The 288,358-nt window shown below is 39.2% G+C and overlaps 21 protein-coding genes and 1 pseudogene across 33 annotated transcripts in view; 10 read left to right on the top strand and 12 right to left on the bottom strand.

The window, feature by feature from the left end:
• Window positions 1-3,000, top strand: part of LOC115007960 (MAP kinase-activated protein kinase 2) — a 24,788-nt gene extending 21,788 nt beyond the window's left edge. Inside the window, exons 8-10 of the mRNA XM_029431138.1 lie at window positions 391-476; window positions 605-685; window positions 1,119-3,000. Of these exons, the coding sequence (XP_029286998.1) occupies window positions 391-476; window positions 605-685; window positions 1,119-1,250 (299 nt within the window). The 3' untranslated portion in view covers window positions 1,251-3,000. The remainder of the gene's footprint in view (window positions 1-390; window positions 477-604; window positions 686-1,118) is intronic.
• A 3,609-nt stretch (window positions 3,001-6,609) lies between these two features.
• il10 (interleukin 10) lies at window positions 6,610-8,057 on the bottom strand. Its single transcript, XM_029431140.1, has 3 exons — window positions 7,835-8,057; window positions 7,166-7,228; window positions 6,610-7,050 (listed from the first exon to the last, which is right to left on the bottom strand). The coding sequence occupies exons 1-3, from the start codon at window positions 7,976-7,978 to the stop codon at window positions 6,946-6,948; spliced, it is 312 nt and encodes a 103-aa protein (XP_029287000.1). The 5' UTR covers window positions 7,979-8,057; the 3' UTR covers window positions 6,610-6,945.
• A 2,844-nt stretch (window positions 8,058-10,901) lies between these two features.
• On the bottom strand, window positions 10,902-12,995 carry il19l (interleukin 19 like). The gene is made up of 6 exons (XM_029430669.1): window positions 12,909-12,995; window positions 12,302-12,481; window positions 12,035-12,097; window positions 11,759-11,911; window positions 11,590-11,652; window positions 10,902-10,976 (listed from the first exon to the last, which is right to left on the bottom strand). Exons 2-6 carry the CDS (start codon window positions 12,458-12,460, stop codon window positions 10,902-10,904), a joined length of 513 nt encoding a protein of 170 aa, XP_029286529.1. The 5' UTR covers window positions 12,461-12,481; window positions 12,909-12,995.
• A 2,367-nt stretch (window positions 12,996-15,362) lies between these two features.
• On the bottom strand, window positions 15,363-24,186 carry prelp (proline/arginine-rich end leucine-rich repeat protein). Its single transcript, XM_029430668.1, has 7 exons — window positions 24,101-24,186; window positions 19,556-19,997; window positions 19,274-19,459; window positions 19,010-19,167; window positions 18,695-18,891; window positions 16,230-16,305; window positions 15,363-16,069 (listed from the first exon to the last, which is right to left on the bottom strand). Exons 2-7 carry the CDS (start codon window positions 19,991-19,993, stop codon window positions 15,979-15,981), a joined length of 1,146 nt encoding a protein of 381 aa, XP_029286528.1. The 5' UTR covers window positions 19,994-19,997; window positions 24,101-24,186; the 3' UTR covers window positions 15,363-15,978.
• Window positions 24,187-35,418: 11,232 nt separating this feature from the next.
• Window positions 35,419-40,584, bottom strand: LOC115008516 (lumican). Its single transcript, XM_029432176.1, has 5 exons — window positions 40,487-40,584; window positions 38,965-39,296; window positions 38,457-38,781; window positions 37,612-37,929; window positions 35,419-36,311 (listed from the first exon to the last, which is right to left on the bottom strand). The coding sequence occupies exons 2-5, from the start codon at window positions 39,268-39,270 to the stop codon at window positions 36,160-36,162; spliced, it is 1,101 nt and encodes a 366-aa protein (XP_029288036.1). The 5' UTR covers window positions 39,271-39,296; window positions 40,487-40,584; the 3' UTR covers window positions 35,419-36,159.
• Window positions 40,585-58,472: 17,888 nt separating this feature from the next.
• On the top strand, window positions 58,473-63,005 carry fmoda (fibromodulin a). The gene is made up of 6 exons (XM_029432210.1): window positions 58,473-58,539; window positions 59,360-59,749; window positions 60,981-61,103; window positions 61,199-61,339; window positions 61,698-61,965; window positions 62,597-63,005. Exons 2-6 carry the CDS (start codon window positions 59,390-59,392, stop codon window positions 62,746-62,748), a joined length of 1,044 nt encoding a protein of 347 aa, XP_029288070.1. The 5' UTR covers window positions 58,473-58,539; window positions 59,360-59,389; the 3' UTR covers window positions 62,749-63,005.
• A 3,002-nt stretch (window positions 63,006-66,007) lies between these two features.
• On the top strand, window positions 66,008-72,148 carry slc6a14 (solute carrier family 6 member 14). Its single transcript, XM_029432079.1, has 15 exons — window positions 66,008-66,073; window positions 66,542-66,686; window positions 66,775-66,906; window positions 68,288-68,449; window positions 68,709-68,805; window positions 68,895-69,027; window positions 69,794-69,934; window positions 70,016-70,151; window positions 70,245-70,337; window positions 70,432-70,557; window positions 70,654-70,772; window positions 70,932-71,031; window positions 71,119-71,228; window positions 71,499-71,666; window positions 71,830-72,148. Exons 1-15 carry the CDS (start codon window positions 66,008-66,010, stop codon window positions 71,983-71,985), a joined length of 1,884 nt encoding a protein of 627 aa, XP_029287939.1. The 3' UTR covers window positions 71,986-72,148.
• Window positions 72,149-75,251: 3,103 nt separating this feature from the next.
• On the bottom strand, window positions 75,252-77,852 carry LOC115008224 (acidic mammalian chitinase-like). Its single transcript, XM_029431670.1, has 11 exons — window positions 77,828-77,852; window positions 77,660-77,689; window positions 77,362-77,563; window positions 77,176-77,232; window positions 76,921-77,086; window positions 76,570-76,694; window positions 76,345-76,468; window positions 76,078-76,260; window positions 75,842-75,961; window positions 75,606-75,744; window positions 75,252-75,523 (listed from the first exon to the last, which is right to left on the bottom strand). Exons 1-11 carry the CDS (start codon window positions 77,850-77,852, stop codon window positions 75,252-75,254), a joined length of 1,443 nt encoding a protein of 480 aa, XP_029287530.1.
• A 3,953-nt stretch (window positions 77,853-81,805) lies between these two features.
• On the bottom strand, window positions 81,806-85,911 carry LOC115008209 (acidic mammalian chitinase-like). Its single transcript, XM_029431642.1, has 11 exons — window positions 85,841-85,911; window positions 84,255-84,284; window positions 83,957-84,158; window positions 83,771-83,827; window positions 83,516-83,681; window positions 83,165-83,289; window positions 82,940-83,063; window positions 82,673-82,855; window positions 82,437-82,556; window positions 82,201-82,339; window positions 81,806-82,118 (listed from the first exon to the last, which is right to left on the bottom strand). The coding sequence occupies exons 3-11, from the start codon at window positions 84,031-84,033 to the stop codon at window positions 81,847-81,849; spliced, it is 1,263 nt and encodes a 420-aa protein (XP_029287502.1). The 5' UTR covers window positions 84,034-84,158; window positions 84,255-84,284; window positions 85,841-85,911; the 3' UTR covers window positions 81,806-81,846.
• A 3,233-nt stretch (window positions 85,912-89,144) lies between these two features.
• Window positions 89,145-91,819, bottom strand: LOC115008928 (acidic mammalian chitinase-like). The gene is given in 12 exon segments (XM_029432838.1): window positions 89,145-89,488; window positions 89,571-89,709; window positions 89,807-89,926; window positions 90,043-90,225; window positions 90,310-90,433; window positions 90,535-90,659; window positions 90,887-91,052; window positions 91,142-91,198; window positions 91,328-91,449; window positions 91,451-91,530; window positions 91,627-91,656; window positions 91,795-91,819. Coding segments are annotated over 12 exon segments (1,443 nt in total). The 3' UTR covers window positions 89,145-89,216.
• A 7,209-nt stretch (window positions 91,820-99,028) lies between these two features.
• On the top strand, window positions 99,029-108,275 carry LOC115008760 (leucine-rich repeat neuronal protein 2-like). 2 transcript variants are annotated; one of them, XR_003832336.1, is made up of 3 exons: window positions 99,029-99,379; window positions 104,858-107,582; window positions 107,617-108,275. XR_003832336.1 is itself a non-coding variant. In XM_029432542.1 (3 exons), exon 3 carries the CDS (start codon window positions 105,200-105,202, stop codon window positions 107,519-107,521), a length of 2,322 nt encoding a protein of 773 aa, XP_029288402.1. In that variant the 5' UTR covers window positions 99,029-99,379; window positions 99,936-99,974; window positions 104,858-105,199; the 3' UTR covers window positions 107,522-108,275. The 2 variants fall into 2 exon arrangements, 1 of the variants encoding a protein (XP_029288402.1); XM_029432542.1 differs by adding an exon at window positions 99,936-99,974 and having other exon boundaries at window positions 104,858-108,275.
• A 1,364-nt stretch (window positions 108,276-109,639) lies between these two features.
• Window positions 109,640-132,711, bottom strand: LOC115008761 (engulfment and cell motility protein 2). Of its 6 annotated transcripts, none has more exons than XM_029432543.1 (23): window positions 132,421-132,711; window positions 126,738-126,807; window positions 126,389-126,486; window positions 126,065-126,105; window positions 125,399-125,471; window positions 125,255-125,305; window positions 124,039-124,208; window positions 123,151-123,250; window positions 122,551-122,702; window positions 121,573-121,651; window positions 118,834-118,869; window positions 118,419-118,469; window positions 117,523-117,645; window positions 116,954-117,073; window positions 116,722-116,826; window positions 116,526-116,634; window positions 116,249-116,385; window positions 114,810-114,973; window positions 114,600-114,712; window positions 114,390-114,497; window positions 114,160-114,242; window positions 113,982-114,059; window positions 109,640-113,331 (listed from the first exon to the last, which is right to left on the bottom strand). In XM_029432543.1, exons 3-23 carry the CDS (start codon window positions 126,464-126,466, stop codon window positions 113,131-113,133), a joined length of 2,172 nt encoding a protein of 723 aa, XP_029288403.1. In that variant the 5' UTR covers window positions 126,467-126,486; window positions 126,738-126,807; window positions 132,421-132,711; the 3' UTR covers window positions 109,640-113,130. The 6 variants fall into 6 exon arrangements, with proteins under 6 accessions (XP_029288403.1, XP_029288406.1, XP_029288404.1 ...); XM_029432546.1 differs by having other exon boundaries at window positions 122,557-122,702; window positions 132,421-132,710; XM_029432544.1 differs by lacking the exon at window positions 132,421-132,711 and adding an exon at window positions 131,366-131,479.
• Window positions 132,712-133,826: 1,115 nt separating this feature from the next.
• Window positions 133,827-147,091, bottom strand: arfgap1 (ADP-ribosylation factor GTPase activating protein 1). Of its 5 annotated transcripts, XM_029431121.1 has the most exons (13): window positions 146,854-147,090; window positions 144,369-144,439; window positions 143,120-143,229; window positions 142,871-143,042; window positions 142,000-142,100; window positions 141,830-141,916; window positions 141,611-141,725; window positions 141,466-141,522; window positions 141,287-141,319; window positions 140,170-140,226; window positions 138,695-138,754; window positions 138,111-138,166; window positions 133,827-137,991 (listed from the first exon to the last, which is right to left on the bottom strand). In XM_029431121.1, exons 2-13 carry the CDS (start codon window positions 144,426-144,428, stop codon window positions 137,652-137,654), a joined length of 1,248 nt encoding a protein of 415 aa, XP_029286981.1. In that variant the 5' UTR covers window positions 144,429-144,439; window positions 146,854-147,090; the 3' UTR covers window positions 133,827-137,651. The 5 variants fall into 5 exon arrangements, with proteins under 5 accessions (XP_029286981.1, XP_029286982.1, XP_029286983.1 ...); XM_029431122.1 differs by lacking the exon at window positions 140,170-140,226 and having other exon boundaries at window positions 146,854-147,091; XM_029431123.1 differs by lacking the exon at window positions 138,695-138,754 and having other exon boundaries at window positions 138,111-138,160; window positions 146,854-147,091.
• Window positions 147,092-148,568: 1,477 nt separating this feature from the next.
• On the top strand, window positions 148,569-150,009 carry LOC115008929 (ammonium transporter Rh type B-like). Its single transcript, XM_029432839.1, is given in 2 exon segments — window positions 148,569-148,820; window positions 148,822-150,009. Coding segments are annotated over 2 exon segments (1,440 nt in total).
• Window positions 150,010-159,912: 9,903 nt separating this feature from the next.
• On the top strand, window positions 159,913-165,368 carry ssr1 (signal sequence receptor, alpha). The gene is made up of 9 exons (XM_029432415.1): window positions 159,913-160,041; window positions 161,214-161,332; window positions 161,418-161,511; window positions 161,689-161,816; window positions 162,382-162,516; window positions 162,976-163,052; window positions 163,945-164,023; window positions 164,262-164,355; window positions 164,467-165,368. The coding sequence occupies exons 1-9, from the start codon at window positions 159,972-159,974 to the stop codon at window positions 164,529-164,531; spliced, it is 861 nt and encodes a 286-aa protein (XP_029288275.1). The 5' UTR covers window positions 159,913-159,971; the 3' UTR covers window positions 164,532-165,368.
• A 1,023-nt stretch (window positions 165,369-166,391) lies between these two features.
• On the top strand, window positions 166,392-168,509 carry LOC115008645 (neuritin-like). Its single transcript, XM_029432360.1, has 3 exons — window positions 166,392-166,706; window positions 167,430-167,586; window positions 168,275-168,509. Exons 1-3 carry the CDS (start codon window positions 166,655-166,657, stop codon window positions 168,507-168,509), a joined length of 444 nt encoding a protein of 147 aa, XP_029288220.1. The 5' UTR covers window positions 166,392-166,654.
• A 1,113-nt stretch (window positions 168,510-169,622) lies between these two features.
• On the bottom strand, window positions 169,623-177,252 carry sys1 (SYS1 golgi trafficking protein). Its single transcript, XM_029431772.1, has 4 exons — window positions 177,095-177,252; window positions 175,485-175,734; window positions 175,321-175,388; window positions 169,623-174,981 (listed from the first exon to the last, which is right to left on the bottom strand). The coding sequence occupies exons 2-4, from the start codon at window positions 175,644-175,646 to the stop codon at window positions 174,741-174,743; spliced, it is 471 nt and encodes a 156-aa protein (XP_029287632.1). The 5' UTR covers window positions 175,647-175,734; window positions 177,095-177,252; the 3' UTR covers window positions 169,623-174,740.
• Window positions 177,253-178,286: 1,034 nt separating this feature from the next.
• On the bottom strand, window positions 178,287-188,956 carry LOC115008285 (protein shisa-5-like). The gene is made up of 5 exons (XM_029431785.1): window positions 188,794-188,956; window positions 187,730-187,868; window positions 187,122-187,261; window positions 181,436-181,744; window positions 178,287-180,331 (listed from the first exon to the last, which is right to left on the bottom strand). The coding sequence occupies exons 1-5, from the start codon at window positions 188,858-188,860 to the stop codon at window positions 180,165-180,167; spliced, it is 822 nt and encodes a 273-aa protein (XP_029287645.1). The 5' UTR covers window positions 188,861-188,956; the 3' UTR covers window positions 178,287-180,164.
• Window positions 188,957-191,182: 2,226 nt separating this feature from the next.
• Window positions 191,183-197,892, top strand: alas1 (aminolevulinate, delta-, synthase 1). The gene is made up of 11 exons (XM_029432579.1): window positions 191,183-191,362; window positions 193,393-193,639; window positions 193,818-194,000; window positions 194,104-194,250; window positions 194,532-194,751; window positions 195,271-195,455; window positions 195,618-195,797; window positions 195,987-196,151; window positions 196,732-197,000; window positions 197,138-197,300; window positions 197,560-197,892. The coding sequence occupies exons 1-11, from the start codon at window positions 191,324-191,326 to the stop codon at window positions 197,718-197,720; spliced, it is 1,959 nt and encodes a 652-aa protein (XP_029288439.1). The 5' UTR covers window positions 191,183-191,323; the 3' UTR covers window positions 197,721-197,892.
• A 19,544-nt stretch (window positions 197,893-217,436) lies between these two features.
• On the top strand, window positions 217,437-255,754 carry poc1a (POC1 centriolar protein A). 3 transcript variants are annotated; one of them, XM_029432522.1, is made up of 11 exons: window positions 217,437-217,644; window positions 222,190-222,274; window positions 222,447-222,618; window positions 222,833-223,012; window positions 223,406-223,513; window positions 223,797-223,912; window positions 225,622-225,755; window positions 229,416-229,484; window positions 230,168-230,317; window positions 244,144-244,410; window positions 253,899-255,754. In XM_029432522.1, the coding sequence occupies exons 1-11, from the start codon at window positions 217,624-217,626 to the stop codon at window positions 254,007-254,009; spliced, it is 1,413 nt and encodes a 470-aa protein (XP_029288382.1). In that variant the 5' UTR covers window positions 217,437-217,623; the 3' UTR covers window positions 254,010-255,754. The 3 variants fall into 3 exon arrangements, with proteins under 3 accessions (XP_029288382.1, XP_029288383.1, XP_029288384.1); XM_029432523.1 differs by having other exon boundaries at window positions 217,437-217,638; XM_029432524.1 differs by lacking the exon at window positions 217,437-217,644 and adding an exon at window positions 220,727-220,745.
• On the bottom strand, window positions 219,434-220,660 carry b9d2 (B9 domain containing 2). The gene has a single exon (XM_029432525.1). It carries the CDS (start codon window positions 220,122-220,124, stop codon window positions 219,597-219,599), a length of 528 nt encoding a protein of 175 aa, XP_029288385.1. The 5' UTR covers window positions 220,125-220,660; the 3' UTR covers window positions 219,434-219,596.
• A 1,666-nt stretch (window positions 255,755-257,420) lies between the features above and the next one.
• LOC115008931 (dual specificity protein phosphatase 7-like) lies at window positions 257,421-262,074 on the top strand (annotated as a pseudogene).
• Window positions 262,075-288,358: the final 26,284 nt, after the last annotated feature.

Raw genomic sequence — 288,358 nt, forward strand, 5'->3', positions numbered from 1 at the left:
TCGGTGTGTGCTCGTGCCTTCTTCACAGTAGTATTTCTCAATTCGGTTTTAGATTACACCACCCACAGCAACACAGACATGGTGAAATCTCAGACCATGAAAGGATGAACTATTGGCCTCTTGCATCTCCCATACTTTCCTTTTCCAAGTCACATAACCTGCATTATAAAATGGGATACTCTGAACCCGGCCTGCATGAGTATATGATGTATATGCGTCATGTAAAGATGAACAATATGTCACGTTTCTGAATCCGTCAGCTTGGAATTGTACGCACTGTTTTTATTAATGTTTCTTAGTCTGTGGTTTATATTTTTTACTGTTACACTTATTTGACCCTTTGGATATGACTTCCTTTTTAATGATGTAAAACAATCATTGTGCTTGCAGCTAAACAACTGATTAGGACCCTCCTTAAGACTGAGCCGACGCAAAGGATGACCATCACAGAGTTCATGAATCATCCGTGGATCAATGTAAGCACATACTCTGATTGTGCATTTTATCAGCTCACTTTCTTACCATCTTTTCAACCCTATTGCTTTGGCAGACATCCCTCCTGTGAAGTAACATTTGGATGTGTTTCTGTGTGTCCTTCCTAAAGCAATCGATGGAGGTTCCCCAGACCCCACTTCACACCAGCCGGGTGCTCAAGGAGGAGAAGGATGCATGGGAGGATGTCAAGGTTAGACAGTTTGTTTCTCTGTGTGGCGCTACATTAAATAGTTTTTACCTAGGACTCATCATACTCTAAATTGTTAATGTTTGATTGATAAAAGATTCCATCCAATTATATAATTATATCTGAATAATACCTATGATTAGCTTAATAAATGACTTGTGTTAATAATTGTATTTACTGTTTGTTAGTGTTATTTATGTAAGGATAAGGCTGGTGATGTTTTATCTTTTTTCATCAGCAATTTCTGTGAAGAAGCATCAGAGCATGTTGCTTATGCCATAGAATTTTACATTTAAAAAAAGTAGCATCACACACGTCATGATCTTCTTGCAGCTAGCTTGAAAGCAGTGTAATGTAATGATGTCTATACAAAAAAATGCAGACTCAGGTTGGGCAAAGCAAGTGGCCTGATGAGCTTCTTTTCCTCATTTTTCAGGAGGAAATGACCAGTGCCTTGGCAACAATGAGGGTCGACTACGAGCAAATCAAGATCAAGACCATTGAGGACTCGACCAATCCACTGCTAACAAAACGGAGAAAGAAAGCCAGTAACCCCATAGACCCATAGTCTGCTGCCCACTGAAAGATGCACGCATGCATGCACATACAGACACAGGTTGTAAAAAGGAAGCAATAATTTGTTGACATGTGAGTCGCGTTGCATGGATTTTCTCAGTGTTTTATTTTTCTTGGCAAATTCTAATGTTTTGTAGGAGTGTTTGTTTTTATTACTCTACCATTTTAACAAACCCACCACTCTGCTCTGGCAGAGAGGTTGTTGATCTGTGTTTTTACACCAGTGAAGAGATTATGAATTATAGAAAAGGAGAGGAGAGGGAATCAGTGAGATCCCTCTCCTCTTTTCCCAAATATCAGGTTGGGTACTGGGAGGGGCTTGAATGTTGGAATAGGACATGAAGCCTTAGCATTAGCAGTAGTTCTCTTTCACCCACAGCCCTCTTTTAGCTCTCGCCCCAAACCTGTGAATGTTAAATCAAATGGCTAAATCCAAAAAAAGAAAAAAGCAAGGGAAGGTTTCTTTTACGTCGTACATGCAAAGTAAGCAGATGTATTTTGAACTGACGAGTGGAATGTAAGGACTCTGTCCCTGACGGTTGGAATTAGCTGGAAATAGTCGCCCATTTCTGGGACTTGAAGTGTGAGTGTCTGTCAGGTTCAGTTTGTCTTTGTGAATGTCGAACAGAGGCCTATGCACTCAGAACGGCCGTGTGCCATTCTGACAGAGCACCTCACTCGTGGCCCCTCTCTCCTACCTTAATCTACGCTTGTTTTTTCAGGTACATAGTTTATAAGGCAGAGAAGGACGCCACGTTTAAGAACAGAAATTGTCTCGACCTTTCTGCCGCATGTAGCTCATAGGAGAGTAGGAGCCAACGGATAGTGTATTTTTTCATGGATTTTATGAACATATTAGCATAGGCCTTACGGAGTGTTGCTAAAGCAGCATATGACTTTTAACCCTTACCTACCATTTGGTTCAGGCTTTTACCGATGTTATGCTTCCCAATTTGTGACATTGCCAGATTATATTTCAGGTTAATGCTATGCAGATGTGTTTGTCAGCTTGAAGTACTGCTAAGAATCTTTTCTTAGTGTTGATTTCTGTTTGCAAATGTGTTGAAGAGAGCAACAATAGGGAGCGTTTGTGTGTGTTTATGTAAGCAGTAGCATACCCTCGAGGGGCATACATGATTCAGACGGACTGGGCTCTCTCTGGAGGGCTCAGAAAGGATCACTTAGTTTCTGTTGGAAGCACCAGCTCAACTTTCACGAGGCTCAGTGGGACTAATCTGGTGCAATGCCAGTGTTCTCCAACACTTCTCCTCCACACTTCCTGGAGGATTGATGGGATGTAGAAAGTACTTAAGAGCTGCTCCTCGTCCCGGAGCAGAATCTCTGACAACACCACCAGCAAGCTGTCGTCACATTCAGAGTGCGATGGTCGGCTTCTCCTCAATGTTCTTGTTGACGCAACAGGACACTTGCAGCTCACTTCGGGATCATGGGAAATGATTGTGTTAATTTTGTCAGTTTGGTCCACTTCACTTTGTAAAATCACATCCACATTACCTGTCACATCACACCTACAAATCTCTCACTGTAAAAATGTTCATTGAATGTTTGTGACAAAGTTCCTCCTGTTTTTATTTTCGTTTTGTTTTTATTTTCATCCTTCTGAACACCTTTTTTGTAGTTGAAGCCGTCGTTTTTTTTTTTTTCCTGTCATCAGTGTTCGGCTGTACCTGCCGTACTTTTGTCTGCTTCAGCTTTGGATTAAAAAACACATAAAACACAAACCTGCTCTTATCTCCATTTGTGTTTACAGAATAACTTTTGACAGTGTAAGAAAAATGGATAATGTTCTTCACATGATTCTATTAATTTTTTTAAAGAAAAAGAATTACAGGTCTTCCTTGGCACATGGGACTGTATAACGTAAATAATTGTATGGATTATTTTTTTCTATAATAACCAAAGAGCACTCTGGTCGCTCACCTGGTATAGCTGGCGACTCACGACCTCAGAATGATCCTTACCGCAGCGGCCCGGGTTTGAATCCAACAGCGTTTTGATGCATGTCATCCCCTCTCCCCCCCCCCCCCCCCCCCTTTCCTGTTTCTTCAGCTATACTGTAATTAAAGGCAGAATAAAGAATTATCTTTAAAAATCAGAAACAATTTATGTAGAAACTCTTACACTTTATAATAAATGTCAAGCTTTTTATATTTCTCTCCTTGATTACATTTGTTATTCGAATAGTTAAAACGGACATAATACAACATGTCTTATAATTATTGTTTCATTCTTTATGCAAACACTTGCTTATGATAGCCAACGTGTCTAATTGTTACATTTGTTACCCGTTGTGAGTTGTTGGTCCAGTTGTTAATTCCTTGAATATTTATAAAATGTAAATATTTTCTGCTTATTCAACCTTTGCCGTAACATTTTAGAGAATTTATTTCTTCTCATTCACGTCTCCAGCTATGACTCGGGATTTGTGGCCTTGACACGGAATGCACAGACTCAACTCATGACCAACTTGAATCATTCTTGCTAGCATGAGTGACAGTCTGGTGGCATTGAGTCAACGCAGACATTTGCCAACCCTGGGGTGTTCAGAGCAGCTTCCCGCTAATGCACAAGGTTTTTTCTCTTCAGGTGCGAGGCGACCGTAGCCACGCAGCTTCCAGCTTTGAGTGTGACGAAACCTACAGTCATCTCTTGCTCTCTCAGGTAAGTGAGAAGGGGGTAAATGGGGCTTTAGGGGAGTCCCTCATGAGACTAGTCCTGTGGAGGTTCTACCCCCCCTATCCCACCGACTAAAATGCCTCAGGACACCCACCCACCCAGCATGCTCTTCACAAAAGGAGGACGGGCACCCTTCACCATTGTATTGCCTGATAAGTGGGAACAAATGTATAACATAAAACTCAGTCATAGGTAAGTAAAACAGATTGTAAACAGTCTATGGGTGGAACTCAGGAAGGTTAGAGGTACATATGGTCTATGTGATTACTCATATAGACCATATGTACAACAGTTTAACGTCATCAGAGGATTTCCACCTTCGAAGGAGAATCTGATAAGACTTTAATTTATTCACAAATATAAAAACAAGCAATCTATACATTTTTCTAGGCTGGAAACAAATGTGCCAATATGTCATTACTGTGTACATCCTTTTTAAAGGTGAGGGGAAATAGGAAGGATTTCTCAGCTGAGGTGGTGAGACGCAGCTCGGAGTTCTTTTGAAGTGGCATGCCCTGCTATCTCTCACACAAACACACATCCTCTGACGAGACGGGGTTCATTGACCTGCCACAGACAACAGCAATAGTGAGGCGCCGCACGTTCCCTGTCAGCAAGAAACCCAGAGGTCAAAGTGAACAAATGGAAAGCAGTTTTACATGTTCAACAGCAGTTTTCACATTTGTGCTGGAAATCCCTTTGTTTTTACTGTCAAGTGCAGCTCTGTACAGGTTGTGGTTACTGTGGTTGCTTTGATTTTCTTTTGTCTGTCTTAGATTTTCTTTGCTGATTATTTTAAAAACATGTTTTTTTTTGGAACACATTCTCGCTGTCTTCTAATTCTCATTACTCACAGTAGTGACAATAAGAGGCTTTTTTTCTAGCACTTATGTCATATGTGCTTATTTTCTGCAAGAGCAGATATGAATTACATATCGTGGGGCATGCAATGATTTATCACGCTATGATGTACTATAATTAGTCCATGACTTATACTTACACTAACAGACTCGGGTCATAATGAAGAGTGTGTCACTTTGCACTTAAGCAGCGTCGGCAGCATATTTGGATATTTTTAAAATCTCTATTTTAGAGCTGCCAGTATAAGCTTCTTGGATATTTTAGAAATGCCCCCTTAGTTGCATCTGTCCGATTTCGGATTAGACTGTTCTTCATTGGAAATAGAAAGTTGCCGTTTTTAGCACCGACCAGCAGCTCTTTGGCTACTTTGTCATTTCATAAAGATTTCCCGACCCTTTGGCGTCCACGGTTTTGCGAACTAGCACTTGTTTCTCTATTTTGTTATGTTTGCCACCAGTATATAAGTTTGGGGTATGGGAATGGTATTGAGTATTGAGGGGAAGGCTCCAAAGAAAATGTTAAAACTGATGTGAAGGACCTTACTTTTTATTAAATTAAATATGAGAACCCTCCCCAGAATGTTAATATTGTCCCCAACAAGGATTTGCTGAGCAGTGTTTCGAAGAGGGCCTAACGGCTTTGTAAGGGATCGAGGTTTGAACACAGGGATCTTGTTGTTGGGATTGCAGATATCTTAACTGTTGAGGGGTAAGTAGGGTGCCATGGTACATCCATATTTTAGATATAAAAAGGAACAATTTTGAACATTAATCACGATCATTCAAACCAGTGATTTGGTATTTTGCATCAAAGTCCTTTCAGTGTGGAAGATCCCATAACTGTTCTCACCTTGCCTCGAAACCATTGCTCTCTGTACAGACACATCCAGTCATTACATAACAGCCAGACTTGATCTCAACGAGCACGTTAACAGACATGTGATTCAAAACGTAAACACGGGTTTAAAGACACAGAAGTCTTAACTCAACATTTAAAGCAGTGAAAACTGATTAAATGTATTCATCCTTAAGGAAACAGATATTAACAGTGGTCAAATTAAAACGGTCATGCTCTATCAGACGATTGTTATGAATGATATCTTTGCATATGGTACCGTCATTGTTGGAATGATACTATTCAGATCATCCCACGTTCACTAAGCAAATGACAATGTCTTAGTTTCATTGCAGAAGCCCGAGTCAAGTCAGGAATCTCATGTGACTTTGCAGCCAGAGCAGTGCACATGCATACATTTAAATTGTATTACAGGGGAGTGTTTTTGTGCCCTTATTGTTAAAAAAAAATATATGTTATTGCTCAGCTATAAATGTATTGTGGTACAGCTGATGAATTTAACCCTGGAGTTACCCCCTCTGGCTGTCACTAAAGAAGCTGACATATAAAAGCAAAAAAATAATAATGCAGCGCTGCTCTATTTCTCCCTGTGTTACTTCTGTTTTATATGTGTCTGTGTGCGATTGAGTGAGATGCTTTTGCTTGCATGTGTGAGTGTGCACCGGTGCATATGCCATGAGGGTGAGGCTTGAGAGAGAGAGGTCGGCTTGTTAAAGTTACGGAAAGTTAAGATTCAGCTGCGCTGCTGCTGGTAATTGACGTATATGGGTCACGTTTGAGGTTAGTGCATCAGCCTGTTGAGTTTACGTTCTAGTGGTTCACATAGCGGCTGAACAGCAGGATGTGATGTTTTCAATGCTCTACAAGTTACCCATTCCTAATAAATGGAACAATAGCAGCTGAATCATCTTGTGAAATGAAATCAAAAGAGTCAATAATTATCAACAAGTCATTTATTCATCTATAACAATACATTATTGGTCATCATAAATACACATTACATGTAATACAAAAATAAATATCACAGCTTCATAAGTGACAGTCTTGGTCGTACCTTCATATGTGTAGGACTCAATATGATCCTAATACAGAAACTTGTCCTCAGGACAAAAACAGAAGTCTCAGAATAACAAAGACATCAGTTTAGCAACAGCATCTGGCAACACCCTGAAAATAACGGATTTCATTGAATACAATAGAGTGCAGTAGTCAGTGGCTGTCATTTCTTTTCCTGAGATGAACATGTTCACATTTTGATTAGGGTCAGCAGGTCATCAAACGGTGGCCACTCTGTGCCTTTTGGAAGCCAGATACGTCTCAATGTAGTTAAACAGCAGATCCAGCTCACCCATGGCCTTATATGGACCTTTACTCTCCATCTGTGGACAAACACATGGCTCGGTTTATTAAAATCACAGGCATGTACACATGTAAACTATATATATATCTTTCTTTTTTCTTAAAAACAATTAAAGATGAATAGTCAACACTCACCTGAGTGTAAGTAGAGTTTAGGTTTTTGATGTCGAACTGTTTCTGGCAGGAGAAATAATTTCTCTATAAAATAATCAATAGAAAGATGATGTTAGAACAGGGCTACATACTTCCATTACTCACTCATGCCCTGATGCTGATGACCCCCACCCCCACCAGACGCACAGAAGGAGCAGCATGCTAACCCTTCTCTCTCCTTTTTGCAAGAATTTGATGATGCACAGTTATGCACGCGGCTGCAGATGAGAAATCACCGACTAATGCAATATTATGATCTGCCTCGTGAGTCACTCGTCTCTTTCTGTCATGGTCAGCCATTTGCCTCGAGTCAAAAAGTGTTGGTAATATTTTGAAGGTTTTTTTTATGATGAGCTGCTTTTGATGGTTGATGAGTTGAGTGACAGCTCATTCATAGTATGCATGACGGCAGGTAACCTTTCAGTAGCTACAGTGCAATCATTGAAATGTATTTTTAATTTATATCATGACCTGTATGTTAGATTTCTAATGTTGGGACTTCATACTTTAAACCTAAGTGTGTTCCTCACTAAGTACTTGTAAAAACATTCTGCTGTAAAACTATATCGGAGCTTTCGGCAGCGCGCACTCTGTGCGTATTTGCATCTTTATTATTCGGAAGGAGAAATAGCGCGTGAGTCAGCTACTCACACATTTGGTGACCTCACTCTTGAGCTCGTCGAAGATCATCTGTATGGACTCCATGGGAGGCCTTAAGTCCTTGGTGTCCTCCGTCACTCCGGCCATGGCTGTCGGCAGAACCGTCCTCAGATAAAAATCCAGTATGCTGTTCATGGCGTGGCAAGCAAATGGGCTCTGAAGGAGGGAGGGAAAGCGCTGCCTGGTAATGCTAACTCTTTCCTTGCGTGCACGATGCTCGTCTTGTCCGTCACTTTAGGTTTTTGGATGTAGTCCTAACCAGGAAGGTGGTTTTGATGGGTTGGACTTTTAACTGAGTAACAGCTAAGCACATGTATTCCTGAAAGACATGACAATTTGGTTGTTTTATAATTGAAACAGAAACTTCTACATGTGATTTATGAGCAACAATTTAACTAAATAGTCCACGTGTCCAAATGTGACCTTTCAGTACAGTGCAATAATTACTTTAAAGTTATTTACAATGGATAAACTGGGTTAGATCTACACAGGAATATTACTCACATGGTTGTCTGTAATATGTGAGTTGTCTTCTTTGAGCTGCATGAGTCTGAAAAAGGGAAGCCCTCTATAAAAACACAGCGCCGGTTGTTGCATGTGGGAGTACAGGCAACGCTAAAGAAAGACGAGAGAAGCAGGACGGACAGGAGGAGAGACTGAGGAGTCATGCTGGAGGACAAGCTGAAGGATCTTCTGGAGGCAGAGAAGAGATGAGTGGGTCCTCAGGAGTGAAGATGCTGCTGGTTCAGTGGATGTAGATGAAGCTTTCTGACTTCTGAGAGGTAAAGTCTTCTTGCTGAAGAGAAAGATGCATATATTTGGGCTCATCTCTTGTGACAGATACCTGAGGGAGGAGACTGACTGGAAGACAGATAGTTAAACATGCTTGATACATGCAGGGATTTAGCCTGTACTTGAAAAGCAGCGTATTTTTACAATAATAAATTAACTTTGTGGAGAGTTAATGGAGAATATTAAAAGAGTTCTCTACGCTCTGGTCTAGCGGTGCTGTGTCCAAGTCTTTGTTTGCTTCCTGTTAAGAAATTTATCTGGCAGCTGTAGTGACTTGTTACTTTGCAAATTAAGAACTTTACTTAAAAAAAACAACAACACACACAATAAGTTTATGAAATACAACACATTGTTAAAGATTAAACCAGTGGGTCCCAACCTTTTTGGTTTGGTTATACGGTTTATGTTTGGGGCCTAAAGAGGTCAAAGTAAAGGGCTGCAATATTTCACAAAAAAGCAAATATTGAAGAAAACCTAAATGAATACCAAATTGTGAAGCAGGATTTGGTTTTCATTATGTCCTCTCCCACATTAATCATCTCATGAGCCCTCAGATTGATCTGTGACTGTCACAGAAGAAGATAATCTAGTTCCACCTCCACCAACACGAGTAAAATGTATTTACACATTGTTGCATTAGTATTAACGAGGCCATTTTACTTTTAAAATTAGTACATCTGTACTTTTTACTTAAGTAAAAGTATTTGTATCGGCCAGGCTCCTCAGGCTCCTATATAAAGGGGAGGAGGAGTGTAGTCCATGCATTTGTTACTTCAAGGCTGGATTACTGCAACTCATTGTTATCAGGTTGTCCCAAAAAGTCGCTTAAGACTCTTCAGTTGATGCAGCGGCACGTGTATTAACAAGAACAAGGAAACGGGAACATATTACTCCTGTATTAGCTGCTCTGCACTGGCTTCCGGTAAAATACAGAATATAATTCAAAATCCTTCTCCTGACTTACAAAGCAATTAATGGTCAGGCTCCAGCATATCTTAAAGATCTCATAGTACCTTATAAACCAACTAGAGCATTACGCTCTCAGACTGCAGGGTTACTTGTGGTTCCTAGAGTCTCTAAGAGTACAATGGGAGCCAGAGCCTTCAGCCATCAAGCTCCTCTCCAGTGGAACCAGCTTCCAGTTTGTGTTCGGGAGGCAGACACCCTCTCCACATTTAAGAGCAGGCTAAAGACTTTCCTTTTTGATAAAGCTTATAGTTAGGGCTGGCTCAGGTTTGCCTTGGATCAGCCCCTAGTTATGCTGCTATAGACTTAGACTGCCGGGGGACACCTCCCTGCTCTCTTCCTTCTTTTCCTCTCTCCTCCCCTCCCTCTCTTCTTCTCCCTCTCTATCTGTATGCATTATGTAAATGTATGTTACTAACACATCATCCGGGGCATTATCCCCGGAGTTTCTGTGTCTCATGTGGCAGGTTGCCACTGATAAAGTTTGCGTCAGGATCAGGAATCGTGGCTGCGCCTGCTTCCCTGGTCCTGCTGGACACCGGGAAGCCTTTTTGACATTTTCTTGGATTCATCCAAACTTTCTCTTTTTTCAACACAACATCATTTCTGTCAAATGTTGTATTTGTACTATGTTGTTTATCCTGTACACACGACATCTATTGCACGTCTGTCCGTCCTGGGAGAGGGATCCCTCCTCAGTTGCTCTCCCTGAGGTTTCTTCCATTTTTCCCCCTTTAATTATGGGGTTTCTTTTAGGAAGTTTTTCCTTGTGCGATGCGAGGGTCTAAGGACAGAGGGTGTCGTATCCTGTACAGTCAGAAGTTTTTGATTTTAGAAAGCTGCAATCCATCCATCCATACATACATCCATCCATCCATACATCCATACATCCATCTCAAATCTTTTTGTTGAAAGAAAAAAAGTCAGTAGTTAAGAGTATTGTTTTTATTGAAGTTTAAATAAAACATTAGTTAAGCAACTAAACAATTCCTTTAGTCTGCATAATAACCTTGCAGTACAGTAGAAGCATACATACAATACCATAACAACTTTATTTTCTTTGATAAATATAAATTAATTATTAATGTCATTTTTATTATAAATATTGTATAAAAAACAGTCCACATCTTAGTGGATGAAATACATATTAAGTTAATTCAAGTACAAAATAGAGAAATGTACAATGGCACCTAAGTGAAGTTTATAAACCTTCACTTGGCTTACAAGTAATGTCAGGTCAGGAGTTAAATCTTTGAACTTTGGGATTTTGAGCTTCTGTCTGATCATGTGTGTGTTAGGGTTAGAGTCCCTCCAGCCACTCCAGAACAGTGTCCAGTTCTGCCACAGCCTTCTGTGCCGCCAGGTTTATCTCTAGCTGCTCAATGGAAAAAAATGGAGAAAGGACAAAGAGAACAGTGGATTAAATAATTAGCATAACTATAAAGAAATCATTTTCTGTTCGCTTTGTTTTCTGAGAGTGAGTCGGGTTTGGTTAATGGAAGCTGCAGTGCTTGTGAGGAGTCGGGTCTTTCAAGCATAGGCACACTGTATACTATTTTCCATTAACTTATTAGTTAGTTAGAGATTAATAAGTGATACAGGATTTATTTAAGATAATAAATATTCCAAATAGAATATTTGTGACGCAAAAATCACAAGCCTTTGGAGGCTTGATGCCCAGACGCGTCAGAGTTTGTTTTTAGGTCTAACATGACTAAATGACATAACATGACATTTTAAGTGTTTAAAAAGAGAGTGCCTTGGAGTTGTATGGAGATTTGTGTGTCTACATGTATCCATATCCAAAGAGCACCTCAAACAAACTCTTATTTGAGTCCAGGAGACCCAAAATTTTTTTATAATAGTTGTGAATTAGACACCAACATAACTACTAATATCATTTGAAAAAAGTGAATTAAATGACACCGTCTGCAGTCCACTATGTAAATGTCTATGCACAGTGAGTTGTTATTCTGCATATTACATACCTTGATAAACTCAGCATGCACGGAGTCAATTTTTCTCTGTGTGTCCTCTCCACATTGGCAATGCTGCACAGAACAAAGCACAACTATTAGTATTATTGCTGTTTTTAATTAACGCACTTTCATTTTAATTTGATCATTGAACAACTACGTTATTAAAGAGCTAACTTACACATTTATTCATCTCTCTTCTGATGCTGACAAAAGAGTTTGCCAGAGCGCTGGAGCAACGTTGCTGCTGTGGCTGAGAAGAGGCGTAGTTGCTGAACACTCTCTCGACGTAGAAACGCAGCACAAGACGCAGGAAGCAGCACTTCTGACCGTCCTGGTAGAGACGCATAAAGGTCAGATTACAGCAGCAGTCACATACTCATATACATATATACTATATACCGTGAAACAGGAAATTAGGATATAAAGAACACCAGCATGGTAAAGAAAAACTCACCTGAACTTGCTTAATCATCGATTTGTCCAGAAGTTTCACTGCGATCTCACTGTCTGTTTCTATCTGTAAGGAAAAGACCACAAAGAACAAGTGAGAATCTCTTTCCACTTAAAGGTGTCATCAACAATATTTTCTGACACAGTATGTTTATGTGCTAAAGGGATGACATGTGTCTGCATGTTTTGCTGGATGAGGCAGCTGCATTTGTTGATCTCTATTATTCATTTTGAGTCAGTGGTTTTGAGTGTGCGTGTGCATTAAACTTACCACATCTGATCGTATTTTAGTGTAATATGTGCGCAGCTCGTGTGTGTGAACACTGACAGAGCAGGTGTTCAGGATCAGGGTTCGGCTCTCCACAAGTTCACTCAGACAGCTGAGCAGCAGGAGCAGGCAGAGAGAGCGGCCGAGCAGCATCTTCATCATTGTGGTTGTCTGGTGGGAGAGCTAACAGAAACATTTTGTTAGTAAAAATCTCTCCCGATAAATAACTGAGGAATATATGTAGGTAAGGATCATATAGGGATTATTCATTATTCATTCTGTTCACATTTATTTCGATCAAAAGTTGAAAAAAGTTGAAAAGAAAAGTCTCCATCACAATTTTCTTAGAGCCCAATGTGATGTCTTCATAAGTCTTGTTTATTTTCTTTTTCTGATGCTTAATTAAAAGAAAATCCTAAAGTGCAACCAGAAAATGTTTGGCATTTCACTTAATAAATGACAAACAAATAATAGATTAATAAAACTGTTTTGTTTTCTGTTGATAAGCTAATATTTGAGCACTATAGTAAGGCATCCATTTAAACATCCAGTATACATTTAAAGCATATAAAAAAAGATATACCTAAAACCAGCCAGTCTTTAGACTCACCTGTGTGTGTTTCTCAGAGGAAGAGTTCTGGAAGTGATGTGCCTCTCTGCCTCCATCCTGTCTCCTCTTATAGTGGAGTGAGGGGGATTTTTTTGCAGGTAGTGCACAGCTGGCACAAACACATACACTCTCATGCACCTGCACATGTACACACACACACACACACACACATTAGTTTACAGGAGGAGGAAGTATGTTGCAATTAAAGTAACTGATGTCTCAATAATTGATTGGAAGAAAGGGAAAAGGAATGATTTCCTCCTCCCTGACGTGTGGTGATTGTAGAGAAACACGCGTCAGTGATGCAATTATTTAATGAGCCATTAGATTCTCAGAGTGTCGTCACTCCTCTGCAGAATTATTTTATTAGTACTCACTGCATTATTTGGCTAATGATCTCTAAAATGTGTTGATCTGTTGTTTTAGTGTGAATTATGTGCTTTGGCACCAATAACAATTAGTTGTTGTGTTCAGTGTTTCAGCTACTGTAAATAAAACCCTCTTCAGCGCAGTGTAAGACATACCCCTACTCGTTTTCCTAGAGGAGCCCCTTTCACAGCAGTGACTCCACTCCTGTCAGACAAGTCCTGATTGGAAACACCTACCGGACCTGCTCACCTGGCTTGGTTAACTTTTGATGACTGCTAAAAAAAGATTACTTGTAGTGGAAAGACTCATGTGCAATGTAAAGTTCCAAATTCCAGTTGAAGACGGGAATAACCTGTGTTCACGGCAAATATATTGATATAATAGCAAGGGAAGTGAAAAAATTCCAGTTTCCATACTAAGAGGTGCATGTCAGTGTAATGTTTGAGGTAAAAATAGCTGCCAGCTCAGGAATGCTTGGTGCTTCTAACCACTAGAGGTCGTCACAAAACTTCCCAATGATCCAAGTCACATGTCTCTGATTCTGTGGCACTGCCTCTACAGCTGGGGAAAACATCGCCTACTGGTCTAAGATATTTCAGCTCATATGATACGCTTTTACAACTTTTATACAAAGTATGTGTTACATTTTTCCGAGCTGTAAGAGTCACAGTAGCTTTTACACAATGCACATTTTTTACTGTCTCAAAAGACAAAAATCCTTGAACTCAGCTGTGGACAAAATTACAGCAACACCTTACAGTCCAGGACAGTACAGTAGTCCTGCAAGTTATATTGTGACCCCTTAAGGGTGCAGACCCCAAGGTTGGGAACCATTGGGTTAGGCTCATTATGCTTTCTTGATATTGTCAGAGGTTTTAATTCAACTCAGTAGTATTTCTTAGGGCTGTGCAGCATAATGGACCATTTGTAACCACAGTTATTCGTTGCTATTGCACCCCCCCCCCCCCCCCCCCCATTTCTTACATTTGTCACAATTTTGAGACGTTCCCTTTGGTATGTTGATTGATTTGTTTATTGGACAGCAGCAAAAATCAGGATAAAAAAAATAACCCCATCATGTGCCATAATTTGTGCAGTCTCTGTATATCGCCGCTTTATTAGAAGTTTGACGACCATCACTTTTACATGTGAGATTTCAGGGAATCAGGAAGCAACTATTGTAGGTGAAGCTGGATAATCACTGCATGAATTATAATCAGTATCAGATGCAACAAACTCCACTAAAAGGTTTTATATTGCAGATCTATTGAATTTTATTTTAGAATTTTTCTGACATTTCCTCCCTGTCATGGCAAATGAGCTGCTATTATATATAAATATATACATTTCCCACAAATCAAAGGTCAATTTTGTTTTAAAACACATGGAGTTGTGGAACAAACAAAGTTATGTTAATAAAAGTTATTCCATTTGGTGTTTCCCACCAACACACATTGTGCGTATCCTTAAATGCATTCATTTCCTCATGAAACTGAGACGATTTTATTTTATATTTCAAATTGTGTTTGAATCCATGTTTACAGGCTAGTAAAAAACATATAGTGCTCAAAAGAATCTCACTCTAAAGTTTTGCATACCTAATTTCATTGTATTTTAGTGAAGGTAGCAAGACTACAGTGTAAAAATACAAGTAAAAGTCCTGCATTCAAAATCCTACTTAAAAATAGTATTAATAAGTATTAACATCAAAATATAAATATAGTAAGTATAATATGCAGAATGTCCCATTTCAGATTAATATATAACTGGGTTATAACTACTGATGTAATAATAAGTACGTCATTGGTAGAGTTGGTGCTAATTTTAATAACTTTATACACTACGGGATACAGCTTGATTTTTTTATATAACAAATGATACGTTAATTTACATTTTGTATTAATAATCTGAATCTACAAATGAACTAGAGCTCCAAAATGTAGTGGAGTGGAAGTAGAAACTAGCATGAAATAATATTCAAGTCAAGTACAAGTACCTCAAAATTGTACTCAAGTGCAGTACTTGAGTAAGTGTACTTCGTTATGTCCCTCCACTGGTAGAAAAAATCAAAACAATCAGACAGGATCAAAGAAAAAAGTTTTATTTTCCATTATTTGTACAAAGCTTCTTTATACAGAAGAATAATATACAGGACTAAGAATAAAAAGAATAAAATGAAATTTTTACATTGAGTACCTTGAGAATCACAGGCACATTTGAGACAGTTTGAACTACATGGTAGTTATGTTTTAATCTGGTTTTTCTGATATCCACTGCAGGTGTATGTGTTGTCCCTGTTGGCAGCTCCACTCTGGTCACATCTGCTAGTGAACTTAACTACCCTCCATAGTGCAGCATGTCTGTCAATGTACCTGCGTTTTCAGGCTTTACTCATTCTATTTTTTTTTTGCATTGTATTTCTATAAACAAAACATGAATGATAAAATGTAACGTCTGGCACTGAAATCAAAGCTTTACAGTTTTTTCATTTATTTGTCCCACTTTCACTCACGCGGTTCCACAGTATGTATGGTTGCATATACCTTGTTTTTCACTGCTCATACTTTGCCTTTATTTCTGTTTGCACACAGTTACTCTCTGTGTGTGTGTGTGTGTGTGTGTGTGTGTCTGTGTGTGTCTGTGTGTGTGTGTGCGTGTGGTTTGTGTTCGTGTGTGCATTAGGCCTTTTGTCACAGTTCTCCTAAATGACAATAGAGTGAAGGTGTCTGAAGCACATGATGACATCCAGAGGGATGGGGGGGCTCAGGTGATTTCCGTCCAAACGCAGGTACCTGACGCAACAGAACAGGTGTTTAACATGCCATCACAGTGACAAATGCCTTTTAAAACACACTAGCTCCGGATGTAATTATTTAGGTCCTATTTATGTCAAGGGTGCCACTGGTAGAGTTTGTATTGTTGAGTGTCAAGTTGTGACAAGTTGTGACTTACCTTAGTCGGGGCACCACGCTGAGATCGCTCTGGTCGGCCTGCAGGCTGTATGGGCAGATCTGGGTGCCATTGATGTCTGCCGGGAAAACACACAGTCACTGAATTTCAGATCCTCAAATATTTTTCACCTTCAAGCTAGCAAGAATAAAAAAATTCTGACGACTGAAAACAATGATTTTACTCTATAATAGTTACCATTTAATCTTGTCTATTTAGATAGCACTTTTTAAAAACAGAGTCCAAAAGGCTTTAAAACAAGAGACACAAAAACAACATACGATAAACACATAATTAAAAAACATAAATCAGTTAAGTAAACAAATGATGTCTTACAGAATACCACTAATAAAACAAATGAGGATAAATAATCTAAAGACAAGACAACAAGGAGAAATGAGTAAAGGAAATGATTAAGGAAACGCCTCACATTAAGATTCACTTGAATGGTGATTTAAAACCTGTTATTCCCGCTGCAAGCCTGAGGCACAAACTTGTTTATCTTTAGAAATACAATTAAAGGAGCTGCCTGAGAAGTAGTTCAAATGGTAAAATAGGAAAGTCAACTCGAACCAGTCTGTGCCAAGATCTAAAAGTAACAGAATCAAAGACATTTTTATATATTAAATCTTCGAGGGGGGAACTTTATTTACATCTCAGATTAATTTAACTTTGTTACTATGCTTGCTTTCTATGGAATTACATTTATTTCAGGTGTCTTTATTCTGACTCAATCTGTCGAAGTATACAACAGTGTAGCAGCTCATGATCGTCATACACTCATCTTGTTTCAACAGACTTTCAAGTAACTCAACTCCAAGTAAAGTTTTTAAATGTACAAATACAATCCATACATTAGGATTAGGCAAATACAGAAGGTTAAAGCTACATTATAATTATTGGACACTAGGGGCAGAATAAGTTAAATAAATTGACAGAAACATATTATCCCGTTATAAAGTTTTATGGCTGCCGTGTAGGAAACACTTATTCACACAGGCATCGAGTGACACTAGCATGGAGCCATGTTTCTGTACACCTGAGAAATGTAAGTGCGATATTCACTCTGTGTTTCTGTGCTAGATGTTCAACTTCAGGGTTTATCTAGTTTATCAGTCTTTGGTGTTGTACATATAGTGTGCAGTGGGGTTTTAAAAGCTTTTCTTGTTTGACAGGGTTATTTATAGCAGTGAGACTAAACCAAATATCACATTTGCTGAATTAAAAGAAAGCACAAAAGCTTCTAAGAGCTGCAGAGTTGGGTAATAATCCTCTGTGGGTTCATCCCAGACAGTGATTTATTTCACATTACACATAGGCCTATTGATTGGTGTTGTGAAGTGATTTCAGACCAGGCCACAATAGTTAAAGAGGTTTACGGGACAGTTCAAGTCAACTGACTACAAACAATTCCAGATGTAAAAATGTTTGCTTATAGTTTTTGCTTTAAGTTTGATGTTAATCGGTGTTTAATTTGTCCCTCATAGTGGTTGTTGTGGATGTTTGTCAGAAAGATCTTGTTGATAGTCAACACAATCGATGGGGCGAGATCAAACTCAAACTCAGAATAATATTGTTCTTGAAGCCCCCACAAAGCTGTTTTCACTTCGTCTACCTGATTAGGCTTTTTGTCAGTTGTAAGTATATAAACTGTGTTTGATTGACATCTCCCACACTCCTGTCAGCTTTGTTTTATCTATCAGGGCAGACATGTCAAACTCAAGGCCCAATATTGACCTTGCTTGTCCCTCGACAGAGTCCCAGTTTTTTATTTCGGCCCGCTCTGTGATTGAGTTTGACACCCCTGTGTTCGGGCATCAAAACTTACTTTTTATTATTCTAGTTAATCCATTGGGTTTGTTAACCAGAGGTCTAGTCAGAGTGAATAATAAAGACGTAGGGTTGTGCAGTGACTTCAATATATAAAATACATTAAAAGCTGCATGGATTGTTTTTGCCCACTTTGGGGCAGCAGAGCAAGGTGTAAACATATTATCACCTTGGTGTTGCCTATTTGCTTTATTTATTAATAAAAACTCCTTATTAGTTTTAGTCACATTTTTGATCATATTTTTGCTTCATAGGTTTTAGGTGACAACAACTCAAAAGGTTTTAGTCGACAAAAAGTCATTACATTTTAGTCCTCTTTTAGTCAGAATGTTTTAGTCTTCATTTTGTCAGGTGTTTGTTGCTAGTCTTCTTCCTGTGTCAAATGTTCTTAGTGATCAGATTATATTGAACATATCAGTCAATCTAGTTTAGTTTCGTCACAGTGTTGTGGACGTCAGTAGTCATTTAATCCATCGTCATTATAAAAACATTGATTAGTGCAGTTTTAAGTACACTAAATGTCTAGTAAAGATGGGTTTTTGCCACGTATGATCTAATTGTTAGTATTTTATTGATACAGTTTCTGCTACCTCTCACAAACCCTTTAGAGGGTGCAGATCGCTGCTGAGATAACTTACTCTCGATGGTGTTGTGGTTGAGGTGCAGGTGCTCCAGGTGACCGTTGAAGAGAGGAACAGAAGCGAGCTGGTTGTGTGCTAGCTGCAGGTCCAGCAGGGTGGTTATGTTGAACACAGACTTGGGGAGTCCTTTATCACTCAGCTGGTTGTAGTTCAGCCTCACAAACGCCAGGTGGGTGAAGCCTTCGAAGTAGCCTCTGAACAACGGTAACAGAAGAACCAATGTAAAATGTCACATCCAACCGGCGTTTATTAATGCATGCAGTGTGTGTATGCATGTGTGTTCATGTGACATCGTGTGCACTGTATACTTGCTTTGGGACGTCATCTATACGATTCCTGTCCAGGAAAAGCTGAATGAGGGTATTAGGTACGCCAGCAGGCATCTTTTTCAGGACGTTGTGAGCCAGATTGAGCTGCATGAGGCTCTTCAGGTCCTTAAATGTGTTCTTTCCTAGGTCACTGTCACTCAGCTGAAAGAGAAGTCATTCATGTTTGCTCCAGAAATCGACCCTGCTCATACCTAAACAGCACAGTGCAATAAGTTGCTCAAAAAGATGCTTTTAAACTGAGGTTTACCTGGTTGTGGTACAGGTCGAGCAGAGTCAGGTTTCTCATCTTGTTGAAGGCACCGGCAGGGATCTTAGAAATACGATTCCTACCGAGGCGCAGCTGTTCGAGGCTTGCTGGGAGACCAGCGGGGACCTCCTTCAGGTTGTTACGCTGTGCATAGAGGTACAGCAGTGCTGGGATCTTCTCAAACACCTGCACAAGAGATAGATGCAGAGAAACATTTGGTTTTACATTTAGTTTGACATTATTTTCAAATTGTGAAAATATTAATTGAGGAAACCTTCTGACATTTTTGTCTATTCGATGAATGCGGTTATTCGCCAAGTTGACCCAGCGGATCTCCGTGGCGTTGAGGAAAGACTCTGCCGTCACTTCTGAGATGTAGTTGTTCTGCAGGTACAAGTAGTGGGTTCTAGATGGGATGGCAGGGATCACACGGATGTTGTGGTTCTCACAGTTGAGAGCATTGGGATAGCTCGGGGAGCATACACACTCTCGGGGGCAGTCAGGGTAGATGGAGGGTGGGCCGAGGATGGGAGGGGGGAAGTCTGTAGGCTCCTGGGGCTCTGGCTGCGCCGGTTCAGCAGGCTTGGGGACGGAAGGCTTCCTGGTGGTAACTGGGCGCCTGGTGGGCTTCTTTGTCCGAACACTGCTTCTCTGGGTGAACACTGCCCCAATCAGGAGGAACAGAGCCAATGCAGAGAAGAGTTCCGCGCCGGCCTTCATTGTCCTATAACAGAGCACGAAACAGAGATGGTTGATTTGTAGACGCTACTGTAAGTACAGGGTCATGGGTTAAGAGAGAGAAAGCACCCTCCCCACAACACGTAACCTGTCATTTTGGTTCTGTCGGTTAGCCAATACAATCAGCTCATCCCACCCACACAGAAAGTTTAGCATCATGCACGTTGGTCCTTTATGGTTTCTTGCTCTGTGTGCGAGCTCTGGGGCAGTGCTGCCTCTCAAGGGTGTACAGACCATGCTTTGTTGATTAGCAGGGATTTAGAGGCTCAGTGCAGATTTCTGATCACACTGCAAACTTCAGAAAGCAGCTGTTTGTATTTGCCTTTTGATTGTTGCTATTTTAAAATATTTTTGCCATAATAAAAACAAAAAAAAGGCAATACTCCCAAGCCGAAATGAGTTTTGTTCAATCTGTGTTGAGAGACAGAGTTTTCGGGATCGAACTGGCCAAGTCTCTAGACAAACATGAAGCAGGTTTCTTTTGGATCTTAGCCATGAAAACACTGAGACTGTAATATGAAACAATATGATCAGCAGTCTGCTGCCTGAATTTACTTCACTTTTATTTTAACATCAAATCCTGCTGCAGAGTGTTGCTCTTGCATAAGTGGAAATTCATGACTTGTCTTGTTGAGCTGAAAATAAGTAAACTATGTAGAGAAGTCTGGTTAGCCCAAGCTTTCATACAACCTTTTCAGTGTCCGGAGTAAAACAAGTATGTGAATCAATGCTGTGAATTGATTAGTTATTGTCATGATGTCAAAGTGACATACATTGATTTGTGATTCCAGTTTGAATACATGTTAAGATGGGGATTTGTGGCTTGGTAATACAAGTGAAAGAGAGTGAGCTGGAAAGTAGGCAGTGATGTGTTTAATTTCATCAAATCCAAGAGGAGGAGGGGCAGATACTGGTACAGGAAATTAGTACTTATGAGGGAGAGGAAAGGAAAGGTTTTGGGATAAAGGCTCTATTGTCAGCACTGGTCCAGAGGGAAAAACTGCAGGTCTGGTAGGTCAAAGCTCTTTGACTCAGGAGAGGCCCAAAGGAAACTGTGCTGTCCCAATGACACTCTGTTTGAGGCAATATGTATCTTTTAAACCATTTTAAGTGCAAAAGTGCTGCAAGCAGATATACATCCACAAGTATACAGTGAGGTTTAAAGCTGACATGTATTTTAATGGGATCTTTTTAGAGAACAATTCATGTTGTTAATATGCGTTAGTGTTGTAAAAACAGCTTTAGTCTAAAATCTAGTTGTTTAGGAGTTTCTACTTTACATATTTTAACACGTTGATGGTATACAGACTCGTCCAAGACACACATAAGAGTTTCAACTCTTGAAACTCTTCATTCAGGTGTGCACTTTAATCAATGACTTTTTAAAAATATGTCCGACAGATCTGTGACTTTTTTGTGTGTGTACAATGTAACGACAATGTCCTCGGGCTGCGAGACTCTCACACACAGATGCAGATGTTTTATTTAGCATCACAAGCATATACCTTTCAGTGGAGAGACATTCCCTCCTCAAAGTGGAGTGATACTCTCTTAATCCTAATGCTTTTTATTGTCTCTTTGTCTGCATTTGTTTCTTTTACACTGTGCATCGTACCTCATCAGCATCAGCCTGCTGTAAAAAAACCAGCACACAGCTGTCTAAATATATAATGCTTCGGCATAAATGCACCATTAGATTCCCATCACTTTGCTCCAGTTAGGCAAGCCTCAGGCCAGTTTGATAAACATCACATATGAATCACGGAGCCGGAATGAGGCTCAGAGCCATAATCTGTCCTTCTTGGAAAAACAAATCTGAACTTTTCTCTGACGATGTTCCCTGGCACTGCCCTTCCTTTTCCCTCTCAGCCGCCCAGAGCCTCTCAGCCCCTCGTTCAAAACCAGAACCAGCTCTCCTTCCCTTCATGCTGCTGTCGTCACGATAGTCTGGCAAACAAATAAGGACTTTAATTCAGAGATGACTGACTGTATGATTGGTGATTTGTTAAGCTCGATAAGCAAATCTGATCAGTATGAGAACTACTCAGTGGATCAGAGATCATCATGTCACAGATGACTGCAATTCATTTATACCAAACCATCAATAGCTAGTTCATTTTCACAATTTGACTTTAAAATCCCCCAAATATCGTGACATTTAATTGGATCGTCCGAGGTGTCCTGGAGCTTTTGATTGTATAACAGCTGTGTAGCAGATGAAGTTTGTCCAGTTGTCATGGAAATGCAGAATCACTTATTTACATTTATACAAAACAGCTGTCATGACTTGTAGAATCACAGTCCGGACAAATTCACAAACACCATCTGCTGATGACGCTCATGTGATATGATCGAAAGCTCCAGAACAGCTGCTAAATGGACTTATTGGTGGGAATGTCAATTGCTAATTCCAGGGTCAACAATGCATTTTGAACACCGTCTACAATATAGTTTTCCTTTTCTAAAATGTAAATTCCAAATATGTCGACTACCCATCACCACTCAAGATTAACATATCATTAAACATATTTACTTTTGTCATGATTGAAGATATCTTAATTGTGCTTTTTAACATCTAAGAGAAATATATTATTGCTTCTATACGTCAAAATGCAATTGCAGCTATATATATATATATTTAGATATCTTTACATTTCAACACTTTGAGCACAAGTACTCGGTGAAAGTCCCCTTGAGAAGAACAAAGCTCTTTGTTACCACAAAGTCCTTGATGATGAGCTCTTTCCAATTTGTTTTTTTCTTTTCTTGGCAGAACAGGCTCTGTCATTCCTTTAACTGAATATGATCACCACTGTTTTGTTAGACCACTAAAAGAATAAGAGCCACGTCACGCACTGCTGAATTCAGAGCTCTGACTCAGATATCTGAAAATCTGAAAATACCAAAATCTCCAAATAACATAGATGTTAAGCTATTACATCTTCTGACGGTCAATTCATCTCTATGTATCTAAAACATATGTATGGGCAGTTGAGTCCATCTCAACATAAGGATAGACTAAATGTTAACATTGATTCGTATTCATGCACTGGAAATGTTATAGTTACAGAAGTATCTGCCCTTCTTTTGAAGCCCCCGCCAGCAGCAGATTCTCTGCATTAGTATTGCAAGATTGCCAAAACCTTTCCTCATGTGGGTGTGGCAGTTCTGCAGTGGCCGTGCAAAGGCTCGATCTACATCTATGAGACGACAATCTGGATGTGCGATGATGGAGTTAGAAGGTGCACTGACAAATACAATTGAATCATTAGTTAATCATCTAATAAAAAATGAAATTATACTAATTAAAAGTAAATTGAGAGTAGATGCACAGAAATCTACACTTCAGACTTCAGTCTGGATGCTGTCATCGCTGCTTCTTTAGATCAATCGTTGTTTTCCTTTTACATTCTTCACACTCTTCACACTCTTCACAGAGGGATTTGTAAAAGTTCAAACTTCTTACAATACACTGATTCACCACAGGCTGTGAAGTGCATGCCCGATATTTTTTCCCCCCACATTTCTAGAACATACATTTTTATTTTGGCCAACCTAGGAATAAAAAATAACTACAGGGTTTAAATGACAATTTAAATAAATTTAAGCAAAAATTACTTGAGTATCCTTCTGAAATAGAGATTCTTCTTCACCAGCCAAAGTGAGCATCAGGAGTCTTCATAAGCGTGACTCTCTTCATTTTCTAACTTTCCTGCAGCAGCTGTCCTCACACTCTGTCCACACAAAAACTTAAATCAAGGTGAGTGCGCAGGAATGGAGAAAAGCAGTAGTGGAGTCGCAGTGTACGGAGGCTCCCTGGAGGACAGAGTACCACTTTGTATGGCACAGCGTTTCTTTAGAAACACACCAGCATGGCTCAGCTGTGCCTGTGTCCAGAAGCACACACACACACACACACACACACACACACACACACACACACACACACACACACACACACACACACACACACACACACACACACATACACTGATTTCTCTCTCTGTTTCACACACAAACACACTTATCTTATTGATAATGTCCCATATTAACAGTCCTCTTTGGAAACAACAACAAAAAGTATCTTACCTGCCTCTGGTACCTGCCCTCTTTTGTCAAATCACAAGTTTTGTGTCTTCTGCTCTGCTTCTCTCTCCCTCTTCCTCTGTTTCTCTTCGTCCCTAACCCTGCCCTCCCTCTCCCTCCCTCTCCCTCCCTCTCTCTCCCTCTCTCTCCCTCTCTCTCTCTCTCCTTCCTTGGGTGGACAATCCTGCTTGTTGGTTTTTGTTCCCTGGCTTTTTTTCCCTATGAAGGTCACAGTGGTTCTTTCTCTCCCTCTGCTTGGCTCAGGGCCAGTGGGGTTTAATCTTAATTCCTTATGGAAGACCAGCGCGGGCTCTTTCATGTGTCTGAACTGTATCACAGTTTGGGATTTTTTTTGTTTTGTTGCAGCATGAGAATGTTTGTCTCAAATAGACAAGGTTGCATGTGCATGTTTACATTTTTGTGTTTATGCACAAGCATGTGTTTCTATATCAGAAGTCTTTGATAAATGCTGTGAACACAGAACCTCTGTTAGGGAAAGCAAACCAGTAACTGCATCTCCCCTGTGTCTCCCACCCACCCTGCTATTGTTGAAAAGGACTGCACTCAGATCAAGTCATGTGCTTTTCATTAGTAGCATCCCTTCGTTGACTCCACGGCATCTATTCTGTCAGTTAAATATCCAGAAGTTTTTTTCTTCCAGCATCAATAAACTCAAACTGATTACTGAGGTCCAGCTAAGACATGCATGAAGTGTTGTGGAGAGTCTTTCAGAAAGTGGGGGTGTGGCACTGTGATCGTGTGTGTGTGTATGTGTGTGTGTGTGTGTGTGTGTGTGTGTGTGTGTGTGTGTGTGTGTGTGTGTGTGTGTGTGTGTGTGTGTGTGTGTGTGTGTGTGTGTGTGTGTGTGTGTGTGTGTGTGTGTGTGTGTGTGTGTGTTTATGTGCCACTGGGGGTTAGGAGGTGGACATGTGTTTGCTGTCTAGCATTCCTCTAGAGTGAGCTGCAGCCGAAGGATAATGAGGCAAACATGTGTGCAGGTTTCTTACACACATGTACATGCGTGTGTCTTCCACCTTCACTCACTTTCTTTTTTCTTTTCATCAATTTTCCCCACCGCACTCCTGTCTCCTCTTCACTCAGTCACCAGGTATAGGTAATAGAGCTCAGCTGGGCCAAACATCTGGTCCAGACTAGTCCCAAAGAGGAAAGGAAGGTCAACATATAGGACACAGAGAGGAATGGGTATAGCTGTGTAACAAATACATCCCTTTTTGAGTGGTTGCTTCCTCAGCTTCTCAGCTACCAGTCAAAAACTGTCCTGTTTAATGACTCAGCTCTTCTGATCAACTACAGTGACCTCATTTCACTGTAAAAGTTTGTTTTGTGCTGCCTGCAGGCAGGGATGACATCATTGGAAATAGTTGCTCATTATTAGCAATGTTACAGGATTTGGTCAAATTGTTCATGTATCACATCCAGACAGACCAGTACAGTGCGTAAAAAAGTGAAAATTTTATAAACTGGATATTAAAGTAAATGAGATTCTCTGAATGAGACGGTCTGCCACAAATTGTTGGTATCAGGCCACTGTTTGGCATTGTGCTGCCACTAAATGTGTCGGGCCTGGTCTGTGGCTGCAGCTCTCTCTCTACGAAGTGGCCAACAAATAAACCAGTTCCAATATGTTAATGAACGAACAGTATTATTAGGACATGATGACTGAAATTGAATCCGTTATCCAGCCCAACAGACAGTGGACGCATTATTACATTACATTACAGTTCATTTAGCTGACACTTTTGTCCAAAGCGACAGTACAAAAAGTACAAACAATCATGGAGATACAACTCCGAAAAGCAAGAATCTTGTAATTCGTTTGAGTGCAGAACACTGTCTTCAAATAGCCAGTTTGAAGTGCAACATACAGAAACAATAGAATACAAATTCAACTATTAGCTATAAATAAGCCAAACCAATACAAGTGCAACATACAAAGAACAGTTATTTAGTTTTCTTCATTCGCAGAGGTGCAGTCGAAACAGGTGAGTTTTCAGTCTGCGCCGGAAGGTGTGAAGACTGTCTGCTATTCTCACATCAATGGGGAGGTCGTTCCACCATTCTGGAGCCAGGAGAGCAAACAGTCGGGTTTTATTTGAGGGAAATCTGGATCCCACTCGTAGTGAGGGAGTGGCGAGCCGATTGGTCGACGCAGAGCGAAGTGATATAAGTGATTATAAGAAGAGAATGGCAAGTTATGGCCAAATAAACTGCAAGTTCCTTTAACCCAACCCAAACCTGACTCCTTCAGCTGTCGCACCTCCACCTGCTCAGGGAGAGAAGAGACACTCGTGAAGTAAGTAGCCAAAGTTTTAGATTTTTGAGTTGTAAATTATTGCCATGCAACAGACATACATTTCTGTATAATCTGAGTTACCAGCTTTTTAAATACAGCTGCACAATCTAATCTAATACAACAGCCACTTTTGACACTATTCAACAATTCAAATCATTGTTCAACGACATAGACACTAACAACATAGAGTCTATAGTCATGTTTTAATCATCTGCTGTATCTGTGCATGGATTGTTTAGTTATATGTTTTGTGTCAATCAATCAAATTTACTGAGGAGACTTTAGAAACATGGGAGGCAAACTATAAAGGTCTACTGTTGAATTACCAACCTACGCAGGAATAAAAACTTCATGGGTTACAGGGGCCTTAAAGGCAGCGCTATGTGTAAAGTGACTCTTATTGAGATTTGTCTTTGCAGAAAGGAAGGAGAAAAGGAGAACCACTGCTTAACTTTAGTTGTTAGCTCTCCACTCCCCTATGCCCTTATAAGCCTATTTAACATCGTCATGATGGAAGTTATACTTAAACTGCCTGAGCACCTCACATGTTTAGACAGACACAGTGTCCACCCTCTATATTGACAGTGAACCCTGGAGAAAGATAGACCTTATTGATTTCAGCTTTGACTTTGACATGTTTGCTCGATGAGCGTCACCTCTTTTACTTTTCTTACCTCTCAAAAATCTGTTCATTGTACTTTTTACTTTTGCTGTCTGTAAAAAATAAATTCACTTTAACCTGATTCATTTACAATCACCTAAACTTTCACTTTCAAAACAAGCCACCATGATACCTTTATTTATTTAAAAGATTATTTTCGCCTTTATTTGGAAGAGGACAATGTAGAAATGGAGGAGAGACATAGAGGGTTATCACATGCATCAAAGGTCCCAAGACTAGAATTGAACCCAGGACGTTGCAGTCATATGGCATGTGCTGTAACTACTCGGCTAATAAGGGGCTCCCACCACGACAGCTTTGAGGAGAGTGTTAATAACCTCAGGTTTACTGTCAGACGTGTTGGAAACATGAGATATTAGGTGCCTCCCTTTGCCTCCTGATGATTCGGCCCATAATGTATTTGTGAGGATAAAACAGTGCGGTCTGTGGAATGTAACTGTTTGGTCTGCAGCTTTTAGAGAGGCTGCACAGGGATGGTTGGATGTTAGTGCTCTGTTTTTTTTGTGCTGAATTCAACCTGTTGATTCAAGAAGAAGGATATGTATATGGCAGATAACATGCTTGTACTACAGGAAATCTCTAAGCAGCAGTCCTCATTGCTATTACATACTGCAGCAGATGTTTTCCAAACTGATGGAGAGAGCGAGGCAGGCTCAGGCTCCGGCCCAAAATGACTTGGTGTGTATAATAATCTGAGAACGTTCCAAGAACTGGCCTGTTCTGTCATCTACAGAGCAATTTGGATGATTGAACTGTTTGGTTTAAAGGAGACGTGCATTAGATTCAGCCAGAAATGTTCTCAGAGGAATATTAATATTCTCCCCGATATTTATAGACAACTTTGTAATGTGTTGCACTGCTGCACCAGATAATACAGCATCCTGTACACACTGTGTATACATACCTCAGGTCTGAGGGCCGCACCCACTGTCTTGTCTCCAAAGTAAAGACAAAATCCTTTGGACGCCCATTCTGGCAAATGTTAGCAATCTTTCATATGTTTGCTCTTGAAAGGTTTCATGTAAATACAAATGTACTGTCTCATAAATCATTTTCATTTCACAAACCACATTATTATTGCATTAATCATTAAACGTTTGAGAGAATAAATGTTCAGTAGAATAAAAGTGCAAACAAGCTCCCTTCACTGCTTCTTTTATCTACCGCAGAGTCTTCATGCTTTTGCTATTGGCTACACCACCAAGAACATGCCCAGCTGTGCACACCACTGTTTATCAGAGGAGACCGGTAGCTGGAAGGCTCTCCATGTATCTATGAAAAAAATTTCTATCATTATAACGTTGGTCAAATGATATTCTGTCAATCAATTAAATACCTGTGAATTATAAACTCTCACTTCTTATATATTCAAGCCATGTGTCTGAAAGTGTTCTGACACACACTGAACACCGTCAGTGACTGTGGATCCCAAAAGCAGCTGGTGAGACTGAGAAGCATTACGTCATGCATGAAATCATACTGACTGAAAAGTACTTTCTCAAATTAGCATATTGGGAAGCAAGTCAGTAGAAGGAAGCTACGATACTACGATACGATACTTTGAAACAGGCTATATAGCTAGTTTCATCATTCTCTGTTTTTAATTGTGTTCATTGTTGTCATTTACTACTTTGTTGTGCTATAGCCCAAAGACAAAATACTGTTAAAAGTCCAGATATGAATGACATGGATCAAAGATATGTGGTTGCGTTTTAGTTGTTAAAAATTTGTTTATCCTCATGAGTAAAAAATGTCACAAAAAAGTAATGGAAAAGTCATAATATAGTATGTCATAGATCATTTCATTAGAAAGTCATAGCGTATACAAGTGGCTGCCATCAGCAGCTCATACCAGGCTCAACATTTATCCCACCACTGGTTAAGTGCGCAGCGTTTCACAGGATGTTGCTCGATAATAATTTAAAATCTCAACAAAAGACGCTGGTGTCTAAAATCTGTATTGAGAGGAAAGAGGCCAGATTGGGCAATGGGCATCAAGGCCACTGTGGTCGCAGGCCATGTAATGATTTGAGCAACATAAGGCCAAACTGCACAGAGATTCCTGCCCTCATGAGTAACAAGTGCAGAAGGCATAAGGGCCTTTTACGTTATCCTTGTGCTCCAGGAGAGGCATGAAAATACTAATATGTAGCATAAATTCATAGGTTTTTTTCACTGCATAATAATTTATAGACAGGAAAGAGTGAAGACGTTTACACAGATGGACTCTTCAGGATCAAAAAGGAAGCACAAGCCCATATGCTTCATGGTATGATAGAGGGTAGTAGTGCGGTACAGCAGTGGTGTGTGTGTGTGTGTGTGTGTGTGTGTGTGTGTGTGTGTGTGTGTGTGTGTGTGTGTGTGTGTGTGTGTGTGTGTGTGTGTGTGTGTGTGTGTGTGTGTGTGTGTGTGTGTGTGTGTGTGTGTGTGTCCATATTATATTGGGTAGCTCCATGTGTTTCAAATATGAGGTCCCCGATCAGTCGAACTCTCCTCTCACACGCAACATTGAGTGTGGACTCCACATCTCCCACCTTTAAACACTCTGACGAGACCACCTACACCCCACCCCCAATATCTCTTAATGTTTAGTCAGCAAGCAAATAAAAGTGTTATCTGTGTAAGGAGGCAAACCACAACTACTGACTCTGCTCTGAGTTATATTGTTTTATCAGCTGAGATAATCATCCAGTGGTGCCCAGTGCAGGGACTGTGGGAAACCTCAGGAAATGGGGTTGTAAACCTTTCAGTCAAAAAGGTTTTAGGGAGGATTACAAACAGACACAATCCTCTCTATCTCTCCAATGTCAGATATCAATGTTAAAAAAACTATACGTGACAGTAAAAGCTAGATTTGTCATTTGTACCAAACATGTTTTTATACTACTTTCCTTTGCTAAAGCTACTCGTCTCAAAAACAGGATATTTATATGATGTGTTTCCTGCTGTATTTCTGAGGCTCATTACTGTAAGCTTGTGGTCATCACTATTTCTGAAATTGTATTCCAAAGTGAATTGCTGTCATAAGTGTAAAAAACGTGAACCTTCTCTGTATTGCAACAAAGCATTTTTACTGCACTGTAAAGAAGTAAAGGAAATACAAGACAGCACAATCAGCATCTGTGTGTGTGTGTCTAATGAGAGGGCTGGAGGTCTTAGACTTGCTTGTAAACAGGCCTGTAAATGAAACTAACAGCTTCCTCAGTCATCTAGCCAAAACCACATGTACCATACAAGCATTGGATTTAGAGTTGATTTCTCCGCCCAGCAAAGAACAGACTCTTCACACAGCTGGGAGGTCCGAACCAGTCTGTACGTTATTAAGGCTTATTTGTTGAACATATATTTTTAAGATCAGGGCATTGAGGCATCTTGCTTTTGAATCCTCAAAGCTAATCCAAAAAATGTCACACTATTTCCCCAACTTAGTACAGCAACAGAAAACACTCAAACCAGCCAATTGTAGGTCAGTAACCTAAAATCTCAAATGACATCCATATTGCCAATATTTTACCTTTCGGGATGATTAATTGAGACAAAACTAACCCCGTTCACATTAAACATAGTAATCACTTCAATGGTTGATTTAAAAAAGTATTGATTCGTAAAGCTTTAAAAACTGACAAAGTAAATATACATAACAGTAAGTCTCCCTGAACCCAGGTCTCATTTTTTCAGCAGTTTCAATTCAGTTTTTCTAGGATGAAAATAGAGAACAAAACAAGAAGTAACTCAGAATCATCTGGAAATATTAGCAATGCTAAAACAGGATCAAATTAGAATGAGATTCAAAAGAGTTTTTGGATTGGACCAGTTCACATGTAACCTGTTTAGATAGTGCTGTACTAATGCAGAGTCTCTGGGCAGAGAGATGTGATATGAGAGCGGACCTGAGCTCCTCTATGTTGCTGTTATGACACCGCAGGGAGCTTCATTGCAGACTGTTTTGACTGATGGTTTCCAAGGCAGAGTTGAGTTCATAGGAGAGGAATGGCCAGAGACTTAATGATTCCACCAGTCAGAGTTTTGTTCTGTTTGTAAACGGCTACAAAGATAATCCCCCTGAGTATGACGGTTTATTAAAAATAACTTGTAAACTCATATGTATTTCTTACAGTCCAAGTTTTGTGAAAAAATATTAATGTCATCTGTAGTTTGAAACCAGAATAGGAGGAAAGAAAAGGACTCCACTATAATAAACAAATTGAAGCTGCTTTATTGAGATGAAACTAATGACGACTAGTTTAAAACATTTATTTATTGTTATTTATTCCACATTCATTTGGAATTTTTACACTTCATTTAGAGCGTCTTCGCCGGCCAAATCAATGAGCCAGGAAGTAAAATTGGAAAGATTTCCATTAGCTATCTGCTAATGAGGACAATCGCCAACTCAATGCCTTGCGGTTGATGCAACAAAAGCACCTTCAGTCAGTGGTTCAGTCCACTGTGATGTGCCAGGGTGTATTTCAGGTGCTCACGTGTACCATCTGGCTCTTCAGTGCCTGCTCCTGCGGCATTAACATCTGCTAGCTGACAATTACTAAAAACCTACAATTGTGTCTTCTCAATTTGTCTGGAGACACTAGTGAAGGTTCACAAATACAGATTGTGTACTGTACCATATATCAAAGGTGTTTTTGTTTAAAATACCGGTATGAGTGATGCTGATAAATCTGTGTTTATGGCTCTGAAAAGGAGGAATGCAGCAGAGGTTTGGTTTAAGTGTGCGGGGACGACTGATTTACAGGCAGGCTACATTCACACCAAATACAGCCTGACGGAGTGCAGTAGCTAAAACAAAGAGTTTGTCAAATATCACATTAAAGTTGGTGGAGGAAGTTTATTTTTGTTATTATTTGGCAAAAATTCCATAATAGCCATATGGCATATTGTAATTCATGTGGTACCCAAGGTATGTTGTTTTCTGGAAAAGGCAAAGAAAATGGTCAATATTTGAAAATACAGCCCTCATCCTGCAGATCTCCTCTCTCCCGTCTCGGACCTCAGTCTCTCTCACCAGACGAGCGTGGGCATATGCACGCTCTTCATACAGTAGTAACGAGTAGGCCCTACTAGTCATTCATTTTTATACATCATCCCGAATTGCGATTGTGATCCCAATGCAGCTGTGTTCTTTGCAAACGTATGGGCCTGTAGATCCCTTTGAATATACTGTGATATGAGTCTTGCTATAATATCGGCATAGCATTTCAGAGCTGCAGAGAAAATGTTGCTGTTATTTAGCACTAATCGCTAAACTAAGCCGTCACGGCTGGGCTGCAGCGGTGAGATCACGCAGAAGACCAAACTATAATTAAAAAGAGAACTCTTGAGAGATGGAGAGAAAATGTTGTTAATAGTTTTCTACCAACCAATAAGCCGTAGTGACTGTAACTTAGCCCTGAGTCTTAGCCTACGTTAGCTAAGCTACGTGCAAGAATATTTTCACTACAACTCTGAAACAAAGCTCAAAACTTACTTATTAACATGTTATGTCTTCTTTGTTCAGTGTGAAAAAGTGTGAAAATAGCAAGTTCAGGTATTATGGGGATTATGTGACAATTATTTGGCTAGCCAGAGCCAAGCTAGCTGTTTACTAAACTAGCTAAGTTAACTGACATGGCTCCCGCTTCATGTTTAAAGGACATATATGAAAGTGGTCACTCTTCTCATCTACCACTCAGCAAAAAAAGCTAATAAAACATATTTCCCAAAATGTTAAAACTATTCTTTGAAGATAGCGTCATGTAGCAGATGAGCTGCTTGTATTGTGTTAACAGCCTCTCAGCAGTAACATGGAACCAGTTAACTTTCCATCATGACTTCATATGTAGGCCTACCCACTAGACTGCCGGCTGGTCGTCATTGGAACAAGCTTACAGAGACTTTTATGGTTAATACTCGTCCCTCAAAGGAACCATGTGTTAGTAACTCTGTGGGCCCAGACATAGCAGAAGTCTCAGAGCATCAAACACACTTACAGCATTTACAAGACGTTGTGTCACCTGGAAAAAATGGTAGTAATTGTACACTACACACACACACACGCGCGCGCACACGCACACGCACACACATACACACACACATACACACACACACACACACACAAACACACATTGGTAAGTTGAGTGCCTGTACTTTTTTGTGTCTTTACAGGAAAAGTCAATTTTAGGAAACATCTTTTTACTCTTTAAAGCTAATTCATCGGTGCACTATATTTGATGTTTTTATCTAAGCCCAGGATTGATATGTTGAACAAAGTAATTGTTTCATAAATGGATGATGGATAAAAGGTCACAAGATATACAGAATGTTTTTTTTTATGATTTTTGCTATTTTCTTGGGAATATTGCATAGTTTTACCTCCTCAGACCTCTAAAAAATAATTAGCAATTATCAATATAAATTCAGAAAATCACTCATTGACATATATATATATGCTATATAAATAAATTTGATTTGATTTGATTCTATATATATATATAGAATCAAATCAAATCAAATTTATTTATATAGCCCAATATCACAAATTATACATTTGTCTCAGTGTGCTTTACAGACTGTACAGGATACGACACCCTCTGTCCTTAGACCCTCGCATCGCACAAGGAAAAACTTCCTAAAAGAAACCCCATAATTAAAGGGGGAAAAATGGAAGAAACCTCAGGGAGAGCAACTGAGGAGGGATCCCTCTGCTAGGACGGACAGACGTGCAATAGATGTCGTGTGTACAGGATAAACAACATAGTACAAATACAACATTTGCCAGAAATTATGTTGTGTTGAAAAAGAGAAAGTTTGGATGAATCCAGGAAAATGTCAAAAAGGCTTCCCGGTGTCCAGCAGGACCAGGTCAGCAGGCGCAGCCACGATTCATGATCCTGACGTAAACTTTATCAGTGGCAACCTGCCACATGAGAGACACAGAAACTCCGGGGATGATACACCAGATGATGTGTTAGTAACATACAGTTTACATAAATGCATACAGATAGAGAGGGAGAAGAAGAGAGGGAGGGGAGGAGAGAGGAAGAGAAGGAAGAGAGCAGGGAGGGGTCCCCCGGCAGTCTAAGTCTATAGCAGCATAACTAGGGGCTGATCCAGGGCAAACCTGAGCCAGCCCTAACTATAAGCTTTATCAAAAAGGAAAGTCTTTAGCCTGCTCTTAAATGTGGAGAGGGTGTCTGCCTCCTGAACACAAACTGGAAGCTGGTTCCACTGGAGAGGAGCTTGATAGCTGAAGGCTCTGGCTCCCATTGTACTCTTAGAGACTCTAGGAACCACAAGTAACCCTGCAGTCTGAGAGCGTAATGCTCTAGTTGGTTTATAAGGTACTATGAGATCTTTAAGATATGCTGGAGCCTGACCATTAATTGCTTTGTAAATCAGATTTTAAGGATTTTAAATTCTATTTTGTAATTATACTGTATATATTTATTCTATATATATATATATATATATATATATATATATATATATATAAATAAATAAATATATATATATATATATATATATATATATATATATATTGCAATGACAGCTTGATCTCATTGTTATTATTATTAGGAAGTATTATTATAATGAGAATAATCGGCAGTATTCACTGATATTTTTTGTCAGCTGTGTCTCTACATGGTGTGAAAGCTCCTCAGTCGCTTCCTCCAACAGAATAAACTGAGATGACATCATGACGCAACACAGGCTTGAAAAACAAAGTGCAGAAATGTTGCCTGCAAATGGAAGTCAACCACTTTACAAATCCTTTAATTCACCATTAAAGGCCAAATGTCAAGGCAACAAAAATAGTATGGTTCTGAAATCTTTGTTGGATTTGTTCCTTTTATTATCTAAATTTACCTCTGACCATATTTATCTGAACATAATGAACATAAACAAAACCTGCTTGTTTGCTTTACATAATCTAGCTAGAGTTGTGAGATTGCATCCTTTATAACAATATTACCTCAATGGTTTAGTGTCCATTCTGTCCATTCATTCATTTAATATATCTATATGCACTTTGCTACAGTTTGCACTGCTTAGATGTAAAACTGCATTCCACTGGTACAATAAAGTTGAATCTCACATAATGTATTGTAAGTCTCCCCAAAGTTGTTTTGACACTTGTTGGTTTTATTCATAAAAACACAAACAAAAAACAAAACAAAAAGGAAGAAGATAAGATACAGCAGATCATTTCCCCTATTTGAGGCTGGTGACGTGTCACAATTCTTGTATTCGGTTCTATTTCTGGTATTGCAGCAGCTTTAAGAAACTCAACAAAAAAAACGACAAGTACACAATATTATCTTATTGTCCATTTTATTTTCTGTTACTTGTGCACACAACATTTGACATTTTAGGAACATGGAAATCATCTTTCAAATTTCACAAAGTTTAATGTAACAATATTTGGAGAATGTGAAGATTTTCAATAGTTTTGTCAAAAGAAAAAAATGAAAATCTAGTTGTGGATTGGTGTGGCTGTTTAACACGGTCCAGCTAACTGAGTCAGAGTTTCTCATTGGAAAGCTACTGAATGTCGCCATTTATACATGTTTCCGTTTCTGCTTACACAGCTCAGTTTAACCTTAGTACATTATTCTGTAGAGTCAGAAATGAGAGGCTTTGTCACAGTTCCTATTTGGTAATAACACACAGATGTATAACCCTGCTGAGGCAGAACTTGGAAAAGATGTAATGAGAGAGAGGAAGAAACTCATGGGAATGTTCTGGTGGTATGAGAAATCTTTTGATCAGTGCTTTTGGCGTTATGATAAAATAACACTGGTTTTGTGTACAAGTTCAAGCTTTGGCATCGTTGGAATGTCAGTTTTCCATTCAGTGTCTGGGTGTGTATCTGCATTTTGAAGAAATAAGGATTTAGAGTCTTGTTCTCTGGTTTATAGCTGTAAGGCTGAGTTGTTTGACTTCACACGTGATGAGTTAGCTAACAAAACAAAAATCTTAAATTGAGTCACGTTTTTTTTTCTAGATGCGGTTGGACAGTCACATACAGTACACATACAGTAAGCCTATTATGTTTCACGTTCAGAAGGTGCATCAGATGTAAATACTTTCAAGCACTCGCAGGCAGAAGACCCACTCGGATGGCAGTTGTTGGTAGGACATTTTGTTTCCATCCAGTCGTAGGATCTTTATCCTGGAGTAGGACAGAGGTCCCACCTCTCTGCAGAAACTGGTCACGTTGAACTCTGTGGTGAACAGACAGAAAACAGACAGGCATTTTAAAACATACACAGACCAAATGTTATTAATAGAGACTCATTATTTACAAAAGTGACAGCTATCTGCCTATTGTCCTTCTTGTCAAAGCATTGCTGATAATATACCAGTCAAGAGAGCTTTGATTTCACATCATGTTACATGTATTCATTATAAATTATTAAAATGAAGCGCCTCAATCCCATTATCAAAATTGCCTTATCAACAGTACAGTCTGCTTCTCGTAGAGTCTGCATTTTGTAAATGTCTTGCAGGTGCTGCGGTGAAAATGGAGGAGGAGGAGAAAAACCACAACACCCTTTTTTGCTTTCTCACTTCATTTCAGTAGTAGAAGCTCCCTCGGCCCGGGCTGTAGGCTTTGGCAGACAAGAACCGCAGTAGCTGTCACGCTGCTAGCTAGACGATGAGATGTGTGTTTTTGTCAAAGTGTTTTGCCGTCTGTCTGTCCCGTTGGTACACAGCCCCGGCTGTGTGCTGCTTCACAGATCGAGAATGCACTTTCACCAGAGCCAGAGCCTGTGAGCCAAATTTGCATGCCAGGTTATTGCTGCAGGATGGTCATGTGAGTCAAAATGGCTACAAGTCTGCTGCAATGTTATTAGACTCCTATCGGCCAAAAAAAAGGCCAGTGATGGGGAGCAGGCAGAGAGAGAGAAAGAAAGAGGAAAGAGGAGACGATGAAGAGGGGAACAGCATGTGCTTCTGGCTCATCTGGCACTCTTTCCTCTGAATCCATCACAGATGTTTTCATACCACTCTCCTCTCTTCTTTGCTAACCTACTTTCCCCTCATCCAACCACCCAATATTCCCTCGGCTCTCCTCCACCCTCTTCTCGCTTCTTCCCGTTCCATGTCTCAAATGTCCCTCCCCTCTTTTTATTCTCTCTCTTCTTCTATCTCCGACTAGCCTCGCCTGCTAGCCGCCTAAACCCAGCCCCTCCCGTGTCAGAATGCAGTGATGACTGCCGGCTGTGTTCGAGGAGGCTGTGGCTGTGCGGGTCACGTTTTCCAAAAATGTTCTTCTCCCTCACAGCGTGGTTTGGGTGTCACACCTCCACAGGTGGTGAGCCACATAACTCAGTTATATTTTACTTTGCTGTCACAAGAAGTGAGTGAATTGTAAAATGTAGGAATGTGTGCACACATGTGGGAAATTAGCGTTTCACAGACATGAAGTCAGTGACACTGTTACATAAACGGTGTGAAAGGTAATTGCATTGTGTGTCTGTGTATATGTGCATGTTTTCTTTGTGTATGAATGCACCACACCTTGTATTTCATTGGCCTCCAGGTAGAGATACTTCAGGGTGGTGGGGACTGTGGGAATGGTTTTAAATTTGTTATAAGAAAGGTCCAGTTCCACTAAGCTGGAGAAGTTGAAGACCTGCCGGTGGACGCCTCCGCTCTGCAGACCACAGTGACTTAGACGAAGGTACTTGAGGTTGAGAAATCCCACAAAACTGTCTTCATCCAGTGCAGAGAGAGTGTTATTGGACAGATAGAGCTGCTGGACGGAAGGAGATAAATGCCGTGGGACAGACGAGAACAAATTTTCACTGAGGTCCAGCAGGTTCAGACTGACCAGACCTGCAAGAGGAGGGGAAGACACACACACACACACACACACACACACACACACACACACACACACACACACACACACACACACACACACACACACACACACACACACACACACACACACACATGTGAAAATGAGTGTAGACATTGTCAGTGTTAAATGCCTGTAATATTCTGTGTTAATAAGTGTAGTCAGAGCATTCTCAGGCCCAAACATCAGGTTACGAGATGTAGGCCACAGTTACAACTACAAAATCCAACTGGCTTTCATCACATGTCAAATATTTTAAAAACTGTTATCTCAACACGTCTGCAGGACTGCTTTACATTTTGGATGAATGTAGGATTGTATGAAGCATTGCACATTTACTGAGAGACATGAAATCAAATGGCTGTTTAACAACCACTTACATTTTACAATGGAAATCCTACTTTGAAATGTTTATCAACTGTGTTGTGTGCCTGACTCTCTCACTTTCCACCCCAAAGCGGATTCTGCATGTATAACAAAAGGAAATGACACATTACATTACCTTTGAGGTCTCCCTCTGTGATGGTTTGCAGTTTGTTTCCCTGCAGCAGCAGCAGCGTCAGTTTGTGCAGGTTCTTGAAAGCTCCAGGGCTGATGCTGCTGATTTGGTTGTGGGCCAGTCTCAGCTGCTTGAGTCCAGCTGGTAGAGCGCTGGGCACTGATGTCAGGTGGTTGTGGTTGGCAAAAATGTAGCACAGCTGGGTCTGGTTCTGCAGCGCGACCTGGTCCAGCATGTCGCTCTGCAGCTGGTTGTGATCCAGGATGAGCCATCGTAGATCAGTAATGTTTGTCAGGAAAGAAGAGGACAGGGACGAGATGTTGTTGCCCTGCAAACAAAGGAAGCAGACTTTGATTTTTCACACGTTCACAGTTAAAATAAAACATATACAGTATAGTGCAGTGGAGGTCAGCCACTGTGATAAGTGTACAATATGAACAGGAAATGGAAAACCACTGTGGCTTAGTGGCAGCCCATTGTAAAGACAACATTCGCTCAGTGATTGTTTTACCTGTAGAAACAGGTACTGAGTTCTGTCCGGCAGGCGCTCAGGGATGTCTGCCAGGCCTCTGTGGTCACAGTAGAGCGCTGTGGGCCACTGGATGGGGCAGTCACACTGTTGAGGGCAGGCCTGGGGGTTGTTGGCTCGGAACCAGGATGAGTCTAGCCGTCCCTGCAGGCTCATCACACTGGGCTCACCCAGCAGGCGATTAATCCACAGAGGAACACCGCCATAGTCCATTTCAGCTATAGTAGTGGCTGAGGCAGCGTCAAAAACACACAGCAACACCAACACGGTACAGCACAGGACAGCCATGGAGACAGCTGGCAAGATATATAATTCTGCAAATTAAAACGTGAACAGAAAGGTGTTAAATAAAGACAAACTGGTTTGATACCTCAAAGTCAATCATAAGCAAAGTATAATGTTGTATGTAGAGCTTTGTCAAGTCTAAAACAAATTATTAAGTGGTATCATGATGTTTTGGCATGGGCACGGGAACAGCACATTTTTAACAGAAAGCCTGCAAGTCATTCAGTTTGGAGTCTGACGTGAGCATTTACCAGGCAGGAAGAGTCTATCGAAACGTGCTATCGAGCTTCACCCATACTCCCTCTGCAGCATCAGTTTTGACATTTAATTTTGAGACATGGGTTGCGGTCGAATAGTCTTTTTTGTTGACATGTGGCAGCCATGATAAGAGCTGTTTGAATCCTCTAAATGCTAAGGACAGCTGCTTCAATGCTTAAAAAAACAACAGCAAAAAAACAACGACATCCGTCCGCCGTCATGTAAGTGCAGTCGGATTGTCTCAGCACTGTGCTTGTGTTTTCTTAAGTCCTTATGAATTCTCCTTCGCATCTTTCCTTGACCTCCTGACATTTTCTATCAAGGTAATGGAAAAGTGGTCAGGAAAAGACATAGAACATCAAGATGAAAAAGCAGCCTCTCTCCATGAGGTGTTAAAAAAATGGAAATTAAATTAATGGAAATTGCATAGTAATGTTAGAAGTGCAGTATAAGTTGAGATGGCTGCTTTTGCACACACTCTTCAAACTTCTGAGTGTTAGAGGGAAGAATACCATTTTTTCCTTGCATGCACAGCTGTAGTTGATTACGGTAAGAGCCACATAGTTGCTATCCACACAAGCGCACACACACACACACACACACACACACACACACACACACACACACACACACACACACACACACACACACACACACACACACACACACACACACACACAGACTCTCAGTTACTGTATGACACAGCAGTTAGTGAGAATGGTTTGCATCATCATGAAGTTTGACTTTATCAGCATGTTAGCAATGTTGCACTTTACCTTACTTACTTTGAGCAGTCTTACAGCACATGCTAAAAAAAAGGTTTCCAACAGACTGTGTTATGCAATCGTGCCTCATCAAACCAATGGTAATTAAGCAGTCATACAGTATTTCCGGTTGTGCCTGCCCTGCAGAAAAGAGGAAGTGAAGGCAAACGAGAAACCAACAACAGACTGACACTTACCTGTTTGATCAGGAGCTACAGAACGGAGACAAGTCGTCTAAACTTCACAATGAAACCCTCGGGAGCTGCATGGAGCTATGTGTGTGTGTGTTAATGCGTCTGCATTTGTGTGTGTAAAGCTACCGGCGATGTTTACCCACTGTCTGATACATTCCTCTTCTTTAAACGCTGCCCACATCCCAGACCCTAGACCTCCTCCATAATCTTCCCCAGCTCACTTCTTGCTTTTCCCTTCTACCAGCTCCTGGTAATGCTTGATCCCACACAATTTGTTGGCAACAGGTTTCCTTGTATCATGGAGATAAAACACACACATGACTGACATAACTGCTGAAGAAAGAAATGAAGAAGAAAGAAGTCAAATTATGGCAACTAGGTTTAGATTAAGATTGTGAATATGGGAACATTTTGATCAGTATTCAAGTATATCTTCCTGTGTGTGTGTGTGTGTGAGAGAGAGAATTTGGGTCTACAGTATGAATTCTGCCTCGAGTCATTCAAGCCACAAAGTACCTGGGGAGCCAAGGAGACCATTCTGTGTGTGCAAGTGTGTATCCTTGTGTGTGTGTCTGTGTCCATCTGTGTTTGACTGTGTGTGTGTGTGTGTGTGTGTGTGTGAGTGTGTGTGTGTGTGTGTGTGTGTGTGTGTGTGTGTGTGTGTGTGTGTGTGTGTGTGTGTGTGTGTGTGTGTGTGTGTGTAGAAGAAACTCCTTCCAAGCATCTGAACAGAGCAGAGCAGAGGAGAGGAAAACGATTCCAGATTCCTTTTCCCTCTAAATACGAGGGGAGCACTGTGAGAAAAGAGGTTTGGTGGATAACAAGAGGGAAAAGTGAGGAGAAAGTTTCCTGATCAAAGCATCGAAAGAGCGCCCTCTAGGAAAAACACATGAAAAGACACCAACAATGGAGCCACATTTATAACATGCATAATGAGTGCTTTGGGGGGTTAACAATGGTTATAGAGCATTTTCTTTTAAGCATAAATCATTAAAATAGCATGTATTTTACTGTAAATGCACTTCCACTCTCTGTGTGTGACATGTGGTATAAGCTACTGCAGCGGTTTCAGTCTTATTTTTAAATACACATTACATTAGGAATGTGTGAAGTTCAGTTAAAACTCTATAAATCTATTCAGATGTAATTTTATACTTAGGTTTGCTATAGTTACTTTCATTGATAGTAACATTGTTTAACTAAAAAGTGAAGCCGATTGTAAGTGGGCCGTCATAGTTTCACTTGCTATTGCAAACTTTTGTTACAAAGTTGCAGCATTGAGTAATATTATGGTTAGAAATTGTATATTCCCAGGTTATTTCTGTGGGTTTATGGTTGTCAAATATGTATTAAACTGGTTTTATTTCATGTTTTCTGTCGATAGTAACGGCTGACTGCCGAATTTTGTTTTTGTTGTTTTTTCTTTTAAGTAATTTTTCTTTTAAAAACAGCAACAAAGTGTAACAGCACAAATTGTTCTCTAAAAATAACTCTGAACCCCTGAGGTAATTGTGTCCTGTGTGGCATCTAATTCCATGGGCTACATCAGCCCTGATGCTAAGCAGGTATAATGTTTAGCATTTTCACCATCTTTGCGTGTTAGCATGCTAACATATGCTAATTAACACTAAACACGACGAACAGCTGCGCTCGAGGTTGTTGTCATGGTATTTAATTTTGCACGTATTTGGTTATAAACCAAATTATTGGGACATATTAGAATTTTTAACGGATGATGGTGCTCAATGAAAAGTTAAGGTGTAGCAATTCATCGTGAGGGGGATATGAATGTTTGTATCAAATGTAATGGCAATCCACTAGTTGTTGAGATATTTGGACCAATGAGATGGACCGATCGACAATCCAACATTCTACTAGTGTCTCTAAAAACAACATTTTAAATCTGCCACATTGTGTTACTTTACCTCCTTCCTGCTGTTTCTTGTTAGGAAGATTTCTTGTACAACACTCCTTCCTCTTCCTCTGTACCTTAAAATAAATTCTAAAGCCAGGAATAATGTTGATCAGGTTTATTGTAACTGATTTCTAACTGGTTGAGTGAACATTTCTGGAAACATGAGTGAGTGCTGTTACGTAGTGTGCCAACAGCAGCTTGTTGGCAGCTCCTCGCCGTCCAACACACTCTGCTCTGTTCCTGTCTGGTTTTTCTCATAAACAGGAGAAGGAAATGGAAAAGGCCTCCTGCCATCCTCTGCTGGCTCTGATCCCTGTGCTCCAGAGAACACCTTTCACTGAAACATTACATGCTCTGCACATAAATATTCAACTCACTCACACATTGAGTCAGTGCCAACTGGAACAAATGACACAAAAATTAGCTAGCTATCCCCGTCTACCCACCGGCAGAGCAAACTTTCTGTTGCTGCCATTACACTAGTTAGACCCCTGTGCTTGGATTTGCGCTGGCTGAATTTCAGTTTGCTTCAGCTGCTAACTGAAGGTCAGCCGGGAGTGATGTGCAGGGACCGGGAATGATCCACAGGGACCGGGAGTGATGCACAGGGACCGGGAGTGATGCACAGGGACCGGGAGTGATCCACAGGGACCGGGAGTGATGCACAGGGACCGGGAGTGATCCACAGGGACCGGGAGTGATGCACAGGGACCGGGAAGGATGCACAGGGACCGGGAATGATGCACAGGGACCGTGCGTGCGCTAGCTAGTTCATTCTTTTCCCATTTGTTGTCTGATAAACGTTATATTCTTCAAATGTAGTGACCCATTTCGCTCTAGCTGTCATACGGACCTTGGTAAAAGGTTTTGCGAAGATGGTGAATGAGGGGTGAGCACGTGGCATCCTATAGAGCTCCATGTTAAACAAAATCGGCAAAACAGTATGAACAAGGAGATTGTCATGTGACAGCCTGTAACAGTTACACAGAACACACATGTTTAGGCTATTAATAATTGGTTATGATTTCTTGTTATCATCTTTTCACAATAATTATATTTCCCAAAGCAGAAATTGCCCTCAGGAGGTTTCCAGTTTGAGAGCTGGCAGACACAACTTGTCAGATATTGTAAGGACACACCTAAAACTGATCCCTGAAAGCCACAAATAATTCTATTATACTATAATGATAATCTTGCATGTAGGTGCAAGTCTTACCTTTGTTTGGTTATGTGTGGGAAGACATTTTGAGGAAAAGCTGGTCATGTGAAATGTTATTAATAGTTACAGATGCCAAATGTGCCGACAAAGGCAGGTTAGAAGAAAACTGTTAGCTAGTCAACATGGCTGTTAACAATGCTGGATTTGAAATATTTTAAAAAATCCACTAAATGCATTTAACACATGTGTTACGTTAAGGTGGGTAACATTGAATATTAGCATAACAAGCATAACTTTATTGATTATATATATTTTTAAGAAAGTGTATAAGCTGCTCTGAAGCTTGACATGATCCTCATCATCAGAGGAAGTTTGTCAAGTCAAATTTGTACTTTTTCTAGTTAATTAGTTACTTTTTTTTGGCCATTTGGGGACGTCTGAAAGCATGCTATCATAAGGCTGCTTATTTACACATTCAGAAGAGTGTACCACGAGATCTGGACCCGCTGGTAGACTCTAAAACGTAGATAATCTGTAGAAGTGAGAGCTGAGAGTCAGAGGATAATTATCTATTGCTAATATATAATATTGATTATATGTTTATATCATTTTACTTTAAGGACTTCTCATTTATGTGGCCATGTTTGTTTTTTGTCTGTGATTTATTTTTGTTTTCCTTGAACAGCTACCTAATGGACTTGAGGTAAGATTATATATTTAAATGTTGCCTAATTGTTATTGTAAAATATCAGCCTACATGAATACAGATGCTTACACTTGTTAACATGTTACTTTTAGAAAAGTGAAACAATCAGTGTTCCACACCACCGGCTGAGCCTGGGCCTCCTATTTATGTTGTAGTTTGGGACAATGTCAGCTTTCACCGTGCAGTCCGCATACGTGAATGGTTCAACATCGACCAGCGCTTCATAAATGTTTGCCTTCCACCATACAGCCCATTCCTCAACCCAATAGAGGAGTTATTTTCTGCGTGGTGCTGGAGGGTCTGTGACCGGAACCCCTACACCAGGGTAATGGCATTGGCCTGTGGTGACATAGGCGTGGATGCTTGTCAAGCCTGGATCCGCCATGCCAGAGTTTTCCCCCCGTTGCTTAGCAAGAGAAAACATTGCGTGTGATGTAGATGGAGTCCTCTGGCCGGACCCAGCACAAAGGCGTGATGCTGCTGAGGCAGAATGAATCGTACGTTGACGTTTTTTGCAGTTGGTTTTGTAATGTGCTTTTCATTTACCTGTGATGTGCTTTTCATTTACCTGTAATGTGCTTTACATTTACATGTAATGTGCTTTACATTTACATGTATTGTGATTTACATTTACCTGTAATGTGCTTTACATTTACCTGTAATGTGTTTTACATTTACCTGTAATGTGCTTTACATTTACATGTATTGTGATTTACATTTACCTGTAATGTGCTTTACATTTACATGTATTGTGATTTACATTTACCTTTAATGTGCTTTACATTTACCTGTAATGTGCTTTACATTTACATGTATTGTGATTTACATTTACCTGTAATGTGCTTTACATTTACCTGTAATGTGCTTTACATTTACCTGTAATGTGCTTTTCATGTACCTGTAATGTGCTTTACATTTACCTGTAATGTGCTTTACATATAATGTGCTTTACATTTACCTGTAATGTGCTTTACATTTACCTGTAATGTGCTTTACATTTACCTGTAATGTGCTTTACATATAATGTGCTTTACATTTACCTGTAATGTACTTTACATTTACATATAATGTGCTTTACATCTACCTGTAATGTGCTTTACATTTACCTGTAATGTGCTTTACATTTACCTGTAATGTGCTTTACATTTACCTGTAATGTGCTTTACATTTACCTGTAATGTGCTTTACATTGACCTGTAATGTGCTTTACATTTACCTGTAATGTGCTTTACATTGACCTGTAATGTGCTTTACATTTACCTGTAATGTGCTTTACATATCATGTGCTTTACATTTACCTGTAATGTGCTTTACATTTACCTGTAATGTGCTTTACATTTACCTGTAATGTGCTTTACGTTTACCTGTAATGTGCTTTACATTTACCTGTAATGTGCTTTACATTTACCTGTAATGTGCTTTACATTGACCTGTAATGTGTTTTACATTTACCTGTAATGTGCTTTACATATCATGTGCTTTACATTTACCTGTAATGTGCTTTACATTTACCTGTAATGTGCTTTACATTTACCTGTAATGTGCTTTACATTTACCTGTAATGTGCTTTACGTTTACCTGTAATGTGCTTTACATTTACCTGTAATGTGCTTTACATTTACCTGTAATGTGCTTTACATTTACCTGTAATGTGCTTTACATTTACCTGTAATGTGCTTTACGTTTACATGTAATGTGCTTTACATTTACCTGTAATGTGCTTTACATTTACCTGTAATGTGCTTTAAATTGACCTGTAATGGGCTTTACATTTACCTGTAATGTACTTTACATTTACATGTAATGTGCTTTACATTTACATATAATGTCCTTTACATTTACCTGTAATGTGCTTTACATATAATGTGCTTTACATTTACCTGTAATGTGCTTTACATTTACCTGTAATGTGCTTTACGTTTACATGTAATGTGCTTTACATTTACCTGTAATGTGCTTTACATTTACCTGTAATGTGCTTTAAATTGACCTGTAATGGGCTTTACATTTACCTGTAATGTACTTTACATTTACATGTAATGTGCTTTACATTTACATATAATGTCCTTTACATTTACCTGTAATGTGCTTTACATATAATGTGCTTTACATTTACCTTTAATGTACTTTTTCATTTACATATAATGTGCTTTACATTTACCTGTAATGGGCTTTACATTTACCTTTAATGTGCTTTACATTTACCTGTAATGTGCTTTTCATTTACCTTTAATGTGCTTTACATTTACCTGTAATGTGCTTTACATTTACCTGTAATGTGCTTTACATTTACCTGTAATGTCCTTTACATTTACCTGTAATGTGCTTTACATTCACCTTTAATGTACTTTTTCATTTACATATAATGTGCTTTACATTTACCTGTAATGGGCTTTACATTTACCTTTAATGTGCTTTACATTTACCTGTAATGTGCTTTTCATTTACCTTTAATGTGCTTTACATTTACCTGTAATGTGCTTTACATGTACCTGTAATGTGCTTTACATTTACCTGTAATGTGCTTTACATATAATGTGCTTTTCATTTACCTGTAATGTGCTTTACATATAATGTGCTTTTCATTTACCTGTAATGTGCTTTACATTTACCTGTAATGTGCTTTTCATTTACCTGTAATGTGCTTTACATTTACCTGTAATGTGCTTTTCATTTACCTGTAATGTGCTTTACATTTACCTGTAATGTGCTTGTCATTTACCTGTAATGTGCTTTACATTTACCTGTAATGTGCTTTACATGTACCTGTAATGTGCTTTACATTTACCTGTAATGTGCTTTACATATAATGTGCTTTACATTTACCTGTAATGTGCTTTACATTTACCTGTAATGTGCTTTACATGTACCTGTAATGTGCTTTACATTTACATGTAATGTGCTTTACATTTACCTGTAATGTGCTTTACATATAATGTGCTTTACATTTACCTGTAATGTGCTTTACATATCATGTGCTTTACATGTACCTGTAATGTGCTTTACATTTACCTGTAATGTGCTTTACATATCATGTGCTTTACATTTACCTGTAATGTGCTTTACATTTACCTGTAATGTGCTTTACATTTACCTGTAATGTGCTTTACATTTACCTGTAATGTGCTTTACGTTTACCTGTAATGTGCTTTACATATAATGTGCTTTACAATTACCTGTAATGTGCTTTACATTTACCTGTAATGTGCTTTACATTTATCTGTAATGTGCTTTACATTTACCTGTAATGTGCTTTACATATAATGTGCTTTACAATTACCTGTAATGTGCTTTACATTTACCTGTAATGTGCTTTACATTTATCTATAATGTGCTTTACATTTACCTGTAATGTGCTTTACATTTACCTGTAATGTGCTTTACATGTAATGTGCTTTACATTTACCTGTAATGTGCTTTACATTGACCTGTAATGTGCTTTAAATTTACCTGTAATGTGCTTTACATTTACCTGTAATGTGCTTTACATATCATGTGCTTTACATGTACCTGTAATGTGCTTTACATTTACCTGTAATGTGCTTTACATATAATGTGCTTTACATTTACCTTTAATGTACTTTTTCATTTACATATAATGTGCTTTACATTTACCTGTAATGTGCTTTACATATAATGTGCTTTACATTTACCTGTAATGTGCTTTACATTTACCTTTAATGTGCTTTACATTTACCTGTAATGTGCTTTACATTTACCTTTAATGTGCTTTACATTTACCTGTAATGTGCTTTACATTTACCTGTAATGGGCTTTCATTTACCTGTAATGTGCTTTACATTTACCTGTAATGTGCTTTTCATTTACCTGTAATGTGCTTTACATTTACCTGTAATGTGCTTTACATTTACCTGTAATGTGCTTTACATATAATGTGCTTTTCATTTACCTGTAATGTGCTTTACATATAATGTGCTTTTCATTTACCTGTAATGTGCTTTACATATAATGTGCTTTACATGTACCTGTAATGTGCTTTACATTTACCTGTAATGTGCTTTACATATAATGTGCTTTACATTTACCTGTAATGTGCTTTACATATCATGTGCTTTACATGTACCTGTAATGTGCTTTACATTTACCTGTAATGTGCTTTACATATCATGTGCTTTACATTTACCTGTAATGTGCTTTACATTTACCTGTAATGTGCTTTACATTTACCTGTAATGTGCTTTACATTTACCTGTAATGTGCTTTACGTTTACCTGTAATGTGCTTTACATATAATGTGCTTTACAATTACCTGTAATGTGCTTTACATTTACCTGTAATGTGCTTTACATTTACCTGTAATGTGCTTTACATTTACCTGTAATGTGCTTTACATATAATGTGCTTTACAATTACCTGTAATGTGCTTTACATTTACCTGTAATGTGCTTTACATTTATCTATAATGTGCTTTACATTTACCTGTAATGTGCTTTACATTTACCTGTAATTTGCTTTACATGTAATGTGCTTTACATTTACCTGTAATGTGCTTTACATTGACCTGTAATGTGCTTTAAATTTACCTGTAATGTGCTTTACATTTACCTGTAATGTGCTTTACATATCATGTGCTTTACATGTACCTGTAATGTGCTTTACATTTACCTGTAATGTGCTTTACATATAATGTGCTTTACATTTACCTTTAATGTACTTTTTCATTTACATATAATGTGCTTTACATTTACCTGTAATGTGCTTTACATATAATGTGCTTTACATTTACCTGTAATGTGCTTTACATTTACCTGTAATGTGCTTTACATTTACCTTTAATGTGCTTTACATTTACCTGTAATGTGCTTTACATTTACCTGTAATGGGCTTTCATTTACCTGTAATGTGCTTTACATTTACCTGTAATGTGCTTTTCATTTACCTGTAATGTGCTTTACATTTACCTGTAATGTGCTTTACATTTACCTGTAATGTGCTTTACATATAATGTGCTTTTCATTTACCTGTAATGTGCTTTACATATAATGTGCTTTTCATTTACCTGTAATGTGCTTTACATATAATGTGCTTTACATGTACCTGTAATGTGCTTTACATTTACCTGTAATGTGCTTTACATATAATGTGCTTTACATTTACCTGTAATGTGCTTTACATATAATGTGCTTTTCATTTACCTGTAATGTGCTTTACATATAATGTGCTTTTCATTTACCTGTAATGTGCTTTTCATTTACCTGTAATGTGCTTTACATATAATGTGCTTTTCATTTACCTGTAATGTGCTTTACATTTATCTGTAATGTGCTTTTCATTTACCTGTAATGTGCTTTACATTTACCTGTAATGTGCTTTACATTTACCTGTAATGTGCTTTACATATAATGTGCTTTACATTTACCTGTAATGTGCTTTACATTTACCTGTAATGTGCTTTACATGTACCTGTAATGTGCTTTACATTTACATGTAATGTGCTTTACATTTACCTGTAATGTGCTTTACATTTACCTGTAATGTGCTTTACATTTACCTGTAATGTGCTTTACATTTACCTGTAATGTGCTTTACGTTTACCTGTAATGTGCTTTACATATAATGTGCTTTACAATTACCTGTAATGTGCTTTACATTTACCTGTAATGTGCTTTACATTTACCTGTAATGTGCTTTACATTTACCTGTAATGTGCTTTACGTTTACCTGTAATGTGCTTTACATATAATGTGCTTTACATTTACCTGTAATGTGCTTTACATTTACCTGTAATGTGCTTTACATTTACCTGTAATGTGCTTTACATTTACCTGTAATGTGCTTTACGTTTACCTGTAATGTGCTTTACATATAATGTGCTTTACATTTACCTGTAATGTGCTTTACATTTACCTGTAATGTGCTTTACATTTACCTGTAATGTGCTTTACATATAATGTGCTTTACAATTACCTGTAATGTGCTTTACATTTACCTGTAATGTGCTTTACATTTATCTATAATGTGCTTTACATTTACCTGTAATGTGCTTTACATTTACCTGTAATGTGCTTTACATGTAATGTGCTTTACATTTACCTGTAATGTGCTTTACATTGACCTGTAATGTGCTTTACATTTACCCGTAATGTGCTTTACATTTACCTGTAATGTGCTTTTCATTTACCTGTAATGTGCTTTACATATAATGTGCTTTACATTTACCTGTAATGTGCTTTACATTTACCTGTAATGTGCTTTACATGTACCTGTAATGTGCTTTACATTTACCTGTAATGTGCTTTACATATAATGTGCTTTACATTTACCTGTAATGTGCTTTACATTTACCTGTAATGTGCTTTACATTTACCTGTAATGTGCTTCACATTTACCTGTAATGTGCTTTTCATTTACCTGTAATGTGCTTTACATATAATGTGCTTTACATTTACCTGTAATGTGCTTTACATTTACCTGTAATGTGCTTTACATGTACCTGTAATGTGCTTTACATTTACCTGTAATGTGCTTTACATATAATGTGCTTTACATTTACCTGTAATGTGCTTTACATTTACCTGTAATGTGCTTTACATTTACCTGTAATGTGCTTTACATATAATGTGCTTTACATTTACCTGTAATGTGCTTTACATTTACCTGTAATGTGCTTTACATTTACCTGTAATGTGCTTTACATTTACCTGCAATGTGCTTTACATTTACCTGTAATGTGCTTTACATTTACCTGTAATGTGCTTTTTGTGCTTTACATTTACCTGTAATGTGCTTTACATTTACCTGTAATGTGCTTTACATGTACCTGTAATGTGCTTTACATTTACCTGTAATGTGCTTTACATATAATGTGCTTTACATTTACATGTAATGTGCTTTACATTTACCTGTAATGTGCTTTACATATAATGTGCTTTACATTTACCTGTAATGTGCTTTACATTTGCATGTAATGTGCTTTACATTTACCTGTAATGTGCTTTACATTTACCTGTAATGTGCTTTACATTTACCTGTAATGTGCTTTACATTTACATGTAATGTGCTTTACATTTACCTGTAATTAATGTGCTTTTCATTTACGTATGAAGTTTTCTTTGTTATTTGTATAAGTTGGGATAATAGTAGTGCGTTTAGTTTTGCAAAAAAGTGTTCATTTAAAATAAAACTACATGCAGTGTTTTTGTTTTTTTTAATGTAGCGTCTAATGAATGCTCTGTAGATGTTTCTATTTACTATAAAGTGCATGAACTTAAAGCATTGTTTGATTTGTGCCAGAGAAGTGTGTGGTTTTGTGAATGTAGCTTGAGTTTTGTGTTTAAATTTTAGAGAAAATGGGTGAAGGTTTCAAGAAATGTGTTTTAGCAATTGTAAAAAACTGTAGTTTCCTCTTCTCATAATTTCACTCACCATCTGCTGCCTCAATTTGTCCCTCAGCAGTTCCTGTCTTCGACACTAGAGGACACTATGTTCTGTGTAATGAACAGCTACCACACGATTGGTGCAGGTTGGGATAAACTAACGTAAAGGTCTACTTTGCAAATGTTTTTTGTACAATTACAAGTAACACATTAATATTAGTAGATTGTATATATTCGTTTTAGCGATGGGATGTATTAATACAATACCAATGACCATTGTACAGACTGAAGAAGAAGACATATAAGGTTAAACTCTCATTATTACTTTTAGACATACATTTTTCTTTAGGAACCATACATATTCTTTCTGTTAGTATTTAAAATCACTTCAGGTTCACAATTAAAAGACTTGAATTAAGTTGAATGTTTTTTTCATGTTAATTTTCATGCTGACGCTGAGTTTTACTACTATACAACAGATGACTTGGAGATGGTGCAGTTAACGTGCATCTCCGACCACTTGGTGACCAGGACACCCCTCATGGTATTTCTAAGAACTTATTTTTTAGTGTCACATAGCAAAATTTAGATTAGACCCATAATTAAAACTCTTACCAACATACATACATAACAATCTGCTGCTTTCATCTGAATGAGAAAAAGATGAGAAGCTTGACATGGTGTAATTATAAACATCTGTGTGCGATTTAAGTGTGTGAGTGTATGTGTGTGTGTGTGTGTGTGTGTGTGTGTGTGTGTGTGTGTGTGTGTGTGTGTGTGTGTGTGTGTGTGTGTGTGTGTGTGTGTGTGTGTGTGTGTGTGTGTGTGCATGAACATCTGCTTTCTATCGCATGGTTTGTGCTGCCCCCAGTGCCCTGGGGTGCCATGGTTCAAGTTACTTTGAGGAAACACATTGTCCAGGGACTGCTAAAACCGCATCTCTATTATTCTAGAATGAATTCTTTTATTATTTGCCACCATGAGTGCATCGTCTTTAAGAATAAGTGTTATTTATGTAATGTTATAAAATCAAACAATGTAAGTTACAAGTTATAAATCATACTATAGTATAACTGTATTTTCTTTGGCTTACAATAAGTGAGAAGGATTGCTGTCAATGGGAATTAAAAAGCCCCCTTGACATTGGTGGTTGCTAACCGTGTGTGTGTGTGTGTGTGTGTGTGTGCAGGTAAACTTGTATAAATCACATTGTGGAGACACAAATCTAGTTCCCACTTAAATTATAGGGTTCAGACTTGGTTTTGGCTCAAGGTTAGTGCAAGAGTTGGTTGGAGTTAGGCAATTATTATGGTTAAGTTTGTTAAGAATGTAAGTCAATACAGTATCATGTGACAAACAATCCGTTTTTCTGTGTGTGTGTGGAAACAACTGTTTAGTTAAAGACAAACTTCCACAGATTGCATCAAGAGCTGTTAATGATTTTCAAGATAGTCAATTGATCATTTAACAACAGATAGTTCTAGTCCTTGTAAAAGACTCTACGACCACACAGTTGTGACCGCATTACAATAGTATCAGTGCGCTAATTAGTCAAGCTAGTCAATTAGTCAATTAGTCAAGTTGGAAGAGATAGACAGGATAAAGGAAGAAGATTAAATTATTTACCTAATGATAAAGCAACCCAGGGACAATATCTCATACTAAATACTCCGGTTCAGTTGGTTGCAACCCACCATAAAACCAAAAGAAGAAGAGGAAGCTAAAAAAAGAAAGGAGACAGACGCTGAAAGGAATAAGAGAAGAAACAAAGAGAGCCTGATGTTTGATGTTGCAGCAAGTAGCCCACTGTGTCCTGTCGCTTTCGCTGGAAAAAGAACATTACCTGTTGTTACTGCTTCACCCGCCCTTTTATCTCCATCCTAAGAGGACAAACTACACCAACGATCTATGGTTCGTTAATGATGTCATTTTAGCTAGCCAACATGTTTTTATTTGTAGCCTCTGCCCACTTTTCTGTAGTTATAGTGGACATAATAATTGTCGATGGTAGATACATATGTAGGTTATAATAACTGCATCACGATGAGAACCTTTTCTTTCTTTCTACTAATGTTACTAGAGAGCCCACACCTGTCCAGAGACAAACACCCCTGTACCAGCAAAGAAGACTGCTAACACGATTGACCATTACAATTGCACAATTAATGGCAATATCCAGATAAATGTTAATAATTACCCCAATCTTTATCCAGCTACACAACGTCTGCTATGTCGCTGAAAACTACATTGCTTGGTGGAAGAATCATTATTTTCTATTCCAGTTTTTGTTGCTATGTGTTTATTTTATGAAACCGAGGCTGGGATTTTACAACAGCTAAGAGGTGTTATGTGTGACTCATGCTTAATTAAATTGAATATATACTACATTTTGTTGTTGTGTCTGTGTTGTTGTTTCCACAGAAACAAAGCAGATTTCCAACATACCATCTTAGAATGAGCAACACTGCATTGTTTTCATTATTCCACATCTATTAGCCCAATATGCATCAGTATGGCAGCCAGATGAAAGAACATCTGACTGCCATACTGTAGCTTACATACGAAGACCATTTAGTTCATTTCATGCAAAACATAGCCTCCAAACAAAATGTATTTCCTTTCACTGACCTGCTTTCATTCTGAAAATAAACACACATTTGAATGGCTGAACAAAGCATGATAAGAAGTTTTTTAGAATAGTTTAAAGAATTTCATTGTAGTTTTTTTCTTACAGGTGAGTGACGAGAGACACAACCTTAAGAATAAAAATTCCTATGAAGAGTTCACGGCCCGAGTGTAAAGGGCTGGGTCCTCTGATCTTCTGATCCCTGCTCAGCGCTGCTCATGACAGGAGAAGGGGGGACGGACACGGGCGGGGGCTGGTTTACTGTTTGGGCCTCTGCAGAGTCCTCCTGGGCCTTTTACTTTGAAGTCCTGGTCAACAGAGAATCCATTTCTCCCACTCTAAATCAAGGACTCCCAAACTAGTGTAGCATGGAGCAGGGACCCCCTACTGCAGCGGTATCCAAACGAGGAGGGGGGGGGGGGGGTCCTGTCCGAGTTGTGTGCGACGGGGGGATGTGAATGTGCAAAAATAATATTTTTTATTTTTATCAAAAAAATATATTTTAGAAAGAAATAATTGCTTTAATTGCAACCCCCTGTTGAAGACCTATGCTCTAAATGATAACTGCTGCACCTTTTCCCCCGATCTTTCACATTTCTATATATTGTTTGTATATGTTAATATGTATCTTTCTGTCAAACACACACACACACACACACACACACACACACACACACACACACACACACACACACACACACACACACACACACACACACACACATTAATCTATTTAACCATCTCATATAACATGCCTTTGACCTTATGTTGCAAGAGGTATTAACCTCATAAGGGTCATAGGGTTCATCCTGGTTCAGTTCACCGGTGCTTCTAAATAATAAAGCTGTAGCTGAGAAGTAAGTCCAATACCCTCATAAATCACATTTAAAAGAAAAATGATGACTGTTGTAGTGTGTCACAAGGTTTGGGCAGTGCACTGTCTGTACTGCTGCATCTGCTGTCCACAGATGCCTGCGGACACACAGAAGAAGAAAAAAAGTTTCCTCCTAAAATATGTTGCTTTTGCTTTTGTGTTTGCCCCTCTTCTTTGGGCCTCATAGCAGTGTTCAATCCTCCTTATTCTATTCAACAATCACAAACTTGGCCTTGTAAATTCCTCACACCAGTTCTCCAGCTCAGCTTTAATGCAATGTGGCCATCTGGTTATTCCTTTCTTCCCTTTTTGATCTATAAAGTCTTCAACTATTAAAACGTCGGACACAATGTCTATAACAACCACCTTAGAAACATGTGTAAGCCAGTTTACAGAGCACACTTTCCTCTGCTGTTTCCTACTTTAGTTATGACATGTGTTGACAGGACTGCTCTTTGATCGCTCACAGACAAGATGCAGCCCTTGAACAAATGTTAAAAACACTAAAAGGAATACTTCGACATTTTGGGAAATATGCTTACTTGCTTTATTACTAAGCGTTAGAATAAAACAAGGACGCCACAGTTAGATTAGCTAAACACAAACACTAGGAGGTTGCCAGGCAACCGGCAAAAACTTCAGGAAGTCATTGCACCCGGCCAATAAATAGTCCGACACGTAAACCCCTGTAACACAACGTGTCGTTTTTTAACTTTGGTTTTTGAATAGATTAAAGTAAATATAATATTAGAGAGCTTTAAGGCCCTGTTACACATATCCGTATGACAGAAACGTATGCTGGTGTATACGAAATATCGGCAATAGGTTGATATAAATTAAGAGTAAGTTGTGATCGTTTGAAGGATGCAGACGATACGCCGAACACGGCAGACATACGGCCCTGTCATACAGTCCCTGTATGGCAGAAACATGCCGGCGTATATGAAAAGTAGCAAAAAATTTCAGAGTCCAAATACGTCCAACTTTTCCACAGCGGTGTTGTAGCTGACGTATACATAACAAATTATTATACGTATGTCAAACATTGATAGCTTATCACTTACTTATTTAAACGTATCAGAGCGTCTGGACAACGGAGCTGGAAAAGTGCCATCTGGTTCACGTCATGCTGATGCTGGAGAACGGCTAGAATGTGCTCTTGTCGCAGCCGCTCAGCATCCTCCATGCTCTCTGATGATGGCTTGATGTGTTCATCAAGACGTGCTGTGAAGAAGTGAGGATGAGCTACTCACAGAGACCCTATATACTATATTCAAACCACAATAAGCTCCCAAAACGCTAGCTGTACTGTAGAAACACGTTTAATAAGTTACTCCGTCATCAGGCATCATCTTAACATAGGGTAGGAATAGGGTATCCACTCGTTATCAATACATTGGCTGTAGGGTTCACCGTCAGCCGACGTAGCCTATATCTAACGTTCCTCTAACGTAGTCACGTAGGTATTTACGTACTATATTTACGTAGGTAAATATTCACCTACGTATTCCGTATTCACGTATGTCTAACGTCACGTAACGTCTGCATACGTCGGGTACGTCCGGTAATTTTGAACATGCTCAAAACATCAGCGTTCAACAACGCACCCCAGCGTAACACAGTGAGCTCTTAACGAATACTACTTATACCTTATATCTACAGTAAACCAGCGTGTTGCTGATATTTTTGTATATCTTATGCATTCGTTGGGCATTCGTCTGATACATTTTGTATTAGTAAGTGATGCACTATCAATAGGTTAGACATGCGTATCTGTATACGTTCACTTTTCCGATCCGATGAAAAGTTGGACGTATTTGGATTCTGGGCAAACATGGGCAAAGGAAGAACCCATAAAGTTTTGGAGCAGATCCGAATCACAGGGTGAATACATAAATAATTTTTCACTTTGTGTTTAGGGCATGGCCTTGGTCAGCGCTCTCCGAGTTCCCTTCTATTCTTCTTTCTTACATGTTGCGGAAAGGGTCGCAGTTTTTCCCTAAATCAAGAGGAGGGTTCAATGAAAGCATCAGATTCAGCTCATCAGCTTGATCTTCTCAACCAAATCTTGGAAAGACAGCAAATAATCCAGGTCAGACTCAACGGGCCACAGCTTTTCCTTTCGCTAAAGTCCCCCATGACATCAGAAGTGTATGTTTACACACTTGGTGTGCAAACTTCACATATTCACAGGTTTTTTCTTGTTTATTGCACTGCAGAGGAGGAAACATGTAAAAGATGCATTGATGGTGTGAGTATTATACATGGACTGTATGTGGATCTGTGGAGGAAGCACAAGCCATCCAAAAAAAAACACCTTTTAAAAAGAAAAACAGACTTACAGAATTGTATTTCAAAACAAGTAATGCCGAGACACATCATCTGTGTAAACATGCTTAGCTATCTATTAAACAATCACACGACACTTCCCTTGTCAGGTAATAAAAAAGTGTCCGATGATAACAAGAAACAGAGAATGATATGGAGAGAAGAAAAAGGAGCTATAACTTATTCAGATGGAGCTCATGTCTGAAGAGCAGGAAGAGGCCCGCATTAAGATCAGACAGACTTTCACACATGTTTTCATTTAACCCTTTACAAGATGTAAGGTTGTTGGAGAGGAATGGAGAGAGGTAGATCCACCCCTGCTACAAAGTTTTGTTTCTGGCACAGGGATTTCTGCTAAGTGGGCTTGAGAGAGTTTGGATATTATTTTGTTATCCATTATCAGTCTAAATAATGTTTGTCTTTGTATATTATTGTCAATAACCCGGGTATTGTGAAGAGTATATTACTGCAAGATAATTAACCCATTGCTGAAATCACCTTTAACACTGACATGAGCCTCCGCAAAAGGCTTTCACACTGTCAACTACAGTAAGCTGCAAAATAACATATAGATTTACTATTATTTACCAGAAAAGGCATAATGCACAGTAACAGTTCAACACACTTGTGTCATATAAACCAAATTGCACAGGCACACACATACTCAGGTGCGGTAAAAACAATAGACATAAGATTTTTTGTGAACAGTGTTGTCCATTAAATTAAATTAAATGTTTCTAGCAACAAAGCCTTAAAAAGACAATAAGAATCTATAAAATATAACAAATAACAGGGTTCAGCTGAAAGGGGCTTAATGTGCTGCACACAATCCTTCACAGCCGTGGCTTCTCACATCACTGACATTAGTGGAAAAAGAGGCTCTAGTGTGGGATGTGCTGGGCCATGCCTGAACACACAAAATGGGGTGCAGGCGGGTGGTTGAGGGGGAGGAAGGACCCAGCAGTAAAGGAAAAACAGAGGGGGGATGGCAGAATGTAAAGGAGAACAGGGAGGGGAGGAAAGTTTTACAAAGTATTTGTCAGAGTCAACTTCAGTCCTGAGCACACTCTGAGAGAGAGAGGGGATAAGGAGGGCGAGCCTCTCTGATCAGGTAGGAGTGTGTGTGTGTGTGTGTGTGTGTGTGTGTGTGTGTGTGTGTGTGTGTGTGTGTGTGTGTGTGTGTGTACATGCTCTGTGGTGTTTATATATTAAACCTTATAGGGGATAAAAAAAAACATGTGATGATAGAGTCATATATTTGTGTGAGATTTGTTTTCTTCTCCTGCAAATCAGAGGGTAGTTATTGATATTTTCCCTTAATTTTGGGGCAGTAGCAGTGAGAGCCATTAGCAAAGCTGGCCAGGCTTCCTTCCTCTCTGGATGCCCTGTGGTTTAAGACCCCTAAGAATGTACCTCTCTGCAGGAAGCTACATTTCCAAAACAAAGTCATTAAGCTGCACCGTACCTTTGTCTGTTCATTTAGCAGCGTTTTCTCTGACGGTGTGAAAGAAGTATTTATGTTTCTTATTATTTTTTTAAATAATTCTTCCTCCCAATCATTGTGAAAATAGTTAAAATAAAATAAAAACAGCAAAACAATTAAATACACATTTTAGACGGAGCTTCATGGTGACTAGTGCTATTTTTAGAACATGCTCTGCGGGCGCCTCACGTAGTCCCTGCGGGCGATCAAGCGGGCGACCAAGCGCCGCGTTGGCTACCCCTGCTCTACATTATATAAGAGAAGACTTTCCCTTAATGGATACAGAGAGTCAGCACAAGAACACATTTTTGCTGTATCTGTTTTATAATGTTTAGAAATATCAGTCAATGTAGCCCAAATTAAAAAAGCCTTTGTCGATTTGTGAATTAAATCATTTCTATTGTCATTCATCTGTATTGCCTTGCCTCTCTGTCTTTGTCTCTCTTAGATTACAGTGAAGATTTGTGTGACTGTGACCATGCGTGTGGTGATTGTCTTCCTCTTGTCTGCCCTGCTTCCACTCTGTTGCTGCCATGCACGGGACCCCTTCGCGTGGCTGTACGGCCCCCAGAGCCAAAGATTTGCCTCCCTGCAGGCAAACACCAACGGACAGGAGTGTCCAGATGTGTGCGACTGTCCCCCCACCTTCCCAGCCGCCATGTACTGTGATGGACGGGGCCTGACAGCCATGCCAAGCATCCCCTCCCGTGTGAAATACTTGTACCTCCAAAACAATGCAATCACAGCTGTGCCCGACTCAGCTCTCGTAAATGCAACCAATCTGGTGTGGCTGATGATGCACTACAACCAGCTGACATCTGACACCATTGGCAAGAAGGTAAACCTACATCTGGTCTCAGTCGGATCCAGCCACACATGGGCATGAAGGCGGGATGCTGGTCTAAATGGTTGTCACATGGCTGGCAGTTGGCTAACAAAGTGTAATTACAAAGGAAAACGTAATGCATTTATTGTTGCTTATGGGATTTAACAAAAGCTGGATTTGTATACATTGGGACATGTGGTTCTTAGTTTAAAGCCGAACTGAACTGAACTAAAATTGCATGTTGTTTTCTCTGCTACAGCATACATACATATGTGCTCAGTAAATGTCTTGCAGGCAAAAGGGAAAAATTCATATGTTTTGGTTTTATGATTGCTTTGTATTAATCCATCATGATACAGATAGATCTCTTCCTACTCTATGTTAATGGAGAACTTGGAGAACTTCCATACAGTAAATGACATTTTAGCATAAAGAAAGAAAAACAGTAACGTAAATGTTCTTTTATAAGCAGGCAGATTCTCTGGCTGTGCCTGAAATCACTCCCTATTAATGCACTACATTTACTGTATGCCATTTTATTTGAGAGTCCTAATGTGTAAATATATCCACGATATACTGCCTTAAAAAAATCATTGACCATTTCATGTGAACGACTTTTGTTTCCGACAACTCCACAATGCATTGCATCATAGTTATTAGATGCGATAATTACTCAGCGGCTGTAATTGATGACGCAAAATAATGATGATAACGATGCATTGCATTGTGGGATTGTTAGCAGAAAGTCACTTACATGCGATGGAGACATTACATACTGACTAACATTCAGACAGCAGCTGGACTAACGGCATTAGCTTCTTATCGAACCCACATGAACGCACGTCTTGTCCTTCACCATAGCTTGTTGAACGAGTGACCATACATACATTCACCAGAGAAAAAGTGCTCTGGTACGTAGAAAATGAGCTGCTCATCTGCAGCGCATTAAATAGCATGTAAAATACAAATTTCACTTTAAAGCTGGTTTGATCCTTACTTTTCTGTATCTCTGCTAAAAACACACTACTTGTAGCTAAAATGCAAGTTTGTTTGTGTCTAGTTCTCATGCCGGGGCTCAGCCTGCCAGCTGCTGTCAATCAAACACAGACACCAACATGCCATTCAGCTGGCTGAGAGGACAATTGAGTGTTTCAAAAAAAAGAAAATACTATTAACAATGAATGTATGCTGTTGAGGTAATGTGGACATTAGTGAGTTGTTTGTTCTCCACGTCATTTTGTAGGCATTTCAGCAGTTGGAGGGACTAGAGCGTTTATATCTACAACACAACAATTTGACAGGCTTTCCTTCAAACCTCCCCCGCACCCTGCAAGACCTGAGAATCAACAACAACAAGATTGAAAAGGTAATAGGTAATGTTTTGCATAGTTTGATAGTCGAGCAAGAGCCCCTCTCTGTTCTCTGACATTAGACTTTACAATTATTTCTACTGTTGCCTAGGTAACACCTGCAGACCTAGAGGGAATGGATAACCTCACTATCCTGTATCTCCATGACAACTCTGTCACAGACGTGGGCACATCACTGAAGGCACTCAAATCCCTCATGCTGTTGGACATCAGCGGCAACAAGTTGACAAAGGTAATTTGCAGCCCTCCCACAACTGTTTTCATTAAAGGGAACATATTATGCTTCTTTCAGGTGCATACTTCCTATTTTAAGGTCTCTAGTAGAACATGTTTACATGAAGTACGATGCACCTGTGCAAAGCTAGTTCTCAAGCCGTTGGTGGAGATACTCATGGGGGCGGTATATTCTAATGAGCCTGCATGTGACATAGGAAGGGGAGTCAAATCTGAATGGCTTGTTGAATCCCATGTTTTCTTATTTCACAGTTTGTGAGTTGGTAGGCGCTCCAGATACCCAAATGTACTGTATGTGCACAAGCACTGAAAAAGGGAGTTTTTCATCATTTGTCCCCTTTAACTGATGGACCCAGGTCCCAGATGCACTTCCTGAACAACTGCACCAGCTCTACCTGCAGTCCAACTCCATTGATTCTCTACCAGAGGACTTCCTGGGCGGTTTCACTCAGCTGCAGTACGTCAGGATAGCCCACAATCAGCTAACAGACAAGGGTATCCCTGCCAACACCTTTAATGTGACCGGGCTGGTGGAGCTGGACCTGAGCTACAATAAACTGGAGAGAATCCCCCCAGTGAGCACCACACTAGAACATCTGTATCTGCAGGCCAATCAGATCAAAGGTAAAGTGCATACATTCAAACATATATATTTATGTCTTTTTATGAGCTATTGGGTTCTATATAAACACAGTTTTGGTATGTGCTCTTCTCGCTGGTAAAATGCAATGCACACAGTCCTGATGAAGCAGATTGTCTTTAAACAAATCTCAATGTAAATGTAACATTTAAATAAATGTCTGTTAATTCACTATCTATCGCTGAATGAGGTAACACAATGGTGATTGAGCATATGGCAATCTTTATATATTTGCAGTACTATGAACTTCGAGTCTGTGGCAACATTTCCGAAAAAAATGCTGTTTTAAGTTTAAGTTAATGCAAACTGAACATTTCCTAAAACTAAACTTTCCATTTTCGCAGATTTATGATATGTGCAGCATAAAATGAGATCATGGTTGCTCACAGATTGTCGCCCAACTTATTGATTAAATCTTAGAATGTTAAGGACTGCCACTTTAAATACATTTTTGTGCTTTTAGTCATGAATATTTGATGTTATGGGAAAATACCTTTGCAGCAGCAGTTTCATTTCCAAACTGATGTCTTGGGTAAGTGCTGAGATGTTGGATATTTGGAGTATTTTGGAAAGACACAAATCCATTCTTCACCACCTCCCCATCTGTCCCTCTAGAGTTCACTCTGGGTAGTTTCTGCAGCATCGTGGATGTGACCAACTTCTCCAAGCTGCAGACGCTGAGACTGGATGGGAATGAGATCAGTCTCCAGGACATCCCGACAGATTCAGCCCTCTGCTTGCGCCTGGCCTCCAACATTAAGGTCTAAGTGTGTGTATGACACAATGTGTAGCACTTTGCTCACAAACACAGCTCACAGATTGCAGCATTCACTAAGGGTGTGACACATTATTTGTGTGATGTGCCAAAATCAAAGCTCAGCAGGGGCAATAATATAATTTTATATTGATAGCAGGTGGCAGCAGTTCTTACTGTAATAACCACTATTCACACCAGATAATTAAATTAAATGTTTCAAGTATGGTTTTATTTGAATAAATGAAATGAAATGAGCCATTCACCTCAAAATTAAATGTATAAGCCTACAATTACTGAGAGTAGGAGCCAAATATGGTGTTTCTTTTTTGCATATTGAAAATGATCTGACCCTGATTCTACTTATATGTTGCTGTGAGGATCAATGATCTTTGTAATCTCTTCCTACAAAACATGCCTTCCATTGTTTTGTCTGATAAGTAAAAATATTATGTATCATATATGATGTGACTTGTTTAATTTCAAATCGTTAACTGCCGTAGAAGCTTGACGATATCTTTATCACATCTCACTCTTACGACCATCTCCCAAAGTGACAGCTTATTGCAGTTGGGTACATTATTTGTTCTTTGTGATAAAAGGCTGTGACTGTGGCTAAAGAGGATCCTCCTGTTTCACAGTGAAATCCACTTTTCATAAAGACATGGACGGATTTCTATGTATGTGCAAAATGTCCGTACTGTACTGTAGTGAATCACACATACAAAGGGCTTTGGGCGTATTTTGGACTATTGGGTTACTGTATGCATTACATGGATTTGTCATCATACTGGCTGGAGTTTATGTTTATAAGCCTGTTGCAGAATAAATAATAATTGGGATTTTTAAAAAGATCACTGTACTTTGTGTCTTCTTTTTAGTACATCCACCAGATGAAGTGCACTGTATTGTACTGTCTTTGTGTGTATGTGTGTGATGTGGGTTTGATTCAGTGATTTTATGGACTAAGAAGAAACAGAAGAGCACTCTAATATAGTTTACTCAGGATAGAGTCGGCTTTTATTCATTCTGACCCGATACATCTGTCTGTTGAATTAAGGCTTATCTAGACACTCTCTGGATGTTAAGTAGACAGAGGCACTTGTTATGTCAAGTGAAGGAAATGAGACATTTTATGAGACCTTTATAATACATTTATACACATACAGTGTATATCTGCTCACTGATGGTGTCAGTGACTTCCTGATCCACATCCAAGTTGTTTGTGAGGTTGAACTATGTACTTTCTGTACTAGAGGTGCATGGAGAGGAAACCGGAAAGAGTCAAAACACTGTAACTCATGGTATGTTTGTCTATTAAATAAAACCAATAGATAACACAGAAGAACGCTCTTAAGAGGATGTTGGCACAAATAAGTTATTATAGGCGGTAATTCAGAGAACATAAAAAGCTTTTCAACAATGCTACAAAAGCAAATTGTGATATTTTGAATGAATTGCAAGCTATGACTCTGTGGTGACTGATATTAATGTTTCTAAAGGGTAAGAATATCTGTAGATTTAAATATATTTCAATACCACAAAGCAGATACCACCTTTATGAAATAATCTGAATTATCCTCACCATCCATTCTTTGTTCCCCACAATCATGTTATCTGTAAGATGACTTCTCTTGATTGTGAGAAGACTGCATGACAATGTGGGTTATCAGGTTGACCTGCGCAGCTGAGAGGAAGAGCTGTCCTGTGTGATAGTCAGAGGACACTGGATGTCTATATTTATATTTTTCTTCATCACTATTCTTTGTAATCTGAGGCCACACCAGCAGATACCGTCATTACAGCGAGTGTATATTATAGGTTTATGGATGTTAGGTTGTGGCCACACGTCACTGACCGAAAATGGCTCAGAAACCGAAAGAGTATCAAGCTGAGTCCATTACACACAGGAAGCATGAGCAGAGATATACCACACCCTGTCTGCGTAAGGGCCGAGAGGTCAGGGAGAACTGATGATACGATCCACTCCACTCAAAACTTACCTGCCAGTGTTTATCTGCCTTCAATACGATAGATTGATGTGAAAATGTTGGTGTTGAATACTTTAATGTGCTTGTATAAACTATCATTTCCAGAATTGATTCAGTTGTCATTTTAACAACTTTTACCTCGTTGTTTTGGTAAAGAACTCTGTTCTGGTTCACCGCTCTCACAGCATCTGTTTTGGCTATAGCAGGCCTCTGTTTTCAGAAAGAAACCTCCCCACTTTACATTACCTGCCCATCACCAAATGAGAGAGAGTCAAAGGAAGCGACTACCTTGTGAATACAGTGGAGCATTTAGCTGGTAAAAAGCCAGATATGTCCTTCAGGAGTTCAAAACAGAAGTAATAGGAGAATGGACTAGAAACAGGACTCTACTTGAATGCTAGTGTTGCACTGCAACTGCTTGATGTGTAAACTGTTTCGCTTGTTAGACAAGTCAACTTAAAAGGTGACGTCTGTGTTAAGACATAAATAGCTTATACCATATAAGAAAGTAATTAATTCAACACGCGTGACTGTTTTGAGATGTGTGCATGTGTCTGTTTATCTCTGTCTGTTACCACGAGTGTAAAAGGTGTTGTAATAACAATAAAGTTTCACATTCTCAGGTTGTGATTATTGGTGACACGGGTGTACGTATGCTAACAGCACCGTGATTATGTGTTGTTGTCACTGACCAAAATGAGATCTATCATGAGTCACAGCCGTGGCTTTAGGGAGTAGTTGTTAAGATGTGGTTACTGGTAGAGTCCCTCACCTGAGTCACACACACGCCACACATAGGTGTGGACACTGAGCGTCATTCACAGCTCCACTGTTTTGTCTATTAATCGATACAGAGGATATGACGTGTTTATCACTCCTACACAATCTGAAGACAAGAGTCATACACAGTGTAGATCTTTTTTGCAGAATGATATAGAATGCATTGTAGGAAATATTAGAGTCAGAAATATAAACATAATACAGAAAGCAACTCTCACCAGCTCTACGTCAGATTGAGTGGGAGTAGGTGAGCCACTATTGTCATGAAGAGTGAACTTCCTTCACTAGTGTGCATTAAATCATGATTCCAGCTTAAAAGGATTAATTGCACCATCCAGCCAGGTCAGCAGTGTTCTGTGGGGGGGGGGGGATACGGGCAGGTGATTGGTTGGAAAACATCACTCCCCTGTCTGTCAGAGGGGGGAGGGGACTTTAAAACAGACCTACCTAAGTGATTTGAATTTCTTATACAGGCCATTAGCAGGCAGGTGACAGGAGGACATGAGGGAATACAGCTGGAGCAGTTTCAAGAATTTCATTTCCAGAAATCCTGCTGTTGTCGACCAGGTAGGGTTAGGGTCAGACCTGTTTGACCTTTCCCAATGTCAATCTACTTTAGAAAAATACCCTGTTTTCTGTTTGAAAACTCAACTCAACTAAACTATTGTAGAAAATGTTTGTTTATTATAACGTGCTGCAACAGAAGGTGAAACAAGATCTCATTTAATTATATCATGGCTTCATTTAAGTGGCCACAAAAGTGAAATTGTCTTGGATGATGATTAAGCCGAGCTGAACTGATGGTTTGTGTGCTGAAACCACCACAATCCAGTCTTGACATGAGTTGCAGAGTTGAAATATCATTTTTACCTGCTAGTGAAAACAGACTGTTTAATTTTTGTATACGTTATGTACTGTATTCGTGGAAGCAGTGAGGTTTAGTCAAGGTTTAGTTAAGATGTTGTTGGTACCACATTAAAAAATCTCTGAGACATTTTATAACTTTTACCACTTTTGAAACTTCTCAATCAGCAGGATCCACATGTGGATAATGGGGATGAGAATACTGAGCGTGGGAACTGGGCCAGCAAGAGGGAGTACATCCTCTCTACCATCGGCTACGCTGTTGGACTTGGAAATATCTGGAGATTTCCATATTTGGCCTACAAGAATGGAGGTGGTAAGTTCTTGGTGTGTAGGGCATTAGTTGGAACCCCTGTTTGATAGCACCACTGTTGATATTGTATTCAATCCCTTACTTTGAGCAGGTGCCTTTCTTATCCCCTACTTTGTGATGTTGGTGGTGGCTGGAATTCCTCTGTTCTTCCTGGAAAGCGCCTTTGGACAGTTTTGCAGCCAAGGTCCAATCAACATATGGAGATCAGTGCCAATCCTGCAGGGTAAGTCGGGTGCATCTGAAGGTAAAGATGTCAAACATGAGGGATTTAATGAGGCTGTTTGTTAATGGTCAACTCTAGGAACAAAAATCTGTCTTTGTTATCACTCCTGACTTCAGAGGAGCTTTTGGTTGTTTGGTTTTAAGGCTTTGACCGTTTAAGGCAAATGCATAATCATTTAAACTGAAGGTAAGAACTGAATTGCAGCGTTATAGCAAGACAATTGACTGGTCAGGTGTCCATATGAACATTGAAACAGGTGTTCCGTGTTGTAATTGTTTTTCCTGGTCATAATGGACATTATAAATAAATAAAAATTACAACAAGAAAAAACTGTTTCAGTGTTCATATTGCTTTAAGACACACTTTTGTGAACACAATTGTTAACCTATTATTTAAGTTTAATTTAAGTTATGTAAATTAAATTTGTTGTGTAATCAAAATGTGCATATCAACTTGAAGTACAAATGAAAATCATATTGGAGGAGATGTTATTAAGTGACAATTTATGATACAATATTAATGGCACAAAAAGCCATGATGACATTAAAGGGCAACTTTGTTGAATTAAAGCTGTTGCAGAAAGTCTATTCCTCAAAGTTTCCAGCTTTGATTCTTTGGATTTCTCTTGAGAATTCAAAAGAAATTATGAGCAAATACTACTCTTTGATTACATGTTGTGTATGTGTAAATTCTAAAACACATTCATAAATTCTTTCATTTTTCCCCATGAAAGAGTCAGATAATTGGTTGAAATGTAGTTTTCTGATTTAAATGTTAATGTTTTTGTTATGTTACATTAAATTATCAAATATCAAAGTGTTTTTTCAAATTTCTAAGTGGAGTTTCTGAAAGGTGAAAACTGTTAAGTATGCACTCAGAATTGTACAAAACAAGAAATAACATAAACTGCACATTACTGCGTCACGAATACAAGTGTAATCTGGTTTTGTGGAAAGTCAGTTTAAATTGTATCCACAGAACAGTTGGGTTTGATTAGAGATAATATGATCGCTGCTTAAGAACCAGAGGTTTTCTACAGCTCTCAGATGAAGAGGAATTACAAGTCTTACTGGCGGAAGACACTAAGAGCTGTGAGCTGACAGCTGTCTGTGATGCTGCCTGCCAGAAACTGAGGGACAGTGAGTGACCGTGAGAGTCGCCTGCACCTTCTTATGGTTTTTGGTTATTTGTTAGTTTTGCTTTGTTTCCTGTTGGGATTGTTCCAACAAACGTTTTACTTGTATGACTGCAATGTAATTAATGTTAACTTTTCAACGTTTAAATGTTTTTGTAATATGTACAGTGTTACCTTATGCCAATAAAGCCATTTGAATTTAAATGAATTGAATTGAATATAACCTCTCTTTCTCTTGCTCTCCAGGTGTTGGCATTGCCATGGTTATGGTGACTCTAATAGTATCAGTTTACTATAACGTCATCATCGCCTACAGCCTGTACTACATGTTCGCCTCCTTCCAGTCTCCTCTGCCGTGGTCCAGCTGTCTCAGTCTGGCTGACAGTAACTGCAGCAACACATCTATAGGTGGTTTTTTCATTTCACATTATTTTAAAGAGTTGTGGATCAAATCTGCTGTTTGGTGGAAACTGATGTGTCATTCCCCTGACAGTAAGAACAATGACAATATGACATAATCTGATATAAATGAAAGATTGAAAAGCATGCTAAAAAACACAACTGCGGTTTTTATCTCGTGCTCTCTACGCTTCAGGTCCAAGATAAATTATCCAATCAATGTAATGCTTGTAAATACTTTACATATATATTTTGTTTACTTTTCTAGTGCACTGCAATGTAAGTGGTGTTGTATTGTCCAACTGGACTCAGGAAAACAGCACTTGTCCTTCATCCGATACGAGCCCGAGTGAGCAGTACTGGGAGTAAGAATCACACACTCGTGCAAACAAGCGCAAATACACACACTTGTCATACTACTGTGGCTGTACAGTCAGATGTCTCTCTTCCTCAGCCGTGTGGCTCTGCAGAGATCCATCAGTATGGATGAAACAGGACCAGTAGTTTGGCACTTGGCCCTTTGTCTGCTGCTGAGCTCCACGATTGTTGCTGCAGCGCTCATCAGAGGCATCAAGTCATCAGGCAAAGTAAGACAACATCCACCTCATAGCAAGTCCTTGTTTACAGTCCAACATCAGGGCCAACGCAAATATCAAACTGCCAAATGGCCTGTCCTGTGTTTTTATCTGAAGAGTTTCCTGCAATACAAAGCAAGCAAACCTCTCACTCAGCTACGTCTATGTCCAAAAAAGACCTGAATAATTGTTTTTCCAATGTATTCATCTGTATTTTCTATGTCAAAGGAATACTTCCACATTTTGGGATATATGCATATTAGTTTTCTTTCTGAGAGTTAGATATTAAGATTGATACCACTGTCATGTTTGTACGGAAACGAGACTAAAGCCAGGCTAGCAACAGGGCTTTGAGCTAAGTGCTAACATATTCACAATGCTAACGTGCAGATGTTTAGCAGGTATATTGTTTGCCATGTATAGCCTACTATTCTATTTTAGTGTGTTAGCATGCTAACATATGCTAATCAGCACTCAACACAAAATACAACTAAGGTGGATGGGAATGTCTTAAACCAACAATTATTGGACAAACAGAAATGTTGACCTGCTGTTGGCACCAGAGGAAATAATACATGTTAATGAAGCTGCTTATGGACGGATTTTGTTAACTTTTAATAGATCCCGGCTAGCTGTTTCCCCCTTTTTACACATTTACATTTGTAAGACCTGATAGGTTTTACAATTTATGCTTGAAACTCCCAACAACAATGCAGGAAAATATAAATGAATTAATCACTTTCCCCACAATTTTAACTCTGGGCTTTTTTCTCTCCAGGTTGTGTATTTCACAGCTACATTTCCTTACGTGGTGATTCTGATCCTGCTGATCAGAGGAGTGACACTAGAGGGAGCCATAGATGGGATAGAGTTCTACATCGGTTCACAATCTAATTTGACTAAACTCACAGAAGTAGAGGTAGAGACCCAACTTTGATTGTTTTCACTGTCTTACAGCAATCTAAGTCTCTTGAGTTAATGCATAACTATGTGTTTTTAGGTTTGGAAAGATGCAGCAACTCAGACCTTCTACTCTCTCTCGATTGGCTGGGGCGGAGTCATGACTCTTGCTTCCTATAACAACTTCCACAACAATATGTTCAAGGATGCGTTTGTTGTAACACTCACTAATGCTGGTGGGAACACGGCTATGGTGATATTATTCTTTAAATAAATGGTTATAAATAATCTATATATTAATCTATGTTGCTCTTTTCATCTTTTCCTAGGTACCAGTGTGCTTGCGGGCTTTGCCATATTTTCAATCTTGGGTCACATGGCTCACATCTACAAAATCCCTATTGGAGAAGTGGTGAAAGAGGGTCAGATAGACACACCATGTGGACGCCAATTTATAAAAGAATGTGGAAGACTTTTGTGTGGCCTCTGATGTTTCGTTTCTCTGTCTTTGTGCAGGATTTGGCCTGGCATTCATTGTATATCCAGATGCTCTGTCTAAGCTCCCTATTTCGCCTCTATGGTCTGTTTTATTCTTCTTCATGCTTTTGACTGTCGGTCTGGACTCTCAGTTTGCAGGAATAGGTGAAATCTTCAGTTGTCATTTAAACTTGCATGACATTAAGACCATTGCTCCTGCGATAGACTGATGTATCCTGAAATCTCTCGTTTTGTCAACAGAGGTGATCACCACCTGCCTGCTTGATGCCTTCCCTAAAATCTTCAAATCCAAACGAGTTTTATTGACTTTAATCATATCTTCCATCCTCTACCTGCTGGGCCTACCATGTGTCACAAGAGTAGGTCTGCCTTTGTGTAACTTTATGTTACTGTTGTCTGACAAAGGCTTTGTTAACCTACTAAAATTGTGCGTGTGTGTGTGCGTGTGTGTGTGCGTGTGTGTGTGTGTGTGTGTGTGTGTGTGTGTGTGTGTGTGTGTGTGTGTGTGTTTGAGATAGGCAGGAATATACTGGGTGTCCCTAATCGACCATTTTGTTGCCAGCTGGGTGCTGCTATTTTTGGCTCTCTTGGAGATCATTGGTGTCTGCTACATATATGGTAAATATGACAATTGGAGATATGTGCAATTAAAGGCGACAGAGACTCCAGCTGTGTACATGTATGTATTTTTCTCATGCATTACAGGGGGGAACCGTTTCATTAAAGACATTGAGATGATGATTGGAAAAAAGAGTTTCATTTTCTGGCTGTGGTGGAGAGCATGTTGGTTCTTCATCAGCCCGTGCGTCATAGTGGTGAGTACAACATCACACAATGCCCCTAATGCTTTAATCTACATTCATATGTTGATGAGTGCTATCAAATCAAGAGTTAGGAATGAGTATTGCCTCAAAAGTTAAATAAAGAAATAGAAAAAGGTTGTATTATTTCTGTCAGCAGCCATGGACCTCTGTGTTTGTATGTATACGTTGAAGAAATAAAACTGATCCTTGTCTAAATTGGTTCTGTAAATACTGATTTAACCTTGTGTTTGAGTAATACAATAGGCTGCCTTTGTTGTCTAGGTGATCCTGATCTGGTCTCTGATGAAGTTTAAGCCACCCTCTTATGGAGAAGCCCAGTTCCCCGTGTGGGGTTTGGCTCTGGGCTGGTGCATGATTGTATTTATCCTCCTCTGGGTCCCTGTTATTGCGATGTATAAGCTGATGAGAGCAGAGGGAAGCCCCTGGAAGGTGTGTATATGTGGTAGCTGAACAAGTATGGAGGTTCAAAACACTAATGTTGTATTTTTCTTCATTTTCCGAAGCATTGCATTTGACACTGCTTGAGATTTGTTTCCATGAATTCAAAGATGTGAAAAAGAAATAATGTTAATCCCTTTACCTCCTTTCACAGCGTCTAAAGTCATTGTGTTCTCCAGCTGAAGAATGGCATCCCTACCTGGACATCCACCGAGGAGAACGCTACTCAGAAGAACGCTGCCGCCTCCGGATGAGCCATAAAACCAAACCAGAAGTAAATGTGAATGTAATCTCGAGTTCATGGCTCTGATGTGTGTTTTTGTGTGTAGTTTTCTTGTTTGCAGCAGGGTAATCTGTGAACACTTTATACTGAAAGTTAAAGTTACAGGGATTTATGACCTCCAGTAGGCAGACAGTGACTCAAATACAAAGCATCCTGCTGGGGAAGGCAGCATGCAACAAGCTTGTGTGAGGTCATGTGTTTCTCACCTCTGATATCCTACAATAAACAACTTCTTTCTCCATCTCTGATTTCAAGCTGCTTTACTGTCAATGCTTATGTAGCTCCCTCCAGTAATGAACACGAGGCCGAGGTCTTGTTTTAAAATACGGGGTTTATTCTCATCCATTAACATCCTATCCAACCCGTGAGAACTGGGTTAAAACAGAAAACATAGAAGTGAACAGTAATAAATATGTATGCATATGAAATAGATATCAATGCCGCTAAATCACACAAACGGCACACATCTAACACTTAGCACATAGCACAAGCTAACACATACAATCATGTAGCACGTGACATGTAGCATTCATATACACACATAACATTCAACTCCAACGCAGTTGCCCAAACATTATACAAACATACCTCGTAGGCTGCTTGTCATTTAGAGGGGCTGATGTCTTAAAGGTAGGAACCAAAATTAAAGTGCAACCCGAATACTTAAACAGGGAAAATGTGAAGACAGTTACAGCTTATAGATCAGATTTAGCCAAATGCGTTAAAGCTGATCTGACATGGACTTCAGGGATAGGGTCTTGTATTTGGCCTACAACTTAACCATGTGAAGTTCTGTCCTGAAATCTTTAAGCTCATCTGAGTTTATTTGTTCCAAACCAGTTGATGAAAACATGCTTAATTCGCAAATTCTGTTTTTATGACATTTCAAAAGTTTGATAAAAATGAGCTTGACAGCTTGGGAAGTGTTATAGAAGTGCTAATATTTCGTTCAACATGTTTATATCTCTGAGAGAAGACTCATATGTGGTCTACTACTTCAGTCCAATGCATCAACCACTGCAGCATCAATATTATACAGGGCTGCAAAGGAGCACTTCTAGCTGTAACACCAGATAAACTGTTGATTTTCAGAATGTGTGTGTGTGAGAGAGAGAGGGAGTGACAGACATCCAGTATTTTCTGATGTGACAGCTCATATTTACAAAATAACTTCTTAGTATGTGTGAACAGTGATGGATGACAGCTCCTCCTGGTGACCAAAAAAGTGTGCGTGTGTGTGTGTGTGTGTGTGTGTGTGTGTGTGTGTGTGTGTGTGTGTGTGTGTGTGTGCGTGTGTGTGAGTGTGCATTTTTGACTGTGACCATAATAAGATCTGAGTTATTGTAATAAGCTCTTAATAAATGGCCTGTGCTGGAGCTTTACTGTGTGTGTGTCACTGGTTATGTCTTGTCATGCGTGTGATCACATCATTACTCTCTTATTATTTTATGCTTTCAGTAATTATGCCGCTGTCTGATGTCACTAAACAAACTGAACAGCTGTCTTTACTTTTAACCAGGCAGATTTACAGCTTATCAAGTTACTGCAGTGATAATTAGAGAGAAGATACAATCATACTTAAAACTTGAATGTCTGGCTGACATTGTTTTTGACACGACACGTTTTCACAGTGTAGACTGGTTCACCTCCAAGGGAAAACAGCGATCCAGTTTGGTTGGTTTTGGTTACTTGAGACAGCATTTTGTTTTCTTCTTCTTCTGCAAAACATCAGAAGCAGATGAAATGAAATGTGGAAATATGGCTCGAACATATGCAAGGATCCTGGTATTCTTACTGATCCGGTAGGACTGCAGACAACTGAATATATAACAAGCCTAACTGCAGCCTACTCACACACAGCTGTGCATTTTAGAATGTAGAAAGTGAACATTATCTATCACTTTGTTGTAAAAATAGACATTCATCACTTGTTGACAGAACTGAGAGCTTAATATTTTTTCCATCGTACAACAGATACATTTGCAACAAACATAGCAAAACTGATGAAGGTGAAACTAAACTAACATACATAAGTTTTCTGGACTATTACTTATAGCCCATATAGCATTACCATTTTAATTGATTTTTATTTTAAGATGGAGCCACAGGGTAATAAAGTAAGCTGAAGATATTGAGGCAGTATTCATGTTGACAAAAAATAGCAATCAAGGAAAAGATTTTATCCAAAGTAGTCGTGCGGGCGCATGTTTTAATTTGAATATGCACTCATTCTAACTTCCATTGTTTCCTTTATTTTATTTATTTATTTATTTATAACCTTTATTTTATTAGATATGTCTCATTGAGATTAAAAATCTCTTTTTCAAGAGAGTCCTGACCAAGATAGGCAGCAAGCACAGTTACAGACAAATCAAAACAGTCACAATCATAACATTAATCAAAGCATTTACAGACACAGTGGCCTGCTTCAGTGTCGTCAAGAGTTGCTTTAAGTCTGTTCAGAGAGACCAGCTCTCAGAGTTTCAGCTCATTTTGCAGCTGGTTCCAAGCAACCGGAGCTGCGTAACTAAACGCCCTTTTCCCCAGTTCAGTACGGACTTTTGGGACAGTTAGAAGAAACAAGTCCTCGGTGAGAAGCCGATACGATCCACCACATTTTCGAATAATGTAGATCCTTAAGTATGGAGGAAGAGCAACCAAGAATAGCCTTATAAATGAGGATGTGCCAGTGTTTCAGTCTACGGGTGGTCAGGGAAGACCATCCAACACGAGCATATAGGGTGCAGTGGTGCGTCAGGGTTTTGAGGTTGGTTATAAATCTCAGTGCCCCGTGGTAGACGGTATCCAGAGAGCTGAGGCACTGAGATGATGCATTCATATAAACGACACCTTCATAGTCTAGCACAGACAGAAACGTTGCAGAGACTAATCTCTTTCTGGACTCGAAAGAAAAACAGGACTTGTCTTTCTGCTATGAATTTATTTTTGTTTTTTATTGCTTTTTGCTAAACTTTGTCATGGTTTTATCTGCAGTATTCATTACTGTTTTTCACAGTCATGTTTGTTTTAACTTGTTATATATGCAATCCACGTTCTTGTTGTAGTGCTCTGTGTGATACAGCAGGGAATAGATAGTTGCATCATGTAAACATGCACAGGCCACACAAAATCATCAGAGATCAGAAGTTGCTTTAAATGTGATGTTTATTCAGGTTTCATCAGTGACAGGTGTTACAGAGCTGTTCTTGAATGGGTCTCATTTGAATGGTCTTGGATAGTTGACCCAGCTCCTAACTTAAAAACAACCAGTATGAAGTTCAACTATGGATAGTTTAAGCCCAGTTGCAGCACTTGCAGCTGTCATCAAACACCAGGCCGGCAGCACAGTGCTGGTCGTAGGTTTGTCCCTTGCTGCACTCATAGAAGTGGTTCTTGTTGGTTGGGTTAGGGAAGAGTCCGTTGGCCTTGCCAGCGCAGAAGCCAGATCCTGTGCTGCCACCGCTGCTACCACCACTGCTGCTGCCGCCACCGCCACCGCTAGGCTGGGGTGGGGCTTGCTTGGTTGGTGCGACTGGAGGCAGGGGGACTGTGCGAGATGTGCAGGCTGAGGAGAGAAATAAAAGAATGTAAAAGATGGAAACAGCCTCATTAGGTTTATTACCAGAAGATATGTGATTCATGCGTACAAGCTCCAGTTCCCAGTCCGCTCTTGATGGTGTTGATCAGGGGGTATTTTCCCTGGCCGCAGAAAGTGCCACTAAAGTCGTCCAGATCCAAACTCCACACCATGGCTCCACCGAAACCACTCTGCTTCAACCACTGAATCTGTAGAGCGGATGAGAGGTGAAACCATGTTTTAAATCACCCTAAAACAAAAAGGTTTGTGACATTAATTAAAATAAGGAAAAACATAACCTCATACCTTAGCCTGGAAGCTCTTAACGTTGTCATATCCGACCCATGTTCCCTGTTTGTATGCATATGGCACATCCTGGGTGCTGTCCCAAGCCTGAGTGGCTCCTTGCTTCAGGAAAGTGCAGATCTGATGGGAGGGAGAGATTTAAAGTGTGGGATCTACACAACACATGTGCATACAGTATCTTGTCCTGTCTTGTAGTCTATAAAAGCACACACAGATTCAGAAAAAGAAGCACAAACCTCATAGTAGGCCCAGAAGCCAGCCTGACGGGTGAAAGGTCCGGCAGCTCCGGCTCCACTGGCGGGAGCTCCCACAGCAGTGTTAGAGGAAGCCAGGCGGAAGGTGTGGCCGTAGGTGGGGAAACCAACCAGCAGCTTCTCAGCTGGGGCACCATTGCTCTTCCAGTAGTTCATAGCATAGTCCTACATAGGAGAGAGTACAGACCAGTGTGAGTATATGTTCTGTAATTTAATTATTATTCATTTACAACAGGAGCCCTCACTCACCACATTGAAGTAGATCATGGATCCCTGGTCAGCGGGGCCCTTGTACAGAGGGCTGTTCTCTCCGACATTGTGCTCCCAAGAACCGTGGAAGTCGTAGGTCATGACGTGGAAGTAATCCAGCAAACTGGCAAACAAGACATGAGGATTCATATTTAGTAATGGCTGTCTTCTATGTAACAAATGTGAGGGTACAGAATGTTTGCATGTGTCTGCTCATCTACTTACGCTCCAATCTCGGCAATCTGGTATCCAGAGTCGATGGTTCCCTTTCCTGCAGAGACTGCGGCAGTCACCATCAGACGGGGACGGTTGGTCTTCTTGCCCTCCGCCTCAAAGGCGCTCAACAGCTCCTACAGATGGGCAAGGAGAGAAACAGTTACAGCTCCTGTATGATTGTATTTTTAATGGCATTTGATGAATATATTTCAACATATAACCGAATATAAAATTCTATGAAATCTCTTAGACGGAGCTCTTAGAAATATAAATACTATAAACAGCATAACCGCAGTAATGGTGGCTTGTATACCGACTGAATTTGTCTATAGCCAGAAATATTATTGCAATATGACCGACCTGGACCAGGACAGTATAGCGCTGCTTATCCTGAGCTGGGGAGCCACGAGATCCAGGGTACTCCCAGTCGATATCCAGACCATCAAACTGGTACTGACGCAGGAACTGGATCACGCTGTTGATGAAGGTCTGACGGTTGGCAGCAGAGGAGACCATAGCTGTGAACCTGGAGACAGGAAGAAAGACAGAGTGCTTCTACCTGTGCTACAAGTTGCTCTGGACGAGAATATTGACCCTCATTTTATTACGACTTACTTCGCAGTACCAAAGTTCCATCCTCCGATGGCCAGAAGAGTCTTCAGGTTGCTGTTCCTGCAAGCAGCAACAACATCCACCTTAACCTCTCACACTTAATCTCTGTATGCATGCTTGTTTCTATTAATGTGTGTTTTCATGTGTGCTGGAGTCGCACTATCGCTATGAACATTTGTGTGTACTAACTCGTTCTTCAGGGCCTGGAACTGTCCGTAGAGTTTCTCATCGTCCCACTCGTAGGTCTTGATCATGTTGCCGTCCATTCCAGCAAAGGCATAGATGAGGTGGTCACAGAGACATGGATCAACATTGGTGGGGAAATACTTACCTGCTCCGGGACGGTACTGTCCCCAGTTAGTGAAATAACAGGAGAGGATGTAGGATGATCCTGCAACAAATTGAACAATAATCTTACATTAGGCTACCTACTTAAATGCATCTATACAAATCACAAAGACACTGAATGGATAAAGGATATAATTACCTAGCTGCACGTGCAGCAGGAGAGCCAGTCCTGCAGAGAGAGGAGTTAGAAGGGTAAGAAGGAGGTTCAGTAGTTAGAATCAATATACATTATGCACAAGATGACATTAAGTTAAAATGTGAAGTAACAAAGTTTGAACGGTTTCTATGAGCAAGGAGCTCAGCTTACCAACGCAGATAAGTAGCTTGCCCATGTTGCTTCTGTACAACAAACTAAGGACCTGCGGACTCTTTTATACTCCACGGTTCCTCCTCATATCTGCATTATTTGCAAACTATGTTTGATGTGTTTTGCTTATTCACCAAAACTTAAAAGTCAAACTCATTCATTTGTTTGGTCAAGACAATTTTTTCATTGAATTGACGCAAAGCACTGATAACCTTCAGGTGCCTTCTGATAATGATATCAGATTAAGTTTACAATTTGCTTCATATTTCCACCAAGTGTTTCAGTATTGTGACTACATTACTAGTTTTTGATTATTTATAATATTTATAAGTAAACCAAATAGTTCGTAGACAGCAAATTTGGATTGCAGAATTTTTTCATTTACATAAGTTGTTTGATACTAATATTTACTCAGTTGTTCTTAAGTTCTTTCCTACATGCCTTATCACCCTGACACATTGTTTAATAACAGTTACCACAGTTGTTCTGTCCCCTGTGCTGTCCGTCATATTGCAATGGAAAGAGGCTTTTTGTCCTTTCCCGTCCTTGAATGTGGTCCAGCAGTTTGGTGATTGTATACGTGACGTGGGAGTGAAATTAGTTTTAGAGACGCTGTGTTGTAGTAATAATAATAATAATACATTTTATTTGTAAAGCGCCCTTCCAAGCTTAAAGCAATCTCAAGGCGCTCTCTAAATCTTTATTAACAGACACTGATTGATAAGGTTTTACACTCAAAGCTGCTATTTATGCTTCAATAATAAAGATATAATCAAATAATATATTTATTCTAGCGACACATTTTCTCTAAAATGATTGATACATTTAAAAACCCATAATTTAATCTACGATAAATGTGAATCTGTAATTTGTACTAAATCATTAAGATTGACAGTCGCATTTTAAAAGGTTTAATTATAGGATGAAAACAGCAAAAGTGCTTCTTAGATGTAGTATTTTGATATGTATGACATTGGGCGATACACAAATAGCATTCAACAAGCAAGCATAAAGTATAACATGATATGTTTTTTCCATTGTTTTAATATCCATATGGAGGTGAATGATTTGAGACTGGATGGAGGTTCAAACGCCATGAATGATGACTACAAAAGGACTGAAACATATTATCATCCTAATTATTCAGCTGTCTCACATTTTAAGTCCTGTTCACATAAGTAGAGTAGTATAGAGTATTTGGTGTGCGATGTATGGTTTTTAATTTACCAATAAAAAAGGCTTTAACTAAGAGTCAACAGCCATGCTAGCAGCTCAGTGAGGCTGTACTTAGACCCAGCAGTGCTGTGTGTGTGTGTGTGTGTGTGTGTGTGTGTGTGTGTGTGTGTGTGTTGCTGTCAGCTGTGGCATGGGCTGCTGCTACGTTTATGGTAAATATATATGACATCTATAGATGTCACGTTGTGGTGTAGGAGAGGACCCAAAAGCAGTTCAGCAGACGATGATATAACAAAAAGCGAGCATTTAATATAAAAAAAGATGAATCCAAAGTACAAAAGTACAAAGTATCAAGGGGCAAACAAGGCCAGGAAACAAAACTGATGGGGAAAGTCGCGGCAGGAAGTCGAGAGAGATCGACGAGACGGGGCTGTTTGCCTCGCTGACTGCCTTCCCCTGTACCGACCTATTTTTGCTGCAAGTAAAGACTGTTTTCCCGTACCCAGTTCTGTCTCTGAGTCAAGGGCATTTGAGTCCTATTCCCTGTGTTCAGTACGTGTTGTTACAGGTGCATGACTGCGTTCATCCTTATCTGGATCCCTGTTGTTGCTGATGAGAGCACAGGGAAGCCCCTGGAAGGAGTGTGCATGTTGTCTTGTATAATACAGGAAGCATTTAAAGCAGGGATTTGAAGGAGATTTTCTTCTGTGTGCCCTACTATGTGTGTATTTTTGTGATCCTGATTGTACCATTCTTTCTACAGCATCTGAAGTCTTTGTGTTCTCCCTCTGAAGGAATGGCATCCCTGCCTGAACGTTCATTGACGAGAACGCTACTCAGAAGAGTGTCAACAAACGATAAGCAAATGTAAAGTTCAGTTATGAGGTATATGGATGTACTGATATGTTACATATAACACACCCATTGTAGGTTAATAAAATAACACGATGACTCTGATAATGTTAGTGATTCAGGAGGAACACACATCACATGTTACTTCATGTGCTTTGAATGTGCTTATGTGTCTTTTCAAACAATCAGTTTTAGTCCAAGTTTAACACCCTCATACAGTATTATCAATAATGCTGCTATCCATGAATTTAAAGGGTCACTTACAATGAACCACTACTGTGATGGTAGGTGTGTGTTTAGTTTTTATCTTTCTTGGTTCAGGACATCTACCTGATTTAAAGGCACCAAATCAAACCCGTTTAAATTAGTTTTCTTACTGTACCTTCACCAAATGTATTTAATTGTTTGAATACCATTTTAAGTTCAAGCTGTTTCCAGACTGTGTCATTCACAGGTTTTGTCTCTTGATTTTGGAAAAAGTTGCAAAAACCTGAATGAAGCTGCTGGTGCTTTCACTGTGTCGGTCAGTGTGATGATGGCCGATACACTAAGTGAGAGTCTGGAACAACATTCCTCCTCCTTTTGAACCGTAATCGCTCCTAAAAACCTCAAATAACTAATACATTATACAGTACATACATTACAGCAATACATTTGTTGCAAGTTTAATGTTGAAGTATTAGTGGGAGAACTTCATAAAGGGACCACAGTTTTTGAGTAAGTAGATGGTGGTATTTCCTTTTCTTTTCTTTTATCTTTACCATTTAGATTTTTTATTTTAAGATGGAGCCACAGGGTAATAAAGTAAGCTGAAGATATTGAGGCAGTATTCATGTTGACAAAAAATAACAATCAAGGAAAAGATTTTATCCAAAGTAGTCGTGTGGGCGCATGTTTTAATTTGAATATGCACTCATTTTAACTTCCATTGTTTCCTTTATTTTATTTATTTATTTATTTATAACCTTTATTTTATTAGATATGTCTCATTGAGATTAAAAATCTCTTTTTCAAGAGAGTCCTGACCAAGATAGGCAGCAAGCACAGTTACAGACAAATCAAAACAGTCACAATCACAACACAATCATAACATTAATCAAAACATTTACAGACACAGTGGCCTGCTTCAGTGTCGTCAAGAGTTGCTTTAAGTCTGTTCAGAGAGACCAGCTCTCTGAGTTTCAGCTCATTTTGCAGGTGGTTCCAAGCAACCGGAGCTGCGTAACTAAACGCCCTTTTCCCCAGTTCAGTACGGACTTTTGGGACAGTTAGAAGAAACAAGTCCTCGGTGAGAAGCCGATACGATCCACCACATTTTCGAATAATGTAGATCCTTAAGTATGGAGGAAGAGCAACCAAGAATAGCCTTATAAATGAGGATGTGCCAGTGTTCCAGTCTACGGGTGGTCAGGGAAGACCATCCAACACGAGCATATAGGGTGCAGTGGTGCGTCAGGGTTTTGAGGTTGGTTATAAATCTCAGTGCCCCGTGGTAGACGGTATCCAGAGAGCTGAGGCACTGAGATGATGCATTCATATAAACGACACCTTCATAGTCTAGCACAGACAGAAACGTTGCAGAGACTAATCTCTTTCTGGACTCGAAAGAAAAACAGGACTTGTCTTTCTGCTATGAATTTATTTTTGTTTTTTACTGCTTTTTGCTAAACTTTGTCATGGTTTTATCTGCAGTATTCATTACTGTTTTTCACAGTCATGTTTGTTTTAACTTGTTATATATGCAATCCACGTTCTTGTTGTAGTGCTCTGTGTGATACAGCAGGGAATAGATAGTTGCATCATGTAAACATGCACAGACCACACAAAATCATCAGAGATCAGAAGTTGCTTTAAATGTGATGTTTATTCAGGTTTCATCAGTGACAGGTGTTACAGAGCTGTTCTTGAATGGGTCTCATTTGAATGGTCTTGGATAGTTGACCCAGCTCCTAACTTAAAAACAACCAGTATGAAGTTCAACTATGGATAGTTTAAGCCCAGTTGCAGCACTTGCAGCTGTCATCAAACACCAGGCCGGCAGCACAGTGCTGGTCGTAGGTTTGTCCCATGCTGCACTCATAGAAGTGGTTCTTGTTGGTTGGGTCAGGGAAGAGTCCGTTGGCCTTGCCAGCGCAGAAGCCAGATCCTGTGCTGCCACCGCTGCTACCACCACTGCTGCTGCCGCCACCGCCACCGCTAGGCTGGGGTGGGGCTTGCTTGGTTGGTGCGACTGGAGGCAGGGGGACTGTGCGAGATGTGCAGGCTGAGGAGAGAAATAAAAGAATGTAAAAGATGGAAACAGCCTCATTAGGTTTATTACCAGAAGATATGTGATTCATGCGTACAAGCTCCAGTTCCCAGTCCGCTCTTGATGGTGTTGATCAGGGGGTATTTTCCCTGGCCGCAGAAAGTGCCACTGAAGTCGTCCAGATCCAAACTCCACACCATGGCTCCACCGAAACCGCTCTGCTTCAACCACTGAATCTGTAGAGCGGATGAGAGGTGAAACCATGTTTTAAATCACCCTAAAACAAAAAGGTTTGTGACATTAATTAAAATAAGGAAAAACATAACCTCATACCTTAGCCTGGAAGCTCTTAACGTTGTCATATCCGACCCATGTTCCCTGTTTGTATGCATATGGCACATCCTGGGTGCTGTCCCAAGCCTGAGTGGCTCCTTGCTTCAGGAAAGTGCAGATCTGATGGGAGGGAGAGATTTAAAGTGTGGGATCTACACAACACATGTGCATACAGTATCTTGTCCTGTCTTGTAGTCTATAAAAGCACACACAGATTCAGAAAAAGAAGCACAAACCTCATAGTAGGCCCAGAAGCCAGCCTGACGGGTGAAAGGTCCGGCAGCTCCGGCTCCACTGGCGGGAGCTCCCACAGCAGTGTTAGAGGAAGCCAGGCGGAAGGTGTGGCCGTAGGTGGGGAAACCAACCAGCAGCTTCTCAGCTGGGGCACCATTGCTCTTCCAGTAGTTCATAGCATAGTCCTACACAGGAGAGAGTACAGACCAGTGTGAGTATATGTTCTGTAATTTAATTATTATTCATTTACAACAGGAGCCCTCACTCACCACATTGAAGTAGATCATGGATCCCTGGTCAGCGGGGCCCTTGTACAGAGGGCTGTTCTCTCCGACATTGTGCTCCCAAGAACCGTGGAAGTCGTAGGTCATGACGTGGAAGTAATCCAGCAAACTGGCAAACAAGACATGAGGATTCATATTTAGTAATGGCTGTCTTCTATGTAACAAATGTGAGGGTACAGAATGTTTGCATGTGTCTGCTCATCTACTTACGCTCCAATCTCGGCAATCTGGTATCCAGAGTCGATGGTTCCCTTTCCTGCAGAGACTGCGGCAGTCACCATCAGACGGGGACGGTTGGTCTTCTTGCCCTCCGCCTCAAAGGCGCTCAACAGCTCCTACAGATGGGCAAGGAGAGAAACAGTTACAGCTCCTGTATGATTGTATTTTTAATGGCATTTGATGAATATATTTCAACATATAACCGAATATAAAATTCTATGAAATCTCTTAGACGGAGCTCTTAGAAATATAAATACTATAAACAGCATAACCACAGTAATGGTGGCTTGTATACCGACTGAATTTGTCTATAGCCAGAAATATTATTGCAATATGACCGACCTGGACCAGGACAGTATAGCGCTGCTTATCCTGAGCTGGGGAGCCACGAGATCCAGGGTACTCCCAGTCGATATCCAGACCATCAAACTGGTACTGACGCAGGAACTGGATCACGCTGTTGATGAAGGTCTGACGGTTGGCAGCAGAGGAGACCATAGCTGTGAACCTGGAGACAGGAAGAAAGACAGAGTGCTTCTACCTGTGCTACAAGTTGCTCTGGACGAGAATATTGACCCTCATTTTATTACGACTTACTTCGCAGTACCAAAGTTCCATCCTCCGATGGCCAGAAGAGTCTTCAGGTTGCTGTTCCTGCAAGCAGCAACAACATCCACCTTAACCTCTCACACTTAATCTCTGTATGCATGCTTGTTTCTATTAATGTGTGTTTTCATGTGTGCTGGAGTCGCACTATCGCTATGAACATTTGTGTGTACTAACTCGTTCTTCAGGGCCTGGAACTGTCCGTAGAGTTTCTCATCGTCCCACTCGTAGGTCTTGATCATGTTGCTGTCCATTCCAGCAAAGGCATAGATGAGGTGGTCACAGAGACATGGATCAACGTTGGTGGGGAAATACTTACCTGCTCCGGGACGGTACTGTCCCCAGTTAGTGAAATAACAGGAGAGGATGTAGGATGATCCTGCAACAAATTGAACAATAATCTTACATTAGGCTACCTACTTAAATGCATCTATACAAATCACAAAGACACTGAATGGATAAAGGATATAATTACCTAGCTGCACGTGCAGCAGGAGAGCCAGTCCTGCAGAGAGAGGAGTTAGAAGGGTAAGAAGGAGGTTCAGTAGTTAGAATCAATATACATTATGCACAAGATGACATTAAGTTAAAATGTGAAGTAACAAAGTTTGAACGGTTTCTATGAGCAAGGAGCTCAGCTTACCAACGCAGATAAGTAGCTTGCCCATGTTGCTTCTGTACAACAAACTAAGGACCTGCGGACTCTTTTATACTCCACGGTTCCTCCTCATATCTGCATTATTTGCAAACTATGTTTGATGTGTTTTGCTTATTCACCAAAACTTAAAAGTCAAACTCATTCATTTGTTTGGTCAAGACAATTTTTTCATTGAATTGACGCAAAGCACTGATAACCTTCAGGTGCCTTCTGATAATGATATCATCAGATTAAAATTGATATTTTCAAGGTCATTGTTGTTGTTCAAAAAGTGCAGGAAGCTCCAACGTTTTAAATTAACTTCTTAAGTTTACAATGTTTTTCATATTTCCACCAAGTGTTTCAGTATTGTGACTACATTACTAGTTTTTGATTATTTCTAATATTTATAAGTAAACCAAATAGTTCTTAGACAGCAAATTTTGGTTGCATAATTTTTCGTTTACATAAGTTGTTTGATACTAATATTTACTCAGTTGTTCTTAAGTTCTTTCCTACATGCCTTATCACCCTGACACATTGTTTAATAAGAATGATCACAGTTTTGTGTGTGTGTGTGTGTGTGTGTGTGTGTGTGTGTGTGTGTGTGTGTGTCTGTATTTGTTGAATGTGATAAATCTGAATCTGTATGTCACAAAAAAAATATATTGTCATAAATGTCATTGTATTATGCCATCGAATATTCATTACAAAATCATAGTAGAGTATGTCATACAAATGTCATTAACAAATGTAATTATGTAGTTAGGGATCTTGAATATACAGCATGGATTTCTGTTGTTGAGTTGTTTCAGTCCGGATATTTTCTTATAATGCATTACAGGAGGGAACTGTCTGATTCAAGACATTGAGATGATGATTAGAAAAAAAGAGCCCCTGCATCCTTCTTGTGAGTAGAACCTCTCTTTTATTCTGTGTTTTTATTGTACTGTAGAAATACCACCTTTAACAGACACATAAGGCATTTTTTTGTAGGAATTGTACAGATACAGGCCTCTGTAAAACATTACAGCTATTGTTTTGAAAAGAGCTCCACAAATGAAATGTCTTTGCTTATTGTTTGTTATGTTAATTGAATAATTATGCTGATTTAAGAGTTTTTATTTCAGTCAGTTGACTTACAATAAATTGTAATCAGAGAAGTAATCAGAATTCAGAGATTCAGAGGCTAATCCCCAGCATAACAAACTCATAGCTGAACATAAGGTCAAGTAAACTCAACAAAACCAAAAGCTTGGCTCATAAATATGAGGCTGGGGTGGTGGACAGAGTTGCTGGAGAAAACATCTTTGACATGGTGGATTCAGGCTATAAAGGCTCTGTACGCTTGTATGAAAATGACTGGATGTTATGTTAACCAATAACTTTGTTGTTTAGGTGATCCTGGTCTGGTCTTTCATTACCTTTGTGCCCCCCACCTATGGAAAGATTCAGTACCCAGACTGGGGTTTTGCACTGTGCCGGTGCTGTAAGGGTTCCTGTTGTCCGTTAAATGTTTATTGTTGTGTATACTTCCTGTTTTATTTTGTGTTACTTACCTCTCCTCTTGTTTCAGTGTCTCCACTTCCTGCCCCATGTGTTTCCCATCTGTCATTAGTGATTCCACCTGTGTCTCGTTATCCCGCCCACTTCCTGGTGTATATAGTCTGTGTGTTTTGTTCCCCTTGATGCCAGTTCGTCTTCATACCTCTGTGTCGTAGTTTCGAGCGGTTGTCCCATGTTTTCTGTCTTTTTCTTCCTGGTTTCCCCGATCGTGACACTGCCTTCGCCTACTCCTTTTATGTTTTGTTTGCCTCGTTGACTGCCTTCCCCTGTACCGACCTATTTTTGCTGCAAGTAAAGACTGCTTTCCCGTGCCCAGTTCTGTCTCTGAGTCAAGGGCATTTGAGTCCTATTCCCTGTGTTCAGTATGTGTCGTTACAGGTGCATGACTGCGTTCATCCTTATCTGGATCCCTGTTGTTGCTGATGAGAGCACAGGGAAGCCCCTGGAAGGAGTGCATGTTGTCTTGTATAATACAGGAAGCATTTAAAGCAGTGATTTGAAGGAGATTTTCTTCTGTGTGCCCTACTATGTGTGTATTTTTGTGAATCTGATTGTACCATTCTTTCTACAGCATCTGAAGTCTTTGTGTTCTCCCTCTGAGGAATGGCATCCCTGCCTGAACATTCATTGAGGAGAACGCTACTCAGAAGAGTGTCAACAAACGATAAGCAAATGTAAATTCCAGTTATGAGGTATATGGATGTACTGATATGTTACATATAACACACCCATTGTAGGTTAATAAAATAACACGATGACTCTGATAATGTTAGTGATTCAGGAGGAACACACATCACATGTTACTTCATGTGCTTTGAATGTTGTTCTGCCATTACAGCGCGTATCCCTATGCGTAGCTAGACAGTTAGCTAACATTCAAAAGTCCTCCAATAAAGATGCAAGGTTTGCTTTCTTGACTTTACTGTTCTTCTTTTAGTTTGTAAAACTGTAACAATACAGAAATAAAACACACATAAGTATGCAGGCTTTACATAACATATAAGTAGCACTGTACAAACGACACACATACTACTATTAAAAGAATTAGCTATCATTAGCATCACTATTAGCTAGAAATAGCACAGATCGCCATTAGCTAAATTAGCACACATTAAACTAGCTTCAGACCAAAAGTTACAAACTTCAAACATTCTGCACATTACACATCCAAATTGCACATGAATAACTCACAGACAAATAGTCTCCAAGGCTCAAGCATCACAGACACAAACGCAGTTTACGTGACATCTCTGCTCCATGTGTTGATCTCCGTGCTCTATTTACAAAGATCCTCACAAAGTAGCGATCGCTCACTCTGACATGCCCCCAGCAAACCAACAAACCATGGAGCACTCACTCTGAGCCAAAAAACATGTCCCAACACTATATAATCAGAAATATGGACAGCACAAATGTGCTTATGTGTCTTTTCAAACAGTCCGTTTTAGTCAGAGCTTAACACCCTCATACAGTATTATCAATAATGCTGCTATCCATGAATTTAAAGGGTCACTTACAATGAACCACTACTGTGATGGTAGGTGTGTGTTAAGTTTTTATCTTTCTTGGTTCAGGACATCTACCTGATTTAAAGGCACCAAATCAAACCCGTTTAAATTAGTTTTCTTACTGTACCTTCACCAAATGTATTTAATTGTTTGAATACCATTTTAAGTTCAAGCTGTTTACAGACTGTGTCATTCACAGGTTTTGTCTCTTGATTTTGGAAAAAGTTGCAAAAACCTGAATGAAGCTGCTGGTGCTTTCACTGTGTCGGTCAGTGTGATGATGGCCGATACACTAAGTGAGAGTCTGGAACAACATTCCTCCTCCTTTTGAACCGTAATCGCTCCTAAAAACCTCAAATAACTAATACATTATACAGTACATACATTACAGCAATACATTTGTTGCAAGTTTCATGTTGAAGTATTAGTGGGAGAACTTCATAAAGGGACCACAGTTTTTGAGTAAGTAGATGGTGGTATTTCCTTTTCTTTTCTTTTATCTTTACCATTTAGATTTTTTATTTTAAGATGGAGCCACAGGGTAATAAAGTAAGCAGAAGATATTGAGGCAGTATTCATGTTGACAAAAAATAGCAATCAAGGAAAAGATTTTATTCAAAGTAGTCGTGTGGGCGCATGTTTTAATTTGAATATGCACTCATTTTAACTTCCATTGTTTCCTTTATTTTATTTATTTATTTATTTATAACCTTTATTTTATTAGATATGTCTCATTGAGATTAAAAATCTCTTTTTCAAGAGAGTCCTGACCAAGATAGGCAGCAAGCACAGTTACAGACAAATCAAAACAGTCACAATCATAACATTAATGAAAACATTTACAGACACAGTGGCCTACTTCAGTGTCGTCAAGAGTTGCTTTAAGTCTGTTCAGAGAGACCAGCTCTCTGAGTTTCAGCTCATTTTGCAGGTGGTTCCAAGCAACCGGAGCTGCGTAACTAAACGCCCTTTTCCCCAGTTCAGTACGGACTTTTGGGACAGTTAGAAGAAACAAGTCCTCGGTGAGAAGCCGATACGATCCACCACATTTTCGAATAATGTAGATCCTTAAGTATGGAGGAAGAGCAACCAAGAATAGCCTTATAAATGAGGATGTGCCAGTGTTCCAGTCTACGGGTGGTCAGGGAAGACCATCCAACACGAGCATATAGGGTGCAGTGGTGCGTCAGGGTTTTGAGGTTGGTTATAAATCTCAGTGCCCCGTGGTAGACGGTATCCAGAGAGCTGAGGCACTGAGATGATGCATTCATATAAACGACACCTTCATAGTCTAGCACAGACAGAAACGTTGCAGAGACTAATCTCTTTCTGGACTCGAAAGAAAAACAGGACTTGTCTTTCTGCTATGAATTTATTTTTGTTTTTTACTGCTTTTTGCTAAACTTTGTCATGGTTTTATCTGCAGTATTCATTACTGTTTTTCACAGTCATGTTTGTTTTAACTTGTTATATATGCAATCCACGTTCTTGTTGTAGTGCTCTGTGTGATACAGCAGGGAATAGATAGTTGCATCATGTAAACATGCACAGGACCACACAAAATCATCAGAGATCAGAAGTTGCTTTAAATGTGATGTTTATTCAGGTTTCATCAGTGACAGGTGTTACAGAGCTGTTCTTGAATGGGTCTCATTTGAATGGTCTTGGATAGTTGACCCAGCTCCTAACTTAAAAACAACCAGTATGAAGTTCAACTATGGATAGTTTAAGCCCAGTTGCAGCACTTGCAGCTGTCATCGAACACCAGGCCGGCAGCACAGTGCTGGTCGTAGGTTTGTCCCATGCTGCACTCATAGAAGTGGTTCTTGTTGGTTGGGTCAGGGAAGAGTCCGTTGGCCTTGCCAGCGCAGAAGCCAGATCCTGTGCTGCCACCGCTGCTACCACCACTGCTGCTGCCGCCACCGCCACCGCTAGGCTGGGGTGGGGCTTGCTTGGTTGGTGCGATTGGAGGCAGGGGGACTGTGCGAGAAGTGCAGGCTGAGGAGAGAAATAAAAGAATGTAAAAGATGGAAACAGCCTCATTAGGTTTATTACCAGAAGATATGTGATTCATGCGTACAAGCTCCAGTTCCCAGTCCGCTCTTGATGGTGTTGATCAGGGGGTATTTTCCCTGGCCGCAGAAAGTGCCACTGAAGTCGTCCAGATCCAAACTCCACACCATGGCTCCACCGAAACCGCTCTGCTTCAACCACTGAATCTGTAGAGCGGATGAGAGGTGAAACCATGTTTTAAATCACCCTAAAACAAAAAGGTTTGTGACATTAATTAAAATAAGGAAAAACATAACCTCATACCTTAGCCTGGAAGCTCTTAACGTTGTCATATCCGACCCATGTTCCCTGTTTGTATGCATATGGCACATCCTGGGTGCTGTCCCAAGCCTGAGTGGCTCCTTGCTTCAGGAAAGTGCAGATCTGATGGGAGGGAGAGATTTAAAGTGTGGGATCTACACAACACATGTGCATACAGTATCTTGTCCTGTCTTGTAGTCTATAAAAGCACACACAGATTCAGAAAAAGAAGCACAAACCTCATAGTAGGCCCAGAAGCCAGCCTGACGGGTGAAAGGTCCAGCAGCTCCGGCTCCACTGGCGGGAGCTCCCACAGCAGTGTTAGAGGAAGCCAGGCGGAAGGTGTGGCCGTAGGTGGGGAAACCAACCAGCAGCTTCTCAGCTGGGGCACCATTGCTCTTCCAGTAGTTCATAGCATAGTCCTACACAGGAGAGAGTACAGACCAGTGTGAGTATATGTTCTGTAATTTAATTATTATTCATTTACAACAGGAGCCCTCACTCACCACATTGAAGTAGATCATGGATCCCTGGTCAGCGGGGCCCTTGTACAGAGGGCTGTTCTCTCCGACATTGTGCTCCCAAGAACCGTGGAAGTCGTAGGTCATGACGTGGAAGTAATCCAGCAAACTGGCAAACAAGACATGAGGATTCATATTTAGTAATGGCTGTCTTCTATGTAACAAATGTGAGGGTACAGAATGTTTGCATGTGTCTGCTCATCTACTTACGCTCCAATCTCGGCAATCTGGTATCCAGAGTCGATGGTTCCCTTTCCTGCAGAGACTGCGGCAGTCACCATCAGACGGGGACGGTTGGTCTTCTTGCCCTCCGCCTCAAAGGCGCTCAACAGCTCCTACAGAATGGGCAAGGAGAGAAACAGTTACAGCTCCTGTATGATTGTATTTTTAATGGCATTTGATGAATATATTTCAACATATAACCGAATATAAAATTCTATGAAATCTCTTAGACGGAGCTCTTAGAAATATAAATACTATAAACAGCATAACCGCAGTAATGGTGGCTTGTATACCGACTGAATTTGTCTATAGCCAGACATATTATTGCAATATGACCGACCTGGACCAGGACAGTATAGCGCTGCTTATCCTGAGCTGGGGAGCCACGAGATCCAGGGTACTCCCAGTCGATATCCAGACCATCAAACTGGTACTGACGCAGGAACTGGATCACGCTGTTGATGAAGGTCTGACGGTTGGCAGCAGAGGAGACCATAGCTGTGAACCTGGAGACAGGAAGAAAGACAGAGTGCTTCTACCTGTGCTACAAGTTGCTCTGGACGAGAATATTGACCCTCATTTTATTACGACTTACTTCGCAGTACCAAAGTTCCATCCTCCGATGGCCAGAAGAGTCTTCAGGTTGCTGTTCCTGCAAGCAGCAACAACATCCACCTTAACCTCTCACACTTAATCTCTGTATGCATGCTTGTTTCTATTAATGTGTGTTTTCATGTGTGCTGGAGTCGCACTATCGCTATGAACATTTGTGTGTACTAACTCGTTCTTCAGGGCCTGGAACTGTCCGTAGAGTTTCTCATCGTCCCACTCGTAGGTCTTGATCATGTTGCTGTCCATTCCAGCAAAGGCATAGATGAGGTGGTCACAGAGACATGGATCAACAGTTGGTGGGGAAATACTTACCTGCTCCGGGACGGTACTGTCCCCAGTTAGTGAAATAACAGGAGAGGATGTAGGATGATCCTGCAACAAATTGAACAATAATCTTACATTAGGCTACCTACTTAAATGCATCTATACAAATCACAAAGACACTGAATGGATAAAGGATATAATTACCTAGCTGCACGTGCAGCAGGAGAGCCAGTCCTGCAGAGAGAGGAGTTAGAAGGGTAAGAAGGAGGTTCAGTAGTTAGAATCAATATACATTATGCACAAGATGACATTAAGTTAAAATGTGAAGTAACAAAGTTTGAACGGTTTCTATGAGCAAGGAGCTCAGCTTACCAACGCAGATAAGTAGCTTGCCCATGTTGCTTCTGTACAACAAACTAAGGACCTGCGGACTCTTTTATACTCCACGGTTCCTCCTCATATCTGCATTATTTGCAAACTATGTTTGATGTGTTTTGCTTATTCACCAAAACTTAAAAGTCAAACTCATTCATTTGTTTGGTCAAGACAATTTTTTCATTGAATTGACGCAAAGCACTGATAACCTTCAGGTGCCTTCTGATAATGATATCAGATTAAGTTTACAATTTGCTTCATATTTCCACCAAGTGTTTCAGTATTGTGACTACATTACTAGTTTTTGATTATTTATAATATTTATAAGTAAACCAAATAGTTCGTAGACAGCAAATTCGGATTGAATAATTTTTTCATTTACATAAGTTGTTTGATACTAATATTTACTCAGTTGTTCTTAAGTTCTTTCCTACATGCCTTATCACCCTGACACATTGTTTAATAACAGTTACCACAGTTGTTCTGTCCCCTGTGCTGTCCGTCATATTGCAATGGAAAGAGGCTTTTTGTCCTTTCCCGTCCTTGAATGTGGTCCAGCAGTTTGGTGATTGTATACGTGACGTGGGAGTGAAATTAGTTTTAGAGACGCTGTGTTGTAGTAATAATAATAATAATACATTTTATTTGTAAAGCGCCCTTCCAAGCTTAAAGCAATCTCAAGGCGCTCTCTAAATCTTTATTAACAGACACTGATTGATAAGGTTTTACACTCAAAGCTGCTATTTATGCTTCAATAATAAAGATATAATCAAATAATATATTTATTCTAGCGACACATTTTCTCTAAAATGATTGATACATTTAAAAACCCATAATTTAATCTACGATAAATGTGAATCTGTAATTTGTACTAAATCATTAAGATTGACAGTCGCATTTTAAAAGGTTTAATTATAGGATGAAAACAGCAAAAGTGCTTCTTAGATGTAGTATTTTGATATGTATGACATTGGGCGATACACAAATAGCATTCAACAAGCAAGCATAAAGTATAACATGATATGTTTTTTCCATTGTTTTAATATCCATATGGAGGTGAATGATTTGAGACTGGATGGAGGTTCAAACGCCATGAATGATGACTACAAAAGGACTGAAACATATTATCATCCTAATTATTCAGCTGTCTCACATTTTAAGTCCTTTTCACATAAGTAGAGTAGTATAGAGTATTTGGTGTGCGATGTATGGTTTTTAATTTACCAATAAAAAAGGCTTTAACTAAGAGTCAACAGCCATGCTAGCAGCTCAGTGAGGCTGTGCTTAGACCCAGCAGTGCTTTGAGATACATGTTAATGTCAGCATGCGACAGTAACATGCTCACAATGACAATGCTAACATGCTAATGTTTAGTAGTGACCTGCTGGTGGCACTAAAAAGTCACGGGATCACCACATTCATTAGGATTAATCCTCTGGAATTGATAATCCTCCTAATTTGTTGGTAATCCATTTAATAGTTATCGACTGAAGTGGTTGACCAACCGATATTGTTATAGCACAACACTGAGCCAACACTGAGCCAGTGTGTGGATTGCTAAACTACAGGTTTCCACACAATGCCCTAAAATGCCATTTCCAATAAACACATAATCACCTCTGAACAGCTCAGCCCATCCCTGCTTTCAATTGGTTTTCACTCTAAATATAATTTGAGTGTCAGCAGCAGTATTAACCCTACGAACAACAGCTCAGTGCTAAAGTACTGGATAGTCACAGTGTGAAAAATATCAACCATTGCATGAGAGTTTCAGCATACTGCCATTCATTCGACCCATACTGCAGTCTATACGTATATTGTAATAGTGTTGTGTGCTTGCATCGTTGTTGCATCATTATATTGAATGGCAATGTGTTATGGGTCCATTAAAACATTTTTATTATATGTTCAGTTTTCAAATTTGGGCATTTCCCCTCCGAATTTTATTTATTATGTCAGCAGAAGGGATTTGAATGCAGGAGGAATTAATTGAGTGAATGTTTGGCCAATATTTAAAATGTTTATGATTTAGTAAAATGATATAGACTGCGAATGATTGTTTTTTGTACATGAGTGTCAGATACACTACCAAGTTTCACCACCAGAGAGAGTCAATAAGCTGTGCAGAGTCCATTGTGGTCCATTTTGTATAAGAGGGTCAAGAGCGAGAGACCATTAACAGTATCCTCGGATAAGTTCAGTCCCCCCTCCAGTGATGTCATCTGCTCTTTGAAATGGTCAAAACATTAATGTATGCTGTTAACAAGACAAGTCTTAACTTCTCAAGCAACATGTTTTTTTTACAGTTAAATATAATTAAGTGAGATAAATTACATTGAACTTACTGAACCACAAAGCAATCTCTTTCACCATGGCAACTATGCGGAGAGAACTGGCTGATAAAAACAGACCTGTTGCCATCTCCCACGCAATGAACACATACACACACACACACACACACACACACACACACACACACACACACACACACACACACACACACACACTGTGCTAGTTGAAATATGACACATGGAAATGATGATTAATCACGATTGATCACGTTGTCTTCGGAGAGACAGGAAGAAGTCACTGACCCATCTGCTCTTGTGTATAAAACGACATTCTACAGATTAATGGTGACGCTCTACAATTATAATACATTATTTTCTATGCTCAGGTCTGTCCAAGCAGGGGAGCAGGTTCGATTAGGCTGTACAATTAGCAGTTGCTCTCTTCAGTGAGTGTGATTAGTCTTAAGCCTGTGATCTTCCTCAGAGATGTAGGAGTCCATCATTAAGGAATACCAAGTCTCTAATTATGTTTTTGTTGAAAAGCATTGAACTGTATGTATGACGTCACTCTGCACGTGTTGTAAAAGAACATGATCAAAATGTGAATACTGTGCTAACTGTGAGTAGCACTCAGTGTTCAGTTTTCTTTATGAATCTCTGTCCCTATCCTCCACCCTCCCCCGACTCCCCTCCCGTAATGGCCAGGCTTCTCAAAAACCCCTTGCTATTATATACTGCTCAGCTTGTCACCATGGCAGCAAATTTTCAATTATTATTTTTCTCTTACTTGTTTCTTTGCGCACACACTCACAAACTCACATACAAGTTGAGCTGTTATGTGGGAGGGTTGTCTGTGAGTCCTTCAGTGTTCCCAGGTCCAGCTGGTCCAGCTGTGAACAGAATTCATACAGCATGCTGTGACAGGGAAGGGATGCTGCGCCACGCATTATTAGTATACTACATTTTCACAGGATATTGTGCCATTATGTGCTATTGTGCATTGTGTGGCAGATTTTTGCAGTGAACTGTGCGTGCATGTGCGCAAGCTTTTCACAGTCCCAAACTTCTCAGATATGCTTGCTTCTGTTCGGATTTACTGGGAACAAAGAGTCATATTACTCATAATATCAGTGAATGCGATTTATGATCCTTGAGTCACTGACAGCTAAAAACATAATCTTAAATATTTGTCACATGGTTTCAGAACACCGTTAGTCTCTGTATCACCACTGAGGCAAGTATGAGGTACAAGTACTTTAATTCAGACCCATAGTTATTTCCCTGTAAAGATTTACAATTTTACAAAAAAGTATTTTGAATTCCGCAGAACTAAAATCTTTAACCGTTAAAGTCATCATTCATACAACATTGTCAGAAATGCTGTTTTCAGCCTCTTAAATATGAAGATAAATGTCTGTTGACGTCAGCTGGTGGAAAACTAAATGAACTCACAGAGAAATAGAAAGGTGAAACAGAGAAAGGAGAATTGAGAGAGGGAGGTTGGAGGATAAGGCAGAGCTGATTTTCTTTCTCCAATAAAAGCAACAACCCCCCCAGTGTTGCTATGGCGACCTCCTCTCTCTCCCTTCCTTTCAGCGAGCTACCACTTATCCTCGCTGCCTTTCAGTCAGCCGGGCATGTGGGTGTGTGTGTTTTTGTGTTGGCTCCTGAATGAATCAAGCAAATGAAGGGGAAAGCCATTAGAGAGCAGAGACAACCTGTTTCACGCACACACACACACACACACACACACATACACACACACATACACACACACACACACACACACACACACACACACACACACACACACACACACACACACATACACATATTCATACATTTATATATAATAATATAGTGCCACAAGCTGCAAAAAGGGTTCCTATGTTTAAGTAAACTTAATTATCTGCTCTTTTCTGTTTATTCCCTAATGTTACGTTCTTTCGTCTCACAGTATATTCTGCAGTCGTCGCTCTCTATCATCTTTTTCCGCTGTTTTCAGAACCACTCTGCTTGATTTTCAGTTACCACATGCCCACTCAAATACACACATAGCCTCTTCTCCTCCACTCTCCGTTAATGGGAGCTACAATGAAAAGCTATGAGTTTGTGTGACCTTTTTTTCCCCATTAGCAAAAAGTCAATGATCATAAAAGCTAAAGGTGCATCGTTTACCATCAAACAAGAATCACTTCAACACCATCACCACAGTTATAAAGTATGAAATTATCGCTAAATTGGATAGTTCCACCATTTGCTCACAATACAAGTATTAGATCACACCAAAGAGAAAGATGTACTGTAGTTACTCTGGTCTCCATTGATCTCAAGCAAAAATACATGAGCACACAAACACGGTCACATAGACACTTGTTTTCATACAGTGGGAGAACTGCTCATAAGTCAGTGTGATTTAACATCAGCGCTGGTGTATTTTTCATAACTGACCAGAGGCTGTGTTTCTCTACACTCTCTTCACAAGCACCTCTTTAATAAGCTCTCTTAGTGCCCAAATAAAAAATGCATGTCCTCATGCAAGTTTTTGGCAGCTGCCAGGATCGTTTGACCCAGTAAAGACTCTGGATGTCATGTCTCTTCAGACTAAATGTTTCATAAACACTTCAAATAAAACTTTTATTGAATTTGGTCTTTTATGTAATGTTTTTTGAATACTTTTGCAGGAATCAATAAAGTAGATAATTAAATAATTTAGTATTCATGTGCAATTTGTGTTTTATTGCATTCCTCAGATACCTTCTGGTAAAGATGAATCCACAACACTTGTAATTGCTGCTGAAAGCGTAAGATTCCTGCACTGTAATACTCGCCCATAATAAACAGTTCTGACTGCTAAGATCTCATTCTCCCATAATGCAGAATATCTATATAGATGCATATGTGCTGATCCAAAGATGTGATTGGACATATATCATAATACATTTATGGCCAAATATATCTTTTTAGATGCTGGCAATGCAGGCAGACATGTGCACTCTGATCATACAGTTCTGTTGCTACAGGCAGAATATTTTGCATGCTTCAAAATTGAAGTATTAATATAATGCATTTGTGTACAATTTTAGGAGTGATGCTCTGCAGTAATACATTTGAGAAGGGTACTGAAGGACCTGTGTTATGCAACATAGCAGAGGGAGAGAGACAATTGATATATCATCAGAGAGAGATAGAAGGAAGTACCTTTCAACCTGCAATAACTGATTTTCTTTGGCCACTTGGGGGCAGCAAAACCAGCTGTAAACACAACATTGAAATGTTATTGCCATATAAAGTTATAACATGTTAGCAAGTTGTCTATTTGTGCATCTAAGTACAGAGTAACATTTTTGATTCATTTGTCTAGTTTTTGTCCAATTGGCGAAAGGAAGTCCAATATTGACTTTTAGCCCTGAGTTAGACCATGTTCACCAGCTAGTCACTAACTCTGTCCGTCTGCAGTTTGGTGCCGAGCAGCTAACGTACAATGGACTGCCGGCTGTGGCGGGAAACAACGCTGGTGACAGTTATGAGTTTGAACCAAAACAAAAAACACCTGAAAGATCCTGAAAGAGACTGGGGGAACTTCAGAGATAATTCTCTGTGGGTTCGTCACCACATGTGACACTATTCACATTTGATGTAGTCATGTTAACCCTATGAAAATATTGATTAAAGCAGCTTAAAAAACCCAAGAATTGATTCTGTGTCGAAACCTGCTGGCACGTAGCGAAACACGGAACTCACTAAAAAGTGATTTGGAGACCAATGTGAAACACACTTCAGTCCTGTTGTGACGCAGGAGCTGCCCACCTCACCCATCATCACATCTCATTTGACATTCTGCTTTAAGCTTTCAAGTTACATTTACATTTTCATTTAACACTCGCATTTTCTTCTCTGCTTTATCTGCAGTTGCTATTTGCACAATTCTCCACTCTCCAACCTCCATTCTCCACCATTTGTATAAAACGTAAAGTGTCTTTTTCTGCAAAGTTAATTCCTACGGGGGATTACTTACCATGTTGCATGCATGCCATTTATCATGTTACTGCTGTATTGCTGCTGGCTGGAGCAATCCACATAGTAGAGTTTTATCTCCATTCCAGGACTGAGAACTGTATTGCCTTCGACATTTTCAATATATAGTTGAAGTAATGGCATACGTTTTCCCTCACAGAGCTATAGTGGTGTTAATGAAAATGTCTGCGATCCTCTCAACATCTGCACACATTATGGACTCATTTATTTTTCTTCCATACATAAATTACCACCACCTGTCAATATGGCTTTATACAGACGCTGTTAGGAGAGCGTTTCTCTGAGAGCGTTATTCAGAGAAATTAAATAAACAACTAAAAATCAAAAGTCAATTCACAGCAACAGTACCCACAGTGAAATGCTTCTTTTGTTTTTCTCTTTTGTGTATATTATTGCTTGCTTGTCTGTTCTAAGGGTTTAAATACTTTATCAGTTTCTACTCTTGGCTATTATCTCTATTGTATTGTTTTAACGATACAGACTTTTATGCGAGATCAGATTGGAATATTAAAACCTTATTGAATCCTGAAGTTGTCTAAGCTCATAACATTATTTAAGATTGAGATTGGAGATGCTATGCAGTGAGAACTGAAGGTTTGTAACAATTTAGAGGCAATTAAATATTGAAACCTAAGAAAAATAAAATGGCTCAACAAGTCTGAAACGCAGCTTCAGCTCTGAGAAAAAGTATCACACGCTGGTTGAATTTAGAGCCATCAAAATTTAAAGATACCGTAACAAAGAAACGACTTTCATAATTTAAACTGTGTCTCGCCTGCTATGTAACCTTTGAAATCTAAGACCTGGCATTGTGATCTGAAGATAAACTGCCAGCAGGAGCCACAGAGGACTTCCCATCCAGAAAAATCACACACTGTAACTAACGCAACTGGCTTTCCTTTGGCTTGTGAAACAGGAAAAGATTAAGAAGGAGAGAATGAGGCAGGCAACAGAAAGAGAGGAGGAGAGATGAGAGAGACAGAAGCTCTGCTGCAGAACACACCTCATCTCCATTTTAGCTGGAGGGAGAGAGATTCAGTCAGTGTCAATTTACTCTTCAGCTCAAGTGACAGAGAGAGAGAGGAAAGATAGGGAAGTGATATCTCAGGAATCTTCAAAAATCCACAAACGTCTGACTGAGAGGGAGAAGAAGGAGAGAAAAAAAACATTCTGGGATGTGAAGCATTTGCAAAGAAAGCAAAGGAAGAAAGGAGGAAATGACAGAGAGAGATGTAGTCGGTGCTTCAGTTGCGGTAAGAAACCTAAACAAACAGGTCATTGCAGCACTCACACAGACACGCAGCTGGGGATGCGTGCACATTCAGTCTGAGTGAAAGCAGTATTGATTCAAAGGTGTTTTGGTAGCAGGTGTTTTGGAAATGGAGAAGCTCGGGGGTCTCTTTCTCTCAGACATCATAAGTTTGTGTGTGTGTGTGTGTCTGCGTGCATGCTGGAACAGATTCAGCTGCAGGGCAATGTGTCGCTGTGTTTTTACATTATCATTATTATTATTATTATTATTATTATAATCTACATCCAGCACCTCTATCGCTGTTATACATCCCTCTCTCCTGCTCCCTCTCTTTACCGCCCTGTTGCAGTGTGTCTCTGTGCCGTAGCTGCACAGCACCAACAAACCTTATACAATGAAGAAATTGTGGGTCTTAAAAGCTTTTCTCCTGCTCTCTCTTTCAGAGCTAAGTCAAAGGAAGCCTAACGAGAGACATGTTGGACTTTAACTTCTGCAGAAGCATTCATGTCACTGGTCTGAAATAACACTCCTGCTCGTTTGTTTTTCACATCCCACAGGGGTTCTGAAAACTTTCAAGCCTGACAGTTGCCCATAAGGTAAATCCAAAAGTTGACATATTTCTCTTTAGAGAGCGAATGTTTGTGTGTTAGCGGGTGTAGGGTTTAAATGTATGCCTTTAAGACACTTAAAGGCCACTGATACATACAAATACATATATCAAGTGAACACAGATGACAAAATTAAATATTAAGTAAATAAAAAGTTAATATAATTTTATGATGTATTTGATTAGTTTTTGTTCTATTGGTTACCATCTGGGGTACATGTAGATACAGTAAGTAGCGGAGGTTTAGCAAATATGCATATAAATTGCGTGGGTGAGTGTGTGGGAGGGAAATGTTCAAAATTGGTTAAAAAGAAAGAAAAACAAGAATAGACAGGTCCAGATTATGATTTCCTATGATCAACCAACTTTCACTGCATCTGGTGGGTTCAGCGTGGATATGAAAGTCAAACAATTCAGAAAAATGTGGTCTGGCATGTTGAGTAGAACAGCGTCTTTTGAAACCCTGTTTTGTTAAAAATCTACAAAAATGCACATATACAGTACACTGCATAAGGTCTTCAGCTAGACTTGAACAGTTGTTTTTTTTTCTAGGACTGTCAGTGATTGCTGCAGGTTTTGCAAGAAGCAACTGTACCACACTTAGTACTTTTACTGAAGTGGCATTGAACTAGTGGTGCAGCCAGTACAGACAGAATGCAAGACATTGGTTTTCCTCACAATTGAGTCAAGATCGAGACTCAAGAGTGGTTTCTCATACTGTTTCATATAAATACATGTCAGGGGGCTGAAATAGTGCAGTATTTCACAAGATCAAAGGTATAAAAAAAAGAAGAAAATCCTTTTTAAATAATCAATTTATCAAATAATTTAAACACTTTTTTTTAATCCTTTTAATAATTTTTAAACCCCTGAAGTAAATTATTCTTAGATCATCAAAGTCTGTGTACAGGTGTACATATGCGAAAAAAGTTAAATCTATAATTGCCTAAAACGATGTCACCTGAGTCATCGTTGGTTGGGTCTGAGAAATAAAACTATCTGGAGGAGTGGATTACAAATAAGTGAGTTTACCAGATCTCTGTAGCAAGCAGTTTGAGGCTACATTAGCCGCTAGCATAACACACTTGAATCGCAAACAACAATGTTGGTGGTCGGGTTGCATTGTGGGTAATATAGGCACCAGGGTTTGACAAGGAAGATGAATGTGTGGCATAAAAGAGACGATATGTCTGATTATGTTGCAATTTCTTTTTGCATCTGTCCATAGTGAGTCTGACAATGTTATAGGAGTGCAATGCTAAATCGTTCGAGTAATCTGAAATGGATGGACTAGTGAGATAAGATGAGCTTTATGTTAATGTTAATGCACATACATATAATTCAATACATCAAACTGTGGTTGATTGACTTGTTGAGCACTTGCAAAGAACAAAAGTTTATAAATAAATGATGAAAACATTAACTCTGGGCTTGTGGGAATTTAGTTCAGTACAATTATAATCAGTCAGTATCTCTATTTAGATTAATACTTTTCTTTTGCAACATGCGTCTTGCAACTGTTCAAAAATGATTCGTCCTCAACTGTCGACCTGGAGAGTCACTTCAGATTTTGGATTAAGGTCAGTGCAGCTTTGCCTTTTTGTTATTATTACATATCCTTATTGCTGGGGTATTGCTCTGGTTAATATGTTAGCTACTGTGCAGACTTACAAAACATTCAGAGAAATCTGAGTCAGAAGAGTCAGGGGATTAATAATGGCCACTAAGAGCGGAAATATTCATCCTATAAAACATTGTGGAGCGCTGGGAAAGGGACAGAGTTATGAAAGTAGCCGCTGAGTCATGCAGATCTATTTCACACTCCTTTTCTGAAACGTTTAAATTAAAATGCAGTACAAGTCTTTTGTCTGTACACATCTATACACAGTTCCGGGAGGTACTGGGAGATTTTGGGAGCAAAAGACAAAAACGAGGGACATCAAAATGAAATGATGAATCCATTATTGAGCAGGTTTCATATGAAAAGATGAGAGTGGAGATGAAAGTGAATGGCTGATGGAAGAGTATGAGGAGCCCCAGGAGGCAAGAAGTGCACCTGTGTTTTTACTGTTACAGCTCAGAGCTTGGATAACATGCTGCACTTAGTAAACACAAAGTGACTCACTTTGCACTTCTCTAACAATTAAACTACATGGTGTTTGAATGCTAATCACTTTTCTCTCCATCTCAATAAATGTGCTTAATTGAATCTGTCAATTCTTTCTCCTTCTTGTTTGTGGAAAAAACTTGGCAAGCATCTCTCCACCACTTTCTCCTCATCCGCTAGCAGACGTAACATCCTGCAGAGTTGTACAGTACTTCCTGTTAGTCATGTTTTATAACACCAGCTGCCAGGATGGAAATACTCTGCAAGTGTTGGGAAAGGTTAAAAGTTCATGTAATTCAAATTTCATTCATAATCACAAACGACTTCATCACAGAAAATGGACTGTTTTGCAGAACACATGGAGATTGATTGATTAAAGAGGAAATGCTGTAGGTTTCCTCGGTCCAGTCAGCGTTGTTTCTTCTGTGTTCTAATCAACCAGCACACAGACCGAAACAAAATCCAAAGTAAATCTCAAAACACTGAGACAGAGTGAGGCTGGGAGATTTGTTTCCATGGCAACTATGCAGTAAGCCTTCCCGTGTGTGTGTGTGTGTGTGTGTGTGTGTGCGTGTGCGTGCGTGCGTGCGTGCGTGTGTGTGTGTGTGTGTGTGTGAGTGTGTGTGTGTGTGTGTTTGTGTGTGTGTGTGTGTGTGTGTGTGTGTGTGTGTGTGTGTGTGTTTGTTTGTGTGTGTGTGTGTGTGTGTGTGTGTGTGTCATGCAGGATACCAGTATTGCATTAATAACTCTAGCGTGTGTCCCACAGTAAAAACTAATGTGGAAGAACACGCTCCCAATGTCGACTCAATTACAAGAGAACTTAAATCATTTTGCAATTACATAACAATAATAACAAATAACAGTTTGTTCCTTTTAAATACAGCCTCGAACCTTCTCTCTTCCCAAAGTTAAAGCCTCTCTGTGATGGATTTGTAAATTTCAGACTTTTGACGAGCACAACCGAATGAATTTAGACTTGGATTGTCTAATGTCTCTATGATCAGGATGCACATTCAGCTCATTGTTTTGGTTTGACAACCCATAACTTTAATGAATTTTGATTCCCCCTTGCCGCTCGTATCCACGTAGTGTCTCTCTTTTTCTTTTTTTAGCAAAGATATCTCAAAACCCTTCAAAAAGATGACAATCACATAACAATTCTAGAGGCGTTGAGGTATTGATGAATAGTTTTAGCATTCCCTCAGTTCTGTGCAGCATATTCATAATGTTAGAGATGGAATATCCTTATTGAAACTTAAAGATGCTGTCATACAAACAATGAATCATATCAATTACACAATGTGCAATGTGAAAGGTATCACTTGTAGTTTCGAACCTATAAAGAATTAACACCAGACTCTGCAGTTCTTCTCAGCTGTCAGTGTGTTTCAGCTCATTCTTTGGGTTTTACGACCCGTAACTTAACAGATCTTATCAGCATAGTTTCCCTTAGCGTAGACCCTTAAAACCCTTCTCTAAACACTACCTGCAGACGAAGTCCGGACAGCTATTAAATATAGTGTAGCAAGTAGGAGCTAAAGTTCCAGATATTTTTCTTTGTTGTTGGAGTTGTTGGAGCTCCAAGCTAAAAGGAGAGTGAATATTGGATTTACATTCATCAGTTGGATGAATGATAATGTTGCTCTATGTCGGCTGGATGTGTAAATAAGCAACTGTTTGCTAACACCATAACAACTTTACAAGGTGATAATATGTCAATGTTGTGTTTACATCTTGTCTCGCTATGCCCAAGTGGTCAAAAAACATATAATTAATGCAGATTTAATGAAACCAAAAGATACTACTTTACTTTTTATTGAATGTAACTTAGTATACAATAACTTTCACGTAACTGTTTGGCCTGTACAGTCATACTTTATTGTATTAAGTATATCCCGACTTCCATGTGAATTAAAAGATGCTGTTGCGAAAAGGTTGATACTTGTTACTCTGATACATCTATGATCTGTTAATGTGATGGTGTTGTACTATGCTCCAGATAAGAGAGCTGAATGTAAATACTGATGTAACTAGTGTGTTTGCGTGTGTCTCTCCATGTGTGTGTGTGCCTCAGTGTGTGTATTTGTTCAAGCGGCAGCAGCTGCTACAACGCAGTCTTTCCCATAACAGCCTTATGTACAGAAGGGTGATAATATAAAATATCCTTGGGGTCTTTTTAACTGTTACATAATAAATAACATTTGTGGGCTATGTTCTAACACTGAACACCGAATGTGAAACACTGACATGAAATATTTAAATGCAACAATATTTCATCACTTCTACCTACTCTCCTTAAGGCTGAAAGAAACACTGGAGATTACAGCAGAGCACTGTTTGTCTCTTATTTCTTCCTCACAGCTTTTCTAACGTTCTTTCTTTCAGTTTTAACATTCATTTGTTTATCATTACTCTATCCCTAACTAAATGTGCTACGACAGTCGTGGCCAGATATCCTTTGGGAAACAGAGATTACTCTCTGCATGTTTCTTTTCAGCCTTTTGTCTCCCTGCTCATCCATCTTTTCTTCTCCACCTCTCCCTTGCTCTTCTCAGTGGCAGAGCATTTCTGCAAAGTACATCTTTTAAAACTCAAGGTGACCTTCCCTAGCTAAGACATCTATTGCACACAAATGTGGTTTGGTGTGGGAACTGAGGAGGTTTAATGCTTAAAAATGTGTTTGTATTCAAGAGACACATTCCATTTTAACGGACTGTAGAAAAAGAGACTTTTTCTTTTTCTCTCTTGTGTTTCTGACAAAACAGTGAGCCGCCACGCTGGGAGTCCTTCACCTGTGGCCAGGATGTGAGATCGATAGTGTGACAACAAAGGCCGCCATCGAGCTACAGCCAGTCCCCGATGTTCTACCACCAACCAAAGTTATACATAAAAAACATTTGTTTGGGTCCTTGACTACAAGGGGAACTTAGACGTTTCAGGTTTTTTGAATGAGGACATTGAACCATGTGATCTTTTTTGCACACACACCTTGAAACTGTTAATAACACATCTTAATACACAATTCTGGTCCAAATGATTCATCTCGCATCATCTTAACAAACTCTTCCTCACCTTGTCTGAATCAGCTTCTGTGACCGGCGAGGATTATGCGGCCGACTTTAGTGTTTCTACAGTCGCAGTGTTTCCTGTGTGTGTTTGTTGGTGTATGTGTGCCCGCTGTTGTGGGCTCAGTACCTCTCGCACTACCATGGCATGTCTCCTGCCCGGTGCAGTGTGTGTGTCAGATCAAGCCGTGGTTCTCCCCTGATTCTGTCTACCATGAAGCTCCCACTGTGGACTGCAATGACTTGCTCTTGACCCATCTCCCCATACCGATACCCCCGAACACACACACCTTGCGCCTGCAGAGCAACATTCTGTCTGAGCTAGACACTGCGATGCTGCACGGACTCGCCAACCTCACTGACCTTGACCTTTCCCAGAATCGCTTCAGCCGTGTCAGGACAATAAGTCAGAGCTCCTCCCTGCCCTCTCTACGGTCTCTACACATGGAGGAAAACCATATCAGTCACCTCCCTGAGGCCTCATTCTCCTCACTGCCAGCTTTGCAGGAACTCTTCCTCAGCCACAACAACTTACACTCAATAGCACCTGGAGCTTTCATTGGTCTTGACTCCCTACTGCGTCTGCATATCAACAACAACAGGCTCACTACTGTTGACCCTCGCTGGTTCAGAGCTTTGCCCCAATTAGAGGTTCTCATGCTTGGGGGAAACCCTGTGGAGGCACTGCCTGAGCGCGGCTTCCTGGCCCTGAAATCCCTCCGGAGTCTTGTCCTTGGTGGTATGGGTCTGAGAGGCTTGGCTGAAAAAGCACTGGAAGGGTTGGAGGGCCTAGAAAGCCTCTCCTTCTACGATAACCTGCTGACAAAGGTCCCTACTCAGGCCCTGATTAGAGTGCCAGGACTGAAGTTCCTTGACCTCAACAGGAACTGCATCAAACTCATTGAGACAGGAGACTTCAGAGACATGGTCCACTTGAAGGAGCTCGGCCTGAACAATATGGAGGAGATGGTGTCCATTGAGAGAGCCGCCCTGGAGAACCTTCCAGAGCTCACCAAGCTCGAAATCACCAATAACCCGCGACTGTCCTACATTCATCCACAGGCTTTCCTCCAGCTGAGCAGGCTGGAGAGCCTAATGCTCAACTCCAACTCTCTGAGTGCACTTCACCAGCAGATCATGCTCTCCCTGCCGAGTCTTCAGGAGGTCAGCTTACACTCCAACCCACTGCGATGTGACTGCCTGTTTCATTGGGCCGCTAAGGAGGCCTCTCACTCTCACATTGAAGACACACAAACAGACAAACAAACACCTCGGATGGTGCGTTTCATTCAACCGCAGGCCACACTGTGCTCTGAACCCCCTGAGCTGAAAGCTCGCAGGGTGAGAGAGGTATCCTCCAGGGAGATGTCGGCCTCATGTCTCCCCATGATCCCTACCAACTCCATCCCTTCCTACCTTGGGGTAAGAGAAGGAGGGAAACTAGTCTTGCACTGCCGAGCTCTGGCGGATCCACAGCCTGAACTATACTGGGTGACTCCCTCTGGACTGAGACTTGGTCCTGCACCGAGCCATGCATCCAAAGGTGTACCAGCTCCTGCTCCCTGCCACAGCCTGACCGCCTCTGAGGGATTCAACCACACATCCAGTATCTCTCCCAGCCAGCCTCAAGATGATACTCCCTGTAACCCCTCCAAACACTACCGGCTGCTGCCTGAAGGAACTCTTGAAATTAGCAATGTTACCCTTGGCGAAGCAGGATTGTATACTTGTGTAGCTGAAAATGCACTGGGAGCAGATACACGCACTGTTACTGTGGGTGTGCATACCAGAGGAAAGAAAAGAAAGAGGTGGATGGCTGCTAATATGAAGGGAAATCAGTTATTGAAAGACGCCAGGTTGGAGGTGAGGGATGTCGGACAACACTATGCCATCCTGTTCTTGCATAGCGGGCGCAACCTTCCTTCGACTCGTCTATCCTGGCAAGGCTTATACTCAAAGAAACACACGCCGACATACACCACACGCATCCTGGTTGGTACTCAAATTTTCAACTTGACCCACCTGCAGGCAGAGAATTTTTACAGAGTATGTCTACATGAAGGGATCAGTGAGGATGTCAAGCAGGCCAGCAGGAGATCAAGAAAGAGCAGAAAGCCTCGGTGTGTTTCATTCAGGATGAAGGATGTCCCAGATCCTCAGCCCAGCCTGTTGCTCAGCCCAGAGCTGACCTCCACCGCAATCACACTAGTGCTCCTCGCACTCATACTGCTGCTGCTGGCAGGCCAGGGCGGGTACAATGTGCCTGGCGAGGGGGCAGGAAAGCACCACAGTACCATTCTCAAGGAAATCAAAATTCCCAAGGTTCTGATCATCAATCACACAGAAGGGAGCAACGCACAATAGCGAAAGCAGGATTGCTAAGATAATTATGTTTGTGCACATTCAAATTTAAACAAAAACATTGACACACACACACACACACACACACACACACACACACACACACACACACACACACACACACACACAATGTACACAATGTCAAATAAACACTTTGTGAAACACAGCTAGAAGAGAGGAGTCATAGATCAGAGCATTGGTGTCGAAAGAGATGTGTATTAATTTTATATACCATATATAGTATATATTGACATTGTGTCTGTGTTAAGATGTATTGTAAATAATGCCTAAACCCCAAACAAGGAAATAAAAGTGGACAATCATTCTTCTGCAGCACAGAGAGTGAATACAGACGAAACAAATGAGTGTGAGCTGCCGATGGACTGACCACTGGACCGAACCGAAAGACAACCTGATTCAATCCAAGGACAGATATTTGCAGAGGAGAGCAGCTCAGACCTCCAGGGTCTTTGTCATGTTTCCTGTCTACATATCCACAGACTCAACCATTCGTTCTCCAAGCAGATGAAACTCTGTCTTGAGACTGATACTGAATGAAATGAATTTATATAAACAACCTTTTTGCTTAGCTTACAGTACCTTGGGTTGTACATCTTGCAGTACAAATACAGTGTACTGATCCTGATTCCCTGCCTAACGTCCCACATCCTCTTTCAGCATATAAGTGATCTAAAAGTGATTGTGTTGAATTCTATTTTGAGCTATTATACAATAAAACCTTTTTAATTTACTCGGTTTTACTGTCTATTTCTCTTTTCTTGTTACACACATAGTAAACATAGCGTGACATATGAGAGATCTTAAACCTAAATTCTAGTAAGTCACATATTAGGGATTCATCTGCAGCTACTAATCCCTGCTTATCTGTATGCAGTTGCCGTTGCTCCACAGTATGAATAAGTATGATAATATCTCAGGATATCTGACACCTACTCAGTAAACACAAGACACAGTGTGTCCCCTGCTGGATAAGACCTGGAACTGTGCGGTTCAGTCAAAAGAGATGGGGGACTAAATCCGCAGTCCTTGTGTTGTGTAGATATGACTTCCAAAGTTCAGCCTCAGGTAATATGAGGTTTCAGCAGTCAGACTTTGTCAAATCAACTGAAAATCTTCCAAAGTTAAAGGTCATTTCTGTATCAAATTCTCTTTTTGTGTTTCCACAACCGGAGCTTCCTTGCTGAGCTGCAGCACAGGGAATGTGGTTCTAAAAAAGATTATAAAAGTATCACATGATTTATCTGACTCTGACTAATGAAGCCTCATAATAACTTGAGTCGAACTTGATTTACAAAATTGTGTCAAGAAAGACATGAAGACATTTGATTCTACCCTATAAAAGGGTCTGCGGTAGGTAAAGCGTCCACATTATCTTTATATTACCTTTATGTTGTTTGCACAACTGATAGAAGATGGCTAAACGGGAGCTTTTATGGGTCAGAAGTGTGAAAGTAATTGTAGGTGTTTTCATTTTGTAAGCTTTATAATCCCTATAACCAGTAAATCAGTCTGCGATCACATAAGGAACACAAGTCATAAGGAAGCTGCTATCACTCTGAAACTGATTGACAGAATAGCGTTCATAGTCTAACACTAAAAGAGTTTTTTTGCTACTTTACTCTGTCATTTTACTTTGTTACATTTATTTGACAACTTAACTTATACTTTTAAGTGAGCTTATAAATATGCAATATTGCTTTACAGAAAAAATGGTATTGCCACTTTTACTTAAAGGTGAAGCTTTCTTCTAAATAAACAAAAGTTATATTTCCAAACATTCAGTGTTACTCACCATAATGCATTGTGTGAATCCTTGAGCTCTAACTAATGTTAATTGTACAGGTGTAAAACACCACAGGAAAACATTTAAGTAAAATAACTGAATAAGTCTTACACAAACGTTTTATAAGTAATGCAGCAAAACTGTCCCATATTTTCATTCTTCGAGAAACAGTCCTAATTTCCTTTCCGAAAGTCAAACTCTTCGATTATATATCTGATAATATCTTAATTGGTGAGATTCAATAAATCAAGGTTGAATCTTTTATTAAAAAAGAAGTAGTTAAGGAAAAGCACCTTTCAACAAAACAAACTTTCCACAGTAGTTAGACTCTGTATTTATTCACACAAAACATAATACATTTTCTTCAATAAGGCAACACAATACTGTATATACATACAATGATCTATATGTATACCATATTTAGATTTGATGTTGTTATTTCTTATCTAACATCAAGTCATTCTTTACTATCACTAGCAAGTGTAAATAAATAGTTTAGCAAGTCATGTAAAAGAGTACCATATGCGAAACTTCAAGTCATACTGTTAGAACATCCAATGCAACAATCCATTACTCATTGTAGTATTTTGTAGTTATTGATATATTTTAGCTGCAGTTCAATAACTTGCTGGAATATAAAATAACCTTCAAGGGGCCCTGTGGAGATTTCAAAAGTTATGTTTACATTCAGTTTTGCTCACTAAAATGTGTATATCTTCGAGGTCTAAAAACATTTTAAAGTCGTTTTTAAAATCCAGTACCGTTTGTTTAATAGCTTGCCGTCTTCTTCAGTGTACCGCATGTGTGTCCTCGTTTGCGTGCACAAGAAAAACTAAAAAGGGACTGAAAAAAGATGGCTCCACAGCACTAATCAAGGTCTAAAACTCCACAGGGAACCTTTACAACTTCCAACATCACTTAAAACTCAAACAGCAAAAACATTATATAAAAAAAAAAAGAAAATACTAATTTCAAATATACTCCTTTTCATAAACATCAAGCGTAATGGCAATTTTCATTATTTCCATTAGCATTATAAGATACATTAACACTGACATCATTAGGTGCTGGAGTGGGTCTCATTCCTAAACAATATGAGGTGCTTGTAGTATGAAAATGTGGTTGTGACAATAAAAAATGTGAAGACTAAAAACAGTTTTTGTTCAGTGTGAAATGTCCTTCCACAGTAACGAGCGAGCTGAACGTACTGTACAGAGTGAGGCAAAGTGAAAATGCTGTTAGCTCGATACCCATTCTCTTCACAGCTGATAAGATTGTACAATCATTTACAAAAATATAATTATATTCTGCATTAACAAGGGACAGTAGTGATTAGTACGTTTTGACAGGACATTAAATGACATGAATAAAATACATAAAACAACATCGAAATAAGAAAAATTAAAATCAAAGCAATAGTACTATAATTTATATTTTGTATACGAAGCACAGAATACCGCCTGCTCACATGAGCAGAACTAGATGTTCCTGATGCCCAGTCATGTTACTCAGCTGTTTTTGACCTGCTCCTATTCATTTGAGGGGCGTGCTTCTACAACAGGCCAACAGAGCTGCTCTTTGGTCCCCTTTGACTGTGCAGTGACAAAAAAAAAGTCTGAAATCAAACCTCAAAACTGCCAATTAACTCAAATCTAAGTTTGTTTTACTGAAAAGAAACCCCAATAATTATAATCTTTCCAAAGATGGCAACACATTACACCTAATTTTACATTAATAGGCAGCATAAACAATTAATAAATGCTTTATAAGACACTGTACTGCAGTTGTAGCAGACCTTGTTATGTGTTTATTAATGTCTTTGTTAACAAGTGTTACTCTTCTTATGAAACGTTCATAACTGGTGTATTAACAGTTAATCAATGTTTAATAACAAAGTATAAATTGTAACCATACATAATGATATTTTAAATACACATATAAATAGTTGTAATCCTGCTGTGTGACTGTTTAACTATTGAAGATATATGATTATATATTATTTCAACTGGTTCACTGTTATCAAACATTAACTGTTTATACACTAGTTATGAATGTGTCATAGGGGAAGTCATTATAGTATAGTATATAAAGTCTTATAAACCATTCATGCTAATGTAACTCAACATATATTTTGACTTTGGGTAAAAAGGCAATGCAGAGACGATGATTAATAATTAAAAAAAGGTAATTCATATTTTTTAATGTGTTGGATATTAGAGCTTTGGCCCAGCGTGACGCTCATGGAATATTTAGATCATTCCTTACATCTCTCAACATAAACAACTTGCACTCAATCTCAAAATCTGCACACACACAAATACACACTCACAGTAACCAGACACATAACGTAGGCACGGGTATCTTCACGCCACTTACTTGAACAGTTTCAATTCAATGGGGTACATTTACTCCCGCTGTTTAACAGGCTATGAGAAGGTGTCAGTCTGGGGAGAGAAGTGAGTCAAACGATCTAAAGCAGCATGAATGTTGAGTAAAGACAAGCCGGTAAAAGATACATGCTGACAGCACCACCTTTTTGCAGCTGAAACGTTAAGAGTAATAATTGATAAGTTGATGGACAGGCAATAAATCTGCAAAGATGTTGGCAAACACTTATTCGCTTATGTAATTATTTTAAAGAAAAGAAAAAGCTAAATTCACTGGTTCCAGCTTCTCAAATATGACTATTTGCTGGTTTTCTTTGCCTTTAAAAAAAAGTAAACACAAGTTATTTAAACACGTTAACTTGAGAACGTAACTTCTGGGGAATTTCTACTAATTTATGTTAATTCATAGATCAAATGAAAAAGAAGATCACATTCATGAAAATTATTTTTAGTTTCAGCCCTCGGCTTTTGTGTCCCAGTCCGATAGACATGATAAAATGACACCTCGTCTGCACCCAACACTAGGATGGGTTAAATGCAGAGTCTAAATTTCACTGCGTTTCATTTCCTCTGCTAGGAAGGAATAGGTTGATCTTTAAGATTACGTTTCTGGCTCTCTTCATCACTGAATTTCAGCACATTTATTTTTTAATACCGAACTGCAGGTAAGATATCTTAACATTTATGAGAACTTGATGGGCAGCAGGACGACGTACTGACTTGGGAGTCATATTGGATCCCCCCCCCCCTGACATCAACTATCCCTCCTACTGAAGTGACCTTGAGCAGGACACTGTCTGAATCTCATTTCAGGACTGTGATTGTGCAAGCTCTCGGCCCACTCACTCTACTTTGTGTGACATTACACCGTTTGTTCGTCTGGAGGGACCGGATCAAAGTGAACACCGTATTAAAACTGGAATGGTAGCCGCTGCATCTTCTGTTGCCATGGAGACCACACACACATGCTTTGATTGACCATTAAAGCCACAATTTCACTCAAATATACTCGATTAAATTCGCAGATTTGTAAAGCTTCTCATCCATATTCCCCATCAAGTACAGCATTCCTTCACTTTACAGGCAAGTTTATACCTTTAAATAGCGAACAGTGTGGAGACGGCACTGATGAATGAGATTCACTCACTGAATCCAGACCAGCTGCTCCGTAATGGACCCTGACCTCTAAACTCCCTGTGAAGCTATTAACACATTTCTCCTATTTGACGAGCCATACAGCATCACAAACACTGATGGAGAGAAGGCTCCAGGCTTCTGAAAAGTAAAAAAAAAAAAAAAAAAAAAAAGACTTCCGGTGCTCACATCTGCATCAAAAGATTGAGTATACTCCTCCTTAATAAACACACACACACACACACACACACACACGCATGCACTGCAAACACAGACACACACACATCTCAGCTGTAGTTGTAGGTGAAGTTATACGAGCTAGGCTCCTTTGGCACGGGGGGCGGGGCTTCTGGGATTGTGATGTTCTCAAGGTCGAGGAGGCGGAGCTTCATCTCCATGCTGATGAGAGTATCCAGGTCACTGCGCGTCAGGTCACTGCCCATCTCTCTGCCCAGCAACGCACACAGCCCGTCAGTCCAGATGCAGTACTACTCCGAAAAACATCACACACACAAACACAGAAGAACATACATGAAGGCTGAGAATAGTGTCAATCAAAGTAGGTTGTAGTTAGTCATATGGACGTCCAGATTCATGCAAATATCATACGTGTTTGGAAATAAATGTGCATGGTTCTTACTGAGAAGCTCTTTGAATGGTTACAGAAATAATACCAGGTCTAAGTTATTTAGTTAAAAGCAGCATTAATAACTTGCCACACTGACATAATATTAAAAATGTTTATAGAAAACATGTCAGCAGTTTTCCATTACAACATAAGCATTTATTTGGAATCGTGTTTCCGGCCTCTACTTTTTTATCTTTGTTTTGGCTTGTGAGAGCTACTTTTAAAATGACCAGGTCCAAGTGATCTACCTGTATTAAAAAATGCTGGGGGGGGGGGGCATACTGTGGTTTATTGGAGCTTTTTCTATAAAAAACAGTAACGTTGTGTGCCAGAAAACAAAAACAATGAGCTTAAAGAAACTAAAATGGCCCTTAGAGCCGAGGGGAACTGCAGAGTCGGGTAAAATTCTCTGTTGGCTCGTCACTAAAAGCGACACCTCTCCAATTATACATATTTGTTTAAATTACTATTGAATAGCGCAGCTTTAAATCTCGCTGTTGCTGAGCTTACCTCATACTTGTTGGGTGCAACAAAATTGAGCGTCTCATCGGGATCATAGAGGACAGAGAAGGCTAACTCCAGCACCTCCTGAGAGAAGCAAACGGGACAAACAACACACTCAGTAGAATGAATGAACAGCCATGTGACTAGAAAGACAATATATAAAACATAATTAGAATCATATTACCTTGTTTTGTTTCAGAGCACTTTTTTCTTTCATGTGAGGGCAGTCCTTCCCGGTCACCACAGACTTGATGTCAGAGACGGGGACTGAGAGGGAAATAAAAGAAACAACTTAATAATTAGAAAATAATATTAAGGTCAGCCTAGACAGAGTGTGGTCTGTGAATGTGTCATTGTACGTGTAATGAAAAGTTTATGAGTTCAGAAAGGGAGCCGCGAAGAAATAAATCTTACTCTTGTCACTGAGTAGCTCAAAAGGCACTTCACCCTGTGGTGACTCATCGAGGTCTCCATAGTGCAGCACTTTGTGATTCAGTGAGAGTCTGCAGAACCAAAACTTCTCTACAAAAGAAGCAGGGAAAACAATGCTTAGCCGATAATCAACAGCGGCAGTACTCCTTCAGCACAAAAAAAGCAAAGTGGTTGTATTGATGCTGTAGGTACCCTGCCTTCGGCGGTTCCCCAGCTTGCGGAAACAGCTCCCCTCACACAGGCGGTTGAGTCGCTGTTGCTTGATGAGCTCTAAAATCTCGGGCTGAATTCTCTCCCGCAGCTCACTGGAGGATAAACACAGCATGAGCAAAAGGGAAAAATACACACAAATGTGTCCAATACTATACTATTTACTATTATTTGTATTAACTACAGACTGACATGATGGGAGGAGACTGGAAGTCGTCCTGGCTCATTCTCTCTGACTGCCGCAGACGCAGAATCTCTGAATAGTTGAGGCCTCGCAGTTTATTCTTCAGCTGGTCTAAAGACGACGGCTTCATCGCCAGAGCCCTGGTGATCTGCTCACGGACCACCTGCATCACCTGCGCAGGGTTAAAACGCACACACGGTTAAACAGAATGAGTGAGGAAATGTGGAATAAAAACATGTCAGACTTCCTAAATATTGAAAGGGGTGATGGTATTCTCATCAGTTGGCAGATCTAACGTTTACAGATCATTGGCTTTTAGTGAACCGTGAATATTGTTTAAGTTGTAATTCACCAAACCATTACTTTCCCATTTAGAAACGGATTCTGCTGACGGACATCTTTCCCCATCGAAAGGCATGAATATTAAAAATATTCACTAGATGGTACCAGGTATTCTGCACCAATAGATTGCTTGTCCTTTAAAATAAATGTCTGGATGAGTAGTAATTGATTTAAATGTAATGGTCTGGACAAAGTACTTTGGATCCAGCATTAGGAATATCACACACACACACACACACACACACACACACACACACACACACACACACACACACACACACACACACACACACACACACACACACACACACACACACACACACACACACACACACACACACACACACACACACACACACACACACACACACACACACACACACTGGTGGCTGCGTAGGATTGTTTGTGACTCTTGTGATGCAAACATTTTCAACAACTCCTGAGCGTTAAGTCCAAAAAAGTAAAGATGTATTGTAAAAAGATAGATGTGATCATTTCAAACATGTTTTTTTTCCAACCAAATATTCTACTTCAATCCATATTTGTTTCAAAAACAACATTTTCACTGCAGTCAAAAGCTTGTTTGCTCTCCCGCTTGCAGCAAACAAAGAGGAGAAGCAACTGTATTAACAGGGCGGTCTAGCATCAATCTAACAGCACCCTAAATTACACTTTATATAACCACAACAAGGGGATACAATCAGAAAATATGTAGACAGACACTCATTTAAAAAATCTCAATAGTACCTTTAAAAAGTATATTTTCGGTACAGCCTTGCAGCTGAATTACTTTTAAATGTGAAGTCAGACATTACTCTCATTCATGCTGAGCAAACCTCAGTACGAATCCTTGCCATGGGATTCTTTGTGATGCCGTTCATTCATTTATTCAGCACTTTCACTTGTGTGCTTCACCTTTTTTATAATTCTAAAAGTTCTAGACAGTGTCAGATGTATAAGTTTAACTATATATCTGTGAGGCCTGGGTATCTAATATAAAATATATCTATGAGGCCTGGGTATCTAATATAAATATATATCTATGAGGCCTGAGTTAGGAGTTATATGAATATGTTAAAGACAGCTGTGAGCTTTAATCTCAGACCTTATTGAAGTCCTCAGCTGTGGCCCTCATCTCCTTCCAGGTTTTATTAAGCAGCTGGATGCAGACGCAGAAGAACTCCTCCCATGCTCGGTCATGAGTGAAGAACATGGGGTGGTAGTCGTTGCAGCCCTCATTTGCTACACAAAAGAAAATATTAAAAGAAAGAAATTGAAAATTAGTATGAAAGGCAATTTCTGAGACAGACATTGTACTTTTATTAATTCACAATCTTACAAAAAGTACAGCTCCACCTCTGTTCAAATACAGATCTACTCACGCAGCTCTCCGACCTGGAGGATCTCGCACAACATTCGAGTGAGTTCGATGGCACACCGGCCAAAGGGACATTCATGCTTGTCCTCGCGGCTGCTGTTCTCCAGCACAATCTGTCATGAGTGAGAAGACATGTTAAGTGTGGCTGACTTTGAAACCTCTGTGAGATGAGCAAAGTCATGCATGAGGCCAAAACTAACCCTGATGTACGTGTCCTGGTGAACCTTGGCGAGGTACAGCATGTTATCCAAAGCCAGCATTCCCGGAGGAGTCTGGGTGAAGTCCATGGCCGGATTCACATGGTTCTGCATTTGAAAACAGAAATAATGTGAGCCAGGAGCCAAAGAAATCTTACCGTTTCTATTCAAATCTATTTATACAGTTGGTTTTACAAGTATTACAGAGGAAACGGAGACTGTAGTGGAGACTCACAGTGAACCCCAGCATCTTGTAGTCCTTGGTGTACATGGCCTTTCTCTTTTCTGTACCAGTGGGGTCATTTTCTCCATCAAAAGCAATCCTACGCAACTCAAAAATGATGTCTCTCTGAGCCTGAACCACAGCAAGCAAACATGTTATCAGCATGAAAAGTGGCACGTTTAACAATAAAGCAGCAAACATTATATTTTGACCATGTTTTGGAATAAAAACTAACCTCAGAAGAAATAGATCAGAAATGACACGGTGCACTTTGTGAATGCAGATTCAAAGACTACATCAACACTGTGAAGCATTACTGATGGACACAAGCAGGAACATGTTACATTTCTAGTCTTATCTATCTCAGTGTAAACCCAACGGAGATGAGGTTGTCTCTGATTATTAGAACTTTTAAGGATGCAGATCACCGTTCAATTACCATGTTGTTCCTTTGAACACACCAGAGATGATTTTTATATTCACTTACATCTAAAAAAAAGTCATTTGTTGAATTTGCTTGTCATGAAATACCCAAGCCAATGCCCTGCCTAACAGAACATTTATTATCTAAAATGTAATACCTGGTCATTGGGATCCATTTTGGTCATCATTCGTTCTTCCAAAAGGTTGAAGGTCAATACCTGCAGAACATACAGCTGATGTGCCATTTCTGCTTTGATTGGTCGATTTCCTCTGATAACATGCTGATAAAAGAAAGAAGAGCACTAAGTTAAGAGCAAGCGCCTCTGTTTCGGCTACAATTTGGACACCATCGGCAAAAAACAAACTCTAAAAGCCCAATAAATTGTTCTCCACTGGAGAGAAACTAAAGGTTGTCTGCGACTCAAGACACAAAGCTGATGCTGTAATTATCTTTATGGACTGATTGCGCTCCGTGCATAATGCATAATGACAAAGAAAATGATGTGGCATTATAAAACACCCTGTGAGAGTTCAACAGGTCTCATTAAAAGTGCACAGCGCTGGAGCTGCTCCAGGATGCTTCCTTACTCCAGGGAGCAGGAGTGCAGTGTTTTCCTTATCGACATTTGCAGCCAGTTCAGTCAAGCATTTCCAGAAAGGTCGGTGCCAAAAGGAATCACTTTCAGAGGACATTTCCTTCCACGTCACAGACTTCATGCCATATCACATTTGCTGGTTCTCTGTCGCAGCTTTCCGAGTGAGTAAATCTTTACACTGTCTGAACTGGTGGTCCCTCGGATGAAACTTCGAGCGCCACAACGACCACCAGGACAGTCAAAGAAGGACAAACAGAAATATAGAAAGTGTTCCGATGTTTTTAATAGCCACTAGTTTCAAACACAATCTCTGGGAACTGCTCAAATCCTGTGTTCACATTTGGATATTTCACGGCCGTCTGAAAGCTTAATAGCCAGGAAAGCAGAGCGTTAACTCTGATGTGCAGCTGTAATCGCTAGAAATACTTTCAGACTTTCATTTCAGACTTGATACTCACATTGAGGATGATGGATCGCAGGTGTTTCTGAGCCAACGTGCTCGCCATTTCCTGAGGATAAAGAGACACATTATTCCAACACACAGGGCAGATGAGGGAAGAAGCTTCATTACAAGGCAAAGCAGTGCACACAGTAGTATCTTTACCCTACAGTAAATGGGAATTTTAAACTAGTGAAATGCAGCAACACTCTGAAGCTACATTTCCATTACTGGTTTCAACCGTTTGCCCTTCACACCTTCTGTACAACATCTTCAATCTGTCAACACGGTCTGTCTGCTGCTGCAGCAAACTCTATTTTAATTTGCATGGATTATGCAGTGGCTGTCCATGACACAGAAAGAGACAGAGCGAAGGAGGAGAAGGGCTGTGGAGTGGAGAGGACGGTATGAGATGCTGAGGGATGTGTACTCACAGTGAGGTGCTGCTCCAGCGGGTTAGTATACTCCTCCTACAGGTTGAAGGGAGGGAGGAGGGACGTGGGTGTAACAGTGATGGAAACAAAGAGCGCACACACATGGACAATGAGATACAGGGATACATCACCGGCACAGCATGCAACGAAATAAGAACATAAAACAGCATAATGTCAAATAAGAACGTCCAGTAGTCACGACACATAGCTGTTTGAAAAACCTCCCATGGCCTCCGTGCAGTATCAGACGACCACGCATTTACTGGTTTATCTGACAGGATTTCACAAACCTAAGAGCTGTGAAATTCTATCAACATACAGATCTTTAAACCTCTGTGTATGCATGAAAATCACTGCGGTGTCCTGGTAGCTCTCTTAGCGGAGATGTGTATCATGTAACCTTGAGCTGTCAAGGACTTTCTTCACTGTAAATGTGCAATAAGACAACTCATCAGTGATGTTGTGATGTATTGGACTGTTGTTGTACTGCTGCCAGAATTGCTGCATGATTTTAAGGAGCCTTTTCAACAAGTGACTGATTTACTTTTTAAAATATGCATAAGTGTGAAGAGGAAAAGCATACGTTTAGACTTTAAAGAGTAGCTTCACTCTAATGTACTTCATTTTAGCACCGTTAGTGATCAGTTCAACATTGCCAGCCACATACAGCATGTACTGTGTGTCCCTCTGCTGTATTTATCTGAAACAACTGACTCAGTCGCCCTCCAGTGGTCAACAACAGCAGCTGGAGATGAATGCATGTTCAAGGACAACAGTCTGAACATATTGTGCGTCATATGGCCAAAACAAAAGAAGGAAATGTTTCAACCCACAATAAAAATGAAGGCAAATACTCCCCCTCCTCTTCTCACTATGTCATCTAACCCTCCGCCTTCATATCAACTCTCATACATTTTTTTCATCCGCATTTTCAAAACTGAGGGTTTTTTGAGGACTAATTTGCATTTGGAATAGACATATTTTACTTCATAAATATATTTTTCTTGATTTGCTCTAAATTCAAAGTAAAGTAAACACATCTTAGGTCAACAGTTTTCTTAAGCAAATATCAGGCGCATCTCAACATCTCACTGCTCTACTTGATGTTTTATTTTGTGACATTTGGCCAGATTAAAGTGATTACCACAAAAAGGATTTTTTACAAAGTGTTCGGACTAATTATCAAAAGAAGACAATCCGACATGAGCAGCATTAAAGTAGCTATTTGTCAAACATTTTACTTGTAGGCATTTGTCATCTCTGTATTTCCTTTTAACTAATGTCCTTCTTTTCCTGCGTATCCTCAGCTCTCACTTTATGAACTATTGTTGCTAATTTATACATAAATTGCAATTTACTGTGTTGCATCTTCGTGGATACTGAAATCTGATAAGTTTGTGAAAGATAAACAGATTGGAGAAATATCTGCCGTAAGTTTTTGTTTATTTTGTTGTTGGAAAATCATTTTGAGAAACAAATAAATGTAATTAAATATTTAGTTAGCAGTAAATTGTATAGTATTTAAATGATACTTTTATGACACTTATCAGACTGCTTAAAGTTACAATAAATCTTATTAGTTTATTTAAGTGAGATGTTATTGTGCTGTAATGTAATGGATGTAAATCAGCGAGTTTTTGCTGTTTCATTTTCTTATTTCCCTCCAATTTAATTCCTGAGATATTATCATCTGGATTTAATATAGAACAGCTTTTTAATAGAACAAGGCTTTGAAGTGATGCGTTTCAACTGTAAAAATGGTAAAATAGTAACACATACAAATCAAAATGCAACATGGAGAACCGTAATTATAAACAAGACACACGCGGGACAAGTGACAATGTATGAAACAGGATGAAATAACGCAGTATGCTAGTGCACTGAGCTGGGACAGAAGTTATCACTGCGGTGAGCGGAGACAAATGAGACATTATGACAGTGATGAGTAACCTACTGGACGGCCCTCCAATGAAGCACTCGCTCCTTTAACCTTTGTGCATGCTACCAAGATATTTCAGAATCAGAATGCAGCTGTTGATGTTTCTGTCCGACAAACAGAACTTAATGTCATATCTTAGAATGTTTTTGAATGTTATAAGATTCATTTTTCACGTCATTTTCTTTTAATTTGTTAAATATTGCTCACACTGGTAACGATGCCAGGTTTTTTTCACTCTCCATCATAATCACATTGTCAAGTATGTGATATAGTGTACCACTGGCTGGGTTTGAGTCCATCCTTGAGTTAAATATAAATAAGCCCTTTTAACTGAATTTATCCGACAAATGAATGCTTGATTACTGCATGCTGCTCGGATCCTATCCAAACTCTTTGTCTGTTTGGCACAAACAGTCATCCTTTGGTCGACCTTGCTGAGCTATTCTGAAATAACTGCAGCATAACGAAAGTGCAAACTTCAAAGGAAAGCGAGTCCTCTTTTGAGTGAGTGTGTCATTACAGCGGTGACTGTCAGACACAATCATGACAGCCGGCAGACAGACGTCTAATTCATGAGATTAGCTCGAGTAACTAACCTACTGCAGCATACATTCGCTGCCAGGGGGAGGCAATATCTGCAGCCTGCTAACATGCGACTATTATGACTAAATGTCAGTCTATTATGAATGGGTGGCTTTTTTAGAGCGTAATGCGAGGACGGAACAGCATTAGTATTCTAGCTATGTCTATCTATAATGCGTATTCAGTCCTTTCTCTAATACAGCACACTGTGCACTGACCTGCCGTCTGTCCTCTGGTGCCTTCAGGAACAGAGCATTAATGAGGGCGATGGCGTAGGTTTGGATCTCCTGGTTTGACCTGAAGGAATATCAAGCATCGTAACAACCAGTTAGAAGCATCTTGCTCCACTAATGTCCACACAGAGTTAAAACTACAGGCTAGCAACTACGCTGCGTAACAATTCATCTTACTTTTATCGCTATCACTACAAATACTTGGGATGGGTGCAGGATTTTTAGAAGCCACTCTTTCACACCAACAGTTTTTAATCCTTTCAAAAATGTTCTTAATTTTGTTAAATGAGCAGTATTTTTACTTATTTATTATTTTAAAAGTAATTGGCCATGTCTTTATTACCATAAAAAGACCAAAACCAACAATACATGGATCCTACTAACAAGTATTGCCTAATGTAATTCTTTCCCTGTGCCATAGAGTTCTATTGTTGTCCAGGAACTATTACAAAACACATTTAAGAGCCACACTGTGGCACTGGGTGATATGATCCATCATTACAATTAACATTGTTATTTAGTCAATCCCACATACACATCACAAGAGCACCACATGTGTAATAATCTGCTGCTGAAAGTAGTCCCTGACAAGTGCACTACCTACTTAATTCACAGTGCATGAAGTGTACATGTGGCCTGTTTTAAGGTTTACTGTACGTCTTCAATAGGAACCAATGGGCTCAGGGCTGAGAGCTATAAACAGGATACAGTAGGAAAGTATTTGAGAGACAGACTAAGGCATTGTTGGTTTTGTTCTTTTATGATATTTGTTGACACAGAATAACAGAAGCCTTGGTGTAGAGTTCATCTAAGCATCCTGAACACACCATTTAAAAAGTGCCACGAGCCAAATATTGTGGCAAATTTCTAATATTTTATTTTCTAAGTTACCCCACAATATTACACTCATCTACCCCCCCATATCAGAGTGCGGGACGCCCCTGTGCGTGTGTGTGTGCTCACACTTGCAGGTGCCCGATGAGCTGTCCCACGGTGATCTCCTGTGCCACCCGATGGTAGAGGCTGTGGCTGTTGAGGACCATGCTCTCGAGGATGGCTAGGGAGCGCTGCAGGATGGACACGTCCACCATGGGCTGGTTCACATAGCCTGCAATCTGATTGAGGATGGAGGAGAAGACCAAGCAACATGAAGATAACCGAGTCTTTAACATCATCAACTGCGCATTTCTGAGTCAATTCAACAAGAGCTTGCAATCCTTTAAAGATTAAAAGTTCCCTCTCTTTATGAAGATATCTGTCAAAGAAAACTAGATCAGAAGTTCACAAAGTTTTCCCCGAGTGACTGTCAAGGCCACAAAGTTTTCAGAGGAAAACTATTCACATACTGTAGATACTGAAGGAGCTCAAAATAATGTGGAGTTGCTAGGTAACGACACCCACTCATTTCCGGCATGTAGGAAGAAAGGTTGCTGAAGTAATTAAATAAAAGCGTATGAATAAAAAAGGACCTTGAAAGAGTAAACAGTGTAGATTTGTCCAGTGGGCTCTCTGTGAAACTAATGTGTTGGTGAATTGCTCTTTTGTTGGAGGAGGAGGAGCTACCTGTTTGATGAAGGAGAGGGAGATAAGGTCCCAGGACACAATGCCGTGGTCCATTAGCTCCAGGAAGGCAGTGAGAGTGAAGGCCAGCATTTCACCAAAGCTGAAGGAAGCGAAGAACAGTTAGTCGAGGCCTTTGCACATCATCTGACCTGGTCCAGCTCAGTGGCGGCGTGAGACTTTCCCCTCATTTCAACAGGCAGGGTCTTAGAAAAAACCTTGTAATCTATTATTACCCGTTATTTTAATTACATTTTTTTAAGTAGTAATCTTTAGAGTCTGTGATTAGTAATCCAATACACGTTTTGTCAATTTAAGCGAATATCTCCTACGTTCCGCTAGCATACACACCCTGGCTCTGTGGGGCAGAGCTGTTCCGAATGTCATTTTGTTTTTTAGATTTGCAGCTTCTATTGAGGGTTTTTTCCGAATGAAGATTGTAATGTCTGTTAACAGGCCTACGGATGTGTGCCTCTCTTTGTGTGTGCTGGGCAAAATTAAATTAAATTAAAAATATGTTATGAATTTTGGAAATGATAACATCATCATTTTTTTCAATCAATTTTGAGTTAGAACTGAGACAATTACAGGCGGAGCTGTTTGTGTGTTTGTGTTTTCTAATAATTAATATAGAGAACAAGCTGGGATTATGCATTTATTAAAAGGGCATGGAGAGAGACACCAACCGTGCGGACACTTTTTATGTCAACACTCACGAAGCAGATTAAGCCCCCAGTGCTCTAATCTGTCAAAATCACGGACGGCCTTCAGATCTTTCCGTCACTGAATAATAATAATAATAATAATAATAATAATAATAATAATAATAAGCCACATGTATAAAGAAGTAAAAATATCATCGCTGTCAAAAAAAACTGAATTTGTGCTCACTGGGTGCCGCTCTCGACAAGACGTGCCAGCGTCCCAATGCCCTCCATATTGATGAACTCCGCTGCAAAGGTTGGGTCTGCGGACAGCTTGGCGAGCTCTTTTAGAGCCTCCAGCCGAGCGTCGATACCGTGAGATTGGATCCTTTCCAGCAGCTGACGAGCAGCACGAGCCTGTCGGACACAGAAAAAATCCCCGTCACCCTCCCATTCACTGAATTATGATTTGTTTTTGGGCTATGCATCAGGGCATTCTTAAATCAGACCTATGTAAAAGTACTTGCAAAAGGTTTGATGGTCTCCATTTACTGTCAATGCAAAGTAACTACAATGTTTAAGTGCCAACTGTTTAAATATTACAGCTAGACTTATTTGATTATTTAATATTACGGTTTAAACATTGACTGCTATATATGTGCCAGAAGTTAATTTTTTCAGCTTTTTTGCACTTCAAGGAAACTTTGTTGAATGTATTTGATGAGATTACAATTTATGAAGAGCAGTACTCGTTAGTTATGTAATGACAGCGTCAACTCAACATGGTTAACAACGCCTGTCTGATTTACATTTTACCAGCCGTTGTCTGATTTCGTTTGGTGTTTAGACGACTGTAAAAGAATAGCAAGAGAACTTCAAAATAAAACATTAAGGGCTCTATTGGTGGGAATACACAATTTCATTGATAATGATGGTTCAACGTTGAACTAGGAAGTCAGCCAAGAAAAAGACTCAAGTTGTAATATATATATATTCCTTAAAGAACAGCTTAGTGCACAGTGCATCGGGCAGCATGTTGTGCGTTTTGGTGGTGGAGGCGTGAGGTGCTCCCAAAGTGCACTTGGGAGGAAGGGTGGGATTAGGGAGAATATATTATCATACATTATTATTGAGTGTTGGAGGCCGGAATCAACCATGGCAAATCACATCAACCACTTTCAAACTTTTATAAGCAGTGCTCTCCCACCATCATGTGCAGACAAGTGTGTGTTAAGAGGAAACTTGCAAGAAGTAGTGAAGTTCATGTGTTTAGATCTTTTTTACACAACAAAACAAGAATTAGAAAATTGAGTGAAAATGAAAAACTCACCAGTTTCTCATGGTACAAATAGTTCACTGTATCTTATTTGAAGGAAATTACAATTTCAAAACTTTCTAATAAAGACTCAACTGAGCAGGACTTAACAAAAAAAATTATAATAATAAGAACGAAGCTCACTCACAGGTGAAATGGCCAATCGAAGGATGGTCCCGTTCTTGATTTCACCACGGCTCTAAAAGATAATGAAGGAAGAATGTTTCCACACGTTCAACACTCATATTAAATGCCATCAACACAAGCTTCAGAAGAAAAGAGTGAAGCTCACCTGCTCAGTGATATAAAGCTGAGGGCCATCAGCATAACGCAGAGCAAACTGCTCTGAGCCTGATAAAGACCAGCTGAGGACAGAGAGACATGTCTATTAAGAAGTAATATTTATAAATTCAAGTATTAGATACCAAATAAAGAAGCAGTGGGACATAAAGTAAACTTGTTTTAATGCAGCATCTAGTATTCATGAACAAAATGTTATTGAAAGTCAGATTGCTTCTTCCAGCAGTTCAATTTACACGAGAAAGATTGTGGAGGATTATTCAGTGGGTGTTTTAGTAACAGTTAAGAGCAGAGCATTCTCAGTTTGAAATGGAAAAGGGAGGCAGTGGGTAGATACAGCCAAGAGGTGGATGGGTGAGAGAGAAATTGCAATATTCATCACTAAAGTACAAAACAAAAGAGCAAGTAAAAAAAACAAAGACAACAGTGAAGCACAACATCACATGTTAAGACACAAGCAGACATGAGACAGATAAAAGAAATAAATCATGTGTAAGAATGAGTCAACAGTCTATGTGTGTTGTGTGTGTGTGTGTGTGTGTGTATCACTGGAATTCTACACAACTATACTATATACCGGTTTTATCAGACGTGCAAACATTTAGTTAAATGTTGTCAATTTACCATCATTTAGAAATGAAACGGAGACAATGCTTACCCATCACATACCTCCCGTATTATTGAGGACAAAGCTCTTTTCTGCAAACAGAGAAAACGACAACAACGACAGCTTCTGGTAAGAGCACATACTCACAAGCAATGTAACATTTCTTAAATCTTTAACTCGTGAAGTTTTATTTATTATAACAACCGTTAAGATACTTACCTGTATTCTGTTTAACTAAAACACATCTCAGCATTACTCACGCCTTTTACATTCAAAATAAATCACAGCACAACTTCCCCCTTTCTACAGGTTTAGTTGAGTTATTAGAGGCAAACTGGAGATGTGTTTAATGTCACGTTTTATTTAAATACAGACCTGGTCCATCTCTATAAGCTGAGCATTGGCACCAGGCCATTCAATAGCCACCTTCACGATGTCGGCTGGGGGCGGCATGGCTGTCTTATCGCAGTACCCTGCAGAAGAAAACATTTATTAGTTTTATCTCTATTACAACTTCACCAGTTGTTTAAACTGTTGTACTTGTACTTCACGTGAACACTGAATTACATTTGAATGTGACAAAAATCCTTATTAAAAAGGATAAATAATCAATCATCACATCACATCACCGGTTTTATTTTATTGTTAGAACTCAAACATTTGTGGTTTTCAGTCTGCAGATTGATTAACTTCAGAATAATATGAACTAAAGGTTATACATCACCTAATGGAGAAGTGTTGAGGAGGTCAATCACTCTCACAGCTCTGCTGTATAAACCGCTGAGTCAGCTCTCCTGTGAACACAGAAACCCGGCTGGCGTGTCAAAACCTTGTTTTCCTTAAAGCCCGAAAGCTCAGTTTGCTCAGTCACTGAATTTTCTCTCCTCTGAACTGAATCTGTCAGTGAACGGATCAATAAGCAACACACAACACACAGCACACACACACACACACCCCTTTGTGCCCTTGGCATGCTGTTATCATTATCTCCAATGAATAGTCAAATAAAGAACCTGGATATATTTAAACTCCAGTTGTGTAACATTTTTCTTAGACAACTTTTTAATGACATTTTACTTTTAAAGAGTCAAAACAAAATGTTTTTGTTCCAATCGCAGAGTTTGAAGAAGTCAAACTGTGTTTCTGTTGAGGAGAAACAAAAAAGACACTTAATATACCACTTTTATGGTCTGACCTTTATATTGCTGGCCAATTTTAGCTTATCACGGATACATATTTTTTGGCTGATAAGTAAAGAAAATGCAGTACTGGAATGCCAACGATATTTTTTAGGTCATTTAGGAATATCTTGCTTATCAAAACAGCCATATTTAAGGCATACAACTACATGAGCTGATATATTGTTATCAGTTCTTTAAACTCTATTACTGTATATTTATATAGTCTTCGCTATCAGCCTCAAAATCCCTGTATCGTTTGAGCTCTAGAAGTATGTGAAAGAAAACACCATGATAATATCACTATTTGTTATCACATCAAAAAACATGGTCCACAGATTTATTACAGTGTCTTTTATAATTTTGCATTTGAGCAATGAATAAATAAATACACCAATTAATCAGTACAGCATGTTCCAAAAGCTGTGCACAGAGAGGTACAACTTAGAACAAAATGGAATATATTAACTGTCTGACCATCTGCTCTCAAATTACACTTTATTGCTAACTCTCATGTAGATCGCATATTTATACAAATGACATTTGTACAACGGTTTGATTTGCATCATTTCAAAAGCACACTATCATTTACCCTTAAACGTTGCCTGCGTATTTTATTAGCCACTTTACTTCACCTTTTTATTTTTACTGGTGCACTGACGCTTATTAAACTTGTTTCATTCTTTTCTCCAAAATACAAAATGAAGACAAAGGGAAATGAAGCGAGCATGAAAAGCTGTCCGACTGACTGCTGCTGAATATAAGTCAATGGTAAAAAAGAAAGACACTGCTGTTCTCCAAATGGCTCTTTGCATTCAGGATACAAAACACTGTGTACGGCTTACAGCAGCTTGTTTGAGAAGAAATCTTAATCATCACCAAACTGTTACGAGTGGATCGACCTGAACCAGCCTGAATCACTGACTTTCTTCCCGAGACCTTAACCAGTGTTATCCTACGTTTCTCGCACTGCAGCAAAGTCTTTCTGAGTTTGTCTGATGCTATAAATAAGATAATTTTACATCAACAATGGCTCTGACGTCTGACACTGTCGTCCATTGATCATTCTTAAAATAAAGAACATTTTGCTCTCAAACATAAGTTTATTCCTTTGAGAGAACAGACTCAGTTGTGTGTGCATCATTACACTGCAGCTGCTGGCTCTTTATGATGAAGACATCAAAGTTGTAATACAAATTCAAGCTGTGGTATGATAAATAATAAGAACGCCTGAATACTTTCGTCTACATAACTTTGAACCACAGGATCATCGCATTGCCTTCCCCACATAATTTGTCACAAACTGAAAAGATGGACAGACTGAGATAGGGTGATGTATATGTGCTGAACATCATATACAATGACAGATGAAGTTGGATTCGGCATGACGCAATGCTACGGAATGAAAACTGCAATTTAATTCACTTAACCAGCCATCTGATGAGAGACTGAACTGCCTCCACATCACAGCACGTGTGATCTCTCAGCATTTTTTGAAAAAAGAAACATGTTTTCTGGTGCTAAGCTACATTTATCAGCACTGACATTTGGCTGAAGATCTGCACAATGTTAAGCAGCGTTATAGCCATGTTGTAATCTATTCGGGCAGCATACATGTTTTCCTGTGTTCCCATAGTATTGTGCAGCATGTAGGACTGTTGATTTTTAGGATATATCATCTATACATATAATTATTATATTACGTTTTACAAAATACTACAAATAATGACAAATTATTGTTTGTCTCAAACACAACAAAAAGTGATTAATCGTTTGTTTCCTGAAAACATTGAGAAAGAAAGTTCAGGTTCCCAACATTGACATACAGTCAAATGTAATGAAAAGTAAACATTTCAGGAGGTGATATAGGTGTAATCATATCACATTACCAATAACATTAACGATGGCTCTGATACCCTAATAATAATTTGAGGCATCTTGTTCTAATAAATAAGTCATATTCGGAGCTACAGATTGGCCTCTTACAGCTGCCAACCCCAGCAAGGTTTTATACAGATGAGATAGCTGTCTACTAAAGTCACACTGATAAATCATTTGATTCTGCAGAATCGTCTGGATATGAGGCTTGAACCCAATCTTAACGTTAATTAAATGAAATTTCCCCACCTGACTTTAAATGCCCTTGTTGCGTCACAACAAAGTATACTCTGCATCAATAAGTCTATTTTAAGTTTAACCTCTAAATTTGAAATCAAATCCAACTTAGATAAAGGCTCTTGATTAAAACCATCTATGAATCTCTTTGTTCAGGGAAATAAGACTCAGAAAATGTATCGCAGACCATATTCATTCTAAAAGAGATTTTTGGTCATTTCAATATTCACCCGAATAAAGCTGTTGATCCTCCAAGTAAAGCCTTTCTAGAACGTCTTGATACTTTTGGTTTCACTCAGTTTGTACATGAACCCACTCAATCCAGTTGCAACACACTCAACTTCATTCTATAACACGGGATAGAGCTTTCTGCTCTGTCGCCTGTCACTGTGTTGTCAGATCACTTTCCTAATTAAATCTGAAGCAACACTAGCCTGTCTTTGTAATGCATCTACTGATGTATTCACCACCCGCCACATTGGTCCGACAACTTTAACCGTACTTTGAGAGCGATTGCCTGTACACCTGAATCTTTATACTGCAGCTGCAGGACCTGTCAAATTGTATAAGTGACTTAAACACAACTCTTCCTAGCCTCCTGGATTCAGTTGCACTTCTATCTACTAAAACAAGACTTTTAAAGAGGTCTACACTGTGGTTTAATGATGAAAGATGTGCCCTAAGCAGGCCTGCAGGAGATTCGCACTCAAGTGCTGTAAATCAAAACTGTTCGTTTCCTACATCTCATGGAACGAGTGTGTATTAAATTACAAGCATGCTCTGTCCATGGACTATTTCCCACGCTTAATCAGGAACAATAAACACAAGATTTATTGTTGACACTTTAGCCAAACTCACCCAAAAAAAATGCCATCTTTGAGCTGCTCATGAGATTAGATACAAACTCAGTTCCTCAGCTACAGTTGCAACATATGGTGAATCCCAGTTTCTGTTCTTACAAATTTTGAGATTATTTTGTCCTTCCTGTGACCTCGCTCTCTTTCCGCCTCCATTCCAGATGTTTTAGATCTGGATCTTTTTCTGCCTCTCCTCTTGTCTTTCTCTCTCCCTTGTGTGCATGTTGTCCTTGTCTCTCTCCCTCTGTGTAAATGATCCACTTGGCCTCTTTTGTGTTTGTGTAGTCTGTCCTCTTTCCAAACTCCTTGGTGGAGAGAAGGTCTTGAGGTTCAGGATCTGTTTGGCGGCACCAAGTTGCATGATCCATATACTCTATATATGTTTACAATCTGTCCATAATGTGAATTTTAGTTTGTTGATCTATTCTGTGCACGCATCTATTGCATTCCTGTCCGTCCTGGGAGAGGGATCCCTGCTCAGTTGCTCTTCCCTGTTGAAGGTGTTTTTGGAGAGTTCTTACTCATCCAAACTCCAGGGTCTAATTAAGGATAGAGGGTGCCATATCCTGTACAGATTGTAAAGCCCCTTGAGGCAAATTTGTGACACAGGGGTATATAAATAAAAATGTACTTGACCCGGTGCAACTGACCCAGCATGCAAAGAGCCCTTGAACTGACATACCATTAATTATTGTTATAAATTATACTTGTCTGCTTCAATTATTTTTGGTCAGGGGTAGATTAAGAGATGTGGCAGCCCCAGGCAAACGCTGTCTTGCTTTACTTTCCACCCTTTCTCTAAATGGGAATGTTGGCATTGGCAGTGGCAGAAGAAGTACTGCAAACTTAGTAGTAGCCTAAAACAATTAACGATCAATTGTAACACTATTAATACTGCACAGTAAAAGTCCTGTATTTTCAGCACAATGCAATTAAATGTACTTGACGTATGTTAAAGAAGGAGCTTTCAATTTTAATATAATGCTGGATAGGATAATAAATCACATTTTAATTCTTATATTTTTAGTAAAATCTGAAACTGTAATGTAACCAGTAACATTTCTCTGTCAGGTAAATACAGTATACAATGTTTTCCTGAAGTATACAGTTGAGTTCCTTGGTATTTTTCATATTTAAATCATCATAATAAATCTATTGCTGTTTAAGGCCATGGTCGTTGGGGGCCCAAGGCAGTTGCCTACCTTGACTGATGGTAAAGTCTGCTCCTGTTTTTGGTGGCTCAGTGCAGGACAGAACAGAGATGATGGTGGTGGCAACTGCAGAGTTAAGTGATGGGAACGGTTTCAATCCTGAACACTGTTGTTTCCTGGTCCTCTGACTGGTACATGACTGGTACATGACTGGTACATGACTGGTATATGACTGGTACATGACTGGTACATGACTGGTACATGACTGGGTGCTGGTCTGCTGTACTGGGAGCTTTTAACGGAGACCACTCAACTTAGCAACAGTTATTTGGCTGCACGCGCTGCGGTGGTAGCATGGCAACAACTGCGAAGGAGCCCCAGCGTGAAAAGAAATCCCAGTGTGTCTGAGCCTCGTCTCAAAAGACTCCCAACTTATTCTGTCCCCCCCACCAGCTACTTTTCACCGCGACCCGGATGTTTCAGACGCCATTTTACTATTCTTATAATGTGGTTAGGGGCTTCTGTCTGCGCTGCTTCAAATAAAAGATTCACACATGTAGGCTATGAAGCGCCTAACTTTTGAGATAGCTAGTTAGCTAACGTTAGTTGAATATGCGGAGTGGCGCCCCCTCTGGTTATACAATGCTCATGAGGAGATGACTGCTCCGTTAGCGGAGAAAAAACTGCTTTTGCAATTTTCCTTTACCCCCTTCTCATGAAAAGATGATTCAATTAAGACAAATGTACAGACCTTTTGCATGCGACGCGACAGCAGTCACCCACTTGCATGTTTGGAGATGGACCGTTTGTTGGCATGATGTTAGTTATCGCCTCACAGGCGTTTGAAGTCACCGTTAATACCGTCAATACACGCTTATCGTATCAAAAACTTATAGAAAAGGTTTAAGGCCTGACTATATATGATATATCTAGAGCCAGGGCTCACACACTGAAACAGCAACGGCTGCAATGTGCAACCTTGTGATATTTAGCGAAATCAATCACAACTCGCGTTAATGTCGGTTTGTATTAAACAACGGCTAACACACGCAGTAACACCTCCTGCTATTCTCAGAGAGAAAGTAACAGTAAACAGCAAAACTCACTCGCTATTGCGATCAGTATCAGCGTTATTCCTCAGCAGGCGGCCAATGTTATTCAGTCATCCAGCCTGTCTCTGCCTGCTCCTCCATTGCAGTCCTGATGCAGCCCGTCTCCCGGCGGCTGTTCGGAGGATGTCCTGATGCTTTCTGGCTCTACTTTAAACGGCTGTATGATTATTACTGAAGCCTAACTCGCTGATATTGTCAATGCTCAGTGTTATACACCCTGTGACTGGCCCATCGATGATGCTCTCTCTCTCTCTCTCTCTCAATACTTTTGGAAAGGAGACACTATTCCACGCCTTGTAGGCGGGACACAATGTAAATGTCACCGTCTGCTAATGAGACAGCCCTTCATCTCATCAATTGTGCACTCAGACTGACATCTTCCACTAACGCAGACTGCTACTGTCGCGAGGATGCGACACCAGTGCTTGTAGGCATTTGATTTATGTGGGTGCTGCAATCTTTGACAGGGTTTTATTAGTCTCAATTAAACATCCCACTATACCCAGTATGTGGGTATCTGTGTATGATATATGAATTATTTTTCTTTTTTCAAATTTTGTTACATTTTGTACCATTTAAACCCAAACCAAGACAACCTAAATATGAGTATCGCTAAATAGGAAAACAAATCTGAAGTATGAGGTCTTTATTTTTTCAGATCTTGGCCTGGGTAATTTCGCTCACTATTTAATGGCATAAATGCAAACATCGGCGTAATGACACAGGATTTCACAGATGTATATTGCTTCTTTTTTTTTAAATATATATAGTCTGGTGTAATCCTGTAAACATCTTAGAGATGCATATTGAATGTCAGGGCCAAAGCTATCATTTGTTGTGGCCGATATCAGTATGATGTTGATTACACATTTATGCAAATGCAACAGTGATGTTAAGAAAATAAAGGCTATTTATTTATTTATTTAAATTACTTTTTTTCCAGTCAGTACATTTCTTTGCAGGAATCACAAGAAAGGCCATTAAACAAAAACTCAAATATTTATAATTTCCTCTCTTAAAAGTTGTTTAAGAGATCTTACAGATCGAAGCGTTGCAATGCCATAAAGAGAATATATTATTTATTCGTAACCTTACTTTGTGAATTAAGAAAATATCTCAATCCCAAGAGAATCTCTAATATATTTAATGGATTTCATGTCCTCTTTTTTATGTAATAAAAACCTTTCACAGAATTGTGAAATAATAATCTTGTTAATTCAGAAAGTCAGGGAAAATATTATTTTTTCATAAGCGAATGCATTACACTAACTATTAGTACCAACTACATATTAAACTATATTGCTAAAGGAAAGATTAACCCTCATGACCATGCTCTGTATCAAGTTTCTCTCACAAATAGGATCAACAAATGACTGATTCTGCACCACACAGACAGAAAATGGAATTCACGGCACAATACATTTTTATTTAACACAGAAACCATGTGTACAGGAAAAATATCCACAGCCTTAACTGAGTAGGTAACACTGGCTCACTTCATGGGATGGCTGCTGGTGAAACTCGAAGGGGAAAGCAGACAACTGCACTTATATTCACTGAGGAAACAACTTTTGAAAATCAAACAACAGCTGAATGTATTTAGCTCCACGATACATTTCATGCATGACATCAAAAATAGTATTTCTGACATAGTTTCATTGACAAACACAGACATACCCAATCAAAAATGTTCGACAGGCACAGACACTGAGCCAAACTGCTGCTCTGGAAAGTTAAAGTTTAGAATTAGCTTCGGATTAGATGGGGTTCATAAAAAAATCATCACCTTATATCAACACCTACTGGATGCATTTCAGTCACTCTGTGAATCAAGGGAACCAGTAACACCAACATTCACCAATAAAAAAGTTTATGTTTTTCAGAACTATAAGCTCTTTTATAGATTTCAGACAAGTGGCTGTTCAAATATTTCCCTTTGTTTTTATTTTTTATTTTTTAACGTGAGATATCACAGCACAGTCTTCCATCCATTTCCTGGCAGTTCATGTTTTAGGTCATGCCATCATAAAATAAAAAAAATAACTGACACAAAGCTTCAGTAACATAGGGAAGGGCTGAGGCTAACGATACATCTTGATGGTAATTTTCTGACATGTACACCTCACTGCATGAGAGACACACAAGCAAACTGACATCAGTTTCAACAGAAAGCAATCACAGCTGTTTTTAAACACACAACCATACATGAACACACGACAGCAGAGGTTCAGCGACACAAATGTTCCAGGAGTGATCGTTGTCACTGAGAACACACCAACGCTGTAGACCCATCTTTGTTGCTTTGCTTTAACACACAAGACAAAATGAGCCACAGCAAAGCCTGCTGTAATACGATCTACATCAAAACAATGCTGAAAGGTTCAGAAGAAAAAGCATGTTCACGATTGAAAACTCGGCTGTAAACTGAAGACTTCTTAGAGGTAGGAAATGGGCATGGAATGAGCCTTCACACGTTAAAACCTGTTATAATAAAATCTTATTTTTAGCAATAATGAGGCTCAATGGGTACTGCTATAGGAGGTACAGCAAGACTTCATAACACCCTAATAACAAACAATCCAGCAGCTTTATTGCACCGATAGACTACTTAATGATCAGTTAATAATCAACTACAGGCCAACGATCACAAACACCAAGTCTCAAAGAATCAGGTGCAAACCAAGCATGTTAACATGTCTTCTGATATTAGTCCTTAAATTAATCTGCTGGTGTAACATGTTAAACAAACGCTGACAAAATCAAACCCAGACCTGGAGATGGAATTGGTTCAAGTGTATTTAACTTGGCATGTGTTGATTTTTACATGTACAGGCAAATAAAAACTTTGACAGTGATAAAGTTGCAACACCTTGTGTTACAGGGAATTAAAGGCCACCTTGGGAAATTAGGTAATGCAAAATTGGCCAAGTTCTAAATTTGGACAGCTCATCTGAATTTTAAGATTACCAGAGGCTTGTAAAATACATTACATTAAAACAATGAGTTTTTTTAATGATGCATTTGCATCTATGATGAACATTGTGAGTGCAGCTGCCATTTCATCTCACTGAGGGTTTGCAAAGTGTTTGAGACTTATGACATCCAGCGTATAATGATCCTCATTAACGTTACTCCACAATTTAGATGTTGATACAAGTGGGAAGATATCGGTGACACCAAAATCCTCACAGTGCATAATGACCATGGTGCTGCAATAACAACAGATGTAGAGAACAGATCACAGAGTTGCTTCATATGAGAGGAAATTTACAATGACCAGTCAGTTAAGTCGAGGTCACAAGACACAGGCTCACAGGCAACACCATGCAGTTAATTTGACGTAGTCCCCATCCGTGTCCAGTTATTGAAACACAACCTCCACACACGCATACAGTATATTACCCTGCAATGAGAGACTTTTGTGTGTACTTATCTACAATAAACTATATATAATCTTTAGACACCAATTATTTAAAAATACCAAATGTTGCATCTTGAAAATATATATAGCAAAATGATGGATTAAACAATTGCTGATGTCCAACAAGTGGCTTTCATAATGAGACATAATTCACTGTTTCTGAGCATCAGCTGGATTTGTAAGAGAATGAGTGAATACAGTTTGTCCCGACTGTGTGAACCCTAATTTGAAAGTTTAAATTCAAATAGTATCAGCCAGCTTTAAGGTCAGAAAAAGAAAAAAAGACAAATAGATATTATACAATAAATCCCCTCCTCTCCCCTAGTAGATGATTAACTATTGGCAGGTTTTGTGACTTTTTATTTTTCGGTTAATTCTTCAGAATTTGATTTTGTAATTGATATCTGGCATATTTTTGCTGGACAATTCTTAACACAGGCATATTCATTTAAGCAGTAATGTAAAACAGAAAATGTGATAAATGTTGCAGTATAAAGTACTATATTACTTAATAAATTAATATTACTTGAGTAGTTGCATAACAAAAAGAAAATCCTCAAAGGACGTTGCAGATGTGCTTAAAAGAATATTTTAACTGTGCCAGACGAGTCTTGAGCTGAACAGACAGATGGACAAAAGTGAAATCACAGTTTTGTATCAGCCAATCAAAATAAGTTTAAACAGCTCATTGATGTGAAATTAAATCATCCATTTTGAGAGAAAGCCCAGTTTTAAGTCAGAATGACACCAATGTGATACAAAACATGTATTAAGCCTAAAGCAACTTCAACATTTTACTATTAAAAGGGGCAATTATAGACTTGAACTTTATTGGTTAAGGACACACCGAATTCAACTTTTAGCATCCCGTCCGTATTCTGGTCTTGATAACATGATAATGCAGCAGCAGCGCTCTGCTTTCAAACCCATTGACTATTTGCACATTTTTAAACAAAAGATGTCAAAAAAAAAAAAAAATAATAATAATAATGCTATAAAAAGGCTCTACCTCATACCACATTAGATTATTTATCTTAAATTGTACATATCCACACAGATTTCATTGATTTCTCACAGTGGTCATTTGTTTCCTTTTATTTAATATAACACTGTGACCCAAACACAAAGAGCTAAATTAATTTTCAAGAACAAAATGTGCAAAAGGTCCAGGGGCGGATGAAATCAATTTGATTGAACAAACAGAAAATCATGTCAGTGTTTCGTCAATCATACTGTATTTACAAGGATTTACATTTAAAATGTCAGATTTTCTCTGTCATGCATCATTTTTTTTTTTAAATTGAGAACCAGTATCATTAAACCCACAGTATGGACACTTATTCACCATTAAGTGTATAATATTAGGGGAGCCCAGGCAGAACGTTATGACCATATCTACACTGATTTATTCTCAATTCTTTGTGATGAAGGTAATTTACAATATACATGACTGCAAGTCAGTATCGTTGTACATTTTAAGAATATTACTTTAATAATGAGCTTAACTTAGCCCTGGGCTTCATTTATAGTTTCCTGGGTTTATAATAAATATATTTTGAATGGATTTACAGGAAGCTGCTCTTTCCCTAAAAGTGCCAGTGAGATGAACGGGGAGAGAGAGAGCGAGAGCGTGAGAGAGAGAGAGAGCGAGAGCGAGAGCGAAGAGAGAGAGAGAGAGAGAGAGAGAGAGAGAGAGAGAGAGAGAGAGAGAGAGAGAGAGAGAGAGAGAGAGAGAGAGAGGGAGAGACAGAGGGAAAAGGCCAGAGTGGGGAAAAAGATGAGGAGATGTATGGCTGCGAGGTCACTACCAGTCTGCATTATCCCAGGTTTCCTCAGCAGGTTTTGTGGGACTCTTCTTCGTCTTACCATCTGCGTTCTCCCAGTTGTTGTCCCAGGCTTCCCAGCCCTCCTCTGTGCTGTGTTTGTTGTTGGACGCTGCTTCAGAGCCCCAATTGTCCCAACTGTCAGAGCTCTTCTTTGCAGAATTTTCTGCGATGGTCCAGCTGTCACTGCTGGGAGATTGCTTGGCCTTTAAGGAATTGTTGCTGCCAAAGGTTTCCCAGAAGTCCTTTGAGACAGGCTGGGTAGAACTGCCCTGATATCCCTCAGTGGCATCCATGTTCTGGTAGCTCTCTCCAGTAGACCTAAGCACAGTCAAAACATGCTTGAATAGTTCATTTTGCTTTGCATTAAAATCACACAGTGCAAAATATTATGGATGTGGGAGATTTAAAATTGTATCAAGTTGTTATTATATTATTACCCATCCTCCGGTTTTCCCGAGAAGAGATTAGTCAATTTGGAGCCGGCTCCCTGAACCTAAAGAACAGAGAACACTTAAGCTGACAAGACTTCGATGCAGTCGTTACGTCAAGTGTGAAAACATTGTGAGAGAAACAAATGACTAATGCATATCACTTAATCGGAAAATTAAATCCAAAAGCAAAAACTAACGGTGGTAGAAGTGATGATTAAAACAATCAATATTTGCTACACAACCAATTTAAATATTTTGATGCATTTCTAATATTATTAGCAATAATAATAATAATAACTATCAGACGTTTGTTTTCTAACACTTTACATCAGAAAGGTTGACCACCAAGTACTCACCACCAGATTTAAAATGGCAGCAAGAAAAAGGAGAGACGACATTACATTAGAATTGTTCAAACATTCATCATCAGAGCAAAACCAGTCTCCTTCGAGGGTTATGATGTTGGGGAGCTGCCTATCTACACTAAGACCCCCAGGTATTAAGTTCTAAGTGTTGGATCAGAGCTGCCGTTCCTGCTCAGGAGGCTGGTTTTGCATCTGTACGGCGTGGCAGAGGTCTGCCCATCCTACCTTGTTTGCCAGCCCGGTGATGCCGAATGCCATTTCATCTAGCAATTTGCCATCTTTTACCTGAATGAGCCAAATTATTATTAAAAACAAACATCGACATCCCCATGTTTGTCTAATGTACATGTAGTAAGCAGCAGTTTGTTTTTGATTGTGAGAAAAGTGATTTGCGTTTTGTTAATAATGGCGGATAATAAACATGAGAAAACAGAAACATTTTGTTTGAGTCGAACAAAAGGTTATTCTTCTCAAGAGAAATGATCTCCAAATTAAAGCAGCTACAACAGGAGAGTAAGAAGACTGTTACAGAAGTGCATACTATAGATTCCTTAAAATCACCAATGCCAACTGTACATTAGAAGACAAACACATTTAGTTTAATATTAGTTTCAGTCATTGGCCTTTCCACTTTCCATCAAACAAACCTAGAGACTAAACCACTGAACAGCAGGAGGAAAGAGAGTTGTAACTAATTAAAAAGTAAACTCTTGTTTTTTCTTCCTGTATTTTGATTAATGAACATAAGCATGTTTACTTTTATACACATACACACCCAGAAGCTGCTCACTTGACTGTAAGAGTTAGAGACTTTATGTGGAAACAACTCACCATGACCTCAGGGAGGATGACATATTCATTCCATGTTGCTACAAACAAAGATTATTTTGGGTGCAAAAGCTCAAAACACACTGAATCTGCAAAGTCAGTGAGCAATTAATTGTCAATTGAAGAGCTCCTGGTTGCATCATTTCAGAAAATCTCACCTTTTTAGAAAAAGGTCCAACACTGTGGCCTTTTGCCAGTGATCAGTGAAGCTCAACCTAAAATCCCAAATGTAAGCCAAATTAGAATGTATTTTGTATTCAGTTAACTCTCCAGATGAATGGGAAAATAAATGTTGTTTAAATCTTTGTATTAAATACAGATGTTCTTGTTTTGCAAGGTGGCAGTGGCCGAGCTTTGCAGCTGAATTGAAACCTTTTTTTAAATGTGATGACAATGTGACATGCTTTGTTTGTTTAGTGAAAAGAAGGCTCCTGTAACTGATATTAAAACCTACTTTAATTGCTATTTGAAAAAACTAAAAGTGTATAAGACATACAATAGATTACCCTTGTGATACTTTGCAACTAAAACTGAATTCCTTGAAATTAGTCTGATCCTAAAAATGTACTTTTAAGCCTTGTCCAGTGGCTGTGCAGAAAGTTCACACTGACTCACATCTCTTCCTATATAAACAGTTCACAGCTGTATGCTTCTGCAAACCCCATTGCTGAATCACTAAGTGGGGGAAATAAAAGGTTTGGTCTTTTCAACCTTGAAACCGCAGCTTTTGTCGTTTAATGTGAGTTGGCACAAAGCAGATAAACAGGCACAGCCATGCAATGTAGAAAACAGCACATTCACATCTGAAGCCGTTTTGTCTCTATAGCATCGTATCCCACCACCAAATCAACAACTTCAAACATCAATGTTACCTTTTCTTGGGTGGGTTTGATAACATTCTCATTTAATGTCTGTCCTAACTCTGTGGCCTAGTTGGAAGTCAGAGAGGAGAATTCACTTGAATGAAACAGAGTTTAACATTCACAGTAGAGCAAGACACTGAGCTGCTTGTTCTGCAGTTGCATGAAGTGACTGATCATTCCCATTCGACATGACACCGAACAAGCACTAGAGGGTGTAATGGCTCAAAAGAAATGTCCATCATCAGTGTACAGTAGACTTCTCTTTTGAGGCAACACTGCATACATATCTCTTCTGATGTAGTTTGTTGAAACACTAGAAGCCTTTCATCGGTAATACCAGATATCAAAAGACGACATCTCTGCTTTTTTACTCTACTACTCTAACTTGTTGAGCAGCCAACATCTATAAACCAAAAAGAAAACTACCAAATGTTGCTATGCATTTATTTCAATTATTGCCAAACTTAACTTAGTTTTTAAATACCATTACACCTCTAAGACAAGATTAGCAGTCAACACAAAAACTGTCATGCATGAAGATAACCCATTATCAATGGATGTGAATGAACAGTTTATGGAACAACATTTCTATATTAGGGTTAGGAATTTAAGGCAATCCCCATCCCACAATACAGTTACTGCCTTTCACAGGTTTTCCATAAACTCAAAGTACAAGCACTGAGAAAAAACACAGTATATCCAAGCAGAAGCATGTGAAAATCACCATTTTGCAAAACGTTTGTTAAACTGTGAAGAAAAAAACTGACTGGAAAACTGACACGCTGACAAAAATAAAGATGTGCATCGTGAAAAATAAAACATGATGCAAAAAAAAAGCGCCATGCACCCATTATCTGCTTTACCGGTTCTGGGGGTGCTTTATAGCCCTTTAACTACATCCAGAGAAGGCAAAGAGATATTAAAGTAGTAACACAGTTATTGCATCTTGAAAGTTTACATTATATGGTTAGAGATTTACCAATGCAATGAGGCTACACATTTTGTGAACGCTTGACTAATTCCCTTAGGTTAGAGGGTATTACTCAATAAAACAGAGCGTAAAGAACAGAGGAAATCTTCATTAGCGGTACTAGTAACAGGTTAGCAATGATGTTATCAGGCTTACCTTTAAGGTTGCTTGGTTTGCCAGTTTAGATGTCTGTATGAGGAGGAAAAGACATAACTATTGATCAATTACTTTTATTTTCACTTATAAGGTTTGCTATTTAGATTGCTTTTTAATGTAGAAATTTGGACACAAATTCAATAGAGCACAAATATCATTTATTGCTTAAATACACTTACATTATCTTTAGCGATAGAAGCAAACTTCGTAGCTCCAACAGCAAAACTGCTCCAACCCTGCAAAATAAAAAAGAAAGAAATTGCCACAGGGGAAGAAAATAAACAAAAAGTAAAACTCAGACAAAAGATTTACATCATGACCTACTGAATAAATAGAAGACATGGCATTGTTGATGAAGTCATCCTCTTTCTTCTCTGGGGTCACCGTGTTGCCAAAGCCAACATACCGATTCTCTTGATTCCCACTGTAGCCCCCTCCACTGGGGAAGCATTAAAAACATATAACACTTTTAAAACACTTCTTTTAAAGAACATAACAGACAAGTGAAAAATAAAATATATGTAAAGATTGTGAGGCTCTCACCTCTGATAGGAGTTAACATCATCACTCAACCAGTCTTCAAAAGCTTTGTCGCCTGGTTTAGCTGAGCTTTGTCCAGGTCCTGCAGAGCTGTATGACACACACATGAATTCACTGCTTTAAAACCTGTCCTGTAGTGTAAGTGTGTTGAAAAGAAAATCCATCACTTTTACCGATGAGAGGATGAAAGGCCGGTCTTGGGTTGAGGAGATGTCCAGTTTCTGGCAGGGGATGTCTCCATGGACCACTCCTTACCCTCTGCTAAAGTTGCAACCTGTCACATACAGTGTCAAAATTGAAAATCAAGTTCCTCATGTCAATCAATCAATCCATTCCATAGTCAGTTCTTACTTAAGTTTATCCGTTTAAACCTTACGAATGGACAAATGTATTACTGCCAAGCAGCAACGTCCAGGTCTGAAAAGTGAAGCTAATGCGGAAGAGAAATAAACTTCTCATGGTCAGCAAGGGGCGACTACTCTGGTTGCAAAAACAAGTCCGGTTGTACAAGTCAATGAGAGTTTATGATCTCAATCGCTATTATCAAGTCTTCTTAAATACAACATGTTAATATTGTAAATTATGGTTCCACTTAAGAGTAAAATAGACAATAGAGCAGCGCAAAGCAGCTGATGTCCGTGTTTTCGTCTTAGTACACCGACTTGTAACCTTTTTGGTTGTCTAGGAATGCCTTATTCAGCGTTCTGTTGTACTTTGCTCCACCCTCTCGTGTCAAGTCTGGTTGCAAAAAAACCAAGATGGCTGTCAAGCTCATTCATACAAAGTATGACGGCAAGCATCCTCCAGTTGGTGAAAAAAACAATGGCAAACAAATAGATACTAAAAATCAAGGGGGCGATGCTAGTCCATCATACAACGGGGGTTAGAGTGGTGATATGTTGTCAAGATATTGTGGTCATAGAAAACATCAGAAAAGTGTTGGGAGCACTTTTCTGATGAAACACTTGACGGAAGCGTTCCCCAGCACCTTTCTGCCAAAATAAAACACTATGTGGACACACGCCTTGAGTGTGCACAGCTCACCTGGTCTCTAAATAGTGCAGCAGGTTTGCTGCTGTATTTCTCCTGTAAATTCCAGGTTGGATCATAATCTTCCTGGAGTTCAAGAAATAGGCGGTATTTTCCATTTCCTCCCGCTTTCATCTTCTCAAGTTCAATATCTTTCCACTTGTCCATGGTGACAGAGCGCACAAAGCTGCAGAAGACATCAATTAATCATCATCAGATTGTAGGGGATCTCATCAACACCATAATAAATTACACTTTTCTTACCTGAGATGTACTCCCAGGCCCCTGTGCTTGCCAGAGCACTCGAGACAAATCCAGATCCCATAGGTCACACTAACCCATTGAGGGTTAAAAGCCCCACATTCAAAACACAGCTGAAAAAAACAACAAGGCACATTGGACAATTATTAAATGTACACATCTGTTAAAAAAAACACGGAGATGGATTTACAGACATTTGAACAATGAAGATTATATGTAACCTGACCCAGCATTTATATGGAAAATATCTACGGGTGCTTTCACATATAACCGGTTTGGTTCGGTTAAAACCGGCCCAGGTCCGTTTGCCTGGTTAGTACTGTTTATTTGGGATGGTGTGAAAGCTGTCAATCAAACTCTAGATTGAACCAAATAACCAGCACGTGAGAAAAGATGGGTCTTTGGTGTTTGTTTGTGGTGTGAAAGCATGACAGGATTTTATGAGAGCAGCTGTGTGATTTTAGCACGTTTTCAAAGCTAAACTACTAATAAATTGATCTACTGGTCAGGAAGCGATCTCATAATCTGTATAAGGCCATGTCTATAACCTATTTATGCAAATCATTTGATAACGATGGTAACAGCTACTCACGTCACCGCAAGTATTTTCAATGACTAATAAATCAAAAGCTGCTGAGCTTGTACCAGAACTAAAATGCAAAATGTCTCATTTTTTCCCCTTTTGTCCAGAAAAAATAAACTACAGGTGTGAAAACACCCTAAAGCATAAGAATGAATTAAAACCCATCAATTTTAAAATTGTACCAAATAATTTCACACTGAATGAAGTTATCGGGATGAAATATCTAAAAGTTATATTCTTCATTTATAAAAAAAGAATTATTTAATTTAATTTAATTTCTTTATTATAACATTTACTTGATTGGTGTTGAAACATTGAGTTTATTTAAGCATGTCAGTTAAATAATACAGAACAATAATACATTTATTTATTTATATAGTACATTTATTTTTAGGTTAGGAGGCATATCTGTCTACAGTTACTGCCAAAGATGCAGGCCAACAAGATGTCCACTGGCAGTGAAATGATCCCATCTAAAATTACTACCACTTCTATTTGAACAACGATGAAAGCGAAGAATTTTTGTAAAGGATTGTGGGAAGGGGTTACTTTGCAAGACTCCCAAACACCTGCAACCTGCTATGTGAAGGATAAGGTTGCAAAGAGGTGACACTATTCTGAATAAGAAATTAAAGTTAGCCAGATGAATAGGTTACTGTGAAGACTCACATTATTCTCGTCTTGGGTTCTCACTTCCTTCAGAACTCTTCTAGTCCTTGGACTCGCCATGTTGACCCACACTGAAAGAAAAAAGGTATCTTCTTAGGTACATTAGTTATCAAAGCAAGTGTATAAATCTGTTCAAAAGACACTCCTGGGAATGAATAGTCCTAACTTTATGTTACCAAGCTACATCTTGAATAAGCCTACAATTGAATAAAACCGTATAGATACCAGAGCACTCCTTCACATACTGAAATCACACATTCCTATTGTACTGTCTCTGCAAGTGAAAATCGACCCTAAAATAGAAGTGACACATTTTTTAATACGTAATGCAGGTCCGTTTTAATTTGTGTATTTGAACTTTGAGTGTGTGGTTTAAAGCAGCGAGAAAAAGCCGTTTTGATGGTGTCATCTAAAACAAACCTGGACCTGTTCCAAAGACAGCAGGCTTGTTTGAGATGAACTGTGCCTCGCCTGGAAAGCGAATGAAAGCGGAAGGCAGGCTGCAGCCAAATGACGTGACAAAGTCTGAAGTAAAACCTTCCCAGAATGATACGGGAAGTCAGCTAAGTATTAATCTTAATATTAAACTTGTTTTATATAAAATATACAAAACTTTTACACATCACAAATAATTGCTGTTTAGTGATGTGGACATTCTGAGGGATAAGCCATGAGAATCTCATATATCATTATATATTGTGAGTAGGGCAGCAACTAACCATTTTATATTTGATTATTCAATCATTAGTTTGGTGTTTAAAATGTGTCAGTAAATAGTAAAATATACTAAAGGTGATGTCTTCAGTTGTTTGTTTTGTTTGACCAACAGTCCAAAACAGAAACGCAGCAAATCGCCACATTTCTGCTCGACAAAATGGCTTAAAAAGATTAAACCGATCATTTGTAATTGTTGTTAACTAATTTTCTGTTGATCAACTAATCAATTAACTAATTCATTGTTTCTGAAATGTTATGAAGTGTATAATGCAGGGTCACCACATACGTATTACCACCTTAGAATCTCATGAGGTTCTCGTTGCCCATGGCACTGTGCCAAAGACCTCTAACCAGAATGCATTGTGCAGTGATCACCAAAGATTATTATTACTAAGACCTAAACCCAACTTGATGATTAATGAAGCAAGTACTAGGACACTATGACAGCAGTGATTGTGATATGGTACACATTCACTGCTGTAATCCGTACAGTCTTGTGATATTCCATGTTTCTTTTTATCAACATATCCAATGAATAGACTAGATGGGGACTGTAGTTAATTTTGAGCAAATCGTATATAAAGCTATTGCCGTAAATACTCACTAAAGCAACAAGTGTGTATGAATACACATCTGGAAATAGTCAGTCACAAATGCACTTTTTACTCCTGTATAAATAATGATAGCTAAAATCTACAGTGCCCAGATGTTTAGGAGGGACTTAGCTTTTCTTTTCTAAAAGAAACTGTTTCTTTTAAAGATTAACGTATTCTGAATGGGCCTGGAACTGATGACTAAATGCAGGGCAAGAAAGTCAGAAAGTATTAGTGAACGGATTGTTGGTATTAGTCTTTTCATGTTATTTGATGACAACAACAAACATTTACCATTACTCAATATATGTTTTAACTGAAAATAATGAAGTCTATAAAATGGGAAATTAATTCACCTCAGTTTTGCAGAGCCCAGTATGACATGTTCAAGATGCATTTCGTTTGACCAACAGTCAAAAACCCAAATATATTATACACTTATTACAATAATTATAATTATTGTTATTCATTTAGCATTGGAATCAAAGATCAATTATACTGTCTTTACTATCCAAAAAAAGAGTGGCTTTGAAATGTGCAATTCTCAAACAGGTGTGATGTTTACACAGAAAGGCTATCTTTACAAATCCACCCAGACATTCAGGTGAAAAAACATCAGCAAAGAAAGCTCTCAGTCGACTGCTAAGTTTGCATTGCTCGGACCAACATCGCTTCTTTGAGCAAAATAAGAGGAAATGTTTTTCGCCTCAACCAAGCTTTGGCAATTTTGGGGATTCCTAGGAGCTAGCTAGCAAGCTAAACAGATTTTTTTAAATCAAGATTCACTTGAAGCCAGGCCTAAATGTATAAATGTATAATGTATTAGTTAAACAACATGTTGCACATGTCCACTAGGTCAAGATGACTTCTGTCTCTTAAAATCCAACCACTAATGTTAAACCCATGTAAGGTTTCCACACAGAAGTGCAGTCGTGTCAACGCTCCTCGACTCGTAACGTTAGCAAACACTACAGATGTTAATCATCGGGATCCTTGTATATTTATCGACATACATCTGAAACGTTATGCTAACGTTGCGATGTCTTACTTCAGCTTATCATGTAAAGCTTATTTCAAAGTGGACATCGCACCAAAATGTTTAATTTTAGGTGATTGATATGGTAACTAACGACAATGCTAACGTTAGCTGTCGACCGAGACAACTGATCCGTTACCTGTCTGTGATTGATGAACAACGGAGACGCTGTTTTCAGAGGCTCAGCTGGCTCCGCCGGTAAACTCTACGAAGGCTTTTCTTCTGTGGCGGAGGCTCAGCAAATCTTATTTTGTCACAGACTGTGTCAGACCAACAGAAGTGTTTTGTAACGACAGACTGCTGCTGTTAAGCACCGGTAGCCATGTTCCTGGTTTGCATACGTTGGCAGTGCAGTGCATCACGGGAGTCTGCCTTTACTTCTTCTTCTTCTTTTATTTTTTTCTTCTTCTCTGTTTTCATTCTTTGCTGCCTCCACGGCTTCGGAGTGTGAAGGCTTGGACATGTACGTGAATCGGACCGTGATTAATAGCTTCAAGTAAGCTACAAAATCTAGAGTTAAAGTTAAAGCCTTTTATTGTCATTATACAAAAAGTACAACGAGATTCAGAGTGCAACTCTGTCCCAGTGTGCAAAAAATACAAAGACATACATAACATTAAAACACAGCAGGAGGACAGACAACATAAGCAATCATACGGGGGAATAAATAGTTACAAATATTGATTAAAAATATTGATATAAAAATAGTTTATACTTTTTAAAAGTGCAATCAGAGTGTGTATATGTGTGAAGATGGTTATGGTTATTGCATTAGGTGTGGTGGTTAAGCAGCCTGACGGCCCAGGGGTAGAAGCTGTTAATGCGTCAGCGTTATGGTTGTCTGCCAATAACAATTGTTTCCCCACTCCCAGTCCCACGGATAGAAATTACTTGTTGCCAGGTGAAAAAAAGAGTTTTAGCAGGGGATTTGTTTTTGTCACACTAACACTAATTCTTTGTAACAGATTATCCACACATCAGAGGACTCTGTTTACTGATTGGCTGCCAGTACTCTCTCGCTGCACTTTGAGTGTCAAACTACACCCAACTTTTAGTATGGCCACTCTTCGCTGCAGAATTAAATCAGCTGCAGTCAAAGCAGTTTTCTATAGACATAGGCCACACTTTGCACTCCCCAATGTAAATTTGGCGTTACAAAAATGATTCAAATGAATTTCGATTAATATAATAAAGATAGAATTAAAGAGTCTGCTATAGCCAATGTACTAGAAGCTCATTTTCAACAAAGGCACTTTCCCAGGAGCAACTTTAGGAACTCAAAACCAGTGTTTTGTCTTAAATGAGTTCCTCTGCAACAGTTCCTGGCCCCACACTAAGTCTAGAAAAGGTCTACCTGCCTTCTCATGTTTTCAATTAGAGGTCAGACAAAAATGTTTTACTTTAAAATGTAAAATGTAATCTATTTATGTTGTTCGTAAGTTTTAATTTAAGATCAATTGTCATTCTGTAAACCCTAAAGCTAAAGTAATGATGTTTGTGGCGCATGGTGTATTATTATTATCATTTGAGCAATAATAATAATGTCATTGCAAATTAAATTAGCATGAGAACATTTAAGGTAATTGTGAATAAAACTGAAATTCAACAACAGGCTAAGTGGCACAGCATTTACTAAATGCTGTCTTCATTTGTGTCAAATCAACTCAAGCTATTGTTTTACAGCACACTTATTAATATTTGATTTATCCTTAATCATGCTCATGGTTCTACAGTGTTGATAACCATGGGGTTATGATCCTTACCCAATGCCATTTCCTGCTCTTATCTGATAAAAATACAGTTATAAGTGTATGTTCCTGCAGCTGGGGGATCATCTGTGAGCTTTGCATCATCATGAGTGTGTCTACAAGTTTACAGGTGCGCCTGCCGGCGCTCGTGCTAGTGTTCGAGGTTGTTATGATAGTTCTTTATGCTGTTTTCGTCACTTATGACGACAATGCCAATGCTAAGATGCAGAACAATGAGACCAACCCGATGGAGAACACCTTGTATCGAGACTATCCCTTCTTTGTTGATGTGCAGGTGTTGATCTTCATAGGCTTCGGCTGCCTGCTGGCCTTCTTCCGATTCTACGGCTTCAGTGGACTTGGTCTTCAACTTTCTCACGGCTACATTTGCGATCCAGTGGGCGATCCTGATGCAAGGTTTCTTCCAGTTTTACTACGATGGTAAAATTCACCTGGGAGTGATCAACCTGCTGAATGCAGAGTTTGCCTGTGCTGTGGTGCTCATCTCTTTCGGAGCTGTGATCGGAAAGACCAGTCCTGTTCAGCTGCTGGTCATGGCTTTGCTGGAGATCCCCATCTTTGCTGTGACAGAGTGGGCGGTGTTGAAATACATTAGGATCAATGATGCAGGTGGATCTATTCTTATTCACCTGTTTGCCTGCTACTTTGGTCTAGGTGTGACATTCGTGCTGTATCGCCCGGGCCTGAATAAGGGACATTCTAAAGAGATCACTAGTTATCAATCGGACATCCTCTCTGTCATTGGAACCTTGTTCCTCTGGGTGTTCTGGCCTTCATTTAACTCTGCTCTGACCTTGAAGGGGGACGATCAACACAGAGCAGTACTCCACACTTTTATAGGTCTAAGCTCATCAACTATCACCGCTTTCGCACTCTCTGCAGTGTTCAACAAGAGAGGCAAGCTCACAATGGCTGATATTCAGAATGTGACTCTGGCAGGTGGTGTGACTGTTGGGGCTTCTGTGGACATGATGATTTCCCCTGTAGCGGCATTCTCCCTGGGCATTATGGGCTGCACCGCCTGCTTCTTTGGATACAGGTACCTGACCCCCTTCTTGGCCCAACGCATGAGGATCCAAGACCAGTGTGGTATTCACAACCTCCACGGGCTCACTGGCCTCATTTCATGCACAGCAGGGATCTGTGCCATCCTCCTCGCCACTGAGGAAACCTACGGGCCCAGCATGTACCAGATCTTTTCCCATCGCGCTCCACCGGAGGGAGATCCAAAGCTCCTGGAGCTGCAGAAACTGATTCCTGGGCTGAAGCCGGGCTTGGGTCGTACTGCGCAGGAACAAGCCCTCTTCCAGGTGGCGGCTATCTTCGCCACCATTGCAGCATCTGCAGTCGGTGGGATGCTCACTGGTTTGGTATTGAAGCTGCCCTTCATGGCGTCCCCGTCGGACAAGGACTGCTTTGATGATAAGCTTTTCTTTGACGTGCCGTCTGACTTTGACAGCGAAGACAAGACCCTCATAAGCTATGATGACAAGATGAGCTCTATGGACACCAAAGTCGACACATAGAATTTGTCATTCTGAGTCATACCATTATTTAATTATTGTCATTATTTCAAAATGTAGATATTTTTCACACTTGTTTGCAAGTGTTACAGATGTGTGATGAATATCATTCCTGTTGGAGAAATGAAATATATTTCGGATTTGAGCTAAAGAGTTCTTAAACATTAACCCTTCACCGAAAGCTGTTTACTGTTTGAGTTATTTTATGTCAAATGACAAAAGGCAAGTAAAAGATATGACTGTTATTACCAGGGTAGTTATGAAATGTAATTTCATATTATATTTTATCAATTCCATTTGAAATAAATGATTTTAAGAATACACTGATGAGTATCTTTTTTTTAATTATAATTGTTGTTTAAATGTTGTAGCACATTTTCCTATGGGTAACATATAATCTATGATTTAATAAAATCATAGGCTTCATTTATCTTTTTCTATTGTATCTTACATATATAATTAATGGTAACTCGGTGCTTTCTGCCTCCTCACTGAATTAGTCAACATTGCACCTGGATATGAAAAGCTGTTTGCTGCGACATTACACCAAAAAGAATGAAAATGAGCACAACGAGAAGCGCTTAAAAGATAGTGAATACATATCTTTTGGGACTCAAAAGTATAAAACACAACATTTTTAAACACATTTTGATATGGTAATTTAAAGGATGCCGTAAACACTTTAAAGTAAAATCTCAAACTGCTTTACAGTCTGTAATAATAATAAACTTTATTTGTATAGCACCTTTCATACAAGAATTGAAGCCCAAAGTGCTTCACAGCAAAAACATAAAAACTAGTACAAGATTAGAGAGAATAAGAGCATTTACAGTACAATAATCACAGTGTTGATGTAAGTGAGTCTGAAATAACATTAAAATTGTATAAAATAGCATCAATGAGTTTAAAGTGGCATAGAGTAATAGCATTAAAGATTGTATACAATATCACTATTAAAAGGATAAAGTAAAGAGATATAAAATATCACTATTAAAAGGCTAATGTAAAGAGATATAAAATATCTCTATTAAAAGGCTAAAGTAAAGAGATATGTTTCTAGCTTACTTTTGAAGATATTGAGCGAGCTTGCCTCCCTAATGTCTGCAGGTAAAGTGTTCCATAGCTTTGGTGCATAACTGCAAAAGGCTGCATCACGATTTTCTTTTGGATGTTTCTGGGAACATTTAATAAACCAGAAGTGGATGATCGTAATGTTCTTGGGGACACATAGTTTATTAGAGAGTTGGCAGTGTAACTTGGTGCGGTTCCGTTTAGGACTTTGTATACAAGAAGGAGGACCTTAAAGTTAATTCTAAAAGTTACTGGAAGCCAGTGTAGAGCGGCTAACACTGGACTGATGAGTCTGTAGACCCACATTGTTTAAAAACTGTCAGGTAATCATCCCAGAAGGGTTCATTTGCAAAAAAAGTTATTTTCTTAAAATGTTTTGTTTGTGTGCAATCCAGGGAATATCAGTCAGACTGGTATTCTGTTGTTTTGATAAAATATCTCTTTTCTTTTCATAAATCATGTTTTTTGCATTATGCGCTCAAAGGAATATCAGTCAAGCTGGTGTTGCCATTTTAAGGCTTTTGTTTGTTTTTGCAAATGAACTCCACAGCATCTCCCTGTCAATTAAGAATATACTCAGCATTGGACCATTTGGATTAAATTAGAGACGTCTCATATGATGTCTACTCATCATCAGTACAGTAACAGTGCATACATACAGAATGTATAAGCTACACTTTGAAACAAAGTACATTTGAATACATGAATTGAACTCATTGCAAAACCATTCCAATACATTTTGTTTTCAGTGTCACATCTTACACTGTGTCTGGAGTTTTTCTCACCATAATCCTTACAATCAGCCGTATGCCACGTTATTCTGTTACACAACACCAAAGTGGATGGGGTGCTATTTTAGGTTGTAGACCTTAAATGTACATAAGATTTACTGTAAATCAATCAACATTTGATCCATTTACAATTGACCAAGTACTTGACGTATTTGAGTATTTGATGGTTCAATACATGGTTCTATGAAACAGTTTGATACAAAAGCTATCGCTACCCAGTCCTAAAGACAATCTATCAGCTCACATAAGAGTGTCAAACATTAAGCATCTGAGATATCGTTATCTCACCAACCGATAAACACCTGCTTAATACCAACTCTCCTGTCAACCTTTCTGTGATAAAGCCAAGCTCAGCAAACTCTTCTGTATTTGATTCTTCCATTAGAAAGTGCATTGATTTACACTGTAAGCGCTTGTATTTTAATTACTACTGTGTGTATCTATGGATTAGTGAGCCACTTCAGGTCTTTATATGTGTGCCTTATCAAAATAAACAATGTGTTTGAGTCCACAAAAACTGAATTGTGTCCATGTCATTAGTTACAAAGGTTGAAGATTTATTAACCACCAAAGTGTCTTTGATGAACTGATCTGCCTTATCTAATCATGGTTCAAATTCCATGTAAATTGCTTTCTAAATAAACTGTATAACTCTGATACACTGTGATGTTGATTTTATCATTATAAACTGGAAAGTGTTTGTCACATTGACTGCTGATAAAGAATACTTTGGCGTACTAAATGAGGATACACACATCTCATCTTCAAGGTAATATAGTGTAATAGAAAATCACTGCATCGCTTAACTGCCCCCAGTTCTTATTGTCACGTCTTGGTATTTATTAGTGAAATGTTACTGTTTTTACGGTTTGACCTCAAGATTACCTAGGTGTTCATTTCTAGAAAAAACAGCTGTTATGGAGGTATTGGGGCTCCGCCTATTAGATAATGGCCAAACTAATTACAGCCAGTTCCAGTATTAACTACTTGCAGCAGTACTTTTCTCTTACCCTTTTCATGGCCGCCTATGGGTCACCCAAAGTGTATTAAGATGAGACCAGACTCTTCACACAGTATCATTGCTTCACCACTACAACAGCACATACTATTTCCATGTTAGTTAAATGGAAAAAACTCTTTTCTTTAAATGATAAAAACTTGTATTTATTACAGTGAAATTCTGGCAACCAAGTCATTAGGACATATCCTCTGGGAGCAATGGATGTCTGGGCCAAATTGTGTGCCAATCATTCAAGTCGATGATGAGATTTTTACTGCACAGACTCTTTGAGCTGCTGGCACCAGATGAACACTATAATGTTGCATGGCTTTCAAATGTTTCTGCTTTTCTACCTACAAATGTCAACGTTTGTCAAAATGTCATGAATAATCGTTCAGTCTTTTTTCTCTATTAGTAGTTATTGTGATAGTTTTGTGTGTTTTCAGTGTCTTTGCTTTTTGAGTCTCTCTCTTTTTGCTGACGATGGTAACAACGCTGATTCTGAATCAGACTTTGCTCTGATTCAGAATCTCTTCACACTTTTCGAGATAGTGATGACAAAAAGAAGTAGACAAACTCACATGAAATGCAAAACCCTTCCCATGTGAGGACGATGTTTCAACAGTAATCATTATAAAAAAGATGATTATCTTCCAAACTGATTATTGCTTTCTTAACTGCTATCACTGCCGTCATAAATAAGATTACGTGATGTAAAATGCAAAGTACAGACCAAAATAATATTTATTTTGAGAAGCCTATACAAATGTATGTACAACAATATGTTTGGGTGTTATGTGTTAAAGCAATGAGTGAGCTGAAACACTGGGAAAAAAGATAAATAATAAAGACTTCAAGCAAAGTTTACTTTTTACGTTCAGTTTTAATAACAGTTGCCTATTATTGCAGTAACAGTTGTTGTTGTTGGGTCAGACCTGACTGGTTTAAATATTAACTTTAAAATACTTTAATTGAAGGCTACAGAAGGACAAGGAGCTGGCATTTACAGTATAACACTTCATCTGTACTTCATCATACCCAGTTTTAGAGGGACAGCTTTTTTTTGACGACTCCACTCATTGTTTTTGCTCATTGTTACATCAGTTGGATGTTTGAGCTTCACTGTGCAGAATCACTTTATGTGCTTTTTTTACGTTCATCCCATCAAGGGGGGAAAGTTTCTCTTTGCTCACCTTTAATCTAAGTTGTACAAACAAGCATTATTTTGTGACATCACAACTCGTTTGTAAACCAAGTGTGATGAGAAACTCTAAAATGAGGAGAACAAAAAACACATCAGGAAACATTATTATTTAAAGCAGAGTATTTGTATCTCTTCAACAGGAATGGATCTTTAATAATCAATGGGAATCATTTCTGTACCGATGACACAATCAATTAATCCCAGGGTGTTTAGCATAGAACCAATTTAAAGATATAGGAAATTAACAATCAAATGATTCACTCAGAGACACCAGCAACACCGAAACTAGTCAAGACCAAAAAAATGTATTGAGCATTCTCCAGTTAAACTAGTACAATTCAGTTAGTGTGCATGAGCAACATGCACCACTTCACTACAGGAGGGATCTCATTTTTTTATATAATGAAAAGAACAAACAGTGCCATCCTGTGGTGGCAGGTCAACCTGCATAAATAGCATTCATGGCCTCTCAGAGATGGTTGGCGTAACCCTCTCCGCTGTCTGCAGTGTCGATGGTTTTGGTGCGCTGGTTTTGCACAGAAGCATACAGATCAGACATAATGGACATGGCGTCTGTGTTGCATTCATCTTCCTTCTCTGACTCTGGCGGCTCTTCTAAATGAACTGCATCTGAGTACTGTATCTGTGGAGAGCTGCGGCCAGACTGCGGCCTGGGAGGCTTCAGGGTCAGGTTGGCATAGCATTCCTGAGGTCCGGACTGGAGGGCGAGACAAAAAACAATAATGTCTTCATACGTCAACATATGTTCACATGTTTATAGTGAACATTTTAGCAAAGATATCGGATATGATCCAACACAACCCTACAAAGGCTTTCTGTACCAGATTTTCAAAGACTTCAATCTTTGAAAAGGAGTTCAAAGACTCTACCTGTGAGTCAGAATTGACTCTATGCTGACCCCTCAAAGATGAAGAGGGTTGAGGATCACCTCCTGTGTACAAAGCCGTGCCTGTGGAAAACAACATCATACTGTAAACAGATACAGACGAAGGCACTGTATTGAAAGAGACACACATGTACAATACACTTACTTGTCTGCACGAAGCCTATGTTTCCATAAATAGGATTATCTTCCATCTGCCTTTGGCTCCGTCTTAATTTGTCCAAATTAAGAGAAAGTAAGTTTTAAAATATATTGTTTTGGCAATGACTTTTTGATCATTAAAGAGGAGATTATTTCTTTCCTTTAAACAGTGAATTTATAGGCTACATACCTTCCCCTTGTCCTTCGTTTACATATCCCTTTCCCTGTTTCAGTATAAAGAATAATACACTCACCATCAGATAAAGAACATTTATTTGTTTTCACTGGATTTTTCACAAGCAAAAATGAAATTACCTGAGTGACATTTTGACACACAGCAAAAAATATTCCAAGCTAGTGAGAGGACCAGCATTGTGCTGATAACCCCGAATAGCACCAGTGGATGAAATGGATCAGGTAAAGTTTTCCTGTCTAGAGAAACATAGAAAACATATTTTAAGACACCCTCCCAACTTGTTTTACCCACATGAAAACTTCACACACAAAGACCCCATCCACAAAGTGAGGGGACGGTGCAAACCACTGCACCACAGTGTCAGCCAACACAGTGGGCAAGGGCAATGCAAGTTTATTTATAGAGCACATTTCATACACAAAGCATATAAGAAAAACATCTTGATGATGCTGTAAAATCCACTCCCACAGTCAGTATGCACACAAACATTTTGTACAAACACAATCCATGTCTGAGCCAATGCCCATCCTCATTATAAGGACAGGTTTGTTGTAAATTGGACACATGATTGGAGAGAGCTGCAGGCTCCGATTTGTTTCTTTCAAACCTGCAGCTTCCTGTCCATAAACCTCTCCCTGAGTCCTTTGGCAAGGTTTGTCACATGGACTGTAATGGTAGCTGCAACAAGGTTTAGTAAAAAGAAAACGTATGCCCAACCTCTGGTCAGCAGACAAACAAAGGCAATACAACAAATCATGGAAACAACACAGCAGCGGTTCCCTTAAGCAAGAGATTCACACCACACGTGTATCTGCAGTGGATCTGCTCAGTCTTCTGCAGCAGAAGATGTGGTTTTCACAAGGACGTAGTGCAGTACGTTTCTTTTGCAAGAGTACACGCTCAGCAAAAACCTGTTTGATGCATTTCCTATCTCAGAAAAACATTTGCAAATGTTCAGTTTTCAGTCCAACGTACTCTAGTAGATTATAATATTTCACTGAACCTATCTCCTTTGAATAAAGTCAATACACTATCTCTGTATCTTCACCACAACATTAAAAACTTCTTTTTTTTTAAATACTTTGTCACATCAGCCCAAGTTATTGTTTTGGGCTGGTTTTCTTACTAAAGTCTCTCTGAACGTTGTCCTGACTGTCCAAACACCATAAGTCCAGATGAGAGAAGAGAGGAGTTAATGAAAATATTGATACTCTTAAATTCAACAGATTTCTTTTGACCTCACACTCTACACACAGGCTGCCCTACAGTTCCTTATTGTTTATTCTTTTTCAGACACCCGTTCGGTTCCGCAAAACCAGTTGCTAATTTTCCTGAGGTCAACATAAAATAAAACAAACACTGGCCGCATACAGACATAACAACATGCATACAAACATAGATTGACCGTGCAGTCTAGACTAAAGTAACATATCTAAGAGAAAAGCAATCAAAATATTAATGAACTTAAACAATTCATGTACAGAAGTTATAAACTTACTAGTTAGTTAAAATCCCAAACAAAACATCCTGGCAGGAGAATATTACTTCTCATTTAGTGTTTTATTTATATGAGAAGACTGGAAGTTAAGTTCTCTGCAACGGTCAACCATGACAGACTGCGGTGCATCTTAACGACATTAGTTTTAAAAGAGCAGTGAAGAGCTAGTTCCTAATAGATGATGTGTTACATAGGAGAAGTCTTTCCTAAGTGATCGCAATACCCTGCCCCCTTTTTACAACAATAGCGTTAATATGTTCTGAGCAAGCCAAGTGATCATCAATTATGACGGCAAGTAATTTAGTTTTGAATAGAAGTTAAAAATAGAAGTGGGCCCAGGCATTTGCCCTGTGTTGGTAATATATATATATATATATATATATATATATATATATATATATATATATATATATATATATATATACTGTATATCCTCCTTGTGTATTAAAAAGGTTGTATTTATATAAAGACCTTATTTAATATACATAATTATAATATACAACACTTACTTTTATGATATACATAATATTAAATTCATCTTATTCACATTGTGTTGGCTTGAAAATGTAAGTAAAGTTATTAAGTAAGTAAGTAAAGTACAATCAGGAAAATGTACTTATTATCTCCTGGCAATATACTTTTAAAAGAATATGGAGACCTCTCAAGTCTCTACTCTGAATATACCATGTACCAACTATTGGCTGCAGTTACCACCGGGTCAATGTTTTCTTTTACCAGAAAGAATACACTTAAGAAACACTTAATGCAGCTGAATGTCACGTATGTCATGAATGTCATGTCCCTTTCAATCTCACATTAACCCTTTCATCAAAAATGATCATGTTAACATCTCACATTTAGATGGCATTTTCGATATCTTAAATCAAGACTTACCAACGGGTTCTGTCTCATTGTGACGGCTTACCATGGCAATGAAGCTTTAACTAGGAACAATTCTCTTTCTCTGAGACTCGCTTACTTTAAATGTGATAAACAAGACTACAGCATCTGTGGCAGGTTGATCCTCACGGAGTCACTCGACAGTTGGCTCAACCAACTGGTAGGACTTTGTACACGTTACAGGAAGTTTGCTTTTGCAGAAAACCACAAACTTTTTTCGACTAAGAATAACATCAAGGCGACACTCTTTTTACAATATAAATGTATATTATAGTTAAATAAATTTCCTTTCAGTATCTTTGAGAATGTAAAAGGTAACATTTAACATATATATTATCCCATATATGTTTATCATTTTCTTGTGTTTCAATATTGTTGGAAGAAAAACAAAGTTTAATGGGTAAATTCCCTCTACGTTCAAGGAAACAGGATGTTCATAAATCAAATAAAAATGACAATCTTTTTTGATGTTGGACCATATACAGAAAAAGGAAAAAGGAGTCAAGAGCCAAAAAATAGCAAATGCGTAGTTTTCAACCCCATGTGCCATAGAAAATACATTTTCTATCAAACTACACGACCTTACTAAACAGTTTAACATTACAGTATTCATTGGTATGCTCATATATTTACACTTTAAAGATTATGATGCAAATGTGAAATATAACTCTGTTAGTCTAATACTAGGATGTAACAAACAGAATAGACCGTTCAAATGGCCCGCATAAGTACTTGCTAATGAAAAACAATGGAGATCTTATGAGAGGTGTCCCGAGGCAATATAGATCGATTAATGACATGCAAACTGGTATCCTGGTTTGAAGTCCTGGTTTTAAACATCTTTTGGATTTAAGGTTTACACGGACCACAGTTAAACCTGTTTATGCAGCTCTCTATATTCCTGGTTGTAATATAAGCCATGTTTCGGATCCTCGGTAACCGTTTCTAAACTCTGGATTTACCTTCATCTGATGACCACTACAAAGTGACTTGAGATGCATATCAGAGAGACGGGTCAGGGGGCAGAAACGTCACAAAGGTCGAAGTCACAAACACAGAAGCCACCACTGATTAACACCTCGATGGTCAGAATAAAGACTGTTTGTCTTTAAAGATGGATTTAAAGGTTGTAGTTCGTATAATAAATGAAAACAGATGACAGTTTAGCCTTTAACATTGTTCTGTTTGAATCACACATTCATTTTCATCAATTTTACTATGTCACTGTAGGTTCTTCTAACAATTAAATGTTCTGACATGCAAACTGCACCCTTTTTGACATTTGAGATGAATGTCAGTTCAGTGAAGTGGCAGCTGAGCCCTGTCATGTCCTCCAGCTGCTTCTCAGGTCTGTTTTTACACATCCCACCCACCGACACTGGATGAGTGGCTTCCTGTAAGACATGTGGGCTCCTATAGGTCAAGCCATGCCCACCTTCACATCATGATGCACAGTTATTTAAAGAGATGGATCTGCAGAAGAAGAGAGTTCTTAATATATTTGACATGACAAGTTTAAAAGAGGTTTTGTATATCAGCTCATCCTGATTCATTCTTTCTGAAGCAAACTAAATATTTTGTAAAACCCACGAGACAGATGCTCTTTCTGTAATTATATGGTGGAAACACCAGAACATTAGCTAGCGTGTACATGTTTGAGGCTGATTTTCAGGTCAGTACATTTTACTTAAAGAACATAATTTGTGATGATGTGATTATTGTGATGTCCAGCAATGAACAATATGTCATTAACCTGCTCAAGATTTTAGCCACATTTTACAATCATAAAGTGACATTTTTGAAGAAATCCTATATTACATTAAAACATCACATTTAAAAACCTGTAATAAAATACTAAACTAAACTGTTAACTTATGCAAAGTACTACTAGTATACATGATTATGTAAACCTCTTGTGTGGGTTCATATGTATGTTATTTGTTTATTTTTATTTTTATTTCTGTCATGGAACTAAATAACCTTTATTTCTTATTGTGTTTCTAAGTCTTTGTCTGCATTGTACTACATTCTCTGATGACTTGCGGTTTAATAACAAAATTAAAAAACATATCTAAAACAAACCCACACAAACACAACCCACTAGAGAGCTTTGAAAAGAAAGTGTGCCCGCCCACCTGCCCTCCTCCAAACGTACCTACAGGCGGGTCTGACGTGCTCTTGTCCCGCCCCCTGCCCTGCTCGTGTCCTCTCCACTCTGAACGCTGATGTGTTACTAACTTCAACCTACGACTCTGCAAAAATGTTCAATTTCGGATCAAAATCGCTGCTGCTGTTCCTCCTGGCCTTCCCCTGTGGATTAATGTCCATCGGTAAGTCATATTTCTCGTTTGAAGCCGGCGGTTGAGCTCGTGCTTCACTTCGGCAACAGTTACAAAGTTACACAGCTTCACATATTGACGTGGCATAGTCACGTCGCTTCTCACAAGCTGCCTTTAAGTCTTCACCAGCGCTTTCTTACCGTCAATGTTAGGACGTTTTATCCATACGTTTATATTTATAAGAATAATGACATTAAAAGAGTTAAGCTCGTGTGTTTTGCTCTGAAAATGATCGTCTTCGACCAGCTGCTGCCGTCGTATTGTAAAAAAAAAAAAAAAAAAAAAAAAGCCCTAATGTCAGCCATTAAAAGTGAAGTTACATTTCCCTGAGCTTCAGAGCCGATCTTAGACAAAGTCTAAAAGTCGTGGATGCAGCAACAGGCTCCGTCCTGCTGGGACACGTCAGCATAGATAAGCTGGTAACATATGTAAGTTTGTGTTTGTCGGTTTCGCTTAAAGCTTATTTTTCTCGCCGCTGACTTGCATCAATCAAAACGGGACTTTTATTGTTCTGCTTTTGTTCATTTTTAACTGGCAACAAAGTGTCCTGTTGGTCTGCAGACAGGGAAATATGGCAATAATGAAAATGTACCCGTTCCGATGTGTGACAAAGTGTAAAAATAAGCCATTCATTTTACCTTTCAATATTGTGAACTCTACTATAATGCAGCTAAAATATCACCTAAAAAACATTTAATTCATTGATTGGTTTGCTGAATGGTCTTACTGGTGTGAAATATTCCAGTTCTGCCACCAACAAAAGATTTTACAGAAGAGCAAATCATGTTTCAACTCACACTTTTCTCACAACTACACAAATAACCTCTGGACTCTGTGTTTACAAAATACATTACTACTGACATATATTGATGGATTGCGGTGATACTTTAGGGATGTCTGTTGGCATTTGTACAAGATATACACACAAAAACGTGTGTGAAAGAAAATATCAGTAAATGTGGATATGATGACCTAATACGGCATTGTCCATTTCTCTAACTGAAAACTGTCATAATGTTGCTAGCTGAGAGAATACGCCAACCAGGAAAACACAATTCATCAGTATTAAGATTGGATAATAATCAAAATCCTGTACGTTATAATCACGCCAACAACAGTATAACTTGTATAACATCACTCATTGTGTCTTCTGCCCCACGCAGGCTACGTCTCTGCAGACTCAGACTCTGCTGAGGACATTGCTGAGGACCCAGAGGCTGCAGTAGATGAGGAGGAAGATGAGGAAGAGGTGCTCGTTGAGGAAGATCAGATGCAACCATCGGTACGTGTGTTTTTATGACACAGGAGCGTAGCAAACCGTTAGATTTACACGCAGATGATCAAGTAACGATGACATTTCCCCTCAGGAAGGAGACGAAGACGAATCTGATGAAGCAGCTGATAAACAGTTGGGGTCGAACCCTGATGCCGACACAACCATCCTCTTCGTGACAGGAGAAGGTACGTTTTCATTCAGCCAGCTTTTACACTCCAAGTCATCATCAACCTGGCCTGCTTTTGTTTTATGGGCCGATATCGGTCAATTCTGTGGCTTTGTCGGTACATCTTACAACTCATACTTTATTTGCATTCATGTTTTTTTTAAATTATATTTATTTGTATTTATAATGAATTTAGAGTTTCCTGCCGGAGAAATTGTGAGGATCATGGTGGGTTTCACCAACAAGGGAAGCCAGGACTTCACCGTTCAGTCGCTGGAGGCCTCCTTCCGTTACCCCCAAGACTTCCAGTTCTACATTCAGAATGTAAGTTTAAATAAAATATGAAATAAATACAATAAAAAAACACCTTTTTACTTTATCTGGAGTGTGATACAAAATCATTTAAGAATGCAAACATGTGTTGATTTGTTTTCACTTTGAGATGAGCTGAAAGTGCTCGATGTCTACGTGTCTCATGCGTTTGTTTGTTTTAGAGTATGTTCAAATATAATTCTGAATGATATAAAAGTTAATTATTTAAGTTAATAATAAAAGAAAAGGGCATGTCTTAAATAACTAAAAAGTTTTATTGTCAAGTAGGCTTTCACTTGACTGAATTTGCCTTAGTGTATGATACATACAATAAACATTAAGAGTAAATAAAAATATAGGCAAAGTATTGCAAAATTCAAAAACATAAATTCAAAACAATTACAATGAATAATACTATAACTAATTAAATGCAGAATGTGCAAAAACATTACTAATATAGAAATGTTCATGCCCCACATGGATTTCAAGCTTTTTTTTTTTGTAGAAGACAAGAAAAAATCCACGACATTTTATTTTTGATCTACTGAATGTTTACTTTCTTTATTGCTGTGTGTAGTTCACAGCGTCGCCTCTGAGCACTGCGGTGCCGCCCCAGGCTCAGGCCTCTTTCGAGTACTCCTTCGTCCCAGCTCAGCCCATGGCGGGTCGCCCTTTTGGTCTTGTTATCCTCCTCACCTATCTTGACACTGAGGTAAAAGGTTTTTTTTATTATTTATTTATGAAAAATATATATATTTGTGGTGGTGGTGCTTGAGATCTGTACAGGTTGTTCTTTAGAGAAAAGATGTAGTGGCTGTCAAGATGCTCCACAGGAAGGATTTTCACAGCCCATCTCAAATTTAGATGACTCATGAAAATGAATACCTGCAGAAGCCATTGTCAGCAAAGCAGTTTGTCTTTATTTTCATGTAACAGCTATATTTGTTTCCATTTTTGTATAATTGGGATGACTGGTGGCTCCTTACTGTCATTATTTTCTGCCTGCTGTTGAGCTCTGACAGTTGTTTCCATGCGTGATGTGATGGATGCTGAGTCATATTGATATTCGGCTTTTTAAAGAGCAGCTCTAAAAACTTTTAAAAAAGTTCTTGAAAGGTACTTGTTTGCTCAGTGTTTGCTTACTACTTTCTTTTGTTTTGTTTTTCTTCAGGGCAACGTGTTTCAGACGGCCATCTACAACCAGACCGTCACCGTCACTGAGCTAGAAGACGGGCTGGACGGAGAAACGTAAGGCTTTCTTCTACTCTGTTCTATCATATCACATATTTGTCCATGAAAATGTGGATAAAGTTCTTCACCCTTTCATATTATTTCACTGCAAAAATGGAAGGAAGAGTGCAAACTATAGAGTAGCACCAAAATGACTGAATCAGGACGTTTTAAACCAATTACTGCAAATAATGTGTAAATCTAATTATTTTACCTACTTTATTACTTATTTGAAATGTCCCCTAAGACTTCGTGCAGCCCTCTGAGGCTTCACAATACCAGTCTTCACAGACTATTGCAGCGCATGTAAGAACCTGTAAAAAGGAGGTGTGAAATTGGCACAAAGATTAGTTGTCAGAATTGTGCTGTTGGTGCAAGATGCAGAAACTGTCACCAGCAAATTATTCAAGATAAACAAAGCGTTTTGCATCCTAAAATCTTATAACCGATCAGAAAATGTTGCAGATCCACATCAGTTGAAGGTCATTTTTAGGGCACAAGGGTGCTCATTTTGTTAGACTGGTCTTAATGCCAAAGTTGCAGTTTCTGATGAAGGGAGCTCTTTGCTTGAATATGGCTATTTTGTATAAATTGTTTTGTAAGTAAACTGCAGAATATTAAGGAGAAGTAATTGAAATGTTTTCATACCATCTTCAACTAGCTTGTTTGCTACATATTTTTAAATAAATAGCATTACAAAAAATGATTTGAAACATAGATGGCTACACATTGTGACCATACGTTGTAGTGTAATGTGAGTAAAGTATATTGCGTCTTCAGTCCTCCAGTAGCCATGCTTCACTCGCAGAGAGCGCTGTGCAAAAAGTTACTGTGGAACTCTTTTATTTATTTATTTATTTTTGTGATTTCCGTTCATTGATTGAAGAATTAATTTTGTTTCTTTCTGCAGAATGTTCCTGTACATCTTCCTGGTTGGACTGGTGAGCCTGGTGCTCTTCGGGGTGTACCAGGTCCTGGAGACGAGGACGGTATGTGTTTGTCTTCTATCAGCTGCTTTGTTTGGGACATGGCATGAGTAATTTACAAATGTGATACACTATTGTCTTGTCTACAGCAGGTGGAACAGAGTACACAATAACATGTCATGTCATGCATCCTCCTCCATGTGACTTCTTCTCCTTAAACAGGGATACATTGATATTGAAGCAATCATGGATAAAATGTTTTTGAAATGAGACATGTTGTCTTTCAACTTGTGTTTTGCAGAAAAAGAGAATGGCAGTGAAGATAGAGAAGGGCACTGGTGGGATGAACGATGTGGACATCAGCTGGATCCCTCAGGAGACTCTCAATGTCATGAGTATGTTTATTTTATTTTACTCTCTGTAATAACAGAGTAGTGATTACGTTGGTCATATTACTGTAACTCTCCAGTGAAAATAAAATCTGATCTTCACATCCTGTTTTACAGACAAGGCTTCCCCTAAAGTATCTCCACGGAAACGAACCAAAAGGGCAGCTGGAGCAGATCAATAAAACTGTCCGTTTCCATCCGTCATCATACAGTCCAGCGGGCTTTCAAAGCTCATCTCCTCGCCACAGTATCCCGATTCCCATTTACCATGGAGCATCATTTCCAGTCCAAGCAAAGTGTCAAAGATGTTTGTATGTATCATCCTGCTGCTCTGCCGAAGCCACAACCAAGAGAGCATCCTGGACTGGAAGACCATTTAGACACTAACAGGGCTGAACTACAGTTCATTTTAAAGGGTCTTTGTATCTGTGTGTGTGTTCGTGTGTGTGTGTGTGTGTTCGTGTGTGTGTGTGTAAGTTGGTAAAAGATGAACCAAAAAGTCATTAAACCTTTTATTGAGAAACAAAGGGATTGTGGTACAAACTGCCCTTCAAAAGAACCCTTTGACTGTATGAATGCTGTCGTGTCATAATAATTGCATTGGAGTTTAATTACATTTATTTTACAGATTTGTTCGCTGCATTGGTAGGCTTCAAAAAACCATTCCTATTTCATCTGTTGAATGAGATGAATTCCCCTCCTCTCTATCTGTAAACACCATGGTGCCTTTTCTGCGGTGCCCTGCAAAGACTTAATTTTTAAGAAGAAAGTAGATGCAACTAATTAAAAGGTCCCACTGAAACGTCTCTGCTTTTAACATCCAGTCACATAGATTCAGGTTTATAAAATGAAAAACCTTTGTTTTTCAGTGGGGCAATGGCATCTGCCAATACAACAAGCGTTAAAACAGTGTTCTCTGGAGGTTAATTTACCTGTTTTGTTTTTTTACTTAGTGCTGGTGGTGCAATCTGTCAGATTGTATGCCTTTACAAAAACAATAAAAGGGTGAACAAAGTGTGTCCCATTAGTTGCTCTCATTTTTATACTGTTTGTGGTTGTTGTAATCTTCAGTACATGGATTCAGTAAAAATGACAATAATGGATGTGTCTCATAAGGAAACTTGAAAGGACATGTAGATCTGCAATTAAAGATAATTTTAATAATCAACTAAATGTTTGGGCTACAAAACTTCAGAAAACAATGAAAATTGCCCATCTCAATATTCCAGTGCCCAACGTGATAATCAGATGTCTTCATTTTGTTCAGTGTAAACCTCAAAGCTGTACAATCTATAATATTATGTTAAAAGACCACATGAGAAAAGAAAATGCTCATGCTTGACAAGTTAGAACCATCACATTTTTGCTTTTAAAAGGATTCAAACAATGTTGATCAACTAATTGATTAATTCACTAATCGTTTGCAGATCTAATGATGTTTTGAGCCACACAGAGTTTGGTTTGGTAACCTTACATTTGTATGGGTCAATACATTCCTTAAAACTTTAATATGAAAAATGTAATGTGGCACAAACGAACTAACAGAGATAGTGTTCAATTGGTCTACCTAAAGAGTCCTTTCAGCTCCTTGATTTTACTTTTTTGCTCTTTGCTCACAATGAATAATTTATGCAATCTCTATTTTCCCCATATTCCTAATGCTTATATGATAATATGATATGATAATCTACATACATATATATCTCAATATATCAGAACGTTGTCTCTATTTACCTCTATAGTTAGTACCAAACTACATCTCCCCAGGAGGTTATTAGGAAATAATGCAACTGTAAGAAAGGAAATGATGTGGACAGGAGGGCTTCACATTTAAACACATGGAATAGCAGCAGGTTTAATATGAATAATGTGTAATAGCATAAAGCTTCTGCACTGTAAGAATAGAGTGGAGTTCCTACATTGAGATAACATCCGTGATTCAAATCTTTAAAGTACCAGAAAGTGTGTGATAACAAGCATCGTGAGAGTCCTCCCTGCGTTGCGTGAGTGTTGCAGGAGGGTTGTACGGCGGTTCCTCCTCTTCGGGGAGGTGAGAGCTGTCCGGTGCTGAGGGGGGAAGAAGATGAGCTCAGCGCGCGCCAGGGGGCAGGTAACGTCAGCAGTCGACCGGAGCAGGGAAAGAGTCCATACACACCCACCAAGTGTTTATCTCCGCTTAATCACCGACACACATTAATGATGGGCAGCTAATCGGCACCTTGTGACTCAGCTCCGCTTTTTTATTCCGATTCATGAGTGCCTCGGCAGCATCCCGCGCCCTCCGCTTGGCTTGAAATGGGATGATATGGGATTTTTCATGTCGACGAAGATCGGAGGGATTCTTGCGTTTGCCTTGGGTAAGATATGTCAAGCTGCTCCGCGGGTTTTATTTAAGCTGCGAGCCACTTTGGATGTTTTGACACATAAAACTGCCTCTTTATTATCTTCCAGCATCATCCTGTCACGCTATGATTGTAATCTCTATTTGTCTCCACCAGTGTTGCATGATGGATAGTAGACCTGCACCTTGGCAGCTTGTAGTACACCCATCGACGGTAGATGCCGGGGTGTCTGTACTTAAGTGATAGTGAGCAAGCTTTTGGACAATAAAAACCCACAATATGATTTGTTTTTATATATTTATACTTAATATTTAGTGCTTGAATAGTGCTTATTTAGCATTGTCCTATTGCAGAATGTTGTATTATCGACGTGTTTAAATATAGCGTTTAAATCGCAAAAAGCTCCGAACAGAGCATTGCACCCCATGTGGAAGGAATTTACGGGATGCAGTGATCAGAAGTATTATCTGTGGTAACATCTTCACCGCCACTGACATATGTCAAAAGTGAAGATCTTTAAATGCACATACTAAATGAATGTTAAAAGCACTTGCATGTATTAATGAAACAACAACACAATTTGAATTAAATAGTTTTCTGTGAAAAAAGTTGCATGATTATAAGCAGTATTAGAAGTGGGGGAGATGGTAGAGAAAGATGAGCCAGACTGAGACTATTTCACAAGAAAAATGCCACATTATAATAAATAAATTAGAATATGTTCTGTCTGTGTTGCAGTATTCCTGTCCCTGGTGGTGTCAGGAGACTCGGATGCAGACGTGAAGTGTGAGCACATTTATAAGGACTTTTCTGATTGTGTCCTGGAGCTGGGAGACAGCATGGACAACTATCAGGAGAACGTGACCAGCGAGAGGGGAGTGGCGGCCGTGTGCAGGTGATAATAACTTCATCAGTAAGGGAGTGTGTGAGCAGCAGGCAGCATTCATCTGTACACATGGGACATCCCCTGTATGTGTTTTATTTAAACTGATTAAGTCACTTTTAACCAGAGAAGGTGGAAACTGAAAGACAAAGCAGCTGTGAAGGGTGGGAATAATAGCCTTGAAGTGAAAACAAGTTGTGCATGATTTAGTGAATTAATACAGACGGATACAGTATGAAGTATCTGTCTGACAAAATGCCGGAGAGAAAAAGAGCAGATGCCATAATCTCCGAGGGAGAATAGAGAAATGGTGCTGAGACACTGAGCCATTGTACTAAATAATTTATGACTTTGCTGCAGCAGTAATGAAATTCTGGGGACGTTTTTTGTATCATTGTTACCGCACGCACTCTACAAACCCAGCACAGTATATTGAAAACAGAGATTTACACATAAGCCTTCTGTTGAAAATTGCCCTCTTGCATTATCATCTGTGATGTTGTTTCACTCTCTGATGCAGTTGCCATGGTAATTAAAACTCAGTTTGATTTACGTGAAGCCACCGTGGCCGTCTGAGTGATAGTTTACTGGCAATCCAAATAATCCACGACAGCCAGTGCACTTCAGCAGGCTGGAGTCGGGATGAATTGTTGAGTGAAATAACGCAGCGTTGATCTGATGATCCTTTTGTTTGCCACAGCCACTGGGAAGCTTTCCACACATGTGCCCTCACGGCGCTGTCTGACTGTCAGGAGGAAGTCAGCTCCATCTGGGAGACTCTGAGGCAGGACTCCACGAAGATGCGCTTCCAGGGAAGTCTGTTCGACCTGTGCAGCCCCAGCTCCTCGCCCAGCTTGAGTTCACCTCTCGCTGCCCTTACCCTACCACTGATGGGCGTGCTCATCATGACTGGGCCCGACTGGTACCCTGTATAGATGGGGGTGGGGGGGGGGGGTGGGGGATTAGGGGAAGGAGAGGAGAGGGCTTCAAATTCCCCTGTGTTCAGTCCACCTAAGTAGTAGGTCCACAAACCTAAAGACAAGGATTTAAGAGGATACAGATCATTTTGACACAGAACCACGGAGGCCTGTGGAAAGCAAATCAATATTTGCTGTGATGAATAATGTTTGAAATCTCCTCAAATACTTCAGCTTGATTCTCCCTTACGTCGAGAAACTGATAGAGCAGTTGAGAAAAATGACATTTCAGCCAATTTATCAGTCCAGGCAAACTAAAGCAAACACTACAAGTATTCAAGGGATTTCAGATACAATGTGAGATCAGTCAGTCAGACACCTGTGGCTCTGGCTCATCAATAAACAAGGAGTGGACACAATAACATGAACACCTGTACACTCTAATGCAGTGATTATTATATTTCTGAACATTACCATGTTCAGTTTGTGTAGATTAAGTCATTTTTAAAGATTAGTTTGTATTAGTTTATATTGCATTAGTTTATATTACATTAGTTTATATTACATTAGTTTATATTACATTAGTTTATATTATATTACATTAGTTTATATTACATTAGTTTATATACATTAATCATTTTTAATTAGATGAGATTAGTTTATATTACATTAGTTTATATTACATTAGTTTATATTACATTAGTTTATATTATATTACATTAGTTTATATTACATTAGTTTATATTATATTACATTAGTTTATATTACATTAGTTTATATACATTAATCATTTTTAATTAGATGAGATTAGTTTATATTACATTAGTTAAAATCAGATGTATTTATTTCTATTTGCACATGTATAGGGCAGTACAGGTACATTGGAGTTCTTCTGCTTATCTCTCTGTCAACTTTGTAAAAAAAAAAAGATAGGCAATGAAAAGAGCATCATAAAATAGACACTATGTGCACTGAATTATATAAAAATACACACTATGAATAATTCATTTATGAATTATTGCACAAATAATGAACTGGGGTAGATAGGATGAAGGTAGCAGTATTTGTGGAGTTGAACTGGTTTTCATTATATTCTAAGAGAGCAAGGTGTTCATGTTTTTGTGTGCACTCCCTCTACACTGTATTGTATGGTGTTATCATTATAGGGATAGTTGGGAGTTAGCTGAGGATCTCTATACTACTCTCATGTCTGTACACTAAATATGAAGATACTGCCAGCAGCCAGTTAGCTTAGCTTAGCACACGGCTCCTACGGCTGCTCACAGCAAATAAATAGTTTGACACATCCCTACTTGTAAGACCACAACTTGTACTTTTTACATTTTTGTACGGATTAAACAAATACAATTTGAATTTGTGATCTTTAGACGTGATGGGAGCGGATTTTGTTATCTTTGGACAGAACTAGGCTACGGTAGTTGCTTCCTTGTCCTTTAGCTTATATTCATAAACATATATAAATACACGTCTACAGACATGTGAGTGGTATTGATCGTCACGTTTACTCCTCAGCAAGAAACTGAATTTAAGCGTATTTCTGAAAAAGTGGAACTATTCCTTTAAATAAAAGCTATATTGTATGTTAGACACCAAAATACAGATTTTAATCTTCAGTGAGTTTGTATAAATACAGACAAGCCATCGTGGTGTAATTAGTTGTCACATTGGTAGAAAACATTTAAAGGAGCACTTCACCAAAAATAACAGCAATATCTTAGAAATAATTAGTTCTCGTCATTAAAAACAATCTGAACATGATGTGACCAGACGTTAAAGCTGGCGACTAAACACCGTTCAGATGTACTAAAGGTGTAATGACCTGAATGTTAATGTGATCTAAATGTTTGTGTGAGTGACAATCAAGCCACTTTAACACTTTGGACTCCCACCCCCCCTCCAACACTTCAGGCCCCTGTGGCTGATGTTGCACGGCTGCTATAAACACCAAAAACAGACATCTTGACACATCACACGTTCACTTCTCCTCTTTGCTCTCCCTGAGCCTCGCCCCGCGCTTCGGTTCAGTCTAACGCTCGATCAAACTTCTGACCTGTTGATGTTTCAGTCTAAAGAAAATCTAAAGTGTGAACATTCAGTGTTGTTTCACTAAATCCTGCCCCGCTGTGTGTGCCAATGCTAAATTGCAATTGACACAATAATATATAGTGAATTAAAACTTTTCTTTACAGTACTGCATCAACACAGTATGTCATAGACTACACAGAGGTGGATTATATTACAGAAGGAAGAATGCAGAAATATAATGAAAATCCCCCAAATAATCTAATTTAATTCCCGAGTACTCATACACAGTATTCATTTGGATTTTAAACACCTAAAATGTATCTCAAATAAAGTCAAATTATATGCAGTAGTAAAACAATCGCATACTTTTGTAAGATATTCATAAAATCACTTTTGTATCAATAGTATTTAAATTAAAGATCGACCCATTAATGCATTGTATAATTATGATATCAAACTAAATAGATTCCAAACTGTACTGCTCCACTTATGTTTCGTGCTTTTAATCAATCTCATTTTGAGAAACTTCAGCTTGATTCTAAACTGCAAAAGCAGCCAAGAACGACGAAATAATTTATTTGACACATTAAGCCAATAAGCCGTATGAGAGATCACTAACTGTAGGGGTCTGTGAATCAATGTGAAATTAGTATTCAAGTTAAATTCCCTTCAAAGAAATCTGATGTTTTTTCTGCAGTGGTCACCCAGATTCAGAGCGAGCTGAAAATTAATGAGCGAAGGCTTCAATTTGTTTTGTTTGTTTTTCCAAACAACTGTCCCTATTTGCATATTTCCTTCAATTCTGATGGTCCTCATAAGCAAAAATATGGATGATTTCCTGAATATTTTATACCTTTGATCCCAAATGCATGATCATTTTAGTGACAGTGCTTCGGAATAATGAACAGTCTGTTGATTTGACCTTGGACGACATGTGCAGTGGTATTGCTCTGTGCATGAAGTTGGGCTATAGAGTCTCAGTTTATCAGCAGAACCATTACACACCCACCTCCACCTCCTTTAGCATGTTTGTTCTAGCTGTTTCAATTTATTTCATGTTTCAGGAGTGATAGCATTATGTCACCCATTGTGTGCGTCTGGTGGTGAGAATTTCAAAAACAGTTGTGATGTCCTCAAAGCATGAGCAATATGTACGGTCACTTTTAAAAAGAGAGGACTGTGTTCCCTGTGTGCTGTTGAAGAAAGCATGAAAACGATCGTGTTATCATATGCATTGTACCATACAAAATTAACCCTATTGAGTTTAAACATGGAAAGAACTCTGAATGTAAAAACAAAGTTCAGTATCCATGTTGTTTTTCAGTTCACTGATAGAAAAGCACACACGACTGTATAAAGCAATATATATGGCAAAGTAATGTGTTTGCAATAATAAAGCACCATGTTTCAAACATAGTGTGTGTGTATACATCACCTTCAGCAAAATGATCGATAGCAAAAATGGTGAAATAGTGGAGCCTTTAATAGATGCAGTAAGTCCTCTGCTGCTGTTCCACTCACTTACAGTTTCTGTTTTTAGCCCTCCCTGAAGCAAAGTGTTGGTAATGAGAATCACAACCAGTGTTTTTCAACTCGTTAGTGCTCTCCCATCTGCTTCTTTCCACCTGGACACTTCCAGAAGAAGCGCTGGTTGGAGAAAAGGATGGATCAGATCCCGGGGTGGAAACCTTTCAGAGATCTAAAGACACGCTTGTGCTGTGCCCCTCATTAGAGGACCCATCTCTGACATCTGAAGCATAATGACCAATTATTTTCTCACCTACAGTTTCCTGACTGAGATTTACACGGTTTCATACGAACTGGTCGTGATTTATTAAAACAGCACATGCACAAAAGTACTTGCACTGTACCATAATTCCTTTATGCTGGTGCCAACTCGGAGAGGAGGAAAACATATGTAAACCTTTGTCAGTGATGTTTCTGCACAGGAAACAAGTCACAGACTTTAATTACATTAATAGGTTCTTTGTATTTAAATACATTATAAAAACTGAAGTTTATGTTAAAGAACACAAAAGGTGGCTTTGCATTTGAAAACTTTCAGACGTTGTAAGAAATAATTAAATAGTAGATGACACCGGCGTAGAGAGTAGTCATGAGTTATAACATAACTTAAAAGGAACAGTTTGACGTTTTTTGGACAAACGCTTACTTGCTTTCTTGCAGCGTCTGATGAGAGGATTTATATCACTCGTGTTTGAGCGAGTATGAATCTACAGCCAGCAGCCGGTGGGCTTAGTTTACCATAAAGAAACAGCGAGCCTGGCTCCGTCCAAAGGTAATGAAATGCACCTCGCAGGATATCACCGCGCCCAACAAAGAAACAGTTCTACACATAACCCAGAACACCCAAAGATTTTTACACTTCAGTTTTAATCGATCGAGATATGGTGTGTGAATCATGAGCACAGGTGCTGGGTTAAATCTCTTTACCTTTGGACAACTGTCTAGCTTTTTTTAAAGTTTTAAATCGATCTTCTCATCTAACTCTCCGCAAGAAAGTGAATAAGTGTATTTCCCAAAATGTCCAACTGTTTTACAACTTTTAAATATCAACCCCGTAGCATAATGATGTACTTAAATTACACTTTAGAAACCTGATTTCAAAACCTGACACTGCGTAGTCCACACTTTGAAAGCTGCAGAGATTTGATCCGATGGTCACCACACAGAATTAAAAAAAGATGTGCGTAACAGGACCGGCACTACTCAAGTAATAGGCAGTTCATTAACAGGTTTCTGAAAGCCTATCATTATCATCCAAAAACCACCAGTGCAGCACATTTCAGTACTTTTCCCGTCCACAATCAGTAATAGTGTTTTCAGACACAGTCTGCTGTCAGAACACAGCTGGTGGTGGCTGACAAGCTGTCCCCAAAGTGGCCACCATGACTGCATAATACATCATGACATAAAGAGACGGAAACAAAGAGCAATCGCTGTGCAAAATGCTGTACAAGCTTGACAATGAAGGAATAAACTAAGCATTGTGAGACTGAATGATCAAGCTTAATCCAGAAAGCCTGATTGTATATTATAAATATAATATGAAGCAGAAAACTCTTTCCTACATTTTGCACAATGATTGATTTTTGTGTCAGAAAACTATAGTATACCTGTTTGAACACTGAACTTGTTGCCCAACATTTGCTTTAACTAATTATTATGAAGTAAGGGTTGATTGCATAACGTAATGGCTGTAGAATAATGACATCACCGTTTAGATAGGTTCCCCATAAGATTAGGTTTACAATGCAATTCTGTCTGCCTCCAGGTCGTGATCTCCCTTTCACAATAAAAGCTCAGGACATATTCACTGCATCACTGTCTACCAGAGAGCATTTTGCTAAGAGGCAACTCAACAAAACAGCTTACAGTAGATACCCCCAGGTAGCGGAACAACCATACCCCTTGTTCAAATTAAAATCAACGGCAGAAAATGTGTTACTTTACCGCCACGCAGTTTATTTGCAAACAGATGCAGTGTGTCCTGTGTGATCGGTTTCTGCTTTAAGATGCAGCTGTAAGAAAACTTGATAAAAGCTGCGATAGGAAACTTTGCACATTGGCATTTCTAAATTGCAGAGAGGTGTGACTGGAACATTAAAATTTTAAAACCACAATATCCTGTAACATGATATTCAAGTTTGTTTGACAACCCAGCCAGCATGTATTTATACCAACACAAAGAGAGAGGAACAATGTTGCTGTTGTTGCTCTTCTTCTGCTTTTTAAGACAGTTTGTATTTGCTTTAAAGTTTCTTAACAGTTTCATTTTGTCATTTAAAGACGTGCACATACCCGGAACAAAAAAGAACTATCGCAAATCTTAAAATGAGCGAATGGGATGCTCATGTACTTAAAATTAAAACAAAAAAACAATTACTAAGAAAGAAATATATAGCCATTAGGTTTAGAGAAAGGTGTAAACTGACTCCTGCTTTTATAAGCAATAAAACATGTATCTTAATATGCTACAGAGTTAATACTGTCCAACATTTAGCAGACAGCTATGAATAAATAGATCAGTTCATCTGGTGTATCACTTGAAGTGGAGATGGATGACAATCCAACAACTTCGCTGAAGCTCCATTTTTTTTTGCAAGCAGTAAAAAAACTTCTTCTAGCGAGTTCTTCAGGGGTTAACCATCCACAGACTTTCAGAGTGGTGTCAACAAAAATTCACAGGTTAGACTTGGGTCCACTATTGACTGGAATGGCCCTGAGCTCCGTCCGCATGCACAAGTACTCTCCGATTACAGCCATCAGCGCCATGCAGGCTATATTGACGAGCCACCAGGACAGGGCAGCTGGAAGGTGAGCATTATAGATCCAGCAGCCAATCATATGGAAGAAGTGCACAGTGACTGTGAAGTCCAGGCACTGTTTCCCCCGACGGATGAAGAACCACAGGCCGAGGGCGCTGCAGGAACAATGACACAGAAAAGTTATGTTATCAGCTATGCTCAGTTTCGTTTCAGATAAGATTTGTGTGGATACAAAAGATGCCCCTGCAAAGTTGTAAATGTTCAAGTCTTGCCACGCACCAAATCTATAGAACTTATCTTTTATTTTATTTGTATTCGACTAAATATCTTGCTCATCTGCTAAGTGCTATCGGTGGAAATCCTTCAGTTCTGCAGTTGAGAATAAATCCGTTATGCCATTTTATCACGAGATGCTTGAACATCAGCATTTTAGTAAGCTGTCACAGCTCTCATCTTTTTGGATGTACAGAAAAGAAATTGAAGAGATTACTCACCAGGTAAGAGAGTTCAAGATGAATGCCATCATTGAGAGCCTGCCATGTATTGTTGCAAAACCAAGTATCTGCCAAAGCAGAGCAAAGATTTAAATACCGTTTCAGGAGTCTACAAATGGGCCACAAACATGCGTCCCACAGCTGGCAGAGATCTTACTACTTACTTCATAGCTGAAGATCTGGTCCAGTGACCGACTACTTTGCACCAGACTGTCCACTCCAGCTAACCACAGGCCCAAGAAGCTGTAGTAGATGCACTGCATCAACACAATCTGACTCACAATGAGGACCGGGTCCCAGATGTAGCTACGGAAGTGACTGGCCATTGCGGACTGATGTTTCACGTACAGGCGCAAAGGATGTTAACCGTTACCAGCTGGGCCATCCACTGTGACCTGCGTGTGATCTCAAAATCTGAAACACCAAATGTTAAATTTAATGAAAGGAAATTAAATAAAAATAATTAACATTTCACATCTCATGTTTTGAATCTTATTTAAACAGCTTTTTTACACAGGAATATAACAATAACTGTAAGATCATAGGTATTTATTTCAGTAACACAGTCAACTGCACTGCTGTGAAGTACCTTATAAACAGATGTCTCCTTATCTTAACAGACGGAATAAGAAGTATAGGTTAAAATAAAAAAGGAACACAAATACAGGTGTTACATGAGGTAGAAGTGTTTGAAAAACCCAGGAAAATTGAGCGCTGGAGCTCACAATGAAAAAGGCAGTTAAAATGTAATAACATCTATTAGCTTGTAGCCAATTATTTTGTGACACTTGAGATATTTTGTTCTTCTGTGATTAGTTAGAGTAGTACAACCTTACAAAATCAACAAGCCAGGAATGTAATCAATGCAATCTTTGAACTGACATGACAGAAATGTCTGTCTCTGATTTATGGTGTTTGTTGATTAGATTTGTGTTTCTTTACTGTAAATCATTTTTGAGAAATGACTGACATATCTGTTATGTTATTTTAATTTGAGAAATGCTTAAGTATTAAGATGAAGCACAATAAGCGCAGGCTTCAGGCAATACTTTTTTTTTTTTACTGTCAGATAATATTATGCATAATATATTGTGTTTGATTTCTTATATAAATATGTTGTAATATTAAACAACTTTTTATAACTGAATGGGCAATATTTTGTATTAAATGAACGTATTGAATACAGTTAAAAGTAAAACTAATCAATATGAAGATAGAAAACATAAACGCTGTAATAATTCATCCAAGAAGACGATGAGTTCGTGCAAAATAGCTCAGATCTCAGAGAAATAATAGCCAGAGCTACCACGGAGTGCTAAATAAGCTTAAAATAACATTATAGGAAGGTCAAGGGTCCTTCAAATGTCCACGAAGTAGCTGGAGTAAATCTTCCACTCGTGAATCTTGCCATGACTGTGTCACGTATGCTTACATTTAAAATCAAGAGCAAGCTAACCGAACACTCAGCTAGCTTACCACCAACACAAACCCAACAATTAGCAAATGCTAACATAACAAATACAACCTCTTAGCATTGTTTTGCTGGTGTTTAAACTCCTAAAACCCCGCTGTTAAATCAGTTCAAGCAAACATAAAAGCCACGTTAACACAGACAATTAACCGTGGGTGGAAACAACAGAAAGACTGAAGCATATTGCTCGTCTAACGGTACAACAACACGAAAGATGACCAACAAGTTACACCATGTTAGCATTATGGTAGTTTTCCTTATGAGCAACTGTTTTAACAAAACATAGAGACAGAAGATACATACCTGAGTACTGGATTAGAGAGGTTTCAGTGTGCCGTATTAACGATAATCCCTTCAGTTGCTTACTGTTTTCAAAACTTTACTGTTAATAAACCGGGCTTCGTAATAGTTGTACCTTGTTAACAACACGGAAGTCACAGCGGTGGATCCGGAAATAAAACGTTCTTTCTTTTCAATGTAAAATACATTAGACGTATTACAGAGACAAACTTTACTGATTTCCCTGGGGAATTATTTTTCTACAAACAACTGAGGGAATACATTTCACAATGTATTAGATAATAGCTATATGTGTGGTGTCCATGATGCACTCGTTGTTGTTTTTTTCTTTTTATGCAAATGCATAATTTATTTTGAAATCGTTCCGTTTTATCTTCCGGATGATGTAGCAGTACTTTCAATCGCCTGTATAAAATACAATTTTGTAATAAATAAATAAAATAAAAGTCAGATAATAATAAACAAGTTATGAATATAGACATAACACATAAGGTCATATATTTTTCCTCAGGGGTTTCAACAAACATATTTCAATAATGTTTTATGAATAACTTGCAAAAGTAAGATGAGGGAATTGGGATGGGAACAAAGTGTTAGTTAGTTCTGCCTCCAATATATGTATTCTTGCTGAGAGGTAAGCTCATTCCTATTTGTGATTGTGTTCTGTTCTGATTCTAAGATAATAGAAGTAAATTCTTAATGTGCTTGTCTTATACTGCACATGGCTCTACAGAGTAATCAAATTCAACCTTGTATATTCAGTTGTATTTCTTCATTGTTTATTTCTTTAGACATGCTAGGTCAGACTGAAGTATCTCAAAAACGTTTGTATGAATTGTAATACAAGTTAGTTAAGACATTCATGTTCCCCTGGTTTCCCTCTGGTGATCCTCTTTAACTTTACAATTAGCGCCATCATCTGGTCAAAATTAAAATGTGTCAAATGCTTTGGTATATGACTTCATACATGTAAAACTAATGACATTCCATACAGTCCCAGCTGATTTTGGTGCGAATACATTTCTGATTTTGGGCTACATAAATTAAAATGATATATGTTCTTTGTCATAGTCTTGTTATCTATTCACTTATTTAATATTTTAACAGTTTCTTTGAGTTGTCTAGCGTAGATACATGTCCGCTTTGAGTTATAATCTTCTATTTTGAAAATTAAATAACCAAAGTTGGGGCAAAACAGAAAATAGATATTTTATTGAATTCTGCAGAAGTGGGGGGGGGGGGGGGGGGGATTAACAAAATAAAAATAATGAACATATATTGTCAAAGTAGCATCAATGACAATTATTCTTGGATGAGAAACACAGATGGAATAAGAATACATCTCTGCTGGTAAAGAACACAAAAGGCTATAATCCACACACAAATAAAAACCCTCCAACTAAAGTCATCTTGAAGAAACACCACTGGGCAAAGGACTGAAATCACAGGCAGGAACACTTTTATAAAGACAGATTTCACAAAAAAAGGCAAGCCCACAATGGAGTACAGACAAATTGCATGGTCGATGTAAGAATCACATGCACATTCCTCACAAATTAACTATTTTGCAAATTACAAAGATATATGTGAGGACATTAGGCCCCTTTCCATTAGCCGGCATGTCTCATACATCAGCTGGTGAAATAAAACAAGCCACAGCATAAATGTGACTGAAGGCCATTCTGAAACCTGTACCTGTGATACTCATATAATGAAACATGGAAATGGAATATATTAGCTACTATATTATTTGACCACAACCAAAGTCTAGAGAGAGGAAGTTGAAAATGGTTCCTCACATGAGCTGTGACTGTACTTCTCCTAGTTCAGCTGGATCATAAGAAAAAAGGTCACTTTAACAAACCAGTTCAAGTCATTTCAGAAAGCAGAAGTGAGAAAGCAGAGCAAGAAAGGCATTTAGTTTTTAAATAAAAACACAAGACAAATAACACAATACTGAATAAAAAAAGTATGATTTTTTAAAGATGTATAACATGCAGTTTGAGTTATAACTAAAGTTGAAACTGCATAGTGCAAAACAATGTGGCAAATGTGCATGAAGAACAACAACATTGTGTAGATGTTGTAAATGACACTTCACGTTTCATAAAAGTAATGTGGCTAAGAAGGCACACTTGTTTCTTGTAACTTCTAAACATTTGTATTTTTTTTACTGTGGATTGATAAAAGACAAAAAAAAAAAGAAATCTGCTTTGGTTCTTTCATTCAAAGCTGCCGATGCATTTCAGCTCAGTAACTTGTGTTGTAAGGTGAAAACAACGAATGAAAACAACCTGAGAAAAAAAAAAGGAGAAAAAGGAGATGAGATATCTCCCTTGTACATGAACACATAAAACCTTCCCTGTGAGCGAGGCTTATTTTGTTGAATTGACATGAACGTTCCCTTTTCATGGAGGGTTTAAAGAAGACCCATTTTCCTGAACATTATTAGTTAACTGAAATGACATGTATACTTTCCTCAATGAATCATCTAGTGAGAAGTATTACACACTTTGGACCTGATTTGTTTACAGGTGACGCATATAAAAGCATTATAAAAGTACATGGAAAAAAAAGGTTCATAGCACTTTATCGGTCTGAAATAAACCGGCAGAAAGCAATGAGTTTATGACCGTGACAACCAAATACCGCAAAAGTTTGACCGCTGAGTCTGACTGCCATTACTGTAGATGTGAATGAAGAGATCAGGCAGGTTCGGGCGGTGCACAGTATCGATGGGGACCAGGAGGGAGACTCAGTGGTTTTATGTGTCATTTACAAAAGATGAGCAAGATGGAGCCACTAAGATTTTTTTTTTTTTTTTTTTTCTCAAACAACAATTTCACCACCTGTAATATTGTAAGTCCATGCAATACGAGCCGATGATGTCAACAATTTCACTTGGCAACCCTTTGACTACAAATGTGTCATAACATTTCCATATTTAACCACCAAAACACATGAACAAAACAATTCAATCATCTCTGATTCAGATTGCACATTTCCAGTTCTGCCAAGTTCGAAAAATGCTGCAGCACGTTTTAAGTGGCTAAGAGTGTGGCAGTGTGGGCCACTAGCCATTAAAATCCGGGTTGTACGCTGGCTGGGCTATGTAGCCCTTGTGTGGGGGAGGAGCGTTGGGCTGCGGCTGGACAGGAGGCTGCAGAGGGTACGCTGGCTGGCCGGGGGCGAATGCAGCCTGGCTGTAAGGCATCGGGTTGGGAGGGTAGGCAGGACCGACTGCACACAGAAAGAAAACATGGCATGAGGCTGAAAGGGCTTCAACAGCAAACACAACTTCTGTTTGGTCATACAAATGTTTAACTTCCTATTTTAGAAAATCCAGACATGACCCAACTTTATTCCAGCAGCTCTACCTCCACTTCCGAAAAGCAACAGAATAAATTTTTTTAAAGCTAGTGTCATTAAAGGGATCATTATCCTGTGTTAAAGGGGGCTTTTCTGTAGTATGCTGGGTGTTTCTAAAAAAAACAAAAAAAACAACACTATGTAATGGTCAACGTGCAACTCAACATAAACCTCTATGTCAATTTTGTTTGACTGCTTATACTTGAAACTTTGATAAATTATGCAAACTGTTATCTTTTTAGTATGAATTGATTGGATTTAACTTAATTTAATAGGGGAGGTATCTTCACAAGCCACTTTGGGCTTCTAACCTCTCCTGCACAATGTTCTAACTTTCTTTATACAAGTGTATACGTGCAAACTAAACTTCATTCCTGCCCATTTCCCGCAGATACATTTGGGAAATGCACCCCTCTTAAAATCAGTATGGAGGTACACAAAACACTCTCACATTAGTTTTTTTTTGCAGTTGTGAAATAAAGAACTAGAGTTGCTATCTGGACAGCTTCAGCTTGACATACATTTTCATTTTAGATCATTAGATAAATCTCTGAGAGTCAGAACAAATTCAAACTATGCCTTATCTACCACGATCAGAAAACTGCCGTCTCACAGTCATTCTTGCTCAATTGGCATTACCATATCTACCTTCTAAAAAAGTTGTATTCACTCACTTCTATAGTTTGAGGTAAGCGGTTAAAATTTTGGATAACATTAACGCAAGTAATTCATGTGTCCTCTTTTCTTTAATGATTGAGGAAAAATTCATACATTTCATCAGAGTTCAGACTTTTAAAGGTTATATTTTATGTAGTTTTAGTATTTTTTTTGTTGATATGTATATTGGAAGGGTTTTAAAAAGGGAAGTTTGACAATAGGCTGTGGTAACAATCAGACCCAGTGTTTCCCCCTATATTCATTTTCCAGCGACACACCCTCACAATCTTTGTCTAGGTTATAAAGACTTCCACTCACTGGCTTCCTGATATGTTGGTGGCGGTAGCGCTGTAAACTGTTGTCCCTGGTAGGAAGATGTTGGCATGGGCTGGGGTCCGTAACCCTGAGGCATGGGCTGGGCTCCGTAACCCTGGGGCATGGGCTGAGCTCCGTAACCCGGCTGAGCGGGCTGGGGTCCGTAACCCGGCTGCACTGGTATGGGATGGTAGGGTTGATACTGGCCCCCCTGGTAGGACTGAGGCTGCCCAGGTGTTGCAGTTGGCTGCTGAGGGTACTGCTGTGGGGCGGTGGTGACCACTGTGGTGTGGGTGGTGGTAGCTATCACAGCTGTAAGCAAACACAACACAGAAACAGATAAGAAATACAGAAAACACAAGCCAAGTAGGGGGTTGAACTAAAACTAGCTTTGACCAACTAAAGCTAGTCTGGTCTGAGCTGATCGTTTGATCTTATGCTGGTTAATGTGGTAAATGAGAACACTGAGGCTGACAGCGTAAAACTGCACCAAAAATAAGCAGCATCAGTCACAAGGTAAACGAGTCATTTTCAGAGCATAACCACAACAGTCAACACAGACACTAAGAAATAGAACAAAGTATTACAACATTGAAACAAAAGAGAAGTTCAGATTTCATACAGATAAGAAATCTGTGGTTTCACAAACATACAGCAAGACTTAAATCCAACCATCACTTCTGCATTTATGCAACTACACAAACCACTTTTAAACGAGTGTTTTAGTTTCATTTACGCAGTTTCCTTTGACTGTCCAGCTGCCAAAAGACTAGAGAACAGAAAGTAAACCAAATGTAGACACATTCATGAGTCAACTTGATGATTATCTCGTTACACAAATTCAGCTTTATAAGCAGCAGTGTGTGAGCGCTTTTTGGACTGTCTTTGCCCTGGGTACTGCCTCTCAGATAGCATACTGTGTGTCCTATCTCATTTGTGGAGGTTGTTGAGGTATGCAGCCTGAAAGGAAAACCTGCAAAAAATACTCAGGACTGCAAAAAAGCACACCTCCTGTGCAAGTTTTTCAGGTTACACAAATCATTTAATCTATATATTTATTCATAGTAAATATTTTCATAAACTGAGACTTGAGACTTGAACATAAGGCAGTTAAGAAAAGTGCTAGGTAAGAAGATAAGTTCTCTATCAAAGAAACAAAACATGACTATTTGCTAGTTGTATATAAATACAGAACCAAACAGACACCCTTGTAGGGCCTCTAAAGTCCTCTGTGTGTGTGTGTGTGTGTGTGTGTGTGTGTGTGTGTGTCTCCCCCACCATGTTTTATTTTCTTTCCTACCAGAGTGGGAGTCACTTCCTGTAAATGACGTGGGATGGTCTTGAGTTTTCCCCACTGTGGTTGTCGTGGAAACAGTGATTCACACGAGGTGGAGCTCTGACATTCCTGGATGTGATCCCAACATGCAACAGCCCAAGTCGGGGAGTCCACATTCTTGCTTGTGTTTTAGCATAGCGCTCTCTCTGCCAGAGCTTGGTTGCTGCATGGCAAAACCTGACGAAAGCTGGCGTATTAAGACCAATACTGACAGGAAGTGCAAGAATGTGACGGTGCACGTACGTGCCCGCACAAATACACACAGTACTCAGGTGGTTTTCTCCACTTTGGGGTATTTTTAAGGAATTCAGTTAGAGAAGCGGGTTAAAGGTTGGATAAATTCATTAGTTGTCAACTATTAGATTAATAGACAACTATTTTGATAATCGATTAATTGGTTTGAGTAATTGTTTTTCTTCTTAAAAAACATTGTCTGATTCCAGCTTCTTAAATGTGAACAGAATATATTTGAGTTAAGGACATGTCAGAGACACTGATTAACATTTTCCACCTTTTTTTGACGTTTTATTGATCGATTAGTCGAGAAAAAACCCTCAAACGGATTAAATAGACAATGAAAGTAATTGTTAGTTGCGGCCTTATGTCTAAGCATTAGGAAGAAGAAAAATAAATAAATAACGAGCTCCAGGACTAAAGAGAGTGGAGCTAAACCCACCCTGTTGTTCGGAGATATCAGAGGATGCAGACTGTCTGTCTATGATCGCACAAAGCTCATAAAAAATAGGCCGTGGAAATTCACATGCCACGGTTTTTCCCTGTTTATGTGCTTTCTTGGTGTAAACACTTTGTAACGGTGTCTGTCCTCACCACCAAACTGAAAATACCAATAAAGATTCAGCCCCATTTATATTTGTATCTCTTTGAATTGTTTCGTCTCATTTCTTCTAATATGGTTGTCTCAATATGTCTCGTGCTGAGTCCTGAGGCTGAGTCCTCGCCACGGCGGCCACAGGTTCGAGTCCGACCTGTGGCCATTTGCTGTATGTCGTTCCCCTTCTCTCTCCCCCCCCTTTCACAATCTGCACTTCACTATCATAAAAGGCATGAAAAGCCCCAAAAAAATAATTAAAAAATAACAAATATACAGTATAATATACGGCAAAAGTAATATTCTACTCATCATAACTGCTTGCTATGATACTAGGTGGCATTTTTTGGCACAGCAACAGCACAGTTTGTTGTACAGGTTGCTGTCCAGTATCATTCTGGTGCACCAGAAAGTGTAACATTACCTATTGTAGGCTATACTATTCTCAGAGACGACAGCTGTACTATCAATATTTCTAGTTGTTTTGGGTCATCTGACACCACCACTGACTGCTCATTTACAACAGCAAGACCTGAAACTTGGCCGTGTCAAATTCTTCTTTTTACTCTTTGGTAACATTTTTGTAAATTAAACTTCCCCAAACACTGAGAGGTACAGGTAACCGTATATAGTCATTCTAAGGGCAATGATTATACTAATTATTATATCTCACAAACTTTTCATGAACAGGTTTTATTCATCAGGCTCAAACGAGCAATCAAAGACAAGTTTGTGCAGTTAAAAGAGTTTGGGGAATCTGACTTGGAACACTTGTACAAGCAAACCTCACAGAAAACAGAGAGGGGTTTAGGATAGGAAAATGTTCAAGCATGAGGCCCATTGCCTTTGTTGTTTTTATCTCTCTATAAGATTACTCAGACTCTTAGTAATGAATGATATTTGGTGGACAGAGACCAAGAAATAATTCAGAAAAATGTGAAACTATGCAAGACAGAGGCCTGGTTGCAAATCCTGTTGGAATGTTTCCACGGTTATAAAACTACTTTTCAGGAGTCACAGTTAATGATGGGGGACTTTCGCATGTGAAGACTGGTTGACTTTGATTCTGATGGCTTGTGTCAAAAACCTTAAAGTCTTGTGGGAACACAACAACTGCAACAGTTTTGCATGCCTTAGTGCATGCTGCTCAGACGCACTCAGTACCTGCAAATAAAGCAACATGGAAGCAGACCACAATACTGTGGCAGGAGCGTGAACATAGAGACGGTCTGTGATCTGAATCTATGCCAGAGACAGCAGTCACGCACAGCACAGCTTATATTTACAGCTGTAACATTCATTGTTACTCTGATTTCAATGGAAATGATCTAAAGGCAAGTGTTACTGTAAAGTAAGGGATGTACATAAAGCTATACAAAGTACTTACAGAGTTACTATGTTAATAGTAGAGACGACAAAAAAGATAAAAGAATCTAAATTAAATTATGATTTAAAGAATGAGGCTAGCAATATTCTGTATTTATGTTATTGTCTGTCTGCGTTGCTCGGTCGGAAGCCCATTGGTTCCTACTGAAATGTAAATCTTTAAAAACCAGTAACATTGCCTCTTGGAGAGCGCAGAATTTTTCTAATTATTCCGACATCACACGAATGCAGCACAAATGACCCATCTCGAAATGTAAATGAACAACAATTTGTGTTTTCCCTCTGCGATTCTGATCCATTTCAAAGGTTAGCGGGTTCTTCCTTTGGCCCATGCAACAACCTTCCACAATGTTTCATGAAAATCAGCCAGTAGTTTTTCCGTACCCTTTCTGACAGATAGACATCCAAACAGATGGACAAACCAAGCTGAAAACATATCCTCCTTTGCGGATGTAATAAATACTTTGGTTTCTTTTAAAAGCAGCCGGGCCCTGGAGTTTTTAGCAAACATTAGTCAAACAGGAGCAAATGTTTTTTGGTTGGGGACTATTTTCAGTTACGGGTTTGATGCAGAAATAAGTATCTATGGCAACAGGATGTAGATGTATGTGGTATAAACTCAAAATAACTCACAGTGCCTATATTGGTAATTAAGGAGCATGACAGTTTGTGCAATGCTGCGGCACATGCATAGGTTTTTATCACACACATACATCAGGCTCCGGCTACACAGACAGTACTTGTTAATATGACTATTCAATGTTGGTTTTGGTCTTACTCTTTATATGGGTTTTATTGACAATAGCAAAAATACAAAATATCCAGACTTAAAATGAATAACAGATTGATTAAAACCACAGATTTCCAATGGAATTCTCATAAAGCTGTTTTTAAGCATCTTAAAGCTGGCGTTTATCACATCTATGCCCTAAATCAGAGCATTGAAAATTAACAGGCCCTGGCTTGTATAACGGCAGCATAAATGAACTAAGGGCGTGAGCTTTCTGGTGATGAAACTAGTTTTCAAGTTTTGCCCAAACTCAAAATAGCAATTATTACCGATGACTATACTGGGTGGGTCATCAACCTGGAGGGTACATGGCTCACATCAGAAGATCACTAAAGCCAAGTGAAAACCTGCACAGCATGCAGCAACACAAATACCAGGAACCTCACAGCTGTGGATATAGAGTTTACTTCATTGAATAAAGTTCCTCTTTGTAACTCTTGTCAGTGTAACATATTCTTGTAATTTTGTGAATGTTCTGTGTCTCAAGGTCTGCGTTATTAGTTAGAATGAGTCACTGCAGTAATGAAAGTCATGTGGTGGGTGGGCCAACAGACCCTAAAATACATCCCCTGATGTTCAGTTTCAAAATTAGACAGACAAATACTCCAACACACTGGAAACCAAGAGTGACTTCTTTGTTAAAAGAACCCCCTCCCGTTTATGGTCAACAGCCGCTCAGTCTGTTGGTCGTTGTTGTGTGCAGGAAACCTACATATGCAGCTACATGTTGCAGAAGCAGCATCAGCAGCACATGCTGTCAATACATTACTCACGGGTTTAACTAACTGAGTTGTTACTATTGCCCTTGTATAAAATGACGCCTAACTAATACTAACAACTGGTCACTGAGCAGGGCTTGTGTGTTTGGGAAATGTAGTGGCATGTTGCTTTAACACCTTAAAATTCCCCAGAGCCACAACTGAAGATTATTCTCATTGTCAATCAATATTTCCATTATTTTCTTGATTATTTATTTCCAAACTAATCATTTGGTCTATAAAATGTAAATAAAATAAAAAGAGTAAAAATGTTGGCTTATAAGTGGTCATTTTGAGGAGTTTTCTGTTGCATAAGATTTGGCTACTAAATATGGAGGCTATTGAGAAAGAATCCAAACAAAATGATACAGATACAATAAATGTTTGTATCAACATTATGATGCCTCCTTCTTTAAGTCTACCAAAATCTATAAATCATACCATAGCCTGTTTCGAGCATCTAAAACATTGGCAGTTGTAAATATCAAGGCGGTCGAACTTGTGGCTGAAGAACTAGCTGCCAGCTCTTTATATAAAAAGCATCACATACAACAATAAACAGATTTAATTGCAACTGGAAGGCTACTTACGTCTTGGCTTGCGGCACATCTTGTACAGGCAGCAGCAGGGACAGACACAGCAGCAGATGAAGATGAGCAAAATGGTAATAAAGCCACCAATCCCAAAGACCATGGGCAATGGTGAGTTATAAGAGCTAAAGGCATCAAAACTGAAAAAAAAATTGAAAATTAAAAATTAGGCAAAACAATATTTATGTTGCTATTATCTTACTGGTACAGAACAGTAGACAACAAGATGAATAATGCTAGTCCTTTAGTTGTACTACTAATGATAAGTAACGTTGTTCCTACACAATATTTGTCACAACCACTATCCCCTGTGCAATGACCACAACTGGAAAACACAATTACATAAATTCTATAATTACATGAATGTAAAATCCCCTTTCCTGTTTTCATTGCCGATTAAATTAACATCAGACAATTAGGCTAAACATATTTCATAAATCTAAGACGTGAAAAGTCTTCTTCTGTTGCTTCATGCCGGTGGTCATGTACAGGAAGACACTTCTTCCTGTTGCTTGCATAACTGCAACAACACATCTCTACTGAGCATACACAGGGAAAAACTGTAGTTAGAGGCAATTTATCATCTATTACAGAATAAAATAGTATACCAGTCATCTTGTTTATCATCAGAAAACCGCCAGAAAGTGTCATGACAGCAGTATCTGTTGCTGCAGCTACCACAACAAAATCCTGTTCTGCATCTTTGGCTTGGTTGGTTTTCGAAGGCCCGACAGTCGCTGTCCCCTGCTGTAACAGGGCAGAGACAGAAAGCAGAAAGGGGCAGGAAATGTTAGCCTTTGTACCTCTGAAGACAAAGCTGCAGTGGTGCTGAACTGCCAGAAATGGGTAAAATAGTAGTAGAGCATAACAGGAGATTAAGGAAACACATAAATGCCTCAACCCATTAAATAAAATCATATATTGGTTTGGTGTTTTGAAACAATTAGTCCATTAATCGATTTATTAATGGACAGAAATGTTCACAGGAAGCCAATTCTTATAATGGACATATTATTTTGGTAATGTTTCAAGCAAACACTTCATATAGTCTCTACTTCCATCTTCTCCAATGTGAGGATTTGCTACTTTTTCATATACTGAATATATTTTGGTTTTGGTTGGTCAAACAAAAAAAAGTAATGTGAAAATATCACCTCACACCTTGGGAAACTGTAATGTACGTTTTACACCATTTTCTGAAATGAGAATAGTACTTAGTTGCAGCTCAATTTCTATTTGTAATGTAGTGTAATACAACTGTTCAGTTCATTGACATTTTATATTATCCATAGTAATCTTTATTATTGCACTGTTTTTACTTTTAATAACATTACACTTGCAATTCCTCCTTTATTAGCACATGCTATTTTTGTCATAGCTCAAGTAGTACTCGTGGCCAGACTATCACTTGACAGCTGTGGTTTTATCTATCCATCCTTCTGTTCTGCAAGACATCCTACATTCATGAAGGTTATGTTGTAAAAACAATGTTTGAACAGACTGTAACTTTAACAGGCAACTCTCGGTTGCTAGGCTAACCGCCCCGGATGATTTTTTTTTGTCTGTTAAAACCCCAGTTTCTAGCTAGCTGAGCGTCCGTTAAATCCCGCAGTAAATTAAACAATGCGAGAAACAAAGAAGAAGAATAACGACAGTAAAAATTAAAACTCACCAAATACACAAGGGGCCAGAACCACACATAACGCCAACACAACAACACTGGACAGGCCTGACGCCATGACTAACGTTACTTTCCGGAACCAGGCAGGAGACCTCCAACGAACCGACTGAGCTGCCGCCGCAAAGATCGTCAATACACCCGGCTGCGTCACTCAGTCAACATCACGCCCATGTTCCGGGTAATGACCTTCTTCTTCGTTGGTTTTAATGGCAGATTATAAACCAACGTTGAAGGTGCATGCAACCACCTACTGTACTGGAGTGTGGAACATCATGACTTTATTACAGTTTACTCATGTGATTGTTAAAGCAAAACAAATATATTCTAGATATTAAGCCTGTTTTATTCAAATATTTGAATAAAGCCTTTTGAACCTGAACTTTCCGGGCCGATGATGTTACCCCTCTGTCTTTTTATAGAAGTTTAAACAATATAGTGGCCATTTTTTCCATTAAGTAACGTAAGTCAAGTACAATGGAGGAATGTAACTAAGTACAACCGGTTTAACCCATTTATGCGATGTGCAGATGCTCAAAGACTACATTTAGTATGATAAGGGGAAATACCAATATTTTTGTTCTGATTAGTCTATACTGTATAGTGGTTCCCAAACTTTTTTCCTTAAGGGACCCCTTTTCTGTCATTGAATAAACAGAAAACCCTGAGTAAGTGATATATTTTATAGATATTTCATTTTATACTTAATGCATAACAATAACAGTACAGTTAACTGATAAACTGTACAATTAACCCAAATAGGGAACACAACAACTGCAGGAAGTTTGTAAAGTGAGCAATTTTAATGAATTTAGAGCACATTATTTTCTGTTAATATTGCATCAGAGATGAGTTTTCCTGTTATTTTTAGGAACTTTTAATTCAATTCTCTCTGTATTATGTTTCTGTTTTTAACAATCATACATAGCCTACTTAATAGGCTTCTTTTTTTGACAAATTCAGTGTTTTCTTCTCCCTGGCATTTGGTCATTGTGGCCTTTGGTTGTTTTAACTGTTTAAATAGTTTAAGATTAGAACTCTTCCAACCCTTACTCCAAATTTGGTGATTCATACAAACAAATGTGTGTTCTTGGGATCATTTTGTCTTTGTTCATGTTTATGTTGTATTTTGTCCCCATCATTTATATCACTAAGGGTAGACCATAGACCAGTTTTTAAAATGAAAATAAAAAATATCTAATAATTACAACAAAACCTGAACATTCTTCATAAAGGTAGGAATTATTGCCGGGTTGTTGATACATACTGATTATGTTGGGTTTAATATCAGTTTTGATCCTATTGTGCAAATGTTTGAGACACACTGTAGGTGTAAAATTCACATTTAATTCCTCCATTGTCTGCCAAAATCACATAAGCGAACACATGTGCACAGATCATCAACCTAACTTGAAGAACATAGACTTTATGTACAATATATGTTCAAGAACCAGATCAGGTTCAATGTCTTTGTTTTAACACCAGAGGTCACATGTGCACAGAAAATCTTTCTACTCAACCATATCACCTAATCTATTAATTCTTGAGCTAAAGTTAGAATTCATATCATGTCCACTCTACAACACTACCTTGTATAAAAGGCAAACAACACTTGAAAGAGCCATTTCAGATGCTTCTTTTGACACATGGCCGTCATTCAGATGAACATTTAAATCAGTCATTCACTGTCAATAACTCTGTAAAACCAAAACATCTACTGCGCCTATTATAGATGACAATTTTACAGTTTTTTGATCAATGATAAAATATATATTTTTTATAAATTAACTACTTGAATCACTATGCAAATACGAATGTAGTTGAACTACTGCAAAAGTAGGTAAACTACTAGTTTAATTACATATACCCTTGTTCACTACTCCCAAACACTGTATATCTACACATAATTGTTCACATACTTGTGTACATAACATAGACATGTACATAGTCCTCTCTGTTCTTTATACTTATTTGTCCAGATGTGTTGTCCTTGTTCTTAGCTGTTATGTCTATTTCTGTGTACATTGAGAGCAATGCAAAATTCTATGTATGTGTACATACTCAATAAAGGTGATTCTGATTCTGATAAAGTTAACATATGCATCAATGTCCTTGTGAATTTGTAGTCTTTGGAAAATGGCAGTACTGTCAATACACTTACATTGATTTGTATGCAATGTGTGGAACAGAAAGCCAAAATATATCAAATATATTTATGGCCAATTTTCCAACATCTACAGGGAATATACCCTACTTGAGTAACTGTGTGATTTTATGCTTGAGTCACACAGGAATGGAATGACCTTTGACGGAAATGAATAAGATCTCGCGAGACTTCCACGCGGTATCAGTGATGGCGTAAGGTGGTTATAAGCGCTTGTACGTCCTCGTCCTATCGTTCGTCCTCAGTGCAGGATAACGAAGAAGTCACCTCCTTCACCTTCTCCAGAAAACAAGTGATTTGTTATCATAGTGTAACATTAGATTACCTCTGCTGCTGTTATCCGTTTCACTACACGATCTCATGAAGAGTATTACGCCATTGAGGGTGAAGTTTTTCAAGGTAAGTCTCTTATTTGGTTATCATCATCTCCACGTCTGGTTGTAGCTTCTTAGCTAATGTTAGCAGCCTGCTAACTTTAAGACCGTCCAACCGGCAAGACCACAAGCGGTCGGTTCAACGTTTAGACTTACTCTATCTTACATGAGCTGGGTTTTATAAATACGCTGTAACCTCAACCACCTAGTTTGATATTAACGTTATTCAACGTTAGAGACAGACAGGTCGTAATCTTGCTTTCTTAAGGTGTTACAACATACAATTCTTTGCAGTTGCAGTCAACACGGAACACCACTTTAAAGGGCGTAAATACACTTGAAAACAATTCAGTGTTTCCAAAATTGTCCTGTAGTGGATTGTAATAATAGTAGCATAGCTAAATACTTACGTGTCAATGCAAGAGTTTTTATTGATACAATTATACGGTGCAAGTTAGGATACCGGGAATCATCTTTAAAAAGCTAACGGAATAACACTAGTGAAATCCCGCGGGTTGAGTTTGTGATCAAAATAGTCAATACGCTTTATTTTAGTAGCTTATTGTCTCCTTTTACTTTTTTAAGTAACATTATGAACACTTCAGTGTACGCGTTTTCTACGGGCTCGAATCCGTTTTGCTCAAAAGGTGGGAGTGATTACTTTGTCGAGGAATGTTTAAACCGGACTTCATCTGGGGGAAGGGTTATGACCAGTGTTATGACACAGGGATAGACGTCAGATACCTGTCAGCTTACTTTTTACGCAATGAGAGTTTTACATTTTTGTTTATTACAATGTCTTGGATCAGACTGAATGAAGTCACCCCGGCTGTTCATCCAGTCAAATAAATATGAGTGTAAAGGGTTTTTTTTTTGCAAAGGTTACATGGCAAAATACTAACATGATATTTTAGGTTTCAGGTGGAGATAGATGATGGGTATTGTCATAACACATCCTAAACTTTGAGCTTGAAGGTTTATTATTGACTTTGAAAATAGTAAACTGACAAACAACTCTTAACAGAAGTTACACTTACATTAACCTTTGTGGAGCTTTCAGCCACAGAGACCTTCATAAGAGAAAAAAACTTCATCCACCTAATGAACATTTCCAATAAGTGGACCTTGTGCTAAACATTTATTGTCAAAGCCTAGAATTTGTTTTATTGTTTTTAAGAATGGTTCAACGTAGACCACAGTTACCCCGCCCCCCCCCCCCCCCCCCCCCCCCCTTCCTATAGTGTATCTCTTTCCAATAGTTAAATAGTTTTGGTCTGAAACAATGGCTCGGCAGTCTAAGAATGTTTTGAAAACTCAACAGTATCATCTCTAAGCAATAACATGATAATCCACTGATGTTATTGTGACCAAAGTACCAAAGTACTTTCAACAACTCTCTTCCCTGCACAGACAAAAGAGGCTACTTATGGCGTGCATTATTACGTTAAGGCAGGGGTGTCAAACATGCGGCCCGCCAGAGGGTCCAATCCGGCACGCGGGAGGACTTTGCAAAGTGTAAAAATTAGTTGTTTTGATTATAAAGTAAAATACTGTTCCAGATACTTGTGACAAAATGTTTTGTGCCTTTGTAGATACACTGTGATCTATAAGTTGTAATATGTGTAAATTATAAACTAATACTATTGTTGAAATTGCACCTTTTTTTCTTAAGAAATTTCAGGTTGTTCATAATGTTTTGTAAAAACATAAAATTTGAACATTTTTGTACGTACTTGTACTTTTTTGCACTAAAACGAAGGGGAAGATTTGGAGTTGTGGTTATTTATAAGTTATTATGCTCTGATTTTACTGGTCCGGCCCACTTCAGATCAAATTGTGCTGTATGTGGCCCCTGAACTAAAATGAGTTTGACACCACTGCATTAAGGTGTGTAAATGACACCAATACTGTTTTGAATGGGTGAAACAAGAAGGCCTCGCGACCCCCGGGTTGGGAACCACTGCTTTAAGCAACGACTCTGTAAAACAGGTTGTTGCAGAACAAGCCCCACTCCCTTGTCGTTAGCTGCTGCTAAGTTTCAACTGTCTCCTTCAGACCTCTGGACAATCATCATCACCACTGCTAACGACTATGGATGTGATCGTGCGTCGCTGTCCATTCCTGGCTCGTGTGCCACAGGCCTTCTTCCAGCAGTCCAAGAAGTCTATGGTGGTTTACGCCCAGCGATGCCCCATCATGATGGAGCTGGCAGCTAAACCTATGGCTCCATCAATGGCACGGGCCCTCTGCTCCTCCTCCTCCTCCCACCAGAGGACTGAGGACACCATGTCTGCCAGTGAAGGTGAGGATGAGAAAGAACGAGTCGATAGATGCTGTTCAATTTAATTTAATGCGGTAGCTACATTATATCAAATGAATTATCCCAGTTAAGGTAATGACTGACTGAATTATTGCTGTGTATAATGTTGCTCAAAGGTTGTTAGTATCTTAAGTCTAAAGCTTATTTTGTCTCTTCACAGGCCCCAAACAGGAACAGGAGCCCAAGCTGCCAGGTGGCCACCCAATGCCACCATCAGGTCAGGCGGTGGCCTCCAAATGCCCTTTCCTGGCCGCTGAGATGGGCCAAAAGAACAGCAGTGTGGTCCGCCAGGTCGGCTTGGAGTACCAAGAGGATGTTGAGGAAGTCCGCACTGTCCAGAAAGGTAAAAGGTTTTTTAGAAATTGATTAGACTTCATTGATTGGGCCTATCTTTTTGTACGTAATTAATATCATTTTCTTTTTGTCCTCTCTTCACCTTTTTGCAGAAGTGTCCGCTGCCCAGTTGAACAAGCCGTCCCTGGCCAGTATAATTAAGGGAAGTGGAGGGGAGCAAACTGATCTAATGAAGGCCCTCCTGAAACAGCGACCTAAAGGTGTCTCCCACTTGCTGCGGGACAACCTGCCAGGCAGCAGTAAGTTTTATTTGGGTGCTTTGACAACATGTTAACATGGAAAAGTATTGGCACAGAACTGCCATACGAGTTTAAATGGCAGTTTGGGTTGTTAAGCTAACACATTGTCCTTCAAGACAGATCAAACTAGCAACACTTTCTCTGTCATATTGTAGTTTACTTACTATTTAGTCATTTTGAAGTCTGTTTTGTGAGCTGATACTTTCGTTATGTTGGGCGTTGCTTCATCCGTCACAATACAATCCACATTAAGTAAGCTTTGCCTACCTGTTCTGCTTCAGTGTCCCGCTACCAATACGATGAATTTTTTGAGAAGAAGATAGAAGAGAAGAAGAGTGACCACACATACCGTGTGTTCAAGACTGTGAACCGTCTGGCCAAAGAGTTCCCCATGGCCGACGACTTCACTGGCTCTTTAGAGAACAAGAGGGAAGTGTCTGTTTGGTGCAGCAACGACTACCTGGGCATGAGTCGACACCCACGGGTTGTGCAATCCATCATGTGAGTATTTGGAGGACATGTTTGTGTGCGAGTGGTGTCGGAAAAAACACACTTGAGTCAGTCCCCAGGGTCTACATGTGTTTACAAGAAATGAGGCAAATGTTTTTCTTGGCTGTCTCCTGTTGGCGCTTTAGTGAGTTAGGAGAGGGGAAAAAACGGATAAAAGATGAGACGCCGCACGTATTAATTATGTACAACCTGACACCTACAGGTGATCCAGTTTATTGTTTGTGTAGGTGTAGTTTACACCTGAACATCCGAGGTTGGATGTTTTTCTTCTTTTCCTTGCAGCTAGTTTGAGCTTGTCCAGCTCTCACACCTCTGCAGCGGTTACGCCTTAAAACAAGGTGTCACTTACGACTAAGAAACTCTTGCTTAATTATTTAACTTTTTTCCATTTCTTGTAGTCTTACTGCTCATTAAGCCTCCATCTGGCACACAAGTCAATGTTTTGCTGTGCAGCCTTAAAAAACACACCAGATAAAACTAATTCTTTATTCGTCTTTCTATTGTTTCCAGGGATACTTTACGGAAGCATGGTTCAGGGGCAGGAGGCACCAGGAACATCTCCGGGACCAGTAAGTTCCATGTGGAACTGGAACAGGAACTGGCTGACCTTCACAAGAAGGACGCTGCTCTGCTCTTCACCTCCTGCTTTGTTGCCAATGACTCCACTCTCTTCACCCTCGCCAAGATGCTGCCTGGTATACAAAAGCTTTTATATGTTTACAATAAATAAAACTTCTGTACCTTTTTTTAATTTGTATTATTATAGTTGGCTATTAATTCATGTGTGATATTCATGCAATAAAGTCACTTTGATGCAAACTCTCAATCTCACTTCCCCTCTTTCTGAACTATTTTAGGTTGCGAGATCTACTCTGATGCAGGCAACCACGCCTCGATGATCATGGGTATCAGGAACAGTGGCGCTAAGAAATTCATTTTCCGCCACAATGACGTCGCCCATCTCCGAGAGCTTCTACAGAAGGGAGACCCCACAAAACCGAAGATCGTTGCCTTTGAGACCGTCCATTCCATGGATGGTTAGTTTGGGATGATGCCCATTACCTTTTTTTAATTTAAATATATATATATTTTAACCATCATTTAATAGTTGTCTAGCAAAGGAAATGTAGTTTATAAATGTGGGCTCAGACTAAAACAACTTATTTTGTGCCAGTGCTTTGGCTAATGGCTAAACTTTTCTTTCTATCCACCTTTCTGTAACGCAGGTGCTGTGTGTCCACTGGGGGAGATGTGCGACGTGTCTCACGAGTTTGGAGCCATCACCTTCGTAGACGAGGTTCACGCTGTGGGCCTGTATGGCGCCAGTGGTGGGGGCATCGGAGACCGGGATGGCATCATGCACAAGATGGACATCATCTCAGGGACACTAGGTCAGCAAGTTATCTCTACTGAAACAAAATACTAACAAAGTTCTACTCAGCATTTTGAGAAACTGTTCCTGAGCCTTTCCATGAACCGTTATTTAAACTTGACACGAGTGGCTATTTGTATCATTATCTTTCCCTTTTATATTTTGCTACATTTATATATATATATTTTTAAGTTTATGAATCAAAACAAGTACTCCCAGCTTGTGGGAATCTCTGTATTGTTGTTATACTCAGGGATCAGTCCTCATCCGTGTCAACCAATATGCCAGAGGGCTTTAAGAATCCGGAGCAGGTCTGCTGTTGCTAGGAGACTGTAGGCTCTTATTGAATTAAACTCTGCGTCTGTGTGTTTGCTGTCAGCATGAGGGGGCAATTATTTCAAACAGAGCTCTACAGCCCCTGTACTCCTTCAGTTACCCTTTCACAGTGATCTAGTTAGTAAGATTACAGTGGGAGGATCTGGCATAGACCAGTGAGCGAGTGTAACGAGTGTTTTTAAAAGATGCAAAATGATGTTTCTGGAGCTGTCGCAGTAACCGAGATCAGAGAATGACCCCCGATGTGTCATGTCCTCTTGCAGGCAAGGCTTTCGGCTGTGTGGGCGGCTACATCGCAAGCTCCGCTGCGCTCGTTGACACGGTGCGTTCCTACGCTGCGGGGTTCATCTTCACCACCTCTCTGCCACCAATGCTATTACACGGAGCCAGGAACTCCATCCAGGTTCTTAAAGGGGAAGAGGGCCGCATGCTGAGACGTAAACACCAGCGCAACGTCAAGCTGCTCAGACAAATGCTGATGGACTCGGGGCTGCCGGTGGTGCACTGCCCCAGCCACATCATCCCAGTCCGGGTAATTCTTTATTGAATTTGTCGCCCAACGGCGTGAAAATTGACAAGTTACATTCAAAAACATACACAAGTCGTTGTCAGTGCGTCTCCCCAAAGCTCCATTCTAATCACGTATGTCTCTTTTTTAAATACTTTTAGGTATCAGATGCAGAGAAAAACACCGAGGTGTGTGACCTCATGATGAGTCGCCACAACATCTACGTGCAGGCCATCAACTATCCCACCGTTGCCAGGGGAGACGAGCTCCTGCGTATCGCTCCAACACCTCACCACAACCCTGAGATGATGAAATACTTTGTTGGTAAGATCATCTAGTAATCTTGTTAATGTAATTCAGTTCAAATTCACCCTGTTAGACATGAAGCTTCCCCTCCTCTGCATCATTCCCAGATCATCTTAAAATGTATAATTCGTTTTGGTCAAGAAGCTCAAGTTGTTTGTTAAACTTTATTTACTTTAATTAAAATAAATGAATCAGGACACATGTTCTCACTGACTGTAGCGTTCTCTCAGTAATAAGAGTTAACTTAACCGCCACTCTTTTCTGTTTCCCTCCACAGAGAGACTTGTGCACACATGGAAGGATGTGGGCCTGGAGCTGAAGCCCCACTCATCAGCAGAGTGCACGTTCTGCCAGCAGCCGCTGCACTTTGAGGTGATGAGCGATCGTGAAAAGTCTTACTTCAGCGGCCTCAGCCACCCTATCTCAGCCTGCGCATAACACTACTCACTACCGCTGGCTAGAGATGGCACATACACACTCAACACCCATTCCTCTATCACTGTCATAGATTCTATTAATTATCTTCGATAAGTCCTTCAACACATAATTTAAAAATATTCTATGTCAGATGTTCTATATGCTCAGAATAAAATATGAGAAGAAAAGAAAATGTTGTGTTTGTGTGGCGTTTCTTCTTTGGATTTACACAGCTGCTGATTTGATGAGGAACCAGGAATAAAAAGATGCACTTTCATACACATTAAACCTTTAACTGCCTTTTTTTCAGCATGTTTGTGTGTGCAACAGTTGTCCATACAAGGAAACATAAATAAAACTAATGATGCTATAACTGAGCAGATTGTATTTCTTGGGTAAACTGACACCTCAAGTAACATTTTAATCACATGCTTCTGAAGCTCAGCTCGAACAGAATCCTCTCGTAAGGCTACGAAAAACTGGGTCACAGCAGATGAAGGTCTTTGTGTTGTGCTGATGGTGATGCTGAAGCTCAAGTCTCCAAAACGCTGATCTCATTTTCTCCTTTGCACTCAATTTGCAGTTCAATGTGGTAGCCTCATTTTTGAGAGAGGAATGAGTGCAATGGCAAGATCCACTCTAGTCCAAGACTAGATCTTTTTTGTGAAATGTTTTTGCTGAGTTTATGTACTATATTACAGCACATTCTGTACTGTAGAACAAATGTTCTGACCAATTTCACAATGTGGAGAGAAATACACTGCCCGTCCAAATAAAAAGTCACCACCTGGTTTTAACTATGCCAATCGGTAAGAGCCTTCCATTGGGTAATTGCTGCAGTGATTAATATGTTTCTGATGGCAACACGTTATTTAACCCGAGCTGACGTGGTGTGTAACTTCTCATTTCTTAAACAACGATGTTTGAAGACACAGATCCTGTGGTCGTGGAAAGTATGTGAATCAGTTTCAGAAGGCTCAAGTAAAGGGTCAAGCAAAGAAAACAACTGAGGAGATCGCTGAAACGACTAAAATCGGGTTAAGAACTGCCCAACGCATTATTAAAACCTGGAAGGATAGTGGTGAACCATCATCTTCGAGGAAGAAATGCGGTCGGTAAAAACTCTTGAATGACGGTGATCGGAGATCCCTTAAACGTTTGGTGAAATCATATCGTAAGAAATCAACAGTAGAACTCACGGCTATGTTTAATAGTGAAAGTAAGATTATTTCCACACGCGTAAAGTAAAGGGAACTCAAGGGATTGGGACCAAGCAGCTGTGTAGCCATAAGAAAATCACTGATCAGTGAAGCTAGTCGGGGAAAAACACTTCAATTTGTCAGGGAGCATAAAGATCGGACTCTGGAGCAAGAAGAAGGTCATGTGGTCTGATGAATCCTGTTCCAGAGTGACGGGCGCATCAGGGTGAGAAGAGAGGCGGATGAAGTGATGCACCCATCATGCCTTGTGCTTCTCGCTCATCATCAATACAAGATCTTGGTGTAAATTTAATGCAACTCTGGATGACAATAAATGTTGTGACATTGCAGAAGTTTATCGAAACGATGCCACGGCGAATGCGTGCCGTACTCAAAAGCTAAAGGCGGTCCAATGAAATATTAGAGTGCGACTTCTTTTTTGGACGTGCAGTGTATATATTTTCATCAGTGTGCAGTTTGGTGCTGTGTGTTTGGTCAATATATTCATGCACTCTAATTTAACGATAATCTCTGAAAAGAAATCAGACTATATCATTTAAAATTATAAATGTGAAAAGTGTTCTAGATTGAGCAAAGAGAATCAGATCGTATGAACCGTACGAACCGTTTTTATAAATGATTGTTTAGTTTTTAACAAAATATTTCATTTAAAAATACTTGTGTGTATGATTGTGTGTAGTTTTTTGACAAAATGGTGCTTAAGCAACTGTAAAAGAAACTATAATCTCAGACACTTACACCCACAAATAGAATGATTTGATGAAATTCAACTTATTGCACTTTGTGCCATTTTCTCAGGTGAAAACTTGCACTGTGTGTGTCTGAAGGGGATCCTTCAGAGCCCACTGTCCCTGTGAATTCAGATGGAGATGACATAAATGTTTCTGTGACCCAGATTCACAAACAAAAGGTCACAACCGTACACGCCCTCATCAAGATCCACATAAGCCTCAGAGCCTCTCATGGATGGCTCATGTTTGCGGAGATGAAACCACCGTCAGAGCTTCACTGTTAGAAGACACAGACAGGTCTTTTAAAACGATTTGGTCTTTTATTACTCCTATTCTTATTCAACATTACTTTTATTTAAACCTGAGGGTTAAATGTGAGCGCACGTGGCTCTAATCACCATCTGCAGACAGTTCCTCGTGATCCAACGGTTTCCTGTGTGTCCAGGTGTCGTAAAAGCCACTGTTGTATCACTCTGACTCTGAAAGTGGAAGTGAGGAAATATGTTTAGCTGTTACAAAGAATTGATGTTGCCACGGCTTTGTGTTGATAAAGATACTTCCACTTTTCAGTTTACTCCTCAATAAACTTGAAACATAAGATAGCTAAGTACAAAAAATATTATTATCTACAAATATTTTATTTTCTTGGAAATCTGGAGAATCGAGAAGTTTTCAGAAGTTCTAATAAATCAGCGGCTTTTAGTGAGTTCCTAAAGGCCCTGTCACACATATCCGTGTGACAGAAACGTATGCTGGGGCATACGAAATATCGGCAATACGTTGATATAAATTAAGGGTAAGTCGTTTGAAGGACGCAGACGATACGCCGAACACAGCAGACATGCGGCCCTGTCACACAGTCCCGTATGGCAGAAACATGCCGGCGTATATGAAAAGTAGCTCAAAAGTCCAAATAAGTCCAACTTTTCCACAGCGGTGTTGTAGCTGACGTATACATAACGTATACATAACAAATTATTATACGTATGTCAAACATTGATAGCGTATCACTTACTTATTTAAAACGTATCAGAGCGTCTGGACAACGGAGCTGGAAAAGTGCCATCTGGTTCACGTCATGCTGATGCTGGAGAACGGCTAACATGCTAAACGCTAGCTGTACCGTAGAAACACGTTTATATGTTACTCCGTCGTCAGGCATCATCTTAACATAGGGTAGGAATAGGTTATCCACTCGTTATCAATACATTGGCTGTAGGGTTCACCGTCAGCCGACGTAGCCTATATCTTATGTTCCTCTAACATAGTCACGTAGGTATTCACGTAGGTAAGTATTCACGTACTATATTTACGTAGGTAAATATTCACGTACTATATTTACGTAGGTAAGTATTCAACTACGTATTCCATATTCACGTATGTCTAACGTAACGTCTTATCTTATGAAGCACACGTCGGGTACGTCCGGTAATTTTGAACATGCTCAAAACATCAGCGTTCAACAACGCACCCCAGCGTAACACAGTGAGCTCTTAACAAATACTACTTATACCTTACCTTATATCTACGTAAACCAGCGTGTTGCCGATATTTTGTATACGCCATATTTTTGTATATCTTATGCATTCGTTGGGCATGCGTATCTGTATATGTTCACATCCGATGAAAAGTTGGACGTATTTGGACTCTGACAAATTTTCGTATGCACCGGCATACGTTTCTGCCATACGGATATGTGTGACAGGGCCTTAAACAGAAATTTAAGTCTAAATTAAAAGATTTTGCATGTTGTGTGAAGCAAGTGTTGTGTTTGTCTGGGATATTAGTGTCTTTTTATTATTTCTACTTAAGCTCTCAGAGAGGATCAGTAATGGTCGCAGAAAAAGAGCTTAAGAGCTTTTTATGTGACCATATCCTGACTGTAGAGCTGCTATATGTTTGTGTATTTCTTCGCTGTCTACCTAAGAACATCGTAAGACGTACTGGGGTGCAATACATACTTTTGCTTCACTAAATCTAGAGGAGGGTTTATCTGGGGTCAGGAGGAGATAAATTGTGTTTAAAATAGCCGAACCAGCTCTTTAAGTACAAAACAATCCAGTCAGGGTTTTTTTTATCTCTATGAGACTTTGCATCGAGAGGTTGTAGTGGGCAGAAGTAGTTAGGATATTTTAGTACAATGTGTTTATACAATTACATGAACTGAATATTTCAGGGGGATGTTTAAATGAAACCCTTCTGAATGAATGTGTTCATAATTATAACAGATTTTCTCAGAGCACGCACAGCATACATCTTTTTCCCTTCCTCATATTGGTAGACCTGTATTTGTCATATTAACATTGGATGAAAATGACCAAATGCTTTTGTGAAAAATGGGAGCAGGTTAATGTGTTGGCATCTCCAAGTGTCTAACAGAGTCCATCCTGTAAGGACAACGTTGACCCATCAAAATGATTAATAGTGGAGCTTGTCCTAAGATTGACAAAGAGTGATGTTCTGCCTCAGTTTGCAATAAAATCAGAGACCACACGTCACATTTAGTGCAATCAGGGCCTAAATAGAGAGTTCACAGTCCATGTATTGTTTGAATAGTAATGTTGTACTTTGTAAATTGTCAATACTAAAGCAGATTCAGTCATGTTACTAAAGCGGTTTTGAATTTGAGCTGTGAGAAGTATTATGAGTGTGTAGAGCAGATACTGTAGCTCGACCACATCTAACACAGTATCTTCTGGATAATATACTCCTCAGCTATTTATATACCTTTAACTATGTGACTCACTCCCTTCACACACACACACACACACACACACACACACGCACACGCACACGCACACGCACACACACACACACACACACACACACACACACACACACACGCACACTCACACACACAAGTTTTAGTTGTCACATGCTCATATAATCTGTGTAGTAAAATGAAATGCAGGATGGCATACTCTGTGCTAAAAAGGCCAGAGTGTAATATGAGGATTAATTATGATTTATAAATAAAAATAATATATAAAGAATAAGGTAAAGAACATATGTAATATATAGATATTAAAATAAAATATTGTTGGCCCGGTGTGTAGGTGCCTGAAATAAAGTATTTGGCTAAAGGGCCCGTGAATAGTTCAGGGTGATCTAATACCAGAAATGGAATATAATATTTTAACTATGTTTCCATTAGTGTATAATCATCTGAAACTAAAAATTGTTGTGTTGTTACACCACCATGTTTCTAGATTAACTCAAAACGGTCAAACCAAACTCTGGCTCTAAAGAAAAATGGCTTTTGCGTTTAAATTTAACCTGAAGGTCACCATATTCTTTGACACACTTCTGCGGTAATGCCAGCAGCCGTCTGAATTTAATTAATCCTAAAGTAATGTTATGGTAAGAGTGGCAACGCTAGATGCTGCCAAATCCTAAACACTGTCCCTGTAACGCAAGTTTAAGAGATTTGCAGGTTTTGTTCCCTGACATAAAATACATCAGTAAATACTACAATGATTTGTGAAGATTATCTTGTTGAACACAACGTGTATGAACATAAACTTTTGTTTACCACAGAAATCCCATTAGCTTTTTGTCGAGGGAACTAGGGCGATGCTAACTTCAGAGTTTGCCTACATAAATAAGCAATCTCTGCTTTTGTCCCTTTAACTCTTTGGTCAGATGATTCAATAAATTAACATTTGTGTGCTTATGTGAGCCAGTGTATGACAAACAGAGTTGTTTGCTTCATGTGTGATCTTCCTGCCCTGTCAAGCTAGCAGTAGGCCTATGTGCTTCACCCTTATTTGTACTAATGGTTCTTGCATAGCTGCCAAAAAAACAACAAAGGAGGCTCAAATCTGTGTTAAAGGAGTCAAATACTTCTGGCATTCAATGATTCATCTTATCTGCTTGGTAACAAATGCTAAATTGCACTTTGGAAACCCCTCCTTTGGGAATTAATCACACTCACCCAAAAAGACGCTGGTTGTGGTTATGGGAGATATTTAAGATCTGTTACTGATACAAATCAATTAAGTTAAAAATGTTTAGAATAAGAGATACCAGAGGTTTCAGTAACTGTTTATTGATTATACTGAGTATAAGAACAGGCCGCAGCTGACAGGCTGAAAACATGAACTGTAGACTACACAAATGAGTTCTTATGCAGAGATTACATCACTTTAACACACAAGCACTAACTGCCAGGGAAACTGTTGCTTAGCTGCTTGCTAACTGAACCAACTGTAAAAACAAACATTATGTAACATAGAATTACTCGTTTAGATTGAAGAGGAAACACATCTGACACTCACATTTACATAAACAAAGGATTGGCTCTTATGTTTAAAAATATAATTTGGCCTCCGAAATGTCATGTTGCTAGATATATTTAGAACTACCAATTTATACATTATCAAGGCCTTTACCCACTAATAAATATATATATATATATATATATATATATATATATATATTATATATATATATATATATATATATATATATATATATATATATATATATATATATATAGCTTAGCTATATATTAGCTTCAGTTCATCACCAGTTTGATAGCTATATACACACAAACTTACACTCTGTGGATTGACGACTGGTCGGTGCAGCCCAACCCTGGAAACTAATGACAGTTTTTACTCTGGTTACCACTAAAATAGTTGTTCTAAATGATTTTTATATCACCTGCATTCACACAGAGATTAATGTTGCCTAACAATAGCTCTGTGTGTTTAAACCTACATGAAAGCAGAAAAGAAATACAGCTAAATAAATGAAGTAGAACGCTTAGCATGCTGTGGTTGCGCAAAAGACAAACACATCATTTTTACAGACAGTCTGTTCTTATCCCTGCTGTTTTTTTCCGGGTTGCAGAGGTGATTAGACCTGTGGTGGCTGAGAAATCCACCAGACAGCTTTACTGATTGAAAGAATGTTATCTTTTTTCATAAAGGTCACTTCCTCATTACATAGAGAGCACCAAGGTGTGCAGGGAAAAATATATCACGGGTTAAACAGCCAGAGCCTACAGGTCAACACACACACACACAGATGAACACACAACACAATGTTTTGTTCTCATGAAATATCTCTCTGTAAATGTGTCATCGTGTGTCTGTGTGACTGATTGAAACAGCATTACATTTCAAAGTTTTAAACATTCCTCTGTGCTTTCAATGAGTGCCCCTGCAGCTGGGTTTTGAAAACAATACATCCCTTATTAGGATTGCAGTTCCATCCTTCAACATTCATTTGATTTGAAATGAGACACGATCATTTCATCCTTCTGTGTTTTATTGGGTTTCAAAGAGTTAGAAAAGATAGAAGTGTTACTTTATTGGGGTCATTTTCCTTTGCTCTACATAGTTTAACATGCTTGTTCAAAAAGGCATAATACATGTGTGTGTCACAGTTCATCTGTGAAAAAGCTAATTATGATGATCTGTGAAAGTTCATGTGTCATATGCAATAACGCCTCATACGTTTAAAGCTCCATTCACTCCCATTGCATCTATTACACAGCCAATAATTAAGGACAATGAGTTTTCTAACACTCAAGAAATGCCTCTCTAGTTCATTTTGATGCTTTAGCCTAGTTTTGTTGCAGGTGGAATTAAAGAACACACTGAGTTTAACAAATAATCAATCAAATATACAAGTCTTATGTACATTGTATTCTTTAGTTTATGCAGTTTAACACAGGCAACTCTGAGTCACACTGAAACACTCAATGACTCCTCCCTAACAAGCCCTTACTGCACTGGCTATTGCACAATTGCTTCTGCATCAAAGAAGAAATCCCCATGGAACCAGAATCAAGACTTCCTGTCTCCGTTAAAGTAACAAACAGACACGTGTACTGACTTTCTAAGGAAATACCCTCCAGAGTTTTAATTCCTTGTGACTACCATGTCCAGATAATGGATTTACAGCAGCATGGGTTTCACATCTCAAGAGTGACATGACTTGAAAACCTCATTAAAAGGACGAAATCTATGCAGATACGACTATTCTGCGATACCCTTGTTGATAAAATAATACTAACGACCTGCGGTCTTTATTGGATGCAACATACAGGGAACTTCATTCACAAGCGTTGTTTATTTACCATCACTCTGTTTATGACTGTAGACATTTCATCTTTGTCTTTCTGGAGCATGAAATCAGACAAGAAGGAAACTCTGGGAGCTGATAGGCTGCAAAACTATCTCCACCCGGACCAGAATGTTGGACAAATGAGGAACACACTCTCACTCCCCAGTTTGCTGTGTTAACTGATAGCCTTATGTGTACAGCCTTTTAGAGCATGAAGGCTGCAAACAATATGGCAGTTAAAATAAGTTGTCAGTTTTGAAGGCCATCTGCAGTATGAAGCAGGATAAATAAAATACTGTTGTCTTATGGTCATTACTTTTAAAGAAAAGGTATTTGGTAATGCTTTATTTAACAGGTCCACAATTACCTGGAATATCCTGGAAACAACTTCGTAATTTGGTACTAATTATAGGGACAAAATGTAAATCTTTGTGTATGTTGAACTCCAAATTCATAGTTCTTTACCGAAGACATCTTGAAATTATGAAAGAATTCATAAGAAACTACAGACCCATAAAATAAAGCAATTATTTTGATAGTTACATGACTGTAACCCAGTGGAACTTAGTATCCATAGCAGTGCACGAGGCATTTGAAGTTTTGTATCACATTGGCCTTCACACTCACAGACTTACAGACGTGACTGGCCGGTCTCCAGGCTCTCCATGCTGGACATTCCTCTCCCTTCAGTGGCCTTTCATGCCCCCCTGTCCCTGGTTAGAAACACCAACAGAGTCATATTACAGATCAGGGCAAAACAGGGACAACACTGAAAGGGAAATCTCACTTTTATGTCTTGTTTTTTAACTGAATTTCATCTCATCTCATGTCAAAATAATTCTAAGTGACCTTAGATGTTTTGGTTGGTCAAGGTTGAATGTTCTTGTCCTTGCATATTTGTTTAAACATGTGCTCCCTGTTGCAACCTTCACTCACGTCAAACCAGAGTCAGACTTTGCTCACGGCCGTCTGAAACCACACCAGGAAGGATGTGTAAAGGTAAACAAACCAACAGTAAATGTCACTCTTTCCGTCACAAGAGGTTGGGACATCAGATCTTTGGTAACTGCAAAGTATCCAGACATTGTCAAACTTCCCTGTGTCATTTATTTTGGTGAACAAAAGAGTGTAGTGACAACAAGTTCATACCCTAAAGACCATAAAAAGTCAATGGAATTTGGAGCTCTAGAAAAAACCCATTAAACTTTTCACTACACTCTTTTTTTAAATTATTATTATTATTATTATTAATAATAACCTTTATGTTACCAGGAAATGTCTCATTGAGATTAAAAATCTCTTTTTCAAGGGAGTCCTGGCCAAGGTAGGCAGCAGCAGTTACAGACTACCGGTAATCAAAACAGTCACAATCATTAACAGTCAAAGCATTTAAGGACACAGTGGCCTGTTTCAATGCCGTTCAGAGTCGCTTTAAGTCATCATTTTGCATTTTGCAGCTGGTTCCAAGCAACAGGAGCAGCGTAACTAAACGCCCTTTTCCCCAGTTCAGTACGGACATCCGGGACAGTTAGAAGAAACAAGTCGTCGGAGCGAAGCCGATAAGATCCACTACATTTTCGATTCATGTAGATCCTTAAACAAGGAGGAAGAGCACCAAGAATAGTCTTATAAATAAGGATGTGCCAGTGTTTCAGTCTATGGGTGGTCAGGGAAGACCATCCAACACGAGTATATAAAACTCTTAAACTAACATTTACAAGTCGAGACATTTCAATCCCAAAATTCAAAACAATCAGAAAACTGATTGAGCAAAAAGAGCAACTGGAGGTCTTTCTGCTTTTTCTTTCTTTTTTCTTCAGCTGCACATGTGTAATAAAGTACTAATACTGTGTTGTGTGTTTGATTGCATGTTTTTAGGGAGAGAGAGACTATTGTTATAGCATGTGCGTGAGACCAAAATCTGATAAAGGGATAACATCCACAAAGTCTTGGATGAGGTCAGCAGTTCCTTTTCCTCGACGCAGGCCAAGCAACACACCATTCTTTTCTTTTTTTTTAACAATAAACAAATCTGTCATGCAATACTAACACCAAAAAAGCCCAGGAGAGCATTGTCATGCATGCATTCATTAGATTTTATAATCAATAAAAAGCTTTTATGAAGTCTTGTTAAAGTGCAAAGTGTGGTAAACGTGTGTGCTAGCCTATGATTAATGGCATTCTCTGTGATAACATTCTGGGTGAGAAGGCATCACAAATTGCCGTCATGACTTCTTATAACAGGGTGTGCTTCTCCATGCTGCCAACTAGTTTCCACACCATGCAGGTAAAAGGGTATCATGTATCAAAAGACCCTGAACCTTTACCCTCATAGACAAGGTTACTAGCATAATTTACTTCATTTTCCAATTGTGTTTTCCCTTCATCTAAGTGTTAATCACAGACGGAATTTCCTTTTGTTATCTTCATTGGTGTCTGTCACATGTTCAGGTACAAAACCAAGAATGTGAGCTGACAAGCTCTACAAGTGTTTTTCCTCCATTCCTTCATACAATGGAAGTCAACACAAAGACTACATTCTTCCTCGCTGCCGCAGGTAGACACAGTTTAGCCTTTGAACTCGAAATTATTTTTCACTTATGACATTTTTCCTGTCAATATTTTTTTCATTGATCAGCTACAGTTGTGGGAATGAGACACATGAGGTGCTCTTATTTTGCAAATTGATATTCACAAAAAGTAAGGATGTAAATCTGCTGTTGGCTTTAAGTAGCTTTAATAACACAGAGCAAAAATAAGATGTAATGTTCCATCAAAGCCTACAATTACTTCTACATTAACATACAAGCATCTAGAATCTAGAAGTATTTTAAACTTTTATACTTCTCGCTAAAGGAAGACCAGTCCTGATGATGAATCTCTGCAGCTTTTATGTTTCGAAGAGAAAACAAATATTTTTAATGATTGTTTGGCATTGTTTTGTTGTCTCTAGCACTGGAGTGGAACAGAGTAGACTGTTTAAAGTCCTAACACAGGATGAGTCAGCACTATGGGCTGTCAGATTTCCAATTCTTTTTCTTGATTTGTGCAAAAATAAAATGCCACACCCAAGCCCAACAAGTTACTGTACTACTGATACTGTTAATTAGCCTTAGCTAGGCATTAGCTATAGCTACTTAACTAACTAGGGTTAATATTTGAAATGTGAATTCTGAGGCAGTTTGAGGCACTTACATTAATCATGGTTCAAACATTGAAAAATTAATTTGATCTTTGTTGTCCTGTTAAACAAACATATTAAGCTTTTGATTGCTACAGATATTGTTTTATAAAATGTATTTAAAATCCAGTGCAAAAACGTGTTTGAAGAAATTACTAGTCAATACAGATCACTGAGCCAGCCACGCTAATTATCGGTGACTCACTTACACCAAAAGCACACTCAAGGACACTCAAGGACACTCAAGGACATCACACCCCCCCCCCCCCCCCCAGCTAAAAGTGGCTCTTCTGAATGTCAGATCACTGGCTAACTGGCTGATAGTTCGAAAGAACTTGCACTGTATGTTTCTAGTTGAGACCTGGTTAAACAACATTACTGGTGTGGCAACACTGACTGAGACGTGTCCTCCAAACTATAAATACCATCAGGCAGTCAGGCAAAATAAGAAAGGTATCTTATCAGCATCGCTTGTATGTAATGACATTGATTTGGGTGAATTTACATCATTTGAATATCTTGCTATTGAGCTCAAAGTAGAACTATCTTTGCTCATCATCACATTGTACAGGCCACCAAAAATATTCAGCACTATTTCTAGAGGAATTCTCAGAGCTGATTTCACTCAGCATCACGTGAAAGAATAATCCTGCATGGAGACCTAAATATTCACGTAAATAAGAAGAACGATCCCAAGACAATTAAACTTGAAAAGTTACTAGACAGCTACGATCTAAAACAAAAATATCAGTGAAGCCACTCATCAGCATGGTAACACACTAGACTTAGTGATAACGACAAGACTGGACATCGATAAGGTCTCAGTAATCGAATTACCAATATCATCATCGTAATGGGAAAATACTGCATTGCTCCCTTTTGTTCTCTGTTGTTTACATGTTGTCTTTCTTACTATCTCACATATGTTACGGGTGAAGGTTTGACCTTTTATTCTCCTAGGTGTTTTTAGTAGGGGAGGCAGTAAATAGATAAGGAGACAGGGGGGGGGGGGTCTGTGTTTGATAAACAAGGACCAAATTGATCAACGCCAGGTTGTCCTATTCTTGACCCCTATTGGTCACCTGAGGTACATAAAGATGAGACCACGTTCCTCACACGGTATCATTGTTTGACAGACCTTTGTGCTGTATGCTCTGAGATACATTCTGCGGAAAGCCTTCTTTATAATAAAATAAACTTTGGACCTTTTGAGCATCTTTGTTAACAGAATTTCCACCACACCATCACTGTGTGTTTTTTGGTGCTAACCTAATCTTAACAAAGACCAAAAGAGAGACAGTAGTCAAAAAAAGAATACTAGATGACACAGCAGAGGAAACATTCTCTAACATCATGAGATCATTTGAGCCATGCTCAGACTGCTCCCTAAATCTCATGGTTGAAAATCTAAACAACACCTTGTCATCTACCCTGGATACTGTTTCTCCATTAAAGGTCAAAAAGAAATCGACTGACAGAATGTCCCCATGGTTAAACAACAGCAATGTTACTCAGACTAAGAGGACTTGTAGAGCAGCTGAATGAAGATGGAGGAAAACTAAGCTCACAGTTAACTATGATATCTACAGAATCCATGGCTGCCTATGGTAAAGCAATGCAGATGGCAAGAAAGGATTACTTTTCTAAGATTATCACAGAGAACGCTGGAAATTCTGAGAATACTATTCTCGACTATTAACCAGCTACTGAACACTGCCCCCACCCCTCCACAGTCCTCTGCATCAAGTGTGAAGAACTCGCATTGTTCCTCAATAATAAAATAACTTCAATCAGAGGCAGCATCACTTATGATGCAGACACAGAGAACATCTGCAAACATTGTGATGTAACCCTGGGAACATTCACCTGCATCACATTAACTGTGCTTCATAAAGCTGTGATGGAATGTAACTCCTCCACCTCTTGTGTTGACCCGATACCTACAGCATTCTTTAAGCGGATATTCAACAGCATTTCAAGTCACGTCATAAATATTATAATAATATAATATATCTCTTCTAACGGGCATCTTCCCAGACGTCTTCAAAACAGTCGTTGTAAAACCCTTGCTAAAGAAACCTAACCTAGACAGTAATACACTGACCAACTACAGGCCAATATCTAACCTTCCATTCATCAGCAAAATACTAGAAAAAATTGTCTCGGTCCAAATAAACATCCTGGAGGAATTTTAATCAGGCTTCAGAGCATGCCACAGTACCGAAACTGCTCTTACTAAAATAATTAGTGACCTCAGACTAAACTCTGACACAAACAAGGTCTCAATTCTTATTCTGCTAGACCTGAGTGCAGCATTTGACACGATCGACCATGACATCCTAATTAATCGTCTAGAAAAACTGGTTGGTCTTTCTGACTGTGTGTTAAACTGGTTCAGAACATATGTCAAAGGGAGAAAGTATTTTGTCAGGCTTGGAGATCATGTGTCAGAGAAGCATGACACCCACTTTGGAGTTCCACAAGGGAGCTGCCTCGGTCCATTACTGTTCTCCCTATACATGCTACCACTGGGGGACATCATTAGAGAACACAATATGTGCTTCCATAGCTACGCGGATGACACACAACTGTACATCTCTGCTGAACCAAATGATACTACAGCTATTAACTCCATCGCCACCTGTCTGTCAGCAACAAATAAATGGATGAGCAATAATTTCTTAAAATTAAATGAGAACAAAACTGAAATCCTACTAGTAGGTCCTGTAGCAAAAAGAGAAATTATGCTGAATAACATGGGGAAACTTACTCCTTTGATTAAACCTGAAGTTACAAGTCTTACTAAGCTTACCTAAGCTTTAAATTCCACTTAAACAAGGTGACAAAAACATCATTCTTCCACCTTAGAAATATAGCTAAAATCCAACAATTTAAAAATCAAAAGGATGCTGAAAAACTAATCCATGCTTTCATCTCAAGCCGACTCGATTACTGTAATGCACTCTTTACCGGCCTCCCAAAAAAAAACAACGGAGAGACTTCAGCTCATCCAAATGGCTGCAGCGAGGCTGCTGACTAGAACCAAGAGGAGAGACCACATCAGTCCAGTGTTAGCTGCTCTACACTGGCATCCAGTAACTTCTAGAATTAACTTTAAGGTCCTCCTTCTTGTAGACAAAGCCCTAAACGGAACCGCATAAAGTTACACTGCCAACTCTAATAAACTATGTGCCCCAAGAACATTACGATCATCCACTACTGGTTTATTAAATGTTCCCAGAAACATCCAAAAGAAAATTGGGGATGCAGCCTTTATCAATTATGCACCAAAGCTATGGAACACTTTACCTGCAGACATTAGGGAGGCAAGCTCGCTCAGTATCTTCTAAAGTAAGCTAAAAACATATCTCTTTACTTTAGCCTTTTAATAGTGATGTTGTATACAATCTTTAATGCTATTACTCTATGCCACTTTAAACTCATTGATGCTATTTTATACAATTTTAATGTTATTTCAGACTCACTTACATCAACACTGTGATTATTGTACTGTAAATGCTCTTATTCTGTCTAATCTTGTACTAGTTTTTATGTTTTTGCTGTGAAGCACTTTGGGCTTCAATTCTTGTATGAAAGGTGCTATACAAATAAAGTTTATTATTGTTATTATTATTATTATTATTATTATTATTAATAATAATAATAATAATAATAATAATAATAATAATAATAATAATAATAATAATAATATAAATACACCGTGTTGTGGAACCCTTCTCTATTGGCAAACAAAATAAAATCAAACAAGTCATAAATCATTATGTTTAAAAGAAAACAGGTGGTGTATAAAAATCGATATAGTTCAGGCAATGGTAAGAATAGGAATAGAAAACTATTTGTAAAGAAGAAAAAGACAAACAAATTGTTCATTAGCAACACTGTGCCCCTAACCTTGAGTCTGCTACTACAGTTAGACAAAAGATCATGAGATCAAGATCATGTATTGAGCAAACACAGTTCTTTTTGTTGTCTTCTGTGTTCAACAGGGAACATGAACCTTTATAGTTTCAAAAGGTTCCTTCTCTTTTGTATTTGACACAATCATAAACTTTTCAGTGGATCAATAACTTTTCTCATTTCCTCATGAGCTAAATAGTTACAGTTTTGTCTCTAAAAATAAACTATCACTATTTTGGCGTTGTTTTCATTGCATTGTCACCTGACACTTACGCCTTAAAGCTGAACAATGGAACATGTTGTGGAATGTTCCACATGAAAAAACTCATTCACTCTTTACAAACTCTATTGTGAATAAATACAGAAGAGCTTTAAAAGTGTTGATGGATCTGCTGCTTTCTTATATCAAAATACTTTTTATATATATTCCAAATAAAGCAGGAAACTCCTTGTTTGTCACACCCAGATCTTGTCAAACTTTTGGTCACATATTTAATGCTCAATATTTCATGCTGTCATCATGTGAGTGTTGTGAGATAAGTTGTTGTTGTGAAGTCACTTTATATTACGAGGAGCATTACCTCAGCCTCACAGGTCTATAATAATGGAAGCCTTTTGGTTTGCTGTCTAGCTGATTTAAAATAATAATAATCCAAATACCAGCAACAGAGAGGAATATAAATTAAGGAAAGAATTACAGCTTTTATATCCAAAATAGCAAGTTCCTTTAATTTAGTCAATTTAAATTTAAATGTATTATATGTAGTGAGAGGGCCCCTTCAAACTAAAAGCCCAATGAAGTATTTTAAAATGATACCTAATAACTACATAATATATTTAATATTTTGATACTGTACATACAGTATGTCCCTCTTTACCGCCGCAATATGCACATTTCAAAAAATTGGACAAGAGTATTGGAGTATTATTTACGCACTTTGTCAAACAAACTATACAATAGCAGTTATCTTGTCTCATTGCTCCTGGTGCAAGTTGAGAGTAAATGAGATAAGATTAGAGCCCTTTTCAGGTTTGAATAGCCGTCGTAAATGTCCCAAAGACATCGACAGATAAAAGAAAAAGAAAAAAGGAAACGATGTGTCCCAGATTTATTTTCAAGTAAGTATATCCTACTTCCTTGAAGTGTGTGTGTGTGTGTGTGTGTGTGTGTGTGTGTGTGTGTGTGTGTGTGTGTGTGTGTGTGTGTGTGTGTGCGTGTGTGTGTGTGTGTGCGTGTGAGTGTGCGTGTGAGTGTGTGTGTAAAACACCTAGGTGTGTTACTTAATCACAACCCTGCAGTCCTTACTGAAAGTTAAAGATATGGTTCGAAGAATTCCAGTTAATTTGTCTGTTTCTCTTCCTCCTTCCTCCCTCTCATTACTGGAAGTATGAAGAAGGTTAGGTTAAGTTAGGTTAGAAACTTTATTGTCCACAAGGTGGAAAATTGTCTTTGGCTTCACCACAATCAACATTAATTACAAATAAGACAATAGCAAAAAAACTAAACAGCAATAAACATTGGGATAGTTTTGAATTCAGTCATATACAAACAAATACAGTTCAGTAGTACTATTCCAAAAATGACCATGTGCAAATTCTACAGAAATAAAACACATTTGACTTCCAAGTATCCGTACCAAGCGGCCATGTTAAAAGACAAGATGCTTTCAATCAGATTTTTTTGTACCACATTTCAAGAACATTCAGGTTTACCTCAAAGGTTCCTGAGTTAGTGTCACCTCTGCTGCACCTCTGGTTGCATTGTATTGTCTTGATATATACTGCAGTGCATAGAAAGGGTGCAGTGTGTAGTTTACAGGGCCCGAGCAACAACAAAGTCGGAGCAAAGAACTTATTGAAACTGGTAGGAATAGTATTGAGAGGGCCCGTGCACCGTCAAAGTCAGAGTGGAGGACCTATCCAAACTGAAAGGGTTATTATTATTATCATTATTACGCTTTTTTTGTTGTTGCTGTCTTTGAAGGTCTTTTTGAGGTGCTCGAAAATAAAAAGTTGGTGTACGTTGTTTAGTCTGCTCCAAATTTCACGAGCATGATAAGGGTCCAGCCCTGACAACATCTTCATGCCCATATGGACCCATAGTCATAGCGCCACCTACTGACATTAGGAAGTTGCTGTAAATTGATGGCGCCGTACTTTAACGAACTCCTCCTACAGATTTATTCCAAATTACTTCAAATGTATTCAGTACCATCTCACCTTGAGGATGAAAAGTTATCAAAATCACGAGTTTTTATTGAACGACCTAGTGGCCGTGACAAAGCGGCCATTTTGGCTTCGCCATGAATCGCGACAATGTTGTAACTCCATTGTACATTGTGGAAGGCATCATTGCACTCAGCAGTAATTCCAGCTCTTTTAGTGATGCTTTCCCCGACCCCCCCTTATCTTAATGCCCTTTCATAACTCATGAAACATTTGTAATAAACACTTGTGGGAAGCATCACTGCACTCAGCTGAGAGTTCATGTTTTATGAGTGACGATTTTCCCCACCCTTACACTAATGCCCTGCCCACTTCTTAACCGTTTGTCATAAAAACTTGTGACAAGCATCACAATAAATAGGTAACAACAATTACCACTTTCAGGGTGCAAGAAACAGCCGATCTGACCCTTGACTCACATGTGATATGGTTTGTAAAAGGAGTAAAATTAAGTTATTATCTTATTATAAAGGAGAGGATGATGCTAGCGTAACAAAAATCCAATGCAATGTTATCTAAGTGTTGTAGGTTTTGTAAATGCTTTGGTCAAAGCTTTTTATCCCCAATAAAATCTAACATTTATTCAAGTACTTTACTAACTGTGCAGATACACTTCTTGTGGGTTAACAGGTGAAGTGCAGCCTGTTCTTGTGAATACATCCTAAAATAGAAACATGACTACATGGTGTGTACTGTAAATAATATGAAAATATAATTACAGCTGGTCATATGAGATAAGGAAGGGAACTTATGAAAGTGTTTGTGGTAGGAATAATTGCATGACAAAGCAACCATACAGCTGAACCGGCCCACAGGGGATTTGATTAAAGAAAGGGTTTGTGTTGACATTTAAGAGTTCAACAGAGTTTGTTATTTATTAAGTGAATTATCCTTGAAACACCTCACTTAAAAACTTAAATCAGTATTTGTCTCTGCAGTTTTTTGTTTAGTCCTATTTTACATTTCTGTACAGCCCTGCTTAAAGTGTTTGTGATATTTTTTGACTTTTTTTTATTGCTTGGCCATTTCTTATAAAACAAACAATACTACATAAATTATTATTATTACATAAAATGGCCTGATTTTACTATTATTCAGTGGTGACAACATGATATAGCTTTGAATAGGTGATACACAAGGCTTACTTACCAACTAGAGAAAGCAGACAAGTGCCTTGAGGCACGAAAGCTCTGGGCTTAAAACCGGTTTCTACTAGTTTATTGAAGATTTGGGGAAATGAACCCCTTGAGCACAATATGAACTGACACAACAAGGCCCCGATTACCTGATCTTGAGAACAGAGAACTGTTGTTGGAATATACTTTTTCAGTGCAGCATGTGCTAAGAGCCAGTCAGATTATTAACGTAATTTTCTAAGCACTTTAAAAATACTCCACTATGAGTAAAAGTCCTACATTCACAATTATACCTAAGTATAAGTACAGAAGTGTTCGCAACATGTGCTAAAAGTATTAAAATATTACATATTATAAAGCATGTCCACCGCCAGTGTTGTATTACTAAGGTTATTGGATTGTTATTATTGATGCATCAACATGTAAGCAGCATTTTAATGTTGTAGTTTGGCCAGGTGGATTCAATTGTAACTGCTTTATACTAAAAGGCTATCAGAAAAAAGGTATTAGAGAGAAATGTACAATATTTCCCTCCGAATTTAGTGGTGTAGAAGTATAAAGTGGAATAAAATACTTAAAATGTGTACTTAACACAAGCGTCAGTATAAAATAATAGGAATTTGCATGTTTTTTAAATAAAAGATTAGAACAAATGCCAAACAAAGACAAAATATAGCAGTCAAAATACTTCATTTGTAAAATAATCTTGAAAAGGAAATAAAAATGGATGAAAAAAATATTTAAAGAACTTGCTATGGTAAGTCACTTCTTCAAAAGTAATGACTTATTACTCTTTATTTATCTGTATTTGAGATATATGAGAATAGAAAACGACCAAAATGTAATTAAATTAACTGTTCTTTTGGTATTGCATGAAAAATTACCTCTATTTTAATTCAAGACCATTTGTATAGACTTTCAATGACTTAATGCATCAATTTGTTATAAAACTGTGCGTTTTTCCACATGCTTGACACAAACAATAAATCCATCGTGGTAGAGCTTTCTAACGGCGCCACGCTGCTGACACCTGGCGGTAACGGGGCGTCACTACACTTTACAATTAATGTTTCCACTTCAATATCTAGATGGATTAATATCATATCAATAATTTGCTCTTGATTTCCCAACTAACGCATTTTATTTCATCATACTTGTAAATTATTTACACATAAATGTAAAAGTTAAAAGGAACCACTTTCCCTTTAAGAAATCTGACCGGACGCTCAATCGCGGCGCGTAAACTGAATTTTGTTGTTGTCAGCAACGACCGACTCATAGCTATAGTTGTAAGCTAACGTTAGCCGACCGGTGAGCTGACAGCACACTCTCGTTTGTCTCAATTTACCGGAATACATAAGTGGAGTTCAGTTACATTTCGGTTAACGGCCTTCTTAACAGTCTCTCACCGGCTGTTTGTCTCCGGTATCAGGAAAGATGACTTCTGCAGCGGTGAGTGTACGTTAGCTGTGCGCACGCTGAAGCTGGTTTCTTGTTCGTAGCTTCACAGTCGCTGCTGCTTTATGTTAGAGGGACTTTCTCTTTTGAACATATTTACCATAGCTGTATCCGTGGCAAGGCTTATCATGATACACGGGGGTCATTTTACCCTTGTTGTGTGTGGCCTGGGTGAAATGTCCAGGAGTGTACACTGTAACAGTGTAGAAATAAAAGTGCACTAACTGCATTCAAAGATGTACTTAGGCCTATGTACAATTACATATCACATAAGTATAAGAATACAAATATACTTAAAATACCAAAAGTACTCATAATGCAGAAAGGCCCAATTTCAGAAATATGAATATTTTATTATAATTATTGATACATTACTGTGCACATCACTTTAATGTTGCAGCTGGTAAAGGTGGCGATAATGTTAATTACTTTATATATACTGCTGGGTGGCTTGTGAATTCCACCAAGGGATCAATAAAGTCGTATGATGCATGCATCATTTATTTGTTGACTGTATTTTGTATTATTCGTAATCATCCAAGTAACTAAAGGCATTAAATAAATGTAGTGAAGTAAAAAGTACAATATTTCCCTCTGAATAGTAGTAGAGTAAAAGTATACAGTAGCAGAAAATGGAAATACTCAAGTGAGGTACAAGTACCTCAAAATTGTACTGATTACAGACAGCAATCGAGTAAATATACTTTGTTACTTTCCACCACTGGAGTTTTGAGTTAGAGGGGGGATCTGTAATGGATATGTCTGTAGTTGAAATGGATCACAAATAAAGGAAAGTAAGTTATGTCACAAATATGGATGTGTATTTTAAGAAATATATTCTACAGTACGTTATGTTAAGTCTGTACAGGTAAAGTCTACCACTGTGACATGAAAGAAAAGTCTATACTTTTGTTCCCATTACTTTGTTGTGTAACACAATGTTAAAGTGAATTACTAGTATCTGTCATGCTTTCATTGCTATCTACATATTCACACTTGCATGTAGTCATGAAATTAACAAAGGGTGTATGGTAAATAATGCTACTGAGTTTTTATTGTATATTTTCATGTACATTGCTTAGGCGTCATATCAAGGTTACATTATTTTCCCTTAAACATGTACCAATTCTGCTTTTGTAGCAGACAAACAACCAAAACATGAATGTCATTCAAGTTATATGTTGAAAAAGTGAAGTGAAAGACAGAATACCAAGCTTTAGGGGAGAAGTAAACTTCAGTTCCCAGCGTACATTGCACTAAGAACCATCTAAAATCCTGTTGCCCATTTAGATGAATACATTCAGCAGCTTGAATCAGTTTGTCAAGTTTTGGAGCAATCAAACTATTGTGCAGTTTTGTTCTAATAGCACCCTGATGCCTGGCTTGGACCTTCATAGCTGGCCCACAACTTCACTCGTTTATGTTCATCCTGTTTCTGTGTTGAGGAGTGTCAAGGTAAAAATTGACCCACTTTGGGTGCCTCATAAGCAAGAGATTTTCTCATGAATCAAGGTCAGTTTTATTTGAAAACTGTACACAAAGTTAATGTTAGTTAGTGGTTGTGCAATGTGTTGTAGGGATCAGGATTTGTTTTTCTTTTGGTCAAGACGATTTTAATATTACACTAAACTAGGAAATATCTAGGTAATAATGTAGGATGAAGATAAATATGATATAATTGTGAATGGTCTGGTTAACGTACTCTCTCCATCCTTTAAGACGTACACCCGCTAACCTCAGTTCACTTTGGGCGATAGTGGTCTGATAATGACATATCAACAAGGAACCATCTTCGTTAAGACGATAGTTTCTTTATTTACACATTCACTTATATAGCTAAACAACAAACGCAATTTATTTTAAAAAGTACAAAACTTAAAACGTGTAAGACTGCCGCCTGAACAATATAAAATCCATCACAAGTTCCTTAAGTCCTTTTTTATTTCACCGTGTTAACTCTCGACGCCATATTTGTCAAAGTGTCTCATGATGATGCCCAGCTCCAGCTCCACAGTACCCATGGCTTCGGTGTGCAGTCTGTATCTGTCCGCCCCGCTGTACACAAGGTCCGGGCTGCGGAGCTGGGGTCCACCGCCGACAAACATTTGCGCGAACTGCTCTTGCCAGGAGCCGAGCGGCCTCCAGGTCGCACAGTTTATCCGGTGGTGTCCTGGGCTAGAGGGGACATGGCAGTATCCGTAACCATACAACTGGCAGCGCCCGAAAGAGTCCTGGTGCCACACTTGGAGGTGAAGCTTCGGCCAGCCTTGGAGTCCTTTAGTCGCGTAGTGCACATCAATCGGGTGACTCCAGTACGCCATGTCTCCTGTTTGGGGGATATCCACCTGGGTCTGACCCTCTTTCAGCCCGGAGAGAAGACGCCATGCTCCTCCCGTGTGAACTCCCCATTTACAAAATAAGCTGTTCTGCGGGAAACCACCGGCCCCAACGATCTGGCCTATAATGTGCAGCTCTGCCATGTTACAAAGGTCCCCGTACACAAAAACATGCAGCACCGGGAGTCCTCTCCAGTCTCCCTCCGAGTTTAACGGCTAGTTTAACGGCTAGCAGAGACTAGCACCACAGCCCTCGTCTCCTTGGTAACTCAGCCTGCTGGGATATTATGCTGAATTTCACCCTGAGTATTGTTTCTCAGGCAGCGCCTCTAGTCACAATGCAAACAGAGCTGCCATTATTGAATAGCATTTAGAGACTTAAAGTCCAAGCATAGCTGAGTTAATCGTAGTTTTTCAACACAATACCCAAAAAAAAGCCAATATGACTGGTGGAGACTTTTTGCGGTGGCACACATTTGAAAACGTCTGCCTGACAAGCTACGCGGAGGGCAATCATGTTTTGAATATTTAAGCGTTGACGTGTTTCCTTGTTTGGCATCGTTTATAAAATAATGTCTGCATTAGATAAAAACATTTAAAAAATCAATCAACCAGGGATGATGACTGAATTCACCTTCACTGCAAGCCTCAACACGAGTGTGAATTTGTTTGTTTCTCTTGAATTAAACAGGGTTTGGAGTCGAGAAACAAGTATACTATAAAACAGCGCCACCCCACGGCTGAAGTGCTTCCTAACTCAAGCGGGTATATTTTGTAAAAGAAAATGTACAATCTAATAAAAAAGAAAAATCGGTATGTTTTGAAATGTAATCACTGTTAACCTGTTTACATTTGCATTGTGTAAGCTACATTTAGTCTTTGCATCTTACTGATAATCTTAGCTGTTTATATTTTGTTTTTATTCGCACTATATGTTTGCATTCTTTCCCAATTTGTACTTTTCCACTATTTCTTTTGGGATAAAGAAAGTTTTGTTTTACGTTATCCTAATTTATATGGTTTAGTAATGATGATTTGAACAATCAGATTGGCTTTTATCACAGAAGACATTTTGACTTGTCATAGTTTGAAAAGCACTGCTATTACTAATACCATTAACAACAACTCTGTTATATTCATGTATCCCTGTAAGTCATGGCAGTGTGACAGTGAACACCAGGAGCCTGAAACTGCAGTTAAATAGAATTCAGCCATTATTTTTTTTATTATCAACACTGTTACGTGTTTTAATCTGAAAAGAGATGGACCAGGAATCTTTGGGTTATAATATCAAGTTATTTATTCAAATCAAAAGTGCAGCAAAACATCAAATTATACTCATGAGGGCCGATCGGCTTCGCTGCTCCACAGACCACCGAAGTAGTTAACTGTGTTGCAGTTTCAGTTAGGCCCTGAATGAGCTCTAACATTTAGCCTATATCTCTTGCATAAGAGGGATGTTTCTTCTTCTTATTGGTCGGTGTAGGTCACCATCCAATGGTGGCCTTTTTTGGTGCGGTAGGCGTGTCCACGCCTCTTGGCACAGTTTCATCTTTGGTGTCCGTCTTTGGTGTCTGTTTACATTTTGGAACTTAGGCTGAACAGTCAAGGTCTTTATGCATACGAGCTAGACAGTAGATTTCTGGTCAGTGTCTGGACCTGGCACAGGATGTTACAGTTTTACCACAACATCTTCTCAGTTCGAGGAACTCTCAGGGTCTTCTCATGCCCTGGGCTACTACAGTTCAACACAACACCTGCTATGATAGCGGAATGGGCATCTTTTCTCACGCATACCTTATCTGGTCACATTCTAAACAAGGCTAGCTCCCTTCACTTAGTGGGCCAGAGTTTGAAACTCTCTGTGTGTGAGTACTCTGTTCAACATAGCAATACATACAGTTCAATTAATAAAGGTACAACAACATATATAGCATTGTGTACAGTACATTAATCAAGGTATAGAAGTTCTACATCATTTTTGTAGCTTGACTTAATTGTTTTAACTGTCAGTATTATACCAACCATAAGATGACCCTGCTTTACTTGCCTCCAAGTCGTATTTAAAACAGAATAGACTTAACTCTTGGACTTTGAATGTTGCTTATTTAGTTATGACTATTTAATGTTATTGAGAAATACTTTGAAACAAGTGCTCACAAGCTTTAATATGTGGCTGCTGCAATCTGTCTCTCTGTTCTCCATATAGCCTGATCCAACTCTTGAGAGACATTTCAAGGGTCACAGGGACAATGTTACAAGTGTGGACTTCAGCTGCAACATGAAACAGATTGGTAACTGCTACTTACTTCTAATCTGTGTTTTTGTGTTTGTCTGACTGTGGCCAGATAATTTGCTGCATCTCTTTGCGGTTTTCTTTCTCTTTTATTTTCTGTGTGTAGTATGTTTTCTGCGTTCATACACAATGTGTCCAGTTCACACACCTGCACTCTTTTCCTCTTCCAGCCACCGGCTCCATGGACTCCTGTGTGATGATCTGGAACATGAAACCTCAAATGCGAGCGTATCGTTTTGATGGACACAAAGATGCTGTCACTTCAGTTCAGTTTTCTCCCTCTGGCCACCTGGTGGCCTCTGCCTCCAGAGACAAGACTGTACGTCTTTGGGTGCCCAGCATGTGAGTTTGAAGTATTTCACCTTTTGTTTTTAAGTACATCTCTATTCATTAGAAAGCTTCCACAAAGGACAATGATGCTGACTCGTAAGAGAAGCAAAACTGGACAGTTGTACTGAATGTCCTGTTCTGCCAACACAGAAGAAGGTACATTTCTGAACACTCACTTGTTTGTTTTAAACTTTAGTGTTGTCTTGGTGTTTGTGTGTGTGCACAGGAAGGCTGAGTCAACAGCTTTTAGGGCGCACACAGCCACTGTGCGCAGCGTTAACTTTTCTGGTGACGGACAGAATCTGGTCACAGCCTCCGACGACAAGACCATCAAAGTGTGGACCGTCCACAGGCAAAAGTTTCTCTTCTCTCTCAACCAGCACATAAACTGGGTCCGCTGTGCTAAGTACGACACACACACACACACACACACACACACACACACACACACACACACACACACACACACACACACACACACACACACACACACACACACACACACACACACAAACTCTACTTATTCTATTGTTTGTTGTATTCACATATAGATAGAGATGCACTGATTGCAACTTTCATGTCCGATTCTTTTAGCTGTCTTCCCTGCCTATTTGGATTTTCTTTCATTATAAAAAGTTTGATTGACGGTGTACACAAAATGTTTTCTTTGAAACAGTCTGTTGAGTCATGATATTTCTGAATAGTTTTACAACTTGAATGAATACATGTCATTAGAGAACATTGAGGCTGAAGATGTAGATAATGGCCAGTTTTTGATTTTCTATATATGTTTTTACAGGTTTTCTCCAGACGATCGTTTGATTGTGTCGTCCAGTGATGATAAGACTATCAAGCTGTGGGACAAGAATAGTAGAGAGTGCATACATTCTTTCTATGAACATGCTGGGTGAGCAAATTAGACCAGAAAAAAAGATGCATGGGTAAAAAGGGTGTGTGTGTGTTGTGTGTGTGTGTGTGTGTGTGTGTGTGTGTGTGTGTGTGTGTGTGTGTGTGTGTGTGTGTGTGTGTGTGTGTGTGTGTGTGTGTGTGTGTGTGTGTGTGTGTGTGTGTGTGTGTGTGTGGTCGAAATAATTGCAGTGAGTGAACTGGAATAATCTATCCTTTTGTCAGTTTTCTTAACTTTGTACCTTAACTTATAATAATTAAATGTGATGTTTTTTTCCCCCAAGTTATGCAAACCACGTGGACTTCCATCCCAGTGGAACATGTATCGCTGCAGCCAGTACTGACAACTCTGTCAAGGTGTGGGACATCAGATCCCATAAGATGCTACAGCACTACCAAGGTAAAGACACCTCAACAAACATATAAAGGAAGTATTAGGTTTATAATGATGTCATTTGAAGATCACGGTCAAGTGCTAAAACCACAATGTGTATTAGCTTTAATGCAAAGTCAACCCTAAAGACATTTATGGAAGCATTTCCAACATGTTTGCGTCAAGACACTCAGTTTAGCCTCTCTTGATGCCCTATAGCTATTATATTAATAGAAGTTTCATATTTAAACAACACAGGTGTGCTTTACAGGCTTATATAATATACTGAATCCCCAACACAGTAAAACCACAGCCCAGTGTTTGTGTTTAGGAGAAAAATGTCTTGGTCTTGTAGGGCAAACGGTCGAAGTCTCGTCTTCCACTCCCACCCAGACTCTACAGCTAAAGTAAAACCTCACCTTTAACTACAGTGAACAATACAGCCCTTTACTGAAATAACACCAAGATAAAACTAAGCTTTAAAGCTTACGATTAAAGTTGTAATCAAGATTCCCTGCATATTCAATAAGCCAGATGTTGATGTCTTTTTGTCAGTCTGCCTCTCGGTCTGATTGTTCTAATCAGCTCTCTTAAATGGATTTGAGTTGTGAGATCTAATAATGGATAATCACATCTGTCTGAGGAGATGGAGCATGAAGATAAAAGCCTTTCCTCTCCTCTCATTTCTTCTCCTTTCCTTTCTAACTTTACATACTCTAGTTAATCACCAATTGTGCCAGCCTAAACCGGGAAATTGTGGTTAAAATGTGGTGTGGTTACTGTTAAAATCCCATCAGAGTTATTGGTAATTGGTATGTTTAGTTTTCTTTTTTCCTTTAGTCATTTATGCTTGCTGTTGGATGGTTAATTCAACTGGCTTTGATTTTATTGGGGTGTTTACATTTCTCATTATCCTTGCGTGAAGTTAAGCCATACCCAAAAAATAAACTCCCCTGCTCTCAGTATACTTGGCTGCAGCTTTTCATCGTCTTGTTGCAGCGAGAAGCGTCAGTAGATCTTATATACGTCATAGCATCTTACAGCCAGCAGAGGGACCATGTTGCTCGTCGATTGTCTTGCTGTCCTCCCATTTGTCTCAGTCGAGAACCCAGTCACCAGATGATAGATTGATTTCAGGACCAGGGAAGTTTTGATTAGCTGCTTTAGGCTACTATACTTGACGTAAGGATATGTGCTAATGTAAACCTGATGTTAAGCCATTCTCAAGTTACACAGCAATTGAGGCATTGTGATGTACAGCAGCAGTGCACTTCAGTGGGGTCTAGGCCTCCATGTTAGCAGGCATCTGGCCTGTCCTTGAGCAAGACACTGAGGTCTTACACTGCCCCTTAGGTGCTGGTATAAAATCCTATTGGTATTAGTCCTATTGCCCTAAAACGGAAAGCATAATTATTCTGAGAGTGTCAATGTATGGATTTCTTTCAGGATAAACATTGACCAACAGCGTGACATCTTTTGTTCATGTCTCAAAAGTTAAAAGTTTTAAATTGTGTCAGTTATTGTCATCATGATTTATTCATAGTGTTTAATAATTCCAAGTTATTTAACAGGCAGAAAAGGTAAAACACTTACATTTACAAAATACAGTTAAGCCTGATAAACAACAATGTGATTTTTAAAGTGTTGTCTTTAATTGCACATATTTAAATGACAGTAAAAAAATAAAATAAAAAGTTTGTTCTAGTCTTTTCATTAAGTTTGTGAGTGTTTTCCAGTCCACAGTGGTGTGGTGAACAGCTTGTCTTTCCACCCCGCTGGTAATTTCCTCATCACCGCATCCAGTGATTCCACAATGAAGATACTGGACCTTGTAGAGGGCAAGCTACTGTATACCCTGCACGGACACCAGGTAGATACACACACACACACACACACACACACACACACACACACACACACACACACACACACACACACACACACACACACACACACAAATACTGTATATCCTACAGGCCTAACTGCACTTCCAGTCATGATCATGATAGGTCATGTCTGTAGTCTGCTCTGGTATGTGTGTGTGTGTGTGGGTTTGGTGTGGACAGTTATGTGTGAGTGTGTTTGACATTTCCTTTGTGCGTGTTTTATTCTGACAAGTATGTGAGTGTGAGCGAGCCTTTTTTGTATATGGTGTATTTTAGTACTTGCCAGGCGAGCGGGCAGCCCACTCATAATGACTCATCTCAGCGTTGTTGGAAGGAAACAGAACTGTGTCTCTGCCTCTGTTCCTCTGTATCCTCTCCTCTTCTTCTATTCCTTCACCTCTCTTGTTTCCATCCCTTCCCTTTTCTCCGACCTTAACGCAAAATATGTAATTTACTGCCACTAGGGGTCTCTTAATCAAAACGATTACAGAAGACGGAGTTAGATAGCATAATGACGTAGTGGGATCATGGGAGTTGTGGTCTTCACCATCATTGCTGTCATTGCAGTCAGCGTCTCCTGGTTGGGTTTACTTGAATTTTCCGCAGTGGTCTCTTCATCTCCAAACGAAAGGGACACTTGTAAAAACACTGAATAAAGCAGTTCAATGTTAAAAAGCAGTGTTTCTCCGATGCTGCTCGGCTGCCAAGAACGTTTGCTCAGCTAAAAACGTCCATGATATAAAAAGTCTATCGTAAAAAATGTGGCTTGAAACTGGATAGATGTCTATTTATGCTTCTCGCAGACAATCACAATCACGCATGTGCAAAGGGAATACAACGCTGTTACAGGCGACCAAATGACATGGACCGTTACCTTAATTAAAACAAAACCTCTCTCTAGGTTTTAAAATAGTTGGGAACATTTTAAATAATGTTAGTACACAACTCAATACATTCATAACATGGGTCTAGTCGTTTTTAGACATTTTAATGCGGAAATGTAAAAAATTCTACCTTTAAACTCGGGGAATGTTTCAGCATTGCCGCCCCTCATTATCATCCTCATTTTCCTCCTTCTCTATTAGCTCCCACCTCTCATGGACTCACATTATAACTGGCCGGACTTGTCGGCCGGCCGGCTCACTGACTGTATCTGTTTGTTTGAACAGCTGATGGACTGGCTTGCTGGCTAGTTATGGGAATCAGTGGCTTGCCAGTACCACATGTGGTCCATCTGTTTATCTTTCCCTCTGTACACGTTGCCTGTCTCTCATTTCTGCCTCTTGTCTGTATCACCCGTGCTTCTCTTCATCCGCTTGCCAAGACTCTTTTCTTTGTCAAGATAAAAGGAAAGCACTTTTTCCCTTCTCGCTTCACACGTCCAAATTTGTCATCTCCTGCACTTTGTCTCCGTTTCTGTTGTTGTTCTTTTTGGCTCAGTGGTGACTTTGCCAATCTGTTGGTGCTGGGAGCGCTCGGGGTGTTAATTGTCTCTCCAGTCGCATTTCTTGAAAATGGGAGCGACCCCCATCTGTTCGGTGTGGGTGTGTAGGTTTAGGTGTGTCTGCTTGTCTATGTATGTATGTAGACCTATGTGCATGTACTGGATATGAAAACACATGAGGGCTCTTTCTGTTGGATCTGACAAACATGTTGTTTACCTCGCCTCAGGGGTTACCTGCTTACCTGGCTGGTTAGAATCAGCCTAATTTAGGTTAATTTGTCTCTCTGCTCCACCGTCTTAACAACTGACTTTCACAGTGTGATCCAAACGCTTTGCTGAGCAAAACTTGGAGTAGCGACTTGTCACTAAAATGAGAATAGCTACTCCACCTTAGCTGTCAGCCCACCTTAGTGAGCTTGTGTCGAAGTTGTCGCTAACTTCGGGGCTAACCCCTTTCACTTTATTCAGCAGGTAGAAAGCAAGACACAGCAACTTGGCTTGGGTCTTGAGCAGTTGAAGCATTCGTTTACCAACAAATAAAGTGTACACACACACTGCACTGCTACGTTCACAGCTATAATGTTACTGCTAACTTATTACACGCTGAGTTATTCCAGAAAGGCTACTTGTATAACACATGTTAGTTTTAAAAAACATAATCAAACTCCTTTTTCTGTTTACTCCCTGATGCTTAGCCCCAGCGGGGAGTCAACTTATTAGGCCCGGCTTGCAATACAAAATATCAATTCTGACGTGTAACCTTAGCATTTTTATTATTAGATCAAAAAGCATTATAAGACTGTATCATGACAAGTTTTATAGCAACAAGGACTAAGAAATATATCTGCTCTTAAATTGATATTTTAAAGAAATAACAGCTTGTCATCATTTTTGTTAGTCATAACTTTATGGAGAGCACCACATTGGGGGGGGGGGGGGGGCTGTCTGGTTTCTGAAACCCCTGTTCACTTATCAGTACATAAAGTGTGCCAGATAGGTCCATTGCCCTGTCAGACTCTGTGTGTGTGTGGGTGTGTGTGTGTGTGTGTGTGTCTGGCCATGGCAAGTGCTAGCCTGGCAGCAGGCATTAGTCAGCGCAGAGACGGAACATGCTGTCTGTCAGGCCGTCGCGTTGCCATAGTGACACTGTCTGCTTCTCTCAGGTGCTTCTGGGAAACCATTCCTCACCCAAACCAACCTGTCTGACTGCCAGCCGCAGGACACAAAGCTCCTTTTTTCATCCCAGCAGCAGTTTCTTTTCCTCTCTCTTGTTTGTTCTCTCCTTCACCCTCTCTTTGAACACAGTCAAAGGGCTCAAGCTGTTATCGTTGACCCCATTCTGCATTGTGTGGCAGAGAGAAGAAAACATATGAGAGTGTGATTTCTGAGTTTTTCAAGCTGGATTCTGTCTGTGCTCCAGGCTCACACACACACACACACACACACACACACACACACACACACACACACACACACACTGAATGCCAAAGTCCTGACTCCTGCAGGTGATCCTTTTTGGCTCTGACCATGTGTGACCTCGGCTCACCTGAGTCTCCACTTTCTGTTATTGATTGCTCTGCCACAGCCTCACACGCCCACCACCCCCTCCACACACATAAACACACACTCACGCAGTAGCTTGTGTTCTGAGCATACATTTGTTTCCTAAATGCTTTAAGTGATAGACACAAAAAACACTCAATCCTGTTCGGCTCTCTTCTCGTCATTGTTGTTATGTGTATTTCTATGCCCCTGTGCCAGCGACAGCCATGGCAAGAGGCGTTATGTTTTCTCGTGAAAGGGATATGTTATGATGTCAGGAACGCCTCGAGGGAATTTCTTTTAATTTGAGTCAAGCTTCTTCTTAGACTCAAGCATGAACTGATTAGATTTTCACTGTGACCTCACAAACACGTCTTTGACCATTACTCAAGAACTCTTGCTAATTATGCTAAATATATAAATGATGAAGTGATGACGTTTTTGGACAGACATGGATGTAAACTGCAACTTACTTGACTGGTTGGCGGAGGCATACAACCGCAAATTCAAACCGCTAATACTAGTTAAGGTAATGTTGGTTGTGAAAATGAATGAATTGGCTGATTATTCTCTCTTTTCTTAGTTAAAGTTGGGATATCATTTTACTGTATTATCAGCTCCATTCTTATCTCTCTGTTTCTCTTTCCCCTCACTCCAGGGTCCAGTGACCTGTGTGGCCTTCTCCAGGACCGGAGAGCACTTTTCCTCTGGAGGTTCTGATGAACAGGTGATTACTTATTATTCTAACTGATCCTTATTTTTTTTTAAATAATAAATATTTGTATGAGGTACTTATCCATAGTCAGTGTTTAACATACAGTAGATGCCCCTCAGCAATGTACTGCTGTGGAAGGGGACATCAGCAAAATGTATTTTACCCACCTAAAAGAAAGGCCCATCTAAAATAAATCAATATCTGTTAACGTGATCTGCTACATTTAGAATATTTTCCCCACTTTACCTTGCCGTCACCAGCCCTTTCCGACTGGGAACTGAAGTTTCACGGTTGTTGTCTGGCTTTGAAGAGAGCCCAGATATCAGCTTCAGTTCCTCATCGGGAAGGCCTGTCTGACGGCAAGGTAAAGTGGTGAAAATATTCTAAATGTAGCGTACACTTAATCAGATCAGAAGTGGGACGTTTTTCCACAGCAGTACATTGCTTTGCTTCCGTGCCGTAAATCCTGTCTGCTTCACCAAACTAGGTGTGTACCTACCGCCAATTACTGTAGGTTATACACTGACTATGGACAAGTACCTCATACAACCACACTTCAAAACAACTGTCCCTTTAACAACCTGAAAGAGAAACTTTCTTCATGTAGCCTTTTCATTCTTTGTATATTAAACTATTGATCATTTGACTTTAGTGTATTATTGTGGAATAAGCAATCATTTATATTCACCTTACAGGTAATGGTGTGGAAGAGTAACTTTGACTGTGCTGAAGGCAGCGATGGTGTCCGGCTGCAACATAAAACTTCTTCCAGCTTGCAGGCACTACCAGCCAGCTCCACGGCCCACCCCTCCTTTAACTCGCATCCTTCTGTGCTCCACAGCCAGGTAAGTTCAGACAGCGGAAGATAACCACAGCAAACTGACAGAAAATCTACTCTGATGTCCTATTAGGATCCAGCATTTTATGTAAATGATCCCAGACACAGACACAGCACATATCCGTAACAACACATAACCCTTACCTGCACACAATGCTAAGGTCCTTGGTTAATACATCATCAGGAAGTCTCTACATTATGTGTCAGATATGTTGGAAAGCTTCATTTTAATTGTAACATTTGTATTATTTATTTATTTTGGCATTCTCTGCTTTATTGTATACTTTAAAAGTGAAGAAACAGAATGAATGCTGTTATTTAGTATGCCTCTTAACAACTTAATCCACCAGGATGGACACGTCAGCACAATTATAGGGGGAAACGCTGCACAATACGTTTCAAATGAACTGTGCACCGAAAACAACGGCTACAAACCTACAGTTTCTTATATACTTTTAAGATAAGTTATCGTAAAAAAAATGTTTTATCATAAGAATTTAACACATTTGCATTTATGTGTGGAGAAAATACAACATAAAGAAAGACATGCACGTGCACAGATGCCCCTCAGTATTTCATGCTGCTAGTGCGGCTGGCTCATTTCCTCCCTGCATATCTTTGCTTTGAAGTCTGCAGTGTGGCCCAAAGCTACGTTCATATCTCACATGCAGGGCAAGAAATACCTTCTTTTTCTTGCATCTACACTTTAATAAGGAGGAAGTTTTTTTCCCCATCTTTCTGACCATGATTCTGATGATTAATCTTATGATCCTCAAACAAATATGTATTTTAATGTACTACAGGTGAGTTTTGAAATGTAGATGATGAAAAATTATCAAAATTGAAACGGCAGTAAGAAGTACGTTTATTCTTTCTCACCCTATACAATCTCATTTGACCAATATACTCATCTAACCTATTTATGCTATTTTCCAACACGTGACTGCACTATCCTGATTCATACTGTTTTTATTTAATTTGACAACTAAAAGGCCTGGACAGTATTATGAGTCAATAAATGCCAAAGTCAGTTATACTACAAAAATATTCAGATAGAAGCCTTCCAGACACTAAAGCTCATTTTGTGGCAGCATCGCCTCCATTTTTATGAAGGTAATTTAATAGAACATCAGCAGGAGTCACTACTGGCACTGATTCTACCACACCCTTTCTGACTGCTGCGTAAATCTGTCCAAGAAGAAAGTGTAGTTAGTGATCGAAGCACAAATTAAGTTTTAAGTATGGATTTACTTCAGGGTGATCTTTAGGCTGAATGCTAAGATCATTTTAGAGTTTTTAGATTTAAGAGTTAACTTCTGATGTATTCTCAAGAAAGACAAACACTAGGAGCACATATATAAATGATGAGACTTGCAGTTTCTGCCCTGCTTTTGCATTTAAGTGCTCTAATTAGTTGAAGTGTCTCTTAGTGAATCGCTATAGATCTATGGAGCAGCGTTGTTAGAGATATACTCATCTGTCTTAACACTCAAAAAAACAGAAAGTGGAAGTTGATGTACTGATACATAGTTTTAATTAATAAGGGTGATCCTTATCCTCATGGTAGGGAAAGGGTTTAATGTCATACATACTCTGCACGAGCAGCATGTTTTTATGCCACGGCACCTGGAGAGGCGTGATTGGGAGGAACGGCCTCCCTGATCTAAACCCGAACGGTCGTTTGTTGTTGGACTTCTGTGCTATTCATGGAATGGCCATAACAAACACCATGTTCGAACATAAGCTCATAAGTGTACGTGGTACCAGAGCACCCTAGGCCAAAGGTCAATGATCAGCTGGAGGATGTGGCCCGGAGAAGGGAAGATTGGGGTTCCTTACTGGAGCTGCTGCCCCCGCGACCCGACCCCGGATAAGCGATAGACGATGGATGGATGGATGATGACAGAGAAAAGCAAATCCACACATTAGACAGGCTGGAAACTAAATGATAATGATTTTAAAATGTATTTAATGATTTAAAATAGTTGTGTGTCTGTGTTCGCCCAAAGAGTTTAAAACATGAAGGTGACGGAAAAGATCAAACCACAAGATTTTGACCAAAATATAAATGATTACAATCAAACAGAAAGTGAGAGAGTAGTGTAGCTATTAGCAATGTTTAAACATTAAAAGTCCTTATCAGATCACACACACACACACACACACACACACACACACACACACACACACACACACACACACACACACACACACACACAAAGGGGACAGCGTGTCACCGGCTGGCTGGGGAACCTCAGGGAATGGTTTGGATTTCAACCCCTTTGACTGCTACCTACAGTGTTACTTACATCAACAAGGGCACAAGCAAGGTCCCCACTCTCTCTGTCTCGCTCTCATACAGACACACACACGCGTACACATCCACACACACGCACACACTCACTCTCCCTTTCTTTGCTTTCTCTTATTGATCGCTCTGCTAGAAAGTTAATATTGAACCATAGTGATGCTGCCTTGCCTTTACACTTTATTGGAAATCCAGAATAGCACAAGACTCATAATAAATAAATAATGTAACAGGTGATCAAAATAGACATGGTGTGATATTAACCAGAAAATGAATTACTTTGACAGTTTGTGCTTGTTAACAGCTTTGAAAGACAAAACGTATGATTAATTAGCAAATGTTAAAGACCATAGTACGTAAAGCATAGAATACTTAGACAGAATTGATATGGATAAAATACTGATAATGGTAAAGAACAGTTATATTTCTTATAATGTACTGTTATTCTCAGGTCAATATGTTATTACATTTAAACTTAATTACAAAAGATTCAAAACAATCCAAAATATATTCCGTCAGCCACTCCAACAAGATGTTGATGTCAGATGTTTCTCTGAGGCCCAGTGTTAATCACACGAGACGCGTTGCTACAGGCGTGTCTACTTCAAAAATGCTTTGGCAAAAACAGCGTTGTGCGCCTGTGGAGCAGGGCTGCTTGCGCAGCTGGGCGATCAGATGTGATTAATGGGGGGGGGGGGGGGATGGATTCAAGCAGACGTTGAGCTTTTGCTGTTGCAAAACAACATCAAACTTGGCCAAGAGTGACATTAATGAGTGGTGTGACTCTGCACCTTGTGCTGAAAAGTTAAGAATACTTAAACTTTTTTTGCACATAAAAAAACATTTGTAAAATGTGACGCAGGCCAGGCGTGCCGCACAATAGGAAAACAATTGTTTTGCTGTCGACACGTTTCTAGTGTCGCTTTTTGGGGTGAACGGGGCCTTAAGGTACGTGTCCACACTATATAAGCAGCCGTGCAATGCATTCTGGTAGCAGCGCAGTAGGTCTAGGCTACTTTAAGCAAATCAAGGCCGTCCACCGCGACCCGTCGGCTCTGGAAACTACAGAAAAACGTATTAACCACAACAGATTTAGGGACTGCATGTCTTATTTCTTGCCTCATGTTTTCAGAAACACATTTTAGTCAACTATCTTCGGGAGATGTTTCCAAACGAGCCACGATGTTGGTCCGGTTTTGAAATCCGGAAGCAGACTGCCCACGAGTAAAAGCGTTTGCCTGTCAAGCATCCGCCTTGCAACCCCACGCTTCCAAAAAAGCCCCTGTGGATACGTACCATTAGCGTGGTTATTTATGACATCTCCCTCACATTGACTTGTGCATAGCTTTTAATGTCCTTTTTACAATACCGCTGGAACATTGGGGGCTCTCTTTCTTCTTCTCTGTGCCTTTCTCGCTCGCTGCTGTGATACAGGATTTTAAATTGATTTTAATAGCTCTTCCACCTGACAGCTGCCTCAAAGGATGATTAGAAAATGGACAGTTGGATCATGGGGAGAGAGATTATTAGTGCAATTCTTGAAACATATTTTCTTCTTCTGAGAATTACTGTTCGTGTAAAACCCCACTGAACCCTTTATTTGGTCTGAAGCTTCGTCACATTGTGGTGCTTCACAAATGGTCATATCTTCTAAAGAAAAACATGCATTGATAACATATGCAGTAATATGCATATGCACAGTCACTTGCATTTAATAATTGCATAATCTTGATAGACATGTAAATATTTCAATTAGAATAGCTATATGAAGATTGGTCACATTCATGCCTATTAAGGATACACCGAAATATACAAATACAAACAACCTTTAATAAAACTTCTTTCAAATGAAAAAGATATAGAGCTACCTACTCAATGGGAATGTTTTAGTACTTAGATCAACAAAAATGTATTTTTGTGAAACAAATGAAATGTAAAAGCGATTAGAAAGATAAATAACGCTATCTTTCTCCGCTTGTGCTTTTCATACGGAATACAATGTACCTGTCGCTGATCTTTCTCCGAGACGCAAAGTGCACTCGGAGCATTTCAATGAATGAGTAGATAAAGAAAAGACACATGAATGCATAGTGTAGGAAAGAAATTAATTAACTAGGCAACGACATTTCTTTCATCCTCTTTTATGAGTTGTCACCTGCCAGTTGTTATAGTTAAACTAATGGTAGTAGCTGCACCTGGAAGTGCCAGCTTCCTGGATTTTCCCTTTAATATATTATTTATCCATTCATAATTTATTATTAATACAGGCCCTTTCATTTCTCATAAACTGCCACAAGTCTCAGACCACGTGTTGCCTGAGGGGAAGCAGAGAGGAGAAAATATTTCACCGGCTCACCTAAATGTGTTCCTTTCCTTCTCTGTTGGAAAGAGTATTCAAAGGATTTGAGAGTTTAAAATAAGAGTATAAAACAGAGAGAGGTACTCTGTGGGAGAGAAGTGGATCTAATGCTCAGTTGTAAATGTACTTATTTTCAGAGGCAGAATAAAGTAAACGGGATGTTCTTTCTGAAAGCAGCCATGAAAGGAGTTGAGGAACACGACTGCAGCTCATACGTCCAAAAGCCAGACTGCAAAATAATTAAAGAGAAGCACAAAATGTGAATATTATCTCCCTGTTAACACTCAAAATTACACTTTATATGCAACAGTTGGAATCTATAATTAGAAATTGACAGATGTATGTCTAAAACCCCATATACCATGGAAAATACACACTGCCTAAATGTATAACATGTTATTCATGACTCTTATGACAAACATTAAGTAAACCACTAAGCAAATAAAGTGCAGGCTTCCTTGGAAGTAGCAACCAAAATAGCTAATATTGTACTGTACCCAATGAAGTGTTTATGGCAGTAATACCTGAGGGGTATTTTGAATGACTATTATGGGTCAAATAACAGTGTTGAGGCTACATGTAAGGCACAGCTGTGTGCGACCAGCCCCACCAAAGTCACATTAATCCCGGTAACGTATGTTCACTTGATTGTAAGAACTTTTATTAACACTCCTCAAAATGCTGGGCACAAAAACAGGAAGAGGAAAGGAACTGATTAAATATATCATGTTTTTTTTATCAGTTTTATCATTAATAAAAAATGTTGTTTCAGCCACTATAGTGGTAGGTACCCATTAACCTTATAATATTTAGAGAAAACCACAGCTTAAGCTTTTAAAGACAAGTCAAAGAATCTCTAGGAGTTAATTGTCGGCTGAGGCTCTTGGTACAGAGGCTGGCTTGGAGAGCGGGCAGGACTACAGCCGTCGAGTCGGTGTTTAAATCGCCTGTGACCTAGGTGTTAAAACCATCCGTCCTTGCTATGCCGAACATCCAGTATTACACACAACCGCCTTTGGCTGAAATTCACTTCACCAGAAAGAAATTGACTAATGAGACAGTAATGCTGTGTTTATTCATACAGAAGCAAAGGCCACCCATGGCTGCTGCCCTCTCACAATCAAATCCACAGGGATTTCATAAAAAGCTAATTTGATATGCTGATCCATTAATGAACTTTGGTGTGAAGCTCCATGATGATTTTCCAGTGATGGCCGCTACACTAGGAACATGTTTGTTAAACACAATAAGTCCGCTTTAAAACCAGGTCTCTCTATTTAAACATTGAGAGTGCATGTGGTTCAGTCAGGCTGTCTCTGTGTTTAACACAGCCGAGCAAATTGTTATTTACCGCTGTTTTGGGGTGTGAGAATAGATGCATCGGTGTGTGTGTGTGTGTGTGTGCGTGTGCGTGAGTGCCAACCATTGCTGACAGGCAGATCAGCTCTCTCTGATCACATCCGCCCTAATCCCTCCATTCACCCGTTCTCCCTTTCCTGTCTCTAGCTTCACATCTGGGTCTTTCCCCCACTCACGTGTGCAGACAGACGAGCAGCACATTCGCAGCAGGCTTCACAGCGCAACACGTGCACACACACACACACACACACGCACACGCAGCTCGGCTCAGCTCTAGGATGTGGATTTGAGCGCGGGGAGGGGGTTCTGAGACTGCAGTAGCTGTATGAACTTCTATCTCCTTCACCATTATTTCATTCATTTACAGGAGCCAATAGGCTGCTGTATCTGTGCTATAGCAGACTAAACTTTACTGGCACTTTCCCTAATTAAAAAGAATAAAAAAGCAGTGAAACAATCCAATGGGATATACATTTAAAACCTCAGACCACTGCACTGAAGACTGCAGCTTCTGATACAGTTTGTCGTTGTGTGCTCATCATTAGGTGCTGGTATGGAAATGCAGGTGATATTGTTCTGACAGCGGGAGTTGAAAGCATCCGACAGCAGGGGATAGAGGGAAAGACAGGGAGTGTGACGAGGGAGTGTTGAAGACGAGATAGCAATGGAGTTAAAGAGAGCCTAATGGTCTAGTGGAGCGAGAGAACATTAGCGAGAGGGAGAGAGAAAGGTAGAACGCGGGAAAAACAGGGAGGGCACGTGAGCGAGCCAGACAAGATGAGCGCACCGGAGACGAGAAAAGACTGCGATGTGAAGCGGATTAACATTAGCGCCATTAACAGACACCTGTTCATCTTTGTTACTCTAAAGACAGAGGGAGAGAATATGAATGAAAGAGGCAGACAAAAGCAATAGGGACAATAGCAAGGAGAGAAAGGGGTTGTATAAAAAGATCTGGGGAAGCAGTCAGAAAGAAAGTGAGAGTGAGAAGTTGACTAAGTAGCATTAATAAAAAGGTTCGGTATGAAACTCCTTCCCCTGTCGATTCCGTCAGCTTGACCGAGGCCAGAAGTCACATCACAGGCGTCATTCTGCAAAAACTGATACATACATAAATACATATAACACATAAATAAGTGTTATAAAATGTTTGCTCCATTGTGATTAATCGAGATGTCAGCAGATTTGTCTCCATCCTACGGTTATACTCTGACACACTTCAATCTAACCTAAAGAGAGAGATATTGTTTATTTTTTCATTTAATTTATAATTGTGATTAAGCCTCAGAAGGCTAGCATTGGCCTTGCTTGCAAGATGTTTACGTGTTTCCACACTGTACAATGATGTACGTCAGAATACGGCTTCTTCTGTAGCAGAACAACAAGGTCTATTATCACCAGCTGTGCTACGAGTAATATAAAGGAAAGGGCGGGTCTGGATGATTGGCATGAATTTTAAAGTAAACACAGACATTATCCTCAAACTCCTAGGCATGTTAAATGGGGACAGCTGGTGTCAACAAACATTGTACGCCTGGGTCCATATTGTTGTTACTTACAGTATTTATCTTCTTACGGTGGATAAGTGACATTACATTCAAATGTCTTCAGTGATGCTACCATAGAGTTTAAAAGGGGAGAAGCCCCCCCGTGTCAGCTCACTGCACCTTTCTGACATATTTTGATGCATCAACCTAAAGTGCTGACTCTGCTTTCAGTACAACCCGACAGTTTTTAATAAGCAAACATGCAGCTGAATGATTCAAGAAAAACATTTACTTGTGATTTTCCTGACTGATACTACAATTGCGATTAAAATGTTCATATTTTCGGTACATGCCTGTATTAGTATTTATGATTTATATGATTGGCTGATTAATTTCAGTGAGCCTATGTGGCCACTGCCCAGATCTTGAAGAACTGGTGCTACTTGCTCCAACTCCAAACCTTCATTTGTTTAAATTAAAACCTTTTTTTTTAATTCACCTCTCTTCACTTTTCTGCTCCATTCTCAGAAAATGTACGGTGGGAAACCTACTCTGTGTGTGAATGTGTGTGTGTGTGTGTGTGTACATGTGTGTACATGTGTGTAGAGTGATGAATGGTTGTGTATACCGCTTGCAGGGTGTATTGATGGCTCGCTGTGTCAGACTAAGAGTTTAATTTGGGCCTCAGGAAATTTTCCACTGTTGGTTTTTCCACTCCAGGTGATTCATTAGGAGGGCGGTTACTGTGTGTGCTGTGTGTGCTGTGTATGCACGCACACGTGTGTGTGCACTTGTGCGTATAAGGGTTTTCCCTGGCTTCACGTAAGGCAGGGGTCGGGAACCTTTCTAGCTGGGAGAGCCATAAAAGCCAAATATTTTTTTATGTATTTCCTTGAGAGCCATATATTTAATAGATTTGAATGCAACTTTATGCGTGCATTTTTTAAGAATAACACTTCTCAGAGTACTAATAGCGGTATCAGTGTTTCATTGAACACGTGCTCTTTTATTAAATAAACTAAATGCTTACGTTATTTATCTAATGTATGTGCACGTTTCAGTGTTTACTGCACGGGTGTCAAACTCAAGGCAATTATATCCGACCAGCGAGAAAATATCATATGTCTGTCATAACTGGCCCGTCGGTTTTGGTAATTAAATCAATGCATGGCACAACCATTCGAGGAAGTATCTAAATATGTGAATGGAATGAAAGTTTTTGGAAAGCAAAGGGAAACACACCACAGATCTCTGGGACGAAAGTGGCGATGCGAGTTGACCTGTTTGTGTGACATAACGAAGCATCTCACTGTTAAACCTGCAGCTTCAGGGCCGTGTGATCACGGACATGTGTGATGCAGTGAGAGCGTTCCAAGCCGAGCTTTCTGTGGGAGACTCTGATGCAGCAAGGAAACTTTAGTCACTACGTGTTTCCAAACACTGACAAACCATCTCCACCGCTGTGTTCCCGACAGCATTCTGCTGATAAACTGAGCGCATTTGCAGCTCAGATATTTAAATTGAACTGCTCAGCAATCCGTTTGCAGTTGACTTAAATATGTTCCATATCTTTTTGCACTTTATCCAATATGTGTATCCTGTTCAATAAATGTGGACCGTGTTTGGCCCTCGACGTAGTCCCAGTTTTTAATGTTGGCCCTCTCTGTGATTGAGTTTGACACCCCCGATCTACTGCTTGCTTTGTGCAGTTTCTCCTCTGCTCTGTTTCGCGACGGGCGGGGCTCCGCCCCCTACGCACACGCGGGTGAACACACCTTCACCTACAGTCAGAGACGGAGCGGAGGAAAGGAGAGGGGAGAACTAAAAACAAATCCGCTGATAAATGTTTTACTTTAAAATGACACAATATAATTATTTATTACCTGTTAATCATGTTAAATGTCAGCTCAAAATTGTCTGCGAGCCATATTGCGTTATCGAAAGAGCCATAGGTTCCCGACCCCTGACGTAAGGCTACGGTTGGACAGGACGTGATGAGTTTGCAGAACAATATATTGTTTTACCATCAACATCTCTATGTACACTTGTCACATTACAAAGGATGGAATGTAATTAGATAAATTAAGGGTACACTGTAAAGACCATTTTATAGGTTTTATTGTAAATGACAACTAGAAAAGTTTGCTTTTTATGACTAACCTGAAGTGGTCGTCCATCGGTCGGAAGGTCGGTGGTTCGATCCCCAGCCCCTGCAGTCAGCATGTCGAAGTGTCAATGGGCAAGATACTGAACCCCAAATTGCTTCCGATGGCCAACGGTGTGTGAGTGTGTGTGTGAATGGTTATCACTACTGACGAGCTGATGTGCATCTTGTATGGTAGCCTCTGACTCTGTGTGTGTGTGTGTGTGTGTGTGTGTGTGTGTGAGATCTCATTTGTTGAGGTATGCAGCAGAAAATACTGAGGACTAAAAAAAACACAAATCATTGAATCTATATTTTTATTCATAGTAAATATTTTCATAAACTGAGACTAGAATTGAACATAAGGCTCAGCAGAACTGCTCTATTGTTCTCTCTCTCTCTCTATGTCTCTGTCTCTCTCTCTATGTCTCTGTCTCTCTCTCTATGTCTCTCTGTCTCTCTCTCTCTCTCTCTCTCTCTCTCTCTCTCTCTCTCTCTGTCTCTCTCTGTCTCTCTCTCTGTCTCTGTCTCTCTCTCTATGTCTCTGTCTCTCTCTCTCTCTCTCTCTCTCTATGTCTCTGTCTCTCTCTCTATGTCTCTGTCTCTCTGTCTCTCTGTCTCTCTCTCTCTCTCTCTCTCTCTCTGTCTCTCTCTCTGTCTCTCTCTCTCTGTCTCTGTCTCTCTCTCTATGTCTCTCTCTCTCTCTCTCTCTCTCTCTCTCTGTCTCTGTCTCTCTCTCTATGTCTCTGTCTCTCTCTCTATGTCTCTGTCGCTGTCTCTGTCTCTCTCTCTCTCTCTGTCTCTCTCTCTCTGTCGCTCTATCTCTCTCTGTCGCTCTCTCTCTCTCTGTCTCTCTCTCTGTCTCTCTCTCTCTCTCTCTGTCTCTCTGTCTCTCTCTATGTGGTCTCTCTGTCTCTCTCTCTCTGTCTCTCTGTCTCTCTCTATGTCTCTCTCTCTTTCTCTCTCTGTCTCTCTCTGTGTGTCTCTCTCTCTCTCTGTCTCTCTCTCTCTCTCTCTCTCTCTCTCTCTCTCTCTCTCTCTCTCTCTCTCTCTCTCTGTCTCTGTCTCTCTCTCTCTCTCTCTCTGTCTCTGCATCCTAGAAGACAAAAATAAGGAAATCTAATCTGATGATAACTTCATTATAAAGTAAAATATCAGCACCACTGTGCGGTAATTCAATATTTATGTTTAGCATCTTGAAAATGATTTGTTTCCTTTGAAAACCAAATACTTGGGGTTGGAGTGATACCACGTATCTGCACTGTCCCCTGTTCTCTGTCACATCCTCCTCAGCTTTACCCAAATGTGTCCTGCATTCATCGGTATGCCAGTGACTCCTCCTAGAATTACTGTCTTGTGGTCGAATGCTACATTTAATGTACTACAACTATGTACTTGCACCAGTGCCAGAGCTCTGGTATTATGCATGCTGGGACATCTACAGAGACATCCTTAATGTTATTAGTTAGACCTGTGCTTTGAAAACTCAAAATGTCTGCTTTTAGAAAGGTGCTTTGAGGATTGACAAACTGGAATCTCAAACACCTTTTTAGGATTTTTTCAACATTGGTTCAAAAATGCTCAGGATAGGAGGAGGAACCTACACCAAACACCCTTCAATGATGTTTTAATTTTCGTGAGGTCACCTTTGACCTCCAAATTGTATTCAGTCCTTCCTTGAGTCCAAGTTTGTGCCTAATCTGAAGAAATTCCCTCGAGGCATTTCTGAGATATAGCGTTCAGGAGGATGGGACAAACGAAAGTACAGCCCGATAAGATAAAAAGACACAACTGGTGTGTGGTTGTATCAGCCTGTTTTACTGATATAACATCCAGGTCGTTATGTGGGAGCATATAACGTGAACATCGTCATAGTTCAGACCTGAAGTTATTACCGTGTACAGTGGCAGGGAAGGAATATCCATCGACCCTACTGATTGAGTTCAGGATGTCTAATCCATCGTCTGCATCGTTTTTCTGAAACGATGATCCAGTTATATTACTTTACTATTAATGATCACAAACACAAATGTGCTCGATTTAGATTTTTTTAATTCTTTTTTAAACGTGATTGAACTTTTTCTTTCCTCCTTTTAGAAATAACTTGTCCGTTGCTGAACAATCAAGTTGGTGGCAAAATGCTGAAGGCCATTGAGTTCATGATATTTTCTTCCTCAGCAGTTGCAATTGATTCTGGCCATGTGATCTCAGTTTCACATCTCACAGTTTCTTGCAGAGTTCGCTTTCCCACAACTAACCGCTTGTCTTTTATGCAATATCTAATGGCTTTCTATTATTTATTAATCATATTAATGCGGCTTCAGTCGAGGACCGTCACATTTAGTGAAATGTCTCTCTGACACTTGTTTTACTTTCTCAGAACAGACACAGTAACAGATTTATTTTTTATTTTTAATCCCATCAAGGAACATCTCATAGCCTCATGTACATGACTGCAGGGAATCACTGCCCATTTAAATGTGTGTCACTGTGTTTAACCCCTGTCTGTGGCAGATGTGTAGAGGTGACAACTGACAGCTCCGCTCATCTGGCTTCATTTAGGAAACAGTTTGACACTCGAACATGCTTAGCTGAGCGTGAACTGATTTCCCCTTGTGACGATGAGTAAAACAGTTGTTGTCTCCCTCAACGAGCTGAGATGTTGTCTTGGAACAGATGCACACACACACACACACACACACACACACACACACACAGACACAGACACACACACACACTTTTTTGTGTGAAGATTCATTATGGTGCGGAAAGTCAATTAATCAATTAGTTGATGGAAGAAAAAAAGATGAAAAATGAATTGTCATTTATTATTACTTTGAATAATACATTTGAACACAGTCGTACGAGGCAAGACTTGGTGATCACTGCAAGATAAACATTGTATTCAGAAATGTTTGTGATGTCGACACCATAAAAATAGTCTGACGCAGATCTGAACAAAAAAATATTTAACTCTTTACAAATATATATATATATATATATATATTATGGGCTGAATAAGTCTTACTATGTTTGCTACATAGAACTAATTCTATTACAGATTTGATGACTGTTCAGAAAGTCTGTTTGTGATTCATCGATCTAATTCAGTATTTGTCTTTTTGAAAAAGACCAGAACCATCATTTTATTTTCAGTAAAGTTATTAGGAACCAAAAAAGTTTTAAAGAGGAAATAAACAAATTACTGTTTCATCGTTTCAGCCTTTTTTCTTTTTGATGGTACACTCACGGAGAGCACCCAGAGAGTAGCGCATATTTCAGTATCTCTACAATATGCTCTACACTATAAAGCAGGTTTTCAACGTTAACAGAACTCTACTTGCCCAAAGTCACTTGCCCCCAAAACAATTGTGTTATTTATTAGCGGTTATCAAATAATAACAAAAACTAAAGTTAATTGTCATGTTTAATCTTAATTTAGGTAAAATAATCTGGAGTTTCAACCACATCTTCTAACTAAACTCCTGTTTCCAAGATTATTGGAAAGATTACTTGCTCTTCAGCTCATACACTTTTTCATTACCCATCGGCATTTTACTAATACTGCGCATGTGCAACTCTCAACAAAGATGAGAAGGAAGCGAGATGGCTCACTCCTTAGCTACTTCCTTCATCAGCTACGGAAAAAACAATGCGTTTAATAATTTTTTAATTTGGGTTGCTAGATTTGAGTTTATCCAGGCAATCCTTATTGTTGAGCCCTTTTATGTTCAGGGCTGTCATAATATTAAAATGTAACTAAACGATTATCGTGGTCAAATGAATTCACAATAACAATATTATTGTGATATCTTTAATAATAATAATAAAAGATTGTTCTTTTTTAAATAAATACAATTAAATAATGCTATCGGACAAATTCATCTTTTACTTTGTTTACTGTGCGTTTCATCTCTTTTTTGGCAAATGACTTGCACTCGTGTGTGTGTGGGAGACAAAGTGAGGACGGAAAGAAACAGAAATGATTACAGAGGCGCTGGAGCATTGACACGATTATATCATAAATGTATTATTAAGATGGTATCAATATTTGATTTTTAAAATATTACAGTTATAGTCAATACCAGTATATCGAGCCCTGAGTATGTTATGTAAAGCGCATCAGAGAACACCTGAGTTTCTAACAACTCTTCACCCTCCTTCCTCTCTGTTTTAGGCTTCCGAACAATCAGAACATTTTAACGGACAGGACTCAAACACAAAGAGCGGCAGTCGCAGTGGTAGCCACAGCAGAGCAACTCGTTCCCACACCAACAGACACCTCAGCACCAGTTCTTCCTCCACCCACCAGACGCAGACCCAGGGTTTACCCCAGCATTTACCCCAGGTTCAAGCAGAGTCCCAGGCCTCAGATGGAGGAGTCCCCCCTGGTATAGCCAGCACCCTGGAACACATCATAGGTCAACTGGATATTCTCACTCAGGTAAGCAGAAGATGTGTTCATCGCTCTTGACAAACAGCATGCACTGTGCTTTGGTTGTGCCACCCACTCACACTGTTCAGAACAAAAGCTCCCTTTACTTTTGAAGCTGCAGGTCAGAGATGGTTTCAGCAACTCAGACACGAAAAATATTAAAAAAGAACAACCCCCTCCGTGCTGGTTGGTACTGCATTAGACTGGCACATTGACTTTATACAGGTGCATGTGTCTGTGGTAGATTTCATTCCTTACATTCATAGTTACATTTCAGTATTTCATTGGCAACCAGAAACACTGATAATGTCCACTGTGATCTACCTGGGACAACAGCTACGTTACTGTTACGTTTTTCTAGTGTCATTTTGATGGCGTATGCACCACAATTGAAATTCCATTCACCCTTTTGTGACAAAAATGTCAATATCTGCACTTAATATGGTTGAGCTGACCTTTTAACATGCATACATAAACATATACACACATATACAGTGGCAGCCAGCTGGTAACTGAGAAAAACCTTTTGCACATTCATTCATTCATTACTTGCAGTAATTTCATGGGACAAGAATAACAATAACAATAATAATAAGTGTAATGATGCCCATTGGTTGCCATGGTTATTGCCAATCATTATTTAATTATTTTTGTACAATCATTTTCCTTACATAATCTTTTTTTTTTTTTTGTCTCACTGTTTTCCAAAACATTTCCTTTCGTCTAGCCTGTACAAGTACGAGACATTGGTACCATGATGCTAGCAGAGATATTTGACTGAAACTTTGACTGATATTATTTAGATCTAAATCCTAAAAACTGTCCTGCTGCAGCCAGACACAACCAGAGCCTTCAAGACTAAAAATGATACAGAACAGCAACTAGTTAGGATCCGAAGGTCTACGGCGAAGGAATATGTTAGGAATGCATTATGCACCTGTTGGGCATTCGTCAAATACGTTTTGTATAAGTACGTGATGCGCCATCAATAGGCTCTGTATACGTTCATATACGTTGTATAAGCTAATTCTTATATGTGCCAGCATACGTTTCTGCCACACGGATCTGTGTGACAGGGCCTTAACCGACCCAGCTCCCTGGCAAAGCCAAAGGCTGTAGCCAAACCACACCTCATTGTTCTCAACACCTATCTTTTTCTTCTTCTATGCATCTACTTTGCTGTTTTCCTCTCAGTGTTGAGGTACTACGACGGACCACTTTCTGCAGATGATTAGAAGCCATAACCTACCGAGCCAACCTTTTTGTTTTAAGCTCATTCTCGCATTCCTGTTATGATCACATTATTTATTATGCCGATCCAAATGCACTACAGGCTGGGGAGTTCTTGATTAAAATAATTGATTTACATTTTCTACCATTATCCTGTAATTGCTGCACATTTTCTAATAGTATTAGTATTTAGTTGGAGCTTGTTGAAGAAATCACCAGTTGAAATCTAATACCAAAAACTCATTTTCTATTGATTTGAGGATGTTCTATAGTCTCTACATATGAGACATAATGTGCTATTTCTTCCTTCAAAATGTATAAGCGTGTGTGTGTGTGTGTGTGTGTGTGTGTGTGCGTGTGCGTGTGCGTGTGCTTGTGTAGGATTTTAGCTGGAGGTTGTGAACTTGCCCTGAGAGAAAATGCATCATTCATACATGAGTGCTGGCAGCACTCTGCCTCAGTCACTGATAGTGACTGAGTATAAATTCTTAATGGCCACACTGAGGCGCAGAAACACTTCTTGTATTTGTGATTTTCTGGCTTCTTTTTTTCTTCCTTCTTTCAATCTGTAGTCAAGCATGCCAACCTCTTCCTGTCAAGCCCACTGTACCCCAACCCTGATACCAGATGGATCCTCTGTATCTGGTTTTGTCCTTCTGCTCTTTTTTCGTTTGGTTTCATTCTTCTCTTTTAGATTAGGACAATAGACTTGAGATGACTGGTAGGAAATCATACTGTGGTTTCTGTAGAGTATTCTTTATATATTATATAAATGCAAATGTCGTTGAAAAAGCCTTGTTCTTCCCATGTGGCTTTGTAGTGATTTCCAGTCGTGTCAGTCCTGTATGGGACTTTGTCGTTACACCTTATACGGCTTGTGCTGTGTTTTTTTTTACCGAGCTGTTGCACCAAAGACACTTGTGTGAACAACTGATTAAGAAACTGATACAACAAAAAAGACAAATAACAACAATAAAAATATCAAATCAGAGAGAAAAACCATCTTGCTGTTGGACCACACCAGCCACAACGGCCGTAAAGTGTTAAAGGAAGCACTTTACTTCGTTTAACACTTGTCTTTGCAAATGTTTTATGAGGAAGAAAATGCATTTAATACATTGGTTAGACCTCAAGGATACACACAAATGAGCTTTGGTTAATAATGTTGTAAACGTCATTTTTGCACATTTGATTTCCTACCTTGGTGTTAAAGGGGAAACTAAAGAATATCAAATCCTGCATAACTTTTCTTAAAGATTCAACAATTATCACGGCTGGTACAGGCTTAGATTTAGGCTTTTTCACCCATACAGAGGTCAACCCTGGCGGATCACTGACTTGCACCTCGCCGGTTGTTTTGTACACGGCTTGTTGGTGAGAGTTTTGAAAAAGTGAGTTCACAGCGTAGTTATATGTGATCTGCATTACGTTGTGAAGAACTGACCACTGGAACTTAATAATGTATAAAATCCAGGAAACATCTTTGTGAAGCACAAACTCCTCTCAAAACAAAAGTCAGATTTGCTTAATATAGATTACAATATTTTGCAGTGTGCTTGATTTACTTTTCAAAGCAACGTGAAACCCATGAGACTATCAATTCCCGAAAATTACAGCCTATGCATACGAGGCATGTTAAATGCCGCTCAGTATAAGTATTTCCGAGACAAGCTAAACCCAGTTTCGTTTTACCTCCAAAATGCACTCGCACGGTTTTACAAAGCCCAACAAGGTGTAAGTAGAAATGAACAATTAGAAATAATTGTTCAACATTATCTGTTCAACTGTTCAACAAAGAGATTTAAATCCCCTCCCCCCCCCGTCCTCTGAAGATTAGGCTGACAAAGCGACATTATTTATTTCTGCACTATACTCCAGCTCCTCTTACGAGTCTTTTCCCAGCATTATTTTACTTTTACAGCTCTTTGTAACTCTAATAGTCGAAGAGGCTGAGAAGGAAAATGATTAATTATTCAACGTTAGGCTGAAGCTTCTAAAGCCACAGTTTGCTGTGTTAGCTGCTTTTCACTTGTCTGCCCCCCCCCCCCCCGTACCCCTTTCTCTTTCCTCTCCCTCTGTTTGATAAGTCATCGCTCTTACATGTCCTCTGTCCCTAAGCCTGCAGTACCCGCACGTATCCCCCTTCTTTCACACTCTCCCTCTTAATTACGAAGAATCTTGAATGAAGATTTGCTCTCTCTCAATTTCATTTACCAAGTCAAGTGCAGTGGCGCCCTCTCGTTCTCTCTTTCTCAACAGACCAAGAGACAGTAGGTGAGAAGGTTTTGTGAACTCTCTCTGCGATGCTGCTCAAGGGGGAAGAAACAGAAAGTATTTTATTAACACTTCCTCACTGAACCTACATGTGTTTTGCTCTGTAATTCCTCCAAACTACCAGAATAGCCAGCCAGCCCCACAATTCAGCATTTTTCTGCTTAACCTTTGTGTGCGCCAGAATAGATATACATAGATGTGGACCACTCCACTGTCTGTTTACAAAGCTATATGTAGAGCTGCAAGGAACATTAGGAGAAAATGAAAGAAACGTGCTCCTGTTCCTCAGAAAAGATTAAAACCGTTTAAGTGTAGGTTCCGGACTTTTAGAAACCACTTAACCGCTCGCTAAGCAAACGTCCTTTGAAGAATTGCAAAGTTTTCAACACAGTGTTTGAAATTCTGAGGAATTGGAAGCAGTCTCTGATTTGTATGTTTGTCGTGGTGTTTTGGGAGAATTAAACATGGCAATAAAATTGCACCCAAGAAAGTAAATTTACTCTAAAGAAAAAAGAAAGAATTCTCCATTCTGAGAATTATGGTAAATGAATATACAAACAAGGCACTTTTATTATACATACTGAAAGTCTGAAATCAGTCTGGGAAAAGGCCTCTTGTCTGTCCTTTTATAGCTGGTAACAATACAAACCTCTTTGGATTATTTTCTACACAAACAGAAAAAAAGATTTAAAACGGCTCAAACTCACTTGAGCACATTGCGGCAGAGTTGGGGACAACAACTCTCTTATGTTATGTAATGCGGTGCGACGTTGAGAGAAAATGCAAAAAATTCTGCTTTACATTTTGTAATTTTCAGGAGAGGTTAAATTCAACCTGAAGGTTTGCCTGTGAGCATGTTATGGTTAACTTAAAGACGTTAACACGCGGCTGAGGCTTGTAACTAATGACTGTTTTTATTGGCTTTCTGCCAAAGCAATGTATTTTAATCTGGTTATTGATGCTTGTTCTACACACCTACGGTTTGCTAATATTGCTCAGTGACTTATTCACTCTCCTTTTTGTATTTCTATAACTCCCTTTAGTAGTGGCATATTTAACAAAGCAGATCAGGTAGCTACATCTAGAGAAAAAGAACTGACTTTGCCACCTTACACCAGCACAAGTTTGACTTTCTTTGACTTTCAGACTATTGTAGTGCGGGTCATACCAAAGCTATGAGACTTTGTAACAGAGGCCAGTAATGCTCGGGGCGATGGAGAGTATAATGTGTTCTGGAGAGAAAAGAAAAACAGCTTGCTCTATTTTTAGGAGCATAAAGATTTGGTTTCTACTCCAGATGAAAACTATATGCCCATATAATGTTGCAGCTGCCTGGGGACACGTGTGGAATCACACACACACACACACACACACACATACACATACACACACACACGAACATCCATAGCTGGCTGGGCTGAGGACTGGGTAGCCATATCAGGTTGGGAAGATAAACAGGGCGGTATTGATCTAGAAAACGAAGACAGGCAGAGAGAGATAGAGAGAAAAAGAGGAAACACAAGCCTCTTCTCTCCCATGATGCGTGAAATAACAGGAGATGTTATCTAGTTTGATGACCCAAAAGAAAACACCACTCACCCACACATGTTGAACTCATTGGTGTGTGCGGAGTATGAGATGATCTAAGTGTATTTAACGATCTCTCTCTATACCTTCATCATTACGTGTGTGTGTGTGTGTGTGTGTGTGTGTGTGTGTGTGTGTGTGTGTGTGTGTGTGTGTGTGTGTGTGTGTGTGTGTGGACATGTACAGGCCAACCTCTGAAGTGCTTCCACTGTAATTACAGACACCTTGACAGCCGATTAATTCCTGGTATGAAAAAGAAGAGCGAGTGAGAGGAGGAGGAAAGAGACACAGGGTGCTACTGCATCTCATGACTGACATGTTCAAATATGTTATTGTGAAGCCAAACCTGCAGGTCCTGTTTACAGGAATAAGAAATCTCATTCAAATCTTCAAAATCTTAATAACGGCATTAACTAACAAATATAGCCGTGAAACTTTTGGTGGGTTAAACATAACTGCTCGACTGAAGAGGCAAGTTAGTGCAACTGAAGCAGTGGCGGCTTGCTCATGCATGTCTGTAACAACAGCAGGACAGAGGAGAAGGAAACGTTTTCCAGAGATTACAGCTAAAGAAAATTAGAAAAATGCCTTTCGAAAGAGAGCTTTTATGGATATGGACTAAATAAATTACAATGACGAAAGCAACCGCGCTTAAAATATTTTATTGGAGCTGAAGTTCTGTTCTGTGCTCACAAAGTAATCGTTATTTAACTTTGTTAAAATCACAGAGACTTCAATCTGATATAGAGATGAGATAGAGGATGCAGATTTGTCTGAGGAACATGCCTCATTTTTTCAGAAAGAAATGCTCAATATGAGATTATATTTAGTTGCAGAAGCTCGTGGAACAGAGGCCAGGCCAGACGTGACTTCCCGACTTTAGCTTTCCAATAACTGTCAGTAATCATCACACAATAAGATGAAAGAAAACTAAATAATGTTTTAGTGTTTTTGGCATTGATGACTTTGGTCCACCAACACATTACACCTGCACTGTACATTTATGATTATTATCTGATTATGGTTACGATGTTAATTTGGTTGACATAATCAGATTAAAACAGTAACATGACTGAGTAGATATTTAATCTGAGCATTGAGCGTATGTTCGATCCTCTTTCTTTAATCCGTCTCTGGATTTCTTGTTTTTAATTTTTGTCCCCTTTTGTATTTATTCTCATAATTTCTTGCTCTCAATCTTTTCAAATTGAAGTCAAAGGAATATAAGGTTCTCGGGCTGCGAGCCTGACGTCAATTATTTAACTATTCAGAGGTATGCATGGACAAAATATACATATATATATATATATATATATATATATATATATATATATATATATATATATATATATATATATATATATATATATATATATATATTTCTTTTGGCATTACATCATATACAAATGCTTTGATTTTCATCAGATTTTAAGAGGTATTTGCGATATGGGGTTAATCTGTGGAGGGAGAACTATACTGGAGAAATAAAGCTATAATCAAGTAGTCTTTAGAAATCCAATGACTAGTTTTCGAATAAGAAGAATTGCCTTGATTATATGAAGTGACCATTAAAGGATCCTGGAACAGAAGATAAGGAGAACTTGTGCTGTCACGATCCTATTATTTAGACCCTGCTTTTGAGTTGCGTAACTTATAATAGTTTTGAGTTACCCGCTGTACGGTTTTAATGAATCAAACCCAGCATCAGGTTATTTCTCAATGAAACAAAGCATTTTTAACGTCATCTAAATAAGTTTGATTTTTCATGTTCATCTCTTTATCCGATGTCTCACACACAGCTGGTTTAATTTGATATAGACTCATCTCTGCGCTGCTTTCTAGCAATTTTAGAAATTGCTCTCTCTGGCACAAAGTGGTACATAAAATTACAAGTCGAGACATGTTGACATATCTTTCACTCGCTGGTCCAAATCTAGAGAAGCTCGTCTGTCGAGGAGAAGACATGTTTACTGTTGGATTGTTCCTTCTCAAAGCCAAATTTATGTTGCTAAGCATGACTACCCAAAACTGCTTACTAGCTGGGATTGTGTTTGTCACCAGGCAACAATAGTGGAGTAAACAATTAGGTCAGCGATTCAGAGGGAACTGTCGCCACTTTATTATTTCCAGAAGAAGATTCATGCAAATTACTGTTGTTTGGATGAGCACAACTCTTATTCATGTTTTACTTTTTAGTCACCTTGCAGATCTTTAATGATAAGATTTTAATAAAAGAGTAAAACGCAAAATAAGTATTAATTAACACTTTGTCCTTGTGTTATAATTGGAAGCCAAGTCGAGTTTGTTTTTCTAGCACCTTTCGAACAAAGAGGACATTTAAAGTGCTTTAAATAAAAACTAAAGAGCAATAAACGTAGAATTAAAATGAAATAAAGTAAATCGACAAAACATAATTAGGCATTGACTTCTAATAGACTAATACAGTTTGAGGAAATAGATAAGTCAAAGGCAAATAATGTTTTACATTTATTTAATCTGAAAGTGCGTTTATCACCCAGATATAAACTAAACAGTGGTTTGCGTAACATTATTTACTCAGATTGTTTTCTTTAAAAAATAAAATGACCTAAACAAAATATTAGTGGACAGAAGTAGCCGTTTGAAGTTTGATTTAACAAACAGTATAACTTCTTAAAGTTGTAGCTGCCTTATTTCTTTAGTTTTCTCAACTTCTATATTTTTATAGTGGAGGGAGTTACTGGGTTTATATTCTTCAAACATATTAGAAATATGTTTTATTATTATTATTATTATTATTATATATTATATTATATATATATATATATATATATATATATATATATATATATATATATATATATATATATATATATATATATTTAATATTCTGCAACATTTCTGCAACATTTCTGCATTAAAATGTCTAAAAACAAGTATACATGTAGTACGTATGTACTATGTTATATATGTTGTTGAGTTGAGTGCTTGCGTTATCCTAAATGTCATAAATTGCCTTTTTATTCAGTTTAAGACACATTTTTACTTTTTAGATCTTGCTCGTTTTCAACTTCATATTTTAACCAGATGATGGATTTTATGTCAAGATCTTAAATTATCAGAGAATACAGCTGAGCAAACGTTCGCGGCAGCCGAACATCATCGGCAAAGCATTGATTTTTAAATTTGAAACTCCTTTATTCAGCGTTTTATCAGTTTGAATCACCGGCTCCATTTGTTTTGGAGAGGAGGGGATAATTCGGCTCCCGGTACACCAGGGGTGTCAAACTCATTTTAGTTCAGGGGCCACATGCAGCACAATTTCAAATTTTCAAGTGGGCCGGACCAATAAAATCATAACATAATAACCTATAAATAACGACAACTCCAAATGTTTCCCTTTGTTTTAGTGCAAAGAAGTACAAGGACATACTGAAAATGTTCAAATGTAATGAGCTATCTTTTTACAACCTGAAATTTCTTAAGAAAAAAAGTTGCAATTTCAACAATATTATGCCTCAGTTTATCATTTACACATGTGCGTTACAACTTACAGATCACAGTGTATCTACAAAGGCACACACAGTTTTGTCACAGGTATCTGGAACAGTATTTTACTTTATGATCAAAACAAATAATATTTACACTTTGCAGTCATCCCGCGGGCCGGTTGTGGCCCCCGGGCCGCATGTTTGACACCCCTGTTCTAAACGATGAACAATGAGGAGAAGCTGACTGCGATGACGAACTCAAAGGGTCCCACGCTACGAAACCACCAAACTCCGTCTTTTGTTATTGTTTTGGTTGAGAGACCCCTAGTGGTAGAAAATAGAATATTGTGCGTTTAAGCAATAAAGTAAACTAACTGTAAGCCACTATAAAGATTGAAGAATTGTATTATTATCTCAGTTCGATAGAAAAGCCAGCTCTATCCTCAGTAATCGGTTCGTTCAGATAAAACCTGGAAGCTCCTCTGATGAACAGGCTCAGGCGACACAAGTGTACAAGCACAACAAATACTGTCACTGTTGGAGGATGCTGAGAGGAAAAGTATGTCGCACTGTGATCTCACTACCCACACACGCTGTTTCGGATAGCGACCTTCTTGTATTCTCTGTGTGCGTAAGTGTGTTTATGCAACTGTGTGAGAGGGAGAACAAGAGAGAGTGCGTGCCAGACACAGAAACTCCGGTGTTTTCGACTCAAGCAGCAGATCTCTCTACGATAATCAGCTGGATTGTCTTGCACGCACAACATCTGTCTCAAACACACACAGAACTGCTTCTTTCACGCACACACAAACGCAGCCATTATATAGTTATTACTGTCAGGCTGATGCTATACAGCCCTCTCTGACATGCTCTTTCTCTCTTATCCATCTCCTTCCTTCCCTCTTTTTTCTTTCTTTGTCTTGTAACTCCATCCAGACGGTTTCGATCTTGGAGCAGCGGCTGACGCTGACAGAGGACAAGCTCAAGGAGTGTTTGGAGAACCAGATGGAGATCGGTCTACATCTCCAGAGACGAGACGAGGCCTAAAGATGGCGGCACCAGAGAGATGTTGAGCTGTGGTGTGAGGGAAATGAGGTCACACCAACACCATTAACGGAAACACGTATAAAGTACTCGTTGTTGTTAGATCTCACTTAAAAAGTGCGATCTTGCACACAGTCCTGAACCGTTTCCCTGACTGGGCTCCAAATGCACACTGCGCCTTACTGCTAATGTACTGTGTCTGGTTATTTTACAAAGACATATCTAAAGTGAAGGAGTTGGATATTAGAGAAGTTGTTCTTCTACAAGAGTGCTGAGAGAGCAGTCCCTTTTCTGCTGACGTGTGTGTGTGTGTGTGTGTGTGTGTGTGTGTGTGTGTGTGTGTGTGTGTGTGTGTGTGTGTGTGTGTGTGTGTGTGTGTGTGTGGGGTAGCCTGTACAAAAGTGTAGACACATGCAAGAGACTTTCATACTTGCCTTTGCACTACACGTGTGGGCATTTTTAATTCTATTTGTGCATGTGGGGTGCAGACTCATGCAGAAATGGCATCAGGATAAAATTCTCCTTTTTTTTTATTTATCAAAAAACACAAATACAGTTTATACAACCAACATGTCCATAATGCATACTTATTGTTTTAGTTGTACTCAGGCCAAAACAAGAATTCAATCATTTTTAAAGTTATCAAAATTCACAGTTAGTTGTCCACAGATGCGTCATGATTCACCTGCCATCATTGGTGGAAGCACTGATTTTAAATCAGCTAACTAAACAGTTACTGCAGAGTCAACACAGTGTCTTTATTGTGTCTCAAATGAAGAAACTGTGTCCAGATTGGCAAGTTTGTAACCGTTTTAAAAGCATAAGTGTGATGATATTCTATATTTTCTACTATTTTCAACAAATTCTATTAAAAGACCAAAAACCAACAATGAATTGATTCTTATAACACACACATTGTCTGTGTAGCTAAAGCCTGGAATAGTTTATTCTTCTGGGCCATAGACCTCCATTGTTGTCCAAATACTGTTGGAATCAGTGCACAGTTGCACTGGGTGACATATTCCTTCATTACAATGAACGCAGGCATTTTAGTCCATCCCACATACACTTTCTTCCTTACCTTAATACTAGGGATGCCCCAATTGTATAGCCTTAATTGGTATCTGCGCAAAAAGACCTTGTTAAGCAGATTGTGTATCGGCCATAACGTACCTAATACACAATGAATAGAGCTTCTTTGTGTGTGTCTTTATAAAAATGTTGTGTTTCCGCCATCAGTTGCAGAATCCTTGGTTTCATGCTACCTTACTTAAAATGTATTTATTAAACAAGTTGCATGCTGTGAGATATACAGAGCACTGGTCACATCTTAGTTAATACTCACTAGTGAAGCAGTTTCTAATATTTTAGAAATATTTAATATCTTTCAACTCTATTTTATTCGTTTTGAGTAACGTTTGCTTTTAAAGATTCACACTGGGAACCTGTCTTATGGCTCAGAGCCACAGACAGGGTAGGACAGGAAAGAGTATTGAGAGATCTGCTAACACATTGTTGGTTTTGGTCTTATTACTGGATTGTTGACAATAAAACAAAATGTAAAATAACAGCAGTCCTGTTCTTAAAGTTACACTGATGGTGCTGTTCGGTTTTTCAAAGGCTGATTGTAATTACTGCAGTTTGATAGATAAGCTTCTTGTTCCGTCCCTTTATATCCTGTGTCTTTAGATTTTATACAACGAGAGTAACTTATTGTGTACCTTCTTAATAAATGTTTTTCACTCTTATCTCTGACTTGAAATTAGTTGATAAGAGGATCCCGGTTGCTCTTTCACAACACTGAGCTCTGTTTGTGTAACGAGTGAAAGAGAGTTTGTTTTCATAATCGTTGCCAAATCAATGATGTCACTGGGTTACTTTTTAAGAGACTGTTTCCTGCTCTGATTGGTCCACAGAGCCCGAGCCGTTACCCGAGAAACCATGAATTTTCTGTCTTTATTGTCCTCAGCAGAGATGTTAAGCTCATGGGCCGTGAACTGTCATCCATCCCTCGCTTTTCAACCCTGTCTTAGCCAGATTTTGAGTGTTGATTTATTACAAAAACATGGGTGCAGCAGCTAAATACGCCTGCCCTGCTTGTGTCCAAAATCCTTATGTTTCACCCCCCGTGTAATTTACGTAACCTGACCACTGATGCTTGTCAGTACTTTTATTTTTAGAAGCTTCAATGAAAATAAGCCTGACGCCATGCTCAGACGCACGCTGTGCTTTCTCGAGGTACAGATTCATTAGAGCCATAAAAGACCTATTCATTCATTTGACTTTTATATTTAACAAAATGGTAATATGTTTAATAATATTATAATAATAACATATAATAATGCAATGAATCATACCAAGTCCCATTGTGGAGGTCTTAGAGAACAGTGTGGCGTCATTACAAGCTGAAAATATTAATGACTGTTTCTTTAAGACCCGACTCAGGCTCTGCACTGATGGAAAAAGAAGAAAAACAAAACCGGAATTCTGGAGCTGTGCTGCCGGGCCCACTCTCTTCCTTCCTGTCTGGGGCCCTAGGACACACACACACACACACACACACACACACACACACACACACACACACACACACACACACACACACACTCATGCCAGAGAAAACGGCTCCCTTCACTATGGGCCTCAACCAGACAGCCTGCCAGGAGCTCTAGTGGAGGAGAGGAGGGGCTGAAAGAGTGGGTTCAATAACTGCAAGTTGTGTGTGTGTGTGTGTGTGTGTGTGTGTGTGTGTACCTTGTTCAGTTTTAATCCTCTGGAGTTGAGTTCGAGTTAAACGATTAATCAATAAGGCAATCGACAGAAAATTAGAACTATAATCCATAGAAATGTTTAGTAGTACTTTGTTCAAGTGGAAACACCAACTGCTCTTTGGGTTCTCTGTTTTATGTCATTGTGAACTGAATATCTTTGACTTTTCTTTTTGGTGAAACAAGACATTTGAAGATGTCACCATGGACTCTGAGAGGAGGCGTAATGTGTCACTATTTTCTGCCATTTTATCGGCCAAACTATTAATCAAGTAAACAACTGGAAGATTAATCGTAATAGGTTTTAGCTGCAGTACTAGTTTATGCTGAGGCCTCTGAATGACGCATGACTAAGACTAAATAAAAAACTAGCTGACAAATTAAGTTCTAGACTAAAACTATGAAGGATAAAAATGTGATTAAACATAATAAGCATTTTCGTCTAAAGACTAAATCTAAAATAGCTGCCAAATTCAACACTGCAGTGTTTTAACATCTGATAAGCATTCACACTAATGGATCTGTTACTCAAAGTGGACTTCCTGGATCGTATTTCGTACCCCCCCCCCCCCCCCCCCCCCCCCAAAGCAACCTACTCACGGTTAAGGTTAGGGACTTGTGATGGGTGAGGTTAGTGCTATAGGGAATGCGTTATGTCAAAGAGGGTCCTCGCAAGTATAGCTGTACAAATGTGTGTGTGTGTGTGTGTGTGTGTGTGTGTGCGCACATGGAAAAGAAAGAAGAAAAGAAAAGTTGGAGGCATGCCTCTGTAATATGTAGTCCATGTGTGGCCCACAAGTAAGTGTGTGTGGGGGTTGGTGATCCTATGAGGAGAACATCTGGATATGTTTTTCCTGGTGCGCTGTGGTTTCTGCCACTGCTTGCCTGAGTGCGTGTTTTAGAGTTTTTATTAGTAATCTAATCCTTCACGCTTTTCCCTCTCCTCCGCAGACGAGGCACGCTCAAAGAAGTGCGGCATCCTGGTGCACTGTCTGGCCGGGATCAGCCGCTCCGTGACCGTCACGGTGGCCTACCTGATGCAGAAGCTCAACCTGTCAGCTCAACGACGCGTACGACTTCGTCAAGCGTAAAAAGTCGAACATTTCCCCGAACTTCAACTTCATGGGCCAACTCCTGGACTTTGAGCGGACGCTGGGCCTCAACAGCCCCTGCGATAACCACTCGACCTCCCCGACGCACGACCAGCTCTTCTTCACCACCCCGACCAATCACAATGTGTTTCAACTGGACACGCTGGAGTCCACATGAAGATCAGACGGGGGACTGTCCCTTTCTTGGGCGGGTTAAAGGTGGTGTTGTTACCATGGTAACAAGCAGCTGCAATGGAGGGAGCAGCCAGTTTTATTGAATGTCGGCGGAGCAGGGGAGGTCACAGATGCCACGTTAAAAAAGGGGACCGGGTTGTTTTTTAACCCAGAGAGGTAACTGACAGCTGGGTTTACGATGGCATCTTCTTCAGGAGTTGATTGAAATCAAGGGAGGAAGAGTCCCGGTCAACTTGTCTCGTCACGAAGAACCGAGGAAACTTAACTGACTGAGAAACGGAGCGAAGGACGCGGCCGGACAGACAGCTTCATACAAAGATAGGAAAAATCTACAGCGCTCGACTTATGAGACAACAACATGCTCTCTGTCTTTCTGTCTCGGCTCTCGAGCCGAGCTGACTGGTGCCAAGTGGAGAATCTGGGATTTACTTGTAGGAAATCTCACTCTACTGTTTTACAAACCAAGGAATTAACACACACATGCACACACACATAAACAAAGTATGTACGTTTGTACTGTATGTATGTTAACGTACATAGCAGAAAATGTATGGGCAGTCCTTAACAGATTCAGTATGTCTATATGCATTTTTGTATATTTTTGTGTACATTTACGCACAAATCTATACCTTTTATATAAATATATACGCATAGAAAGCTTATCTATCCAATCCAACAATGGCTTAAGAGATTGTAAAACTAAAGAAGGGGAATGGGTGTGGCGACGCCAACAAAGAGGAACGTTGTTGTGATAATCCTTTTTTTTTTTTTATATAAGTTTCGTTTTTCTTTTAGGTTTGTAATGACCTAATGCAGTTTGCACAGTGGTGTAGCCATTGACTTGTTGGCACTTGAAGCCGGTGCTGAAAGCAGGCAGATAAAGAGACATTCAGAGAAGAGGAGAGGAGAGGAGAGGCCAGTCCCAGGCTGCGACAAGTCCCGACAGCTGCACAGTGGAGTGGGGAGGGAGCAGAGGACGAGGTTCAGGGGTTGGAAGGTTGGGTTAGGGGCAAAGAAGCGCAGCGGGCAGGACGAGGGAATGGGGGTTGGTTATGGGTGAAGATACTACAGTAGAGCTGCAAGCTCCCAGTTCGTATTTCCTTCCCCGTATGACTTTTCATCCAGTTGCCTTACAAAGAAGTACCAGTTATTTCCACCAGCTGGTTTGCTTAATTTAGTTGTTTCATTTCAGTTAGAAACTAAACTATTGAACTTCCTGTTATTTCACCACAGCATATTGTGTGACCATTAAACTTCTCATTGCTCTGACGTTTGTACTTTGAGGTTGTTTAGGGATGCTAAGGCAGTGTTAGCATTTCTGAACAACTTTTTGGGCAGCTTATTTTAGAAACCTTTGGCAAAGGAAGTGCCTCAACACTCTTAAATTACCTTACTTCATTTGGCTGAGAGGGAGTCGTTCTATCTCAGGTCCCTTTTAGGATCCAGATACGAATTTAAAAAGTCTACGACAAGGGGCTGTGATTGTATCCTGGTCTCGGTGTTGGGATTATGGTATTGTGGACTGGGACTGGCCTCAGCTACAGACTGCACTACTTCAGACAGACTACTTCAATAGCGTCACGTCCCTTAACTGCATTGGAGAAAACAGAAGAAAGGTCTTTCTGCAAAGGGATCACCCATTTTGTCAAAGAAAAGTTTGTCTGAGTTGATTCACCCTCAAGCCTTGGGTATATGAAAGATATATTAAACACACATTGATATAAATATATATATATATATATATTATAGAGATAATAGTAAACAGATCTATATTATTTTGTATACCTGAGCATGCTGTCGTACTGTGTGCTTTCTAACAGTCGACGTAACCACGGGTTGGATGTTGCTTTACCAGGAGGGAAGATGAACGATGAGGACCGTTTTTTTAACTGCTGTTGCTGCTGAACACAGCGGTACACGGCATGTGGTTAAAGAGTTTTCTGAGATCCTGTCCACATCAGAAGCACCTTAACAATAAAGACTCCAAATATATGTGCAAATGCTGCAGTAGTTGTCCTTTTAATGTAGGTGGAACAACACTGCAGCACTGGGACACTGGGCGTCATGCAAGAACGTTTCGTATTCTCATCCTAAATCCCTCTTACTTTTTTCTAATGAACGTTTAAAGTCGGATTCAGCTTGTAACTACAAACACAGTTTCAAGCTCAAGTTATAAAGTGCTTTATAAGACTACATGTTCGCCTGCATTTGTGGGAAAGTTTCATTCACAAAAATGTAAATAGCAGAACGAATCAGCAACATAACATTTGGCAATAACGGTAGTCTTATAAGTGCAACTGAGAATAAAAATGAAAAGGAGACGGTTGTCTACCATAACAGAAATAAAGTGGGAATGTTTTAATATGAAATCAGACGCTCATGACATCATGTCATCACAGCTCCTTTTAGTTTTATTAGTGACGTCTCAACACATTACATGTCCTCCTCTGGCCTGGTGGTCTGAGGAAGATCTGCAGTTGGTTGAAACCTCGCTAATAAAACTAAAAGGAGAAACTGACAAGTTCTCGCACATGACTCTGTTTGTACAAGTGGTTCTTGCAGGAGGCCCATCGTTCATACAAAACTGCAGAGGTTTGGTTGCAGAGCGGTGATGTGGACAGGGTCTGAGTAGAAACAAAGAACTGGATTTCAGAGGGGACAGCAGTTGAATCTGAACAGGGTTGGTTTTAGCTGGCCTTATATAATCTTTCTAACTTGTTTCTAATGCTGACTGTTAAATACTTTGTATCTCACTTTAGAAAAACATTGTGTACAAAGAAAACATGAAACGTTTGTTTATTTGTTATTCGAATCAGAACATGGTAATAAAAGACAGAGAGCTGTCTTTTTTTCTTACCATAACGGGTCACACAAGGTCCACTTTAGTACTCTGCAATATATATAAAAAAAAATTAAAAAACTTTTTGCAGTATTTTGTAGATCCAAGACCTCAACATTTTTAAAACTTCTTCTTTTGTACTTTATCTATTCTATTATAAGTATACAAGATTCAGCTCGATATGGCTTGTGGACTGAAATAAGATTTCACCTGGGGTGCCAAAAATGTAGGGCCGACGTGCCCATTTCCAACCTGAAAGAGGCCCTTACTAACACACATGCACACACACGAACACAGCTGTGGTTCAGCATGGCAGTTATGTTTCACAATAGACAATTACACCACCCGGCTTAAATGATGACAAGGTCTTTTTCCGTCTTGTTTTGATAAATGTGCTCTATGCTATTCCTGTGGCCTTTAAATATGAATATATATCTAAGTATATATATGTTATGAATTTATATGCAAAAGTTCCTCTCCTATTATAGCATCAGAGATGAAAACAACACCACCATGCTCGAATGGCCTTCTCTCGCCTGTAGTCATATCCCACTTACAATAAGAAACACGACTCGATCACTCGCACCCTAGGATTGAAATATATTTCAGTACAGAGCTTTTCTATTTAAATAGAAAATGGTTGATTTCAAGCTGCTTTCTTGTGTGTTTTTTTGTGTCTTTGTAACAATGAAAGAGAAATCAAGTCTTTTTCTCTGTTTGTAAATTTGCCAGATCACAGGAACGGCCGTTTCTGTGTCTTAAACTTGTAGCTACATCTCCGTAAGAATGAGCTCAGGAGGGAAAGACGTGAGTGAGCGAGAGCAGAAAGAGAGAGAAGTGGTGGCGCTAAATACAACGTGAAAGAAATAGTGAATGATTTTAAAAATGTTACCTCAGTGAGGAATTTTTCAGGGATTTTTTTGACAATGCATCTTGCATCGTGTTACAGCTTCAAACACACGTTGAATAGCTGTTTTGTATTGTGCTGTAAACAGTTTTTAAAAAAGATGCAATCTGTCTGTGTATAAAAACAAGGGGCATGTTAACCAGGGCAGTTTCACCTTTCTGTCTACTGAAGGAAATACGATTGACCCTATGTATTGTACAGTATATGGAAACAACACAAGACATGTTTATACCGCGAATAAATATTGAAATATTTTTTTCTTTAACAAGTGTCTCCGTTTTCTTTTTTCTTTTTTTTACCACAATATTACATAAAAATCACTTTAAGTAGTTATCACAATGAATGCAGAGGAATTTGTCTTAATTATATCGAACAAAGTACTAAAAGTTTATACGGTATTTGTTGGATTACCTTTTTCGATTGATTGGTTTAGCAGGTTGTACTGGTTTCATAATGGTTCCCAACGCGAGGGTTAATATGATGGGTCATGAAGTGAATATAGGAAAGCAGAAAAACACAAACTTAGGTTTATTTATTCCTCTAAGGACATTTGAATTGTTTTCTATAGTATTTGTCAACAATTATCACTTCTCTTATGCTGACATTTTTATTTTTATGGAAACTGTTTTACTATATTATTACATTATCTGTTTGTAGACCAGCTTCCCCTTATGGGTGAAATGCTTTCTAACCCACAGGAGGAGTTAAAGTAGTTGTCAAAAGCATTAATAAACACGTATATCTGCGTACAACTACATTATAGTGTTAATAAATGTATTACATTTATTAGATAGTTTATTTACTGATTATGAATGCTAAATAGGGGGATTTTAGTGTTTGATGGATGTCTTTCCGAGATTTTTTTTTTTGAGACTACCCATCATCTTCCATGACACACGTGCACACACACACACACACACACACACACACACACACACACACACACACACACACACATATACACACTCCCATATACACACTCACAGGATTTGACTTGATGCGTCTTTGCTGTAGTTTCTGGCAGCTACATATCCGATAGCGTGAACTGAAACTCTGCCACTTCCCTTCACATACACCACGGTGTGTGTTTTGTGTGCGGTTAGGCAGAAAATGTTGTTTGTGTTTACCATAAGAGTCTAAACTAGAAAAGCTAAACCTGCCTCAACCACAGATAGAGAGCGGTATCTATTTTCTCATCTAACTCTTGGCAAGAATGCAAATAAGCATATTTCCCTATAACTGTTGAACCATTGCAATTGAACCAGTACATAACTATTTTTGTTGTAATATATACCAGCAGAAGGTTTCTACTGTATATACTGGCAGTAGAGATGTGTGAGAACAACTCTCTGTCTCCTAATTTCATTGTGTGTGTCCATTAACTGTGCTCCACTAGTACCTAAGCTGCCTTTTCTATATGAGAAATATATATAACAATGGCACAAGTGTGCACATGAAAGCTGACAGTGAGGGAGAGAGAAGGAGGGTTGGTGGGAATAGAAAAGAGCATCTTAAAGACAGCGCTGTGAGCTGAGCTGAGCCAGCTATAAATATCTCCTACAGTCTTCTCTTCCCTGCTTCTACAGCGGCTCTTCTTTCATTTTTGCAATGACTTCCTGCGCCGTCGCACCATCAAGTGAGCCATTCACCTCATGGTGATTCAGACAGGATATTACAGCGATGGCAGAGGCGAAATAACGGAAATGAAGGCCCCACCCCGGTTGCACAGATCGGGGACAGGATGATCGACACTACCGACTGATCATTTCTGGTTTCCTGGCAACCTGATGACATGTTTCCCTCATGCCCATCATCATTATCATGACCTGACATGTAACAGGAAATGGTCTAATTGTAAGTAATTAAAACTGAGATCTCATGAGCTGAGATAGTTCATAGGAATGAATTGACTGCTCTGTGACATTTCCGGTGTTGTCTCTCTGTCTGAAGCACCTCGAAGAACTGAAAACATGTTTCACCCTGCTCGCTAATGAAGAGGCTTCACCCTGGTATCCAGAAAGGTGCATGCTGACAGATAGTTTTGTTTCCATCAAGCTCTATAACTGTCACAGCACCAGCTTGATTCATGTCACTGTTTCTCGCAGTTTCCCTCGTTTCAGGTTATGTCTGGTTCTGCTGCATCAATTTGTGTGCCTTTTGCTGTTTTGATCCATTATGAGTCCAACAATGTTACTGAGGTTATAGAGCTTTAAGCACAAATATAGCCTCAAACACACATTGTCTGTCAGTATCCAGGGTTTACCTTAATCCATTATACAAATATTAAAAGGATAGAAAAGACAAAAAATTAAATTGCACACACTAGCAGACATCTATACAAGTACACAAAGTAAAAACAATAATATTAAATTAAACACACTGTACAACCAGAGTAAAGTACCGTGAGGCATATTTGTGATTTGTTATATTAGCCTATATAAATAAAATGTATTTGAAAAGCTGTAAAACGTGATTAGAAAACTAATATAACTGATAGTCAAACATCAGGAAGATTTCAGATATAAATAAATAAATATTATATATTATATTTTTTAAAGGTGCCAAATGCAGCTCTGGACAAAATAGGTTTCATTTCAGAAGAAATTGTGTGTCTATATTCTTAAACGCACAGAATTATTTCAGTAATGGTCCTGCCTCCATCTTCCTTTAATGAGATTCTCCTCAAGCTCTCTGTCTCATTGACAGATTCCAAACTCGTGCAGATAAATTATTTCTATAACAGTCAGGACATTGACAAACAGAGGAGCTGGCTTCTTTTGTGACGCTCCACTGTTGCCGACTCCTTTGATGGGCTCAAATAATTACAGTAAATAGCTGCTTTGGCTGCTGCTGCTGCTGCTGCTGCTGCTGCTTGCTGCTGCTGCTGTTTGCTGCTGCTCTGCTGCTGCTCTGCTGCTGCTGCTGCTCTGCTGCTGCTCTGCTGCTGCTGCTGCTGCTGCTGCTGCTGCTGCTGCTGCTGCTGCTGCTGCTGCTGCTGCTGCTGCTGCAGTACTTAGACAAGCTCTGTCCTCCCACTGTGAGTGGTACTGTACTCTGACGTGTATTCTCCTTCACAGTTATATAAAGAACCAGAGCAGCACTCTCTCCTGCAACACATCACTTCAGGAGCATAATGAGAGGGGAGCTGGGAGGGAGCAGGAGTGGAGGTAGGGAGGATAAGAGGAGGGAGAGATGTTCATGTTTCATCATGTACCTGCATACCTATGAAATGGAAACTAAAGCCGGTAGTAAAGCAGTCAATATCTCAGCTATTACTCACTCATGCCTTATATCTATTTGCCATGCTGCGATCACCATCACCACATCTTCATCACTAGGTGCGTGTTCGTATTTATCTACTTGTTATTAGATTTAAATTGTTATTATGTTAATGTTACATTCGATGAAACTTCCCCTGAGAAAGGACATGATGTCACTGCTCTGACGCGGTCAATAAGTATTATTGATCAGATTTTGGGGAGATATAGAAGAAGTTATAACAAGACTGGACATTCTGTAACAATTATCACTAAATTTGAATGTAATAATGAAACTTTGAGTTACATGACATATCTTAAACTTGCAGTTGGCAAATTTCACTTACATAAGACAAGATTTCCCAAATCTTTTTCTAGAATTCAAAGTGTACATGGATACTTTGACCCTAATGACTGAAAGAAAAAGTGAACATAAAGTCTTATATTGGCGGAGGCATACAACTGTGAGGCGGTAATTCTAGTTAATATTTTAATTAATTAATTTACTTTGCATATTTCATTTGATGGACATTTTACCTTTGTACACATTGGAACTGTTTAAGGATTTAGGATTTTGTTTAAGGATGTATATTACCTGTTGCATGAAACACTTTTAAACAGAGAAAATAAAAATATATAATTATTGAGTTGAGTTTGTGTCCGGTGGCTCAGTTCAAAGCAGGGCTTGTATGTTCATCACAATGTGTTCACTATATGGAATAAATAGATGTGTATTAAAGAGGAACTTGTTTGAGACATTAAGGAAGCTATAGGAGCTTTGGATCACATGTTTTCTACATGAAAGCAAGTCCAACGTCATTCTCAAGAGTACAGTCTGTACATTTTCACTCCAACCAAACATTACAGCCACAAGTCATCTGCACATCATTAACCATGAAGGAAGCAGTAAAATCAGCTGTTGTGAAGCTGAAAACCTGAGTGCCCTTACAGGTCAAAGGCACATTGTTAGGAAACACTTTTTTGACAAGAGCAGCTGGGGAATGCACCTCGTCAGTTCACTTCGCTGGTGAACTTCACACTAGCTCATTAAACACACACCTGGACAGACGAACTTTGAATCACTGACTCACCTCGACCACAGTGATCGTTGCCATGAAAGCATTTTTTTTATATAGATAATGAAAGACTTTTGCTCACAAATCTTTAACCCACAACTTAACAGAATGCATGTGGAGCAATATTGAAATGATTCCATGTCAAAGTCATGTGGAGCAGATTTGTTGAGGCCAAATATGGTCAGATTGTTACTGAGTATGATCTCAGACACTGTGTGTGTGTGTGTGTGTGTGTGTGTGTGTGTGTGTGTGTGTGTGTGTGTGTGTGTGTGTGTGTGTGTGTGTGTGTGTGTGTGTGTGTGTGCAGCCACATCAGCCTATGTGAATGTTTGACTTTTATCCTATCCTTGGTGAACAAACACATTCAGTCCGTTCTTATCTCTTCGCCCCCTGTGACATTGCATAAGAGGCCAAAGGCCTATTTCTTTCTTTCTCATAATGTTGGCTGTGATTCTGATCAGATACAAATCTGGTTAAAACTAAATATGCTTTTCAGCTGTTATCTGTGACATTATTTGATGATGTCTCGACCATCACATTTATTTTTTGGGTTGTGAACTTCAGCTCATTGTAATCTTGAATTGTTCATTACAGAATGAGATGTTCACAAACATGTCATCATAGAGCCTGTCAGCCTATTGCTGTGTGGAGCTATATACATCATTACATTTTCTGACGAAGATGTGACTTGGATAGAAACGATTATTTAACTAATGGTCATATAATGAAACTAATGGAGCTTTGCTAGTTTTAGAAATGCTAAATAAATATGATAAACTTCTATGTGTCTAGTTTATTAACTCTAAAGCTGATACACAACAAGTTTTGTTTAAGAGTGGACAAAAAAAAGGCACAAAAAAATGAAATCTAACCATAACCCTAAAAAATATGTTTTTCATGCACTCTTAAGTAGAGCAAGGTGAACAGTTATGATAAAAGCCTTAATTAACACTTAATCTTTTTTAAACAACCAAAGAAAAAAAGAATGGTTTGTTTCTTATGTACCGAATTACAAAGAAAAAAAGACTGCAATGTGTTGATGATACTGTTGTATTCTATGTGCCAAAAATACAAAATAAGAAGCATCCAGCCTCCTCTGCTGTTTGGTACCCAAAACACTGGGTACCAAACAGCAGAGGAGGTGTTTTTGTTTTTTGTCAAGCCCCTTTAAACGTCCATTCACATCTATTCACTCGAGGAACAAGATATATCCAGTCATTTTTCAGCCAACAGGTAATATGCACCCATAAAATAATCAGTGATCAGACATGCTCTCTACTCTGGCATTCATGAATGATGAATGAAACGCTGTGCTGCGCTCCCCAGAGTCGGATTAGCACACCATTAGCACGTTGACTCCTTTAAATTGCCTGGTCATTTCGGGAGCACCTTCTTGGCGTTAGACCACCTCAGCGCTCCTCTTTCACCCCGGCTGCTCCTCCGAGACAAGTAGTTAGACTCCAAATTATTACCGGATGTGATACAGGCACCAGACACTCACAGGGACCAGCCTCTGCATGACGATGATCTTTGCCTCTGAAATAACTGTGGCATTTGTATGCTGCTCAACCCTCAGACCACGATGCTCCATCAGTGTTAAAAAAAAAAGAGTGTATTTTTAATCCGTAAGACTTCCTTTATAACAAATTCATATTTCTTCTGTTGCACATCTGATAGAGAATCTGCTCAACACGTGTTTGTTGCCGCCGGTGAACGATAGAAGTGTCATTTTGAAAATGTACTCTGATCATTTTGTTATTTATTTTGCTGTTAACACCAAACAGGTCACCAAATAAGCCAGAACTGAAATCTTAGTAGGCTACAGTGAGGAAAATGACCCCACTCTTGACTTATTGATTTATTACCTCAGTAAACATTTTCCTGACAAGTGCACGGTCGCTAGTTTCAAGTCTTCTTCAATACAGCATGGTGTTCATTTAGTAAATTATGTTCCCGTTTAGAGTAAAATAGATGAAGCAGAGTATGCTTTAGGGCGGGGCGAGCTTGTGATTGACTTGACTGATCGTCTTAGAACTTTAACCCTTTCACAGTGAGTTTCCAGTTCATGAAAGTTAATTAATAACATTTGTCACATTGGTCGCCAAAAAATGTTTTGTTCAGCGTTTGGTTGTACTTTGCTCCACCCTCTGTGTCACTTATGGATCAAAAAGAAACTACCAATTGCATGGCTTCATATTGGTAGTCCTCAAACCTGTGGGTGACGTCACAGTGCTTAGATGTACGTCGACTTCTTATATACAGTCTTTGGAGCTCACTGGCTACTTAACACACCAAAACGCATTGCAGCTATTCAGACTGTCCAATGGCGGCCTGCGAGGCAGACAGTTTAAATCATTTACTGTTAGATAAAATAATTACTAATGATGGCGAGTGACGGTGAGGTACAGTTAAGTGGAACATATTTAACATTAAAATGTTTAATAGTTTAAATTTTCCTTCAAACAATACTGGAAGATATTCATTTGAGTGGAAGGAGTAATGTGGATTTACATTTGTGATAAACAACTTTCATTCAGCAGTAGCTCATACCGGTAACTTTGTGTTCAGTCATGTGATGCTGAGAAGAAATGTTGCTTGAGTTTACTTTAGTCTGAACAGTCTGCTGGTAATGGCATACTTAATCGTTACTTTAGTAGGAAGTATGCAGTATACAGATTGAGTACGTTGGTATGCGATTTCGAACACAACCTATAAGTCTAGTGAAATTGTCCATGTTTCTTATAATCGACAAATCAAATGAAAAGACCAAAACCAACACTGTCTTAGTTCATCTTTTAATACTTCCTGTCTGTGGCACTGAGCCCAAAGCCCATTGATTCATACTGAAGATGTATCATAAAATATATAGTTTATAGGCTCAAGGTTCAGGTGTAAATAAATGCATTTGTTGTGGACGATTATTAGTGGCAGATTAATAGACTTTTAGTTACAGAAGCAGGTGGATGTGAGTTTGACTGAAAATAAACCTCAGAGCCAATGCTCATGGTGCCCAGTGCAACAGTTTGTCTCATTGCAAGGCAAAGAGCGAAGAGATATTAGGCTTTGACCACACAGGCAATACTTTAGTTAGAAGGATCAATTCATTGTTGATCTTGGTCTTCTCATGGGATTTGTTGGCAATAAGAAAAATATAGATTATCTCCAGATCTATCCTCTAACGATTACAACTTTAATGATTTCACAGGCTTTACGCTCACTCTAGATTCAAATACACCACTGAAATAAACTTAACCAGAGCTCGAGGATCTAACTTTGACTTTTTTTAAATGATACCATTGGATGATATTTTCAGCAAGGTTTCTTTTGCACGATGTTGCTATGACACAATTATTTTACACTCTAGTTTTATTTTAGCTAGAAAAAAAAGAGAAAAGGTTTGATGATGTTATTCCACACTAAGAAACACAGAGCTTTAAACGTGTTGTCTCCCTATCTGTTGTGGTACAGCTGCTGCTCTAATGTCCATCCTTTGCTCATTTAGAAGCTCAAATACATATTTAAACTTTTTGCTTCTGATTGTCTTTATGGTTTTATCTCGTTTCAACTTCTCTCACATCCTTAGAAAATGGCTGCGCACTCCAGCTGCAGCGTGATACCTGTGAGGACACTCATTCCCCTGGTTATATGGAGGCAGGGAGATGAGGAAGTGAAAATAAAAATATATTTTTTGCGGCCTGATTCATCTGATGATGACAGAGTTCTACCTTACTGTTACCATGGTAACCTGGAAACAGGAAGGAAGTGGAATTGTTGCAGAGCTCAGCAGAAACTGCGGACAGAAACCAGAATAAGTTATTACAGCTTGTAAAATATCCTTTGTGTGTGTGTGTGTGTGTGCCAGAGATACAAGTGGAAAGTGTCCTGTTACTGTGTCTTCCTTATTAGCGTAGTAGCATGTGGTGGTAGCAGTGGTGAGCTCTTATCATCATGCTGTGGACTCTAGCCGGAGTCTTATCTGACCCCATTAGATTATCTATCAACTTGCATAATCAGCCTCTGAGAACTCCCACTGACCTGAATTAAACTGTACTGAACTCATACCAACTGAACTGACTGAATTGCACGCCACCCTGGGCCCTGATTATACGTAGAAGTGGTCAACAGGGTGGCAGAGTGAATGAGTCCCCCCTCCACAGTTAATGCACCCTGCTGAAGTGTCAGAACCATAATCAGAAATACTTTATTAATCCTTGGGGGGAAATTGGGGGGAAATTGGGAGGAAATTGGTCCTTGAGCAAAAAAAAATCTATTTTAGCTCAAGTGGCGTGGTTCTGTATAAGAAACTGAACTTTGAGCTCACAGTAGACAGAGTAAAAAGATGCGTTTCTCTTTTAAGGGATCAATAGTGTAGCATGAAAGTATCTATTTACTGTATTTATTGGTAGAAAAGCCTGTACAATCAAATATACTGGACATTAATGGCAGTGGTGGAATGTCACTATGTATATTTACTCATAATGCAGTACTATACTTCTAATCAACCCAGTAGTGTCATCTAAAGATCCACATGTACGAAGATTAGAAATACGTTTGTATCTATAATAATATAACACTTTTAAAAGGAGAAATTCTGCATAATGAGTACTTTTACTTTTGATACTAAATAATATATTTTGATAAAAATTTGATTTAATTATTAGTGGCAGTCCCACATTCTTTGGTACTCATTTCTCAATTCTTTTTAGGGAACGTCACAACTCCCCTGGGTTGATTGAAGAGTTATTCAGATCACCTGTTGGCTCCTAATTAAGAATTGAGAGCAGCTTGGTGCATTTCTCCTCTTGACCAATCAGAGTGTGACGGCGCTCTTTCTTTAGGGCTTAAGAGAGGTGGGATTTCTGATCCTTCTTGTCTCAATGCAAATATTATTTCAGCAGATATTGTCAGACAGAAGCGCTGGGCTTTAGACACTTTTGAATTGTGTTAACTTTTCTGATTGAGGGTTGTTTTTGAGCCTTCTAAAACCAGCTGGAGTGAAAATAAAAATAAAAGTATAACCTTTCCACTAGGTTACCTGCATAAGGGCAGATCTTACTATTCATGTGAGAGTTTATGCTTATTCAACAAAAACCCCACACGTTTTATTTTGGTTTATTTTTATCGAAACCCCCTTCATTCACATATTTTTTTATTGAAGAGACCTTTATTATTATTATTGAAGAGGCAGCCTTTCATTATTATAATCATGGCACTTATATTACTATTATTATTATTATTATTATTATTATTATTATTATTATTATTATTATTATTATTATTAAGGAGGCACTCATATTTACTTGTTATTCCAAGTAAATATTTTTTATTTTGTGTAGGATTAATCAAAATAAAGATAAAATGTTATTGGGCTTTAGAGGTTTTGAAATTTGGATTTTTGAACTTTGTATAGAGCCAGATAATGGCCATATAACTGATTTTGTTACATCTACCATTTTTCTTTGCAAGACAGACAAAATGTGGAGCTTTTCCTTTGTTTTCTGCCGTGGCTCTTCACCGAGACCATAGACTGTTTATAAGAAGTGGACATAGCCACAAACCGGACAACACCGTGGTAGCAACCTGGCAATCACAAGGTATTCTGACTCACCACATGTAGACAGTTGGTATAGGCCTGCCATTGGCCGCATATTTCACTTTTCTTTCGGTTATCTCCGCTATCTATTTTGCAAGGGCACCGTCGCTGCGTCCTGAGCTAAGAACTGCCCAATACAATTGGGATTAGGTGAAATACAAACCAGCCAGAGCAGTTTTCACCTGTACCAGAATGATAATCTGTGAGACTAAACATAACGTAGCACCGCACTGAAGCATATGCTGCTGTATCGTCTATTTTACTTTAAATGGAACCATAATTAAAACAATTAACATCATGCTGTTTTGAACAAGACTTGAAACTAGCAATAGAGACCATGAACTCATTAGGAAAATGTTTACTAAGGTAATACTTCAAGTGAGAAGTCAATTTCTCATAGACTTCTATACAACCTGACTTCTTTGTGCAACCAGTGGATATTAGAGATAATGGCGGTTTAAGGTGCTTCTGCATTGGCTTCACTTTTCATACCTGGAGATTGCGGCTTGATTAAGACACTTATCACCTAGCTTCTCTGAAGGCCTTGCTTATTGACAGTTAGAGAGAGTTGAATTAGCCTGGCTAGCTCCAAGTTGTCTGGGTTGAAAAGAGTTCACTGTTCCCTAAGTGAATATAGATTTAAGAAGCTCCTCATTAATCCTCCAATAAGTACTTCTCCCTGATGGGCAGAGGAATGCTCTCTGATGAAGCCCATCAGTAGATCATTCCTCCTCTGGCTTTTTTGGTTTGTGTGAGGACTTGAACTATTGAGTTGTGTTACATAATGCTACAGGATTCCCTGCAGGGTAGACTTCTCACACAAGAATGTCAAAAATGCATATTAGTACAATTTCCACTAATTATTCAAATTCTACATTTCTGTGTTGTCTTCTGTTCCTCACAGATTTAAATGAATTCATATCCAGGAGGTTGAGTTTGAATGCTTGTTGAATAAATGCATTACCCTAAAGCTTTGACACTTTTCCCTAACACAGAAAACCTTGAAATCTTTACTTCTGTGTCAAATTTGCTCTGCTGATGAGAGCAAAACCTGGTTCTGCCTATTCTGCACTAACATTTTAGATACCTTTAGCTTTAGATTGACTATTTAACTGGTTGCAACAGCTCAGAGTAACAAACACTGACAGAAAGGCCGACCGCAAGCTGTGTTTTCAGAAGGATTCACTGAAGGCTGTTTATTCATAGTGCTGTTTTAAAATAGAAGCTCTGATGAAAAGAAAGAAACCTAGTATTGTGTAACCATCGCTCTGAAAGCTCCACTTGCCAAAAAGGTCATACAATATGTAGATGGCTGTTAGATAGAAATGTAACTAAGTCTCATTATGACATTCAGTTCATTCTCAGTATGAATGAAGGAAATCTAAATTATATATCAATATCATTTAAAGTGACATTCCCCCAATTGTACATGTTAAAGTCAGTTTTACTAGAACCACTCAGCCTGCGAAGACAGTTGTGTAATGTACCTCTGTGGAGAAGACTTGTCAAGTCTGAGAAAGTATTCAAGTGACATCAGTTGGGTCATTTGGCGTGCACAGAATTTTTAACAGAAAGCCAATGCAAGATGTCAACAGAGTTGCATTATGGGGAGTGTTGGATCCTGCTTTTGGGGATTTTTTTATCACAATATTAACAGCTAAAAGTCAGCATATCAATTTTAACTATTTGTCTCTCAAGTCAATGGTCGGATTAACCTGCTGCGGGGCCCCAGGGCAAAGATAAACTTTTGGTCCCCCATTAACCCCTATTCCTCCCCCTGCCTGTTATTTCTGTTATTTCTGTTTGTTCTGTACATAGGACATCTATTGCATGTTGTGGAAGAGGGATCTCTCCTGTGATGTTGTGGAGGTTTTCTGTAGGTTGTGTCGTATGCAACGCACAGATAATGGACTCATTACTGTTCAGAAAATGCAGCATTCAGAATTAAGATGTTAACACGTCACAAATATAAACTGAACTAATAGGTTATATATTTTTGTATTTTTTGACGAATACAAGCTGAAGTAGTTTGTAATTCTGTCATGTCAAATGACGCAGCTGGTGACAGGATGTATTGCTTCAATCGACTACATTTACCATCAGTACTGATTGGACATCCAAATAGAAAGTGGCAAAACACTTTTTTAACTAAGTGTCTAAACACACAGAAGAATTGATCTTCTGTCACTTGACTAAAACACATTTTATCTATTAAATACATTTGAGAAGGTTTTTGAAAATGTATTTAGTGTGTAAACATAACCATACAAAAACATTATACAGAATTAAGAGTTAATTAAATTTTTTGTTTTTACGAACAGGTAGAGGCAAAGACAAGTTGAATGATGAATGGATATCCATTCCTCTCTTAACAAACTGCGTTTGTTGTTCAGACTAAGTAAGCGTGTGCAGACTGCATGTCAAGAGCTTTATTATCAAGGAAAACACACAACGGGGATGAGAGCTCTCTGGTGGATTCAAAATAATCATGAATGTTCTTTCCACATTGTAATCTTATTATATGCTCACAGGGTGTTCTTGTTTCATTCAAACATGTCTCTATGGTTAATTCATCCCATGTCTCCTTTTTCTTTGATATGGCAAATGCTTTCTTTTTACTCCTCTCTTTTCTTTCTTTCTTCTCATCTGGTGATCCTTTCTCTATTTGTCTCCCTGTGACTCTTTGCTCTGTCTGTCTCACCTCATTAATGTCCAGTGTCTGTGGGGAGAGCTAAAGATGCAGCATTCAGAATCAGTATGTCAACAAGTTATATCCTGCAGGAGACAGAGGACAGTGTGTGCTACTAATTATCTATAAATCCTGTGGTCGTGTTGCGGCCCAGGCTCAGTGTCAGTGCTACTTATTGGCAAACATGAACCTGGGCTTTCACAGCAGCTGAGATGTCTGCCACACACGCGCACACACGCACACACGCACACGCGCACACACACACACACACACACACACACACACACACACACGCACTAGTTTATATCGTCACACAAAGTGGAATCCCTTTAAGTAGAAGAGGGATGCACTATAAGTACTAGCTGAGACAATTACATCAGCTAAATATATCCCGATAGAAAAAATAAATGTTTCGTAATATAAAGAAAATAGGAAAGTGTTTCTTTATCGTGAAAGAGATTCATCTGAAAACAGGCTGACATGGAAATAGTTTTGTGCAAAGTAATGTTTTGCAGGATCAAGTGGTGAATTTACACACATTTTAGTTTTCACCTCAGTTAACCTGTGTTCAGCTGGCACGTTCAGCATTTTCTGTTTGTTTTTTTAATGCCTGAAGCGGGGGTTGTGAACCCCGAAGGAATCCCAAGATCGGTCTATAAAAGAAAAACAATTTGTGACGCATTTTGTCGTGCAAAACTCACTCTTTGGTTGCTCTCAACTCATGTCCACACTGAAGCCATACCCTGCATAAAGGGTCAAAGCTACAGACATCGATTCATTTTAAGAGATGAGGTAACAGTTTGAGCTGCAAAAGATAGGAAACTTTGTAGTGTTTAGCTGCCCACCATCAATCTGAGTTTAAGTGTCTGACATAATAAAAACTTAAACAAGCTTGTTTTATCTGTTGAAATTGTAAATGGCTGGTTTTAGGTGGTTGTATTGTCATCATCTAATCTAATTTGGTGATGCACACTGTAACAATGAGAAGATATGTGTCCACAAAATAGATTGTAAATGACCAAATACATTAATAAAAAATAAAATGGCACTGTAACTGAGGATACCTGCTGCTTTTCCTATTGGCATCCACACATTTCACACTTTTATAATACATGTTGAATGGCCTGGCTGTTTTGATAATGATTCAGCACAACATATGAATCTGAGTTTGTGTTTTCGCTCTCCCTTGTGATATGGTCTCTGCCTCGCTGTGTTAGCGACAGCATGTGACGGGGTCAAGTCAATCCGCCCTCTCATTCTCTCAGCTAACATGCCACACAGTGACACATGGTGTGTGCTCTTTGAGCTGAAAACAGATCATTATTGGAAGATGTTCTGCTGCGGGCAGGAATTAAGAAAACATTTACAATTTAAGTAATTCAGAACTTATACACTGCACAACACTATCTACAGTTTATACCCAGTACTTAATACGCAACTACATTATCGTTATAATAAAAGAAAAATGAATTGTTGCAAACATCCTCAGCATCATTCTCAACCTTAGCAACAGCAGAATCGCACAACAAGGATCATTAGTAGCTGTTCTGGAGCTTTTGATAACACAATCTTCCTCTGCAGATGAAATGTCTCTTTTGTTCTTTCAATAGCTACGCAATGTTCAGAAAATGGGAAAGAAATGTATTAAATGCCAACTGCCAATAATATAAAATAAAGAATAAAATAGAATATATATACACATATATATACACATATACTGTATATATATATATATATATATATATATATATATATATATATATATATATATATAATGGTAATTGTGATAATAGTTAAAGTACAATTCAGAACGGTTTCATGTGTTGCTGGTTGCTGGTCTACAACATGCTCTGATATATTTTATTGTTCTTTTTGGCCATGTCAGTTTTTCCCCAAATAAATATTAAATTCTGTTTTGGACTGAGAGTGTGCCAATTTCTTAGTATTTGAGTCTTGGTACATGCTGCAGTGTAACAGGAAGTGTTGCTCTGTCCTTGTGTTTTGGGCCGGACTGACACAAGAGACTCTCTCCGTCTGTCTGGCTCTCTCTCTCTCTGACTAATGCTCTGACTGTGGGAAAGTCTTGGCCTGTCCTTCGCCCGGTACGACAGATTCCACCATGTGATCGGAGGTGACAGATTCCCTACATATCAGACGACTCGGGTGTCCACGTCCGCTTCCTGCCCTGACGGGGACACACAACACACGCATGTACTGACACCTAAACCCCAGTGTCCAATCTGCCTTCCTGTCCTGTGCTCAGGGCCAATGGCCCAGTTCGGGTCCACACAGCTGTCAGTCGTCTCAGGTTGCAGCACTCAGCCTGAAAATAGATTCAGTGACCATTAACATCCAACATGCTAACCACCGAGCTTCCTGTTAAAGCAATGATGGGTGTATTGGGTTACAGAGAGAGCAGTGGAACCACTTATACTACTTATGGTCAAACAGAAGAGAATAGAAAATAATAGAATAGAATGGAAAAGGCTTATGTGACTTTCACTTAAAAATACCCTGAAGATAGAAAGCAGACGTCATTCATTTTATTATTTACACTTGAGATTTAATACTGTCATGTCAAAATGTCTGAAATGTCTGCAAAGGGCACGTTTCCTCTCTGCTCTCTAGTTTCACTTACATTATCTTCTTAATCTGAAATGATGCTGTGTTCCAGACAACAACTCGGGAACTCCAAAATGTCCGACATCCTACTATAAGTTCCTTCTGGTAAACTCAAGTCGAACTTCATGACGAAACAATAGAAGCGCACATTGTAAATGGTAAACCATCAACTGAAAGGCAACGTGAAATATATATTTGCCTGTATTTAATATTTGTACATAACTATTATTGTAAAACCTGTTCTGTCATAGTCAGCCATGATTTTTGTTTGGCGTCATGCACCCGTAACGCTTGGTGGTCGGAAGTTGAAAGTTTCAACTGCGAAATTCCGACCTCCTACTTTGACTGGAACGCAGCATTAACATCCACCTACACACCTACTCCCAATCACCTCATCATTTCCTCAGTCAGTGGAGACCTGACCTTATTCTCCGCCAGATCGTCTATTGTGCCACCCAGCCTTACAGATCCAGCCTTCTTGTCCCTGCCTGTATGTGCCTGTATTTTATCAGTCAGCCTTGACCTCTTATTTTTGATTACCTGTTACAACTGGCTGCTTTTGTCCATTGATGCAGTGAGTAAAAATGACTTGTGTGGTGTGATGAAAGCAGGTAGAACGGGAAATAGCAAAGTGGCTTGTGAGCATAAATTGTAGAAGATAGCATTGCTAGCCAGCTAACAATATGAATAATGTCGCAGCAAGCCTCTTACTTCACTTATTTTTACATTCAATTATATAAAGAAGAATAAAAAAACATCAGTAATTTCTGAATGAGAGGTCAGTCCCTCTCTTGAACTGCATTGGAGAGCAGCAAGAGTTCCCTTCTCAAACATTAACCACATTGAACTCAGATTGGCCTTTTTCACAGAAAGACATTTTGACTTGTCACAGCAGGAAAAGCTCAGGTTTAAATAATGAAGTGAATGATGGCTGAATACCTTTACACTGCTTTGATTTCAGGTTCCTGATATCATGTAACATTACTGTTATTAGTAACACGTGTGCTTTTCCTGCTATCACAAGTCAAAATGTCTGCTGTGAGAAAGGCCTACTGGTTTTCTCATTGAAATGAATGGGGATCTCTAGTAGATCAGGTGTGACTAATACACACAATATCTTTACTTATATATTACAGCACAGAAAAGTGTGAGCCATAGTTTCTATAAATAAAGGTTTTAAAAAAAGAAAACACATTTTTAATCTATTTTTCAAATTTCAACAAAATATTTTAATTGTTTAAAAAAAACACCCATTGGTTATATCAGAATGAAAACTGAGAGAGATTTTTGTGAAAAATTCAAATAAATACAAATTGAGAAACTGAAAGAACAGAACAGAACAAAATAGAGCAAAGTGCCCAAACAATCTCCATCATCTTGTACCTGACCCTTACGCTTTTATGAAAACATGCAGTACAAATCAATCATCGAGAATCAAGTGTAATTTTCATATTATTAGTATCTATCTGACCCTTTTTTTATAGCACTGAATCTTATTCTCAAAGGCTAAATCTGACACAACATTACTTGATAAGATTAATGTTTTGTGAAGTTTAGAATAAATGTCTGGCTCTATAGCTTTCACATATTGCAATACAATCACCAAGTTTAGTATTTTCTCAAAATTAAAGTAGAAAAAAATAGACACTCTTCGCTGGTTGATTCAAGGGGAGGAAAATGAATAATCTTTGAGTCAGAGCGGTCAGAGAGATTTTCAGTCTGGGGCTCAATGGAAAAGAAGCCCTTATCTGGTGAGTAGGTGTTCATAAGGCCTATTTCTGGTTGGAGTGCCGACAGACAAGCTCAAGTGTTTCCTCTGTTTCAACACACACACACACACACACACACACACACACACACACACACACACACACACACACACACACACAGACATTTGCATGCGCGCACACACCAGTACTTTAGCAAAGCCCTGAAGAAATCCTCACAAATCAACACTCAACACGATCTGGAGAGAGTGAAGTGTGACAAAACACACACACACACACACACACACACACACACACACACGCACACGCACACGCACACACCCACACACACAGCTCAATATATTGTCACCCTGTCACTATGGCAACTGGTGCACAGCAATTACTAGTGTGGTGAAGTGTGAGCATGTTTATGTGTGAGAGTATAAGTACCTCTATGCATTTACACATTTGTTTGTGTATATAAACATGTGCTCATGTTTTGAGGTGTCTGTGTATGTGTGGCAGCGCCTACTTTTATAGATGTACAGTAACATCTCACCTCTCTTTAATCCTGTGAAGAGGATATTTAAAGGGGGGTTTCATTAAATACTCCAGCAGCTACTGTGGGAATCCTTTCATCATCACACATGTAAAAAGTCAGAGTCTAAAACATCTGCTCTTCCTCACAGCTGATGTGTTTTTATTTGTGCCCCAGGCAGGTTCACCAGGAAGGTGAACTTTCCTTTAGTTAATTTTTCGAATAGCATGTCAAGTGCTTGAGTAGTTCCTGTTTTGTATCCCACTTAGGAACATTGGAAATAGGTCCCATTGTTGCTGTGACGTACAATAGTGTATTACAATGTAGACTATAACTTCAGTAAATTTTAATGTTATATCTGCAAAATAGTTTTTTTAAGCCACAGCAACAACACGGCTCTAGAGATTGTAATGTCAGTTGTCGGTCGGTCCACCACTTTAGGTTCCAAATGCAAATATCTTGACAAATATTGGATCAATTGCTGAGACATTTGTTTTTAATGTTCCATCCAGAGGATGAATTGTACTGACTTTGGTGTTACTTTGACTTTTACTCTATTGCCACCAGCAAGTCAAAAAAGGTTTGATCATCCAGTGAAAGATCTCAACATCTGCTAACTGGATTGCCACAAAATGATTAACCCAAACCACGCTCTTTCCCAAAACCTAACCAAGTGGTTTTGTTTAAATTCAAAACGTTAACCGCGCGTTTACAGTTTTTCTCAATCGCTTTGGCTAATTTTTTAAAACGGTCTTAACATTCACTAAACTGTAAGTGCAATTATCACAACTGTTTCACGGAACATGACATCTCTGTTGCATGTCTGCACAAGGTAGTGACTCACCCAAAACATTTCATTCATGCTTCAAAATCTAGTTCTTGTGTCAGTTAATTGGTCAATGCCACCAAAATGCTAGATGTTTTTTGACTGTGGTAATCAAATCTTTAAATGTTTCGTGTATACAAAGCTTGGTTTGTTCAATGTTTTTGTTGCCACTGATTTTACTGTACTGTACAAGAATGTCACTTTTATTTAGCTGAATGTGTATCGCACTGAGCTTCCCTTTTTTAACAATAGGGAAAAGCCAATACTGTAAAATGCTGTAGTACACAGAAAAAGCATATGCACGTTTGTATGTATACAGAAAATATATTTGTGTTGCAATGTGTTACATGTAAACAGAGAAATCCACTTTTGATATTTCATGTAAAGTCATATATAGTGAACAGAAAATGTGCCACAAAATGATATCCATGGCAAAAAAACCTGCAACAATGAAAACACTTGTGGTAGTTCAGATATTTATGCATGAAGATGTGACAGGATCATTTTGAACGGGAATGTTTATAAGTTCTGAAGATTTTGACAATTTCACTGAGAATCAACTCATCAGCAAATTGATTGAATAAATGATCAATTCAAATCTATTGTGAACAACAAACAAATTGTTCAGAGATTTGAACTTATTGTTTAGAAAAAAAGAATTGTCCTTCATGAATTGAGCCAACGCAACAACTCGAAATTGTGACCGTTTCACAAAGTGCGGGTAGGTATAGTTTGTCCCATCTGAAGCATTATAATGGGTAGTAATAACAACTGGCCATTAGTGGGCTGATAACATTCAAGGTGGGTGCAAAAGTAATTTCATCAGCCTCAGCTGTACTGAGCTGTGCTAATGAGCAAATGTTAGGATGATAACACCTTCCCTAAGATGGCGATGTAAACATACCTGCCAAACATCAACATGCCACATGTGAGGGATGTCATGGTTAGCATGCTGACTTTAGCATTTAGCTCAAAGCACCACTGTCCCTGAGTACAGAGCTACTTGCACGGCTGTCGACCCCATAGTCTTGTTTCAAATGATTATGGTATAATCTTGTATTCATCTCATCCGACTTAGGTTTCTCCAAATCTCTTTTTATTTCCATTAGCTGGTCTTCCTTGGATCGTTTTCAAGTGGTCCAGAGTGCATTTGCCAATCTTTCGACAAGGTGCATTAAAAGGTCTCACATTAAATCCACTGATATCCTTATACTGATACAAAGCATGTTCCCAATAAACCTCCATTAAAAAAGAGACATCTAGAAAACTTGACGCAAGGTCAACTATCACTCTTTGTGTCATTCATTTTTTTAACCCTAACCCAAGGTCTGGTATCCAATTCTTTTGTTACTTCCATGATACTGACTTCCCTTCAAATTTGAAATATTCCCAGGTGGGAAGCCATTGAGATCACGGGTACAAGCGCCCAAAATGTGTTTTCTCAGACGGGTGGCTGGCGTCTCCCTTAGAGATAGGGTGAGAAGCTCAGCCATCCGTGAAACTCGGAGTAGAGCCGCTGCTCCTTTACGTTGAAAGGAGCCAGTTGAGGTGGTTTGGGCATCTAGTAAGGATGCCACCTGGCCGCCTCCCTAGGGAGGTGTTCCAGGCACGTCCAGCTGGGAGGAGACCCCGGGGAAGACCCAGGACTCGGTGGAGAGATTATATCTCCTCACTGGCCTGGGAACGCCTCAGGATCCCCCAGTTGGAGCTGGAGGATGTGGCCCGGAGAAGGGAAGATTGGGGTTCCTTACTGGAGCTGCTGCCCCCGCGACCCGATCCCGGATAAGCGGTAGACGATGGATGGATGGATGGGAAGCCATTGAGGGATCATGTCTGTGTGACCAGTGTCACCAGCTCCTGGTGACTCCTTGTGTGTCACAGGAGACAATTAGCATGAGTGAAATGATGAGTGGAAACCTTCAGAAATGTGATTTGTTTGATACTGTGAACCATTTTGTAACATCTGCTCTTTGAAGGTGCATTATAATACACTAAATACCATAAATAAATCATTTTGGATTGAATTATTAAAACATTAATAATGTTTGTGTTAATATTAAATGCAGTAACTCTGTGTTACTGTATATCTGTCTGTTCACCTGCCTGCCTGTTCAACTCTATCAGTCAGGATATACAGACAGCAGTTCGGGTGTGCCTGGATCATTAAAGTTAAAATGGGTGAGAGTACTTGGTTACAAGGGGCTCTTCCTGCTTCATTAATAATCCATAGGAGACCAATTCACCTCCAGACAGCAGGAATACTAACTAACCTCTTCCTCTCCCCATTCACAGACTCTCACTTTCTTCGTCTCTCTGTCTGTCCATGTGTGTGTCTCATATATCTTCTGGTGTGTGTAGTCTACCTTTTGCATCTTTATGTGTGTTTTTTTAAAATAAATGACCTCTAGACAAGTTATCCTGTCCCGTCTCCTGTTTACCATCTAATAGGTTTGTTTAATTTAATATGTGGCTGTTGTTATGCGCATTTCCTCCAACTATGCATGCTCCAGGTAATCTCTCGTGCCACACTCCATTCCAGTTGCACCTCTAGCTGCTTTGCCAAGAAGAAGAAGAAGAAGAAGAAGAAGAAGAAGAAGAAGAAGAAGAAGAAGAAGAAGAAGAAGCTAAATTAATGCTTGTTTTGAAGAGAGGTTGTGTGAGGAGAGATTTCAGTGTAGTTTTAACTACAACTACTTCTAATGCTGGTACAAATAATAATGATGAAGATGAAACAAATCTCAATGGTACAAAAAAGAAAGAAAAATGGTACAAGTATCCTTAAAAAAAGAATAGCATAATTATTCGTAACCAATAAAAGAAATTGCATCATTGCATTATCTTAAAATCATAGTACGTTATAGTTGTAGTGGTATTGGTATGTAGTGTACAGCTCCATTTCTCTTAATTAGTTCAACACAACTACACCAGCGTTTGAAATCAGTTTTTGTTGTTATTGACAAACACAACACGTTGCTTGGCTTGAAGGTGCCCTGGCCTGTAACAACAGACTTGACTGCACCATCGTGGAGGGATGGATGAGCGGATGACATTAATGATTCATGGGCAGGTTTTGGTTGTTGTCGGTTACTGGCAGAGTGCCTGATATCCCTCCAGACGGGCTAAACGATGATGTCATGCTTTAGAGTATCGATTAAACTCCCTCCTCTTACACATCACCCCGTCTCTCTCTTTCTCTATTGTTCTCTGGGCTTTTCTCTTCCCTTCTGCCTCCCTCTCCTCTCCTCTCTCCCTACACTGACCTCATCAAGTCCATCATCAGAAACCAGATGCAGCCACTAAAACAATAAAACTCCCATCCAGAGAGTCATAAAACACTTCATAATCAGATGGTGCGTGCCAGGATCAATAATTTCTAGCTAGACCCGGTACCCTAGAAGGCAGTTTTGGACGCTGCAGCGGGATGCTGAGGGGGCTGAGAGGATTGATGGGGGCCGAGAGTTGGGTTACATCTAAAGTGCACCAGAGAATCGATAGTTTGTGGAGGCCTTGGCACACAGTTACAGTTATGGACCAGTGTCTCATGGGATCTGAAGCACATCGGTGTGCTCTACAGAACAGCCCTGACAAAAACAACAGATTGGGTTACACTTTCAAAAAGCATTACACTCAGTATTGTCGGACAGAATATATGCACCTTCTTCGACAACAACAATGTGATGCATACAGTTTGCGCTACTGTATTTAACAAGTTCGCATTTATAATGTATTCCCTCAGCTGAGAATCAATATCGCTGATGGAGAATATTGTCAGGAAATGGCAACAGATTTATATCTCTAAACATTCTCTCCCTTTTTGCACACATGGTGATGCTGTTTCCAAAAGTCTATTAGTGAAAAGCGTTTTTTATTACCAATTTCAATCAAATATCTGAACATAAGTTACTCCTGAACAGGTTAGATGTGCAGCATGGCGATGTAGCCAGGTCAAAAGAGAGCCACTTTCGTGACATTGAAACTTTGGCTCGAGGCTCAACACAATTCGCTAACCCATTAATCTTGCTCTGTAGTTCACCCCTCAGGTGTCAACTGATATTAATAAAAATCAGCTCCAACATCTCACACCCATTATAACGGTTCTTGTTTTATTAAAAACACGGACCTACTGTATGGTCTTTGTGTACCAGGACTACAAAGTGTCTGTGTCAGCACACGGTCGGGCGGGCGCCAGCACCGTCCCGTGTCAAAGGGCAACCCGGTCAGTCCTGACAGTAGCATATGCTTTTCTCAAAGATTAAGCGTTGTAAATCCAAGTACACACGGCTACAGTGAAACTGCTGATGGCTCATTTTCAGCATTTTATTCAATACTCAATCAATTTTTGCATTCAATAATGAATATACTTAATGTCTTTTCTAACAGTGTAGAACAAATGACTCTCACCTGTGTCCCCAAAGTGTGGGGCCTGCACGAGCAATGCTTTTCACAACGGTAATGGGCCCAAAAGGGCCTTTTTGCTGGGTAGACACTGATAATAGTGCAACATTTAGCATGTTAACATATGAATATTATAAGCATAGTATGTTAACATGGTAATGTTTAGTATGCTAGTGTAAAGGTATGCATGTCAGCATGCAATGTTAGCATTAATCTCAAGACACCGATTAAATGGGATTTTATTGAGTGTTAGACAAGTGGAACTATTGATGAAGCTATGAAAAATCAGAGGATGACTAAAGTCAATATCTTCTGGTGACGGTTTATGTCTGTAATAAATGCCAAGGCGATCCATCCAATATGCTGAGATAGTTCACTCTAGAGCAAAATGTTGGACTGACATTACCATTTTTTAGAGCCACAAAATGTCAAAAAGAATAAAATATTAAAGTCTGTAATTATGAGCAATCTAAGTTAAACCTTTTTGAGAAAGGTAGTGTGGCATTTAAAGATTTAGAGCACACCAGTTGACACAATAAACACAAGACAGTCATTCATTTGTATGTGCTATGCAGGTATGCTCAGACTTTATTCAAAACATTTGGGGAGAAGATAAATGAATGTACAGTGCAATATACTACAGTCACTACTTAGATAATTACTATATTACTACTAAATTACTGTAATTGATATGAAGTTTTAAAAATCTGTAAATGGCAACAGAACTCTTTTGTACTTATTTTCCATCTCAAGTTTGTACTGTAGCCTGTTACTGCCGTGAGACAGCAAAGGCTTGTTTTCTTTCTTTCTCTTCTCTTACTTAATATGATATGATATGCTGGAGTACTGACTACGTCTTGACATGTGTCAAGATGCTCGTCTGTCATGTGATACTTTACTTAAAAAAAAATAAGCTCACAAGCAACAATGAGTGGAAAACAAACGTCTTTAAAGAGCTTTTTTGGAAAAGGGAAAAGACCCAATGAGGAGACATTTAAAAGACAACATCAGGAGTCCACCTGTAGCGATAAACACCTCAATACGTGTTTATCGCTACATGCGCCGCTCTGCATAATATACAGGCTCGCAAATGAGGCAACGAAGCCTTCATAACGCCGGCGCCCGGCATTAAATGACAAGCCCTTGGAGTTGTTTTAAATAAAAAAACATGAACAAGAAGGACAGAAGCAACTACTGATGGTCACCACATCAACACATGCGAGTGCACTCATACTTAGTGACTAACTGTATTGCTAAGAGAAGAAACCTTTTACTATAGGTAGTGTGCAAACACGTGACAAAACTGTGTGACGTATGCGTGCGACGCCATGTTGGTTGGAAAACAATGAACAATCAACAATGGCGTCTAAAGCGAACAACAACAACAACAACAAAACAACTCCGACTTCTTCAAAGTATTGTGACTCTCTGGAGTCCTCTGCAGAGGCAAGATTCAGAGAAAAAGTCCAAATTTGTGGCCTTGACCCGTACACGCCAAAGCCGTCGGATTATATTGAGGATTTAGATTAATTACCGCCGATTGAATATCCGGATATTGTGAACTATCTTGTGCTACAAACGTTGTGGGCAACCAACGCACAAATGAAGGCATACAAGAGCTTAGATGCTTATCATTTCTTTGTTTCTGGCTGGGTTGGTAGTCTTCTTACCAAACCAGTGAAAGATGACAGGGTGCTCGTCCATGCCCGTGTAAATCACTCTCAAAGAGCTCGAGATACACCGCTCAAGCCGTGGTTTGTGAGTGAGAAGAGCGGCGATGTTATCCTCGCACACTGTGATTGTATGGCTGGATTAAGCGAAGCATGTTCTCACATTGGTGCTTCGCTTTTCGCAAGTGAAGTAGTCTCAAGAATAAGCAAAACAAAAACATGCACAGAAGAAAAGAGCAAATGGCTGCTATCATAAAGCTTTGCCGCTTCTCCTAGTGACGAGAAGTAAGGTCTTACAGTATTCGGGTATATTATAAGCACAAATGTTTTACGTAAACTTTGAAAACATAGCTTTAGCATGAGCTCTTACCAGATATAAAGTGGACGCCACACACACGGGTGAATTGTGCTTTTTCTTCTGTTAAATCCTCACAAGTTATGTTGCTAAACCAGCGTACGGCGTTCGGTAGACAGCAATTCATCCCTCTTTTGTGGATCGTTGTTTTTGATGATTTTAGGAAATCTAAAGAAGCGTTTCTCTGGGTCACGAGTAGCGTTATGACCACAATTATACACTGCGCACACGATTGGCATTTTCTTTCAATCTTAGACGTTTAAATACAAAGAAAATGACGAAGCGTTGCAGCAACTCACACGTGAACGGGCGCAGTCTTGCTTGTGTATACCAACCAACATGGCTGTATTCCGGGTTGGGAAATAAGCGTGACGTCACATGCACACGATCTATTGGTGAAGAATGTATACCCCTATATTGGACCGGCTCGTTGCAGAGACACAAGCTCAGGGCTCCTACTAATTCAGCGTAATGGTGAGTTTTTTATGCACTTTATATTTGTTTTTATGCCGGCCGTATCATTTTATTTCGTCATATTTATTCCCAAGGTCGGCGACATACACCTACGACTGAGTGGAGGAAAGGAGAGGGGTGAACTCAAATATATTTCCGTCACTCACGCATATTCAAGCCTCTTCTATACAATATATACAGTAGGGGGTCCCTGCACCACGCTACACCAGTTTGGGGGTCCTTGGCCTGAAAAACGTTGAAGACCCCTGATCTAGAGTGTTCTAGATATAGATCTGTTTGTTCCTCCAAGCAGAACGGATCATGTGACTTTTCACAGATCACTGTGTTTCACTCAGGATGTTTGGACACAGCCAGTGATTCTGCTCGACCACGTTTGTGAGTTTGGGTACACAATGGAGGCCAGACCGAAACACACACACACACACACACACACACACACACACACACACACACACACACACGCACAGAGGGTAAGTGCCCTGCATTTGCCTTGCTGAACTGCAAAGCTCCATTCATAGTTAATCAATGGAGAGGAAATGTAGATCCTAGATTATCCTTTGCAGCGGCCTCTCTCTCTCTCTCTCTCTCTCTCTCTCTCTCTCTCTCTCTCTCCATCTCTACTCCTTCCATTATCTGCCTCTCTCATATCTTTTTTGCTCTTCCAAATTTGTGTCATACCGCCTCGCTTCATCTCTGTCAACTCCACTTTTCTGCCTTGATCCTCGTCGTTCTCCTCAACCCCCCCCTTTCCTCCATCAAGACTCACTTTTAGTTGAATGATATATCAAACAGTAGCTGGCTGCTGAATGAAAGGGATTTTCTCTCTCTCTCTCTCTCTCTCTCTCTCTCTCTCTCTCTCTCTCTCTCTCTCTCTCTCTCTCTCTCTCTCTCTCTCTCTCTCTCTCTCTCTCTCACACGCACACAGTACTGTGTGATGTGCAAGAGGGGATCAAAGGGAGTATTAATTCCACCATACTCAAGACATAAACACACATATACAAGCCACACACACTCTATGCTGAGAGCTATTTATTCATTAATGCTGCACATCTCAGTTTCACACATCTCTGGCCTTTACTTAGTGAAAGAGGGAGTGTGTGCATGCATGCCTGTGTATACTCTCTTAATATGTTGTTTTTCCTGGTACATGCACATGATTTTGTCTGCACATACTCAGACAGAATAGTGCCTCTGTAGCTTGGAGTATGTGCTAATAAAGCATGTTTGCTCTCATGCATGGAGAGATACATCAGCGTGAATACATACATAATTGTTTGTACATGCTCCTGCACACACGCACAATTACGCCGCCGCCTGCTGACTTGCTTGGATCTGCTGTCACATGGCCTCT

The sequence above is a fragment of the Cottoperca gobio genome, chromosome 5, assembly GCF_900634415.1.
Source record: "Cottoperca gobio chromosome 5, fCotGob3.1, whole genome shotgun sequence".
Taxonomy (NCBI): Eukaryota; Metazoa; Chordata; class Actinopteri; order Perciformes; family Bovichtidae; genus Cottoperca; species Cottoperca gobio.

Bases quoted from the DNA above. Each gene is read 5' to 3' on its own strand.
- sys1 (XM_029431772.1), bottom strand. From the start codon at position 175,646: ATGGCCAGTCACTTCCGTAGCTACATCTGGGACCCGGTCCTCATTGTG. The intron at 175,389-175,484 runs GTAAGTAGTAAG...CTGCTTTGGCAG, and splicing joins ACCAGATCTTCAGCTATGAA to ATACTTGGTTTTGCAACAAT. The intron at 174,982-175,320 runs GTGAGTAATCTC...TTGTTCCTGCAG, and splicing joins ATCTTGAACTCTCTTACCTG to CGCCCTCGGCCTGTGGTTCT.
- arfgap1 (XM_029431121.1), bottom strand. From the start codon at position 144,428: ATGGCGAGTCCAAGGACTAGAAGAGTTCTGAAGGAAGTGAGAACCCAA. The intron at 143,043-143,119 runs GTAAGAAAAGTG...TGTCTTCTGCAG, and splicing joins GGCCTGGGAGTACATCTCAG to CTTTGTGCGCTCTGTCACCA. The intron at 142,101-142,870 runs GTGAGCTGTGCA...TGTATGTGACAG, and splicing joins CTGCACTATTTAGAGACCAG to GTTGCAACTTTAGCAGAGGG.
- b9d2 (XM_029432525.1), bottom strand. From the start codon at position 220,124: ATGGCAGAGCTGCACATTATAGGCCAGATCGTTGGGGCCGGTGGTTTC.
- LOC115008645 (XM_029432360.1), top strand. From the start codon at position 166,655: ATGGGATTTTTCATGTCGACGAAGATCGGAGGGATTCTTGCGTTTGCC. The intron at 166,707-167,429 runs GTAAGATATGTC...TCTGTGTTGCAG, and splicing joins GATTCTTGCGTTTGCCTTGG to TATTCCTGTCCCTGGTGGTG. The intron at 167,587-168,274 runs GTGATAATAACT...TGTTTGCCACAG, and splicing joins GGAGTGGCGGCCGTGTGCAG to CCACTGGGAAGCTTTCCACA.
- LOC115008224 (XM_029431670.1), bottom strand. From the start codon at position 77,852: ATGGGCAAGCTACTTATCTGCGTTG. The intron at 77,233-77,361 runs GTTAGTACACAC...TGCTGCTTGCAG, and splicing joins TTCCAGGCCCTGAAGAACGA to GAACAGCAACCTGAAGACTC. The intron at 75,524-75,605 runs GTACGCATGAAT...TTCTCTCCTCAG, and splicing joins CGGACTGGGAACTGGAGCTT to CCTGCACATCTCGCACAGTC.
- il10 (XM_029431140.1), bottom strand. From the start codon at position 7,978: ATGAACAGCATACTGGATTTTTATCTGAGGACGGTTCTGCCGACAGCC. The intron at 7,229-7,834 runs GTGAGTAGCTGA...ATTATTTTATAG, and splicing joins AGAGTGAGGTCACCAAATGT to AGAAATTATTTCTCCTGCCA. The intron at 7,051-7,165 runs GTGAGTGTTGAC...GTTTGTCCACAG, and splicing joins TAAACTCTACTTACACTCAG to ATGGAGAGTAAAGGTCCATA.
- LOC115008760 (XM_029432542.1), top strand. From the start codon at position 105,200: ATGCGGCCGACTTTAGTGTTTCTACAGTCGCAGTGTTTCCTGTGTGTG.
- slc6a14 (XM_029432079.1), top strand. From the start codon at position 66,008: ATGAGGGAATACAGCTGGAGCAGTTTCAAGAATTTCATTTCCAGAAAT. The intron at 66,907-68,287 runs GTAAGTCGGGTG...CTTGCTCTCCAG, and splicing joins ATCAGTGCCAATCCTGCAGG to GTGTTGGCATTGCCATGGTT. The intron at 71,032-71,118 runs GTAAATATGACA...CATGCATTACAG, and splicing joins TGGTGTCTGCTACATATATG to GGGGGAACCGTTTCATTAAA.
- alas1 (XM_029432579.1), top strand. From the start codon at position 191,324: ATGAAGAGTATTACGCCATTGAGGGTGAAGTTTTTCAAG. The intron at 194,251-194,531 runs GTAAGTTTTATT...GTTCTGCTTCAG, and splicing joins GGACAACCTGCCAGGCAGCA to TGTCCCGCTACCAATACGAT. The intron at 195,456-195,617 runs GTATACAAAAGC...GAACTATTTTAG, and splicing joins CCTCGCCAAGATGCTGCCTG to GTTGCGAGATCTACTCTGAT.
- poc1a (XM_029432522.1), top strand. From the start codon at position 217,624: ATGACTTCTGCAGCGGTGAGT. The intron at 223,013-223,405 runs GTACGACACACA...ATGTTTTTACAG, and splicing joins AACTGGGTCCGCTGTGCTAA to GTTTTCTCCAGACGATCGTT. The intron at 225,756-229,415 runs GTAGATACACAC...CCCTCACTCCAG, and splicing joins ATACCCTGCACGGACACCAG to GGTCCAGTGACCTGTGTGGC.
- fmoda (XM_029432210.1), top strand. From the start codon at position 59,390: ATGCGTGTGGTGATTGTCTTCCTCTTGTCTGCCCTGCTTCCACTCTGT. The intron at 61,104-61,198 runs GTAATAGGTAAT...ACTGTTGCCTAG, and splicing joins ACAACAACAAGATTGAAAAG to GTAACACCTGCAGACCTAGA. The intron at 61,966-62,596 runs GTAAAGTGCATA...CTGTCCCTCTAG, and splicing joins GCAGGCCAATCAGATCAAAG to AGTTCACTCTGGGTAGTTTC.
- LOC115008209 (XM_029431642.1), bottom strand. From the start codon at position 84,033: ATGGACAGCAACATGATCAAGACCTACGAGTGGGACGATGAGAAACTC. The intron at 82,856-82,939 runs GTGAGTGAGGGC...TCTCCTGTGTAG, and splicing joins CCATGATCTACTTCAATGTG to GACTATGCTATGAACTACTG. The intron at 82,340-82,436 runs GTATGAGGTTAT...TCCGCTCTACAG, and splicing joins TTAAGAGCTTCCAGGCTAAG to ATTCAGTGGTTGAAGCAGAG.
- LOC115008285 (XM_029431785.1), bottom strand. From the start codon at position 188,860: ATGGCGTCAGGCCTGTCCAGTGTTGTTGTGTTGGCGTTATGTGTGGTT. The intron at 181,745-187,121 runs GTAAGTAGCCTT...GTTTGCTTACAG, and splicing joins GATGTGCCGCAAGCCAAGAC to CTGTGATAGCTACCACCACC. The intron at 180,332-181,435 runs GTGAGTGGAAGT...TTCTGTGTGCAG, and splicing joins ACCAACATATCAGGAAGCCA to TCGGTCCTGCCTACCCTCCC.
- LOC115008761 (XM_029432543.1), bottom strand. From the start codon at position 126,466: ATGCCGCCCCCAGCCGACATCGTGAAGGTGGCTATTGAATGGCCTGGT. The intron at 124,209-125,254 runs GTGAGTGAGCTT...TGTGTCCGACAG, and splicing joins TTCGATTGGCCATTTCACCT to GCTCGTGCTGCTCGTCAGCT. The intron at 114,060-114,159 runs GTAATATGATTC...TGCTTCTCTCAG, and splicing joins GTGCTCTGAAACAAAACAAG to GAGGTGCTGGAGTTAGCCTT.
- ssr1 (XM_029432415.1), top strand. From the start codon at position 159,972: ATGTTCAATTTCGGATCAAAATCGCTGCTGCTGTTCCTCCTGGCCTTC. The intron at 161,817-162,381 runs GTAAGTTTAAAT...TGCTGTGTGTAG, and splicing joins TCCAGTTCTACATTCAGAAT to TTCACAGCGTCGCCTCTGAG. The intron at 164,356-164,466 runs GTATGTTTATTT...CCTGTTTTACAG, and splicing joins GGAGACTCTCAATGTCATGA to ACAAGGCTTCCCCTAAAGTA.
- il19l (XM_029430669.1), bottom strand. From the start codon at position 12,460: ATGATGAAGATGCTGCTCGGCCGCTCTCTCTGCCTGCTCCTGCTGCTC. The intron at 12,098-12,301 runs GTAAGTTTAATG...TTTTCCTTACAG, and splicing joins CTAAAATACGATCAGATGTG to ATAGAAACAGACAGTGAGAT. The intron at 11,653-11,758 runs GTAAGTTAGCTC...TGTTCTGTGCAG, and splicing joins GAAGAGAGATGAATAAATGT to CATTGCCAATGTGGAGAGGA.
- prelp (XM_029430668.1), bottom strand. From the start codon at position 19,993: ATGAAGGCCGGCGCGGAACTCTTCTCTGCATTGGCTCTGTTCCTCCTG. The intron at 19,168-19,273 runs GTAAACCTCAGT...CTTCTCTTTCAG, and splicing joins TCGACCTGTACCACAACCAG to CTGAGTGACAGTGACCTAGG. The intron at 16,070-16,229 runs GTAAGTCACAAC...CTGTTGCGTCAG, and splicing joins AGCGTGGTGCCCCGACTAAG to GTACCTGCGTTTGGACGGAA.
- LOC115008516 (XM_029432176.1), bottom strand. From the start codon at position 39,270: ATGGCTGTCCTGTGCTGTACCGTGTTGGTGTTGCTGTGTGTTTTTGAC. The intron at 38,782-38,964 runs GTAAAACAATCA...CTTTGTTTGCAG, and splicing joins CTCAGTACCTGTTTCTACAG to GGCAACAACATCTCGTCCCT. The intron at 36,312-37,611 runs GTGTGGTGCATT...TGTTCACCACAG, and splicing joins GGAGGCCAATGAAATACAAG to AGTTCAACGTGACCAGTTTC.